Source organism: Mustela nivalis (assembly GCF_964662115.1).
Source record: "Mustela nivalis genome assembly, chromosome: Y".
In the NCBI taxonomy this organism is placed as follows: domain Eukaryota; kingdom Metazoa; phylum Chordata; class Mammalia; order Carnivora; family Mustelidae; genus Mustela; species Mustela nivalis.
This window is the reverse complement of record NC_139041.1, coordinates 29772474-30060831: the sequence shown is the minus strand read 5'-3', so window position 1 is coordinate 30060831 and position 288358 is coordinate 29772474. Positions and strand designations below refer to the sequence as shown.

At 37.6% G+C, this 288358-nt stretch overlaps 2 protein-coding genes, 1 long non-coding RNA gene and 3 pseudogenes across 11 annotated transcripts; 2 read left to right on the top strand and 4 right to left on the bottom strand.

Moving 5' to 3' along the window:
* Positions 1-50415: 50415 nt before the first annotated feature.
* On the bottom strand, positions 50416-248363 carry LOC309856875 (neuronal membrane glycoprotein M6-b-like). 6 transcript variants are annotated; one of them, XM_082718667.1, is made up of 7 exons: positions 247966-248363; positions 233475-233661; positions 220453-220609; positions 217648-217819; positions 209938-210011; positions 208698-208763; positions 50416-50516 (listed from the first exon to the last, which is right to left on the bottom strand). In XM_082718667.1, the coding sequence occupies exons 1-7, from the start codon at positions 248024-248026 to the stop codon at positions 50436-50438; spliced, it is 798 nt and encodes a 265-aa protein (XP_082574793.1). In that variant the 5' UTR covers positions 248027-248363; the 3' UTR covers positions 50416-50435. The 6 variants fall into 6 exon arrangements, with proteins under 6 accessions (XP_082574793.1, XP_082574789.1, XP_082574790.1 ...); XM_082718663.1 differs by lacking the exon at positions 50416-50516 and adding an exon at positions 198592-200446; XM_082718664.1 differs by lacking the exon at positions 50416-50516 and adding an exon at positions 198592-200401.
* LOC309856897 lies at positions 54860-75823 on the top strand. The gene is made up of 4 exons (XR_014307401.1): positions 54860-55201; positions 62916-62979; positions 67313-67385; positions 75689-75823. It is a non-coding gene; the product is annotated as an uncharacterized lncRNA (long non-coding RNA).
* Positions 82131-84346, bottom strand: LOC309856888 (thymosin beta-4). Its single transcript, XM_082718690.1, has 3 exons — positions 84201-84346; positions 82986-83099; positions 82131-82539 (listed from the first exon to the last, which is right to left on the bottom strand). Exons 2-3 carry the CDS (start codon positions 83083-83085, stop codon positions 82505-82507), a joined length of 135 nt encoding a protein of 44 aa, XP_082574816.1. The 5' UTR covers positions 83086-83099; positions 84201-84346; the 3' UTR covers positions 82131-82504.
* Positions 139064-139875, bottom strand: LOC309856915 (mediator of RNA polymerase II transcription subunit 7 pseudogene; annotated as a pseudogene). The gene has a single exon. The product of its transcript is annotated as a mediator of RNA polymerase II transcription subunit 7 pseudogene (transcript).
* LOC309856849 (hsc70-interacting protein pseudogene) lies at positions 185577-186599 on the bottom strand (annotated as a pseudogene). Its single transcript has one exon. The product of its transcript is annotated as a hsc70-interacting protein pseudogene (transcript).
* Positions 191614-192559, top strand: LOC309856946 (transcription initiation factor TFIID subunit 9 pseudogene; annotated as a pseudogene). Its single transcript has one exon. The product of its transcript is annotated as a transcription initiation factor TFIID subunit 9 pseudogene (transcript).
* Positions 248364-288358: the final 39995 nt, after the last annotated feature.

The following is a 288358-nucleotide window of genomic DNA, read 5'->3' as shown; positions in this document are numbered from 1 at the left end:
ATTTTCTCATGGTTTAGAGATATGAAGTCCAAGATGAAGCTGTTTTTAAGGTTGGATTCTCCAAAGACCTCTCTCTTTGGCTTGTAGATGGCTGTCTTCTCCCTACGTTTTCACATGATATTTTTTTCTGTATTCATCTTCATTCTTTTATAAGCCACCAGACCTATTGCATTATATAGAATTATAATGGATTATATAATCACCTTGCTTAACTTAATTACCTTTTCAAAGGCCTTGTCTTGAAATATATAGTTACATTGGGGGGTAGGGCTTTAACAAGAATTTTTTAATTGGGAGGAAAAGAATTAAGTCCATATCATTTAGTGATCTTCTGAGTGGTGATATTTAAAGGTGGTGATAAATTGTAATGTAGGAAACAATCTGAAACTCAGTGGTATTTCCTTACATCTTTGAGCAGGCTTTTTTTTACCATACACTAGCTCTGAATATGAACTCTATAATTTTTCTTTCTACTTCTATTTTTTATAATTATTATTCGGAATGCTTGGATGCCTGTCAGTTAAGCATCTGCCTTTAGCTCAGGTCATGATCCCAAGGTCTTCTTTCTTAGTGGGGAGACTGCTTGTTCCTCTGATTGCTGCATCCCTACTTATGTTCTCTCTCTCTCCACCAAATAAAATCTTTAAAAAAGTAAAATTATCATTTACTTTTAAAAATTAAAGTTGATAAATAGTTCTATTAGTTTTAGTATATAACATAGTGGTTTAACGCCTTGGTGTGTTATGCTGAGTTCCCCACAAGTGCAACTATCATCTGTCACCATACAACACTATGACAATACCAGTGACTCTAGTCCTATTCTGCCTTTCATCCCTGTGAGTTTTTCATTCCATTCCTCTTCCTTCACTTATTTAACCCAACCTCCCACCCTGCTCCTCTCTGGCAACCATCACTTTGTTCTCCAGTTGTAGGTCTGTTTCTGTCTTTGTTAGGTTCTTTTGTTTCTTAGATTCCACTTATGAGTGAAATTGTATGGTATTTGTCTTTCTCTGACAGACTTGTTTTGCTTAGCATTTTACTTTCTAGCACCATCTACTGTCACAAATGGCAAGATTTCATTCTTTATTATCACCGAGTAATAGTCCATATACTAAATATTTCATATATGTATAATAATTACATATTCCATATAATAAAGAATAAGAAATATTATGTTCCATATAATAAGGAATAAGATTTGCCAAGTGACATATATATAATAGAATATGGTATCCATATATATAATATATGGAATGAATAAATATAATATATCCATATATAATTGTATCCATATACAAAATATAATAATACATAATTATATATGGATACATATATATGTAATTATGGTATATTTATCTCACATCTGTCTTGATGGATGCTTGGGCTGCTTCCATATATTAGCTATTATAAAGAATGCTTCAATAAATATAGCAGTGCATATATCTTTTTTAATCAGTGTTTTCATTTTCTTTGGGTAAATACTTACTTGTGGATTATATGGTAATTCTATTTTATTTTTTCAAGGAACCTCCATACTGTTTTCTACAGTGGCTATGCTAATATCCATTTCTATCACAAGTGTATGAAGTTTCCCTTTTTCCACATCCTTGCCAACACTTGTAATTTTTATCTTTAAGATTCTAGCCCAGCTCACAGGTATAAAGTGGTACCTCATCATACTTCTGATTTGCAGTTCCATGATGAACATCTTTTCATGTGTTCTGTTGGCCACTTGTATGTCTTCTTTGGGTAAAAATGTGTATTCAGGTCCTTTGCCCATTTTTATTTTTTAATGAAATTTTTAAAAGATTTTATTTATTTATTTGAGAGAGATCACAAGCAGGCAGAGAGAGAGGAGGAAGCAGGTTCCCCGCCGAGCAGAGAGCCCGACGCGGGGCTCAATCCCAGTACTCCAAGTTCATGACCCTAGCCGAAGGCAGCGGCTCCCATTTTTATTTTTTAAAAAAGACTTTATTTATTTATCTGTGAGAGAGAGAGATCACAAGTGGAAGCGGTGGTGGTGGTGTTAGAGAGTGAAGCAGACTCTCCAGAACTGGATGCTATATGTGAGACTCTATCACAGGACTCTGGGATCGCAACCTAAGCCAAAGGCATAAGCTTAACTGACTGTCATCCAGGCACCCCATTTGCCCATTTTTAAATTGAATTATTTGGGTTCTTTTTTTGTTGAGTTTTCTCAAACCTTTTCTCAACAAAAAAGTCTTTTCCTTCTTTTCCTCTTCCCCCTTCTCTCTCCCTCCTTCTTCCTCCTTCTCCTCTCCTTCACCCTCTCCTCCTCTCCTTCACCCTGTCCTCTTTCCTCTCCTCCTTCTTTCTGTATCCTCCTTCTCCTCCCCCAGCCTTGCCCCTCCTCCTCCTCCTTCTCTCCTCCTCCTCTTCCTTCTCCTCTATCCTCTTCTTCTGCTCCTGCTCCTCCTGCTTCTCCCTACTCCTTTTTCCATTCTTCTTCTTTCCTCCTTCTCCCTCTCCTTTATAAAAGATTTACTTATTTTGGAGAGAGAATGAGAGAGTGCAAATGGGAAGAGGGGCAGAAGGAGAGGATCTGCAGACCAACCCCTTGCTGAGTATGGAGGCTGTCACAGGGCTCAGTCTCTTTTCCCATGAGATCATCACCCAAGCCTAAACCAAGAGTCAGGTGCTCAAGTGACTAAACAACCCAGGTTTCCCAACTTGTATAAGTTCTTTATATATTTTGGCTATTAACTTCTTATAGGTTGTAAGGTTTTCAAATATCTTTCAGTAAATTGCAGTTGGATTTTTTGATTGTTTCCTTCACTTTGCAAAAGATTTTAGTTTTACTGTAGTTACAGTAGATTATTTCACTTTTGTTACCTGCGTCTCAGGAGATATATTTAAAAAAATGTAGCTATGGCCACTGTCAGAAAAATTACTACCTCTACTTTCTTCTAGGGATTATTGTATTTAGTGCATTTTGAGTTACTTTTTCTGTATAGTATAAAAAAGTAGTTCAGATTTATTTTTTGTGATGCAGCTGTCCAGTTTCCCCAGCAACATTTATTGAAGAGACTGTCTTTTTCTTATCATATATTCCTGTCTCCTTTGTTGTGAATTAATTGACCTTTGTAGTATGGGTTTATTTCTGGGATTTCTATTCTTGTTTTGTTGATCTATGCATCTATTTTTGTGCCCACACCATACTCTTCTAATTACTACAACTTTGTAGTATATCTTGACATCTGGGATTATGATACCTTCAGCTTTGTTCTTTCACAAGATTGCTTTGGTTCAGAGTTTTTTTTTTTTTTTTTTTTTCTTTTCTTCTTGGTGTGTGTACAATTGTAACTAAAATTGTTTTGATTTTAAATTATCTTTTTGTTACCTCATTATTAATGTATAGAAATGCAACAAATTTCTGTATATTAATTTTGTAAATAGTTTTTTTTTTGGTAGAATGCTTAGGTATTTTTAATGTAGAGGATCATATCATCTGCAAATTATTTACTGCTTTTTTAAATACCAATTTGAATGCCTTCTATTTATTTTTCTTATATAATTCCTGTGCTAGGACTTCCAGTATTGTGTTGAATAAGAACAGTAAGAGTGCACATTCTAGTCTTATTCCTGATCTTAGTGGAAAAGTTTTTATCTTTTATTTTTATTTATTTGTTGAGTATGGTATTAGCCAAGGGTTTTTTAGATATGACCCTTATTATGTAGAGGTATATTCTCTCTAAAGCAACTTTGTTGAGTTTTTATCATGAGTGGACACTGAATTTTTAAATGCTTTTCTGCATTGAAATGATTTCATTCTTCATTTTCTTAATGTAATGTATCACATTGATTGATTTGTGAATATTGACATATATTTGCATCTTGGAATAAATCCCACTGGATCATGATGAATAATCTTTCTTAATGTATTTTGAATTTGGTTTCCTAATAGTTTTTGGAGAATTTTTGCATCTATGTTAACAGAGATATTGAACTCTAGTTTTCTGTTTTGTGGTATCTTTGTTTGGTATTAGTTTAATGCTAACCTCATAGAATGAATTTGAAAAACTTTCCTGGAAGATAATATCCCTCTCAACTGCCACTTAGAGTCTTTGGGTGAAGGATTCTTTTTGTTACTGTGTTTGTTTGTATCCCTGTATCTCCTCCTGTTCTCTCTTTCTTCTGTTATGGAGAAACTGTTTAGTCAGCCATCAGTTCCTTTTAAGGAGAAATTGCTTTGTAGATAGATGTAGATTTGTTGTATCTGTGGAGGAGGTAAGCTCAGGGTCTTCCTACATTGCCCTCTTTGTAAATTCTTCTTTGTTTGTTTACATTTACTAACAACATGGCTACAGCATACCAGTAATATGATCATAGCTATTAATATCTTTAAAATGCAATTCAACCATCTACAAAATCACTGAATATGTCCATTCTTATTGCAAGTATTGTAAGAAACAATGGAACTAATACACTAGAATGTGCCAAAATACAATATATCTGTGGCTCTGGGCATGCTGATGATCTGGGCACAGACAGATTAGGGCATGGAACTGAATAAATTAATGACACAGGAGATTGTTCACTTTCCTAAGAGGGCCTCCTGAACAGCTGTGCTGGCCAGGAGTTCCATTTCCCAGGGACAAGAGGGAGAGGGATAATAACTATATTCTTTCACTTCCACCACCCTCCTTCTTCCTGCCCACTAGCATAGCCAGACTCCAGAGAGAAACACAGTGCCTCCAGTGGAGGCTGAGATTCCCTACACTAAACTCCACCCACTGGCCTCTCAGGATCATCTTTACAAGGGACAAATCAGTTTGTGAATCAGCACATTGGACCTCTCTCTCAGAAGACCAGAAAATGCCCTTGCATATACGAAGTTTACTGATCAAAGAAAGCTCCAAACATCAGACTCTGGTGGAAATAGGACAAACCTTTCTTCATTCCCCCACTTTTCTTAATTTTTAAAAATTAAAAAATTTATTTTCTTATTTCTTATTTTTTATTCTTTATCCCCTATAATAAATAAATAAATCCCCCCCCCCCCCCCCGTTTATGAGTCAGGCTTATAATTTTTTTGTTCATTTGTTTCATTTTCTTTGTTTTTGGATCAGGTTTATATATTCATTTAATTTTTAATTTTTTTTAACTCTCTTCTTTCCCTACCCTTCTCTCCCTCTTTGCCTTTTATTTTTTAGAGTCAGACTTAGTTTTTTGTTTGTATCCATTTTGCTCCATCTCATTATCTCTTGTCTTGGATCAGGCTTTCTTTGTTTTTGCTTTTATTTTTTCTCCTTTTCCTTTCTATTTTCCTTTATAGGCTTAACCTCACAAAGAAATCAAAGCACACCTACTTAAAGGTCAAACAATTCTCTCTACATGCAAGGAGGAACTCTGTAGAGGAAAGATCAGTCAAAAGAGCAGCCAAAACACAATAGCAGGGGCACCTGGGTGGTTCAGTGGGTTGAGCCGCTGCCTTCGGCTCAGGTCATGATCTCAGGGTCCTGGAATCGAGTCCCGTATCAGGGTCTCTGCTCAGTAGGGAGCCTGCTTCCTCCTCTCTCTCTGCCTGCCTCTCTGCCTACTTGTGATCTCTCTCTGTCCAATAAATAAATAAATCTTAAAAAAACTATAAAAAAAAACACAATAGCAGAGTGTACATAGTGCATATCAGAAACACTTCCTGGAGTTTTTGTTGCTATTATGCACCCCCCACCACATTTCTTTTCTCCTTCTTTCCTCCTTTATTTCTCGGGACACAATGACTAGAAGGAGAAATTCACCACAAAAGAAAGAACAAGGCCCTGGATTTAATCAATATGGATATAAGAAAGATGTTGGAACAGGAACTAAAAAAAAAAAAAAAAAATTATAAAAATACTAGCAGGTTTATAAAAAGCCTAGAAGATATTAGAGAATCCCTTACTATAGAAATAAAATAACCCAAATCTAATTAGGCTTAAATAAAAAATGCTATTACTGAAATGCAGTAATAAATAGAGTCTCTAACTATTGGGATAAATGAGGCAGAAGAGAGAGTCAGGGATATAGAACAAAATGATGGAAAGTATAGAAGCTGAGAAAGAGAAAAGCAACTACAGGATAATAAGGAGAGATTTGAGAAATCAATGAAACCATAAAGTGCAGGGGACCCAGAAGATGGGGGATGGGGAAGAATGTTTCTTTGAACAAATTGTAGGTGAGAAGTCCCCAAATCTGGGGAAGGCAATAGGAATTTCCAGGAAGCAAAGAGAATCCTCCTCAAAATCAATAAAAATAGGTAGACACCAGGTCATGTAATAATGAAGCTTGCAAGTTTCACAGATAAAGTGAAAATCTTGACAGCAGCTTGGGACACGAGGTCCTTAAACTACAAAGGTAGAAACATAACAGTACCATCAGACCTGTCCACAGACACCAGGCAGGCAGAGAGGACTGGCATGATATATTCAATCTGCCAAATGGAAAAAATATGTAGCTAGAAAACTTTATCCAACAAACCATCATTCATAATGGAAGGAGAGATTAAAATGTTTTTAGAACAAACAAAAACTAAAGGAATTCATAGACAATAAGCCAGGCCTGCAAGAAATATTCAAGGAGATCCTTTGAGTGATGAGAGAATCCACAAGTAACATAGACCAGAAAGGAACAGAGACAATTCACAGAAACAGTGGCTTTATAGGCAATACATTGGCACTAAATTCTTATCTTTCAGTAATTATTCTGAATATAAATGTCCTAAATGGCCCAATAAAAAGTCACAGGGTATTTCATTGGAAAAGAAACAAGATCCATTGATATGCTGTCTAAATGTTTTATTAATTAATTAATTAATTAATTAATTTATGGTGATCTCCAAACTACTCGTTGTTGTTGTTTTTTTTAAATTAAATTGATTTATTTATTTTCAGAAAAACAATATTCATTATTTTTTTCACCACACCCAGTGCTCCATGCAATCCATGCCCTCTATAATATCCACCACCTTGTACCCCAACCTCCCCCCCGCCACTTCAAACCCCTCAGATTGTTTTTCAGAGTCCACCATCTCTCATGATTCACCTCCCCTTCCAATTTACCCCAACTCCCTTCTCCTCTCCATCTCCCCTTGTCCTCTATGCTCCACAAATAAGTGAAACCATATGATAATTGACTCTCTCTGCTTGACTTATTTCACTCAGTGTAATCTCTTCCAGTCCATCCATGTTGCTACAAAAGTTGGGTATTCATCCTTTCTGATGGAGGCAGAATACTCCATAGTGTATATGGACCACATCTTGGCTACCATGGTCATTGCTGCTATAAACGTTGGGATACAGATGGCCCTTCTTTTCACTACATCTGTACCTTTGGGGTAAATACCCAGTAGTGCAATTGCAGGGTCATATGGAAGTTCTATTTTTAATTTCTTGAAAAATCTCCACACTGTTCTCCAAAGAGGCTGCACCAACTTGCATTCCCACCAACAGTGTAAGAAGGTTCCCCTTTCTCCACATCCTCTCCAACACATGTTGTTTCCTGTCTTGTTAATTTTAGCCATTCTAACTGGTGTAAGGTGATATCTCAATGTGGTTTTAATTTGAATCTCCCTGGTGGCTAGTGATGATGAACATTTTTTCATGTGTCTGATAGCCAGTTGTATGTCTTCATTGGAGAAGTGTCTGTTCATATCTTCTGCCCATTTTTTGATATGTTTGCCTGTTTCATGTGTGTTGAGTTTGAGGAGTTCATTATACATCCTGGATATCAACCTTTTGTCCATACTGTCATTTGCAAATATCTTCTCCCATTCCGTGGGTTGCCTCTTGATGAAGTCCCAAAAGTTTATTTTTGCTTTTGTTTCCTTTGCCTTTGGAGACATATCTTGAAAGAAGTTGCTGTGGCTGATATCGAAGAGATTACTGCCTATATTCTCCTCTAGGAGTCTGATGGATTCCTGTCTCACGTTGGGCTGTTTTGTCCATTTTGAGTTTATCTTTGTGTATGGTGTAAGAGAATGATAGAGTTTCATTCTTCTACATATAGCTGTTCAGTTTTCCCAGCACCATTTATTGAAGAGACTGTCTTTTTTCCACTGTATATTTTTTCCTGTTTTATCAAAGATTAATTGACCATAGAGTTGAGAGTCCATATCTGGGCTCTTTACTCTGTTCCACTGGTCTATGTGTCTGTTTTTATGCCAGTACCATGCTGTCTTGGTGATCACAGCTTTGTAATAAAGCTTGAAATCAGGTAACGTGATGCCCCCAGTTTTATTTTTGTTTTTCAACATTTCCTTAGTGATTCGGGGTCTCTTCTGATTCCATACAAATTTTTGGATTATTTGCTCCAGCTCTTTGAAGAATATTGGTGGAATTTTTATCAGAATGGCATTAAAAGTATAGATTGCTCTAGGCAGTATAGACATTTTAATAATGTTTAATCTTCCAATCCAAGAGCATGGAATGGTCTTCCATCTTTTTGTGTCTTCTTCAATTTCTTTCATGAGTGTTCTGTAGTTCCTCAAGTACAGGTCCTTTACCTCTTTGGTTAGATTTATTCCCAGGTATTTTATGGTTCTTGATGCTATAGTAAATGGAATTGATTCTCTAATTTCCCTTTCTGTATTTTCATTGTTAGTGTATAAGAAAGCCACTGATTTGTGCCCATTGACTTTGTATCCTGCCACATTGCTGAATTGCTGTATGAGTTCTAGTAGTTTGGGGGTGGAGTCTTTTGGGTTTTCCATATAAAGAATCATGTCATCTGCGACTAGAGAGAGTTTGACTTCTTCATTACCAATTTGGAATCCTTTTATTTCTCTGTATTGTCTGATTGCTGTTGCTAGGACTTCTAATACTATGTGGAACAAGAGTGGTGAAAGTGGGCATCCTTGTCTTGTTCCTGATTTCAATGAGAAGGCTGCAAGCTTTTTCCCATTGAGGATGATATTTGCTGTGGGTCTTTCCTAGATAGATTTGATGAGGTTCAGGAATGTTCCCTCTATCCCTATACTTTGAAGTGTTTTAATCAGGAATGGATGCTGGATTTTGTCAGATGCTTTTTCTGCATCAATTGAGAGGACCATGTGATTCTTCTCTCTTCCATGATACTTGTTTTAGATCCAAAGACACCCCAGGACTGAAACCAAGGGAGTGGAGAACAATGTACCTTGATAATGGACCTCAAAAGGAAGCTGGAGTAGCAATTCCTTTATTAGACAAACTCGATTTTAAACCAAAGACTGTAATAAGAGATGAGGTATATTATATTTAAAGATATATCATACTTAAAGGATTGATCCAACAAGAAGATCTAATAATTGTAAATATTTATGCTCCTAATGTGGGAGCATAGGAGCATAATTATATAAACTAATTAATAACAAAATTAAAGAAACACATAGATAATCATGCAGTAATACTAGGGAACTTTAACAACCCACAAAATCGCAAAGAAATGAGGGCTTTGAATGACACACTGGACCAGATGGACTTCTTGGATATATTCAGAACATTTCACCATAAAGCAACAAAATACACATTCTTCTCAAATGCATACAGAACATTCTCCAGAAGAGATCACATGGTGGGTCACAACTAGTACGAAAGATTGAGATTATAGTATGTATATTTTCAAACCAGAGTGCTTTAAAACTTGAACTCAATCATAAGAGAAAATTTGGTTGGATCCTGAATACATGGAGGTTAAAGAGTATCCTACTAAAGAATGAATGGGCCCACCAGAAAATTAAAGAAGAATTTTAAAAATGCATGGAAGCAAATGAAAATGAAAACGTGACAGTTCAGAACCATTGGGGTGCAGCAAAGTCAGTCTAGGAGAGAAGTATATAGCAATACAAACCTTTCACAAGAAACAAGAGAAATCTCAAATACACAACCTACCTAAAGGAGTTGGAAAAAGAATAGCAAATAAAGCCCAAATTCAGAAGGAGAATAGAAATAAAGATTAAAGCGGAAATCAATGACACAGAAATCAAATGAAAAGTAGAACAGATCAATGAAACTAGGAATTTTTTTGAAAGAATTGATAAGATTAGGGGCACCTGGGTGGCTCAGTGGGTTAAAGCCTCTGCCTTTGGCTCTGGTCATGATCCCAGGCTGCTGGTATCGAGTCCCACATCAGGATCTCTGCTTAGCAGAGAGTCTGCCTCTCTGCCTACTTGTGATTTCTGTCTGTCAAATAAATAAATAAAATCTTAAAAAAAAAAACAAAACAAAACCCAAAACTGAAATAGGGAGAAATAGAAAATCAGAACAGACCCATAACCAGCAAAGGCATGAAGCAGTAATCACACATCTCCAACAAACAAGAGTCCAGGGCCAAATGGCCTCCCAGAGGAATTCCACCAAACTTTTTAATTAATTAGTTAGTTAATTAATTAACTAGATATAGTGAAGGAATGAGAGAAACCATGAGCCAGGGGGCAGAGGGAGAGGAGGAGCAGGGTCCCAGGACCCTGGGATCATGACCTGAACTGAAGGCAGATGCTTAACTTACCAAGCCACCCTGGTTCCCCAGACATTTAAAGAAGAATTAATACCTATTCTTCCAAATCTGTTTCAAAAAATAGAAAGGGAAGAAAAACTTCCAAACACATTCTATGAGGCCAACATTATCTTGATCCCCAAACCAAAGACCCCCACCAAAATGGAGAATTACAGAGCAATATTTTTTATGACTATGGATGCAAAAATTTTCACCCAGATACTAGCTAATAGGATCCAACAGTACATTAAAAGGATTATTCACCGTGACCGAGTGGGACTTATTCCTGGGCTGCAAGGGTGTATCCAAAGGATACAAACATAATGATTTGCACTCCAATGTTCATAGCAGTAATATCCACAATAGCCAAAATATGGAAAGGGGACAAATGTTCATCAACCGATGTATGAATAAAGAAAATAAAGATATATCTTTTTTTAATTTTCTTTATATATATATATAAATATATGTATATATATATATATTCATTCATTCATATATACACACACAAAAGAATATTCCATTTTACTCAGGCATCAAAAAGAATGAAAATTTGCCATTGCAACCGTATGGATGGAACTAGAGTAAAGTCTCATGCTAAGAGAAGTAAGTCATAAAAAAGGAAATATCATAAGATTTCATTCATATGTGGAATTTAAAAAATGAAGCAGATAAACATAGGGAAAGGAACAGAAAAATAAGATGAAAAGAGAGAGAGACAAACCATAAGAGAATCTTAACTGCAGGAGACAAACTGAGGGTTGCTGGAGGGGAGGTGGTTGGAGAAATGGGATAACTGGGTGATGGACATTAAGGAGGGCACTTGATGGAATGAACATGGGGTGATAAATGCAACAGACAAATCACTGAATTTGGCCCCTGAAGCTATTAATACACTGTATGTTAATTAAATTTAACTTAAATAAAAAGCTTTAGAGTATGCCAAACTTGGTGTTTGGAACAGAGTTTAATTTGAATGGCTAGCTGAATGAGTCTTATATTCCTCATTTAAAAATGTATATAAGGGGTGCCTAGGGGGCTCAGTGGGTTAAGCCTCTGCCTTCAGCTCAGGTCATGATCTCAGGGTCCTGGGATAGAGCCCTGCATTGGGCTCTCTGCTCAGCAGGGAGCCTGTCTCCTTCTCTCTCTGTCTCTGCCTGCCTCTGTGCCTACTTGTAATCTCTGTCTGTCAAATAAATAAATCTTTTAAAAAATGTAAATAAAACCTTCTTTACAGAGCTCTTCTGAGGTTAAAATCTTAAATACATGTTGTATCCCTCACCAAAGTTATGACAATTGGAAACTCATTCTTAGTCACTGGCATGAAGGGTGAATAAGATACATTCTGAGATCACATTGGTAAGTATGATCTCACTTTCTTTCAAGCGCATGTTCTAGGAGATTTCTTGAACATGAAGATATATTACCATTATAGAAAGAATATTATAGAATTTGAATTTGTAGAGGATAGCAAACAAGTAACTATTTCCTTCTCCAACTCTCTTTGGAAGTAGATTAATTTTTTTTTAAAGATTTTATTTATTAATTTGACAGAGAGAAATCACAAGTAGACAGAGAGGCAGCCAGAGAGAGAGAGAGGGAAGCAGGCTCTCTGCCGAGCAGAGAGCCCGATGCGGGACTCGATCCCAGGACTCTGAGATCATGACCTGAGCCGAAGGCAGCGGCTTAACCCACTGAGCCACCCAGGCGCCCCGGAAGTAGATTAATTTTTAATCGGATTTTTCATGGGAATAAAATAATTTTTGATCAGAAGCATGTAAGTTGCTTTTAAAATACTTTTGATTGAAAGTAGCCTATGGTAGTAACTGTAAGGGAGATAGATGAGAACATCAGTTGTATAGATGGGCTGCCAGGTCATACTATTTGGATTTGTGCCACTTTACGTTATCTATTAGACAAACTTTGGTAAGTTTCTTTACTTGTCTGATAAAAGCAGAAAAAAATCTGTACATTGATAGTGTGATTATGGAAATTAAAAAAAAAGATTTTATTTATTTATTTGGCAGTGAGAGAGAGAGAAAGAAAGACAGAGAAAGAGACAACGAGAGATGGAACACAGCAGGGAGAGTGGGAGAGGGAGAAGCAGACTCACTGCTGAGTAGGGAGCCTGACATGGGGCTTGATCTCAGGATCCTGGGATCATGATCTGAGCTGAAGGCAGAGGCTTAATGATTGATCCACCCAGGCACCCCAGAGACTTAATATATTTTACCCATTATTGTTTCATCTATATCTCCTGTCACTGCCTGGATCTAATTAGTATAAAAAACAACAACAACAAACCAACCACACAGTATTTTAAACAGGAAAGGTTTAATAGGAAGAACTATTTAATATAAAGAACTGTTAAGTGTTTATGCAGGAGATTTGTATAATAAGAGATTGACTTTAAGAAGATTGACCTAAGAGCTAATCTTTGACAAAACAGGAAAGAATGTCCAATGGAAAAAAGACAACCTCTTCAACAAATGGTGTTGGGAAAATTGAATAGCCACATGCAGAAAAATGAAATTGGACCATTTCCTTACACCACACACAAAAACAGATTCTAAGTGGATGAAGGACCTCAATGTGAGAAAAGAATCCATCAAAATCCTTGAGGAGAACATGGGCAGTAACCTCTTCGACCTCAGCTGCATCAACTTCTTCCTAGGAACATTGCCAAAGGCAAGGGAAGCAAGGGTAAAAATGAACTATTGGGATTTCATCAAGATCAAAAGCTTTTGCACAGCAAAGGAAACAGTCCACAAAACCAAAAGACAACTGACAGAATGGGAGAAGATATTTGCAAACAACACATCAGATAAAGGGCCAGTATCCAAAATCTATAAAGAATTTAGCAAATTCCACACCCAAAGAACAAATAATCCAATCAAGAAATGGGCAGAGGACATGAACAGACATTTCTGCAAAGAAGACATCCGGATGGCCAATGGACACATGAAAAAGTGCTCCACATCACTCGGCATCAGGGAAATACAAATCAAAACCACAATGAGATACCACCTCACACCAGTCAGAATGGCTAAAATTCACAAGTCAGGAAATGACGGATGCTGGCAAGGATGTGGAGAAAGGGGAACCCTCCTACACTGTTGGGAATGCAAGCTGGTGCAGCCAATCTGGAAAACAGCATGGAGTTTCCTCAATAAGTTGAAAATAGAGCTACCTTACGGCCCAGCAATTACACTACTGGGTATTTACCCTAAAGATACAAATGTAGTGATCTGAAGGGGCACGTGCAACTGAATGTTTATAGCAGCAAATAGCGAAACTGTGGAAAGAACCAAGATGTCCACCAACAGAAGAATGGATAAAGAATATGTGATATATATATATACATATATATATGTATATATATATACTATGCAGCCATCAAAAGAAATGAAATGCTTTGGTGAGTGCTTTGAAGTGTGTAAACCTGGTGATTCACAGACCTGTACCCCTGGGGATAAAAATATATGTTTATAAAAAATAAAAAATTAAAAAAAAAAAAAGAAATGAAATCTTGCCATTTGCGACAACATGGATGGAACTAGAGGGTATTAGGCTTAGCGACATAAGTCAATCAGAGAAAGACAACTACCATATGATCTCCCTGATATGAGGAAGTGGAGATGAAATGCTGGGGGTTTGGGGAGTAGGAAAACAATAAATGAAACAAGATGGGATTGGGAGGGAGACAAACCATAAGACTCTTAATGTCACAAAACAAACTGAGGGGGCCTGGGGGAGGGATGTAGGGAGAGGGTGGTTGGGTTATGGACATTGGGGAGGGTATGCACTATGGTGAGTGTTGTGAAGTGTGTAAACCTGGCGATTCACTGACCTGTACCCCTGGGGCTAATAAAACATTATATGTTTATATATATTTAAAAAAAGAAGATTGGCCTAAGAAGTAAAGAACAGGGCCCCTGAGTAACTCAGTTAAGTGTCCAACTCTTGATCTCAGCTCAGATCTTGAAATCAAGGTCATGAATTCAAGCCCTGTGGGTGAGGAGCCTACTTAAGAGGATAAAGAGAACTCTATAGAGTATAATATAGAAACTCTATAGAAGTAATATAAGAAGGAGCTATTTCTTGGGAGCAATACCCAAAGAAGAGCCCTTACCTGTCTGTTGCTGAAATCTAGACTTTTTGGGAAATTACAGGGTCACAGTTTATTGGATCACAGAGAAGATGCTATGATGCCTTGCTAGCTATCTCCCTGGCCCTGTTGAACATCTGGTATCTAGGGTATTAGAGAAAGCTCTATATGGGGAGTTGTCTCATAGAGGCAACCACATAAGGTGGGTGATTGGTCCAATAGGCTGTTGTTGCAATCTGTTATAGGAATCAGCACTTGAGAACCTTTGATCAGTTATAAGAGTCTAGTAGCAGAGTGCACCAGAAATTGGAAACAAAATCCTTTCCTCATGCAATGTCTGTCTAGTGGTCTATCTAACAAAGCTTAATATCATTCCTCTGGCAAAGTAAAAATATTTTAAAAATATTTAGAGATCATCTATTTTCATAATGCTGATGATAAAAGGAAAATGATGACCAAGTGAATGAATGAATGTATAACCATCTCCTATCTCTACTTCCAGATTGCTTTGCAGCATGTTCCAAATATCATATCACTTCATCATAAATTTTTTACTCTACAAAGTTCTAAAAGATAAGGACTCTACCATTAGAAAAACTAAAAAAAAAAAAGACAATTTCTTCAAAATTATATATTTAGTCAGTGTCTAAATTTTCCCAATTATCTCATTTTTTCACAATATTAGAATCCAAATAAGTGCTATGTTGTAAATATTTAATAGGCTATTAAGTCTTTTGATTATGTTTTTGCTCTATTTGTTTCCTTCTCATACACTGATAATACCACATAATTTTCATGTAGGATTTGTCAGGAAAATGGATATTGTTGATTGCATCCTTCTGGTTTTTTGACTCCTTATTTTCTGTAAATTTATTCTTTTAGATATAACTTCAGATTTGTTTATTGTTTTTGTCTTGCAAGAGTACTTAACAAATAATATTAAATTTTTTAAACTGGAGCCCCTTTTATTTTTTAAAGATTTATTTATTTAGTCTAGAGAGAGAGTGAGAGTGAGAGCAGGAGGAGGGGCAGAAGGAGAGGGAGAAAATCCTCAAGTAGAGAGATCATGATCTGAGCCATATGCAGATTCTTAATGACTGAGCCACCCAGATGGCCTTTATGTTTTTAAAAGATTTTATTTATTTGAGAGAGAGAGAGAGAGCAAGAGAGGGAGAGAGCACAAGCAAGGGGAACAGCAGAGGAAGAGGGAGAAGCAGACTCCCCACTGAGCAGGGAGACTGATATTGGGCTCAATCCCAGGACTCTGAGATCATGACCTGAGCCAAGGGCAGATGCTTTAACCAACTGAGCCACTCAGACACCCCCCCTCCTCCCAAGAATTCTGTAAATTGCCAACTTGTTGCTTTTTGTTTATGAAAATTTTAAATTAACCTTTTTATTAAATAACATCTTACAATTAAATTCGATGAATTCTACTTATTTTGGAGCTAGAGCTAATAAATTCCAATGAACTAGGAGTAGTTATGTGTAAGACTGACACAGAGAAATGTTCTAGGTCCAAGTGATACTGAGAAATGCATGACTGTGGAAACCCAAAGGACTTCAAGTTTTGAAGACATTCTTTGAAAGAATATATGTTTAAAATAATGTACAATTTTAATATAGCTAATAAAACAGGGTTAAGTTATGACAAAGAAAATTTTTCTTTGTTTATCCTGGTAGTTTACAGGGCCACCATTTACATGCAATTCTTTAATAACTTGGCCAAACTGTTAAAGGAGTTTCTATACCTATACTGGGGAATTGTGTGCATATTATTATTTTTTTTTAGAGTAGATTTTATTTTTATATTGTCTTTAATACCACCATCATGACAATCATTCAAAGTATATTTAACTATAACAGTCCAAAGCATTTATAATCAGTGCTTGTCAGTATACAGTATTTTTCTAAGCAGTAATAGCAAGATAATGAAGTTGTTATTTCACTTTCAGTGAGGCTGAGAGTTGTTTCTATTTGACTTTAAAATAGTGTAAATTGGGGCGCGTGGGTGGCTCAGTGGGTTAAAGCCTCTGCCTTCGGCTCAGGTCGTGATCTCAGGGTCCTGGGATCAAGCCCTGCATCGGGCTCTCTGCTCAGCAGGGAGCCTGCCCCTTTCTGCCTGCCTCTCTGCCTACTTGTGATCTCTGTCTGTCAAATAAATAAATAAAATCTTTAAAAAAAATAGTGTAAATTTGTGGATGATAATCTTGAGAAGAACCTAGAGAATAAAATACTAGATTTTATCTTAATTTTCCCCTAAATTTTGACAATTCACCCTTTGTATAAAATAAATAAAATCAATGCTTCTTCAAATTTGAATAATAGCATTCAAAGAAAACAAGATATTTCATAATACTTGTAACACTTTTTATTTATTTATTTTTCTTGTAATACTTTTTAAGATTATGATTTATAATATATTTTTTTACCATCTAATCTATTTTCTTTTTTTTCCTAGGTTTTTATTTATTTATTTGTTTGTTTGTTTGTTTTTAAATTTTATTTATTTATTTGAGAGAGAGACAGTGAGAGAGAGCATGAATGAGGAGAAGGTCAGAGAGAGAAGCAGACTTCCCATGGAGCTGGAAGCCGGAAGCAGGACTCCATCCCAGGAATCCAGGATCATGACCTGAGCCGAAGGCAGTCGTCCAACCAACTGAGCCACCCAGGCGTCCCTCCTAGATTTTTATTTAAATTCCAGTTAGTTAACATACAATATAATACTAGTTTCAGGTGTAGTTTTTTTTAAGATTTTATTTATTCATTTATTTAATAGAGATCACAAATAGGCAAGAGGCAGGCAGAGAGAGAGGAGGAAGCATGCCCCCAGTGAGCAGAGAGGCCGACATGGGGCTTGATCCCAGGACCCTGGGACCATGACCCCAAGCTGAAGGCAGAGTTCTCAACCCACTGAGCCACCCAGGCGCCCCCAGGTGTAGATTTTTGATTCAACACTTACATTCGATACCCAGTGATCAACCTGACAAGTGCTCTTCTTAATACCCATCACCCATCTAGCTCACTACCCACTCCCTCCATCAACTCTCAGTTAGTTCTCTATAGTTAAGAGCCTGTTCTATGCTTTGTTTTCTCTCCATCTTTTTATCCCTGTACTACGTTAATCTGTTTTGTTTCTTAAATTCCACACATCAGTGAAACTGTATGGTATTTGTCTTTTACTACCCAAGTTATTTCACTTCACATGATGCTGTCTAGCTCTATCCACAACCTTGCAAATGGCAACATTTTATTCTTTTAATTAACTATAATATTTAATTGTTTGGAATGTATACACACACATCCCTCTTCCTTATCCATTCATCAGTTCATGGGCATTTGGGCTCTTTCCATAACTTGGGTATTGTTGATAATGCTGTTATAAACATCAGGGTACATGTAACCCTTTGAATCAGTACTTTCATAGCCTTGGTAAACACATAGTAGTACAAAGTAGTACTGTCAATCATAAGGCAGTTCTATTTTTACCTTTTTAACTGTTTTTCAGAGTGCCTGCACTAGCTTGCATTCACACCAACAGTGTTAAGAGGGTTCCCTTTTCTCCACGTCTATTCTTTTTTGTTTTTTTATTTTTAGCCATTCTGACTCAGACGAGGTGATATTTTATTGTATTTTTGAGTTGTATTTCCCTGATGAAGAGTGATGTTGAGTATCTTTTCATGTATCTATTAGCCATCTGGATGTCTTCTTTGGAAAAATGTCTATTCATGTCTGACTACTGTTTAACTAGGTTGTTTTTGAGTGTTAAGTAAGAGTTCTTGATATATTGTGAATACTAACCTTTTATTGAGTGTGTCATTTGTAAATATCTTCTCCCATTCTGTAGGTTACTTTTTAGTTTTATTGTTTCCTTTGCTGTGCAGAAGTTATTTAACTTGATGAAGTCTCAATAGTTCAGTTTTGCTTTTGCATCCCTCACCTCAGGAGACTTATTATAAGAAGTAGCTCTGGCCAATGTCAAATAATTTACTGTGTTTTCCTTTGGAATTTTTATGGTTCTGTTTCTCACATTTAGGTCTTTCATCCATTTTGAATTTTTTTGGGGTGGGGGGTTATGGTGTAAGAAAGTGATCCAGTTTTATTTTCCTGCATGTTGGTCTCCACTTTATCCAATTCTATTTATTGAAGAGACTGTCTGTTTTCCATTGCCTTTTCTTCCCCGCTTTGCTGAAGATTGCTTAGTTGAACAAATATTGTAGGTTCATTTCTGGGTCTTCTACTTTGTTCCATTGATTTGTGTGTCGGGTTTTTTTGTTTGTTTGTTTTGCCAAACCATTCTGTTTTGATCACTGGAGACTTGTAATAAATTTGATGTCTGGAAATGTGAAGCTTCCAGATTTGCTTTTCTTTTGCTAAGTTGCTGTCACTATTGATGGTCTTTTGTGATTCCACACAAATTTTAGGAGTTTTTTAACTCTGTGAAAAATGTAGGTGGTATTTTGGTAGGGATGACATTAAATGTGTAGATTGCTCTGGGTAATATAGACATTTTAAAATATTTGTTTTTCCAATCCATGAGCATGGAATGTTTTTCCATTTCTTTGTGTCTTTTTCAATTTCTTTCATCAGTGTTCTACAGTTTCATGAGTGTTCTACAGATCTTTTATTCCTAGGTATCTTATGGGTTTTGGTGCAATTATAAATGAGATGTATTCTTTGATTTCTCTTTCTGCTGCTTCATTATCAGTATATAGAATTTTACTTATGTATTAGTTTTAACAATTTTTTAATGGAGTCTTTTCAGTTTTCTGTACAGAAGATCATGTCATCTGCAAAGAGTGAAAGTCTGACTTCTTCCTTGTCAATTTGGATGCCTTTTTTTCTTTTTGTTGTCTGATAGCTGTGGCTAGGACTTCTAGTACTATGTTGAACAGTAGCGGTAAGAGTGGACATCCCTGTCTAGTTCCTGACTGTAGAGGAAAAGTCCTTATCTCCAATAAGGATGATATTAACTGTGTGTTTTTAAATATGGCCTTTATCACAAATGGGTGTTGTGCTTTGTGAAATACTTTTTTTTTAATGTCTATTCAAAGTATCATATTGTGTCTATCTTTTAAAAAATTATTAATGTGGTGTATCACATTGATTGATTTGCAAATACTGAACCACCTTTGCAGCCCAGGAACAAATTCCACCTGATCATGTTGAATAATTCTTTCAATAACTGTTGGGTATGATTTACTAATATTGTGTTCAGAATTTTTCATCCATGTTCATTAGAAATATTGGCCTGTAATTCTCTGTTTAATTTTTTAAATTTATTTTAATATTTTATTCATTTTTAAAATATTTTAAAATATTTATTTTTTAATTTTATTTTTATATTATAATGTTATATTATATATAATTTTATATTATTTTTAAAATATTTAAAATATTTATAATATTTTAATTTTTTTAATTTATTAATTTAATTTTTTTTTTTAAATTTTCTCTGTGGAGTCTTTCTGGTTTGGGAACCATTGCTGCCCTCATAGAATGAATCTGGAACTTTCCCTTCCTTTTCTATTTTTTGAAATAGATTAAGAAGAATTGATATTAACTCTTTTTAAATGTTTGGTAGATTTTGCCTGTAAAATATCTGGCTCTCAACTTTTGTTTGTTGGGAGATTTTTGACTACTGATTCAATTCTTTGCTGTATGTGGGTCTGTTCAAGTATTCTATTTCTTCCTGTTTCAGTTTTGGTAGTTTATATAGTTTGGGAATTTATCCATTTTTCCAAGTTATCCAATTTTTTGGCCTATAATTTTTCATAATAATCTTTTATAATGATTGTATTCTGTGGTGTTGGTTATTTCTCCTCTCTAATTTCTGATTTTATTTATTTGAGTCCATTCTCTTTCTGATAAATGTGGCTAGGGTTTATAATTTTTATTAATTATTTTCATTGAACCAATTCTAGTTTCATTGATTTGTTCTATTGGCTTTTTAGTTTTATATAATTTACTTCTGCTGTAATCTTTATTGTTTCCCTTATTCTAAAGCCCATCAACTTCATTTATTGTAGCTTTTCTAGGTCCTTTAGGTGTAAGATTTTGAGATTTTTGATTTGAGATATTTCTTGCCTTTCAAGATAGGCCTGGATTGCTATAAAAATTTTTATGGTGTATCCTGAATGTTTGGGCCATTGTCTTTTCATTTGTATTTATTTTATTTCCATATATTTATTTTTTCTTTGATTTCCTGGATAACCCATTTATTCTTTAACAGCATGTTATTTAGCCTCGATGGATTTGCAGTCTTTCCCTATTTTTTTGTTGACTTCATGTTTCATAGTGTTGTGGTCAGAAAATATGCATGGTATGATTTTAGTTCTTTTGTACTTGTTAAGGACTGTTTTGTTACCTCATATGTGATCTAAGCTGGGGAATGTTCCATGTGCATTTGAAAAGAATGTGTATTTTGCTGCTTTAGGATGAAATATTTTGAACATATATGTTAAATTTTTCTGATCCAATGTGCCATTCAAAGCCAAAGCCATTATTTCACCGAACCTCCCCGCATCCCCCCCCTCCACTGTTTGGATGATTTGTCCATTGTTCTGTTGTTTTTTGTGTTATTACCACTGGCTTTTCTTCTTATTGTTTTACATATTTGGGTGCTTCCATGTTGGGGGCATAAGTATTTATAATTCATATATCTTGTTGGATTGTCCCTTTTATTATGATGTAGTGCCCTTCTTCATTTCTTATTATGGTCTTTGATTTAAAGTCTAATTTGTCTGATGTATGTATGTATGGTTACTCCAGCTTTCTTTTCATGTCCATTAGCATGATCAATGCTAATGGTTATGATGATATGATATGATAAATGATAAATGGTTCTCCATTCCCTCACTTCCAATCTACAGACTTCTTCAGGTCTAAAAGGAGTCTCTTGTAGGCAGTCTGTAGATTGGTCTCTTTAATTTTTTTTTAAAAAATCCATTCTGACACCCCATGTCTTTTCATTGGAGTATTTAGTTCATTTACATTCAGAGTAATTATTGATATAGATAGATACTAATGTGTGCCATTTTATTACCATTTTGTAATTGTTCCTAGAGGTTTTCTCTATTCCTTTCTTATCTTTGTCACTTTTGGTTTTTCCTTTCTATTCAAATTGTCCCCTTTAGTATTTCTTGTGATGCTGGGTCACACTAGCTCATGAACTCCTTTAGTTTTTGTTTGGGAAGCTCTTTAACTCTCCTTCTCTATTCTTCTTCTTCTTCTTTTTTTTTTTAACATGATAGGTTTACTTTATTATTTATTTACTATTTATTTATTTAGATTTTATTTATTTATTTGTCAGAGGAGAGAGAGAACAAGCCGGGGGAAAGCAGGCTGAGGGAGAAGCAAACCCCTGTTGAGCAGGGAGCCCCATGTGGGACTTGATCCCAGGACACTGAGATCATGACCTGACTGGAAGGCAGATGCTTAGTGAAACTTTGGAGATTTTCCTATCTGTAAATACCTGTTTATGTCTTTTGCCTATTATCCTACTGGGTTATTGTATATCTCAATATATTCTGTACTTCATTTGCTTTTTGACTATATATGTTGGAGATAGGTCCTTTCAGTTTGTGGCTTGTCCTTTTACTTGCTTCATATGGTCATTTTTGAAAATAATTTTTTTTACCTATTTTACCGAATATTTTCCATTGGTTTTTACTTGATAACTATCATGGGGTTAAAGAGATTTTAGCTTTAGTTTTTGAAAAAAAAAAAAAAAAAAGAATGAATATTGAGTTTAATCAATTATTTTGAAATGACCTAGTGGCTTCCCAGCCCCCCTTTTTTTCTTCTTTATCTCTCTTAGACAATTGCTGTGTCATAGGGTAGCTCTATTTTTAACTTGAGGAACCTCCATAATGTCTTCCAGTGACTGCACCAATTTACATTCCAACAGTGTAAGTGGGTTCCTCTTTCTTTGCGTCCTCACCAACATCTGTTGTTTCCTGACTTTAATTTTAGTCATTCTGACTGGTGTTAAATGATATCTCATTGTGGTTTCAATTTCTATTTCCCTGGTGATAGGTGATGTTGAGCATTTTTTTCTTGTGTCTTTTGGCTATTTGTATGTTTTCTTTAGAGAAATGTCTGTTCTTATCTTCTGCTCATTTCTTGACTGGATTATTTGATTTTTGGCTGTGGAGTCTGAAGTTCTTTACTTCTTTACATTTTGGATACTAGCCTGTTAACTGATGAAACATTTGGAAATATCATCTCCTATTCTGTGGGTTGTCTTTTAGTTTTCTCAACTTGAGCTGTTTGCTGTGCAGCATTGTGATGTCACTGGCTTTTCTCTTCCTTTTCAATGTTCTTTTGGCTAGTTGCAGTCTTTCTGGTTCGCATACAAATTTTAGGATTGTTTGTTTAAACTCTGAAAAATGTTAATGGATATTGATAGGAATTCCACTGAATATAGATTGCCTTTGGTAGTAGAGATATTTTAACAATATTTGTTCTGCCAATGCATGAGCGTGGAATGATTTTCCATTTCTTTGTGTCTTCCTCAATTTTTTTCACAAGTGTTCTACAGTTCAGAGTTCAGATCCTTTCTTCTTTGGTTAAGTTTATAACTAGGTATCCTATAGGTTTTGGTGCAATTGTAAGTGGGATCACTTCCTTAATTTCTCTTTCTTCTGTCTCATTATTAGTGTATAGGAATGCAACTGGTTTCTGTGCAATGATATCCTGTGACATGGCTGAATTCCTGTATGAGTTCAAGCAATTTTGGGGTGGAGTCTTTTGGGTTTTCCATGTAGTCATGTCATCTGCAAAGAGAGAAAGTTTGACTTCTTCTTTGTCACTTCTTCTTTGGATGCCTTTTATGTCTTTTTGTTGTCTGATTGCTGAGGCTAGGACTTCCAGTACTATGTTGAACCACAGTGGTGAGAGTGGATATCCATCATTTTCCTGACTGTAGGGGAAAATATCTGTTTTACCTCATTGAGAATGATATTCACTGTGGGCCTTTCATTATTGGCTTTATGATATTGAGGTATATTGGTTTCATGGAAGGATTTTTTAAGTTTTCCTGCCATTTCTATTTTTTTTGAAACATCTTCAGAAGAATAGGTATTGTTCTTTAAATATTTGGTATAATTTCACTGGGAGGGTGTCTAGTCCTAAACTCTTGTTTGTATGTGTAAGGGTCTTTTAAAATATAGGTGGGACACATAGATAATTAGGGTTTGACATACTATTTCTAGGAAAAGGGGGGCTCTGCGTAGCCCTAGGAGAGGAATGCTGTTTCTGGGTAAATCACACTGGAGTCATTAAAACAGTCTGGCAGCCATTGAAAAGGGACACAGAACTGGTTGCAAAATCAAAGATTTGACTAATCTCCAAAGAAAAGGGGGGAATGTAAGGACCTATTTAGCCAGAGTGGCACCACCTTGGTTGAACAGCCATTTTGTTATTTATGCAGTAAAACTACCTTCGGCTCAGGTCATGATCCTGGAGTCCCGGGATTGAGTACCGCATCAGGCTCCCAGCTCCACCGGGAGTCTGCTTCTCCCTCTGAACTTCTCCTCGCTCATGCTCTCTTTCACTGTCTCTCTCAAATAAATAAAAATAAAATCTTTAAAAAAAAATAAAATGAGTCTCTTGTAGACAGCATATTGATGGCTTTTTTTTTTTTTTAAATCCAATCTGGTATCCTGTGTCTTTTGTTGAAACATTTGGTCCATTTACATCCTGAGTAATTATGGAAAGATATGAATTTAGTGCCATTGTATTACCTGAAATTTTGCTGTGCCTGTTTTCTGTTCCTTTTTGGTCTATGCTACTTGTGGGATTTCTCTTTGCTCAAAGGGTCACCATTAGTATTTCTTGTATGGCTGGTTTACTGTCTATGAATTCCTTTAGTTTTTGTTTGTACTGGAAACCTTTAATCTCTCCTTTCATTATAAATGATGCTTTGCTGGATAAAGTATACTTGGCTGCATATTTTCCCCATTTATCAGACTTAATATATCGTGCCTGTCCTCTCTGCCTGCCAGGTCTCTGTGAACAGGTCTGACAGCAGACTTGTGTTTCTACCTTGTAGTTTAAGGACCTCTTGTTCTCAGCTGCTTTCAGGTTTTCATTTTATCTGTGAAACTTGCAAATCTCACTATTACATATTCTGGTATTGACCTATTTTTACTGATTTTGAGGAGGATTCTCCATGCCTTCTGGAAATGCCTGTTGTCTTCCCCAGATTTGGGGACTTCTCACCTATAATTTGTTCAAACAAACATCTTTCCCCTCACTCCCATCCTCTGGGGTCCCTGTTATTCAAATGTGATTTCACTTTATGAGCAGATTTCTCAAATTCTCTTCTCCTGATATGATACAGTAATTCTCTCTCTTTTTCTCAGTTTTCTTACTTTCCACCATTTTGTGTTCTATATCACTGGCTCTCTCTTCTGCCTCATTTATCCTTGGAGTTAGAGCCTCCATTTTTTTTTTAAAGATTTTATTTATTTATTTGACAGAGAGAGATCACAAGCAGGCAGAGAAGCAGGCAGAGAGAGAGAGAGAGGAGGAAGCAGGCTCCCTGCTGAGCAGAGAGCCCAATGTGGGACTCGATCCCAGGACCCTGAGATCATGACCTGAGCCGAAGGCAGCGGCTTAACCCACTGAGCCACCCAGGCGCCCCAGAGCCTCCATTTTTTGACTGCATCTCAGTAATAGCATTTCAAATTTCTGTCTGATCAGATTTTAGTTCTTTTATATCTACCAAAGGGGTTTTTCTAGTGTCTTTTATACTTTTTTCAAGCCAAGGTAATATCTTTAAAACGGTTGTTTTGAATTCTACTTCTGACATCTTATGTATGGGTATTTATCTCATAAATTCTACTTCTGACATCTTATGTATGGGTATTTATCTCATTTATCTCATAGTATTTATCTCGGGTATTTATCTCTATATTGATTAAATCCTCGTCATGAGTACTGCCTCTTATTCTTTTTGGGTGAGTTTCTCTATTCTCATAATTATGTCTAGAAAAGAATAGATGAAAAAGGGAAAAAAGACAAAAATAGCAACAACAAAATCAGAAAAATACAAATAAAACAAACCAGAAGAAAATGGAAAGAAAAAAAAATAAGAAAAAAAATCTAACAAGAAGTTAAACAGAACAAATAAACTAGATCTTGGGTGTATTTTGGTTTGTTTGTTAAAACAAACTAGATCACAAAAAAGGAAAGAAAGAAAAACTTCTATAGAAAAATAAAATACAATGAAAGGAAACAAAATTATATATACACATAAGGTATATATAAAAATTAAAATTAAAAAAATTTAAAAAGGAATTAATAAAAGAAGAAAATACCTGAAAAAATAAAATTGAAAGACAAGTATAATTAAAAAAAAAAAAAAAAAACCTCTTGAAGGCTATATACAGTTTTCCCCAAGAGCTGAAGTCTTGCAGTTCTGTATGTTGGTAAACTTGGTGTTAGCCAGTTGTTCCAGTTGGTTTTCTAGGGGAGGGGCCTGTTCTGCTGATTCTCCAGGGTACTTCTCCAGGTTTGTGCTCCCCCCACCCAAGGGCTTGGCTCCATGTAACCTGCTCTGGATTGCCCCATGTGATGCTGTTTTACTCCATGAAGTCTTTCAGTACCAATGGGTGCAATGAATATGGTGGCACCCCCACCCCTCTCTAGCTCCTGAGCTGAAGTTCATGCCCCCAACACTTCATTGGCCCTCACAGAAAAACAGTCAATCACTTTGTCTCCTTGGTTTCTGTCCTATCTCGATATTCACCCAGCCTGTGACCCAGGGTTTTTATCTCGGACATATGACCCAGTTTCCAGTCTCCAAACTATATAGCCTTCTGCAGCATAGACCCTTGCTTTTCCTCCTGGAGGTTCTCACCAGGTTTCTGTTCTTTTGCCAGGTCCCTGATTGGAGAGTCGTCAAGTAACTGTGCAGTAGTTCATGGTTTATGGCAACACTGAGCAGAAAGCTGGCACCTAGACTCACTGCACTCAGTCAGCTTCCCTGCTCTGATGCTTGGGAATTCTGCCACACTCAAACATACCTGTTCTTCTTGTGATCCTGGGGATCCAGAGACCATGCTCTCCCACCTGGGATTCCATACTTTTCACCACCTAAGGATCTTTAAGCCAGGGACACTCCAACATTGCAGACTTCTAAAAGTTCCATTTTGTGCTTTGTCGCTTATGATACTTTTCAGTAACCTGTTTAAACAAGCTCCTTCTCCTTCCTGGTTTATCTTCTGATATATCAACCTGGATTCACATATTTGCACCTCTTATCTTGCAAAAGTGATCACTTTTCTTTTTCAGAACTGTAGCAACTCTTTTCTTAGCTCTCTGATTTTGCAGGTGTTCAGAATGATTTAATAACTATCTTGCTGAATTCCAAGGACCAGATAAAATTAGGGTCCCCTATACCTCTGCAATCTTAACTCCTGCCTGGAAACCTATATTATAAATTCTGTAAGAACAAAATTAGGGAGAGGAGTGCCTGCATGGTTCAATCGGTAAAGCGGCCAACTCTGGATTTCTGCTTAGGCTGTAATCTCAAGGTGGTGAGATCAAGCCCAGCATCAGTCTCTGTGCTTAGCAGGGAATGAGTCTGGTTAAGACTTTCTCCTTCTCCTTCTAGCCCTCCCCTGCTTGTGTGCACACCCTATCTCTAGAACAAATAAATATATATTAAAAAATAAAAATGAGGAAGAAATTAAGACATATCCAGAAAATTGTTTTGCCTTTTTTTGTTGTTGTTTTTTCCAATTTTGGGATAGTTAACATGAAGTGTTAAATCAGATTCAGGTTTCAATATAGAGATTCGCCAATTCTATTCAGTACTCATGCTCATCAAGTGTACTCTTATCCCCCCCTTACCTATTTCACCCATTCTCCCAACCAAGTCTCCTTTGGTGACCATTTGTTTGTTCACTAAGTTTAAGAGTCTGGTTTTGGTTTGTGTATTTTTCTTCCTTTGTTCCTTTGTTTTATTTCTTAAATTCAACATACAAGTGAAAGAATATGGTACTTGTCTTTCTCTTATGTTTTGCTTGACATTATATTCTCTTGATCCAAATTGTTGCAAATGGCAAGATTTCATTCCTTTTTTATGGCTGAAATATTATCGTATACATAAGTATATACGTATATCTCATTGTAGTTTTGATTTGCATTTCCTGATGATGAATGATGAGCATGTTTTCATGTGTTGGCCATTTGTATGTCCTCTTTGAAGAACTCTCTGTTCATATCTTCTGACCATTTTTAATTGGATTATTGGGTTTTGTCTATTTGTTTGTGTAAGTTATTTATATATTTTTGTGTATATAACCATTTTGTATAGGATATATCATTTGCAAATATCTTCTCCCATTCAGTAGGCTGTCTTTCAGTTTTCTTGATGGTTTCCTTTGCTCCATGAAGCTTTTTATTTTGATGCAGTCCCAATAATTTATTTTTGCTTTTGTTCTCTTGTCTCAGAAGACATTACCTAGACAAATGTTGTTATGGCATTTGTTAGAGAAATTACTGTCTGCTTTCTCTTCTAGGATACTTTCTTTTTCTTTTTCAAGACTGTTTTGGCTGTTTGGCATCTTTTGTGGCTCCATACTGCTTTTAGGATTATTCACATTAGTTATGTAAAAATGCTGTTTGTTGATAGGTGTTGCATTAAATCTGTAGATTACATTGGGTTGTATAGTCATTTTAACAATATTTGTTCTTCCAATTCATGAGCATGGAATGTCTTTCCATTTTTAAATTTTCTTTCTTCATCTTCTATTTCTTTTATCACTGTTTTACAGTTTTTAGAATACAGGTCTTTCATCTCCTTGAATAAGTTTATTCCTAGATATTTTATTGTTTTCAGTGCAACTAAAATTGTGGTCATTTTCTTAATATTTTTCTGCTGTTTCATTATTGGTGTGTAGAAATGCAATAAATTTCTTTACATTAGTTTTTATACTACTACCCTACTGAATTCATTTATCAGTTCTACCAGTTTTTTAGTGAAATCTTTATGATTTTCTATATACAGTTTCATTTTAACAGCAAATAGTGGAAGTTTCACTTTTTCCTTACCAATTTGGATACTTTTTATTCCTTTATTCTGATTGCCATGGCTAGGACTTCCAATACTATGTTGAACAGAAGTGGTGAGAGTGGACATTCTTTCTTATTCCTAACTAAAGGGAAAGTGCTCAGTTTTTCACTATTGAGTATGACGTTAGATGGGTTTTCATATATTATCTTTATTGATGTGATGAATCACATTTATTGATTTGCAAATGTTGGTCACATTTGCATCCTGAGAATAAATCCCACTTCAACATGGTAATGATTTTTTAAATGTATTGTTGGACTTGGTTTGCTAACATTTTGTTGAGGACTTTTGCATCTCTGTTCATGAGAGATACAGGCCTGTAGTTCTCTTTTGTATATGTGTAATGTATTTATATGATTTTGGTATCAGGATAATGGTGGCGGAATGGAATAAATGTGAAAGTCTTCTTTCTCCTCTATTTTTTAGATTTTTTTGAGAGGGATAAGTATTTACCTTTCTTTCAATGTTTGTTAGAATTTATCTGTGAGCCCCCTGGCCTTCAGCTTTAATTTTTTGGGATATTTTGATTATTGATTGAATTTCATTGCTGGTAATTGGTCTGGCCAAATATTCTATTATTCCTGATTCAATTTTGGGAGGTTATTTGTATCTAGGTGTTTATTCATTTCTTCTAGGTTGTTCAATTTATTGCCATGTTATTTTTCATAATATTCTCTTAAAATTATATTTATTTCTATTTTTATTTATTAATTCTCCTCTTTCATTTGTGGTTCTGCATATTTGTATCTTTTCTTTTTTTTATTTGATAAATCTGGCTAGTAGTTAATAAATTTCATTGATATATTTTTAAAGAACAAGCTCCTGATTTCAATGATTTGTTTTTTGTTTTTGTTTCTGTATCACTTATTTCTGCTCTAATCTTTCTTTCCTTCTTTTTACTGGTTTGAGAAACCAGTTTCTTGTTCTTTTATTTGTTTGTTATTCATTTGTTGTTGTTTTGTTTGTTCTTTGTTCTTTTTCTAGCTCCTTTAGGGGCGAGGTTAGGTTGTTTATTTGAGATTTTTCTTGCTTCTTAGAAAGGCCTATATTGTTATACACATCCCTCTTAGAATAACTTTTACTTAATCCAAAAGATCCTGAATCACTGTCATTTCATTTTCATTTGTTCCCAAGTATGCTTTCATTTAATATTTGATTTCCTGGTTAATCTTTTCATTATAAATTTTTAAGTTTTGTTTAAATTCCATTTAGTTAGTATACAGTGTAATTAATAGTAGTTTAAGGTATACAATGAGTGGTTCAATACTTCCATACAAATACTGGTGCTCTTCACAACAAGTGAACTCCTAATCCCCATCACCTATTGAACCCATCCCCAACCCACCTCCATTCTGGTAACTATCACTTTGTTCTCTACAGTGAAGAGTATTTCCTGGTTTCTTTCTTTCTCTTTCTTTTCTTTTTCCTTTCACTTGTTTTGTTTCTGAAACACATATGAGTGAAATCATCTGGTGTTTGTCAATGGCTGACTTAATGAACTTAGTATAATTCTCTCTGACTGCATCAGCTTCCTTGCAAATGAGTGAAATCATATGGTCTTTGTCTATGACTGACTTATTGAACTTAGCATAATTCTCTCTGACTCCATCAACTTCCTTGCAAATGGCAAGATTTCATTCTTTTTTTATGGGTGAGTAATATTCCCTTGTAAATGTATACCATATCTTCTCTATCCATTCATCAGTCAATGAACACTTGAACAGTTCCCATATTTTGGCTATTGTAGAGAATGCTGCTATAAATATCAGGGTGCATGTATCTCTTTGAATTACTATTTTTGTATTAGGGGGATAAATACCTAATAGTGCTATTGTTGGATTGTAAGGTAGTTCTATTTTTAAAATTTTTGAGGAACTCCGTACTGTTTCCCAGATTTGCTGCACCAATTTGCTTTTCCACCAACAGTATAGAGTGTTCCCCTTTCTTCACATCCTCACCAATACCTGTTGCTTCTTTTGTTGTTGATTGTAGCCATTCTCAGAGGTATGAGATTTTTATTGATTCCTGTCTCACATTTAGGTCTTCCATCCATGTGGTGTAAGGAAGTGGTCCATTTTCAATTTTCTGCATGTGACTGCTTGATTTTCCCAACACCATTTGTTGAAGAAACTGCCTTTTCTCCACTGGATATTCTTTCCTGATCTGTCAAAGATTAGTTGACCATTGGGGAACTGGGGTGGCTCACTGGGAGGCTCAATGAAGCCTCTGCCTTCAGCTCAGGTCATGATCTCAGGGTCCTGAGATTTAGCTGTGCATTGGGCTCTCTGCTCAGCAGGAACCTGTTTCTCCCTCCCTCTCTGCCTGCCTCTCTATCTACTTGTGATATCTCTCTCTCTGTCAAATAAACAAAAAAACAACTTAAAAAAAATTAGTTGACCATAGAGTTGAGGGTGCATTCCTGGGCTCTCTATTCTGTTCCATTGATCTATGTGTCTGTTTTTGTGCTAGTACCATACTGTCTGGATGATCACAGCTTTTGTGCCCGTACCATATTGTCTTGATGATAACATCACTGTCTTAATGATCAAGCTTCACAGAGCTTGAAGTCCAGAATTTTAATATTACCAGTTTTGATTTTCTTTGTCAACATTCCTTTGGCTGTTCAGGTTCTTTTTTCATTGCATTTAAATTTTAGGATTTTTTATTTCAGGTCTGTGAAAAAAGTTGATGGTATTTTGATAGAGGTTGCATTAAAGGTATAGATTGCTCAAGGTAGCATAGACATTTTAATAATATTTGTTCTTGCAATCCATGAAACATGGAACATTTTTCCATTTCCATTTCTTTTTGTTTTCCTCATTTTCTTTCATGAGTGTTTCTTTTTTAAAAAAATGTTTTGAAAGATTTTATTCATTTGAACAGTGGAGAGAGGACACAAGCAGGGGTAGTGGGAGACAGAGAAGCAGGCTTCCCATGGAGCAGGGAGTCCAATGTGGGGCTTGATCCCAGGACCTTGGGATCATGACCTGAGTTGAAGGCAGTTGCTTAACCAGCTGAGCTGCCCAGGTGCCCCTTGTGAGTGTTCTATTGTTTTCCAATTTTAGTATATGTGCTGCCAAAGCGAGCACAGATCCTTTGCTTCTTTGGTTAGGTTTACCCATGGGTATCTTATCGTTTGGGGGACAATTGTAAAGGGACCAACTCTTTGTTTTCTTCTTCCTTGGTCTCATTTTTACTGTATAGAAATGCAACTGATTTCTGTGGATTGATTTTATAGCCTACCACTTTGCTGAATTCCTCTGCAGGTTCTAATAGTTTTGGGGTGGAGTCCTTTGGGCTTTCCACAAAGAGTATTATGTTATCTGCAAAGAGTGAGACTTGACTTCTTTGCTAATTCAGATGACTTACTTTTTATCTGCTGATACTAGGACTTCCAGTACTATGTTGAATAGTAGTGGTGATAGTGGAATCCCTGCTGTATTTTTGATCTTAGGGAAAAACAGAGTTTTTTCCCCAATGTGAATGATATTCACTGTGGGCTTTTTGTATATGGCTTTTATGATATTGACCTACTTCCCATCTATCCCTACACTGTGAAGACTTTTAAACAAGAAACATTGCTGTACTTTTTGAAATGCTTTTTTCTGGATCTATTGAGAGGACATATGATTCTTTTATTTATGTAGTGTATCACATTGATTGCCTAATAGATGTTAAACCATACTTATAGTACAGGAAACAATCTATAACGAACTTATCAAATTTAAAACCAAATAATAATCCTGTTTAAAAATGGGCAGAAGATGAACAGACATCCAGATAGCAGACGTGTGAGAAGATGCTGAACATCACTAATCATCAAGGATATACAAATGAAAAGAAAAAAAAAAGCCACTGCATTTTATTCATTATATGGTATGAAATATAAATGTAGTGTTTTCTCCCATAGTAAATTTTTTAAAAAGATTTTTATTTATTTATTTATTTGACAGACAGGGATCACGAGTAGGCAGAGAGACAGGCAGAGAGAGAGGGGGAAGCAGGCTCCCCGCTGAGCAGAGAGCCCTATGTGGGTCTTAATCCCTCGACCCTGGGATCATGACCTGAGCCGAAGGCAGAGGCTTTAACGCACTGAGCCACCCAGGAGCCTCCATAGCCAATTTTTAACCATTCTTTGCTGCTGCCTTATACTGCTTCTTTTACTGTACATTTTCACATATTATGTGTAAGAACCATTTTCTAAAACAATTTTATCAAGGAATGTATGTATTTTTAAAAAGATTTTATTTATTTATTTGAAAGAGAGGGTGAACAAGAGAGAGCATAAGCAGGGGGAGGAACAGAAGGAGGTGTAAAAGCAAACTCCCAGCTGAGCAGGGAGCACCATATGGGTCTCAATCCTGGGTTTCCAGGATTATGAACTGAGCTGAAGGCAGATACTTAACTGACTGAGCCACTGAGGCACCCCATAATATATGTATTTTTGAGTTGGTATCACACTCTTATATTCTTACATTTTCAATACAATTACATTTCTAATACTTTCCAATATACCGGTGTGTGTATCTATACACCAAAACTTAAAATAAATAAATGCATATTTAACTAAAAGAAGTATTAAAACAGGGTCCACTAGTATAACTTTAAATGTTTTATACTATAGTTTAATATTTACCAGAGAGTTTTAATATGTCTAATTCAGAAAAAAAAAAAAACCACACTTCTAAAATATTAAAACTCCTCATTATTTGGGCTATGTATTCATTATTTAAGATTTATTTAAACTCTTTCAGTAAAGAGAAAAATGTAATTTTCTTCAAATAGACTCATCTTTAATATTAAGTTTACATCTGGATAGTTTGAGATTGCCAGTTGTTCCCCCAGCACCTCAGGTATCTTGGGATTATTTACTTCAGGGAAAGTAGGAAAGCCTATTCCTTGGTGCATTTATCTTTTTTAAAAATTTTTTTTATTTAAAATTTTTAAAAAGATTTTATTTATTTATTTTTCAGAGAGGGAGGAGCGAGGGTGAGCACAGGTAGACAGAGTGGAAGGAAGAGGCAGAGGGAGAAGCAGCCTCCCTGTCAAGCAAGAAGCTCAATGTGGGACTCGATCCCAGGATGTGGGATCATGACCTGAGCTGAAGGCAGTTGCTTAACCAACTGAACCACCCAGGCGTCCCTGGTGCATTTATCTTTAACTAGTCATTTTACTGAACTCTTAAAGATAACCATTTCTAAATTATCTTGAGATTTTCCTAAAGGGAAGTATATCATATTCAAATAATATGTCATTTTTTGGTCATTTCTAATAACATTCCTATATGTATTCTAATATTGTACTCTAATACTGTATTAATATTGTATATTAATCTAATATTGTATTCTAATATTGTAATGTTTAATATAAAGGTAGTTGAGGTCTTTGTATTCTTTCTGGTTTAAATGGGATCCTGCTTTCCATTTTGATTCTTTGTTCTATAGTGCATGACAATCATTAAATGGCTTTAACCTACATCTGGATTCTCTAGGTAGCAGGTAAACTACTTTAGCTATTAGTGTATTTTCCCTTTAAGAGTAATGAGGTAATGAAGTTTTCTCATTGTGGGTGTCCTTTCAGATCTCGGTATTTGTATCTTTGGGGGTACATACCTAGTAATGCAATTGCTGTGTGGTAGAGTAGCTCTATTTTCAACTTTTTGAGGAACTGCCATACTGTTTTCCATATTGGCTGCACCAGCTTGCGTGCCAACCAATAGTGTAAGAGAGTTCCACTTTCTCCACATCTTCTCCAACATTTGTTTCCTGACTTGTTAATTTTAGCCATTCTGATGTGGGTGGTATCTCATTGTGGTTTTGATTTCTATTTCTTTTCTTTCCTTTTTTTTATTGTGTTATGTTAGTCACCATACAGTACCTCATTAGTTTTCCAAGATTCATTGTTTGCATATAACACTCAGTGCTCCATGCAATATGTGCCCTCTTTAATACCAACAAATAGGCTCACACATCCCCTCACCTCCTCCTCCTCTCTAAAACCCTCAGTTTGTTTCTTGGAGTCCATAGTCTCTCATAGTTCATCTCCTCCACTGATTCCCACCCCCTTCACTTTCCTTCCCTTCTTCTTACCTTATATCCTCCATATTATTCCTTATGCTTTACAACTAAATGAAACCATATGACAATTGACTATCTCTGCTGACCTATTTCACTCAACATAATCTCCTCCAGTCCCATCCATGTGGATGCAAAAGTTGGGTATTCATCCTTTCTGATGGCTGAGTAATATTCCATTGTATATATGGACCACATCTTCTTTATCCATTCATCTGGTGAAGGGCATCTTGGTTCTTTCCACAGTTTGGCTATTAGAGACATTGCACCTATGAACATTGGGGTGTATGTAGCTCTTTTTTTCTCTACGTCTGAATCTTTGGGGTAAATGCCCAGTAGTGCAATTGCAGGGTCATGACAGTAGCTCTATTTTTAATTTTTTGAGGAATCTCCACACTGTTTTCCAAAGTGGCTACACCAACTTGCATTCCTACCAACAGTGTAAGAGGGATGGTTACAACCTAGGATCATGACCTGAGCTGAAGCCAGCAATGACTGAGCCACCCAGGTGCCCCAGATGCTTTTGATCATGATAAAGTCCCAAAAGTTCATTTTTGCTTTTGTTCCCATCACTTTTGGGGTCGTGTCTTGAAAGAAGTTGTTGTGGTTGATGTTGAAGAGGTTCTCCTACAACTTTGAAGGATTCCTGTCTCACATTGAGGTCTTTTATCTATTTTGAGTTTATCTTTGTGTGTGGTGTAAATAGAATGGTTGAGTTTCATTCTTCGGTACATAGCTGTCCAATCTTACCAGCACCATTTATTGAAGAGACTGTCTTTTTTCCACTAATTTTTCCTGCTATGTCAAAGATTAGTTCACCATAGAGTTTCAAGTTGATATATGGACCCTCTTCTCTATTCCATTGGTCTATGTGTCTCTTTTTGTACCAGTACCATGCTGTCTTGGTGATCACAACTTTGTAATAAAACTTAAAATCAGGCAATGGGATTCCCCCAGCTTTGTTTTCTTTTTCAACATTTCGATGGCAATTTGGGGTCTTATCTGGTTCCATACAAATTTTAGGATTGTTCCACCACTCTGAAAAATGCTGATGGTATTTTGAACAGGATGGTTTTGAAAGTATAGATTGCTCTGGGCAGCATAGACATTTTAAAAGTGTTTATTCTTCCGCTCCATGAGCATGGAATGTTTTTCCATCTTTTTGTATCTTGTTCAATTTCTTTCATGAGTGTTCTGTAGTTCCTCAAGTATAGATCCTTTATCTCTTTGGTTAGTTTTTTTTTTTTTAAAGATTTTATTTATTTGATAGACAGATCACAAGCAGGCAGAGAGACAGGCAGAGAGAGAGCAGAAAGCAGGCTCCCCCTGAGCTGAGAGACTGATGTGGGGCTCCATCCGAGGACCCTGAGATTATGACCTGAGCTGAAGGCAGAGGCTTACCCCACTGAGCCACCCAGGTGCCCCATTTGGTTAGGTTTTTGATGCTATTGTAAATGGAATTGGTTCTCTAACTTCCATTTCTATAGTTTCATTGTTAGTGCATAAGAAAGGAACTGATTTCTGTGCATTGATTTTTTAAAAAAATTTTTATTTCTTTTTAGCGTAACAGTATTCATTGTTTTTGTACCACACCCAGTGTACCACGCAATCCATGCCCTCTCTAATACCCACCACCTGGTTCCCCCAACCTCCCACCACCCCCTTCAAAACCCTCAGATTGTTTTTCAGAGTCCATAGTCTCTCATGGTTCACCTCTTCTTCCAATTTCCCTCAACTCCCTTCTCCTCTCCATCTCCCCTTGTCTGCCATGCTATTTGTTATGCTCCACAAATAAGTGAAACCATATGATAATTCACTCTCTCTGCTTGACTTATTTCACTCAGCAGAATCTCTTCCAGTCCCTTCCATGTTGCTACAAAAATTGGGTATTCAGGGGCATCTGGGTGGCTCAGTGGGTTAAGCCTCTGCCTTCGGCTCAGGTCATGATCCCAGGGTCCTGGGATCGAGCCCCACATCGGGCTCTCTGCTCTGCAGGGAGCCTGCTTCCTCCTCTCTCTCTGCCTGCCTCTCTGCCTACTTGTGATCTCTGTCAGATAAATAAAGAAAAAAATCTTTTTAAAAAAATGGATATTCATCCTTTCTTTTTTTTTTTTAATTTTTAAAATTTATTTTCGGCATAACAGTATTCATTGTTTTTGCACCACACCCAGTGCTCCATGCAATCCATGCCCTCTCCAATACCCACCACCTGGTTCCCCCAACCACCCAACCCCCGCCCCTTCAAAACCCTCAGATTATTTTTCAGAGTCCATAGTCTCTCATGGTTCACCTCTCCTTCCAATTTCCCTCAACTCCCTTCTCCTCCATCTCCCCTTGTCCTCCATGCTATTTGTTATGCTCCACAAATAAGTGAAACCACATGATAATTGACTCTCTCTGCTTGACATATTTCACTCAGCGTAATCTCTTCCAGTCCCGTCCATGTTGCTACAAAAGTTGGGTATTCATCCTTTCTGATGGAGGCATACTCCATACTCCATAGTGTATATGGACCACATCTTCCTTATCCATTTGTCCGTTGAAGGGCATCTTTGTTCTTTCCACAGTTTGGCAACCATGGCCATTGCTGCTATAAACATTGAGGTTCCGATGGCCCTTCTTTTCACTACATCTGTATCTTTGGGGTAAATACCCAGTAGTCTGTGCATTGATTTTGCATCCTGCCACAGTAGGATGAGTTCTAGTAGTTTGTGGGTGGAGTTTTCCACATAAAGTATCATGTCATCTGCAAAGAGAGAGAATTTGACTTCTTTGCCAATTTGAATTCCTTTGATTTCTTTTTGTTGTCTGATTGCTGTTGCTAGGACTTCTTAGTACTATGTTGAACAATAGTGGTGAGAGTGGGGATTGTTGTTGTGCTCCTGATCTCAATGGGAAGGCTCTCAGCTTTTCCCCATTGAGAATAATATTCGATGTGTTTTTTTCAAAGAGATTTTATGAAGTTGAAGAATGTTCCCTCTATCCCTATACTCTAAAGAGTTTTAATCAGGAAATGATGTTGTATTTTATCAAATGCTTTTTCTGCATCAGTTGAAAGGACCTTGTCATTTTTGTCTCTTCTCTTATTAATTTGTTCCATCACATTGATTGATTTGCAAATGTTGAACAATCCTTGCATCCCAGGGATATATCCCACCTGGTCATGATATATAATTTTTTTCAAGATTTTATTTATTTATTTAACAGAGAGATAGAGAGAGCACAAGTAGGCAGAGCAGCAGGCAGAGAGAGAGGGAGAAGCAGGCTCCCTGCTGAGCAAAGACCCTGATGTGGGACTCAATGCCAGGACCTTGGGATCATGACCTGAGCTGAAGGCAGCCGCTTAACCGACTGAGCCACCCAGGTGCCCCTAGATAATGCTTTTAACATACTGTTGGATCCTATTAGCTAGGATCTTGTTGAGTATATTGGAAACCATATTCATCAGGGGTATTGGTCTGAAGTTCTTTTTGTTGGGGTCTTTGCCTGGTTGTGGCATCAAGGTGATACTGGCTTCATAAAAGAATCTGGAAGTTTTCCTTCTGTTTCTGTTTTTTGAAACAGCTTCATGATAATAGGTATTCTTTATTCTTTAAATGTTTGGTAGAGTTCCCCAAGAATCCATCAGGTCCTGGACTTTTGTTTTTTGGGGGAGGGGAGGTTTGATTACTGCTTCAATCTCATTACTGGTTATTGGTCTCTTCAGATTATCTATTTCTTCCTGTTTCAGTCTTGGTAGTTTATAAGTTTCTAGGAAGGCATCCATTTATTCCAGGTTGCTTAATTTATTGGCATAATAGTTCTTGATAATAATTTCTGATAATTGTTTCTGTTTCCTTGGTGTTAGTCATGTTCTCTCCCCTTTCATAATTTTATTAATTGAGTTGTTTCTCTTTTCTTTTAGATTAGTCTGGCCAGTGGGTTATTGACCTTATTAAATCTTTCAAATAACTAGTTTCTAGTTTCATTGATATTTTCTACACTATCTCTATTTCTAACTCATTGATCTCTGCCCTAATTTTAATTTTTCCTATTCTTGTGTATGGGGTAGGCTTATTTTGTTGCTGTTTCTCCAATAGTTTAAAGTGTAAAGAGAGTTTGTGTGTTCTGGATTTTTCTCTTTTGTATTGTTTGTTTTTTGTTTGTTTGTTTGTTTTGAGGCTTGGATGGCTGTGTATTTCCTCCTTAGGACTGCCTTTGCCATATCTGATAGGTTTTGGAGTGATGTTTCTTCATTCTCATTGGTTTCCATGAATTGTTTAAGTTCTTTTGATTTCCTGGTTGATCCAAACATTCTTTTCCACACTCTCTAATTGGTCTTTGCTGGGCACTGGACTCAGTAGGAAGTAGCTGCAAACCTTCCGGCCTGAGAAACCAACATTCTTATGTGCATTTTATCTGTTCCACCTTCAAAAACCATCTTAACAACCATCAGTTGTGTTCTATCTCAGCCTGTTGCTTCCTTGGAAGTCCCTCTGCCAAACTGCTTTTAGGCCTCAAAACATCCGAACTCCTTCCCAAAGTCTATATGGAATGGCTAAACTGGCTCTATGGTCTCCTCTCTATTGTTTTGTAGTATTTGTGTCTAGTGGAGAGTTTTATAGATCTAAAATATTCATAAATACCTTAAAATGGGAAGACTACACTCTTTTTTATCTCCTCTTGGAAATAGCACAATGACAACGAAACCGGGACTGCAGTGCAGTCCTTCTCCTGAACCACACATACAAAATAGGAAGTTTCTGGTTCTTGCAAGCATGGGCTAGAGAGTCATGGTTTCAGTGCAACAGGTAGATTTTGCAGCCGGAAATGTTCACACAAGACACCCTGTATGACTGCTGTCCGACTGTGGTGTGTGTTAGATGCGGTTCCTACACGGTCGACAAAAGCTGTCTGATTTCTCACACCGTATTTATTTGTTCTTATCGCTCCGCCTGAAGGTACCACGCGGAGGAGCGCAGACTGGATCCGGCGAGGAGGGCCCTGAGAGCAGGACCTCTGTTCACCTGCTCCTCAAGAATACCTAGCACTGAGCCATTTTCCCTTGAGCAACAAACCCAGAAACTTCTAAAGTGACCACTTGCCGAGAAGAGCCCCACTTCACTAATGCCGTGGCGGGAGCTGTTTTAGGAAATGAGGCTATGAGAGAGAGACGCTTTTAGCTGCTTTGTTATTAATCTGGCCTCAGTGCCATCTCTGTCATTTATCACAACTGCGCCAGCATTAACGGGGCATCCGAGAGGGCCCTAAAACCACACCCCATTTGCTCAGACTCTTCGGAACCACACGTTCAGATCCCCGGGACATAGGGCCAAGCTTTTCCCTTCCAAGAAAGATGAAGTCCACAATTTAGGACGCATGCTCCCAGACTTCATAAACAGGTTACTTTTCATTATGAAGAAAATAAATAAATAAACAAAACATCCCGCACCATTTATTTTAAATACAGCTATTGAAAGACTACAAGATAGGTTTCCCCATTGAGATTTACTTATTTTTCTTAAATCAGAGGGTGAGCAAAGAAAACAGAACAGGATCACAAAGTCTCAAATGCATGGTGACTTCACTCACTGTCTTCCATTTTTTTAAAATTCCTTTCCCTCAAATTGACACAACTTGATAGCCAAAGGGGCACTTTCATATGCAAATATCCACTTTTTAAAACAGTAGCCTATGTTTACTTGGCCTACCTACAGCGACTACAGTAGCTCATAATAGCTTTCTAAATCAATACTTTTATCATCATATTAATTTTTCTCCTTAATCTGTTTCTGAAATAAAAATAAAGAAATTTATGAATAAATAAAATGGGTTTAAGAATCATTACCTTTTGCTTTTACCTCCATTTATATTCAAACACGAAGGAGAAGAAAAGACAAGACAAATTCTTGAGTAAACTATTAAGTAAAGATTATAAAACCATTAAAATAATTTAAAAACAGCTGTAGAAGTAATAAACTAGATAGCCAAAATGCTCTGGGAGTATGTGAGCAGAGAATAAAACTGGCTAAGAAACAAACAAATTCTGCCTGTGTAAGATCTTCATGTCACAGTGTGGGATGCATTCTTGTAGAGAGGAAAAAAATGAGTAATGATTTTTGTCAAAAGTAATGATTTTTGTCCTCCTAAGTTAGCTCCATTACCTCTTGCCCTTGTGTTTCCTTCTATTCTCAGCTATTGAGCCTCCCATGTACAGTATATTAGAATTGTATGATTAACCGTAAAAATAAAATAGCTATTTTATTGAGTAAAGTAGATTTATTTAAGAACAACAAATGACTGCAATTCAAGAAAAGCTATCATATCATATGTATCATAAAAAAAAAACACATGCAAGTCCAACAAATAGGCAGAGTAATTCTATTTTAGGGACAAGAAGGAAGAAGTCAGGAGGGGTTGTTTGTTTTGAACTAAAGTGCACTGGACAAAAACAAGAATCCAGGAATCCAGCAATGAGATGATTTCTCATTTGGATGGTCATTTTCTTATAAGAGGGACAGGCAATGTCCATCTTTCCTTGTTGGGGCCTGTAGTGAAGGATTTTTTCCCTGATGAAGACTCTTCTGATAGGATATTTGACAGTTCTTCCTGTGATTGACATTCAGTGGTAGGGCTTCCTCAATGAGCGTCCTCTTCTAGCCCCCTGACTTCACTTAAGTGAGGCTTCCCTTTATTAATGTTCACAATATATAACAATTGACAACTTATTTTGCACACATATTTGCTGCTATAAAGAGCACTGGCATTAATGGTCAGATTGATATTGAGAAGAGTACTGTTTACTTCCACAAAGATGAAGGTATATCAATATTATTAGAAATATATTATAAAAGGGTCTAGAAGTTATATTCATCCCAATAATCATCTCCAGCTACATTAGTACTTAGAACCAAACATTGCAGAATAACTAATAGATTTAGGTGCCAGGAGAATAATCAAATTTTGATCATAGATGTTGTTTTTATTTATTTTGTTGAGAGTGACAGGATCTTTGTTTAAAATCCTTCTATAATAGGTGTGGATAGTTATTTTTTTTCCCTGTGGTGTTACTCAGAAAACCCTGATTATATAGGGTAAAACGTAATGAATTCTATCTTGGTAAAAAATGACTAAAGAGAGATATTTAGTGTCTCGTAGAAACTGTCACAATCAGCTTGTACTTAACATGTTTTGTGCTATTATTACTACTGCTGAAAGGACACTGGAAATCATAATCCCAAACTTTTGTTTTGGAGGTGAAGACACAGAAAAATGTCATAGAGATAACTGGTGAGCACTCATTTTTCTTAAACCCCAAATCTCACAATTTGTGAAATTAATGTTCTTTTCACAAAATTTTCCAAGCCATGGTGAGGTCTTTATGTTATTTTTAAATAACAATCATAAAGTGTAACTAGAAATAACAACTTGAGTTCCATTTCCTCTTCTTTTTTTTTTAAATTTTTATTTTTTATAAACATATATTTTTATCCCCAGGGGTACAGGTCTGTGAATCACCAGGTTTACACACTTCACAGCACTCACCAAAGCACATACCCTTCCCAATGTCCATAATCCACCACCTTCTCCCAACCCCCCTCCCCCCAGCAACCCTCACTTTGTTTTGTGAGATTAAGAGTCACTTATGGTTTGTCTCCCTCCCAATCCCATCTTGTTTCATTGATTCTTCTCCTACCCACTTAAGCCCCCATGTTGCATCACCACTTCCTCATATCAGGGAGATCATATGACAGTTGTCTTTCTCCGCTTGACTTATTTTGCTAAGCATGATACGCTCTAGTTCCATCCATGTTGTCGCAAATGGCAAGATTTCATTTCTTTTGATGGCTGCATGTATTCCATTGTGTATATATACCACATCTTCTTGATCCATTCATCTGTTGATGGACATCTAGGTTCTTTGCATAGTTTGGCTACTGTGGACATTGCTGCTATAAACATTCAGGTGCACGTGCCCCTTTGGATCACTACGTTTGTATCTTTAGGGTAAATACCCAGTAGTGCTATTGCTGGGTCATAGGGCAGTTCTATTTTCAACATTTTGAGGAACCTCCATGCTGTTTTCGAGTGGCTGCACCAGCTTGCATTCCCACCAACAGTGTAGGAGGGTTCCCCTTTCTCCACATCCTCGCTAGCATCTATCATTTCCTGACTTGTTGATTTTAGCCATTCTGACTGGTGTGAGGTCCATTTCCTCTTCTTAACCAGAAATTTAAAAATCGACAAACTCAGGGCTACTGTAATAGATTCTACTTTACTGAGCCTGATTATATAGCATTATATTATATATTATATATAAATTACTTACTTATTGCTCTGTCTCTAAAGAGGTACAAATTTGACTCCTTATCCTCAAACTGTACCATGATAATCAAGCTAGCTTTTTTAAAGTATTTTTTCTTGTGTTTCCTCTCACCTCTATTTTAATAAGTTGAGCCAAGTGGCATTAATGAAGCTATACATTTTATTTTAGTGTTTTCAATAATTTGGGAGCATATGCTGTATCTGTATAATAGAAGGAATTACAGAGAAATTATGTAAGTTGATCTCTAACCGAATCTTTTTTAAAAAAGTTATGTTGTCATTTATTCAAGATTTTTTGTGTGGTTAAAAGGAGGGTAGAGGATTCATTACTGGGTTCCTCAATTTTTTTTTTTTAAAGGTCAGAGGTGAGTTTAAATCTCGATTCAAAATATTAATAAACCAGCATTTGACAGAGTCAAGATAAGATCTTTGTTACTTGTACAAGTTCTCACATACATACTGTAGTTACTCCTAAAATAGTAATGATATCTTTACTAAACAACAATAACAAAAAAACCCCAAACTTTACCGACCACTGAGTTATAAATAATTTTTTCATTTATAGTTTCAACTACTTATAATTGAAATTTCACCTTCAAATTTTAACTATAAATTTTGGATTTGGCTATATTTTCTGGCTATGCTTAGTTATTTGAAAGCTGTGATATTTGTGACCAGCAGAATAAGATTCCCTTAGGAACAATGTCATTGATTTGTGTTCATGTAGCAGGGATCATTTTATGCATTTCCTACAGGATCATTCCAAGACATTTTCTGTAAAAGAATATTTCACAAAGATTAGGAACCAGCCATTCTTGATAGGGACAAATCTTCATCTTTAATTTGCTGAATTTTACCTGTGCTCCAAATTAGCACTGCTGTAATAATCAGTAATTCTAATCTTGCAGTAATTTTGTACACATCAAAAGGCTGGCTGTTAATGTCGATGTGGCATAATGAAAGCTGGTTACTTAAGGGCAGTTCAACTTTCTTCAGCATGTACCATATAATATAGGCAATAAGCTATTTTACCTCCTCAGAAACAGCAGTTAATTATTGTAAATGTCAAAAATGTAGTTGTCATGGTTATTTTCCTCCCAGACTGTTTGAGCATATCAACTTTCTGATGGGGTATTTTTTTTTAATTTTTTATTTTTTATAAACGTATATTTTTATCCCCAGGGGTACAGGTCTGTGAATCACCAGGTTTACACACTTCACAGCACTCACCAAAGCACATACCCTTTCCAATGTCCATAATCCCACCCCCTTCTCCCAATCCCCCTCCCCCCAGCAACCCTCACTTTGTTTTGTGAGATTAAGAGTCACTTATGGTTTGTCTCCCTCCCAATCCCATCTTGTTTCATTGATTCTTCTCCTACCCACTTACCCCATGTTACATCACCACTTCCTCATATCAGAGAGATCATATGACAGTTGTCTTTCTCCGCTTGACTTATTTTGCTAAGCATGATATGGTCTAGTTCCATCCGTGTTGTCGCAAATGGCAAGATGTCATTTCTTTAGATGGCTGCATAGTATTCCATTGTGTATATATACCACATATTCTTGATCCATTCATCTGTTGATGGACATCTAGGTTCTTTGCATAGTTTGGCTACTGTGGACATTGCTGCTATAAACATTCGGGTGCACGTGCCCCTTTGGATCACTACATTTTTATCTTTAGGGTAAATACCCAATAGTGCAATTGCTGGGTCATAGGGCAGTTCTATTTTCAATATTTTGAGGAACCTCCATGCTGTTTTCCAGAGTGGCTGCACCAGCTTGCATTCCCACCAACAGTGTAGGAGGGTTCCCCTTTCTCCGCATCCTCGCCAGCATCTGTCATTTCCTGACTTGTTGATTTTAGCCATTCTGACTGGTGTGAGGGGATATCTCATTGTGGTTTTGATTTGTATTTCCCTGATGCCGAGTGATATGGAGCACGTTTTCATGTGTCTGTTGGCCATCTGGATGTCTTCATTGCAGAAATGTCTGTTCATGTCCTCTGCCCATTTCCTGATTGGATTATTTGTTCTTTGGGTGTTGAGTTTGCTAAGTTCTTTATAGATTTTGGACACTAGTCCTTTATCTGATATGTCGTTTGCAAATATCTTCTCCCATTCTGTCAGTTGTCTTTTGATTTTGTTAACTGTTTCCTTTGCTGTGCAAAAGCTTTTGATCTTGATGAAATCCCAATAGTTCATTTTTTCCCTTGCTTCCCTTGCCTTTGGCGATGTTCCTAGAAAGATGTTGCTGCGGCTGAGGTCGAAGAGATTGCTGCCTGTGTTCTCTTCAAGGATTTTGATGGATTCCTTTTGCACATTGAGGTCCTTCATCCATTTTGAGTCTATTTTTGTGTGTGGTGTAAGGAAATGGTCCAATTTCATTTTTCTGCATGTGGCTGTCCAATTTTCCCAGCACCATTTATTGAAGAGGCTGTCTTTTTTCCATTGGACAGTCTTTCCTGCTTTGTCGAAGATTAGTTGACTGTAGAGTTGAGGGACTAATTCTGGGCTCTCTATTCTGTTCCATTGATCTATGTGTCTGTTTTTGTGCCAGTACCATGCTGTCTTGATGATGACAGCTTTGTAATAGAGCTTGAAGTCCGGAATTGTGATGCCACCAACATTGGCTTTCTTTTTCAATATCCCTTTGGCTATTCGAGGTCTTTTCTGGTTCCATATAAATTTTAGAATTATTTGTTCCATTTCTTTGAAAAAGATGGATGGTACTTTGATAGGAATTGTATTAAATGTGTAGATTGCTTTAGGTAGCATAGACATTTTCACAATATTTATTCTTCCAATCCAGGAGCATGGAACATTTTCCCATTTCTTTGTGTCTTCCTCAATTTCTTTCATGAGTCCTTTATAGTTTTCTGAGTATAGATTCTGTGCCTCTTTGGTTAGGTTTATTCCTAGGTATCTTATGGTTTGGAGTGCAATTGTAAATGGGATTGACTCCTTAATTTCCCTTTCTTCTGTCTTGTTGATGTAGAGAAATGCAACTGATTACTGTGCATTGATTTTATATCCTGACACTTTACTGAATTTCTGTACAAGTTCTAGCAGTTTTGGAGTGGAGTCTTTTGGGTTTTCCACTTATAGTACCATATCATCTGCGAAGAGTGATAATTTGACTTCTTTGACGATTTGGATCTTTTAATTTCCTTTTGTTGTCTGATTGCTGAGGCTAAGACTTCTAGTACTATGTTGAATAGCAGTGGTGATAATGGACATCCCTGCCGTGTTCCTGACCTTAGCGGAAAAGCTTTCAGTTTTTCTCCATTGAGAATGATATTTGCGGTGGGTTTTTCCATAAATGGCTTTGATGATATTGAGGTATGTGCCCTCTATCCCTAACTTTGAAGAGTTTTGATCAGGAAGGGATGCTGTACTTTGTCAAATGCTTTTTCAGCATCTATTGAGAGTATCATATGGTTCTTGCTCTTTCTTTTATTGATGTGTTGTATAACATTGACTGATTTGCGGATGTTGAACTAACCTTGCAGCCCTGGAATAAATCCCACTTGGTCGTGGTGAATAATCCTTTTAATGTACTGTTGAATCCTATTGGCTAGTATTTTCGTGAGAATTTTCGCATCTGTGTTCATCAAGGATATTGGTCTATAGCTCTCTTTTTTGATGGGATCCTTGTCTGGTTTTGGGATCAAGGTGATGCTGGCCTCATAAAATTAGTTTGGAAGTTTTCCTTCCATTTCTATTTTTTGGAACAGTTTCAGGAGAATAGGAATTAGTTCTTCTTTAAATGTTTGGTAGAATTCCCCCGGGAAGCCGTCTGGCCCTGGGCTTTTGTTTGTTTGGAGATTTTTAATGACTGTTTCAATCTCCTTACTGGTTATGGGTCTATTTCTATTTCTTCCTGGTTCAGTTGTGGTAGTTTATATGTTTCTAGGAATGCATCCATTTCTTCCAGATTGTCAAATTTGTTGGCGTAGAGTTGCTCATAGTATGTTCATATAATGGTTTGATTTCTTTGGTGTTAGTTGTTATCTCTCCTCTTTCATTCATGATTTTATTTATTTGGGTCCTTTCTCTTTTCTTTTTGATAAGTCGGGCCAGAGGTTTATCAATTTTATTAATCCCTTCAAAGAACCAGCTCCTAGTTTCGTTGATTTGCTCTATTGTTTTTTTGGTTTCTATTTCATTGATTTCTGCTCTGATCTTTAGGATTTCTCTTCTCCTGCTGGGCTTAGGGTTTCTTTCTTGTTCTTTCTCCAGCTCCTTTAGGTGTAGGGTTAGGTTGTGTACCTGAGACCTTTCTTGTTTCTTGAGAAAGGCTTGTACTGCTATATATTTTCCTCTCAGGACTGCCTTTGTTGTGTCCCACAGATTTTGAACCATTGTATTTTCATTATCATTTGTTTCCATGATTTTATTCAATTCTTCTTTAATTTCCCGGTTGACCCATTCATTCTTTAGAAAGATGCTGTTTAGTCTCCATGTATTTGGGTTCTTTCCAAACTTCCTTTGTGGTTGAGTTCTAGCTTTAGAGCATTGTGGTCTGAAAATATGCAGGGAATGATCCCAATCTTTTGATACTGGTTGAGTCCTGATTTAGGACCGAGGATGTGATCTATTCTGGAGAATGTTCCCTGTGCACTAGAGAAGAATGTGTATTCTGTTGCTTTGGGATGAAATATTCTGAATATATCTGTGATGTCCATCTGGACCAGTGTGTCGTTTAAGGCCTTTATTTCCTTGCTGATCTTTTGCTTGGATGATCTGTCCATTTCAGTGAGGGGGAGTGTTAAAGTCCCCTACTACTATTGTATTATTATTGATGTGTTTCTTTGATTTTGTTATTAATTGATTTATATAGTTGGCTGCTCCCACGTTGGGGGCATAGATATTTAAAATTGTTAGGGCTCCTTGTTGGACAGACCCTTTGAGTATGATATAGTGTCCTTCCTCATCTCTTATTATAGTCTTTGGCTTAAAATCTAATTGATCTGATATAAGGATTGCCACTCCTGCTTTCTTCTGATGTCCATTAGCATGATAAATTCTTTTCCACCCCCTCACTTTAAATCTGGAGGTGTCTTAGGGGTTAAAATTAGTTTCTTGGAGGCAACATATAGATGGGTTTTGTTTTTTTATCCATTCTGATACCCTGTGTCTTTTGACAGGGGCATTTAGCCCATTAACATTCAGGGTAACTATTGAGAGATATGAATTTAGGGCCATTGTATTGCCTGTAAGGTGACTGTTACTGTATATGGTCTCTGTTCCTTTCTGATCTACCACTTGTAGGCTCTCTCTTTGCTTAGAGGACCCCTTTCAATATTTCCTGTAGAGCTGGTTTGGTGTTTGCAAATCCTTTCAGTTTTTGTTTGTCCTGGAAGCTTTTAATCTCTCCTTCTATTTTCAATGATAGCCTAGCTGGATATAGTATTCTGGGCTGCATGTTTTTCTCATTTAGTGCTCTGAAAATATCATGCCAGCTCTTTCTGGCCTGCCAGGTCTCTGTGGATAAGTCAGCTGCCAATCTAATACTTTTACCATTGTATGTTACAGACTTCTTTTCCCGGGCTGCTTTCAGGATTTTCTCTTTGTCACTGAGACTTGTAAATTTTACTATTAGGTGACGAGGTGTGGGCCTATACTTATTGATTTTGAGGGGCCTTCTCTGAACCTCCTGAATTTTGATGCTTGTTCCCTTTGCCATATTGGGGAAATTCTCCCCAATAATTCTCTCCAGTATACCTTCTGCTCCCCTCTCTCTTTCTTCTTCTTCTGGAATCCCAATTATTCTAATGTTGTTTCATCTTATGGTGTCACTTATCTCTCGAATTCTCCCCTCGTGGTCCAGTAGCTGTTTGTCCCTCTTTTGCTCAGCTTCTTTATTCTCTGTCATTTGGTCTTCTATATCACTAATTCTTTCTTCTGCCTCATTTATCCTAGCAGTGAGAGCCTCCATTTTTGATTGCACCTCATTAATAGCTTTTTTGATTTCAACTTGGTTAGATTTTAGTTCTTTTATTTCTCCAGAAAGGGCTTTTATATCTCTCTAGAGTGTTCCTCTATTATCTTCCATGCCTTTTTCGAGCCCGGCTAGAACCTTGAGAATTGTCATTCTGAACTCTAGATCTGACATATTACCAATGTCTGTATTGATTAGGTCCCTAGCCTTCGGTACTGCCTCTTGTTCTTTTTTTTTGTGGTGAATTTTTCCTTCTTGTCATTTTGTCCAGATAAGAGTATATGAAGGAGCAAGTAAAATACTAAAAGGGTGGCAACTACTCCAGGAAAATATGCTTTAACCAAATCAGAAGAGATCCCAAACTGTAAGCGGGGAGAAAGGGAATAAAAAGAGTCTAAAGAAGAAATAAAGAAAAAAAGAAAAAGAATAGAAAAGAAAAGAATTTAAAAAAAGATAATGAATAAAGAAAAATATAAAAAAGAAAAAATATATATATTAGATAAACTAGTTAAAAAACGTTAAAAAAGAAAAGGGTAAAAGTTAAAAAAAAATTTAACAGAGGAAGAGAAAAGATTAAAAAGAAAAAAATTAAATTAACTGCAAGACTAAAAAAAATCACAGGGAGAAAGCCATGAGTTCCGTGCTTTGCTTTCTCCTTCTCTGGAATTCTGCTGCTCTCCTTGGTATTGAAACAGCACTCCTTAGTAGGTGAACTTGGTCTTGGCTGGATTTCTTGTTGATCTTTGGGGGAGGGGCCTGGTGTAGTGATTCTCAAGTGTCTTTGCCCCAGGCGGAATTGTACTGCCCTTACCAGGGGTTGAGTAATCCGCTTGGATTTGCTTTCAGGAGCTTTTTTTCCCTGAGCGCTTTCCATAGAGTTCTGGAGGGCAGGAATACAAATGGCGGCCTCCTGGTCTCCGGCCCGGAGGAGCCAAGAGCCCAGGGCCCCACTCCTCAGTGCGCCCTCAGAGAACAGCGCCCAGTTACTCCCGTCTGCCTGACCTCCGGCCGCGCTCCGTGCTCACCGAGCCTGCAACCAGTTCAAGGTAACCCCAAGCTAGGAGCTTACTGCCGCCTCTGTCTCTGTAGCCGGTTTTCCCATTACAATACCCACAAGCTCTGCAACACTCAGACTCCCCCAATCCTTCTGTTAACCTGCGGGACTTGAGGCCACGCTGACCCCAAATGGGCTTCGCCCCGGTTTAGCCTCTGGAGTGATGACCCTGAGTGGAACAGACTTTTAAAAGTCCTGATTTTGTGCGCCGTTGCTCCTCCGCTTGCCGGTAGCCGGCCCCTTGCCCTGGGGTCTATCTTCCCTTCGTTTTGGATTCACTTCTCCACCAGTCCTACCTTTCAGAAAGTGGTTGTTTTTCTGTTTCCAGAATTGTTGTTCTTCTTCTCTTCGATCTGCCGATGGATTTGCAGGTGTTTGCAATCTTTAGATAAGCTATCTAGCTGATCTCCTGCTAGCTGAAGTAGTCTCAGCCTGCTGCTTCTCCGCCATCTTGACTCCTCCCCCTACAGAATACTTTCTTGATTAAAATTCTTTACAGTGTGGGGGATAGAGGAAACATACCTCAATATCATAAAAGCAAAAATGAAAGCTTACATTGCATATCATTCTCAATGGGGAAAAACTGAGTTTTCTCCCTAAGGTTAGTAACACAACAGTGTGTGTGTCCACTATGGTCACTACCATTCAACATAGTACTAGAAGTCCTCACCCCAGCAATCAGACAACAAAAAGAAGTAAAAGGCATTCAAATCACCAAAAAAGTCAAACTCTCACTCTTCTTCACAGATGACATGATCTCCTTTCCGGAAACCCAAAAAAACCCATCTCAAAATTGCTATAACTCATAAAGGAATTCAGCAATGTGCCAGGATATGCAAGCAACACACAGAAGTCATTTGCACTTCTATACACTAAAAATGATATGGAAGAAAGGAGTTTAAGGAGTCAATTCCATTTACAATTTCACCCAAAACTGTAAGATATCCAGAAATAAACTTAACTAAAGAGATATAGGACCTGTACTCTGAAAACAATAGAACACTCATGAAAGGAATTGAGGAAGACATAAAGAAATAGGAAAACATTCCATGTTTATGGATTGGAAGAACAGATATTGTTAAAAATGTCTATGCTACTCAGAGCAATCTGCACATTCAATGCAACCCCTATCAGAATACCATCAACATTTTTCACAGAGCTGAAACAAATAATCCTGAATTTTGAATGGAATTGGGAAAGATCTCAAATAGCCAAAGAAACATTGGAAAATAAAACCAAAGTGGGTGGCAACACAATTCTGGACTTCAAGCTATATTACTAAGCTGTGATCATCAAGACAACATGGTACTGTCATGGTCAACTAATCTTTGACAAAGCAGGAAAGACTATCCAATGGAAAAAAGAGAGTCTCTTCAACAAATGGTGTGGGAAAATTCAACAGCCACGTGCAGAAGAATGAAACTAGACCACTTTCTTATACCATACACAGAAATATATTTAAAATAGATGAAAGATCTAAATGTGAGGAAAGAATCCATCAAAATCCACGGGGAGAACACAGGCAGCAACCTCTTGATCTCTGCTGCAGCAACTTCTTGCTAAAAACATCTCCAACACAAGGAGAAAAAGGCAAAAATGAACTATTGGGACTTCATCAATTTAAAATCCTTCTGCACAGCAAAGGAAATAGTCAACCAAACCAAAAGACTGCGGATAGAGTGGGATAAAATTTTTGCAAATGTCTTGTCAGATTAATCTCTACTATCCAAAATCTATAAAGAAATTCTCAAACTCAACATCCAAAAAACAAATAATGTAGTCAAGAAATGGGCAGAAGACTTGAAAAGATATTTCTCCAAGGAGACATACGAAGGCCAACTGACACATGAAGAAATGCTCAACATCACTAGGCATCAGGGAAATACAAATCAAAGCCACAATGGGATACCATGCCACACCACTCAATATGGCTAAAATTATCAAGTTATGAAATAACAAATATTGTAGTGGTTGTGGAAAAAGGGCAACATTCTTACACTGTAGGTGGGAAAGCAAGCTGGTGCAGCTACTCTGTAGAACAGTGTGCAGGTGCCTCAAAAAGTTAGAAATAGAGCTACCCAGAAATTGCACTCCTAGGTACTTACTCAGAAGATACAAACGCAGTGATCTGAAGGGACACATGCACCCCAATGTTTATAGCAGCAATGTCTGCAATAGCCAACTATGGAAAGAGCCCAGATATCAGTCAACAGATGAATAGATAAAGATGTTGAATAGATAAAGACAGATAGACAAACAGTGAAATATTACTCAGCCACCAAAAAATGAAATCTTGGGGCACCTGGGTGGCTCAGTGGGTTAAAGCCTTTGCCTTCAGCTCAGGTCATGATCTCGGAGGTCCGGGATTGAGCCCCGCACCGGGCTCTCTGTTCAGTGGGGAGCCTGCTTCCTCCTCTCTCTCTCTCTGCCTGCTCTCTGCCTACTCGTGATCTCTATCTGTCAAATAAATAAAAATCCTTAAAAAAAAAAAAAAGAAATCTTACCATCTGCCATGATGTGGATGGAACTAGAGGGTATTATGGGAAGTAAAATAAGTCTATCAGAGAAAGACACATATGATTTCATTGATATGTGGAATTTAAGAAACAAAACAGAGAATAACAGGGGAGTGAAGTGAAAAAAAAAAAAAGATGAAATCAGAGAGGTAGACAAACCATAAAAGACTCTTAATTATAGCAAACAAATGGGGTAATTGGAGGATAAGAGGTGGGTAACTAGGTGATGAACATTGAGGAGGGCATGGGATGGAATGAGCACTGGGTGTTATACACAACTGATGCATCACTAAACTCTACCTCTGAAACTAACAATACACTATATGTCCATTAACTGAATTTAACTAAATAAAATAATACTAAAAAAATCAAAAATATAAAAACCCATCAAGGAGTGAAGAAAGACGTGGACAAAAAAAGGAACATCAAGAAAGAGATAAAAATTACAAAATGGGGGACTCATGACTGGCTCAGTCAGTTTAATATCTGCCTTTGGTTCAGGGTCCTGGGATGGAGCCCAATGTCAGTCTCTTTGCTCAGCAAGAAGCCTGCTTCTCCCTCTCTCAGTAGCTTTCCCTGCCATGCTCTTTCTCTCTCTGGCAAATATATAAATAAAATCTTTTTAAAAATTACAATATAAAAGGAAAAGAAATGTGGAGCAGAATGCTTGAGACAGAACATGCAATAAAAGAGTTTGAAAGTGGATAAGATTAAACAGAAGTCAACTAATTTGAACATTGGACAACTGAAATGATTCAATCTTGGAAACAAAGAAAAAGGAATACAAATTTGGAAAAGATGAAAATCTAAAGGATGTGTGAGATACCATCAAACCAACATACATACTGTGAGAGTCCACCAAAGAGAGAGTGAGAGGGACAGAAAGACTATTTGAAGATAATAAAATGGTTCCTGGCAAATGAAGTCTCTGACTGACAGCCCTAGTTCAGTCCCCAGAAAATATCGTGGGGGTGTCCCAGTGAGAGAGACTAAATATAGACTTAAAAGCCATGCCTTTGTAAAGCAGGCCATCCATGATTCCAGAAGAAAATACATTGTTTACTCATATAGGCTCTCAGGACTATGTCCTGATCCTTGAAACTGTGTATATGTTACTTTACATGACAAAAGAATTAAGGTTGCAAGTAGATTTAAATTACCAGTGACCTTGAAATAGAGAGTTTATTTGGTATTTGGGTAGGTCTAATATAACTACAAGGTTCTTTAAAGTGGAAAGCATAGATGTAACCATGGAAGAGAGAACCAGGAGACAGCAGTGTGGGAAGGACTTGAATTGCTGTTGCTGGCTTAAAAAATAAAGTTTTTAAAAGAGAGTTTTAATGCAGATGGTCTCCAGATGCTGGAAAAGGGAAAAGACATGGATTCTAAATCCATGAATTCTATTCTATTCTGTTCTATTCTATACTATTCTGCCTACAATCATGATCGTAGCTGGTCAAGATTCATGTCTGACTTCTGATTTTCAGAATTCTAAGATTATAAATCTGTATTGATTAAAGTCACTTAGTTTCTGCTCATTTATTACAACAGCAATGAAAACTAAACTAGAATAGTGATAGAAAAGTAATATTAGAATAATGATTATCTTCTTAGACAAAGGGATGAGATGTTTATTGGTTGCAAACTTTTTCAAGAATCTTCTTCACTCCTCTTCATGTGTAATGATAGGCAAATTAGTATTTTTTACCCTATCCCTGTCATGAACTGTAATTGTCAATCTACTTATGCCTTTTCTTACACTTTCTATCATGTTTGTTTGCAGAGACTCATAAACAAAAGACTATTGCCTAATTTAGGCTACCAAGTTTGAATAGAGTGTATTGGAGTAAATTGAAACGGAAATTCTCACTGAAGGAAAAAGTGATGTTGACAGATTTCAACTCAAAATATTTTGGACAAGTAAGACATGTATGGTGAAATGGGCCTCTTTACTGTAGTTTCAACCTTTTCTGAAAACAATTGCCTTCCCTAATGCTTACTTTTAATATAAAATGAGAGGTAAATGATGGAAGCCCCATTTGTTTGAATTTATAAAAGAGTTAAAATCAGAAGAAAATTCACACTCCAAAGTAATCATCTGTAAAAGGGGGAAGTTCTGAGGCATGATAAAAGGGAAGGAAGGGCTTTATTTACTGCTTGTGGACTGTACTTCCTGTTGTGAAGCTCAGTGCTATTTCACAACTAGGGGGCCTGCATTAACTGGTATGACAACGAGGAAGTGGCATTTATATTAGTTCCTCCTTATTATGCAAGTTAATGACCTCCACTGGAGAGTGAAATGGACGTAGGAGGAAGAGTGGGACACTTGCACTTGCAGACAGACAGGATAGAGCTGTTTTTTTAATTGTGGAATTATTTTTTTATATATTATTATATATACAGTACAGTTTAAAAGGATAAGCACCAACATGGTCAGTCAGACTTTTAAAAATAACTTATAAATCATAGTCATTTAAGGTCAACGTCAGCAATATGAATTTGGTTTAATCTTAGAATTAATGAAATTAACTACATTAACAGAAGATAGATATATTCTGATTAGAAACAAAAAAGCACTTGATGTAAAGAAGAACTTGCACAATCTGATAAAGGGTGTCTAAAATAACATGCAGCTACTTGAAGGTAAATTATTAAGTGGTATCTTTCTCTTTTGATTTATTTTTTATTATGTTTTCTTTTTAAAGTTTTTAATTTAAATTTCAGCTAGATAAAAAATAAAAATAAATAATACATTCCAGTTAGTTAACAGATAGTGTAATTTTAGTTTAAGTAGTAGAATTTTGTGATTCATCACTTATATACACCACCCAGTGTTCATCACAAGTGCCCTCCTTAATATCCATTACCCATTTAACTAATCCCACTACCCCTCATTAACCCTCATTTTGTTCTATATAGTTAAAAGTCTGCTTTATGATTTACCTGTCTTTCCCCCCATTAATGTTCCTCTTTTTTGCATATGAGTGAAATGATATGGTATTTGTCTTTCTCTAACTTATTTGCTTACTTAATACCTTTTAGCTCCATTCATGTTGTTGCAAATGGCAATATTTAATTCTTTTTAATGGCTGAATAATATTCCATTGTATGTATATACTGCTTCTCTATACATTTCAGTCCATGGACAGTAGGGTCCTTTCCATAATTTGGTTATCATTGATTATGCTGCTATACTTATTCAAAGAGACACTGCTGACACAATGTGTCTCTTTGAATAAGTATTGTTGTGTCCTTTGAGTAAATACTTAATAGTGCAATTGCTGGATCATAGGGAAATTCTGTTTTAACTTTTTGACAAGGCTCCATATTGTTTTCCAGAGTGCCCCAGTTTACATTCTCACCAACAGTGTAAGAAGGTTCCCCTTTCTCTGAAGCCTTACCAACACATGTTGTCTCTTGTGTTTCAACTTTAGCTATTCTGACATGTGTGAGATGATATCTCAGTGTGGTTTTGATTTTCATTTCCCTGTTAATGGATGATGTTGAGCATCTTTTCATGTATCTGTTCGCCATCTGGATGTCTTCTTTCGGAAAGTGTCTAGTCATGTTGTCTGTCCATTTCTTAACTGGGTTGTTGTTGTTTTGGGGGTTGTAGATTTATCATGTATGTCATTTGCAAATATCATCTCCAAAAGGTTGGATTTTGGTTCTGTTACTTGTTTTCTTCTCTGGGCAGAAACTTTTTATCTAGATGAAGTGCCAGTAGTTCCTTTTTGCTTTTCTTTCTCTTGCCTTTAGAGATGTGTCAAGAAGTTGCTACCGCTGATGTCAAAGAGGTTGCTGCCTGTGTTCCCTTCAGGATTTTGATGGTTTCCTGCTCACATTTAGGGCTTTCATCCACTTTGAATTTGTTTTTGTGTACAATGTAAGAAAGTGGCCCAGTTTCATTCTTCTGCACTTGGCTGTCAAGTTTTCCCACACTATTTGTTGAAGATACTATCTTTTTTCCATTGGATATTTTTTCCTGCTTTGTCAGAGATTAGTTGACCATTGAGTTGAGGGTCTGTTTCTGGGTTTTCTGTACTGTTACAACATCTATGTGTCTGTTTTGTGCCAGTACTGTACTGTTACGATTTCTACACCTTTGTAATATACCTTGAAATCTGGAATTGTGATGCCTCCGGCTTTGCTTTTCTTTTTCAAGATTGCTTTGGCTATTTGGGGTCTTTGCAGTGCCAGAAAAAATATTAGGATTGTTTGTAGTAGCTCTGTGAAAAATGCTGTTGGTATTTTGATAGGGAATTATATCAAATGTGCAGATTGTTTTGGGCAGTAGTGATATTTGGACAATATTTGTACTTCCAATCCATGATCATGGAGTGTTTTTCCATTTCTTTGTATCATCTTCAATGTCTTTCAGTAAAAGTATTCTATAGTTTTCAGAGCTCAGATTTTTTTTTTTTTTTTTTTTTACCTCTTTACTTAGATTTTGATCTAGGTATCTTGTGGTTGTAAGTGATCTAGGTATCTTGATGTAGTTGTAAATGGGATTGATTCCTTAATCTTCCCCCCCCTTTTAAAAAAAGATTTTATTTATTTATTTATTTGACAGAGAGAGAGAGAGAGAGAGCGAGCGCACACACAGTGAGAGAGGGAACACAAGCATGGGGAGTGGAGGAGGGAGAAGCAGTCCTCCTGCCAAGCAAGGAACCAGATGTGGGGCTTGATTCCAGGACTCTGGGATCATGACCTGAGCTGAAGGCAGACGCTTAACTGCTGGTTTTCTCTTTCTGCTCCTTCATTATTGGTGTATAGAAATGCAAAAGATTCCTGTACATTGATTTTTTTATCCTGAAACTTTACTGAATTTGTTGCTTCCAGTTTCAAGCAACATTTTGGTGTGGTCTTCTGGTTTTTTTGCTTAGAGTCTCATGTCTTCTGTGAAAAGTGAAAGTTTGACTTCTTCCTTGCTGATTTGGATGCTTTTCATTTCTTTTTTGTTGTTTGATTGTGGAGGCTATGTCAAATAACAATATGGTGAGAATGGACATCCCTGTCTTGTTCATAACCGTAGAGGAAAGCTCTCAGTTTTTCCCCATTGAAGATGATATTAGCTGTGGATCTTGTGGCCCACATGTTGAAATGTTTCCTTTATCTTTACTTTGTTAAGGGTTTTCATCTAGATTGGATTTACACTTTGTCAAATGCTTTTTCTGCATCTATTGAGAGGATGATATGGCTGTTATCTTTTCCTTTATTAATGTGGTGTGTCACATTGGTTGATTTGTGAATATTGAACCATACTTGATGGCTGTGAATGATTCCCACTTGATTTTGGTGAATGATTCTTTCAATGTACTGTTGAATTTGATTTGCTAGTATGTTGTTGAGACTTTTTTGGACTAATGTTCAATGGGGATATTGACCTGTAGTTCTCTTTTTTAGTGCAGTCTTTGGCTTGAGAAACAAGGCAATGCTTGCTTCACTGAGTGAGTTTGGAAGTATTCCTTCCATTTCTGTTATTTTGGAACAGTTTGAGAAGAATAGGTGTTAGTTCTTCTTTAAATGTTTGGTAGAATTCCTCTGGGAATCTGTCTGGCCCTGGACTTTTATTTGCTGGGTGATTTTTGATTGCCAGTTCAATGTCTTTGCTGGTTATTGGTCTCCTCAAGTATTCTGTTTCTTCCTGTTTCAGTTTTGATAGTGAATAGAATTTTCTAAATTCTGTTTATAGAAATTTATCCATTTCTTCCAGATTTCCCAAGTTGTTAGCATAGAATTATTCACAATATTCTCTTATAATTGTTTGTATTTCTGTGGTGTAGGTTGTGATCTCTCCTCTCACATTTATTTTATTTGGGTTCTTTCTCTCTTCTTTTTCACGTGTCCAGTATAACAATTTTATTAGTTCTCTCAAAGACTCAGCTCCTGGTTTCTATTATCTATTCTATAGCACTTTGTTATTGTTGTTTTCTCTTTATCATTTCTTTCTGCTCTAATCCTTATTGTTTCCTTCCCTTGCTGGCTTCAGGCTTCATTTGTTGTTCTTCTTCTAACTTCTTTAGGTGCAAAGCTCATTTATTTATTTCAGATTTTTCTTGCTTCTCGAGATTCGACTGTATTGCTGTATATTCCCTTCTTAGGACCACTTTTGCTGCTACCCAAAGGTTTTGGATCAATGTATTTTCATTTTCTTTCCTTCCTTCTTTCCTTCTTCTCTTTCTTCCTTCCCTCCCTCCCTCCTTTCTTTCTTTCTTTCTTTCTTTCTTTCTTTCTTTCTTTCTTTCTTTCTTTTTCTTTCTTTCTCTCTCTCTCTCTTTCTTTTCCTTCCTTCCTTCCTTCCTTCCTTCCTTCCTTCCTTCCTTCCTTCCTTCTTTCTTTCTTTCTTTCTTTCTTTCTTTCTTTCTTTCTTTCTTTCTTTCTTTCTTTCTTTCTTTCTTTCTTTCTTTCTTTCTTTTTTCTTCTCCCCTAATTTCCTGGGTTGACCATTCATTGTACTTGTGGTCTTTCTAAATTATTTTTCTTGTGCTTGACTTCAAGTGTCATAGTGTTGTGGTTTGAGAATATGCATGGCAAGTTTCTGATCTTTTTGTACTTGTTGAGGCCTGATATGTGATGAAGTATGTGATCACTTCTGAAGAATGTCCCATGTGCCCTTGAAAAGAATGTGTATTCTGCTGCTTTAAGATGGAGTGTTCTGAACTTACCTGTTAAGTGCCCCCAGTCTTGTGTGCCATTCAGCACCATTGTTTTCTTGTTGATTTTCTGCTTAGATGATCTGTTCATTGCTGTAAGTGGGGTGTTAAAGTCCATTATTAGACTATTATTATATTATTATCAGTGAGTTCCTTTATGTTTGTTATTAGTTGTTTTATATATTTGGGTGCTCCCAAGTTGGGGGAATAAATATTAACAATTGTTAGATCTCCTTGTTGGATAGACTCCCTTTACTACAATAGAGTGGGCTTCTTCATCTTTTTTCCAGTCTTCTTTTAAAAATTTAGTTTTTTGGGGTGTCTGGGTGACTCAGAGGCTTAAGTCTCTGCCCTCAGCTCAGTTGATGGTCTCAGGGTCCTGGGATTGAGAACCCCATCGGGCTCTCTGTGCAGCGGGGAGACTCCTTGCCTCTCTCTCTGACTGCCTCTCTGCCTACTTGTGATCTCTTTCTCTGTCAAATAAATAAATAAAATTATTTTTAAAAAATCTAGTTTTTCTGATATAAGTATACCTACTCTAGCTTTCTTTTGACATTAATTAGCATATAAATGATTCTCCATCCCCTCACTTTCAATCTGCAGGTGTCTTTAGGTCTTAAATGAGTTTCTTCTAGGGAGGTGAAGGGATGGAGTAAATGGGTGATGGGTATTAAAAAGGGAATGTGTTGTGATGAGCACCAGATATTACACACAAGTAATGAACCATTAAACACTACATAAAAAACTAATGATGTATTATATGTTGGCTAACAGAACATAATAATAATTTTTAAAAAGGAGTTTCTTCTAGGCAGCATAAAAATGGGTTTTGTTCTTTTTTTTTGTTTTGTTTTGTTTTTATCCATTCTGACACCCTACGTCTTTTGATTAGAACATTTAGTTCATTTACATTCAGAGTGATTACTAGTAGATGTGAATTTAGTGCCTTGGTATTGCTTATTTTGTGAAGTCGTTGTTTCTGGAGATTTTCTCTGTTTTGTTCAAGTCTTTGTTGCTTTTCATTCTTCTCTCCCAAAGAGTCCCCTTTAATATTTCTTGCAGGGCTTGTTCAGTGGTCACAAATTCTTTTAGTTTTTCTTTGACTGGGAAACACTTTATCTCTTTTGCTATTCTGAATGACAGCCTTACTGGACAGAGTATTTTTAGCTGCATATTTTTTCCCACTCAGCACATTGAATATATTTATATCCCTCTGTTCTCGTCTGCCAGGTCTCTATGGACAGATATGTTGCTAACCTTATTTGTTTCCCCTTATAAGTTAGGGAATTCTTTTTCCTTGCAGCTTTTAGGATTTTTCTTTATCTCTACATTTTGCAAATTTAACTATAATTTGTCTCGGTGTGGGCTGCTTTTGTTGATTTTGATGGAAGTTCTCTGTGCCTCCTGGACTTGACTGCCTGTCCCAGATTAGGGAATTTTTTTGTTATAATTTCCTAAAATTAAACTGCCACCCATGTTTTCCTCTCTTGTTCTTCTGGGACTCCTGTGATACAAATATTATTATACTTTATGGAGTAGCTGAGTTCCCTAAGTCTAACATTTGTGACTCCATAGTTTTCTTTCCTTCTTTCAGCTTCATTATTTTTCATAATTTTTTCTTCTATATCACAGATTGCTTCCTCTGCTTCATCCATCACTTGTGGTCATTGCATCCAATCAGCTTCTCATTGTGGCTACAACATTTTCTGTTTTGGCCTGACTAGCCTATATGTCTTTTATTTCTGCAGTAAGGGACTCCCTGAGGTCTACTATGCTTTTCTCAAACCTAGCCTCTATCCTTATGATTGTTGTTTTAAATTCTGTTCCAAGCATATTACTTATATCTGTTTCAGATAGATCCCTTTTTGTTCTTTCTTTTGCAATGAATTCCTCTGTCTTGGCCTCTTGTCCAGGTCTCTTCTCTGTGTTAGGAAAGCTTGTTATGTTTCAGCTCCTAAAAGTAATGGCTTTTTGAAGAAGAGGTCATGAAGCCTGGTACTTCAGGACATGCCTCTGGAAAATACATGCCTCTGTGTGCACTCTGCTGTTGTATTTTGATTGGTCTATTTTTCAGGTCAATCCTTTGCAGGGTTTCTCCTTACCTATGGTGGGGAGTGTTTGGACCTAGGCCAGACTGTGTTGAATTTTAACCAGGCGTGTTCTGGTCTGCTTGTTAAAAGAGACCTGATGCTATATCCACTAGGGCTAAAACTCTGCAGAGCTCTGTGGTCAGTTGATATGGTATGTGCAAACGGGTTGTGCTTCTGGAGTAGGGACCTGAGAAAAGCAGCATCAGCAGAGCACAGAAAGCAGGGCTTGATGTAAACGATTTAAGCTGCCACTGTTGGCATTGTGCTGCTTACTGAAGTTAGCTTATGCTGAGGGATGGGAGAAATGGCACTCACCAGCTCCTTTGTCCCCAGAGAGACAAATCCATCTCAGATCCATTCCAAGGAAGGCAAACCATCTCTCCCATGTGTCCAGGGGATCCTCAAATCATGCTCTCTGCTCTCCTTCTCCACAGGGACACTGCAGTGCCCCATGGCTCCACACCAGCCATGCTGCAGACCTCTAATACTCCAGTCTTTCACACCGGCTGGTTGTAAAAAAACTCATAAAAATCAACTACTCTCATTTATCCAGTCCATACTTAGGGGAAAGTGTTTTCTTTGTGCAATCTCCTTTGTGGTCCTGTTTTTCTCCCTCTTTTTCTCTTTCTTCCCTTGTCTCTCCAAGACCAGGGTTGTCTCCCCTCCATAATACCCATGATCTGTTTCTCCCCCAAATCATGTCTTTGCACCTTCTACCTTCCACTATGTGGCCCTCTTCTCTTCCTCTAGCTGTGCAGTTGGTTCTGACAGTCCTTCAGGATGACTTAATATTTATCTAGCTGAGTTCAAGGGATAAGGCAAGCCTAGGTTCCTCCTACTTCTCTGCCATCTTAGCTCCTCCCCTAAGTATTCATAATTTTTTTAGTATGTACTATAATTTACGTTTTTTTCCTCTGAAAAGGGAGCATTTGACTTTTGTAATGTGATAACCATGGGAATCACAATTTCTCTCTTACCCAGGATTTTCAAGGATTTGAAAAATTATTACTTTTGAAGTCTTCTGAGTTAATCTTGAGAGTTTTCCAGGCCATTTTAGCAAAGAATATTGTCATGTGCAATCAGTGAAATCTATGTTACTTTAACTTGTGTTCAATTTTTGACAGGATTTCCTTGAGTAACAGCAGACCTCCCACTCTTCAGAGATTGATTGTTACTAAGGCACACTTCCCACACTTAGCTATACTTTCCCTGAACCCAAGGTTCAGCCTGAGATAAAAGCTTAATATCATCTCAGGTTTTTCTGAATACACATCTTGCAGAGCCTGAGTATGGTTTTCTAAATTCCTGTGTGTGTGTGTGTGTGTAATATAAATATACATAATATTTATATGGGTGCCTTGGAATGATTTAATTTCTCCAACTTCTCCCAGAGACATTAATTTGTCTCCTGTATGTCTCTACTTATAATCTTTTGACACTGTTATCTGTGGGTCTGTAGTCTGCCTTGAACATTTTATGAACAGAATTGTTTGAATTCTGCGTTAGCCAAATCATATACAAGTGCCTGCATCAAATTTTCAGGTATCTCCAGCAGGGTTAGGATACATATTCACCATAATTTGTAAATAGAGTCTGTTCTGTTTCCTGCAGTTCAAAGGAGTGAAATAGGAACATGATTGTCACTCTTCAAGACCAAGACCAGGCTGGACCAAGGGTGAGTAAAAATGCCACATAACTTTTCAGCCATTATGAATATGGACTTATTTTAATGCATATTTTCTTCATTGCTGTAAAGGTTTGACTATTTTCCAGAGCTCTGGCAAATTCAGTTTTGACAGTTAATTTTTTCCTTTTCTTAAAACAAAACAAAACAAAACAAAAAAACCTAACAAGAACTTGTCTACTTAATTTGCCATTTCACTCTTCATATTACCTTTTAATTGGAAGAATTTATACTTCAGCCAATGATTTATAAGACTAAATCCTCTTCCATATCCCATAAATCTTTCATAGACAAAAAGAATATTTTATTTCATTTTTTTCATTTCTTCAATAGTAGTTTTAGTGAATGTTTAATATTATATATCTTCTTTGCTCCTTTTCCACTCATGCAATTTGCCCATTTTCTTTTTATGATATGCTCATAATATAAGGCTAGCTGGCAATTATATTACAAGAGCTGATTGCTGACATGTCTTAATCATTGTCTTATGTAAGGTAATAAGAAAATATACTTTATATTCATTGAAAAATTGGAAACATTTGAAAAGCTTTGATTTTTTTAAAAAAATAAAACAAATCAGCTTTGTGTCTAAATTGTTAAATTCCCCCTACATCTTCTGGGCCTCAGTTTTGTTGTGTTTAAAGTGAGTTGTTAGGTCTAGTAAGATCTATCTCAGCTCTTTAAAATCTGTATGACTTCAAAATTCCCTTTACCAATTGTTTGTATTAAGCAAGGGATCTTACTATATCATAAGAATAAAATCTTATAGACTTTATTTGCTACTAATAAGTATTATTGTGCACATCTTTAACAGAGGAAATTGAGATATGGAAAGACCAAGTAATTTTCCTATAGAGTCATGAGAGGCATGACAATCAAAATGAAATCTCAGGTACCTTGCATGATAGAGCCATGTCTTTTTTGGATCATCATGTTTAACTTCATTGTTAAAAGAGAAAGAAACACATGTCAAAGTGAGCCCTGAAGAATTTTCAACATTGCCTGCTCTAGCTTAACACAGGGCTTATTTCCCTGTTGTGAGGGAAAATTACTCCAACTCAATGTATAAATCCAAACTTGGTTTAACTTTCCTGACCTTATCCTTTATGATTAAAGATCTTTTGATATATTTTATTTTTATGTTTTATACTTTTTATGGGATATTGTGCTTGGCAGCACTGAAATAAAGGTGGGGAAGAATAGGGAGATAAAAGCAGGAAATAATTAAAAGATTTTTTAAAATTGTGAAACATGCAAAAAAGAATAAAATAGTAAAAATTCTTCTAATGTCAAAATGAGTTACTTTCTCTAAAAGATCAGGATTAACATGCTACCACCAGGAAAGCACAGGCAGAAATCTTACATAGTTTCTTTATTTGCTTAATCAAGGATTATCAATGATGGAGACTAAAGGCTAATTTTGACTAAAGTGTCATTTGACTAAGACTAAGTGTGTAAAGTCCTTGCCCAGCTCATTTCATATAGAAGGCACTCAATAAATGCTGGCCATTACCTTTATATGAGCACCCACTCACCGACAGAAGTCGGATGACTTCTGGTCCAAAAAGTACAGACAACTCAGGACATTTATGTACTCTGTGCCAAAAGGGGCCAAGAATATTTTAAAATTTACATCATATTGAAATTGTTTTCTTCCAAGTTACTTGAAAGTTACACATTGCCAAATGGCAAAGAAACATAATGCTTAATCCCTCATCTTACTTATTTCTTGTTGATGTTAGCTGTTCATCTGTATTCTAGAGAAACATTTCGCTGGTCATCTTTGATTTCTCAGCCTTTCCCAGTTGACAGCATCTTATTATTTCTACATTTTTGGTGGGGAGAAGGGAGATCTAATTTTGGAAAACGTTGTTCTTGAAATATAGTCTCTGGAGTAGGTAGACCTCACTATACCACCTGGAACTAATTATTCACCCCAGCATCTCTGCTTCTTTAGATGCAAGAAAGAAATAATATCTACCTCTAAGGACATTAGAAGGCTATACAAAGCAAGGCATATAAGTGACTTACCAAATTAGGTGCCAAACCTGGTCCAAAAAAAACCTTAAAAATATATATATATTTATATATGTATACTTATATACACATATATACTTTTATACAAATATATATTTTATACATAAACACACACATATGTATCATATATGTGTCATAACTAAATACATGACAGACACATATATAAATAGTTGACATACAATTTACCCATTAATTTACCTATTATCTATGGGTGTTTTCATAGCACAATTGCACAGTTGAATTATTCCATCAAAAATACATAACTTGCTAACTCTAAAATAATCACTATCTCTTTACTGAAAATGTTTGCTAATATATGGTAAAGTCCTAGGTAAACACTGGCTGGGATGAACTATAACCACTTATAATTAATTCATTTGCTTATTAATATATTTCATACATATTTATTGAGCATTCATATAGGTTGATCATTCGGGGGGGATTCACATATGAATCGAACTGTCCAATTGGACTTCAAATTGCAAAATAGGTATGGGAGAGGTTGCAAAATTTTAGGTATTAAAGGTGATCTATAAATACCCAGCACTCCTAGCTAGTGCAGAGATGGGGTTGGATGCAGAGTATGTCAGAGGGGTATGAACATTGGGTTGCAAACATGTGTGTTTCAGGGAAAGTGGGACAGAGTGGAAGCCTCCAGGAACTGATTCTTTTTTTTTTTTTTTAAGACTTTATTTATTTATTTGACAGACAAAGATCACAAGTAGGCAGAGAGGCAGGCAGAGAGAGAGGGGGGAAGCAGGCTCCCCGCTGAGCAGAGACCCCAGCACCCTGAGATCATGACCCGAGCCGAAGGCAGAGGCTTAACCCACTGAGCCACCCAGGCGCCCCTCCAGGAACTGATTCTAAGAGAAATCCTGCTTAGGGAGGCATGGCAAACACATGTTTATTTAATAAATGCTGTTTTTAAAAAGTCATCCACAATCCCCACCATACACAGAATGTATTCTAAAGCATAAAGCATTAAACAAGGAATAAAGAGGATAATTTGTATTTCTTTGTTTTGTATCAGTGTGCCCTACTCAGATTGCAACCTCCTTGAGGACAGGATGTCTGAGCATTTTAATTGCTATGTGTACCTGGAACACTCTTAGGCATGCAGTGGGTTGTTATACAGAAATCAATCTTTCCCATCTCCAACATACTGTGAGAGAACTGGTGATTCTTAAATAATTTCCAACATTTTCTAAGCACAAGGGAAAAATCAGCATTACTTTCAATTCTCATTTACTTGGTGATTCCCAGATATATATCTCTTCATTTGCCTCTACTTACTTTCACATTATGTTAATTTCTTCATGCAGTCTGACTTCTGTTGAAGTCAAATACTCATGCTGCATTTTCTTTAACTACCTTCACACAACTGAAGATGATTTTAAATTTGCTGATTGTGTCATATTCCCTTTCCATATTTATCACAAATATGTTGCAATAGGTCTAGTATTTAATGATAAAAATGAATTTTCTTTCCCCATATAAAATCCACAGATAATTTTTAAAGGGCACTTATGGTAAAAAAGATGCCAATTTTTTCTTTTGTTTATATATATATATATATATGCATATATGTGTATATATACACATACATAAATATATTAAATATATAACATACATATCTATATTATATACATATATGTTTAGTATATTTGTATATTTGCATATTAAAATGCATATTTATGGTATACATTACAGATTTAAATTACATATATACATATACATATTTATACGTGTGTAGGTAGCTGGTCTTTATTTTTTTATTGAAGTCTGATTAACGTATGTAACATTAGTTTCAGGTGTACAACATATTAATTCAATAATTCTGGACATTACTCAGTGGTCACACTGTAAGAGCAGTCTTCATTTGTCAGTGAACTCTGTTATTACAATATTATTGACTAAAAACCTGTATAGATGTTTTTTCCAAAGAAGAAATTCAGATGGCCAACAGACACAGGAAGGATGCTTAACATCACTCACCATCAGGGAAGTACAAATCAAAACAACGAGATATCCCCTTACACCAATCAGAATGGTTTGAATCAAAAAGACAAGAAATATCAAGTGTTGGTGAGGATGTGGAGAAAAAGAAATCCTCATACACACTTAGTGGAAATATAGATTGGAGCCACTATGAAAAACACTACGAAGTTTCTCGAAAGAACTAAAAGTAGGATTACTGTATGACTCAATAATTTCACTACTGTATATTTACCTGAAGCAAATAAAACACCAATTCAAAAAGCTATGTGCATTCCTATGTTTATTGCAGCAATATTTACCATAGCCAAGATACAGAAGCAACCTAAGTGTCCATTGATGGATTAGTGGATAAGGATGATGTGGTAGGTAAATTATTGTGTTCTTTATTTCTTTTTGTAGATCTTAGTTTCTGTCCTATGTAACTTTCCTCTTCTGTGGATAAATTTAAATACACATATCATATAGATATAGATACATATAATATATATAACATACATATAGATAAATATACAGATCATATATATAGTTAAGAAATAAATATATAGATCATATGTATACATATTCTTGACTATCCTGACCAAATATACATAAATATATACACACATATATACATATCCTTCACCATGTATACACATATATATATACATACATAGATACACTTATGTATATTTGGTCAAGGATATATATGTGTGTGTATATGTCATATTAATTATAATGTATACATTCATTATATATCCATATAGACATGCATATATACATATAGAGCATATGTATATACCTTTGGCCAAATATACACATATAAAAGATCATGTTATATATCATGTTTTGTGTTTTAAATATGTACATACATATATGATATAAATATTCAAAATATATATCTAAATATATATTAAATATATTTATATTATAAATGTGTATATTAAATATAGAACACACATATCTATATTATATACATATATGTTTAGTATATTTGCATATTAAAATGCATATTTATGATATATATTTATGATTTAATATTTGCATATTAAAATGCATGTTTATGATATATATTACATATTTAAATTACACATATCCATATACATATTTATACATAATTTACAAGGAGATAAACTATGAAGAAAATTCCTGAGAAAGTCTTCATTTCTCTTAGACTTTTGAAGAGTATTTTTGTAAGATATGGAATTAAGGTTGGTATGTTTGTATGTGTGTTTCTCAATACTTTATACTAATCAATGCACTCCTCTCTTTTTTGCATGACTTCTGAGAAGTTTCATGTAATTCTTATCTTTACTTTTCTATAGGCCTGGTGTTTTGTCTTCTGGTTTTTGATAACTTTTTTTCTTTTTCCTTAAGTTCTAGAGTTTGAATATGCCTCTGTGTTTCTTTTCAAACATTTATTCTGTTTGGTATTCTCTGAGATTTCTGGATCTGTTTTTTGGTTTCTGATATTAATTTAAATAATTAATGTTATTTATTATTTTTTCAAATATTTCTTCTGTTTCTTCTCTCCTTCTTCGTCTGATATTCCTATTATCCAATTTACATTTTTTATATTTTTCCTAGACAAAAATAAGAATTAAGAGAGGGTAGCAAGTAGAAGTGAACATCTAGTTAGTGAAGCATTCTATATGGTCAAACCTGTGAGAGGAAAAAATGATGGGGAGATTCTCATCCCTTAATCTAAATAGGAGGAGGCAATTTTAAAACAATACAAAGAAACATGTAAGGCTAAATGAAATCAACCAGAGGGTCTGTCAAAAACTTTCTCCTTGACCAAATTTCAGTTAGACTCCTCTGAGTTTTCTTTAAACTAGGTATTATTTTTGATGTCTGTCCTTGTTGTCTTTGTATACTCCAATATGAACAAGAATCCTGCTAAGTCAATTCAGAAATAATCCCCATTTTTGATACATAGCAAGTTCCGTGGACTCTACCCTTGATATCTAAATTTGGGCCTGACCTCAGCAAGAATTCTGATAGACCAGTTAGCAAGAATACCCCTACTTGCTACTACTGATGACTACGCCTATTAATTTTTTTTATCTACTAACCCTTCACCCTGATCCTTAGCTATGAATCCTCACTTATCACTATTGGGTTTAGAAATGAGTTCAAATCTCTTTCCTCTGTGGTAATAGATTCAAACCCTGTTGGAACAGCCTCAAATTAAGCTTTACCACTTTGACAACTATTGCAATAATATTTTCTTTAACAGTTTTAATTATGGAAGCCTTAGATTCTTGGAGGGCTTATAGAACTGTAACATCAGCAATATTTTCCCAATCAAATAAATACAATTCCTTAGTTGCAAGAGTTGTGGAAGACCACAAATACCAGGATAAAAAGAAATATTTTTCTTGATTGTGTACCATTATTAAAAGCAATGCAAATTGAAATTCAGGAAAAGATATATAAAAAAATTTCAATAGAGGAGAAAGACTTGTAAAAGGCTTTGTCATTAAAAATAGATTAATTTTAATTAACTATCTAATTTCTTTGTCCTGCTATCATCACAAAGTTAAATGGCTCATTTGGTTTTATAATTGGAGTTTTAGTTAGTAGAACTTGGAAATAAAGTTAAGGTTTGCAGGAAGTAAGAATCACCCAAATCTATGTGAAGGGTTTTTGTTTCTAAGCCGAAGGAGAAAGAAATCTGAATTTTGTTTTTTACTAAACTGGATGAGTTATTTAAATACTGTATGGATATGTAGATATACCTATCTTAGGAAAGAGAAGTATCTAACCTTCTGGCCCTTAACTTTCTGGTTTTGAGATTAAGTAGAACTTAGTCATATTCACCTCAGAGACAAGGAGTACAGTCTAATTAAATCAATTATTGCATTATATGTTTTTTGAAATGCTTAGCTATTACAAGTCATAATAATGCAAGTATTAACTATAAGTTAGAGAGAACTAGCACTCCCAAGTCACCATGGTAGCTGAAGGCAGATTTTCTCAATAAATCTTCCAAATCGTAAAAGAAAAGAAAAAGTAAATGAAGAAAAGATGTACAATCTCTAAACTTCTCCTAATTTAAAACCAGACAAATAACATTAGCCACCCAGGACCTTACTCAAATTTAAAAGTGATATCATTTTAGGTAGAAGATGCATCAACTCAAGGAGGAATTTTGTTCATTAACCAAACACTTGCACTACCATTTCTGTCTGTCTGGGACATAAACTTGAATAAAATGTAGCTTCAGTTTCTCACAGAGCTAACACCTGGATTACATGTTGAAATCCTTCAGAGTTTTAAGGATTCTTATTTTCATGCTGCAGTTTCAAATGGCAAATTCAATACTACTTTTTTGTTTTTATTTCATAGCCAAATAACAGGCAGCAGAGCAGATACTGTTGCCTGCTATTTTCAATACTTTTTTAGCAAGTCGGTAGAAAAATGTGTGGACAGGTGTTTCTGCTCTGTCTGGAAAAACTGCAGTGCAGAAGAGCACAGAAGTTTTCATTTCTTGTTAACTTTAATTGAGCAACTAAAAAAGCAATTAGAAAATGCTATTTCTGGGGAACAGAGAGAGTCACTTCCTGGTATCTTTGTTAAGAGAGACCACACCACAACATACATCTTCAGATAGTATTGAAGCCCACTACTTAGGACACATTTCATGAAAATACACATTTAAGTAAGGTGGAATTTTGGCTCAGCATCCTTTCCCCAACAGTCCAGGGATTATCACAGCCATAAAGATGGCACAGTATATTGATGATGATTAAAATGTACCTGTCTGTCCAGGCATTCAAAGGAGCTCTAAGGAGTCTATCCATAGACCATCTACCTAAATGACTCCAAATTGGTTCTTACTTTCAGCAAAAATCTGACAAATGTTTAGAAGGAAAAAATATCCACTCATAAAATAGCAGTAATCAAATTTCTAAAAGTTGTAACACAAAATATTTGCTTTCAGGTTTCATGACAATTTGCAATACCCGTTGGTAATATGACCCCCTACTAATATCCACTATTCTTCTCCTTTTCACAAGTACAATGGCCTTCTTTCCAGTTTAAACAAACAAACAAACAAACCCAAAATCTAGACCTAAAGGTGAGATTCAGACAATAATAAAGGTTATCCTTTGCTACTGAAAACTAAAAACAGAGTGATGAATTGAATAGGGAGAAATACATGACTGAATGACAGGAAGTATGCCAGTTAAAACCCAGTACAGTTCAGAGGAGAAAACTGCATCTTACTGGTTGCTTGCAATTCTGTGTTCCTGACAGCAATAGTATTGGTTGTGTTTCCTCCAATAGAGATAGAAAAAATGAGCACGGGTCAGAAAGCTGACTTAACTCTTCTGAAAGCCTTTGGTTAGGCTGTTAGTAAATGGAAATTGAGTTAACCAAATTTTCTGAATTACCAATCAGTTCTATCCTATTGTTCTCTTTATAAAAATTTAGGCAACCCATTGAATGTTTTTGACCTGATTTTCCAGAAAATGAGTGAAGTGTATGTATGTCAGTAGAGCTTTGGAAAAATGCTTGTTTTGTAGACTTATAGTCCTTGGGATAGGGCCATAAATATCCTAAGCCCAGAATCCCTCTGTGTTTCATTTGCGTGTTTAATGGTGACTTATGTGAAGTAGATATGTTATTAGTCTCTTGAATAAATAAAGTCTCTGAGAGTCCCATCAGATCCACAGCCTTCAAATAAATATGTATAACAGAGTACTAAATAAAATGGGTAGACAATGAGCCCATGTAAAGTCCAGACAATTTGTGTCTATATGTATTTCCACAGTATCAAAAACTTGGAGGTTTGGAAGCTTCTGAATTATTATTGTATTTTCCTCCAATTATTTAATGACAAAAATAAGAAAATTATATAGAGAAATTCTGAAGCAAAAAATGATCTACCAATCCTAGAGTCCCTTTGTTCCAACTGCCCTTTAAAAAATTCCTATTTTATGAGAAATTTACCAACATTTGGTTGCAGCAGTAAGCATGGCATGTCATTACTTGACAATTAGGACATTACTGTGTGTTGTCATTCACTCTCCCTCCCTTCCTTGTTCCCTCTCTTTTGTCTTTTCCATAAAATTTTAGGATACTTAGCTCTCTGATTCACTCTGATAGGAACTCTGACTAGCTTTGTTAAGAATTCCAAAAATTTCATCCTCATTCCCAGGATTTTTCATCTCTTAATCTTTCCAGACACTGCCCACATGCTAAAGATGACTCCTCAGTGAGAAGGCCTTTTTCCCATCACTAGGCCAAGAGCCATTCTGGAAAATAAGATGGCGATACAGTGAGAAGACAAAATTTCTTTCTGCCCATTGTTTTGAGACACAAGAGGATTTAGGAGTGTGTATTCTCTACATATTAGGAAGTCTGCAATCAATCAGGGGAAACTTTGGTTTTATTTCCAAGGATGTGAGCAAATTAGTCCTGGTTTTGTTTTTGTTTTTGCAGGAGAGACATTGTGAGGGTCTTGGTTGGGTTTTTGGTTTTGTTTTTTCCCTTCTCCCCTTTGTAGAGGAAGAGATTACTATGGGCTTTTAACTTGAAGCAAGAAGGTGGATGAAGCAAGAAGGTGGATAAGAAGTTTTTTTCAACATGGAAACTATAGATCCTGGGCTTGATATTTGTTCCCTTGTCTCACATAATTTATCAGGATTTTGGGGAAATGTTCTTCTATTTTTACTTCTCTATAGGTTTAATATTAATAGAATATATCTTCAGCTGAGGAGAAGGAAAGGACCGCCTCAGTATAACAAATATTTACCAAGTTCAAATAGTCTGTATGTAACAATACTTGGGTTAAACAAGTGGTTTGAGTCTAAAAAGATGATAATCACATTAATTAGTAGACAATTATTAAGCAAATATTGTTGTCCAGGTATAAATTCAAATGGCATTTTTATGCCATATGTTCTTTCACAGTACATCACATTGTGTTAAAGTACAATTTATTGAACTAGCTTCTTAATCACTACCAGAGTAAGCATTTTCAATCATAACAAGTTATTTTTCTCCTCTTGCCTTTATGCTTTAAGATCCAATATTTAATATATATATATTCAACATTATCTTTGTATTACATGAAAAGGAAGACTTAATGCCACTTACTGAGCAGTTGTTACTTAACAAGTAGCCCATATAAATATTACCTTATATAGTTTCATACTAGTTTACACAAGTAGGTGTTGGATTAATCTTGTTTTTATTGTTAAAACAGAGATAGGTTAGTTACTTGTGCAGTCAAAGAGATTGCATGTGGAAAACTGAGATGTAGTGTGGCTCCTTTGGACTCTTGGAGCCATGCTTTTCTTGAGCACAATTATAGTAGATAAAATTCTATGATTACATTTATTATTCCATCCCTTTCTGTTGTACCATGACTTAGGTATATGACAAAAGTTGGTATATTACATCACTTTCTTGATTATACTACATTATGTCAAGGATGAAAGGATTTTGAAGATGTAGCTAAGGTTTAAAATTGGTTCCTTCAAGTTATCAAAGGGGGAAGCAATCATCAATGGGCCTGATAAATCAGTTGGGCATTCTGTGAAAGGATTAGGTCTTTCTTCTCTTTGAGTCATAGAGATGCTTTCTTGCCGTCCTTGAAATAACAAGCTATCAATAACAAGCAAAGCTTTTTCTTTGGAGGGGCAAAGTCTGTTGACACAGCTACCAGAGACCAAGAAGTAGAAGAGTGGCTAAAGAAGGAGCCTGAGAAGCTGCAGTGCCAGCAAAATAAACCAAAGCTAGAACGATGGTCCAGGGAGAGATACCCAAGCTGGCAAAATGAAGAGAATGAAAAATGGGAGTGGTCCAGCACAGAAACAGACTCTTCACAGAATGGGACCTCTGGCAGATGTGCATGAAGGAGAGAGTGCAAACTCTCTAGAAAAAGAAACACCTCATAAGGACAAAGACTGTCATTCTCTAATTTATAAGCCTTCCAAATCTGAACAGCCTCTGAAGGTAATGCTAGCCACCCCAACAAAAGAGAATGCTTGGGTGAAACAAAATTGTAACTCTCCTGCTTGATCTCAGAGCTCTGGCACAGACTGACAGCACCACTCTACAAGTGGTGGGGGGGAAGTAGTTCCAGCTCAACCACCTGAGAAAGGACGAGCAAGAAGAGCATATGAAAAGAAAGAAGATGGGATGAGTGTCCCAAAAAACCAAAGTGTGAACTCCAGCCATGGTCCAGCAGACAGAGGGAAAAAACCCACTTATCTTTCACATAAGAAAGATGGTAAAAAGGATCAAGACTCTGATCTGCACCTGAGTCAAAGAAACCTGAAGAAAACCCATCTTTAAGTTCAGTTTCTGCAAACAAGTATGCTCTCTCTGTTGATGGCGAAGGTAAGAATGATGAAGATTACACTGAACAGGCCTCTGCATCTTGTACTTTCTCCTACTCTCTCTACCCTGAAACATTTGAGAGTAAATGAAACCTCTATCCAGACAATACAATAAAATTCAAATCACATATTTGCCTTTCTCTGCCTTATTCCACTTAGTATTAGATTCTCTAGATACAAATGTGTTGTCACAAATGGTAGGTTCTCATTTTTATTTGTTTGTTTATGAATGAATATATAGTATTCTATAGGTTCAGGTGTACAATATAGTGATTCAGCACTTTCATACATCACCAAGTGCTTATCACAAGTGCAGTCCTTAATCTCCATCACTTATTTCACCCATCCTCCCACCAATCTTCCTTTTGGTAACCATCAGTTTGTTCTATATAGTTGTTCTATATAGTTAAGTCTGTTTGCCTCTCTCTCTTTCTCCCCCCCCCCCATATGTTCATTTATTTTGTTTCTTAAATTCCAAATGTGAGTGAAATCATATGGTATTTGTCTTTCTCTGACTGACTTGTTTCATTTAGCATTATACCTTTTAGGTATGTCAATGTTGTTGGTCTCATTCTTTTTTACAGCTGTGTAATATTCATTGTGTATGAATCTATATTCTTATCCATTCATCTATCAGTGACCCATGGTTTGCTACTGTGTCTTGGCTTTTGAAACTAATACTGCAAAAAGCATAGGGATGCATATATCCTCAAATTAATGGCTTTGTTTCCTTCAGGTAAATACCTAGTAGTAGAATTACTGGATTATATGTAGCTTTTTTTCAGGAACCTCCATACTGTCTTCCATGGTAGGTGTCTCAATTTACATTCCCACTTATTGGAAGGTGGAGAAAGGATAGTAAAATATCCTCCAGACTTGGAAGGCTCTTTGAGATTAAAAAACAAAGCAAGCCATTCTGTATCATTTACACACAGATGTATTTTTCTGACAGGCAAATTCAGACAGGTGATGATCCAGAGCTGTGCAGCTATTCCCTGCAAAGCCCAGAACTAAAAGCACAGGTTTTATAGAAGGAGGGACTATGTAAAGTTCAATAAAGGGTCTAACACTTTATAGGCCCCATGGAGCCACCTGTGTGCCAGAAGAGCAGAAAGTATAATATTTCAACTAGTTGTCTAGACAACTTTAGGGAACATCAGAATAAGTGTTCATGCATTCTGGACAGGGTATACAACACATTTATTTGATTGTATATTCTTTTTCTATTTTCTATATTTTATTCTAAGGGAATTTTATATACTTCTTGATAGAGCTTTGCTATCCTGAGGGTCTCTCTGCAAATCTTATTTTGTTTTTCTTCTTTTCACATGTAGGGCATGTAGGTAGAAAGAGTTTGAGAGAAAGAAGAAAGAGGCTGAATTGCACATTTGGATGTTCTGAGCAAAGCACTTGGATTTCCAATGCTGGTGATAATGAACTTAAATGATAAAGAACAAGGTGAAGAAAAAGTTGATTTGTCACGTGTTTTGAATAATATTGATGCATGGTCTAAGCTGGGAAGGCAAGTATATAAAATCCTTTATAGACAGGGTGACTTTAAGTAATAATCATGTGGAGACATCTAACTAGTTAAAACTCAAAACAAAGAATCAAATAGAGTCCAAAGCAGTCATAGGGAAAGGAAGAGTATAGATGAGAGAGTGTATATACGCACAGTGTTAGCTCCCTTAAACATGTTTAAGGGACAAATGGAAGGAGTAGAGCTAGAGAAAAGATGAAAAAGGAGAGAAGCCAGAAAATTCTAGACAATAGAAGAAATGACTATGGCAATGGCTGAAATGACACCACTCCCAACTAAAAAAATATTTGCTAGTGAGAGAGGAGGCTTTCCAGAATAAGAAAGGACAAGTTTTGTCGGCTTCACCCTTCCAACAAAAAAATAAAAATATGTACATACATGAGACTTAACTGATTTCCCCTTAAATTAGCAAAGTTTTTTTTATGATGCTGGTACTCTTTAAATATAAAAATATTATCATTTTCATTTAAATGCATGTTTAATCAGTTTATTTTTTAATTATTGTAGGAAATTATGTGTAATAGTTTATGTCAATAGAAATATAATCCAAGGAGAAACAGGTTAGAGTAGAAATATACTTCTCATTTTATTTTGATTTCTAAACTCTATAAACGTATTACATATCCAAAGTGTTCAAGAATATAAATATTATAAAAGGACAACTATTGCTACCCCCTCCTCAGAGAGGGAAATTTATTTTTATTATTACTATTACATACACTCTGCGTAACATACTAAAATCAAACTTTTCCCCCCTTTTCCATTGGAAACAAATGGCTAGTGTGTCTTTATAAAGTGAGTGTGAGTCATTGTTTAGGTATGCAGCTATGATAATACTGGCTTCAAGCAATAGCAAATATAAGACATAAAAAGTGGAGGTGCCTAGGTGGGGCAGGTCCTGAACCCAGGGTTCTGGCATCAAGCCCACACTGTGCTCCCTGTTCAGTGGTGTCTGCTTCTACCTCTACTTCTCTGCCATACTCATTCTCTTCCTCTCTCTTTCTCAAATAAATAAATAAAATCTTAAAAAAAAAAAAGAGGCTCATGCACACACACATACAGAAACAGCAGTACTTGGGTAAAGACATTTTTTTTTTTCCAGATAGCCAATGGAAAATGATGAGATATCTTGAAGCTCTCTACCTTTTTATTCCTCTCTCATCCCAGTGTAAGGAAAGTAAGTGTTTGGTAGAAGAATAGATGGTATTTGTTTAAGGATTGCTGAAGCTCAGGTACCTGACCCAGGTAATTTTGAAGTCATTTTTTTGTTCTCTAATAAAGAGTAGAAACTTTCTTCCTAGCATACAGTCACAGAAATAACTATAAGAAAGGAAACCACCTATTGGTCCACTTGTATTTAGTTTTCTTTTATAATGGAAAAACTCATTGACTAATGGCAAGTAGAAATGAAACTCCGTCATCCAAAACCTCAAGACTCTGCTGTAGCCACATAGAAGTAACCACAAACAATTTCTCTGCTAGATCACGAAAAATAATATTCAAGATTGATTAAAATTAATGTTAAAGATTAGGTTAGAACAAAATGTGAATGTGATTTACACATATGCATTTGTATTTTTAAAAAATAACAACCATAACACATGAGATTGTTAGTTGTAACCAGCCCTAAGCTCACTTGTACAGATAAAATGATAGTACAAGACTGCATCAGTCATAGGTTGAAAGAGCCTTTGAAAATATTCCATCTTGGGGCGCCTGGGTGGCTCAGTGGGTTAAGCCGCTGCCTTCGGCTCAGGTCATGATCTCAGGGTCCTGGGATCGAGTCCAGCATCGGGCTCTCTGCTCAGCAGGGAGCCTGATTCCTCCTCTCTCTCTCTCTGCCTGCCTCTCTGCCTACTTGTGATCTGTCAAATAAATAAATAAAATCTTAAAAAAAAAAAAAGAAAATATTCCATTTATCATGGATCCTCTACAATGTGAGTATCAGCTAGCAGAACCAGCTCACAGTTTTATTTTAATTTTCATGTTGTTACCACATAAAGTTTGAAATTCTGTTTTTTTAAAAGATTTTATTTATTTATTTGACAGACAGAGATCACAAGTAGGCAGAGAGGCAGGCAGAGAGAGGGAGAAGCAGGCTCCTCGCTGAGCAGAGAGCCTGATGTGGGCTTCGATCCCAGGATTCTGAGATCCTGACCTGTGCTAAAGCAGGGGCCCACCTCACCGAGCCACCCAGGTGCCCTGAAGTTCTATTTTTATTGGCTTCTACATGTAAAGTGGAAAATAATGTCACATTAGAAAGAATGATAGAAAATCACTTTTTTTTTTTTTTTTGCTGATGTCATAGAAATAATGAGTTCGTCAAAAATAATCAATAAATGCCAGAGCTATTGGGTGAAAGTTTGATAAGGAATAGTAATGTTGAATCTGAAAGTATCTCCCCATGGTTTAATTACAAAATAATAATTCTATAGAAGAAACCTGGGGCAAACCAAATAAACAAGGGATCCAAGTCATTGTTAAGGAATGAGTTAAACCGATCTCTTCTCTCCTCTTCTCTCTTCTCTTGTGAGGCAATGAGAAGGATACAACATTCCTTATTATCTAACTCCTATCATGTAAAAACATCATGCAAGCCCCAACCTAGAGAAATACCACATTCTTAATGTATATGAATGTCTTGAAAGACAAAGAACAGTGGAAAATTGTTTCATATTAAAGAGGCAGGGCTAAGGCACATAGGTGGTTTAGTTGTTAATCTTCTGCCTTCGGCTAGGGTTGTGATCCAGAAGTCCTAGGACAGAGCCCTATATTAGAGACCCTTCTTCTCTCTCTCTCACTCCCCTTGCTTGTGTTCCCTCTCTTGCTGTCTCTCTCTGTATATCAAATAAGGAACTAAAATCTTAAAAAAAAAAAAAGAGGCAAGACAACTACACAACACAGGATACTGGATTGGATTACATAATGAAGAAGAATAAAAGTGGTATAAACCACATTAATGGAAAAACTGGCACAAGTTATGTGTTAACATTATATTACATAAAGTAGCAATATATTTATGTTAAATTTCCTAGCTTTGATCATTACAATTTATTATGGAAAAAAATATTCTCATTCTTGGGAAATATAACCTGAGTTACTTTAGAAGGGCTCAGAGAATAGTTCAGAAAAAAAAAAAAAAGGAGAGAGTAATAACAAAATGTGACAAAATGTTAACAAAAAATATATTTACATGAAGGTCTAAGAAACTTATTTTTATCATTCTTGCAACATTTTTGTAAACTTGGAAGTTTTTAAAGTATAAGGTTAATTAATAAAAGGATTACATGAAAATTTTGTGAGAAATTTTCACACCAAACTGAGAAAGCAGTGCTGTGTTCTAAGCCTGTGTTGAGATTATGGACCCTGGAACAGAAAGCTGTATGTCATATCAGGTGTTACCATCTATCTGGGATTCCTGCATGGCAGGGAAGAGCTCAGAAATGAAAGAACAGACCTCTAGTCTTTAGAGTGAAGTCCAATATCATAGCTTGTGGTGAAAAATCAAAACAAGGGATTTCAAAGTGAATAAGGTTAATTAATAGGGAGGACAAAGTTCTCTCCTCAGTGTTCTAACAAGTATGGCCAAGACTCATTCTCACTATGTGGCCTGTATTCCTTATCACTGAAGTATAGGAATTCATTGCACCTCAAAATTTTTCTAAAGTCCTGTGGATTCCCTCTATATCCACCAAGTATCTTTCAAAGTCGATCTTCAGGATTTTTGAACAGATATTCATGAGAAAGTGAATAAAATGTGCTAGTCACATGGTATATTTTATCATTATTACTGCTATTATCATTATCTCCAGGCAACAGAAGAAAGTGAACTGATCAACTCCTTCAAACGTAATTAGCCAAAACAATAAATTCTACAGTGATAGATGGATGAAGAGCTAAATTAAGCTCAATAGTATACAAACTGTAGAAATTATTTCTTTGCTAGCTGATGAGTAACTTTGAGTACACATGCAGTGAATGTCACATCCCTGTGCACCCAAATGTTCATAGCAGCAATGTCCACAAAAGCCAAACTATGGAAAGAACCTAGATGTCCATCAACAGATGAATGGATCAAGAAGATGTGGTATATATATACAATGGAATACTATGCAGCCATCAAAAGAAATGAAACCTTACCATTTGCGACGATGTGGATGGAACTAGAGGGTATTATGCTGAGCAAAATAAGTCAATTGAAGACAACTATCATAGAAGTTGGGGAGTGCTGTGAGATGTGTAAGCCTGATGATTCACAGACCTGTACTCCTGGGGCAAATAATACTTTATATGGTAATAAACATAATTTAAAAAAAAGAAAAAGAAAGAGTACCCACTCCAAGCTTTTAAGTTTGGTTAAATTCCCATAGGGATTAAAAAATACCCTTAGCCTTTAGTGGGCAGGTTGGAGGGTGGGTATGCGCCTGGGTGGCTTAGTCATTTGGGATCGTGATCCCAGGGTCCTGGAATGGAGTCCCATGTCAGGCTCACTGCTCAGTCAGGAGTCTGTTTTCCCGTTTCCTCTCTTGCTTGTGCTCTGACGAATACATAAAATCTTACAAAAAAAAAAAAAAAATACCCTTAGGCCTTCTAGGAATATCCTCTCCCTCTCCAGGGACGAATGTTTTTTTCTCCCCTTCCAAAAATTTTAAATTTCTTCCACCCACCTCCCATCCATAGTATGCAAAGTGAATCTAATTTATCCATGCAGGGAAAAAAGTGCATTGGGCCTTTTTCAACACAAGTCTCTGGATTTTGCCCTTACCACTTATCTATTCTCTATCAAGCTAGCTTAGGAACTTCCTGTTTTAGTCACAGGCACAGAGCCCCTTGCGCTGCAGATAAGCTTTTGATGGTCTGGTTGATTGTCTAAACCATAGGCAAATCATTTCCTGTGTATTTCTCAAAATAAGTGTTGAGCAAAGGAAATGAAACTGGCTTAATAATCATGAGCAATTTGCACCTTCCCTCACTACCATCATTCCCCACCTGTTTATCAAGTATTTTTAAAAGTCACTATCTGGAGAAAAGGTTTAATTTCTTAGACATGTACATTGCATATGTGAGATAGTAAGTAAACTACCATCTTTAAATTCGGTTGCTTTTGTGTATACACTGTTCCTCAGTTCTTAGTTTAAGACTTAAGAATCTGAGACACCTGGTTGGCTCAGTTGGTTAAGGTCATGATCTCAGGGTCCTGGGACAGAGCCCAGCATCAAGCTCCCTCGTCCTAACACTCCTCATGCTAGAGCTGATAAATAAAAAATTTAAAAAAGAAAAAAAAAAAAAGACACAGGATTCTATTCAGGATTGTGTTGACAATTTAAACAATAAAATTAAGTAAGATGTAGGTAACATTCTTTTTCTCAAATGACCAAAAACAAAGGCTATACTTTTTTACCTACCATTGAAAGAATTTGAAATTAATGTTAATAAACCTGGAAATAAGTCAAATAGTTCATATCAAACTAAACTTAGTTCAAATGTCAGTGATTTGTACTAAGTAACTGTTCAAGATACAGGGATTTTTAATTACTCAAATTAGGAAACTCAATTATTCCAAAATTCTCACTAATGGAATGTGTATTTATCATTTTCCAGAAAGCAAATACTACATTCTAATTAAAAATGAGATAATTGTGAATCACAAGTGCATTAATCCCTTTTTAAGCAATTGTTAATTTTGCTCATTTTTCATCTGACAAGATTGCTTGAATTCTATGTATGCCAATGCCAGCAACTGATTAAATAACCCAAGTTCAGTTTGATACCAGAAATATACCATAAAAGCTGCCACCTTTTCTTGATTATATAATTCAGTTACCTTATCAAAAATTTTAAGATTGGAAGTATTTCCAGAGACTGAGAATCAGAAAAGCATGAAGGGGGGGGGGGTCAGAGAGAGAAGCAGACTCTCCCCTGAGCTAGGAGCCTGATATGGAACTGAGACTCCAAGATCATGAACTGAGCAGAAGGCAGTCACTTAACCAAGTAAGCCATCCAGGCATCCTGCAAGTATATTCTTGATAAAACTTTGATACTGCTCATGGGAATTAGGTCAGCTTAATAAAATGATCTCTCAATTAACTAATCTGTAGGATGTATTTTATGTATCTGAGTAAACCCATTTTCCCAAATCATCAGATGTTTGTCACTTATTTTTGCCCCATGAGACCAAGTAGTAGGTTCTCTTGCATGGACTTCAGGTGAGAATAAACCACTCTTCCCAAACAAACCACATTTTAAACTTTTTATTTGCGTATTAAAAAATTGTGCATTCCAATACTTAAAATCATTCAAAGAAAAAAATGGCACTCTGACTAAACTGCAGTTTACTGCCCGGCAAGACACCTAGGACCAGCTTAGTTTTTACTAGTTGTGTCCACCCAGCTTCTTCCTTCGCCGGCAAACAAGTTATTTTCCTTCCCCTGCAGATGTATAGGAGGTTTGGCTTCCCAGTCAGTAGTTCAAACTCTTTGATAAGAACGAGGGGACCACAGTCATTTAAACTTGATCCAACCTCTTTGCATCTTAAAAGTTAAACAGCTAAAAAGAAATAAGAAGGCAATGCTTGTGGAATGTATAGTGCATATCAGCGGTGCCCGCCTCATTACGATTCGCCCGCTTGCTTCTCCTGTTCAATCGCTGGGACAGATAAAAAAGAAAAAAAAGAAGAAAAAAAAAAAAAAAGATGGAGTGAGCTCATTAGGCAGACTCAGTACAGCCTAGAGTCTAAGTGTAAGATTATCGTACTTTTCGTTTACAGTTATCTTCCTATATCACAAAAATCCAAGTATTAAGTCATACCATCGTGGAAATAGGACCATTAAAAAACCATAAAATGGCATAGTGCATAATATAGTATGCCAAACATCCCATCATTATTAAAAAAATTAAAGCCCTGTCGTTTGTTGGCTGCAAAAAATTCTTAATTAACCTTCCCAGTTTTTTCACAAAAACTGTCAGCTCCTCCCCCGCACTCCCTGGTTCCCCATCCCTCCTCCCCTCCCTTCCCAGTCCTGCTCCCAGCCCCTCCCCTCCTCCCTCCCGTCCAACATTTTTCTCTGGGGTTGGGGTGGGGGGGGGCTTACTTTCTTTTGAAGGCAGTGGATTTTTCTCTTGTGTTTCTGTCTTCTTCAATTTCGACTTATCGAATTTCTCAATCTCAGCCATATCGGGTTTGTCAGACATGGTTGCAGAGGAAGCTGCATATACAAAGCCAAGAGAGGGGTTGAGATCGAGCGAGCGATCCACCCTTGTCTCCCCCGGCTCAGAAATGCGCTTTTGCCCTCGCATCCCCCGCCTGAAACCCCACCTCTCCCTCCTTCCGCTTTCATGAAGGCTACAGCTCGTCCTCTTGCTACACACAAAAAGAGAACCCCTCTTCATTATTTCCAAATGCGGGGGAACAAACTGGAAGATCGCCGCCTCATTAGGAGGCGAATCTTCCCCAATAGGGAGATTGACTCCCGTGGGTGTCCGTTACAATGTCCCAAAATTGAAATCTGGCTAGAAGAGTGAAACCATGTCAAGTGGGGTAGGGGTGGGGGGTGGGATCGAGTAGAAATTCTTAAAATGAAGCCGAGGCTGCACAATGCTTCTATTTTACATGGCTCTCCCCCAGAGATGCGGGCCCGTGCTGCTTTTCTCTTCTGCTCACAAAGGCGGCAGCAGCAGCCGGCACCCCGACCACCGCCCTACCGCCGCCTAAGCTCGCGCCCAACAATGCAGCCGGCCGCCCACAAAGCGGCCCCACACCCCGAAAACCAGCCCACATCTGCGTTTACGGGCAATTCGGCAACTCCGGCACCCATTCCCCTGCAAGAAGGGTTGGATGTCCGTCCTCCCCATTATGGCCCAGCCACCCTAAATCTGGACAGACGGGACTGCAAGAAGCCATCAGACTACAGGAAAAACGTTAATTGTCAAAGCTCCCGGCTCGGGTTGGGTGGGCGTTAGAACAAAGGATTTTTCTGTTCCAGCTTCATCACCCGCTAAGAGGCAGTGCAGAATGCCCGGGGTGGGGTGTGGGGGGGGCGGTGGGTAGGAGAAGAAAAATGCTCGCTCGGAGCTGCACGGCCAAACGCCCGGTTTGGGGGGGGTGGTCTTTAGACCCCTAAGTTCTCGACCCCGTACCCCAGCATCTGGAAGGGCCTGGCATTCCCTAGGCCCCAAGGCAGGCTTCCCGGGAGGACCCCTGGGCTGGGCTGTAGGGACGCCTCCGCAGGGAGACGGGCGCCGAGGGGCGAGCGCGGGCGCCGGGCGCGAAGGGACCGAGGGCAGCAGGCAGGGGCCCCGGGGCTCACCGGAGCGAGGTGCGCGAGCGAGAGAAGATGGGTCTGCTCAGGAGCCGCCGCCGAATGCCGGGCGGGGCGGCCGCGCGCTGCTTTATGCGCGCTCGTATGTAAATGAGGTGACGTCACCCGCTGGCCCGCTTAACTCCTTCGCGCCTGATCTCCGTCGGGTCCGGGGGCCGGCCTGGCGTTTGGGGGACCCCAGCCCGGCGTGCACCGGTGCACCCCAACCGCCACGATGGCGGAAAATTAAAAGGAGCCAAAGCCCCCTCCCCCCAGCGCTTCCTGCATCATGCGTTTCCCCCGCCTCCTGTCTATTTTATCATAATGGATTTTTGCAACAGCCGCGCAAACCTGCTCTTGGGGACGGGGCAGGGTAACTGAGGGTTTGGCCGGTACCTAGGGGGACAGGCATTCCCTCACTGCGAAGCCGGCTTTGTCTGGTGCGGACATCCCCGGGCGAGGGCGCGGTGGCCGCGCTGGAGGGCCTCGCCCACTGCAGGGGTGCGATTCCTGTGACTCAGCTTTCGAGCGGGCCGAGGGCCTTCGCCCCACCCCGGCCCTCTTTGTCTCCTCAACCGGCTTCTCCTGAAATTGGTTCTTATTTTTAAGTTTCCTCACGGTAACATGTATGGTTTTTTTCATCGCTATAATTTCTGTGAGCACCCGAATCAAAATGTCAAGTTGAAGTTGTACGGATTTTAGGCGAGCAAGGAGGAAGTTATTTTTCTTTTCTGTTCCTTATTTTTCTAAAAATGAAAGTGATTGCTAACAAGCCCCTGTTGAATCTCATGTCTTAAAGTTGACCATTTAATTAAAAAATCAAACTCTACATTTTAAATGGAGCATTTTCTGCAAAGGATGTTTTTGAATTCTGCTGCTCTAAGTTACATCTCTCAGATTTACATGAAAAGCAGTTTTCAAAATGGCACCGTATTGAATACTACTGACTCCTTTGCTCTTTGAACTGTTAGAAATGCCGTACTTTGCACCAATAAATGGCAAATGAAAGAAAAACGACCAAATATTCAAAAGCTCCTACTTGAGATTGTTTTGAAACACAACGTAGTATGAATAACACTCCTGAGGAAATGTTTCCAGAAACTCTTTTCCTAATCATGTATACGAGAAAATTCGTCTCGCTGGGAACCAAAGTCAGGTGTTAAGTAGACCCTTAAAAGCCACTGCAGAAGCAGCTCCAACTTTCTTATTTATTCATCCATTTCATTTCCTTCTGGGGGAGGGAGAGTTTGGTGACTGACTAATTCCCTAGTTCATGCTCTTATGGGAAGCTGCAATTCTACTATCTGAATGGGAGCACTGGACCTTTTTTCTGGACATTCAGTTTTTTTCAGACACAGGATGTCACCTCTCTGGTTACACATTTCCATAACCCTATGCTACCTAACTGGTTAGAAAGCCTATTTAAATAATGGACACTCAGAAAAGATCATGCAAGATGAATTTTTGGCCCATTTCATCTGGCAGCTACATTATATAATTTCTATAGGCTCTTTCTTCCACTTTGCCTCATTTGCCTGCAGTGAAAATGCACTTCTTTCCTCCCTGGTGTCTCTGGCTACACATGAATATCACCCATGGATTTTCTTTAGAAAGAGTTAGGTCTTGCACAGCACTTATCTACAAAAGAAACAGAAGAGCTGAAACTTGTAAACATCTACAAAACTGGTAAAAAGCAGCCTTCTGTGTTATATGAATATTGACAGAATGAGTGGAAGAGAAAGAGGAGACAACTCTCTGAAAGGAAGAAAGTCTACCATACTGGGGTATGATCAGTGGGGTATGATCAGATGTCTCCACCTGGCCTGACCCACCTTTGTGTCTGGGCTTTGTTACCTGAAGCTGGTTTCTGGGACTTGTCTCCAAGTATATCCCCGGGAGGAAGGGGAGCAGGGACAGTTTCTAAATAGGTCCTTACAATTTGCATTACAGTGATGATGATGACAAAGAGTTAAGAAAAAGAAATACTGTAGTTGTTTCATATTATTTATTTATTTATTTTTATTTGACACAGAGAGATCACAAGTAGAAAGAGCAGCAGAGAGAGAGAGAGAGTGGAGGAAAACAGGCTCTCTGCTCAGCAGAGCTCAATCCCAGGGCTCTGGTAATGAGGTAGCAGGAGGCTGGCTTAGGACAAAGCAAAAGCTGGCACCCTGCACCCCCTCTCCACCCGCTCCCCTTGGTAATGTGTGTGACATTTCTCAGGCACCCCTGACTGCCATAAGTGAGAAACAAATAGTTAAAACTTGCAGAAATCATAATCTTACAAGACAGGAATCTCCCTTTGATGAAGTTCTAGAACCTAGGTGAGGTTTGGTGGGCTGAGGTGCGGAGCCGATGACCAAGAAAAAATTTTTGAGACATCTTTGGTGCAAAATGGTGGTTTATTAAAGCACGGAGACAGGACCCTCTGGGCAGGAAGAGCTGCTGCCCCAGGTTGTGAGGGATGGCAGGTTATGTACCCTGCTGTTGGGGGAAGGTGAGGGGAAGAGAGGTTTCAATGGAGTTTTCATATGCTAAAGAGGGCCTACAAGGTGTCAGGATGTTCCAGGCCTGCCAGAGGCCTTGCCCTTGCTGCTGGATCAATGTTGTCTTTAGACCAGCCATTAACATTAAGATAGTTGGGAGATTTTTGGTGGGGTGTCACAATCCTGCTATCAATCGCCTTTGTTAGTGAGATTTAGGACATTTGTAAGCCAAGGGAGACTCCTGTCTAGCAGGATTGTGAGCTCTGCAAGTTAACTATTTGCTTATTGTTCATGGCAGTCAGGGCTGCCTGAGGGATGCTACACATATGGAGGGGAAAGGGTGAAGAGGGGGTGCAAGGCGCCAGCTTTTGCTTTGTCTTCAGCCAGCCTCCTGCTCCCTCATCACCTTGGTTTACAAATGTCCTAGAAATCTACAAACAAAGATGTTACCTTATCAATAGCACAATTTCCAGAAGCAAATAACTCAGTTCCTCAAGCCCTAAATAAAGTTAAATTTCTTCTAAACCCAAATCTCACTAACAAGGACACTTGATAGAAATGTGAAACTTTCTCTCTAGATCTCCAAGATAGTGTCAAGAATCATTCCCAAGCACATGGCCCACCGATATACATCTAAAAGGTTTCACAAGAAGATTTTTAGTACTAGTAATAACTAACCTTTCTCCCAACAATAGCTAGCCCCTCTAGCTTTGGAGACCTTGCTTCCAAAATTCCTTAGAGACTAGCACCACCCCCTTTGTTCTCACCTACCCAACTCCTGTGTATATAATATCAGCTACTCCTCAGGATAACAGGGCAACAGCGCTTTCTGCCTACAGGTCCTGTTCTTGTGCTTTAATAAACCACCATTTTGCACAAAAGATGTTTCAAGAATTTTTTCTTGGTCATTGGATCTGGACCTCAGCCCACCGAACCTCACCTAGGTTCTAGAACTTCATCACTGGGATCATGACCTGAGCAGAAGGCAGAGGCTTAACCCACCGAGCCACCCAGGCACCCCTAAAATTTTAAGATTTTTAAGAAATATTATTTCTCATAAACTTCTATGAAAATGACATAGATCTTTTGTATTTTTGTATATAAAAGTAACTCCCACTGGTTGATAACTTGTAATAGGCGGGGTTTTACATTTGTTTCCTGCTTTCCTGCCTGTTGTCCTTCTATGAGGAGAGGTTTAGAGATGGGGATACTGAGCTGAGAGATCCATAATTGTAATAATTCAGCTGGTAGCCACTGTATATTATTTGTGCTTATGATGAAGTTCTAGAACCTAGGTGAGGTTTGGTGGGCTGAGGTCCGGAGCCGATGACCAAAAAAAAATTCTTGAAACATCTTTGGTGCAAAATGGTGGTTTATTAAAGCACGGGGACAGGACCCGTGGGCAGGAAGAGCTGCTGCCCCGGGTTGTGAGGGATGGCAGGTTATGTACCCTGCTGTTGGGGGAAGGTGAGGGGAAGGGAGGTTTCAGTGGAGTTTTCATATGCTAAAGAGGGCCTACAAGGTGCCAGGATGTTCCAGGCCTGCCAGAGGCCTTGCCCTTGCTGCTGGATCAATGTTGTCTTTAGACCAGCCATTAACATTAAATCTTTGGGAGACTTTTTGGTGGGGTGTCACAATCCTGCTATCAATCGCCTTTGTTAGTGAGATTTAGAACATTTGTAAGGCAAGGGAGACTCCTGTCTAGCAGGATTGTGAGCTCTGCAAGTTAACTATTTGCTTATTGTTCATGGCAGTCAGGGCTGCCTGAGGGATGCTACACATATGGAGGGGAAAGGGTGAAGAGGGGGTGCAAGGCGCCAGCTTTTTGCTTTGTCCTCAGCCAGCCTCCTGCTCCCTCATCATTCCCCCCTGAACAATTTTGACCCTTAAATCTTTAAGGTGGTTGAAAGTGGAAGGTCTCATCTTCTGTAACTTCTTCCTGCTGAATAGGGGCGTAGAGCTGTCCCTACCTACTGGGGTCAATATTGATCAGTGGAGGAATGTATAGGGGAGTTACGAAAGGCGGAGGCAGCCAAATCCAGCGCTGACAGTGAAGGAGTGTCTTTGCGCGTGGTAAGGATCATCTGTCGTGGTGAAGTCATTGCAGCAATGGAGTCTCGGCACCAAGTAGAGAAACATGGAACAAAGCAACATATTAAAGTTAATAAGGCGATAAGAATGAGAAGCCCGAAAAGGAGATTTGGCCATAGTCCTCCTTCAAACCAGGAACTTAACCATTCACTGAGAGAGAAGGATCTTGTAGGGCCTTAATCTGGGTATTCATGTCTTTTATTAGTCCTGTGACATTTTTGTGATAGTCTGGAATGTACACACAACATTCTGTCTTGATAATTGCACATGTGCCACCCTGTGCTGCTGTCAGGACATCTAAGGCCATCCTTAGTATAGCAATAAGGAGGGTTTTGGAACTTGGGCCCATATTGGATTGGGGAGTTATGGATTGACAGCAATCCCCTTTCCTTCCAAATAGCTCCATGGGCATGTAGTACCAGGAAGGCATATTTGGAGTCAGTGTTAATGTTTTTAGGCTTTGGCAATTGAAAAGTGCTAGTGAGCACTTTGGCACACCTAGCTTTTCTTTATTTTTTCTATGAAAACTACTGTCATCAGAAAACCAACTGTCATTCATATTTTTAACAGGGGCATCTTAAATCTGGCCAAATAGAGTAAGCAAGATCAATAAGCTTTTTTGCTCTATAGAGAAAGGAGTACAGGTCAGGTTCAGGCATATAGGTAACTAGGTTTAAAGTTTGACAAATTTTAAGTATTATTTCTGGCATATAGTCCAATATTTAATTAGTTGGCCTACATCATCCATTGGTGGTCTTTGGCTTCTAAGACAAATCTGGACCTGGTGTGACATCATTACAGTCAAGGACTGTCCCATAGTGAGCTTTGAGGCTCTTTTATGAGGGAGGCTGTTCTAGGTTTTGCTAAAGCTAATATTTGCAATTGCACCTCAACAAAGGTGGCCTCTAGGATAAATATGACAAAGGGGTGAAACCAATGAGTGGTCCAGCCTTAACAATATCCTGATTACAGAGGATCACTGGCAAGTGAGAAAACTTGTCAAGAGATAAGGGGAGTCCCCCATGGATCATTCAACCCAATCATAAAGAATGTGGGGTCATCCATTATCTCCACAAGTCCATAGTTAATCCTATGGAGTGCAATAGGCTGGCTTTTAGGCAATTTCATTATCCCAGCCTCACACAAGGTGTTAGTCAAGTTATACAATTGTAGGGGAATCAATCCCATTTTTCCAGTTGTTTACTCATGTGCCGTGGGGTCTGCTAATATCCCCACAAAATAAAAAGCAAGAAGATCATCTAAATGAGCTATTGTGTAACTTCTCTGAAGTTTACCTCAAATTGTTTAGCATAGGTAAACAAACATTTAAAGACAATCAAATCTAGAATTTAACATCCATAAAGGTGTTACTAAAACAATTTTTCTCTCTAAAATAACCCTCATTTCCAGAGATAGCCAAATCAGGACTAATTCACTTGTGAAACAAGTCCAGTTTTAACAAACTTGGCCTAATTATTTACATAAGCTCAGCAAGAACAGTGACAGTGATCAATAGATCTTTTAGAATCTGCTTTGCTGGAACTTTGTATAAGGAATCTCTAGGTTGAACTTTTAGTAGCCTCTCTGGGCCAGAAGCCAAGCCACATACTTGCCATCAGGCATGCCTGCAATGCCTGTTAATTTGGGCGAATGCCTCTGAGTCTCCGCACCTACCAAAGAGTGACATTCTTTACTCACCTGGTGAGGCTGCTGGGAACTCTGTAAGCAAGGTATCAATCAGGCCAACAGTCCCAAGGGGCTTTATGGCTCCAGGTTTCATAAAGCCAACCTTAGTTCCTTTAAAGCTGTCTGGTCATATCTGAGTCTATGCATGTCTTTCTCAAATATGACATTCCAGCCAAAGCCTTGGTAAAATAACCCATGTTTCCAATGGTGTCCTGTTAAAGGAGAACAGATTCTTATTGAACTTATGCAAATGACTGATTGCCATGGAAGAAAGAATACTTAACTGAGACCTTTTGGTTTCAGAGGGTTCAGATAGAGAGAAAAGGTGAATGCTTTGAGCACTTTTACAAATGAGCACTTTTACATCTCTGTAAAGTTACAGATAACTTAAGAAAAAGTATCCCTAGTCTGGAAGAGCAAACATTAGAGAGAACCGGCAATGTTTAAAGTAAGACAAAACATTAAGAGATCTTTAAAAAAAAAAAAAAAAAAAAAAAAAAACATTAAGAGACACAACACTATAATCTTTTAGTTCATTTAGTCCCAGGTTACTAATTCTGGTGAATGCGGCTTTAGTCCGTTTTGGAAATTCTTACCCATTTCAGTTTTAGGATTTTCAAGCATATCAAATATCTATATTTGTCCTGAAAGTCCTTTACAGGAATCTCCTTGAAGATAATATTACAAGAGAATTAAAACAATTATAAATGACAAAAATTCAGAATGGATATGGTTAGAGTTGATGAGGAGAGTTTATACAATTTAGCTGCAAGGAAATCAGGTTACAATTTCTGTGACACATAACATTCCCATAATTACAGTATCAAGCGGTGATCTCTCAAAACGTTAAAACTTTAGGAAGTGCGTAGAATCTCTAGAATAGTTATAGTATTTTCCCAAATGTAACCCAATGTTTGTCACTGGTTCAGTAGTACTTCATGAGCAACTTCACATACCAAGGAAAAGCCTGAGTTAAAGAGATTTACAATTTAAATCTTGTCAACATTTGCTAAAATCTTAGAAAGTGTTGAAGCACATGCCTAAATATAATTAGGGATGTTAAACACCTGATAAAAGAAAGCATAGAAACTGGTTTTTCTGGGCAGGCAAAGAGAAAACCATTTACATTTTCTTAACAGCAGATCAATTGATCTAAGAAAACAGAGACAATTGAACAGAGACAATTTGAACAGAGACAATTTCAGTCTTGTACCAATGTACCTTTAAAACCCATTCATTTCAATCTTAATCCATTCTTGACTATAGCTAAAATTCCTTTTCTGAAGATTTCCCTTCACAAACCTTCTACAACTTTCCTTTGCATTCAGGTTTTGTCCCAAGCCATTTCCTTCCAAACAACCATCTCATTTAGGACAAAATTACCTTCCTTTACCTTCAACAAAATGTATTCCCATTCCTTTAATCTTTCTTACATATCTCCTACTTTCCTACATACAGTTTCCCTTTATTTCCATCAGTCTTAGTTACACTAAGCAGAACTTTGTATTCTTAGAAACACCTTTGTGAACTGCTACAACAGAATTCTTCAGGTGGCAAATTTATGAGTCAGTTAAGTGGAAAACAAGTTTACCAGCAGACTTAAATACTCTTAGTTTCTTTGCAGTAAGAAGTCAAAAGCACAAACCTACATCCAATAATTAATGACTTAGCATTTTATCCTGTTTGGTTAAGATACAGATGTCCACAATTTAATTCCATTTGTCATCCAAGCAAACTTTCAGGTTACCAAAGACTTTGAAAGTTACTTCAGCAATCACCCATTAGAACTTTGAGATAGACAATTAACCATCAGTTTCGTCATTTCTTTGCTAACAAATTTTAATAAATAACACAAGCTTATTTGACCTTCAGTAAACTTCGATAGAATAAAGCTTCACATTTACTGCTGTTAACTTTAAAGATGCATCTATCTTAATTAAACCAACAAACTTAACTTAGTTCCACCTGGGCCCACTCCACTTTGAATGTTTACCTGAGACATGCGTGGGAAGATCTGGAGTGGGGGTGTTCTTTTTGCTCCTTGACAGTGAAGAGAGAAGGAGCCATGGTACATGATCTAGAGGCTAGTCATGCAGGCTACACGCACCTTGGTGCAGAAACAGAAGGGGAAAACAGAGGAAACAAAGTGCTGCCACGAGGCAGAGAAGGGATTCCCAGTTTCAGAGCTCATAAGCCCCAACAGAGGAGCAGACGCCATGCTTTCCCACCAGCAAGGGGGGAGGGGTTAGGCAGTCCAAGTCAGGCCAGAGAACACAGGGAAAATTCCTCGAAACAAAGAGAGTTTCGGCAGCTGCTTGGGAATATTCCTTATGGTCTCTGTCTCGAGTTAGACCAACCCCAGTTGGCTCCAGTTATAGCCATTAACACGGGAAGTGAGTGAGGGAGAAGCCCCCACATCTATTAGGAGTAACAGAGAGAAATAAAGCCAGAATCCCCTTTGCTAGGGATGGCCCAGCAACCTGGGTTTACTAGAAGAAGGTTTATTTACGTAATTATCATCCAATATGTCAGGAGAAAGTTTACTAGCTGACTCATTCGGGCAAACACATTCTGCAAAAGCCCCTTAGTCTGGGGTCCTGGTGTAGAGCAATGAAGGCCTAGGTATGAGCTATGCAGGCACCCTAGGTCCATTTGCCCTGTTTCCTGCAGAGGAGATCTAACTGATAGATCCCACTGAGGCCATGCAGTGTTACAGGAGCTCAGTCCTTTCCTAAGTTTTGCAATCCAAATTATTTCCAGTGGGTTAAAAGGCACCCCAAGGTAGAGTCCTTGGGAACTGAAGAAGCCTACTGAGGCCATGCTTCCAGAAAAGTAATGAAGGTCCATTACCAAATCCCCCCTGACTCCTGGGTAGCGTCCCACGCAGGATATGTCAGAGGTTCCTGTGTGTCAAAAGCGACCAGAGGCGTCCCTCAAGATATCGCTATTGATCACCATCCTGCCTTCCCTGGGAAGACATTCCTGCCATAAAAGGCCCTGGAGGGGTGCCGGCATCCCTCCACTTCCCCATCGCATCCTAGGCTGCTGATGGGTGCCCGGTGAATGGACCAAAACGCTTGTGCCATGCTATCCTATGTCCTGAAGACTGCATACTGTTTTGCCATATTAACCCACAAAAACGCTAGAGAAGTTTTGGCAAGGGAAATTACTCAATTTCATAGCTTTAGGCGGGTTGCAGAAGACACTGACGAGAAACAGAAAAGACTGAAATCCATCATGGTCTATGCGACATTCCAACACATGTGGTCCTTACAGCCAACTTCCCTAGGAAATGGTCCCCGGTTGCATTTTAATTCAATCGGGTACTGGTTTCGACCGGCTCCCAGTGGAGGTCCCGCGGCCAGAAGTGGCTAGACCGGGCATGTGGAGGGGATCACATTAGATCAGTCAGGAGGAAACCTCACACGGGAGTCTTAAGATTGGCAGCTGTCCTGGTGACTTAGGTGGCTGTCCCATGCCCAAGAGAGACAACTTTCTATAAGAACAGGAATAGAGTGAGGCCATCAAGTTTCTTGGTCTTATTGCCATTCCGGCCAGGGTACTAGCTTACAGCCAAAAGGCAGACGCTCTCCTCCCCGTGGAGTAGCCATGGGCTAGAGGATTACAGCCTGAGCAATTGACATGCAAGTGTTCCAATAAGACCATACTCCTTGAAAAAGCCCTGGAATGAGCGTAAAGGAAAAGGAGAGAAAGTACTCACCAATTTTGCCCCGAAGCTCAGAGTCCAAATGTAAAGACTCACAGCCCCACGTTGGGCGCCATATGATGAAGTTCTAGAACCTAGGTGAGGTTTGGTGGGCTGAGGTCCGGAGCCGATGACCAAGAAAGAATTCTTGAGATATCTTTGGTGCAAAATGGTGGTTTATTAAAGCATGGGGACAGGACCCATGGGCAGGAAGAGCTGCTGCCCCGGGTTGTGAGGGATGGCAGGTTATGTACCCTGCTGTTGGGAGAAGGTGAGGGGAAGGGAGGTTTCAGTGGAGTTTTCATATGCTAAAGAGGGCCTACAAGGTGCCAGGATGTTCCAGGCCTGCCAGAGGCCTTGCCCTTGCTGCTGGATCAATGTTGTCTTTAGACCAGCCATTAACATTAAGATCTTTGGGAGACTTTTTGGTGGGGTGTCACAATCCTGCTATCAATTGTCTTTGTTAGTGAGATTTAGAACATTTGTAAGCCAAGGGAGACTCCTGTCTAGCAGGATTGTGAGCTCTGCAAGTTAACTATTTGCTTATTGTTCATGGCAGTCAGGGCTGCCTGAGGGATGCTACACTTATGGAGGGGAAAGGGTGAAGAGGGGGTGCAAGGCGCCAGCTTTTTGCTTTGTCCTCAGCCAGCCTGCTGCTCCCTCATCACTAATGAGTGCATAAGTTTTCACCACAGTCCCCAAGTCTGTTCCTAAGAATCATCAGGAAGCATGTGCGGTGGGAGCAGCCTGCTTTGTCTCCCATAGCACCTGGGACACAGTAGTTGCTCAAAAAACAGGGCCTTGCATTGAACTGACTTGCTTTAGTGAGGAAGATCCTTGAACCCAGCTGTGCAAAACTTTTAACCTGTGGCTCTAGGCAACTTGCTTTCTTCCCCAGACAATTCAAACTCTTCAATATTAATGTTTCAGATGTCAGAAATAATTCCTTCTCACTAAAGCTACGATTATAAGTGGGTTAGTATGCTCTGGGCACAGCCATTATGGAGGTGAGGTTTTCAGTCCCAATTGAAAAGGCAGAGGCTGAGACCAGCAACAGAACCACAGGGTGCACTTCCATCTTGTATATTTTGAGGGCAAAGATGGATGAAGCAACCACCAGAGGCTGTCCCAGCCTTCCTCAGTTTCATGGACTCTGGCACCCTTGTGCCAAGAGAGCCTGACTTGGACAGTGGCCCACCTCCAAAGCCCATGCCCAGTGGAACCAGGAAGGGTCTGGATGATGAGGGAGCAGGAGGCTGGCTGAAGACAAAGCAAAAGCTGGCGCCTTGCATCCCCCTCTCTACCTGCTCCTCTCCATAATATGTGTAGCATTCCTCAGACACCCCTGACTGGCATGAACGGATAAACAAATAGTTTTAACTTGCAGAGATCACAATCCTGCAAGACAGGAATCTCCTGGGATGCCTGGGTGGCTCAGTTGGTTAAACAGCTGCCTTCGGCTCAGGTCATGATCCCAGCGTGCTGGGATCGAGTCCCACATCGGGCTCCTTGCTCCACAGGGAGCCTGCTTCTCCCTCTGACTCTGCCTTGCACTCTGTCTGCCTGTGCTTGCTCTCTCTCTCTCTGATAAATAAATAAATAAAATCTTAAAAAAAAAAAAAAGACAGGAATCTCCCTTGCTCTACAAATGTCCTAGAGATCTACAAAAAAAAAAGAAGTTACCTTATCAATAGCACAAATTTCCAGAGGCAAATAACTCTCAGTTCCTCAAGCCCTAATGTCTCCCTCCCCATCATAAATGAAACTGGAGGAGGCTGAGGTAGATGGGAAGGTAGATGATAGCAGGATCATAACACTCCACCAAGAATCTCCCAACTATCTTGCTGTTAATGGCTGACCTAAAGAACATTGATCAAGCCACAAGGGCAAGGCCTCCTCCAGGCACCTTGTAGGCCCTCTTTAACATATGAAAACTCCGCTGAAACCTCCCTTCTCCTCACCTTCCCCCAACCACCAGGTATATAACCTCCATCCCTCACAACCCCGGGCAGCAGCTCTTCCTGCCCATGGGTCCTGTCCCTGTGCTTTAATAAACCACCATTTTGCACCAAAGATGTCTCAAGAATCCTTTCTTGGTCATCGGCTCCGGACCTCAGCCCACCAAACCTCACCTGTTTTCTAGAACTTCATCAAGGATAAATTGCATTTTATTTTTCTTTCTGGGGTAGACCTGGGAAAGATTTGTACCTATTTTCAAAGCTGGAGAAATAGCCCTGGAACTCCGGGTTCTTAAAATTCATCCTATTTTTTACCTATTAAATTCTATATAGAGTACTGGCCAGAAGTAGAGAAGAAACAGAAGAAAGTGACCTCAGCAAGGCTCCCAACCCTTTGTTTTCTCAAATAAACCTCAAGTGTTTGTCTCAGTTTCAGGGCCTTCTCCCATCTGCCCTACCTGCCTGTGCCCCACTATCCCCGGTGACCCTGCAATCCCTATCCATTCATGTAAATCCCCTTAGAGAAACAGCTCGTGGCACCCTGCCCCCACATAGGAAGGGATGTCTGTATATAACACTTACTTCACTTACCCTCTGCAGTGGGCACGACTGCCTGCCTTTCACTCCTGAAAACCCCACCCGCCTGTCTCAGGAGCCTCTGCCCGCCCCTGGGGCCATGTGTCCCCAACCCCAGAGTGTCTCCAGGACTCCCACCTGCTGCACCTTTACTGGCACTCAGTGTGATGGTAACAGAAGGCTCCCTGGGCTAGTGTGCTACAAATGAGTGCAGGAGACCACAGGGGAAGGCGAGAGGAGCCAAAGGCAGCTCTCCAGCATGTCAAACTTGCAGTGCCACTCACTTTCCTATTCACTTTGTCCATCTGATGGAATCTGAATGCCAAGAGGAAATTTAAGGGGGATCCTACTCAATCCAGTTCCCTCCCAGTGGCTTGAATTCACCTCTACAACATCCTTTCCAGGTGGTTGCTCAGTCTATGCACAGCAAGGGCAACAAGAAGACAGAAATTTTCAAGTATATGCAAGGGCTGGAGAGTTTGGTGAGAGCTTGCCTAGGCTGAGAGAAGGTGACAGGAAATTACGTTGAGAGACAGACAGGTGTGACATTGTGTAATAATAAGAGTAACAACAATAACAGCAATCATGACCATAATAATGGCAGTAGTTATAACATTTTTTGAAAGTATATTATATTCCAAGGAGTTTCACATGTAATATCTCCTTAAATCCTCCCAGAATACTACAAGACTGGCACTGTTATTCTCCTTGCAGATGTGGAAATCCTAGAGATATTAAATGTATTGTTCAAGATCACACATTTCATCCCACACAGTTAAAGCCAGAGGCAGTTTGAACTCTGACTAGGTGGCTCAGAAGCCATGTCATTTAAGCACAACAAATTTCTCTAATCCCAAACCAAGAGCTTTAAATTTTTTTTATGGACCAATATAAGAGTAAAGTTATAATCTGTCTCATTAAAACATCCATGCTTTCCATCATTACAACTGTAATATATAGGCATTATAATAATATTCATGTAAATTAAAATTTTGCTTGTCCCAATTTTCAAATTATTATAGAAACTAAGTGTTCTTTTTTCCCCCCTGATTCTACAAATACCAATGCAGTTACAATAGCAGGAATTTTTATCATGAAAATTGGTAGTTTTACAGAGCTTTGCATTTCTTTAACATTTTCCTAGCAGCCATTCATATTACAACTGTTAAAAAAAATAGGAGGTCCAATAACATATTGAAAGAGAAAGCATTACTTATACTCAACAGCCTACTATGTTAAAAATTATAAACTTGTTCCAATGTGAAGCAAATTATCATTTCCAATCATACATGTTTACATATTTTAATGTGCTTTTTTGTGGACATCAAAGCTGTTTCATAGAACATAGCTCCCTCATTACCAGGAGGTAATAACTGACTTTACAAAAAAAAGTATCTATTATATCAGCACAGGTTATAGACAACTGACCGAAATTAAATCCAAAGGAAGCCAAGAACAAGCAGGGCTCTTGGTGTGGCTTAATACTCTGGTGACACTCTCTTAAAATTCTTAATAATTTTGAGCAAAGAGCCCTGCCCTTTCATTTCAGAGTGTGTCCCCATGTTATGAAGTCAGTCCTTCCTCTCTCACTCTCATTCTTTGTATATCTCCAAAGCCCCCTGGTTTTCCCTAGAATGTAGGAATGGCACCTTCTCCTGCCTACAGTGCATCTCTGATCATTGCCATCTATGCTGACCAAATATAGAAATACCTGTTCTTGGTTCAGTTGAGAAGGAGGTAGCAATTTGTAAAGGGACTTTTTATCAAGTAACAGGAAAATTAATTAAAATAGGGGCGCCCGAGTGGCTCAGTTGGTTGAGCAGCTGCCTTCGGCTCGGGTCATGATTCCAGGGTCCTGGGATCGAGTCCCACATCGGGCTCCCTGCTCAGCGGATAGCCTGCTTCTCTCTCTCCCCCTCTCCCTGCCGCTCTGCTTACTTGTGCTCTCTCTCTAGCTCTCTGTCAAATAAACAAATAAAATATTTAAAAAAATTAATTAAAATAAACACAGATAAAAAACAAAAACATCCAAGCAAACAAATGCTGTCTTAATTGCTGTAGAGTATAAACATAGATTGAGTTGACTAGCACAGTTCAGAGGTTACAGGATCCTGGTTCATTTAATCATTGTTAGGGCCCATGGGAGGAGGTGCTGATGTCAGATGAATGCTCTGAGAAGGCTGCGTCCAGTACAGCATTAGTGGGATTCTTCATTCCTTCATTGATTTTTACCAGGACTGAACTATGCTTGTGCCCAGAAGTCACCTCTAGGCAATCCTGGTCTTTTACCTTTGTGAGAAAGGAACTTCCTTCTATGACCTGAATGGTTTCTTTTCTCAGTTCTTAGGCTGCTTATTTTGACTGTGCAATGAAGGTTTTTGACTGTCTTAGAAGTTTTCCAGATTCCCCAATTTTGATCTATTTCTTGTGCTCGTAGATTGATTTGAGTGTACATGGGATGGTTTGGCCTCTTCCCTGTCTGGTTAGCTTCAGTCTGAGTCTGGTTACCCTGGGAACCATGACCTGTGACAGTCAGTGTATTTTTCTAGGCCCTGTTCCAGGAGCACTCCTCCTTTTCTTCCTGGCTGTGCATGGGATTTCTTCATCTCTCAGCTTACTTATGAATGAAACTTGACTGGCTTGTACCACAGCTAATGAAGAAGATCCTGACCATAATCTCCCTTCACTTCCCCAGTTGTCTTGGATGTGTACAATCACAGGAGCCCTCTCTGAGGAAAAATTCCATAGACATAATTTTCACCAAAGCGAGAAGAGGAGGATGTGAGCCTTTCACACATAAAACAAAAAGGAGGTCAATGAAAGCACCAGGAATAGGATAATTCAGTTTCAAGTTTATACTGTATAACTAGAGAAAGACACAAATACAGTTTCTGAGAGATAATTGAAGAGCTGGTATAGCTATGAATAAACAGGATAAACCACTGAATAATTTTAATTTTGCAGTTTTTCCTACCATTTATTTCTGCATATTCTATTTGTGGCCTTAATTCTGTAGTCTATAACAGCAAGTTATCTAGAAGTTCATAAGAACAAACAAATTGGATGACAGTTGGAGGTAACTAGCTTATAGGTGTTACTTACACTTTAGGATTTAATAATTCCTTATATGATTCATATTTATCTGGTGTTTATAATTTATTTGCTGTATTTTCTCATCTTTTGTGGCATTTTATTCTTAATGCTTTAAGGATATATAGATAAAGAACATTGGTATGACTATTTCATATAAGATGAAGCAGCACAGAGAGGTTAAATAGCTGAGTGAAGACCACAAAGGAAAACTCCTTGTTTTCAGCTGTGGGCCCATACTTTGTTCAGCCATGATTTTAGGTGCTAGAGTTCACATAGGAAATGTAGCTTAAGAGGAAAACTATATATGTAGGAAAATAAGGAGCTAAATCCAATTTTTTTTTAAGATTTTATTTATTTATTTGACAGAGAGAGAGATCACAAGTAGGCAGAGAGGCAGGCAGAGAGAGAGAGGAGGAAGCAGGCTTCGTGCTGAGCAGAGAGCCCGATATGGGACTTGATCCCAGGATCCCGAGATCATGACCTGAGCCGAACGAAGGCAGCGGCTTAACCCACTGAGCCACCCAGGCGCCCCCAAATCCAATTTTTAATGAAATTCACTCATCGAAGAGCCATATTTTCTTAGCTTTAAGACTTTGTGTTGATACTTGTATTGTTACCAATGCTAAAAAATAATAGCAAACCTGGTTTTGATGTAATAGTGGTGGTGATGATGGTATATTTTGTTAGTTATTGTCTCCTATACATCTGTTTCTCAGGTTTAGAACTGCTTGGCTTCCAGATTTGCTCTTTTTTTTTCTTAGATTTTGTTTGTTCAACAGAGTGAGAGAGAACACACAAACAGAGGAAGCAATAGGCAGAGGGAGAAGAAGCAGACATCCTCCTGAGCAGAGAGCCCCAACAGAAGCAGGGCTCTATCCCAGGATCCTAGGATCATGACCTGTGCCAAAGGCAGAAACTTAACTGACTGAACCACTCATATGCCCCCCAAATTTAGTCATTTTTAAAACAGATTCCCAAGATATTTCTATTTCTTTAACACTCATAGTCCTGGACACAGAGAGTGAGCATACATTTGGCCTTAAACATGTATGTCTACTTTTCTACATATATATATTTCTTATATATATGTATTTCTACATATATATTTTTTCCATATATATATATATATGTATATGTATCCCATATACATATGTGGGAAAATAGGTTAATAATTCGGTTTGGGTGAAGAGATGTATTTTAATGTCTAAATTTTGTATTTGGACTTTAAATTTGCATAAAGGTCTTAACTTTATTAGTATATTACATTTAGTTTATAGAATTATATTTATTTATTTTTTAAGGTTTTATTTATTTATTTGACAGAGAGAGATCACAAGTAGGCAGAGAGACAGAAAGAGGAGGAGGAAGCAGTCTCCCCGCTAAGCAGAGAGCCTGATGTGGGACTCGATCCCAGGACCCTGAGATCATGACCTGAGGTGAAGGCAAAGGCTTTAACTCACTGAGCCACCCAGGCACTCCCAGAATTTTTTAAAACTAGAAAGATACATAGACAGAAGCCAGTATTTTATCATATTAAACCAATATCAGATATATTATTTCATTTAATCCTTCATCAAAACACTTAAAGGTGGGCGCTTGGGTGGCTCAGTGGGTTAAGCCACTGCCTTCGGCTCAGGTCATGATCTCAGGGTCCTGGGATTGAGTCCCACATCGGGCTCTCTGCTCAGCAGGGAGCCTGCTTCCTCCTCTCTCTCTCTCTCTGCCTGTCTCTCTGCCTACTTGTGATCTCTCTGTCAAATAAATAAATAAAATCTTTAAAAACAAACAAACAAACAAACAAACAAAACAAAACAAAACACCTAAAGGTAAATACTATTATCCTCAGTTTCACATGGAGGAAAACCATGGCTCAAGATACAAAGTTAAATTGGTATTTTAATAAAGATTCCCAAACGCACAGAAACACTTTTGTTGAAAGATATACATAGTCAAAACTTTTTGTTAAATTTCAGTACTTCCAACCTGAGTTATGTTTTATAGCATGCCCCCTCAAAAACAACAACAACAACACAGTTGATATGATTCCCTACACTTAATTTAAAAAATAACTTTCCCCATTCAACAAATATTTATTGACAGTAATTTATAACATACAGTGTTCTAGTAGCCAAGGATAAATCAGTAAACAAAATGTACACACTTGAGAAATTGGCTTCATAGTGGGAGAAAATGCATATAAAATTAATAAATATGGGATGACTAATATTTACTTTATTAGAAGTTGTACAAGAAAAAGTGAAGGAATGAGTTGAAAGTCTGCACAGAAGCTTCATTAACTATCATCCAAAGCAATACTTCAAGAGAACAAAGTGAGTCATACAAATGTCTGAAGGAGGGTGTTCAAGGGGAAAGTTATAGCCAATTCCAAGACCTGAGAAGGACTTGTGCCTACACATGAAGGTCAACATTGCAAAAACAGATGGAGATCCAAAGATGTATAAGGTCTGAGATCAGACAGGGAAGTTTATATTAGGGGAGCATGGGATGACTTGTGAAAATCATGAAGGATTTTCCAGGTTATTTTAAGAATTTCAGTCTTCTCTTTTTGCATAAATTACAAAGTAATGTATGAGACATAAATACTGTGATTTCATTTAGGTCAGAAAAGGATAGTACTGATAGCAGATTTGAGAGTAGAGCTGATCACCTCAGAGGTCTCTGAAAAGATTCAACTGTAGATGATAAGTACTCACATACTAGATGCAGTTTGAAATCAGAGCATGTATAATTTGATAATTGATAGGATCTAGGTTTAGAGAAGATGAGAACTCAAGTAACTGTGGATTTTGTTCTTGACAATTAGAAAGTTGCAATTCACCTACCCTTGGGAAAGCTGTGAAGGCATTTTATTTTATTTTATTTTATTTTTTTTTAAAGATTTTATTTATTTATTTGACAGAGAGAAATCACAAGTAGATGGAGAGGCAGGCAGAGAGAGAGAGAGAGAGAGAGGGAAGCAGGCTCCCTGCTGAGCAGAGAGCCCGATGTGGGACTCGATCCCAGGACCCTGAGATCAGGTCCTGAGCCGAAGGCAGCGGCTTAACCCACTGAGCCACCCAGGCACCCTGTGAAGGCATTTTAATGAAGATTTTTCTTCTGTCTTCGTTTATTCTGCATGTTGCCTTGCAGAGAGGATATCATGGCTATCACTTCCAGTAGGAATGTGAATCACTGGAATTGGCACTGAGATGACTCTGAGTAATTACTTGGCAGCTACTGGGTAGTAGTACATGTCAGTTAGGCAAGAGAGACTTAAAATTTCTACTAATTTTTGTGTTAAGGGGAATTTGGGAAAAAAGAAAATAATTACTGGAAAATAAATTACTATTTCTATTACTATTCTAGAAAATAAATTACTATTATATTATGTATAAGAATATTAAATTTCTAGTAGAGGGAGATGGGCATGAAACTGGATAAGAAGGAATGGAAGAAAGGAAGCTCTCTGCACTAGAGTCTAAATACAAACTGCAGGCAGAGTTCCTCTCTCCTCAAAGGACCTCATTCTTTTATTTTTTCTTTCTTAAAATTTTCCCCAACTGATTGAATGAGAATTGTGTCCCTAGTAAAAAAGGTAATCTGCTTCATTCAAACTCTACTGATTAAATGTTAATTATGTCTGAAAAATACCTTTATAGTAACATGTAGACTAATATTTGGCCAAATCAAGGGAAACAATACATATACAATACACACATTAAATTACCTACCACACCATAGGAGAGGAACCATAACTTTGTCTCTACTTTTTTGTTCTCCCTGAGACCCCTGGGAAAACAAATGGATTAATAAGATAAAGCACACAGAAATTTATTAACAACTATAACTCCTGTGTACGTGGGGAATACCCAGGAAAACTGAGTAAACCAAAGAAGTGATTTAAAATATAGGAATACATAACAATTTAACAGGGAAAGAGTAAATTACATTTAGGAAAGATGATTGGTACTTCAGAAAAATACAAGACAGGTAAATTAGTTTGTGACAACATTGTCTGGGTGTGCTGTGTTGTAGTGTCCTCTATTATGACAAGAGTCAATCTTCCCTACTTTATAAAACTCCCAGGAAGGGGATTTAATGACAGTTGAGTTCCTTCTAGAAGATCTGCATTTAGTCAGATAGGGGAATTTTGAGAAAGCCTCTCTTTGTACATGCTATTTTTTCAAACACCTTCAACTTAAAATACTCTATGTAACAAAGTGTTACATTTTGGGATGACATGATCTGCTACTTTTGAAACACTGTTTTTCCAAACCCACCAAAAATAAGTTATAAATATACTTTAATTAGAACATTTTAATGTACATATATCAAGAAAAGCATAGTCTCTAACACAGCTATAGATCAATTGTGAAAACTAGGAAAATTTATATTACTACAATACTGTTATGTAATCCACAGACCTTATAGAAATTCTGACTATTAGCCTAATATCAACCTTATAACATTTTCTTTTACTTATGCAATTTCCAACATAGGATCATACATCACATCTAATTGTCCTACTCCATCATATGAATCAGTTTGTCCTATTATTGGGATGTTAAGTTTAATCACTTGAATAGGTGTTATTTGCCTAGTGTAAAAATTTTTTTAGGCTATTCTCTTTAAAGTGCCTGTATTGTCTACATGTTGTGAGTTTTTTAGGTATCTTTAGGGAGAGCTTCTGGCTCTGTAATGATACAATTAATTGCTGCCTCAATGGAGTTGAATTAGTTTCCTCAGCATGTAAAAATCCAAGTGAGATTATGTGTAGGATTAAATGTCCCATTTGGACGTAATTTAGCTCTCTTTTGAGCAACACTACAGACTTCAGTGCATATACTGGTTCCAAAGAAAAAATTTTAAACTTTTTTTTTTTTTTTTTTTTTTAGTTTTTTTTATTTATTTGACATACAGAGATCACAAGTAGGCAGAGAGAGACAGAGATAGAGGAGGAAGCAGGCTCCCAGCTGAGCAGAGAGCCCAATGCGGGACTCGATCCCAGGGTCCTGGGATCATGACCTGAGCCGAAGGCAGAGGCCTTAACCCCACTGGGCCACCCAGGCGCCCCAAAGAAAAAATTTTAAAGGGTAAAATAGGTCAAAAATCATTCACAGAATGGTGTATTTAAAAATATATACATATATATAATCATGACGAAACACTCCAAATAAATTTACTCTTGTTATATCCCTCTGAGTAGACAAAGTGAGTCTTGAGTCTAAGAACAAGAAATCTTTCCAGACAGTATTTTCTTATGTTCCACCGGTAACGTCTTGCAGTGGTTATATATCTAGAAGGTTATAATAAACATTTTTTAGTTGAAGAGCCTCTACTCTTCACCAGTTGTGCTGGAGGATATTGATGAATAGTTTGGGGGAATCCATGGCTAAAAATAACATCATCTACATAGTGCTTGTCCTAGGCACTATCCCAAGTGTTTTAGATTTACCCCAGCATCTCTCTTGTGAAGGTAAAAATCTTATTTTTTGGAGGAAAAAACTAAGACATATAGAAGCAACACATGCCAAGTCTCTCAACATTTAATATGTAGTTTTAAGTTTTATTTTTAGGCATTCCATTTGTATTTCCCCCCACCTCAAACAGGGGCTGCAAATAAAGAAAAGATCTCAGATACTACAGAACAAAGTCATCTGTCATAATTAAGATTGTTTTGCAGGGGTCCCAAGATGGCAGCATAGGAAAATTCTGAACTAACCTCTTCCGAGAGACATGTCAAATCTTCACCTACATATAGAGCAACTCCTTCTAAAGAAAAACTGAGGGCTGACTAAACATCTGCACAACAAAGGAAGAAGGAACCATATAAAGAATGTCAGGAGAGACATAGGTTCACAATGGCAATGTCCTTCCATGATAATGTGAACTGCAGTTGGAGGAATAGAACTATGGAACTGCATACTTTCCCAAATTGGAACTGAGAGAAAACAAAAACAAAAAGAACAAAAACACATCATATTTTGAAGGTCAGCAAAATTCTCAGTAAACCCATTTATTGACCCTAGAGAATTGGAACCATAGAGGGGAAACTACTAGAATTCACGCCAGATTTGGAGGTGCTACAGAGTGCCTTTGTTTATATACCTCTTCTATCTAATAGTACAGATGGAAGCAGGACCCAAATTTTATAGCTGGCCCATCACCTCACTGAACTCTGGACTTATAGGTCACACCAGTGCTAAGAGTCTCCTGTTGTAGCTCCAGCATGGTACAGAGGATAGCAAGATACCTCTGGGCCAATCCTGCTTTAACTCCTATCATTTTCATTTTTTGTACTATCTTTATGTGGGTTTGATATCAAGGTAATGCTTATAAAATAAATTGGGAAGAATTATTTCCTGTTTATTTTTTGGAAGTCTGAGAACAGTATTCAGTCTTCTTTAAATATTTGATAGACTTCATCTGTATCAGGACACTTATCTGTACCAGAATCTTAGCATTCCCCAGGATTCCCTGTAGGGAGGCATGGCCATGAAACACCCCAGGCCCAACCTCAACCTGTGTCTCATGTACCTCTAGCCAGCCAATCAAATCCACCAGACACATGCATTCTACAGAAGGGAGACTGCTACACAAGCAATTCTTTGAAGTTTAGAGAACTAGCTGTTCTGCCTAATTTATAAACAGAAAATAAAGTACTTTTTAAATAAAGAAACAGAGGAACATGTTCCAAACAAAACAATAAGTCAAACTTCCAAAAAAGAGCTAATGAAACTGATGGTTGGCAAATGGAGGGGATGGACCAAGATGAATAAATAAACTGACATGACTGAAATACAAAGAATTATAAGAAAAATATGAAAAATTTTACACCAACAAGTTCAACAACCTAAAAGAAACATAAATTCCTAAAAACACACAATCTTCTGAGACTGAATGAGGGAGAAATAGAAAACCTGAACAAACTAAATAATAGTCACATAATTGCATTGATACAGAAAAGGGAAAAAAACAAAAACAAACCTTGCAACAAAAATAGTCAAAGACCTGATGACATTAGATTTATATATATTCCCTACCCAGGATACTTGGGTAACAGTCAGTTAAGCATCTGCCTTCACCTCAGGTCATGATCCCACCTAGGATTGAGTCCTACATCAGGTTCCCTGCTCAGAGGGGACTCTACTTGTTCCTCTGCCCCTGGTCTCTGGTCATTCTCACACTCTCTTTTTCAAAGAAATAAATAAAATCTTAAATATATATGTCTATGACATATAGACAGATCTCAAATATCTCCTAACCAAAAAAACTTTACTGAAGACAACTGAAGCCAACTGAAGACAAGTTTGTAGCAGGTATACATTTGTACAGATGATACTTTTCAAGGCTGGTGTTAGTTTGCATCTGCTAGCTCATGGTTGCCTCCTGGAAGTTCTAAAAGGATGCAGGGGCATGTGGCATTCCATTTAAAGTGAAGAAATGTGGCACAGGGTAAGTTACTTGCCTACAATCTCTGGGCATATAGTGAGGCCTGAAGTGGGTCCTAGTATAACAGATTGGCAGGGGAGGAGCTGCGGTTTCCTAGATTTCATCATCTATTCCTCCTGTAATATTTAATAACACTTTTCACTGATAGCTGGAAATCTTATGGAGCTCCATCCAGACCTATTCTGGCTGAGTTCTCAGCTCAAAAAAGGTAGGGGTACCATTCTGAAGAGACTAGGGTTGCCAGAGATAGCTTAGAGCTCAGCCCACTGGAGAATGTGGAATATAAACCCATGTAGGAGGAAGATCCACCCTAGTTTCTAGGTTCCCAAAGCAGTCACAAGTCTTGTCTCAATCTCACCATGATATTGTCAGTAGATGACAACTTCATTCCCCTGGGGATAAAAAAGTAATATTTATGATAATACAATAACTCTTCATAGATATTTCTGATCTTAAATGTCATTCAGGATCATTATAGAAAATCTGGACAGTATGATGATAACTGGTGTTTATGCCTTCCTTATTGCAAGTTAGTCTAGACATTTAATCTTCAGAAAAAGGTAACATCGTTAAGAACAAATAATATTATTCCACTTTAGACAAGGGAACCAGATCCTAACTTGTCCAAAGTCTCATTGGTAATAACTTAAAGCTGGATTTGAAACCTAGTCAGTCAGACCACATATTCTACTTCTTGTATACCTGACAAATTTCAGGGAAGAATCTAGGAAAGATTGGGATAGTTTTTAGTTTTATTTTCAATGCGATTATTTTTAAGTGTAGTAAAAAGCATATATCAACTTTTTAGCATCTTAACCATCCTGAAATATATAACGCAGTAAGTATCAAGTATAGTCACATTGTTTTGAAATCAACATCACCACTACATGAAAACTTTGAATTAGTTTTTTTCATATTCTTTGGGTAAATACCCAAGAACAATTGCAGGGTCATAGTGTAGCTGTATTTTTAACTTTCCGAGGTTCCCTCCATGCTGTTTTACAGAGTGGCTGTACCAGCTTGTAAATTCCCACCAACAGTGTAGGAGGGTTCCCCTTTCTCTGCATCTTCCAAACATCTCATTTCTTGACTTGCTCTGTTTACCAGCATAATGGTTGATTTTAATGTGACTGCCTCCCAAAGCTTCCTTCTCTGCTATTTTGCATGACCTTATTATTATGTCTTTTAAAACTAATATTATGTAATTATCATAGACCCATTTTAAGATTAAACTGTGCCAAAGTGCCATAACTCATTAAACTTTTTTTAGTTGTAGTTAGAAACTAGTTAGCCTAGTTTCTTGGAAATAGAAATAAAACCAAAAATAAAAATTTGCAAATATGAAGTGCTAACTTAAATGCAAGTAAAAGGCTAAAGAAAATTAAACAAGTTAAAAACCTCTAGATTTGGGCGCCTGGGTGGCTCAGTGGGTTAAGCAATTGGCTTATTGAAGCACTATTTATAATAGTCAAGGTATGGACATGATCCTGGAGGTCTGGAATTCAGTCCCCCATCAGGCTCCCTGCTTCTCCTTCTGATCCTCCCCATCTGCTCTCACTCTCCCTCATTCTTTCTCTCAAACAAATAAAAAATCTTAAAAAAATATTAAATGGAATCTCAATATTAAAATAAAAAACAAAAATACTCTAGATTTTTCTGGGTTTCTTTTTTTTTATTTTTTTTTATTTTTTATTTTTTTATTTTTTTAAAAGATTTTAATTTATTTATTTGTCAGAGAGAGAGCGAGCGAGAGCGAGCACAGGCAGACAGAGTGGAAGGCAGAGTCAGAGGGAGAAGCAGGCTCCCCGCTGAGCAAGGAGCCCGATGTGGGACTCGATCCCAGGACGCTGGGATCATGACCTGAGCCGAAGGCAGCTGCTTAACCAACTGAGCCACCCAGGCGTCCCTCTGGGTTTCTTTATAGGCAATTTTTATTAAAGCAATTACACAGAGTAACAATTTGATTGTATCTTAGTAAGCAAAGAGTCCTGACAAATGAAAACAATAACAACATACAAGTACAGTGGGAAACTTCTTGAGAATTCTGCCTGTGCACATGGAGAGAATTCATCCTCTGGGCACATATGCTTCCTCATCCATTCGAATACCATATGATTTTAGCCTACTTAATGCAACTAAAAGGTGAAATTAAACTTTTCCCTCTTAGTCACCTCACCATTTGTCCTTATAAGTAAATGGTGGCTTTTTCTTTAAAGTGCACATTAAATACTTCTGTTACCCTCACCTAAGGGTATTTCCTAGTATATGCAGCCAGTTGATATAAAAAGAGAAATAAATAATTTCAAAATACCATTTCAAAAAAAGAAGTCATATCTCAAATAATAAAATTAGTAATCCCCTTTCCTTTTTTTTTCAGGATTCAAGAACACTGAATTTTCGTGTTCATTTGTTTGTTTATAAATTATAGTTAACACACTGTGTTACATTAGTTTCAGGTGTACAACATAGTGATACAAAAGTTATGTTTGTTGGAGAGTACTACCATCTTTCAACAATACAACACTCTGAAATCCCATTGTTCATATTCCCTATGCTGTACCTTTCATCCCTGTGCTTACTCATTCTGTAACAGAAAGCCTCCCACTCCCCTCTACCCATTTTGCTCATTATCACATTCCCTCTCCCCTCTGGCAATCATCAGTGCATTTTCTATATTTATATGTCTGTTTCTGCTGTTTCTTTTTAGATCCCACATAAAACTGAAATCATATAGTATCTGTCTTTCCCTTTCTCACTTATTTCACTTTGCCTTATACCCTCTAGGTCCATGCATGTTACTGCAAGTGGCAAGATCTCATTCGGTTTTTAGGACTGAGTGATATTCTATTGTACATATATATCATTCCTTTATCCATTCATCTGTCTATGAACACTTGGGCTGTTTCCATACCTTGACTATTATAAATAGTGCTTCAATAAGCAAAGGAGTCTATTTGTCTTTTTAAGTTACTCCCCTCCCCCCCCATTCTTTGGGTAAATACCCAGTAGTGGAATTGATGGCTCATACAGTGTTCTGTTTTTAATTTTTTGAGGAATCTCCATACTGTCTTCCAGAGAGTGGCTGCACCAGTTTGCATTCCCACCAACAGTACCTGAATGTTCCTTCCTCTCCATATCTTTGCTGTTGTTTCTTGTTGTTTTCTTGAGTTTTTGATGCTAGCCATTCAGACTGGTATGAAGGGATATCTTGTTGTGTTTTGATTTTCATTTCTGTGATGATGAGCATCTTTTCATTTCTGTGATGATGAGTAATGTTGAGCATCTTTTCATGTGTATTTTGGTCATCTGTAGGTCTTCTTTGGAAAAAGTCCCCATTTTTTAAACATTTTTTGGTGGGGTACTTCAGGGTTGAGTTTTATAAGTTCCTTATATACTTTGCATATTCAGTTCTTCTCAGACCTTCAGTGCAAATACTTTCTCCCACTCTGTCGGTTTCCTTTTTGTTTTGTTGATGGTTTCCTTCACTCTGCAGAAGCTTTTTAGTTTGGCAAAGTCCCAATTGTTTATTTTTGGTTTTGCCTGGAAAACATTTCTAGAAAAATGTTGCAAAGGCTGTTATCAAAGAAATCATTGCCTGTGTTTTCTTTTAGGGGTTTTATGGTGTCAGTTCTCACAATTAGGTCTTTAATCCATGTTAAATTCATTTGTGTATGTAGAAAGTATCAAGTTTCTTTCTCTCTCTCTCTTTCTTTTTTTTTTTTTTTTGTTAAAGATTTTATTTATTTGACAGAGAGAGATCACTCCTATTCATGTAGTCTCTGAAATGTTATCACAATGTAACTTAATGTTATCACATTATAACTTAGTGTTCTTGACAATGCAACTTTTATTATCCTTTCCACCAGCTGTTAAATTTTGGCAATCCTGGAGTTGACTGACAGGCTTAAAAATAAAAACAGTTACCATGTTGTTACCAAGATGCACAGGCAAAGTAAAATGATTAAGAAAGGATGAAAGTGGGAGGGAAAGGATGAAAAAAACCCCACATAAACTAAATATGGCTGAAAATGGAAAAGCATCATCTGAATGTTTCCCAATTGGGAAACAAATAAATAAATAGCTTGTTATGCAAATATGGTTTTAGACTAGGTTAAAAAAACTAGAGTTTTAAGAAATTTACAGAACTTTTCTTATTGGCACAGTGACTGAGAAAATGGTGATTAGGAGACAGAGGCCAGGAGCTCCTCAATCCCCTTGCAATGCATGATAGTAAGCTATACAAATGGGAGAGAAAAAATAATTTCTCTATAGAGCAAAGACTTCTTTATGAAGAAAAATAAGAAAGAAACAAAAGTTAATACAACCCTGCAAAAAAAGTTACATATAAATTATGTGTGTGTGGTATGTACTGTGGTATGTACCACATACTGTGGTATGGTTAGTATGTATGAACAATGTAATACCACATTGTACAAAGGGAATTTAAGGTGAAAAGTCACCAACAGTGGGAAACCACTATGTAATGATTAAAAGAAGAAGAAGAAGAAGAAATAATAGTTAAAGATTTTTTTTTTTTTTTTTGACAGAGAGAGATCACAAGTAGGCAGAGAGGCAGGCAGAGAGAGACAGAGAGGAGGAAGCAGGCTCCCTACTGAGCAGAGAGCCCGATGTGGGACCCGATCCCAGGAACCTGAGATCATGACCTGAGCCGAAGGCAGTGGCTTAACCCACTGAGCCACCCAGGCGCCCGAAATAATAGTTAAATAGCTATTTGTGTCAAATATCCTGAGCCAAATAAAAAAGACAAAACCTATTAGAAGTGAATGAAGGACTTAATAATTTAAACAATTAAATGTGTGAATTTAACTTTTTGCCTCAGGGAACATTAATAGTAACTGGGTACTGGCTCTTTTACAACATGGATAATGGTGAAGATGCTAATTATATGATGGAAACATATAATTTGGAAAGATAGCTTAGACAACAAGAAATAAGTTGAAATTATTATTTTCAGAGTTAAAAATGCAAACCACTACTATTACATAAAAATTAAGCGGAATGGGCTAAGAATAATGGAAAGCATCATCTGAATGTTTCTTTTAGGGGTTTTATGGTGCTAAGAACAAGTGCTGAGATGTGGTTTTGTAGCAGTATATATACCAACTAAATTTTCAGTAGAAGATTAACATTAACACACACAAAAAACAAGACTAATGTCCAAGGATTATTGCCTGCAGGCCAAATGTGGAAAACCACCATTTTTTTTGTTTGTTTCTTTGTTATTGCTAGTGTACTATTAATGGTTTCTCATGACTGAAAAAGAAGCAATTTTACTTTATGTGAAAAACAAAAGAAGCCATGCTATGAAATTTATGCAATTCAAATTTCAATATCCAAAACTGAGGTTTATATTGGAATACACCATACACATTCACTTATATTTTCAAAGACTATCTTCAAGTTACAGTAGACATAAGTTGTTGCAACAGAAATCCTATGAGCTAGAAAGTCAAAAAACTTACTGCATTAGAGAAAAAGTCGATGACCTCCCCCCAAATATATACATACACATATACATGTGCTAAATTGTATCTTAAGGGATGAATTCACTTGTGGACATGATTTTTTTTTTTTTTTAAGATTTGTATTTATTTATCTGACAGACAAGAGATCACAAGTAGACAGAGAGAGAGGAGGAAGCAGGTTCCCTGCCAAGCAGAGAGCCCGATGCAGGGCTCGATCCCAGGACCCTGAGATCATGACCTGAGCCGAAGGCAGCGGCTTAACCCACTGAGCCACCCAGGCACCCTGGACATGAATTTTTAATGAGAAATTAAGTGAGTATCTTATATTCAGCATAAGGTGTGGAAACGCTGCTTGGCAAAGTAGGGCTTAAAAATTTAAGGAAATCTTTAATAAATTTTGTTTGTATATGAAAGGATCTTGTGTGATATTTCAGAAATTTATATTGCGTCAGAAAATGAATTCAGGAGATAAACGGAGGCATGCTAGGGAAAACCTTTTCCCAATCAATTTCCATATCACATAGTAGTAGAGCATATAGTAAACTGGAAAGAATCATGAAGAACCTTCCCAAACATTTATTTACAACTGTATAATAGAGATAATAACCTCAGAGTTCATTCCTTTTAAAGTTCTCCTCAAACTCCAATTTGTCTGATTTATTTCAAAGTCTTTGCTTAATTTTTCTAGATATTATTAGAACCTCCTCTATAATGTTATTTTTAATTAAAAGAATAATTCAATAGTTATTCATGTTTTTGAAAGGTTAAAAAAGAGATGTCATCTTAAAAATGGACTTTAAAAATTTGCAGATTCTGATAAGAGTTTTGAGAATGTATACAGAGATCTCTCATGTAGTCTTTACCCAGTTTACCCCCATTATTACCCATTATGGTAATCAGGGTATTAACACTGGTACTTGGTAATTGGCCTTATTGCAATTTTTCCAGCTCTGCTGTACTCTAGTAGAGAATATGTATCCTTTTAGTTCTATGCAATTTTACCACATGCATGTTCATGTAGGTACAACCCACTACAATATAAACAAGTTTTATCATTCCAGGTATGAGAGTTGCATTTTAATACCTGCAGAAATATGCAGCTTAGGGGTGCCTGGATGGTGCAGTCTGTTAAACCTCTGCCTTGGCTCAAGTTATGATCCCAGGGTTTTGGGATGGAGTCCTGCATTGAGCTCCCTGCTCAGTGGGGAGCCTGCTTTTCCCTCTCCCTCTGCCACTCTCCCTGCTTGTTCTATCTCTGTCAAATAAAATCTTAAAAAAGAAAAAGAAAAAAAGAAAGAAAGACGCAGTGTTTCTTTTTCTTTTTTTAAATTAACTTTTTAATTTAAATTCCAGTTGGTAACCATAGAGTGTAATGTTAGTTTCAGGTGTGATTGAATACTTCCATACGTCACCTAGTGAATTCAAAACTGCACTTCTTAATCCCTATCACCCATTTTCCCCGTCCAGCTGACCTATCAAAGACCAACAGGGTGTTCTCTACAGTGAAGAGTCTGTTTCTTGGCTTGTGTCTCCTCTTTTTTTCCTTTTCTTCTTGTTTCTTTCTTAAACCACACATATGAGTGAAATTATATGCTATTTTTTTTCTTTGACTTCTGGTAGAATTATACTTTCTAGTGGCATCGGTATTGTCATAAATGGCAAGATTCAATTCTTTTTCATGGCTGAGTAATTGTTCCTTGTATCATTTTTACCCATTCATCAGTTGATGGCACTTGGACTGCTTCCAATTTGGCTATTGTAGATACTGCTGCTATAAATATACGAGTGCATGTATTTCTTTGAATTAGTGTTTTTGTATTCTTTTGGATAAGTACTTAGTAATAGACTAATTAAAGTTTTTTTAAAAGTTGTTATTTACATTGCAGTTAGTTAACATACAGTGTAATATTTGTTACTGGAATTCCTAGCCTCAGTGATCAAACAACAAAAATGAAACAAAGGTATCAGAATAGCAAAGGAAGAAGTACAATTGTCTCTAGTTGAACGGGACATGATTGCATACAAGAAAATTGTAAACATTCACTTTTAGGAAGCTGTTAAGTCTAATCAGCCAATTCAGTAAATTTGCAGGATACATGGTGTTTCTAAACCCTAATAACTATCTGAAAAGGCAAACAAATTATCCATTTACAAGAGCATAAAACCCAACACCATACTGACTTATTAATTTGGTTAATTTAACACCAAACATTCCCAAACTTTTCCAAAACACTGCAGATGATGAGGACTGCATCACCCTGATACCAAAGACAGCCAAAGATACAAGGAAAGAAAAATACTCACCAGTTTCCCTGATAATACATAAAAAAACAAGGAGATGAGAGTCACAACACTGAAAACTACAAGACCCATGATAAAAATTAAAAAAAAAAAAAAAAAAAGAAAGGGAAAGATATTTAGTGTCTGTGGTTGGGAGAATTAATATTGCTGAAACATCTCTTTTGCCCAAGGACATGTACAAATTTTCGCAATCCCTAGCAAGGTTTCAGTAAGTTGTTTTTTTTTTTTACAGAAATAAGAAAAACAATGTAAAGTTTATATGAAACCAATGATCCCGAGTATCTAAAACAAGTCTGAAAAAGAGGAAAATGAGAGGCATCACACTTCTTGATTTCAAGATATATTATAAAGCTATCGTAATTAAAACAGTATGGCTCTGGCACATAAAGTCACATATATACCTATGGAAGAGAACTGAGAGCCCAGAAATAAACTTGGTCAATTTACCATTTGACAACAGAACTAAGAAGAGTCACTGGAGAAAACATGCTTTTCTACAAAGGATGTTGGGATAATTGGATATTTCCTTCTAAAAGAATAAAAATAGATTTGTGTAAGAACACCCACAAAAAGTAACTTGAAATGAAAGACTTAAACGCAAGACCTGAAATCACAATACTCTAGGAGAAAACACATTTAAAAAATTTTAATTATGTTGGTCCTGGTAATTGTTTTTTGGATACTGTACCGATAGCACAAGGAATATAGGCAAAAATAAAGAATGAAGAGTATATCAAAGTAAAAAGCATCTACATAGCATAAGTAACTTTTAAGAAAGTGACAAGACAATGTATATAATGGGGCAAAAATTACAAACCAGTTATGTGATATATGGTTACTATCCAACATTTTTGAGATGATCCAACTTAATAGCAAACAAAGAAACAACCAAACAAAAACCAATCAAAGAAACAAAACCCAAAAAGCCAACTTAAAAATGGGTAAAGCGCCTAAATAAAAATATTTTTACAGAGATATATGAATGTCCAACAGGTACTTAACGAGTTGCTCAACACACTAGTGATCAGGGAAATGCAAATCAAAATTACAGTGAGCATCTCTTCACAGTTGTTAGAATAGTGATATGAAAAAGAGAAGAGATAATAAATGTTGGAGAGCACTGGCTATTTAAGGAAATGAACCTTCCTTGGTCATTGGTCCTCAACTAGGGAGTCGAGTTCAAAGCAGAGTTCAAAGAAGTTAGAGAGGGCGGGGTGTGAGCGGCGCGGTTTGCGGGGGAAACACTTCATTAACAGCGTAACCAATTGGACACGGTCACAATTAAGGCAATGCTCCAGGTCCCAATTAGAGACTGTCACTGTACATCCAATGAGAATGTACTATAATTTGAATTCCTAGTATTGAAAGACCCCCTCCCCCCCCCCCCCCGTCGTTAACTAATTGACTGCTCTTTTGTTGTGTAAAAGTACCCTTCCTCCCCTTGCAATGAAAAGACCCTTCCCCCAGGGTTGAATTCAATGTAACTGCTCTTTTGCCTTTCTGTAACCCGCTTGGCTTTTAGGGCATGACACTTGACTCCTGTTTGAACAAGATACCCTCTCCTAATAGCCGGGGCATGGTCACATAGACAAGGGCAAGGGGGCTGCTTGGTCACATAGACAGGATGTCTTTCTGCTGAGTAATAAGGTCAAACTTCCCCTCTTTGTTTCCCCTTCCCGCCTTTCTCTTTGCGCGAGGGGGGTCTTCCAGGGCCAATCCACTAACACCAAGTATGCCTTTTTCAAAAGTTCTGTCAACCAATCAGTTGTGCCCCACCCAAAACTTGTTTGTACCTGTCTATAAAAACCCGGCACCACCCTAGCCAGAGGTGCTCAGCTAGCAGGAGCTGCTGACCACCCGCAGGTGCGCGCTGACCACCCGCAGGCGCCTGCGTAACAATAAAGAACCTCTTGCTGATTGCATCCAGTGGCAGTGTTGGATTCTTGGGTAAGGGGATCCGCGGGTCTTTCAGTATAGTCAATGGACTTTTGTCAACAACAGCCTTCCTAAAGCTCTCTCGGTTTAGAACAGGGTTCCTGTGTTGTGTTCATGATTTACTTGTGGTTCTGCGAAGTTTGTGTGTGTCTGATTATAAATCTCTACTATAATCGAATAAACTGATTTTTCCTAGAAGACAAGTTTTGGTTTTTAGGTAAACATTACAGGTAATAGAGGCAGCATTTCAGTACGATTAAGGAAATTTTTTAAAAATTTAATTTTCAAAATTCGTGTTATTGCCCAAATCAGTACTGTTTTTATTTTCATATGCGCATATGTACTTTGCTTGCAAATTCGTTTTTTCATTAGAATCAGAGCAGCTCGTAATTGTTCTGAGGCCATTTGTTTCTTATACATTTAAACATAGGTAGTATTTCCTGCTTGGTCTGACAAAGCACAGCCTAGGATAGGAGAAACAGTCGAACTAAAGAAAAACTGTGACTTAGTTGGGAAAGGGACACGCCGGAGAGGGAGTGAGTACTGATCACTTTGGGGACTCAACATCCCTCCTCCCTGGGCTAACCTACTCCTGTCATATCCTGCCCTGCCCTATCGTCCTGCTAACCAGCTCCCGGCCACCGACCACTGACTATTTGGCCCCGCCATCCGGCAACCACTCCCCGCAGCCTTGTTTTTCCCTTCCTATTGGAAGTGGGCACAAGCAGTAGACAATAGCAGACCCACCCTTCTTTTCTCCCATACAAATCAGTCTTTTCCCTACAGGGTTTTTCCAACTGACAGGGAGATGAGCTGTGACTCCATTCCTTGTGGGTCATATTTGTATGCCCAGGTTTTTTAGCCACTATTAAAAATACCTCTTTTCTTTTTTAACATGGATATGTTAAACCAAAGCATTTCCTTAAGTTATATTATATTGTTTATCATACTTACCATGTGTACTGTTACCATTTTCCCATACATTTTTAAATTCATGTTTTCCTTCCTGAAAAATTCATATCTTATGACCTTTCCCCATTTCTTAGCATTTTACTACTCTCTTCCAAAATTCAAACTTATACTGTCTCCACTATTCCAATTTTTCTTCAGTAAGTGTTTTAAATATGTTGTGTAGTGTAACTAACATTTTATAAGTAAATTTATGATTGGTCCTTAAAAATGAAAAGAAAATACAAAAGTTTGCCTTCCTCTTTAGGATAGCAGTTCCAGGGCGCCTGGGTGGCTCAGTGGTTAAGCCGCTGCCTTCGGCTTGGGTCATGATCTCAGGGTCCTGGGATTGAGTCCCGCATCGGGCTCTCTGCTCAGAAGGGAGCCTGCTTCCTCCTCTCTCTCTCTGCCTGCCTCTCTGCTTACTTGTGATTTCTCTCTGTCAAATAAATAAATAAAATCTTTTTTTAAAAAAAGGATAGCAGTTCCATATGAATAAAGCTGTTCATTGTATCAGTTCAAGGTCAGATTCAATTAGTAAAATCTGTAGGTGGAGAAGATAAAGGGAAGATAGAGTAAGTAATAATTAGAAGTCTTGAGGGTGTTATAAATTGTACATACACATAGACTACATAAAATAAATGCAGGTACAGGTATACATTGATCATTTCTTCAGAACCACTCTTGAGAAATCTAAAGAAACCAAATTTACTCTTTTCTAGGTACATATACAAAAAGCCAGCCTATGCAGCTCACACACACATCTTTATTTCACATATAATTCTAAAAAATTTATTTTCCTCCTAGAGATCAGGTTTTTCAATAAAGCATCTTCTTTTTTAAAAATTTTTTTATTTTTTATAAACATATATTTTTATCCCTAGGGGTACAGGTCTGTGAATCACCAGGTAATAAAACATCTTTATCTGTGCTGTTTACTATAGCTTTGTAGCGTGAGGCTTGTGGCAATTTTAAAATTAAAATTATTTAAATTAAATATTTAGTTTCTCAGTTGTACTAACCGTTATGCCCCAATAATGTCCGTGATTAAAGGAGCGAGGATGATTAAAGGAGCGAGACTGATACAAAGCGAAGGTCAAACAAAGCTTTACTTTGTGCCAAGCATCAAGAATCTAACTGAACATTCGGTGACACACCTCTTACAACAGAGGGCGACCCTTCTCTGTGTCACAGACTAGCTTTTAAGGGCAAAGGCCATGTGACCGGTCGGGCTGGGCCACAACACAGGTGGTCAAAGAGATTGTAACACACACAGGAAACTTCACAGTGATGCTAGGTGACCAATTGAGTTAAAATTTACCTTAGTAGACATTTGAACCAGCCTGTTACACCTTGATTCGGATAGGCGCCCAGAGGATGGGACCCATACTACTTGGTAACCAGGGAGACAGTATGCATCCCCCCCACTGTTCGGATGTCTCCACCTGGCCTGACCCACCTTTGTATCTGGGCTTTGTTACCTGGAGCTGGTTTCTGGGACTTGTCTCCAAGTAAATCCCCTGGGGGAAGGGGAGCAGGGACAGTTTCTAAATGGGTCCTTACACTAACCACAGTTCAAATGCTAAAAATGCTAAAAATGCAGTATTAGATGGCACAGATACAGAACATTCCTGTCATATCATAAAATTCTATTGAGTCTTTGTGCTCTGTGCTTTTGAGATGGCTTAAGATTGCTTTTTATTTTTTGCCTTCCTACTTGCTCCCTTGCCACTCCGCCCATCACTATTAATGAGTAGGTAGTGATGAGGGAGCAGGAGGCTGGATGAGGACAAAGCAAGAGCTGGCGCCTTGCACCCCTCTTCACCCGCTCCCCTCCATATGTGTAGCATTCCTCAGGCACCCCTGATTGCCATAAAACGATAAATAGTTAACTTGCAGGAATCGCAATCCTGCAGAACAGGAATCTCCCTTGCTCTACAAGATGTCCTAGAGACCTAAATAGGGAGGTTACCTTATCAATAGCACAAATTTCCAGAGGCAAATAACTCTTGGTTCCTGAAGCCCTAATGTCCCCCTCCCACCATAAACTGGAGGAGACTGGGGTAGAAAGGAATGTAAATGATAGCCAGATCATAATGCCCCACCAAGAATCCCCCATTATCTTGATGTTAGTGCTTGACCTAAAGACGACATTGATCAAGCCATAAGGGCAAAGACCCCCCTGGCACCTTGTAGGCCCTCCCTAACATGTGAGAACTCTGTTGAAACCTCCCATCCCTTCACCACCTCCCCCCAACCGTGGGGCATATAACATGCCCACCTTCACAACCCGGAGCAGCAACTCTTCCTGCCCACGGGTCCTGTCCCTGTGCTTTAATAAACCACCATTTTGCACCAATGACGTCTTAAGAATTCTTTCTTTAGTCGTCGGCTCCGAACCTCCTCACCCCACCGAACCTGACTTAGGTACTGGGACTTCATCATTTTTGGCGAGCTAGCCAGGAGATTTGTGAGTCTTTACATTTGGACTCTGAGCTTCGGTGCAAAATTGGTGAGTACTTTCTCTCCTTTTCCTGTACTCTGATTCCAGGGCTTTTTCAAGGAGTATGGTCTTATTGGAACACTTGCATGTCAATTGCTCAGGCTGTAATCCTCTAGCCCGTGGCTACTTCACGGGGAGGAGAGCGTCTGCCTTTTGGCTGTAAGCTAGTACCCTGGCCGGAATGGCAATAAGACCCAGAAACTTGATGGCCTCTCTTTGTTCCTGTTCTTATAGAAAGTTGTCTCTCTTGGGCACGGGACAGCCACCTAAGTCACCAGGACGGCTGCCAATCTTAAGACTCCCGTGTGAGGTTTCCTCCTGATTGATCTAATGTGATCCCCTCCACATCCTGGTCTAGCCACTTCTGGCCGCGGGACCTCCACTGGGAGCCGGCCGAAACCAGTACCCGATTGAATTAAAACGAAACTGGGGACCATTTCCTAGGGAAGTTGGCTGCAAGGACCACATGTGTTGGAATGTCGCATAGACCATGAAGGATTTCAGACTTTACTGTTTCTTGTCAGTGTCTTCTGCAAACCGCCTAAAGGTATGAAATTGGGTAATTTCCCCTTGCCAAACTTCTCTAGCGTTTTTGTGGGTTAATATGGCAAAACAGTCTTCAGGACATGGCATGGCACAAGCATTTTAGTCCATTCACCAGGCACCCATCTGTAGCCTAGGATGCGATGGGGAAGTGGAGGGACGCTGGCACCCCTCCAGCGCCTCTTACGGCAGGAATGCCTTCTGGGGAAGGCAGGATGGTGATCAATAGCGTATCTTGAGGGACGCCTCAGGTCACTTTTGACACCTAAAACCTCTGACATACCCTGTGTGGGTCGCCACCCAGGAGTCGGGGGATTTGGTAATGGACCTTCTTTACTTTTCTGGAAGCATGGCCTCAGTAGGCTGCTTCAGTTCCCAAGGACTCTACCTTGGGGTGCCTTTTAGCCCACTGGAAATGATTTGGATTGCAAAACTTAGGAAAGGACTGAGCTCCTGTAACACTGCATGGCCTCATTGGAATCTATCAGTTAGATCTCTGCAGGAAACAGGGCAAATGGACCTAGGATACCTTCACTGCTCATACCTATGCCTTTATTGCTCTGCACCAGGACCCTGGACCTAGGGGCTTTTGCAGAATGTGTTTGCCCAAATGAGTCAGCTAGTACGTAAATAAGCCTTCTTCTAGTAAACCCAGGTTGCTGGGCCATCCCTAGCAAAGGGGACTCTGGCTTTATTTCTCTCTGTTTCTCCTAATAGATGTGGGGGCTTCTCCCTCACTCATGTCTCGTGTTAATGGCTATAACTGGAGCCAACTTGGGTTGGTTTAACTCGAGACAGAGACCATAAGGAATATTCCCAAGCAGCTGCCGAAACTCTCTTTGTTTCGGGGAAGTTTCCCAGTGTTCTCTGGCCTGACTTGGACTGCCTAACCCCTTCCCCCTTGATGGTGGGAAAGCATGGTGTCTGCTCCTCTGTTGGGGCTTATGAGCTCTGAAACCGGGAATCTTTTCTCTGCCTCCTGGCAGCGCTTTGTTTCTTCTGTTTCCCCCTTACGTGTTTCTGTACCAACGTGTGTGCAGCCTGCATGACTAGCCTCTAGATCATACACCATGGCTTCTCTCTTCACTGTCAAGGAGCAAGAAGAGCCCCCCCTGGACCTAACACCTCCACTCCAGATCTTCCCACGCATGTCTCAGGTAAACATTCAAAGTGGAGTGGGCCCAGGTGGAACATAAATCACTATTGGAACTAAGTTAAGTTTGTTGGTTTAATTAAGACCTGTCTTTGAAGTTAACAGCAGTAAATGTGAAGCTTTTATTCTATCAAAGTTTACTGAAGGTCAAATAAGTTTGTGTTACTTGTTAAAATTTGTTAGCAAAGAAATGACTAAACTGATGGTTAATTGTCTATCTCAAAGTTCTAATGGGTAATTGCTGAAATAACTTTCAAAGTCTTTGGTAACCTGAAAGTTTTAAAGTTTTGCTTGGATGACAAATGGAATTAAATTGTGGACATCTAGGTCTTAACCAAACAGGATAAAATGCTAAGTCGTTAATTTCTGGATGTAGGTTTGTGCTTTTGACTTCTTACTGCAAAGAAATTAAGAGTATTTAAATCTGTTGGTAAACTTGTTTGCCACTTAACTGATTCATAAATTGCCACCTGAAGAATTCTGTTGTAGCAGTTCACAATTGGTTAATAACTAAAGGTGTTTCTAAGAATACAAAGTTCTGCTTAGTGTAACTAAGACTGATGGAAATAAAGGGAAACTCTGTATGTAGGAAAGTAGGAGATATGTAAGAAAGATTTAAGGAATGGGAATACATTTTGTGGAAGGTAAAGGAAGGTAGTTTTGTCCTAAATGAGATGGTTGTTTAGAAGGAAATGGCTTGGGACAAAACCTGAATGTAAAGGAAAGTTGTAGAAGGTTTGTGAAGGGAAATCTTCAGAAAAGGAATTTTAGCTATAGTCAAGAATGGATTAAGATTGAAATGAATGGGTTTTAAAGGTACGTTGGTACAAGACTGAAATTGTCTCTGTTCAAAAGGACAATGTTTTCTTAGATCAATTGATCTGCTGTTAAGAAAATGTAAATGGTTTTCTCTTTGCCTGCCCAGAAAAACGAGTTTCTATGTTCAGTTTTATCAGGTGTTTAACATCCCTAATTATATTTAGGCATGTGCTTTAAAACTTTCTAAAATTTTAGCAAATGTTGACAGGATTTAAATTGTAAATCTCTTTAACTCAGGCTTTTCCTTGGTATGTGAAGTTGCTCATGAAGTACTACTGAACCAATGATAAACCTTGGGTTACATTTGGGAAAATGCTGTAACTATTCAAGAGATTCTACGCACTTCCTAAAGTTTTAACATTTTGAGAGATCACCGCTTGATACTGTAATTATGGAAATGTTATGTATCACAGAAATAACCTGATTTCCTTGCAGCTAAATTGTAAACTCCCGTGTCTCTTTAGCTCTAACCATATCCATTCTGAGTTGTTGTCATTTATAATTGTTTTAATTCTCTGGTAAAATGAGTATTATCTTCAAGGAGATTCCTATAAAGGACTTTCAGGACAAATACAGATATTTGATATGCTTGAAAATCCTAAAACTGAAATGGGTAAGAATTTCCAGAACTGACTAAAGCCGCATTCGCTAGAATTAGTAACATGGGACTAAATGAACTCTTAATGTTTTGTCTTACTTTAAACATTGCTGGTTCTCTCTACTGTTTGCTCTTACAGACTAGGGATACTCCCTCCTAGTTATCTGTAACTTATAGAGATGTAAAAGTGCTCATTTGTAAAAGTGCTCAAAGCATTCAAATTTTCTCTCTATCTGAACCCTCTGAAACCAAAAGGTCTCAGTAAGTATTCTTTCTTCCATGGAAATCAGTCATTTGCATAAGTTCAATAAGAATCTGTTCTCCTTGTTAACAGGAAAGAATTGGAAACACGGGTTATTTTACCAAGGCTTTGACTGGGATGTCATATTTGAAAAGACTCAGATATGACCAGACAGCTTTAAGGAACTAAGGTTGACTTTATGAAACCTGGAGCCATAAAGCCCCTTGGGACTGTTGTCCTGATACCTTGCTTACAGAGTTCCCAGCAGCCTCACCAGGTGAGTAAAGAATGTCACTCCTTGGTAGGTGTGGAGACTCAGAAGAGGAACTCGCCCAAATCGACAGGTATTGCAGGCATGCCTCATGGCAAGTACAGGGCTTGGCTTCTGGCCCGGAGAGGCTACTAAAAGTTCAACCTAGAGATTCCTTATACAAAGTTCCAGCAAAGCAGATTCTAAAAGATCTATTGATCACTGTCACTGTTCTTGCTGAGCTTATGTAAATAATTAGGCCAAGTTTGTTAAAACTGGACTTGTTTCACAAGTGAATTAGTCCTGATTTGGCTATCTCTGGAAATGAGGGTTATTTTAGAGAGAAAAATTGTTTTAGTAACCCACCTTTATGGATGTTAAATTCTAGATTTGATTGTCTTTAAATGTTTGTTTAAGCTAAACAATTTGAGGTAAACTTCAGAGAAGTTACACAATAGCTCATTTAGATGATCTTCTTGCTTTTTTATTTTGTGGGGATATTAGCAGACCCCACAGCACATGATTAAACAACTGGAATAATAAAATTGCCTAAAAGCCAACCTATCGCACTCCATAGGATTAACTATGGACTTGTGGAGATAATGGATGACCCCACTTTCTTTATGATTGGATTGAATGATCCATGGGGGACTCCCCTTATCTCTTGACAAGTTTTCTCACTTGCCAGTGATCCTCTGTAATCAAGATATTGTTAAGGCTGTACCACTCAAAGGTCTTCTCATTGATTTCATCCCTTAGTCATATTTATCCTAGAGGCCACCTCTGTTGAGGTGCAATTGCAAACAGATGCTTTAGCTAAGCATAGAACAGCCCTCATAAAAGGAGCCTCAAAGCTCACTATGGAACAGTCCCTGACTGTAATAACATCAGGTCCAGATTTGTCTTAGAAGCCAAAGGCCACCAATGGATAATGGAGGCCAACTAATTAAATACTGGGCTACACTAACAGATATGCCAGAAATAATACTTAAAACTTGTCAAACTTTAAGCCTAGTTACCTGTATGCCTGAACCTGACCACTGTACTTCTTTCTCTATAGAGCAAAAAAGGTTATTGATCTTGCTTACTCTATCTGGCCAGATTTAAGATGCCCCTGTTAAAAATATGAATGACAGTTGGTTTTCTGATGACAGTAGTTTTCATAGAAAAAAATAAGAAAAGCTAGGTGTGCCATAGTGCTCACTAGCACTTTGCAATTGCCAAAGTCTAAGAATTAACATTTATACTGACTCCAAATATGCTTTCCTGGTACTACATGCCCATGGAGCTATTTGGAAGGAAAGGGGATTGCTATCAAGCCATAACTCCCCAATCAAATATGTGCCTAAGTTACAAAACCCTCCTTATCGCTATACTGAAGATGGAATATATCAGATCCGGGATACATATTTGTGGTTCACACCCATGATTGGACAGCTCAGTTAAAAGGCAGTTTTATGCTGGGAACAAAAGAATCATACGAGTAATACTTGGGCAAATAACACACAGTATCGAGGATGGCTATCATTAGAAATGTGTTCCCAAATAATAGTACTCCAGGCTACTGACTGGTTTGCTACTGACTGGGCAAGGTGACCTGGCATTAGATGGCCAGGCCCAAACGGAACCCACTGGATATGTGGAACCAACCTGTGGCCCTGGCTTCCTCCAGGGTGGATAGGTCGCTGTACTTTAGGATTTGCCTGGATCCATGGCACATTACTAAAACCATTACAACTCCAGCTAATCTCCCCAACTTGAAACAAAGATGGACACAATCTGTTTTTAAATGGTATGATCACTTAGCATCCATTTTTGTTCCATCTGCGGGACTAGAGGATGTCATGTGGCATGTAGAAGCCCTTAATAAATATACTACAAAGGCACTCAATGATCCACTAAATGGCATCTCCCTCCTTAATACCAAAGTCTCACAAATACGCAAGGCAGTCCTACAAAATAGGATGGCCTTAGAAGTCCTGACAGCAGCCCAGGGTGGCACACATGCAATATCAAGACAGAATGTTGCGTGTACATCCCCGACTATCGCAAAAATGTCACAGGAATAATAAAGGATATGAACACCCAGATTAAGATCCTACAAGATCCCTCTCTCTCTCTCAGTAAATGGTTAAGTTTCTAATTGGAAGGAGGACTATGGCCAAATCTCCTTTTCGGGCTTCTTATTCTTATCGCCTTATTAATCTTAATATGTTGCTTTGTTCCATGTTTCTCTACTTGGTGCCGAGACTCCATTGCTACAATGACTACACCACAGCAGACGATCCTCTTCACTGTCAGCGCTGGATTCAGCAGCCTCCACCTTTCCTAACTCCCCTATACGTTCCTACCCTGATCAATATTGACCCGAGCAGGTACGGACAGCTCTACGCCCCTATTCAGCACGAAGAAGTTACAGAAGATGAGACCTTCCACCTTCAACCACCTTAAAGATTTAAGGGTCAAAATTGTTCAGGGGGGAATGATGAGGGAGCAGGAGGCTGGATGAGGACAAAGCAAGAGCTGGCGCCTTGCACCCCTCTTCACCCGCTCCCCTCCATATGTGTAGCATTTCTCAGGCACCCCTGATCGCCATAAAATGATAAATAGTTAACTTGCAGGGATTGCAATCCTGCAGAACAGGAATCTCCCTTGCTCTACAAGATGTCCTAGAGACCTGAACAGGGAGGTTACCTTATCAATGGCACAAATTTCCAGAGGCGAATAACTCTTGGTTCCTGAAGCCCTAATGTCCCCCTCCCACCATAAACTGGAGGAGACTGGGGTAGAAAGGAATGTAAATGATAGCCAGATCATAATGCCCCACCAAGAATCCCCCATTATCTTGATGTTAGTGCTTGACCTAAAGACTACATTGATCAAGCCATAAGGGCAAAGACCCCCCTGGCACCTTGTAGGCCCTCCCTAACATGTGAGAACTGTTGAAACCTCCCATCCCTTCACCACCTCCCCCCAACCATGGGGCATATAACATGCCCACCTTCACAACCCGGAGCAGCAGCTCTTCCTGCCCACGGGTCCTGTCCCTGTGCTTTAATAAACCACCATTTTGCACCAATGACGTCTTAAGAATTCTTTCTTTAGTCGTCGGCTCTGAACCTCCTCACCCCACCGAACCTGACTTAGGTTCTGGGACTTCATCAGTAGCACTACCTAAACAGACGTTTAGCACTACCTAAACAACTTTGCTTTGAAGCAAAGTTGGTTATTTGTATGTCCTTAATTAGATTATAATGAAAATGAAAATACAACTTGTGAAAGAAGATATTTAAGTAATGTGAGCTCCTCTAACATAACAATAATGTGGTCTGCTTTTTGCAGTTCCTTCCTTCGAACCATCTCTGTTGAGGTAATGTGCATTAGATCTCCAGATAGCTTATTTTACATGACAAGTCTTTTCTTCAGTTTTCTTTCTAAAACTTTTCTCCAATTTTCTCTTGCTTAATTCCCTTTGTTGTTCTTGATCTTTTTCTGTAGAGATAGCACCTATTAGACTTAATGACTTCTTTGACTGGTTTCCACATTATTCACTCCACCAGCACAATCAGAAAGACTTTGTAAACAGTCAAATTTATTATGGTTTGAAAAAAACACCTAAACAGACATATTAGCTTATACATATGTTTCATTCCAAATGAAAAAGAGAATTGTATGGTTATCCATGGCTTTGTTTCCTTGGTTAATTTCTTTGAGCTTCATTTTTTTTTTTAAGATTTTATTTATTCATTTGACACAGAGAGAGATCACAAGTAGGCAGAGAGGCAGGCAGAGAGAGGGAAGCAGGCTCCCTGCTGAGCAGAGAGCCTGATGTGGGTCTCAATCCCAGAACCCTGAGATCATGACCTGAGGCTTTAACCCACTGAGCCACCCAGGAGGCCCCGAGCTTCACTTTTTTTAAGGTAGGAAATCTTTTTCTGCATAGGTCATTCAAGATAAGATGATAAAAGGAATATATAAATTTAAAAAAAAAGTTCCTAGATTTAAAACTGGAGTGGTAGTTTCAGTTTAAGATTGTGGGAGTGAAAACTACAAAAGGAGTGTGAAATAATGAAAAATACATGTATTGGTCTTTACCGGTGGTTTTTGGCATAGACCTCCTAAAACCTTGCAATTTCTTAAGTGATACCACTAAGACCATTTTTCCCCCTAATATTTGGTCTTAGTTCCTGGTTCCTGACACCCACTTTCCAAATTCTTTGGGATTTCCAGAGTAAAAACTATATCTTTTGTTCTAGTGAGGTGGGGGGCAGATTCTGGGGGCACCAAAAAGACCAAGCCATGATTAACCTCGCACACATATTTATGCTCTCTCCAGAAAAGGACTTAATGGGGTTCATGGGGTTAATGACATACCTCCATGAGGAAGCCTCCATAAAATCAAATAATTTGGGTTTGGGAGCACTTCCAGTTTGAAGAACACATGAAAGTGTGGGGAGAGTGGTGTAATGTAGAGGGCATGGAAGCTCTATGCACCTTCCCACATACCTTGCCTACACATCTCTTCTATGTGGATGTTCCCGTATGTCTTTTTATAATAAACTGTGTTAGAAGATTATCTAAGACATAGTATCAATTATAAGAGTTTATGAGAGTACAATTTATTTGAATTGGGCAGTGTAAAACTGGAAGTAGTAGTCAGGAGCTCAAGGAAAGACTTTTATTTATTTTAAAAATATTTATTTATTTGACAGAGAACAAAAGTAGGCAGAGGCAGGCAGAGAGAGAGGAGAGTGCAGGCTCCCCGATGTGGGCTCAATCCCAGGACCCTGGGATCATGTCCTGAGCAGAAGGCAGAGGCTTTAACCCACTGAGCCAACCAGGCACCACAAGGAAAGACTTTTATAGAGAAAAACACTTTTATAAAGAAAAAAGACTTTGATAGTGGTTAGAAGCAAAGCAAGACTACAGTTTTAAAATAATTACTACATTTATAATTGCCCATTTTGTAACTATAATTACTAATTATTTTATAATTACAGTTATTATTACAAATTACTGATTGATAGTGTAAGGGGTTGGTTTATTTGGAAAAGTCTACTACTATATGATTGACTTCCTTTAGTCTTTTTTTTTTAAGATATTTATTTATTTATTTATAAATAAATAGAGACACAGTGAGAGAGGGAACACAAGCACTGGAGTGGGAGATGGAGAAGGGGCTTCCCACTGAGCAGGGAGCCGATGCAGGGGGCTCTATCCCAGGACTCTGGGATCATGACCTGAGCCGCAGCAGGCAGATGCTTAATGAGTGAGCCACCAGGCACCCCTCTTTTAGTCTTTAATTTCATAACCTGGAGGCATTAAGAGGGTTAGGGGTTTTGGTTTTCTTATGTAGGTGGCTAAGGCATTAGAGACAAGTTAGTATAATAGCCTCCTTGTTTAATGGAATTAACATCCCATAATCTAGTATGCAATCTTGTTTATTGGTTTCCTGAGTTCTGGGAGCATCTCTAAGAAATTAATTGAACCCAGGGAAGAAGGTTTATAGTTGGTTGGTAAGAAACACTTGAGACAACCTGAGTGTGTAATTGGAATCTAAAATAAGAGGAAAGTCATGTGGGACTGACAACTTAATGTTTGGCATCTGATGCTGTCTTCAGGTGTATCGTGTCAGAGCTGAGTTAAATTGTAGAACACCCAGCTATTGTTGCAGAATTCCCAGGTATGAGAAAAACCCCATATATCTGGTGTAACAAGTATTGACTATGTGAGTAAAGAAGAAACACAGAAATGTTTTTCTTTACAAGGAGTTATGGAAGATTTGAGAGAGGGAGTTTATAAATCCAGTCCACTTATAATTTGGCAGTTTATTATAGGAATGTAGCAGTTTTTTAATGCTTGTGAATTTCCTTTTGTGGTCAGTAGTACTTATTCTGAAAGTATTTTTCTTACTAGATTTACCAGTGAGAAATCAAATTTTTGTTCCTTGTCACACATTTTGGTAAACCTCAAAAAATAGAGTCAAAACTGATGTAATAGATAAAGAGAACTGTAAGTAGAAAAGGTGCAATATACTATAATTCTTTTTTTTTTTAAGATTTTATTTATTTGACAGAGAGAAAGATATCACAAGTAGGCAGAGAAAGGGGGAAGCAGGCTCCCTGCTGAGTAGAGAGCCTGATGTGGGGCTTGATCCCAGAACCCTGGGAACATGACCTGCACCAAAGGCAAAGGCTTTAACACACTGAGCCAGCCAGGCACCCCAATATAATACAATTCTTAATCAGAGAAAAGGAGAAAGTTATTCTTTGGTCTCAGTATGGCACTTAATAGTTGTCTCATTATGTGCAAAGCACTGTAAAAGATGTTTCAGAACAAAAAGGGACAGATTTTTTTTTTGGAAAATGATAGAATGGGAGAATTATGAACTTACCTTGTTCCATGCACACATGAAGGCAACAGCTGCATCTGTGTGACTAACTCTTAAACACAACCTAAAGAAAGGCAGAACAGATCATTTACAGCTAATTAGAGAAAGGAGACTGCATTTAAAAGAGTAGGGGGGGCAGAGACCTGGTTGAGAACCATACCCCAGGTGAACTAACCACAAATGGGAAGAAGGGAGAGGAGAGGCTCAGACTCCAAACCAGGGACCCCCAACACTGAGAGCTTGACTGGGAAGCCATATAACTGGCTTAAAAATTAATAGGGCTTAACGTAGAGAGCTTGATAAATCAGTGAGCTTAACTCCAGGAGAGCCAGAAAGTGATAAGAAATAAATTTCTTGCTTTTATAGAGACAGCAATTTAAGTAACTTAAGGGTTTCAGGAGCTTTCGTTTGGAAGAAAACCCCTGGTGGGTAACATTTCTCTTTTATTCTATCAGCCAAGAAGGCTGTACCTAAAGGGGCTAGAAAAATAATAGCAAACAAATTCCAATGTCAGTAGAAGGAAAGAAATAATAAATGTCAGAGTGGAAATAAAGGAAATAGAGATTAAAAAAAAAAAATAGAAGGGGGCACCTGGTTGGTCAAGCAGTTGGTCAAGCAGCCAACTCTTGTGGTAGGCTCAGGTCATGAACTCAGGGTGGTGAGATGAAGCCCTGAGTAAGGCTCCACACAATGGAAGTCTGCTTGAGATTCTCTCTTCCTTTCCTTCTGACTATCTTCCTGCTTGTGTGCCTCTCTAAATAAATAAATAAATCTTTAAAAAAATAGAAAAGATCAGTGAAACTGAGAACTGGTTCTCTGAAAAACAAACAAAATTAATAAACCTTTTAGTCAGGCTCATCAAGCAAAAAGGAGAAAGGATTCAAGTAATTAGAAATGGAGGAGGAAAAAAAAGAAAAAACAAACCTGATACCACAGAAATACAAAGAATTTTTAAATTTTTATTTATTTATTTATTTTTTAGAGAGATTGTATGTGAGTGGTGTTGGGAAGATGGGTGGAGGGAGAGAGACCTATTTATAAAAAGAATGAAATCATCAGTGACAACATGGATGGTATTATGCTACATGGAATAAGCCAGATCTAGAAATGGAAATTCCATAGGATTTCCCTTATATGTGGAATGTCAAGCATAAATGAACAAAAAGCAAACAGACTCTTAACCACAGAGTATTGGGAGTTTTGAAAGGGAGATACATGAGAGGACAAGCAAAATAAATGAAAAAAGATTAAGAAGTATAAACTTTTAGTTATGACACAAATAAGTCCTGGTGATGAAAAGTACAGCATAGTGACTATAGTCAATAATGCCATAAATAACACTGTGTGGTGACAGATGGTGAGTACCATGGCAAACCTTGAGTAATGCATAGAATTATGGAACCAATATGCTGTACAACTAAATTTCTGAATAGCAATTGTATATCAATTACATGTCTGTAATTTTAAAAATTATGGAAAAAGGAGGACCCAACCTTCTATTAAGTGACAACACTTGAGAAACAAGTTGAAAAAATGAGTAAAAAACAAAACAGAAAAAAGGATAGATGAATGAACAGTATTAGATATTTTCTGTACCTTTCACAGAGTTAACATAATTAGAAACAGATGCACCACTAACTGTGGTTATAACTTAACTAAATAAGATGTGTAACCGAGGTGGAGATTATGAGTGGAAAAGAGTTTAGGGTGTGAGAGGCCCTATCTTCTTGAATGAGGTGATCTGAAGTAGGCCTTGATGATAGACTTTTTTATAGCTGCTGAGGTAGGGAAGGATCTGACACTCAAGAGTCTCTGAGGCCTGGGCAAAGAAAGGCCTGGGACATAAATGTGACAGGTTTTGGAGTGGTGACTGTAGGGATGTAATTGGCAGGTTTATTTAAGGATAGATAGCTCTTTGTCATGCTTATTCTGTTACTTGACCTATAACCAGGCCTGTAGATCCACTTACAGATCACCTCAATATAGGAAATATTTCATTAAAATGATTTGGGTGAATTTTATGGTTTCTCAATTCAGTGTAACCATTAACAGTCTTGGGCTTGCAATAGAAATCTTATGTGGCTGTTGGGGACAATCTGGGAGTACACCCATAAACTTTAGATTTTTTTAATACCATCTTTGAGTAGGTAGTGTCAGATTCATTTGAATTCTTGGACACTATTAGTATCAGAGAATTGTCTGGTATTTTGTGTGGGAGAACCCCTGCTCCATTTTGGAATTGGGCCCTATGTTGAAATTTTCTAAGATGGTCCTGACTTGCAGTATCTTTCAATTTTGAAGAGAAAGGATAAAGGTGGGATAGGATAAGAAACCATTGATCCCTGAGTGGCTACCTAGTCAGCTATCATATGAAATAGCAGTTGTTCTGTAGTTAACTAAAGCTTAAAGTTACCAATGGACTTTAGAATTGGTGGTAGACCTGAATCTTGAGGGGTTGGTTAATTGTAATTATATGGAAATGCAAAATAAGAACCTAGGTACATACAGAATAACCTGGGTACTATTACCTGAAAAGCCAAAGTAAAGATAAAATAGTAAGTTGGGCCTTGACTTTGGGCATTAGTCTCAGGGCCACCTAGAAAGGAAAAAAATGTACAGGGGTACAGAAAATACATTTTGGACCTCTGGTTACCAAGAAAGTAGTTAATGTAGAGAGAGGGCAAAACAAATATTGTGTGAAGGAACTGGCACATTTTGTGGATCAGTATTAATTAGCTTCTTGAATAACTTTAGTAAAATGGACTGTGAGAGTAACCAGCTTGGGAGTAAACCAGTAAGTAAACCAGAGAGTAAACCAGTCTTTGGTTTTCAGTGATGCAGAGTAGAACAGTGTGTTTGAATTAATGCAAGACTGGCAGCTTCCTGTTGAACAACCATAGGTAGCTGTGTGTGATACAGAACCCCAGGTTATTCCCAAGGAAGCAGCCAGTGTGGTGGATTAAATAAATGCCACTGTCATGTGATTTTATCCTGAGAATGGAGACTCCTCAACTGCCCTTGTCAATTCCAGATGGGACACCCCAGATGAAGCAGTTGATGTGATTTATATGCAAGCCATGTGGGATTGGCTTTAAAAACTAGGATATTCAGGAGCTGAATATGTACATTACCCAGGTTACCCTCAGTGCTGTGAGTAAAGGGTCTCCTTATTGTATGGGCACTGCATGTAACCTTAACTGCTGTAAGATCAAATGACAGTTTGAGAGACCTTACCAGATTTCCTATCTCCCAGTTTTCTCATACAGGTTTTATTGATAGCAAGAATATTAAAATAACTAAGAAAATGGGGAGGGACAAAGGATAGAGAGTTCAGGGCCTTGGCCTAACAGAGTGGAAGTCTTAAGATGGTTATTAAGAAATAGGATGAGTGAAGTGGGCACATTAATGGAGTTGATACAAAGGCAAAGTACCAGAGATTTTTGTGAACCGATAGGATCACTGTTAGTCAAAAAATATTAAAGGGCAAAAACAAGTCTGCTGTATTTACTCCAGTTTAGAGAAGGAATTTAAAAAGCCATAAGGCAAGCATTACAATGAAACACCTGACCATGATCTTCTAGGGTGATGCCTAGGAAGATTAATCAAGGTAAAGATGGGTGTAGAGGGCAGGGTCTGCTGATGCTACCCCATGGTGGGGGCTCAAGATCATTTGCCTGTGTGTGGGTAAGATGGGCAGAAGGAGAAGAATAAACTTTTCTGGACTCCTTACTAATACAGCAATCCAGTGCACTACGATTCCAAAACCAGTTGGTGTAGCTTTGATTGTGGGTTTAGGTTTGATTAGGAGGTATGGAAATGCAGTGGTGAATGGGATTCATGTGAGAGGTTTGGGATATTTGGATAGATTTTGTGTGTTGGTTGCCTTTCTATTTTTTGAGATGGATATTATTTCTGTTTGTGGATTGCTTTGTCTACCTCATATCATGAAGTAGAAGGCATGTAGGCATACCTTTAGATCATTTTTATTTGAGCATGTTCACTGAGAACTAACAGAACCTTCTGAGTCTACATAGTGAGTAACTTAAAGCAGTATAGAATACTTGGTGTAAAAAACAGATGACTACTTTAATTCTGGACATGCCTGTTGATGGAATGCTGGTGCCAGTGAATTTGCTTTACAGTAGCCTTGTGTGTCCTGTTTAAAAGGTCGGGCATTTAAAGTTGTACTGCCTATAGCTTCAGCAGTTCCAGACATGGTTTCAGACATACAAAAGTCACAGCAGGATAAAGAAGGCTGGTGGTATTCAGCGATTGCCCTTGCTCTACCTCAGTCTTGGAAAAGACCCAGCTACACTTTAACTTCACATTGAAAGGATCTCAATTTATAATAACTGTGTTGCTACAAAGTTATCTAAACTCATTATTTATTCTGGTCAGTTAGGTAGGAAAGATTTGGTCTTTATGCAGGTTTCAAGTGTAATGATTATAACAGTACTACTAATTTTAATGTGTTGGTAATACATATGACTATCTGGGGCCACTTAATAAGTCCAGCAAAGGCCCAAGTATGTTGCAAGACACTGAAATTCTTAGGAATGGGCACAGTCCACTCAGGGTATTTCACAACTTACTGAAAATAAAGTGGTGTAATGGGGCACCCCTAAAACCAAAGAAGAGGCCCTGCAATTGGTTGGTTTATTTGGATTTTGGAGACTGCATATTCCACTTCTGGGAATATTGGTAGGTTCTGTCTGTAAGATTACCCTAATGAAAACTAAAAGAGCTATATACTCTATCTTCTTGCCACAGTATATATATATATATACCACTTCTCCACATTCTCTGTAAAATATTTCTTGTTGTCTGTTTTTCAGCATCCTAGTGGGGATGAAATGGTATTTCACTGACTTTGATTTACTTTTTTGTGAGAAGTATGTTCACATCTTCCACACACCTATTGGCCACTTATATATCTTGTTGGAAAAAAAAAAATAGTCTTTGCTCATTAAATAATTCTTTTGTTGAGATACAAGTCCCTTATCAGGTATAGGACTTTCAAATATTTTCTGCCATTTTGTGGTTGTCTCTTCGTTTTCTTGGTAGCATGCATTGAAGCAAAAATTTTAATTTTGACAAAGTCCAATTTATTTTTCTTTTGTTGTTTATACTCTTTGTTGTCAGATCAAGTTACATTTTCAATTTGATATGAATTACAGAAAAATTTAGGAAGGAATTTTTTTGAGATTTAGTGGATACTACTATGTGAAAAAATAAAATAAAGTCATTTCTACTCTCTTTTAATTACAGAATTTATTTTATTTGGGCTTTAAGTGATACTGATGCTTAAAAATACATTTGATATATTAAAAAAATCAACATTGAAGCTGATACTGATTATTCTAGGTTCTTCCCTAAATTGTAAGATGTATAATTTTATATTCTACATGATTTCAATTATTTTATTTTTTAAAAATAAGTTTGTTTTAGTAGTTCTCTATTTTTGTGTCTCTTCAAGTAGTGTCAGAGCATTCCTCAGTTAGCACTTAGATTGTTCCGTTTGAACCACTACAAGTATGCTTGCAAAATCTCATTATCTTTGCTTTTTGGAAGTTGGTAGCTTTTAGGATATATATGATATGTTATGTATATAGTGTGTGTGTGTCTGTATATGTATATATTATGATATATATATCTATACACTTAAGTGTGATGTATAGAGTCTGGGTGTGTGTATCAGCCTGGGCAAAGGCCTGGGAGACAAATGTGATAGGTTTTAGTGAATGGTGAGTTGTAATAATAGATGTAATTGGCAGGTTTAGTTAAGGATGGATAGCTCTTTGTCATGCTTACTTTGTCACTTGACGTATAAAAGGCCTGTACATCCACTTCCATATAGTCAAAAACTGTGCCTATCATTATCACATACTACAGTATAATACTGAAATTATTGTGCCTACTTACATGAAAATTGAAACTCTATACATCACACTTAAGTGTGAAAAGGATTTATATCCTTCATAAAAGAGGACCAATGAAGACATTGTCAGAGAATAAACATTGAGAAAAATCTGTTGCTACTAGATCTACTTTGCAAAAAATGTTAAAAGAAGTTCTTTAGAAAGAACGAATGTGATATAATTCAGAAGCTTGGATGTGAAGAAAGGAGTGTTAGAGAAGGAATAAATGAAGGTAAAACAAGATCTTTGATCTTTCTTAAACTTAGTGGTTCTAACAGAATTCAGAAGGAATTAGGTGGAATTCTCTGTTGTAAGGTAAGTAGCTTACCTGTGAAGCAGTAAATTACGATGTTATATAAAAATAGAGTTACAGGGGCACCTGGGTGGCTCAGTGGGTTAAAGCCTCTGCCTTCGGCTCAGGTTATGATCTCAGGGACCTGGGATCGAGCCCTGCATCAGGCTCTGCTCAGCATGGAGCCTGCTTTTCCATCTGTCTCTGCCTGCCTCTCTGCCTACCTGAGATCTCTCTCTCCATCTGTCAAATAAATGAATAAAAATAAAATCTTAAAAAAAAAATAAAGTCAATGTGTGGATCAGTCAGTGAAGCTTCTGCCTTCGGCTTCAGGTCATGATCTCAGGGTCCTGGAATTGAGCCCTGCATCCAGCTCTCTGCTCAGCAGGGAGCCTGCTTCTCCCCTGACCCCCGCCTGCCTCTGTGCCTACTTATGATCTCTCTCTGTCAAATAAATAAAATCTTAAAAAAAAAAAAAGGATAAGGGGGTCATTGCTCTAAGACATAGTAGTCCTTAATAAACATGTGTTCATCTTACAAAGCCTGGAGATGCATGAGGCAAAAAAGTATGCATAAGAAATAGATTAATCCATTGTTTTAGATGGTGACTTTAGTCCTTTCTGGCAGTAATTGACAGATCTAGTTGCACAAGTTTGAACTATTTGTCAACTTGATGTAACTGACAATATCTTATCCAAGAGCAGCAGCAGAATACATATTCTCAAGTTCACATGGAATGTTTACAAAAATAGATCAAATTATGGGCCCTAATATAGACTTCCCTAAAAATTTTTTAAGGAATAGAAATTATACAAAGCATATCCCAACAACACAGCAGATTTAAACTAGAAATCAGTAACAGAATTGGAAAATTCCAGTAAAGTTGGAGCTCAGATACACAAGTCTAGATAACTGATGGGTCAGAGAAGTCTCATGTGAAGGAAAGAAAAACATTTAGAACTAAATGAAAATGAAAAGACAGCTTACCAGATTTTGTGGATATAGTGAAAACAGTGCTTATGGGAGAATTTATCACACTGAATATATATATTAGAAAAAGATGTGAAATCAGCAAACCAACCCTCATTTGGAAAAGAAGAGAAAATTAAATCAGAAGAAAGAATTAATAAAAACTGAAGTGGAAAATAACAGCACTGAAAATAAACAGCACTATAAAATAACAGCACTGAAATTCTCAATAGAGAATATCAGTTATACCAAAAATGGGTGTCTTGGGGCACGTGGGTGGCTCAGTGGGTTAAGCCGCTGCCTTCGGTTCAGGTCATGATCTCAGGGTCCTGGGATCAAGCCCCGCATTGGGCTGTCTACTCAGCATGGAGCCTGCTTCCTCCTCTCTCTCTGCCTGTCTCTCTGCCTGCTTGTCATCTCTCTCTCTGTCAAATAAATAAATAAAATCTTTAAAAACAAACAAACAAACAAACAAACAAACAAACAAAAAAACCAAAAATGGGTGTCTTAAAAATACCCATGAAATTGAAAACTCTAGCCCAGTGAATCAAGGAAAAAAGAGGAAAAACACAATTACTAATGTCAGTAATAAAAAAGGGCCATACTACTGTTCCTCTAGATAGTAAAAGGATAATAAAGGAATATTATGAAAAACTCTATAGAGATTTAATAATGTAGGTGAAATGGACCAATTCCTTGAAAGACAGTATATTAGATCTCATAGGAGGAATAGATAATCTGAATAGTTCTGTATCCAATAAACTGATCAATAATTAATTACCTTCCAAAATACAAAGCATCAGACCCAGTTGAGTTCCCTGGTAGTTCCCTACCAAATATATATATATTTTTTTTAACAAAAAGTAATCAAAAGATTTATTATCTGAGTGACTGGAAAAAAGTTAATAGACCTACTCAGGGTAGGAACAAGAAGCTGAGATAATCTATTTACAGAAGCAGTCAAGAGGAAAAATAAAATTGCTGTTTTATAACTCTATGGGGTTCCTCTCTTTTAACATGTTATACTATATTTTTAGAGATCAAGTAAGTTTTTAAGAAAAGTAAATCTGAAGATTTTATAATTTCACATTTATACAGCTCGATATCCTTTATTTATCTATCATTCTTAAAGCAACTGACAAATCTAGTTTTCAAAGATGAAAGCTTGCTATTACTGAGATCTTCAATGTTTTCTGCAACTCCAAATCCAGGAACGTTTCACACAATCCCAGAACTTTCCTTTTTAAGGTGATTACTCTTAATGTATACATATATAATCATTTGCCTATGCTTGCCACTTACAGACAGTAACGCCTCCTAAATGATGAAGCAGGAGTCAAGCCATTCACATGACTTCTAGTTATATCTCTTTTAAGACTCTCCAAAAGCAAAATAACGAATATATGACATTTACTGAAAAGAAAAGGAGAAAAGCAAAAAAAAATATATATATATATATATATATATATATATATATATATATATATATATATATATATATATATCCTTCATGGTCTTTCATTCATTTCATCAATTAGGACACACAGGGCAGCATCTTTTTCTATAATCTGGTCTCTCCTATGACCTGAATTTTCTCTTTGCTGTTCATTCTGTCCAGTACAATTGTTGCTATCATCAGCATCCATTGGTTCAGTTTTTACTCTCATCCCCGCTTCTGAATGAGGCAGATCATCAGGCAAAGATGCCAGGCAATTCTGAATCATCTCAATGACTCGCTCCAGATGCTTCTGAAACCGCTCAGCTGTTTCAAGGCGTTGACGTTTCTGCACCTCCATCATGACTCTCAATGTCTCTCTTGCTTGGTGGGGTCGGTATTCATTTATGAGATGATGCACATGTACAAAAAGCAGCTTAAGATCTTCCAGTTTCTCTTCTCGTTTTATACTCCCAGGGCTCCTTATCAAGATATCTAAGAGATCTAAGAAATTAATAAGAATAGACATATTGAGTTTTCTCAGTTCCTTCTTATGATCAAATTGCATAGGATGAAGCCGTTCAATGCCCTGGCTTTGTAAAGGGCGGATGATAAGATCATCACATTGGAACTGATTGCCAAACATCATATAACTGTCTTTTATTGGAGGTGGAGGCTTGGGAGCTAGGCCTTCCTGAATATTTTCATCTGTATATTCCTTGATGTACTGCATTGGAGGTGGTGGAAGAGCACTCACTTGTTGCGGCTCACCCATAGCGGAAGAACAAGAACCTCAGCTCAGGGTTTACACTGGAGCCGCCTTCACCTCCGCAACCGAAATCCGACTTCCGGCCGCCTCCTACAGGAAGAACCCTACCAAATATTTAATGTAGAAATTATACCCATGCTCTACAATCTCTTCTAGAAAATAGAATTAATATTTCTTAACTCTTTCTTTAAGGCCAACACTACTCTAATATCACATGAAGTCACAAGAAAACTGCAGATCAGTATATATATATTACGCAGATGTGAAAGAGCCCGAGAGCTTTCCTTTCGTGATTTTAGGCAACAAGATCGACGTAAGCGAACGTCAAGTGTCTACAGAAGAAGCCCAGGCCTGGTGCAGGGACAACGGTGACTATCCTTACTTTGAAACAATCGCAAAAGATGCCACAAATGTCCCAGCGGCCTTTGAGGAAGCGGTTCGAAGAGTGCTTGCTACTGAGGATAGGTCAGACCACCTGATCCAGACAAACATGGTCAGTCTGCACCGAAAGCCCAAGCCTAGCTCGTCTTGCTGTTGACCTTTTAGAGAGGTTGCCTGTGTGATCTAACCAACTCACACACATACACAGAAAAACGCAGGGTGGAGAAGAGAATTAGCATTTGCAGCAATGGATCATCTACTCATAAAATTAAACTAACCATATTGCTGTTTGTTAGTGGGTGGGAGAAGGGACACATCCACTCATGGAAGAATCAATTTACTTAGTAATGGCACCGTACATTTATAAATTGTAATGGTGGTATGTTAATGTTTAATTTAAATATGTACGTTTACAGAGCTAATAATGAGATGGCCAATACTTTAATTATAATTAAAATAAAACCATATTATTCTTGAAATTATAGCTGCACTACTTTTCTCTTTATAAATTGGAAAACTATATATTTTGGTTTCCCCACTATCCAAAAGTAGAGTGTTCCTCTAAAATCTTTCATAAGCCAAGATGGTATAGTGCAAAGAAGCAATTATCAATTTATCTGGAAAACATTTTTTTAAAAGATTTATTTATTTATTTTACAGACAGAGATCACAAGTAGACAGAGAGGCATGCAGAGAGAGAGGAAGTGAAGCGGGCTCCCTGCCAAGCAGAGAGCCCAGTGGGGGACTTTATCCCAAGACCCTGACCAAGACCTAAGCCAAAGGCAGAGGCTTAACCCACTGAGCCACTGAGGTGCCCCAAACTTTTTTTTCTTTTTTTTTTTTTTTTAAGGATTTTATGTGTTTATTTGTCAGAGAGAGAGAGAGAGAGACTGAACAAGTAGGAAGTGAGGCAGACAGAATAGCAGGCTCCCCGCAGAGCAAGGAGTCAGATGCAGTACTTGATCACAGAATTCTGGGATCATGACCTGAGTTGAAGGCAGACACTCAACTGACAGCCACCCAGGTGCCCCTATGTCGCTCTCGCCAGCAAGAACGACTCGGAGACTCACGTAACAAAGAACCTTTTTCTTTAATCGCTTTTTCTTCCTCCCCCTTTACCCTGGGCGCATGCGTTTTTATACAGGCAGTGTTACCCAATCACAATGCAGTGCTCATGCACCTCCTGCGTGAGTGGACCTAAATGAACAGCCAATCATATTCAGTCCCTTACAGCTCTTAAAGTAGGCCTCCTGTACTGGCTCCCGACATCTCCCCCTTTTTTATTTATTTATAATGGCTGAGATCGTGCCTGTCTTAGGTTGCCAATCCTCAGCACACATGCTTACCCGTCATCGGGTACTCTCCCTGGTGGAAGAGCCCCTGTCTTAGGTTGCTATGGTGTGGGATCAGTCTTACCCGTCTTTGACTACTGATCTAGCATACTTAGCCATATCTGGGGGGAGGTACCAGCCTCAAGAGCCATCATGGCTTGAACCATGAGGTGTTATTGTCGTTGATTGCGACGGACACGGCCACACACCCAACGTAACATTAGTATGTTAGCTGTGATTAAGAGTACAGCCATGGCACCAAGTCCGGCCCACTATTTGAGGAACGAAACAAATTGCTGTAACATTTTTTTTTCCATTCACTAACAGGTGCAATAGTTACTTTGGTAGAATTTATGGATATAATTTGAGCTCGTAATTGCCTAGTTAAATTTTGAAATTGACGGTTCCAGGTACCATTAAGCATATTTCCTAACTGTCTAGAGAGGTTAGCTGCTAAGGATAAGTTGTTATGAGCTATAGGGGTGATAAAAAGTCCGGCCATATCATGTATGCATCCTATCAACACAATTGACTCTAGGATATCAAGTTGTTCCTGTACAAGATCAACCCTTTGATTTACAATAAGGATCCCAGCATGCAAATGTCCGTTAATTTGTTCTTGCGTAGCCAATGCTTCAGCGACCATTCCTGTGATGTTGTTGAGCGCAGCTGCTGTCTGTACCGAGGTTGTCAACGCTACCGCGGCAGCAGTAGCAGCGGCAGCAGATGTTGCAATAGCCGCAACGATGGCTGCTGTTATCCCAAAATCTCTTTTATGCGTAGCAACACAGGCAAGTTATCGGAGTTCACTTGCACCGGCATAGGGATGTATGTCGGTATCTTGGCTATTACTGCTGAGTCTCCCACCGTGGCGTTCCAACATTCTGATAGCAGACAATTCTGGGACTCACAAGAGAGACTAGATGACGTCATCCACAGGATCCATGGGCTCCATGGCCACCAATCTCGTGAGCCTCTCTGGCACCCAGATGGGTGATGGCGCGTCCTGTGGGAAAACACAAAGAGATCCTCGGTGCCATCGAAGCACCGGGTCTGGGCCTTTCCATAGGCCTGTAAGTATATCTTTCCATTTTACCATTGCTTGCGTATGCTTTTGTTGCCCCCAGTGTCGCTCTGCTGCAGAGGGACCATCTTGATCTAGCGTTAATAAATTTAAAATAAAATTTACAAGGTTTGTGAGGTCATTAGGTGTTGAGTAGCTCTCCCCTATTCCCCCCTTTTTTATTTTTTGTAGGGTAGTTTTCCATGTTAGGTGTGCTCATTCTACAATTCCTTGACCTAGAGGATTATATGGTATGCCAGTGCTGTGTTGGATATTATAGCATGCTAGAAAATTTTTAAAGGTATTTGAGGTATAGGCCGGGGCATTATCTGTTTTCAGACTTTTAGGTATTCCCCAGCACGCAAAGCTGCGTAGGCAGTGGCTCATTACATTTTTTACATTTTCACCCCTTAAAGGGGTAGCCATGATGATTCCGGAGCAAGTATCGATGGTAAGGTGTAAGTATTGCTGTTGACCAAACGAGGACACATGAGTTACATCCATTTGCCAAAGATGGTTGGGCATAAACCCTAAAGGGTTTACAGCCAAGGAAGGCATCGGAAGATGAACACAACAGTTGCCACAGCTTTTTACAATGTCACGGGCCTCTGCTCTTGATATATTGAATCTTGTTTTTAGCGTTAATGAATTCACATGCCATTTCCTGTGATAATCTTTTGCTTCTTCTATTGCTCCACAGAATTCAAACCTTGCATTATTATCAGCTATTCTATTTCCAGATGCTACTGGTCCAGGTAGCTCAGAATGAGCCCTTACATGCCCAATATAAAAGGGGGCTGGCCTTGCCAGCACCGTTTCTTGGAGGTTTTTTAGTAGGGAGGCGATAGGTGATTGGCTTGCTGAAAAAATTGCTGTCTCTATCTGCCTAATGGCTAGTACTGCATACTTATTATCTGAATATATATTGATGTGTTGATTGTGAAACCTTTTAGAACCAGCATAATGATTAATAGTTCTGTTCGCTGTGCCGATTCACCTGGTACTACCGCTGTTATGACTTTTCCCTCAACCACATAAGCGCCTGTTCCTTTCTTACTGGCATCAGTGAATATAGTGATGGCATTGTCCAAGGGCTCTGATTTGCAAATTTTTGGCCAGATAAGATGTGTATCTTTACAGAACTCAATCAATGGATGTGATGGATAATGATTGTCAAACGGTATGGGATAGGATGTCACCAGGATGGATCACTCATCTATAGTGTTCACAAGGGTGGATAGCTGGCTCTTGTCATAAGGGACTATGAATGAGTCAGGTAGCTTCCCGAGAACTCATATGCCAGTCTTGATAACTGCCTGCCGTTATTGCCACAGCAACGGGATAAGGGGTGATGATTCGGGCAAGACTATTATGTAAATACACCCACTGAAGAGGCCCACCTTGCCATAGTACTCCTGTGGGCGAACCTGGGGATGGTACAACAACTGCATAAATTGGTTTGTCTAGATCGCACCTATCTGCTGTAGTCGAAGCCAATCTTTCCTCAACTAATTGTAGTGCCTTTATAGCCTCGGGCGTGAACGCCCGTGGAGAGTCTAATTTGGAGTCTCCTGGCAAAATATCAAATAATGGTTTTAATTCTGCATTTGTCAGTTTTAGATAGGGACGAATCCAATTGATATCCCCTAGGAGTTTTTGGAAATCATTTAAGGTCTTTAAATGATCTCTGCGAATTTGAACCTTTTGAGGCTTTACTGTGGAGTCAGTGAGTTGTAGGCCCAGATAGTCCTTTAAATTTGCTGTTTGTATTTTCTCAGGAGCAACAATTAGCCCCCACATCGCTAACTGTTGCTGCAGAAAGGTGAATGCTGAGGTGAGAACCGATGTATTGCTATGACAGATTAGAATATCATCCATATAATGGTAGCAGCAAACATCTGAGAACTTATTCCGTACTGGCAAAAGAGCCTTGCCCACATAGAGCTGACACATAGTGGGACTATTAGCCATACCCTGAGGGAGCACTGTCCATTCATACCGTTGGTCAGGCTCGGAATGATTAACAGCTGGCAAGGTAAAAGCAAACCTCTTCATGTCATCTGGATGGATCGGGATAGAGAAAAAGCAATCTTTAATATCTATAACAATAGAAGGCCAATCTCTGGGCAGGGCAGTAACAACGGGGAGGCCTAGCTGAACAGACCCCATTATTTGCATCTGATCATTTATCTGTCTCAGATCATGTAATAATCTCCATTTGCCTGACTTTTTCTTTACCACAAATATAGGGGTGTTCCATGGGGATCTTGATTCACGTAAATGCCCTGCCTCTCTAACTAATTGTCTAGCAGCCCTCAGTTTTTCTGTAGTTAACGGCCACGGAGGCACCCACCGTGGAGTACTTTCCTTCCAATCTATTTTTATTGCCTCAGTGGCTGCTGGGAAAAACCCTGACCTCCCATGGGTGTTGGGTTAGGGGTCCCTTGTCCCTTGGGCCTGAGACCTCGGCCTAGAACATATCCCATGGCTTTCATCATGTTTCTTGCATTTTCACTATAATGATTCTCAGTAGTTAATACTATATTCATTTGCTCTAACACATCTCATCCCCAAAGGATTATAGGGAGAGAACAAACATATGGCTGAAAGACTCCTTTATGACCCTCATCATCTTCCCAATCTAAAGATGCTGCGCTGACATCTGGGCTGTGAGCAATTCCTAGTCCTCTTAATGTTTGATTGGCCTTGACAAGGGGCCATTGCTTTGGCCAATCAGCTAAATTTATAATACTTTTGTCTGCCCCTGTATCTAACAGCCTCCAGAAGGATTTTCCTCTTATTTTTAAGACTGTCATGGGCCTGTTGCTCATATCCATAGTCAGACACATCAAATCATTTCCTGTTGATCCAAGCCCTCCATCTCGCAACCTTCCTGTAGACTTATATCTGTCATGATGGCTGGACAGGATTAAGAGTTGAGCAATCCTATCCCCAGGGTTGATAATGGTGATGCCTCTTGGAGAGGAAACTAAAATTTTTACTTCCCCTGAAAAATCTGGGTCAATAACCCCTGGGTGAATAACGAGACCTCTAAGTGGTGGAACTTCTACCCAGAAGTAATCCCACAGTGCCCTCTGGTGGGCCCCCATGGAAATCCGAGGGCACCGCCTGCACACACATTTCAGGGGTTAAGACCATTCAGGTGGTGGCACGCAGGTCAAGTCCTGCTGAGCCTGTGGTGGCTCTTCTGGGTCCGTAGGGGGAAACATCTGTCTCGCCTTCTGCGGCAGCGCCATGACCACCCCGTACATTTGGTTCGGGCCCCGGGGGGAAAGGCCCTGCTTCCCGTTTTTTGAACTCCCCCAATTATTTGGTGGCAGCTGATTTCCGTCCATAGCAGTGACTGAGCGACAATCGCTAGCCCAGTGATTCCCCTTTCTACATCTGGGGCATAGCTGTGGTTTCGGTCCTCCATAATCTTTATTTGGATGCGCCTCTTCCGCCTTCACAAATTGGACTGGTTGACTCTGTCTTCCTCCTCATGCCTGGCTGTTGCGCTGTGGGCAGTCCTTTTTCATATGACCTTCTTGCCCACATAAGAAACACCCTTTGGTCCTAGCCCCATTTGCACCTTGCAATGCTTGTGCAAAAGCAGCAGCCATGACCTGGCCCTGAACTAGAGGTCCTGTAGACCTTGATATACACTGACAAGTCTTTCGCTTTCTAGGGTCTAATGGCTTCTTGGCACCATTTATTGGCATTTTCAAAAGCCAATTGTTTAACTAGGGGCATAGCCTGGTCTACGTCCCCAAACATCCTACCAGCTGTTTGCATCAACCTGTCCACAAAATCTGCATAGGGCTCATTCGGCTCTTGTAGCACTTTGGATAACTGTCCTTGCAAATCTCCAGCACCCCTTAACGTCTTCCATGCCCTCAAAGCTGCGATTGCTATCTGGTGATATACCCCTGGCGGATAATTACTTTGTGCCTGTGACCCAAAATATTGTCCCGCACCTGTTAACATGTCTAAGTTCCACTGTGGGTTACCTGCTGCTGCATTTCTTCGCACCGTGTCCTGGAAATTGTCCTGATTCTGAATCTTCCATTCTAAATATTGCCCACCAGATAAAACTGCTCTAGCCAAGTTACTCCAGTCTTCAGGAGTGAGGTAAAGGCTACCTAGCGTTTCAACCAAAGAAACCGTAAAAGCAGCCTGAGGCCCATAGGACATAACTGCTTCCTTCAGCTGCTTTATGAGTTTAAAGTCTAGGAACTGATGATATCTTTGCTGATGTTGATCTTCCATGACGGGGGAAAAACCCTTTTTCTGGCCCTAATACTTCTCTCCAATTCTGTGCGGTGCAGCTTGCACAATAGCTGGCCTTGGTGCAGCAAGGTTTATACGGAGGAGGCCCCTCGTAAGGTGGCGCTGTTGGGGCTGGGCGCGTGGGCATAGGATCTAAGTTATCTACCACTTCCGTCTTTGTTTGTAACTGCGCCATAGCTCCTTCTTTCACTTTTAATTTCAGCTGCGCCATAACTTCCCCCTGCATTTTGAGCTGCGCCATGGCCTTTTTTAGTTCTTCCTCCTTTTTTGCAAGCTCTCTTTTCATTTCTTCCACTCTCTGATCATCGGAGGGACCCCCTCCCGTCACTTTTCTCTTATCACCCGGACGGGCATTTTCCTCGTCCGAGCTTTCTTCTGAGCTTTCACTTTCAGAACTGGAATCTCTCCAGGATCCTTTGCAAGACTCCTCTTTTACCTGTTCAAAGATCTCTCCTCCCTGTAGAACCGCTTTGCGTATGGGTTCGCAGGATGATTGTAAGCAGACCTTCACTAAGGACCAAACAGCGAGAGTTCCCGGTGTAGCCCGCAGGTCGTGCCTGAGGTCCCCCCCCAGATATTCCCATTGGGGAATATTAAACAATCCCTCCTCTAAGAACCACGGAGCGGTTTGACCCACTTCTTTTAGAAATAAGCGAGCCTTCTTATTTTTCAAAGGGGTCCCATTTGCTTTAAGAATGTCAGTTAGCGGCCCCAACATTTTATATGCAGCCATCTCGTTTCCCATCCCGGAAAGCTTTACTCTCGTCCTTATCCTAGGAACTTTCCCTGTCACTCACTAGACAGAAATAGGTGCACTCCTTACCTGATCGTCGCCGACTCCGTGCGTCTCTCACGATGAGATTTCCGGGTTTCGGCACCACTTGTCGCTCTCGCCAGCAAGAATGACTCGGAGACTCACATAGCGGCGAACCTTTTTCTTTAATCGCTTTTTCTTCCTCCCCCTTTACCCTGGGCGCATGCGTTTTTATGCAGGCAGTGTTAACCAATCAGAATGCAGTGCTCATGCACCTCCTGCGTGAGTGGACCTAAATGAACAGCCAATCATATTCAGTCCCTTACAGCTCTTATAGTAGGCCTCCTGTACTGGCTCCCGACACCCCTATATGGAAAACTTTTTGAGTATACTCAGACCAAAACAAATAACCTCTGTTAAGGTTAACTTTGGATATGTTTTGCTAACAAATGTCCAAAATACATCAAGTTGAAGCACAGATGCTGACAGACACAGTTCCGAACTCACCTGGAGGCTGAGATGCTAAGTATAGCTTTTGGAAATGATCTTGACAGTGGCACCCTCACTGCTTGAAATGTGTGTTTTCTTCTATAAGGGCTCACCACAAAATGTCCTGAGTGCTATTTTTGCTTTTTTACCTGTTTTTTTAAAAGCAAAAATCTGCTTTGGATTTGTTTTAGTTAGTAAACAAATATTAATGTAGGTCTTTTGTTAAAGCAAAATGGCAAAATGAAAACATTTGTCAAGTGGGGATACTTGTATTTATGTATTTATGCAGCTCATTCTTGTTTCAGGAAAAACACTTGATAGAACAATGTTAAATACAGTTGACCCTTGAACAACATAGGCTAGTGGGCCCCTGACCCACCACAGAGTAAAAAAATGGACATAACTTTCAACTTCCTTCATATTTCACTATTAATTCTCTGTTGACCAAAAAACTGACAAATAACAGTTAATATATTTTGTATGTTATATGTATTATATACTGTATTTTTATAATAAAATAAGCTAGACAAAAGTGTGATTTAAAAAGTCATAAAGAAGAGAAAATGTGGTACTATATTGTATTGATAAAAAGAAAAAATCTCTTTATAAGTGGACCCACACAGTTCAACCCCTGTTGTTTAAGGATCACTGCAATATAAGTTAAAATCAAATGAAATGTAGTTCACTGTTTTTTGATTGAATTAATACTTCTATTTAAAATGATTGAATGGCTCATATTTCAGTATTAAATATTAATAGAGTTAGTTTCATTGGTAATTGTTGTTTGTGTCCAGCATGGCCACCCCCATTTGGTAACTTCACTGCTCTTAAGAGGAAGTATACAGAAGAATCATTCTTTGAGGTAAAATAAAGGCTTCCTTATTTAGTTAGGTGTTTAGTGTCTTCTCTGTCACTGAACATTTTTTAGTAATGTATATTCAAAAGAATCTGTCATTTTTAGAGAACTTGCTGCAAAGATCAAAATGATGAAGTCCCAGAACCTAAGTCAGGTTCGGTGGGGTGAGGAGGTTCGGAGCCGACGACTAAAGAAAGAATTCTTAAGATGTCGTTGGTGCAAAAGGTGATTTATTAGAGCATGGGGACAGGGCCCGTGGGCAGGCAGAGATGCGGCTGCCCCGGGTTGTGAGGAGTGATTGGTTATATACACAGGAGTTGGGTAGGTGAGGACAAAGGGGTGTTCAGAAGGGCTATTGGGGCAAAGAATACTATCAGGATATTGAAGACTTAGTTGCTATCAAGTAAAGACAATTGGGAGTGTGGTGGAATGTTACATTCCTGCTATCAAGCATCCTTGTTAATGAGATTTAGGTTTAGAAGAAATTTAACTTTATTTACTTTTCCTTCTACTTCCACCTCCTTTGGTTTTTATGGAAGGGAGGGTGACATTAGGCTTGAGGAACTGAGTTCTGTGTCTTTGGAAATTGGGCTATTGATAAGGTAACTTCTTTGTTGTAATCTCAAGGACATTTGCAAACCAAGGGGGACTCCTACCTTGCAGGACTGTGATCTCAGCAAGTTAACTATTTATCATTTTATTGCAGTCAGGGGTGCCTGAGGAATGCTACACATATGGAGAGGAGCGGATGAAGGGGGGGAGGTGCAAAGCGCCAGCTTTTGCTTTGTCCTCAGCCAGCCTCCTGCTCCCTCATCAAAATGACACAAATTTTTTGCGTGCAACGTTTGTATAATGTATCTGTGATGATGTACGTACAGATCGAGGGATGTATTAGTATAGACACGGATTTTAACTGTGGACTATTATCATTATCAAAGGACATTGTACAGATAGGAGAGCCTGGTTTGTCATGAAAGAATGGTTGATTTTGACAAACTAGATTCATATATTTGTCTACCTAATTTAATCATTTGGAACCTCTGGAAGATTACCATTAGAGTAACCTAAGCATTTGAAAATCCAATTTCCTAATATATTGAACAAATTTGCCATAAGAAAATACCATAAATCTGTGAAAATTAAATTTACTCATATTCTTACATTATAAAAGCTTTAGTTTTTACTGTTTTTGACATCATAATTTGCCCTCCAAAACTGTAATCTTTGTCCCAAAACAAAATAAATAGGAACCTATTATTAAGAGATTGGTACATTCTATATCCCTCCTTTTTTTTTAATTGGAGGACTATCTTTAAGCCCTTTTTAAAATTTATCTTGAGTGTACTCATTGTTTTGTGACTTGCCCTTTTCTCAGTACTTGTGTATTTTCAATATAAAAGACAAACTTCATCTTATTAGCTGTGTGATGTCAAATAATTTATTTAAACTATTCTTTATCATAGACATTTGGATTTAAAATATTAATTGATCTTACAAAATTTCAAAAGATAAATATTAGGTGACATTTCTAAACTGCCACTTTCCACTACTTGGTGAACAATAGATATTGGAAATTTTTTTTTAAAAATTTGTTACTAGATAATATACTGTTAATATAAAAAGTTCATGGAATTATACCTGTACTACACTACCTTGTTCTTGTTCCTGGAGGCAACCATGTATTAGATTTTTGGACTCACTTAACACTTAATACATTCTTTACTAGATAAGAGAAATATTTGTGCATGGATGTTATGTATAGTTTTGGTGCCTGGGTAAATCTAATGTAACTGATTATTACTTTCTAAAACCTTTCTAAAAATGTGTTTAGCATTTAAAGATTGAGGAATCATTATTTGAGTTTTAAAAGGCTTAGAGCTGAGCAACAAAAATTGATCAAGGAAAAAATCTTTATGTTATATTATGAATGGCTCAACAAAGGGAAAGTAATGTAGTTTTATGGCAAATCATAAATGCATGTGGTGACCGTTGGCAAATTACCAAACATTGTGTGGATTATAAGAATAAGAGAAGAGGAACAAAACATTATTGAGTGGCATCAGCCTTCAAAGAAATAACAAGTAGCTTGGTAAAGCTCTTCAGCAACAAAAGATAATTGAAAAATAATCAATTCTTTTGTTGGACAAAACAACAACAACAACAACAAAAAAGGTGCTTTGATCAGTGGGTGTTATGTAGACAAAGATGAGAAATATTGAAAAAGCAGGAGTTGGGGAAGAAAGCAGTTGGTGCCAGAGGTAGCCGGGGTAGCTGCAGAGATCCCAGGAAGGGGACTACTGCAGGTTTTGATCCCAGGACTCTGAGATAGGATCTGAATCAAGAGTCAGATTCTTAACCAACTGAGCCACCCAGGTGCCTCTACTAATGCCTCCTTAAAGAAATTTTTATCTTACTGTTTTGATAAGTTTGAGAAGTACGTGCTAAAAAAAAAACAATGGTAGCATATAACTGTTGTCTGTGTAAATTAAATATCAGGATTCACTGTGTGTGAGTCCACATAGTATTTACTCTAAATGTATAATTAATCTGTAAAGCCATGTAGGTACATTAAAAAAGAGAAAAAAAATCTATCATAATTTAGAACAAAGATAAAGTTACCCCATACTATTAAAAGTTACATAGGTTCTGTAGTTGTTTTAAAAATTTCTTTGAAGATATTTAAAATTAATATTTTTAACATTCCCCTTTAACCCACCCCTAAGTAAATGGCCAATTTCTCGGCTAAAGTTTTAAGTGTGTAATATGTGGGAGAATATTCCTAATAATATATGAAGTTACAAATGAAAAGAATTTTAGTTATTTTAATACCTTAATTATTTGGTATTTTTAATCTTTGAAAAAGCAGGCTATTCATATATGATACTTCCAAAAATATTGTTCAATATTAAATTTCACTATAATGCTAAGTAGAAAGTAGATATTTTGTCCAAATAGAAAACATTTAAATTATTAAAAACATAGAACTGTCATTCTGTAATGTTTTCCCAGTTATTACAGAATTGCAAATGTAATAATAATCCTTGAGTGACTACTTGACAACATAATAATGCATTTTTCCTAGCTTTATTGATGTATTTGTAAAATGAAGTGCATAATTACTCAACATGCATATACTTTTTGAAATGATCACAATGAAGTTAATTAATGTTCACCACTTTACATAGTTCCCTTCACTTTGAACCTATGTATATCCTTAAAGCTGAAGTGAATTTCTTATATGTAGCACAGAATTGGGTCTTGTGTGTGGGTATATGTGTTTACTTCATACAGACTCTGCCTTTTGGTTGTAGAATTTAGTGTATTTAATTTAAAGTTGTTACTGATAGGTAAGGATTTATCATCCTTTGTTTACTTGTTTTCTGAATATTTTATAGTTCCTCTCTTTATTCCATCATTCCATCATTTATTACTTGAAGTGCTCCTATGTGAATTGGGGATTTTTATGGCATGGTAAGCTTTGAATCCCCCCCCCCCCTTTTTTTAATCTTTTGTGTATCTGTTGTACATTTTTGCTTTGTGGCCACCATGAGGTTTACATAAAGTATTTGTTATAATTGTATATTTTGAACTGACAACTTACTTTAATCATCCGCAAACCCTCTACATACAGTTTGCTCGCCTTGCTACATTTTTTTTCATTTAAATTAAATTTGCCAATATATAATGCATCATTAGTTTCAGAGGTAGTCTTCAATAATTCATCAGTTGCATATTACATCTAGTGATATTACATCATGTGCCCTTAATGCCCATCACCTAATTATCACCTCACCTTCCACAACCCTCAGTTTGTTTCCCAGAGTCCAGATTCTCTCATGTTTTGTTTCTTTCTTTGATGACTTCCCATTCACATTTCCCTCCTTTACCCTATGATCCTCTGTGCTGTTTCTTATAGTTCACATATGAATGAAACCACATAATAATTATTTTTCTCTGATTGACTTATTTCCCTCAGCATAATACCCTCCAGTTCGATCCATGTGGATTTAAAAGGTAAGATTTCATCCTTTCTGAAGGCTGAGCAATATTTCATTATATATACGAACCACATCTTATCCATTCATCTGTTGAAGGATGTCTTGATTCCTTTCACAGTTTGGCTATTGTGGACATTGGTGCTGTGAACATTGGGATGCTTCTGTCGTTTCTTTTTCCTACATCTGTATTTTTGGGGGTAAATACCTAGTAGTGCCATTGCTGGGTCATATGGTAGCTCTGTTTTTAACTTTTTGTGGGACCTCCATACTCTTTTATAGATTTGTACCAACTTTCATTCCCACCAACATTGGAAGAGAGTTCTCCTTTCCCCCCATCCTTGCCAACATCTGTCATTTCCTGACTGGTTAATTTTAGCCATTCTGACTGGTGTGAGGTGATATCTCATTGTGGTTTTGATCTGTATTTCCCTTATGCCGAGTGATATGGAGCACTTTTTCATGTGTCTGTTGGCTATCTGGATGTCTTCTTTGCAGAAATGTCTGTTTATGTCTTTTTCCATTTGTTGCTTGGATTGTTTTTTGGGTGTTGAATTTGATAAGCTCTTGATATATATTAGATACTAGCCCTTTATCTGATATGCCATTTGCAAATATCTTCTCCCATTCTGTAGGTTGCCTTTTACTTTTGTTAATGGTTTCCTTTGCTCTGTGGAAGCTTTTTTTTTTTTTTTTTTTTTTTTGGCAGAAACTTTTTAAGCTTTGCTTTTTTTCTGCAGTGCAGAAGTCCCAGAAGTTTATTTTTGTTTTTGTTTCCTTTGTTTTTAGCCATGAGCTAGCAAGAAGTTACTGCAGCTGAGATTGAAGAAGTTGCTGTCTGTGTTATCTTCTAGGATTTTGATTTATATATTTTTGACATAAAAAAACTTCACATTTAGGTTATTCATCCATTTTGAGTTTATCTTTGTGTATGGTGTAAGAAAATAGTACTGGTTCATTCTTTTTTTTTTTTTTTTTTAAAGATTTTATTTATTTATTTGACAGAGAGAGATCACAAGTAGGCAGAGAGGCAGGCAGAGTGAGAGGGGGAAGCAGGCTCCCTGCCGAGCAGAGAGCCCGACGCGGGACTCGATCCCAGGACCCTGAGATCATGACCCGAGCCGAAGGCAGAGGCCTAACCCACTGAGCCACCCAGGCGCCCAGTACTGGTTCATTCTTCTGCTTGTGGCTGCCCAATTTACCAACACCATTTACTGAAAAGCCTTTTTTTCCACTGGAGATTCATCTCTGCTTTGTTGAAGATTAATTGACCATAAAGTTGTGCATCCCTTTCTGGCTTCTCTATTCCTTTATGTATCTGTTTTTGTGTCAGTACAATACTATCTTGATGATTACAGTTTTGTAATATAACTTCAAGTCTAGCATTTGATGCCACCATCTTTGGTTTTCTTTTTCAAAATTCCTCTGGCCCTTTCTGGTTTCATACAAATTTTAGGATTATTTTTTTCTAGCTCTGTGAAAAATGCTGTTGGTATTTTGATAGAAATTAGAATCTGTATTTTCTTGTTCTCTGTAGCATAAATACTTTGCTTGTTCTATGTAGCATAAATATTTTAATAATTATTATTCTTTCAATCCATGGCATTGAATGTTTTTCCATTTCTTTGTGTCTTCCTCAATTTCTTTCAGTGTTCTGTAGTTTTTAAGAGCACGAATCTTTTACCTCTTTGGATAGGTTTATTCTTAGGTATCTTATGATTGTTGGTACTATTCTAAATGGGATTGATTCCTTAATTTCTTTTTCAGCTAATTTCTTCTGTCTCTTTTTAATATAGAAATGCAACTGATTTCTGTGCATTGATATTTTATCCTGACACTTTACTGAATTCCTGTATGAGTTCTAGCAATTTTGGGGTGGAGTCTTTTCGGTTTTCCACATGTCATCTGGAAAGAGTGAGAGTTTGACTTCTTCTTTGCCAATTCAAATGCCTTTAATTTCTTTTTGTTGTCTGGTTGCTGAAGCTAGGACTTCTAGTACTGTGTTGAACATCAGTAGTGATAATGGATATCCCTGCCATGTTCCTGACTTTAGGGGAAAAGTGCTCATTTCCCCCCCATTGAGAATGATATTTGCTGTGGGTTTTTCACAGATGCCTTTAATGATATTGAGGTATGTGCCCTCCATCCCTACACTGTGGCAAGTTTTAATCAAGGAAGGATGCTGTATTTTGTCAAATGCATTTCCCGCATACACTAGAAGATCATATGGTTATTGTTCTTTCTTTTATTAATGTGTTGTATCACATTGATTGATTTGCAAATGTTGAACCTCCCTTGCAGCCCAGGAATAAATTCCACTTGGTTACAGTGAATAATCCTTTTAATGTACTGTTGGATCCTATTGGCTAGTATCTTGGTGAGAATATTTGCATCTATGTTCATAAGGGATTTTGGTCTGTAATTCTCCTTTTTGATGGGATCCTTGTCTGGTTTGGGGATCAAGGTAATGCTGGCCTCATAGAAAGAGTTCAGAAGTTTTCCTTCCATTTCTATTTTTGAAAAAGCTTCAGGACAATAGGTATTAGTTCTTCTTTAAAAGTTTGGTAGAATTCCCCTGGGAGGCCATCTGGTCCTGGACTCTTGTTTTTTAGGAGGTCTTTGATGACTGCTTCAATTTCCTTACTGGTTGTGGAACTGTTCAGGTTTTCTGTTTCTTCCTGGTTCAGTTGTGGTAGTTTATGTGTCTCTAGGAATGCATCCATTTCTTCCAGATTGTCAAATTTGCTGGTTTATAGTTGCTCATAATATGTTCTTATACTTGTTTATATTTCCTTGGTTTTGGTTGTGATCTCTCCTCTTTCATTCATGATTTATTAATTTGAATCCTTTGTCTTTTCTTCTTGATAAGTCTGGCTAAGGGCTTACTGATCCTATTAATTCTTTCAAAGAACCAGCTCCTAGTTTTGCTCATCTGTTCTACTATTCTTTTGGTTTCTATTTCATTGAATTCTGTTCTAATCTTTATTAAGATGATTTCTTTCTCCTGCTTGGTTTAGGCATCCTTTTAATTTTTTTAAAAAATATTTTATTTATTTGTCAGAGAGAAATAGCACAAGCAGGGGACAAGCTAGCAGAGGGAGAAGCAGACTCCCCACTGAGCACAGAGCCTGATATGGGGCTTTATCCCAAGGCTCTGTAATCATAACCTAAGCTGAACTCAGATGCCTACCCAACTGAGCCACCCAGGCATCCCTGGTTTAGGCTTTCTTTGCTGTTCTTTCCCCACCTCCTTTAAATGTAAGGTTAGCTTTTGTAGTTGAGACCTTTCTAATTTTTTGAGAAAGGCTTTGTACTGCTAGTACTAGCCCCCTTAGTTTTATGCCTTTGATTTATCCCAAAGGTTTTGAATAGTCATGTTTTCATTTTCCTTTGTTTCCATGAATTTTAAGATACTTCTTTAATTTCATGGTAGACCCATTAATTCTTCAGAAGGATATTCTTTAACCTCCAAGTGTTTGAGTTTCTTCCAAATTTCGTCCTGTGGGATCGAGTTCCAGTTTCATAGCATTGTGGTCTAAAAATATACAGGGGAAAATCCCAATCTTTTGATACTGGTTGAGATCTGATTTTTGATGCAGTATGTAATCTATTCCAGGGAATGTTCCACGTGCACTCGAGAAGAATGAATATTCTGTTGCTTTAGGATGGAATGCTCTGTATGTATCTATGAAGTACATCTGGTCCAGTGTGTCATTTAATGCTCTTGTTTATTTGCTGACCATCTGCTCAGATGATCTGTTTATTGCTGAGAGTGGGGTGTTGAAGTACCCGCTCTTTTTGTATTATTATCAATGTGTTTCTTTAATTTGGTTGTTATTTGGTTTATATAATTGGCTTCTCCCAGGTTAGGAGCATAAATACTTATAATTGATTAATCTTTTTTAATAAACAGTTTAAGTATGATGTAATATCCCTCTTCCTTTATATAGAACTATACCTTTATATATTTTGTGTGTGTATGTATAACACACACCTATATATCCTATATATAGAAATATTCCTTTCTATAGACTTTGTCTGATATGAGGACAGCTAGTCCAGCTTTCTTCTGATGTCCATTATTACCATGATAAATAGTTCTCCATCCCCTCACTTTCTATCTGGAGGTGTCTTCAGGTCTAAATGAGTCTCTTTAAACAGCATACAGCATATCCAGTCTGATACCTTTTTTCTTTTGTTCAGAGCATTTAACCTATTTACATTCAGAGTAACTATTGAAATATATGAACTCAGTGCCTTTTTATTAACTGTTAAGTCCCTATTTCTGTAGATTGTCTCTGTTTCTGGTCTATGTTACTTTTGGACTCTCTCTTCACTTAGAGGTTCCCTTTTAATATTTCTTGTAAGACTGGTTTGGTGATCACAAATTCTTTTAGTTTCTGTTTGTCCTGGAAGCTCTTTATCTCTCCTTCCATTCTGAATGACAGCATTGCTGGATAAAGTGTTTTTGGCTGCATGTTTTCCTCATTTAGCACCTTGAATATATCATGCGAGTCCTTTCTGGCCTTCCAGGTCTCTGTGAATATGTCTGTTGAAACTCTAATGTTCCGACCCCTGTAGGCTAAGATCCTCTTGTCGCTAGCTGCTTTTACGATTTTCTCTTTATCTCTGAAATTTGCGAGCTTCATTCTTACATGTCAGGATGTTGATTTATTTTTATTGGTTTTGGGGAGGGTTCTCTCTACTTCTTGGACTTGAATGCCTGTTTCCTTCCTCAGATTAGGGAAGTTCTCAGCTATGATTTGCTCAAATATACCTTCTGTTCCTCTCTTCATATTTCTCTCTTGGACGAATTCTACTATTGTTTCACTTAATGGTATCACTGATTTCTCAAGGCCTTCCCTCTTGATCCATTGTTATTTTTCTCTCTTTTCCTCATCTTCCTCCCTTCCATGGAGGGAGCTTGTCTTCTATGTCACTGACTCTCTCTTCTGCCTTGTTTACCCTAGCTGTTAGAGCTTCCATTTTGGACTGCATCTCAGTTCAAGTATTTGAATTTCAGCCAGATTAGATTTTATTTCTGCATGGAGAGATTCTTTAATGTTTTTTAGGCTTTTATCAATCTGAACTATTATCTTTATAATTGTTATCCTGAATTCCAGCTCTGACATTTTACTTATGCCCATATTGATTAGATCTGTAGCAGCGACTTTTACTTCTGGTTCTTTTGTTTGTTGTCAATTCCTTCCTCCTTCTAGTCATTTTCCCCAGAGAAAAATGGATGAATGAGAGAACAAAATAAAAAAAATCAATCACAAACCAAGCAAAATACACACTAGAGATATCTCACTAGGTCAGAAACCAAAAATGAAAAGGTTGGGAAAAAAAAAAAAGAAACAGAAGATAATCTTCCTGGTGCACAAAACAGGTGAATCTTGGTCCTGGGTATATTTTGGTCTATTTGTTAGAAGACTCTATATCCCAAAATTGTAAAGAAAACTTATAGATGTGTGTGTGTGTGTGTGTGTGTGTGTGTGTGTATGTGTTTATGGAGCAAAAAATGAAGAATATGTCTATAAAATGTAAATGTAAAAAGAAAAGTTTAAAAATAAACACCTTAAAAATGAGGGTTGCTAAATAAGAAATTAGTTGAAAGGAAAGGAAAAATTTAAACTGAAAGGTAAAAAAAAATCATGAGAAAAAACCCTCAAATGCTATATACTATTTTCCACTAGAACTGGCATTTTGCAGTTCTGTGTACTTGCTAAGCTTGATATTCATCTGATTGTCTGTCTGTCTTCTGGGGGATGGGTCTTTTGCACTGATTTTCAAGTGTCTGTGTCTGGATGGAGTTGCATTCCTCCTTTCCAAGGAGGCTGAGTGTTGAGTGTAAGCTGCTTTCAGTTGTTCTGTGTGGCTTTTGTTCACTGAATGTTTCACTGAAGCTTTAGAGATGAAAATAAAAATTGCCTGGCCTGGGATCTGCAGCTCTGGAGGTGAACGATGTGACTCCCCTCTCTTCAGCAAACCCCAAAGGAAAAACAGCCTTCACTTTTGTGTGTGCCAAACTCTGCAGACTCCTGTAGTGCCCAACCCTGCTGATCCTCCTGGGGAAGGGAGAAAGGTGTTTCTGCCCTTTGCAGGGCCCCAAAACAGAAAGGGGCCTGATTCTGCTGTGGTTTGTGGTTTGTGACAAATGTTGCTGAGAACCCCGTCCTGGACCTGTTGACTACAGTCAATTTCCCCAATCCAATGCTGGGAATCTCTGCTGGCTCAGGTACTCCCATTATTTTTGTGACCTGGGATTCTGCCCTGAGCTCTTTTCACCCAGAGACATGTCTCACTGGAATAGATTTCTAAGAGTTCTGATTTTGTGGTCTGGGGCTATATTACTTTCAGTAGCTGGCTGAAGGAGTTTTCCTCCCCTTGCCATTTATCTTCTGATATCTCTCCCCAGATTCTCTTCTCTACACCTTCTACCTTGAAAAAGTGTTCCTATTTCTAGAATTCTAGGAATTCTTTTCTTACATCACAAGATGAATTCATATGTGTTCAAATGACTTGATAGTTATTTATCTAAACTCAAAGGACCAGATGAAATGAAGTCCCCTGCTCTTCTTCCATACTGTCTCCCTCACCCTACATTTTTTGTTCTTATTGTTTTGATCTCATATTTACATCTTGCTATTTTGTGTATCCATCAACAAATTATAGGTATAGTTTTTGATTTTTTTTGGTCACTTAAACTTTATACTAAAGGTAAGTGATTAGCATACTGCCATGTTACAGTATTGGAGTGTTCTGAATTTGACAATATATTTCACCAGTGTGAATTTTATTTTCATTTTGCTACTTAGCATCCTTTTATTTTGGCATGAAGGAATTTTCTCAGCATTTATTATGATGCAGTGTAGTAGTTTTGATCTCCCCGTTTCTTTTCTCTGGGAAAATCTGCATCTCTCTTTCATTGCAGAAACACCTTTCTACTGTAAAGTATTCTTATTTGGCAAAGTTTCTCTTTTAGTGCTTTACATATATCATCCTATGCAGCCCTGGGCTATATGATTTCTCCTGAGAAATCTACTTAGTCTTAGGAGGATTCCTTTGTATGTGATTTTTTTTCCTCATTGCTTTTGATATCCTTTTATTGTCTGTGATTTTAGACAGTTTTATACTGTGTCTTGAAGCAGATCCTTTTGGATTGAATCTTTCTAAGAATCTGAAGTGGCGAATGAAAAGATTACTCCAGACACTTAAATAGGAGAAAGGAGAAGGCATGAGGAGCAGATGCTCTAGTGGCAGAAGTCTCAAGCCAAACTCTGCCTCCAGTTTTATTGTGAATGTTATCAAAATATCAAGGGAATAAGAAACACAAAAAAGAGTGAGAAGCCTTAATACTCGGAGTAGTGACATAGGGAGTATCATGTGATTAGAGCAAGCTCTGCTTGGATGCAGGAGTACATGGAGTACCAGACTATGAAAGATAAATGTTTCTTCTAAGCATTTACTCCTCAGATGAATGCATTGAGTTGCAACAATGGTCCAGGTGTTTTCAGTCCAGGAACTGCAAAGGAGGCCCAGTTTTCTGGACACTGCTTCTTTGCTTTTCAATTAGTCTCACTCAGGAAGGCATGTGTTTATTAAATCTTATCTAGCTAGGCATTATGAATTCCCACATTTTCCCCTTTTTTATTCTTTGTAGACAGGAGGTCTCATCGTGCTCATACCAGTTATAGGTTCTAGGATTCTCCTGCTTGGCAAGGTGCTGTAACTCTGATTTTGCAGACTATAAAGAGAAGTGACAAATAAATAAGTAAAACAATAGACAGTCCAGTGAGTTTCCATTTAGTAAAGGAAAACCAATTTTTTGATTAAACAATTGTAGATTGTCAGAGACAATACCCCCCTTTATTTTATTGTACTCATTTTATTAATGGTGGTGAGAGAAGCTAAGAATTGTTCCTTTAAGTGGTAAATGTCTAAGGTTTGATGGTCATGAAGGGAGCCTTGAAGATGTTTCTTAGTATTTTCCAAGTTAGAGTATCATTCCAGGGAAGAGGGGTTACACAGATAGCTTTTTGGGTCCACTTACAGTGGAGACTGGCAATATGTCAAAGCTTCCTATTTTTCTTCCAGGTGTTTAACTGTTGCTTCCAACAGTTGGGTTCTCCCCAACAATTTTTGATTGATTGTCTGTTGTGGTTGAAGTTCCTGAGTTACAGTATATGCAATTTGATCAGCATATTGGACAGTTTGGATATAGGTATAGGTGAGGGCAGAGATAGAATGCTAGTGGCTGTCAAAATGGAGACAGTTGCTACAATACCTGTTATATGGAGGCCTAGAAACCTGTATGGTCTTTTTGTATTGTATTTCTGTAAGTTATCCATATCTTAACAGAAAGTTTTCTTAATCTGGAAAACCAAACATTAGGAACCAGCAAGGTTTTAAACAAGAGTTACAAAAAACTTTAACCATTTTTAAAAATTCATATAGGCCCATATGACTAATTTTTGTTTAATTTGAATGCAGCTTTTAGTTAGTTTTGGAAAATTTCACCCACTTTAGTTTCGATCTTAAAGATATTGAATACTTGTATTTATCTGAAACTCCTTTTTAGAAAATATTTAAATTTTTTAAATAAACATATAATGTTTATAAAATATTGTAGCCCCAGGAGTACAGGTCTGTGAATTGCCAGGTTTACACACTTCATAGCACTCACTATAGCACATACCCTTCCCAATGTCCATAACCCCACCACCGTCTCCCTCTCCCCCCAGCAACCCTCAGTTTGTTTTGTGAGATTAAGAGACTCTTATGGTTTGTCTCCCTCCTAATCCCATCTTGTTTCATTTATTCTTTTCCTACCCCCCAAAACCCTCACATTGCATCTCTACTTCCTCATATCAGGGAGCTCATATCATAATTGTCTTTCTTTGACTGAACTATTTTGCTAAGCATAATAACCTCTAGTTCCATCCACATCATCACAAATGGCAAGATTTCACTTCTTTTGATGGCTGCATAGTATTCCATTGTATATATATACCACATCTTCTTATCCATTCATTTGCTGTTGGACATCTAGGTTATTTCTGTAGTTTGGCTATTGTGGACATTGCTGCTATAAACATTTGGGTGCATGTGCTTTTTCAGACCACTACATTTGTATCTTTACGGTAAATACCAGTTTAAACTCCTTTTTGTGAGTTTCTCTTAAGATGGAACATTAACTATGAATGACAAAAGACTAAAAAAAAAAAAAAGACTTAAACATCTCCAGATGTTTAAACATCTGATAAGAGGTTACATTATAGCTGGCAAGAAAATCTGGTAATTTTTGTGATATGTAACATTTTAATAATTACAATTTTAAAGAGTGGTCTTATACCAGAGCATATTAAAACCTTAAGAATTGCATATCCTCTTTAGGATAGTTATAGCACTTGTCCAGATAATATAACCTAAGGCTTACCATTATTTTTTTCATGGTATTTTTAAAGTAACTTAACATACCAACTAAACAAGCCTAACTGATCAGAAAGACTTCATTTACAATCTAAATCTTGTATAAGTTTATTAAAAACCTCAGTAATAAAGCATATGCCTAATAAAACCCCAAACTTATGTATTTGTCCAAACTGACATCTTCCAAAGACAAATATGTAGGGTTATGTAATTGTTAGCAAAACTTAGTTCCTTTAATACTAAGAAGTTTTAACTAAGTAATCAAAGACCTGAAAAGACAAAATATAGAAACTGATTTTTCTGGGCAGACAAAGAGAGAACATTTATTTATATATTTTTATCATGAGCAGACCAACAGTTTAAGAATAATTTGTTTTTTGAACAGAAAGAAAAGCAGAATTTTAATCTTATACCCACATATTTTAACCCCCCTTTTAAAATTTTATTTAGTCTTGACCACTTGTTTAAATCTTTTCCCAAAAATTTCTCTTCATAAACCTTTTACAAACTTTCTTTTTTCCTTGCATTTAGATTTTGTTCCAAGTTATTTTTTTCCCCTAAACAACCAGTTTATTTTATTTAGTATAAAATTATCTTTTTTTTAACCTTTAGTAAAAATTCATTACCATTTCTTAAGTTTTTATATGTATTTTCTTTTTTTAATGTTATGTTAGTCACCATAAAATACATCATTAGTATTTGATGTAGTGTTCCAAGATTCACTGTTTATGCACCACACCCAGTGCTCCAAGCAATAAGTGCCCTCAGTTTGTTTCTCAGAGCCCACAGTCTCTCATTGTTTCCTACTTTTTAACATACAGAGTTAAAAAAAAAAAATCAGTGCTAATTATATTTAGCAGAATTTTGTACTGTTTAGAAGCCTTAGTCTCCAGTGAAAATAAGCAGTAATCATGAACTGTTACACCAAAACTTTTTAGATGGCAATTTATGAATCAGTTAAGCACCAAGTCTGTTTACCAACAGACTTACATATTTTTAGGTTTTTTTGTAATAAGAAGTCAAAAGCATAAACCTTTGTTTTAATACTTTATGCTATTTGTAAAAGAAATAAGTGCTCAATGAATTTAATTCCAATTTATTATCCAGGCAAAACTTGAACATTTTAGGTTACCAAAGACTTTGAAAGATTTTTGTAACAATTTTTTTTTATGAAAACTTTGAGACAGACAAGATTAACCATTATTTCAAGTAATCTTTTTGCCAACAAATTATAACAAAGATAACATGAGTTTATTTGAGCTCCAGTAAATCTTGGCAGAATAAAAGTTTTACTTTCAATGCTGATAAGCTTAAAGATATGTTTATTTTAGTTAAACCAATAAACTTAAATTAGTTGAAGTATCAAATGATATTTCACCTGGATTTTCTTTCAGAAATCAATCAGTTTATTTTCCATTGTTAATTTTTAAGGTTTAGCCTTAGCATAAATACAGCCATCTTAACTCTGGCAGCTATCTCAGACCCCTGTGCCAAAGGGCTGAACTTTCCCATACTTTGCTTTGGTTTCAGAGACCCCCCATCCTGCATTAAACAGGAATCCCAACCCTGCTTTAGTTCCAGAGACCCCCACCCTGCTTTAATAACAGGAAGCCCCACCCTTCTTTGGTTCCAGAAACCCCCATCCTGCTTTAGTAACAGGAATCCCCACCCTGCTTTAGTAATAGAAACCTATAAATACCCCTGCCTTAACTAAGCTTGGGGTCCAAGTACCTACTCCGCTGTGTGTCGGGTATACCTGGGCCCAAGCTTAAGCTTGTTAAATAAACCCTTGTGTGTTTGCATTGGTGTTGGCTCCTTGGTCTCTCAGACATGAAAACTTGGGTACAACAATAAGGAGACCAGACTTTTTTTTTTTTTTCCCCACCAATGTGGAAGTATATAGGCCATGTCAGGCCCGAGAAGACAGAGAACTTTCCTGAAACAAAGGGAGTTTCTACAGTTGCTTGGGAGTATTACCTAAAGTCTTTGTCCTGGGTAGACCAACCAGAGATAGTGGTTTCTAATTGTAGCCATTAACCTGCGAAATGAGGAACAAGCCCCCATATCTGTTAGGGGTTGCTTTAAGACCTTAATGTATTGTTCTTGTTTATTTGAGAGATGCTGACCCATTATAGAAAAACCTAAACCTGAAATTTCCTTTGAAGTCAGCAAGTCTCAGTGGGCTTAATGACTTCCTGCACAGTCCTTCCATTTTTTGTTTTTGAGAGCTCCACTGCCTATCAGTTCCATCTCCTCACACAGGACACCACTTCTGATGCGTGAGAAGCAAACCCTGTGGTGGCAAATGAAAGGATTACTCCAGACACTTAAAGAGGAGAAAGCAGAGGGCTTGGGGACAGATGCTCCTGAGGGCAAACTCTGCCTCCACTTTTGTTGTGAATGTTATCAATACATCAAAGGAACAAGAAACACAAAAAGGAGTGAGAAGCCTTAATAATCAGAACAGTGACATGGGGAGTATCATGTGATAAGAGCAAGCTGTGCTCTTGCCGCACAGGGAGGCAAGGAGTATGGGGAGTAGAGGATCGGAGTATGTGGAGTAGAGGATCACCACAGATAAATGTTTATCCTAAGCATTTATTCCCCAGATGAATGTATTGAGCTGCAACGAGGGTCCAGGTGTTTTCAGTCCAGAAATTGCAAAGGAGATCCAGTTTTCTGGACACTGTTTCTTTGCTTTCCAATTAATCTCACTGAGGGAGGCATGTGGCTCATTAAATCTTATCTGTGCAGGCATTGCAAATTCCCACAGGAATTTATAAGCTTCATGAATTTAGAAGTCCAAATCTCTCTCCAGATTTGGGAAGTTGTTAGCTTTTAATTTTTAAAATACATTTTCTGCAATTTCTCTCTTCTGGGACTATGCAATAATGTGTAGGTTATTTCTTTTAATTGTGTCTCATAAATCCCATAGATTTTCTAGTTTTCTTCACTTTTCATTATTTTTGTTCTGCTTTTACTGGATAATATTAAATGAGTTACCTTCAATTTCATATGTTTTTTTTCTTATGGTGTGTACTTCTTGTCTTAGTCCTATTTTTTTTTTTACTTCATTCTTCATTCTTTAGTACTGAAATTTTTGTTTGAATCCTTTTTTATGAACTTTCTCTCTGTGAAACTGGTCATTTTATCATTTTAATTATTATTTTAATGTAATTCATTAGATTGTTTTCTGTGTTTTCTTCTAGCTCATTGAATTTTATACAAAAAACTATTATGATTTTTTTTTTAGGAGATTTGTAGATCTCCATTTTTTCTAGAGTTTATTAGTGAAACTTTATTTTGTTCCTTATGTGTGGTGTTATGTTTCCTTGATTATTCATTTTCCTCATATTCTTGCATTTCTCTTTACACCGAGGAAGGAGTAACTTCTAGTGTCTTTGGAAGAGAAACAGCTTCTATTGGCTCTGCTAGAGAATCTGAAGCATTTTCAGACCTTGGATTTACCTGCTCCACACTTCTTGTTCTTTACTGAATCATAGGGTAATTCTACCTTTTTAAACTCTTTATTCAAATTCCAGATAGTTATCGTATGATATTATATTAGTTTTAGGTGTACTAGGTGATTAGGCATTTCCATATATCAGCTGGTGCTGATCACCAGAGGAGACTCCCTTCATCCCCATTACCAGTTTCCCCCATCCACACCAAGCTCCCCTCTAGTAACTATCACTTTGTTCTGTAGAGTCAAGAGTGTCTTGATTTGCCTCTTTTTCCCCCCTATGATCATTCATTTTGTTTCTTAAATTCCACATATGAATGAAATTGTATGTATTCTACATTTTCTTTATCCAACTTATTCTTTGACTTAGATTGTTTCCATATCTTGGTGTTGTCAACCATGCTGAAATGAACATGAGAATGTGGATATCTCTGTGAGATAGTGATTTTGTCTGATTGCTTTTGTTTTGTTTTTGAATTGCTTCATCTAGAAGTGGAATTGCTATACTGTTTTCCATATAGGCGATATCAATTTCCACCAACAGTGTACAAAGATTCTATTTCCTCACAACTTTACCCACATTTGTTACATGTTATCTTTTTAGTAGAGGTTACCCAGACAGATGTGAAATGATAATCCAATTTTGACTTACATTTCCTTAATGATTACTGGAATTGTTGCAATCATGTAACTGTTAGACATGTCCACTTTGAAAAAACCCTGTTTCTTTGAGCAATTTTTATTTTAGTTATTTTTTAAATTGTTGAGCTGTAAAAGTTTCTTACATATTTTCAATTTTAGAATATTTTAATTTCCTGTCAGCTATGGGGTTTTCAAATATATCCTCCCATTCTGTATATTGCCTTTCCATTTTATTCTTTTTTTTTCTCTTCCTTTCCTTGCTTTTCTTCCTTCCTTCCTTCCTTTCTTTCCTTCTTTTTTCTTTTTTCTTTACTTCCTTCCCTTCCCTTCTTTTTCATCTTTCTTTCTTTCCTTTTATATTTTCCTCCTCCCCCTTCTCATCTCCTTCCTCTCTTCCTCTCCCCCTCCTCCCCTTCCCCTCCCCTTTTTCACATTCTCTTCCCCTTCCTTCTCTTCTTTCTCTACAGAAGATTTTTAGTTTGCATTGTTGGTGCTTAGTTGTTTGTTTTTTGTTTTTTAAGACTTTATTTATTTGACAGACAGAGATCACAAGTAGGCAGAGAGGCAGGTGGAGGTGGGGGGAAGCACACTTCCTGCTGAACAGACAGCCCCACTTGGGGCTCAATCTCAGGACTTTGAGATCATGACCCCAGTGAAGGTAGAGGCCCAACCCACTGAGTCACCCAGCGTCTCACTTGGTTTTGTTTGCTATTTTGAGCATTCTGATTTTTTTTTAAGATTTTATTTATTTATTGGACAGAGAGATCACAAGTAGGCAGAGAGGCAGGCAGAGAGAGAGAGGAGGAAGCAGGCTCCCTGCTGAGCAGAGAGCCTGAAGTGGGACTCGATCCTAGGACCCTGAAATCATGACCTGAACTGAAGGCAGCGGCTTAACGCACTGAGCCACCCAGGCACCCCGAGCATTCTGATTTTTAACTAAGACTTTATTTTGTAGAGCAATTTTGTTTCTCAAAAATTGAATGTAGGTACAGAGGATTCTTATATACTCCTTGCACTTATACATGTAATCTCTCCCCCATTTTCAACAACCTCCACAAGAGTGGTATGTTTTTTACAACTGATGAACCTACAGCAATACATCATAAGCAGCCAAATCTCACTATTTACATTAGGCTGCACTCCTAGTACTGTAAATTCTATGGATTTGGACAAATACATAATAATGGCATAGATCTATTATACAGAATATATTCTGTATAATATATTCTGTACAGAATTTTCACAGCCCTGCAAATCTCCTGTGCACTACCTATTTACTCCCTTTCTCCTGGCAACTACTGATCTTTTACTGTCTCCATTCTTTTACCTTTTCCAGAATGTCTTACACATAGAATCATACAGTTTTTAGGTTTTTCAGATTTTTTCACTTAGTAATACCTACTTAAGGTTTTGTGTCTTTCAATAGCTTGATAGCTCATTTATTTGTACTGCTGAATAGTATTTTATTGTCTGGATGGACCATAGATTATCCATTCATCTTCTGAATGATTTATTTATTAATTCCAAGTTTTGACAATTAGGAATAAAGATGTAATTAGTGTGCAGTTTTTCGTGTGGACATATATTTGCAATTCATCTGGATAAATACTAAGGAGCAAAATTGATAAGTAAATGGTAATAGTATGTTGCAGTCTACTAGAACTTGTTAAACTATTGTTTAATGTGCTTGCACCATTTTACAGTCCCACCACCAGTTTATATGGCTTCACTACCTCATCAGCATTTGGTATTGTGAGAATTTTGGATTTTGACTCTTCTAGTGGATATTTTTTACCAAGTTGAGTAATTTCTTCTCTATTCCAAGTTGTTTAATGGTTTTTATCATTAATACATTAATAAATTAATAATTAATTTTCTTATCATTTATAGATACTGCATTCTACCTGCATCTATTCATATGACCATGCAATTTTTCTTTCTTAGCCTTGGTATATAAGTCTTTTTCTACATTGTTGGATTCTATTGATGAAAATTTGAATATTTTTCAAATCTTTGTTTATAAATGATATTGGTTTATACTTTTCTTATAACGCCTTTGTCAGTTTTCAGTGATAGGGTAAGGTGGCCTCATAAGACATTGAGAAGCAGTCCTTCTGCTTCTATGATCTGAAGAAGTTTGTACACAATTGCTGAATTCTACTTTATTCTACTTTATTTATTTTATTGTAGTTTTGTTAGTCACCATATAGTATGCTATTAGTTTCTGATGTAGTGTTCCATGATTCATTCTTTACATATAATACCCAGTGTTCCATGCAATACACACCCTCCTTAATACTCACCACCAGGCTCACTTATCCCCTACTCCTCCTCCCCTCCAAAACCCTCAGTTTGTTTCTCAGAGTCCACAGTCTCTCATGGTTCTTCTCTGCCTCTGATTCCCCCCCTTCATTTTTCCTTTCTTTCTTCTAATGTCCTTAAAATTTCTACTTTAAATGGCAAATTCACTGGTGAACCAGCCTGGTGCTTTTTGTATTGAAAGGATTTTTGGAGATTATTGATAAATTTCTTGAAGAGATAAACCCATTTTAATCACCTATTTCTTCTTGTGAGGTTTTGGTAGATTGTATCTTTTAAGGAATTAGTCCATTCCACTTAGGTTATTAAGGTTATAGAGTTCATAGTATCTCTCTTTTATCCTTTAATGTCCTTGGGATCTGTAGTGATGTTATATCTTTCATTTATTGTATTACTGATTTGTGTACTCTCACTCTTTATCCTTCATTGATTCCCTCCCTCTTTAATTAGTCTGGATAGAGACATCATGATTATATTAATCTTTTAAAAGTTTTTCTGATTTGGGGGTGTCTGGGTGGCTCAGTGGGTTAAAGCCTCTGCCTTCAGCTCAGGTCATGAGTTCAGGATCCTGAGATCAAGAACCACCCTGTCGCCCTCCCCCGCCTGCCTCTCTGCCTACTTGTGATCTCTGTCAAATAAATTTTTAAAAATCTTAAAAAAATAAAGTTTAGGGACACCTGGGTGGCTCAGTAGGTTAAGCCGCTGCCTTTGGCTCAGGTCATGATCTCAGGGTCCTGGGATCGAGTCCCGCATTGGGCTCTCTGCTCAACAGGGAGCCTGATTCCTCCTCTCTCTCTCTCTCTGCCTCCCTCTCTGCCTACTTGTGATCTCTCTCTGTCAAATAAATAAAGAAAATCTTCAAAAAAAAAGTTTAGCTGATTTTATGAAATTTTTTGCTTCTTACATGTCAATTGTTTCATTTATTTACTATTGGTTATTGTTTTCAACTTTGTGGATTTCTACTCTAATTCTCATTACATCTTTTTTCTACTTTGATTTTAATTTTCTCTCCTTTTTCTAGCTTCTTCGGGTGGAGGTTTAAGTTATTGATTTTAAATTATTATTCATTTCTAACATATACATTTTATGCTATAAAGTTTCCTTTATGTAGTGTTTTCCCCATCCCCATCCCACAAATTTTTATAGGTTGTGTTTTCATTTTCATTTAGTACAAACTATTTTTTTAATTTTTATTTTTTAATAAACATATAATGTATTTTTATCCCCAGGGGTACAGGTCTGTGAATCACCAGGTTTACACACATCATAGCACTCACCATAGCACATATCTTCCCCAATGACCATAACCCCACCCCCCTCTCCTGACTTCCCTCCCCCCAGCAACCCTCTGTTTTGTGAGCTTAAGAGTCACTTATGTTTTGTCTCCCTCCAATCCCATCTTATTTCATTTATTCTTCTCATACTCCCCTAACCCCCCATGTTGCATCTCCACTTCCTCATATCAGGGAGATCTTGTCTTTCTCTGATTGACTTATTTCACTAAGCACAATACCCTCTAGTTCCATCCATGTTGTCGCAAATGGCAAGATTTCATTTCTTTTGATGGCTGTATAGTATTCCATTGTATATATATCCCACATCTTCTTTATCCATTCAATTGTTGATGGACATCTAGGCTCTTTCAATAGTTTGGCTATTGTGGACGTTGCTGCTGTAAACACTCGGGTGCACAGGCCTCTTCAGATCACTACATTTGTATCTTTGGTAGTAGTATCAATTTGTAAATACCCATAGTGCAATTGCTGGGTCATAGGGTAGCTCTTTTGAACTTTTTGATGAACCTCCATGCTGTTTCCCAGGGTGGCTGCACCATAAACTGTTGATTCCCATGAACAGTGTAGGAAGGTTCCCCTTTCTTTGCGTCCTCACCCGCATCTGTCATTTCTTGACTTCTTAATTTTAGCCATTCTGACTGGTGTGAGGTAGTATCTCATTGTGGTTTTGATTTGTATTTCCCTGATGCCGAGTGATGTGGAGCACTTTTTCATGTTGGTTCATGTCTTCTGCCCATTTCTTAACTGGATTATTTGTTCTTTGGGTGTTGAATTTGATAAGTTCTTTATAGATTTGGGGCACTAGCCCTTTATCTCATATGTCATTTGCAAATATCCTCTCCTATTCTGTCAGTTGTTTTTTGGTTTTGTTAACTGTTTCCTTTACTGTGTTTCCCAGGGTGGCTGCACCATAAACTGTTGATTCCCATGAACAGTGTAGGAAGGTTCCCCTTTCTTTGCGTCCTCACCCGCATCTGTCATTTCTTGACTTCTTAATTTTAGCCATTCTGACTGGTGTGAGGTAGTATCTCATTGTGGTTTTGATTTGTATTTCCCTGATGCCGAGTGATGTGGAGCACTTTTTCATGTTGGTTCATGTCTTCTGCCCATTTCTTAACTGGATTATTTGTTCTTTGGGTGTTGAATTTGATAAGTTCTTTATAGATTTGGGGCACTAGCCCTTTATCTCATATGTCATTTGCAAATATCCTCTCCTATTCTGTCAGTTGTTTTTTGGTTTTGTTAACTGTTTCCTTTACTGTGCTAAAGCTTTGATCTTGATGAAATCCCAATAGTTCATTTTTGCCCTTGCTTCCCTCGCCTTTGGTGATGTTCCTAAGAAGATGTTGCTGCAGCTGAGGTCAAAGAGGTTGCTGCCTGTGTTCTCCTCAAGGATTTTGATGGATTCCTTTCGCACATTAAGGTCCTTTATCCATTTTGAGTCTATTTTCATGTGTGGTGTAAGGAAATGGTCCAATTTCATTTTTCTGCATGTGGCTGTCCAATTTTCCCAACACCATTTATTGAAGAGGCTGTCTTTTTTCCATTGGACATTTTTTCCTGCTTTGTCGAAGATCAGTTGACCATAGAGTTGAGGGTCTATTTCTGAGCTCTCTATTCTGTTCCATTGATCTATTTGTCTGTTTTTGTGCCAGTACCAGCTTTGTAATAGAGCTTGAAGTCGAGAATTGTGATGCCACAAACTTTTTGCTTTCTTTTTCAATATTCCTTTGGCTGTTCGAGGTCTTCTCTGGTTCCATATAAATTTTAGGGTTATTTGTTCCATTTCTTTGAAAAAATGGATGGTATTTTGATAGGAATTGCATTAAATATGTAGATTGCTTTAGTTAGCATAGTTTTCACAATATTTGTTCTTCCAATCCATGAGCATGGAACATTTTAACATTTCGTTTTGTCTTCCTCAATTTCTATCATGAGTACTTTATAGTTTTCTGAGTATAGATTCTTTGCCTTTTTGGTTAGGTTTATTCCTAGGTATCTTACAGTTTTGGCTGCAGTTGTAAATAGGATTGACTTCTTAATTTCTCCTTCTTCTGTCTTGTTGTTGCTGTATAGAAATGCAACTGATTTCTGCGCATTGATTTTATATCCTGACACGTTACTGAATTCCTGTACAAGTTCTGGCAGATTTGGAGTGGAGTCTTTTGGGTTTTCCATATATAGTATCATATCATCTGCAAAGAGTGAGGGTTTGACTTCTTCTTTGCCGATGTGGATGCCTTTAATTGCTTTTTGTTCTCTGTTGAGGGTAGGACTTCCAGTACTATGTTGAATAGCAGTGGTGATAATGGACATCCCTGCCATATTCCTGACCTTAGCGGAAAAGCTTTCAGTTTTCCTCCATTGAGAAAAATATTTGCTGTGGGTTTTTCATAGATGGCTTTGATAATATTGAGGTATGTGCCCTCTATCCCTACACTTTGAAGAGTTTTGATCAGGAAGGGATGCTGTACTTTGCCAAATGCTTTTCAGCATCTATTGAGAGTATCATATGGTTCCTGTTCTTTCTTTTATTAATGTATTGTATCACATTGATTGATTTGCAGATGTTGAGCCAACCTTGCAGCTCTGGGATAAATCCCACTGGGTCGTGGTGAATAATCCTTTTAATGTACTGTTGAATCCTATGGGCTAGTTTTCTGGTGAGAATTTTTGCATCTGAGTTCATCAAGGATATTGGTCTGTAATTCTCTTATTTGATGGGATCCCTGTCTGGTTTTGGGATCAAGGTGATGCTGGCCTCATAAAATGAGTTTGGAAGTTTTCCTTCCATTTCTATTTTTTGGAACAGTTTCAGGAGAATAGGGATTAGTTCTTCTTTAAACGTTTGGTAGAATCCCCCTGGGAAGCCGTCTGGCCCTGGGCTGTTGTTTGTTCAGAGATTCTTGATGACTGCTTCAATCTCCTTATTGGTTATGGGTTTGTTCATGTTTTCTATTTGTTCCTGGTTCAGTTGTGGTAGTTTGTATGTCTCTAGAAATGCATCCATTTCTTCCAGATTGTCAAATTTGTTTGTGTAGAGTTGCTCATAGTATGTTCTTATAATTTCTCTGGTGTTAGTTGTGATCTCTCCTCTTTCATTCATGATTTTATTTATTTGGGTCCTTTCTCTTTTCTTTTTGATAAGCCTGGCCAGGGGTTTATCAATCTTATTAATTCTTTTAAAGAAACAGCTCCTAGTTTCGTTGATTTGTTCTATTGGTTTTTTGGTTTCTATTTCATTGATTTTTGCTCTGGTCTTTATTATTTCTCTTCTCCTGCTGGGTTTAGGCTTTCTTTTTTGTTCTTTCTCCGGCTCCTTTAGGTGTAGGGTTAGGTTGCGTACTTGAGACCTTTTTTGTTTCTTGAGAAAGGCTTGTACCACTATATATTTTCCTCTCAGGATTGCCTTTGCTGTGTCCCACAGATTTTGAGCCATTGTCTTTTCATTATCATTTGTCTCCATGAATTTTTTCAATTGTTCTTTAATTTCCTGGTTGACCCATTCGTTCTTTAGAAGGATGCTATTTAATCTCCATGTATTTGGGTTCTTTCCAAATTTCATCTTGTGATTGAGTTCTAGCTCCAGAGCATTGTGGTCTGAAAATATGCAGGGAATGATCCCAATCTTTTGATACCTGTTGAGTCCTATTTAGGACCCAGGATGTGATCTATTCTGGAGAATGTTCCACAGGCACTAGAGAAGAATGTGTATTCTGTTGCTTTCAGATGAAATGTTCTGAATATATCTGTGATGTCCATCTGGTTCAGTGTGTCATTTAAGGCCTTTATTTCCTTGTTGATCTTTTGCTTGGTTTATCTGTCCATTTCAGTAAGGGGAGTGTTAAAGTCCCCTACTATTATTGTATTATTGTTGATGTGTTTCTTTGATTTTGTTATTAATTGGTTTATATAGTTGGCTACTCCCACGTTAGGGGCATAGATATTTAAAATTGTTAGATCTTCTTGTTGGACAGATCCTTTGAGTATGATATAGTGTCCTTCCTCATCTCTTATTATAGTCTTTGGTTTAAAATCTAATTGATCTGCTATAAGGATTGCCACCCCAGCTTTCTTCTGATGTCCATTGGCATGGTAAATTGTTTTCCACCCCCTTACTCTAAATCTGGAGGTGTCTTCAGGTCTGAAATGAGTTTCTTGTAGGCAACATATAGATGGGTTTTTGTTTGTTTGTTTGTTTGTTTGTTTGTATCCATTCTGATACCCTGTGTCTTTTGATTGGGGCATTTAGCCCATAAACATTCAGGGTAACTATTGAGAGATACTAATTTAGTGCCATTGTATTGCCTGTAAGGTGACTGTTACTATATATTGTCTCTGCTCCTTTCCGATCTACTACTTTTAGGCTCTCTCTTTGCTTAGAGGAACCCTGTCAGTATTTCCTGTACAACTGCTTTGGTGTTTGCTAAGTCTTTCAGTTTCTGTTTGTCCTGGAAGCTTTTTATTTCTCCTTCTATTTTCAATGATAGCCTAGCTGTATATAATATTCTTGGCTGCATGTTTTTCTCATTTAGTGCTCTGAATATATCACGCCAGTTCTTTCTGGCCTGCCAGGTCTCTGTGTATAAGTCTGCTGCCAATATAATATTTTTACCATTGTATGTTACAGACTTCTTTTCCCGGGCTGCTTTCAGGATTTTCTCTTTGTCAGTAAAACTTGTAAATTTTACTATTAGGTGATGGGGTGTGGACCTATTCTTGTTGATTTTGAGGGGGGTTCTCTGCATCTCCTGGATTTTGATGCTCGTTCCCTTTGTCATATTAGGGAAATTCTCCCCAATAATTCTCTCCAATATACCTTTTGCTCTCCTCTCTCTTTCTTCTTCTTCTGGAATCCCAATTATTCTAATGTTGTTTTCTCTTATGGTGTCACTTATCTCTCGAATTCTCCCCTCATGGTCCAGTAGCTGTTTGTCTCTCTTTGCTCAGCTTCTTTATTCTCTGTCATTTGGTCTTCTATATCATTAATTCTTTCTTCTGTCTCATTTATCCTAGCAGTGAAAGGCTCCATTTTTTATTGCACCTCATTAATAGCTTTTTAAAAATTTTAGTTCTTTTATTTCTCCAGAAAATGCTTTTATCTCTCCTGAGAGGGTTTCTCTAATATTCCATGCCTTCTTTGAGCCTGGCTAGAACCTTGAGAATCGTCATTTTGAACTTTAGATCTGACATATTACCTATGTCTGTATTGATTAGGTCCCTAGCCTTCAGTAGTGCCTTTTGTTCTTTTTTTTTTTTTTTTTTTGTCGTGAATCTTTCCGCCTTGTCATTTTGTCCAGATAAGAGCAAGTAAAATACTGAAAGGGTGTCAAAGGAAAACACACTTTAACCAAATCAGAAGAGCCCCCAAATCAGGGAGGAAGAAAGGGGACAAAAAGAAGTTTAGGGGAAAAAAAATTAAAAAAAGAAAACAAGTAAAGATTAAATATATATATTAGATTGACTAGTTTAAAAACATGAAAAAAGAAAAGGTAAAAGTTAAAAACAATTTAGCGGAAGAAAAAAAAATTTTTAAATTAAATTAAACCGCAAGACTAATGAATCATGGGGAAAAAGCCATGAGTTTTATGCTTTGCTTTCTTCTCTACTGGATTCTGTTGCTCTCCTTTGTGGGTGAATTTTGTCTTGGCTGGATTTCTTGTTAATCTTCTGGGGGAGGGGCCTGTTGTAGTGATTCTTAAGTGTCTTTGCTGAGGCAGAATTGCACCACCCTTACCAGAGGCTGGGCTAAGTAATCTTCTCAGGTTCGTTTTCGGGAGCTTTTGGCTTTGGAACTGTTTCCATAGAGTTCCGGAGGACGGGAATGAAAATGGAGGCCTCCAAGTGTCCCGCCAGAGGAGCCGAGAACTCAGGGCCCCACTCCTCAGTGCATCCTCAGAGAATAGCGCCCAATAACTCCCATCTCCATGGCCTCTGGTCACACTCCGAGCTCACCCAGGCTGTGATTGTTTCAAGGTAACTCTGAGATGAGAGCTCACTCCTCGGCTCTGTCTCTGTAGCCAGCTTCCCTGTTTAATACCTGTGAGCTCTGCCATGCTCAGACACCCCAATCCTTCTGTGACTCTGCGGGACCTAGGGCCATGTTGTCCCCGTGCGGGCTTCACCCCAGTTTAGCATCTGGAGCTATGTACCTCGGTGGAGCAGACTTTTAAAAGTCCTGATTTTGTGCTCCATTGCTCTGCTGTTTGCCAGGAATCAGCCCCTCCCCCTGCAGTCTATATTCCCATCACTTTGGATTCACTTCTCCGCTGGTCCTACCTTTCAGAAAGTCGTTGATTTTCTGTTTCTAGAATTGCCGTTCTTCTCTTTGATCTCCTGTTGAATGTAGGTGTTTGCAATGGTTTGATAAGCTATCTAGGTGACCTGCTACCTGATGTAGTCTCAGCCTGCTACTTCTCCGCCATCTTGACTCCTCTAGTTTGAACTATTTTTAAATTTGTCTTGAGATTTATCCTTTATCTATATGATATTTAGAAGTGTTCTTTAATCTTCCTGTCTCTGGGGAATTTCTGGTTATATTTCTTTATTGATTACAAGTTTAATTCCATTGAGGTCTGCAAGCAGACGTTGATTTTCATTCTTTAAAATATCTTAAGATCTGTTTTATGGCTCAGTATTTTTTTACTCTGACTTTATTTACAATTTTGTGTGATTTGACAATGACATGCCCAGGTATATTATCTTTTATTTTTAATTTTTTTTTAAAGATTTTATTTATTTGACAGACGGAGATCACAAGTAGGCAGAGAGGCAGGCAGAGAGAGAGAGAGAGGAAACAGCCTCCTTGCAGAGCAGACAGCTCAATGAGGGGCTCAATCCCAGGACCCTGGGATCATAACCTGAGCCGAAGGCAGAGGCTTTAACCCACTAAGTCACCCAGGCGCCCCCTGTTTTTTGTTTTTGTTTTGTTTTTATTTTATCCTATCTGGTGATTTCTGAGCTTCCTGAATTTGTGGTTTGGTGTCTGACATTAACTTGGGGAAGTTCTCAGGCACTCTTACTTCAAATATTTCTTGTTTTCTCTTTTTTTTTTCTCCCCCCCCCCCTTTTTTTTTTAAACTTTTATTACTTTCATGAACTCCTGGACCACTGGCTTAAAGTTAATCTATTTATGGTAAAGTTCTCTGGGAATATCTTGTGTCATGGATACCCAAAAGATGAATTACAATAAAAGACATGTCTTAATATTCTTTGGACATAAAAGCCTTACCAGGAGATTTCTTACTCTTGGAAGTTTGAGACATTTTGATAGTGACTAAGATGACCATTTCATTTCTCAGATGGACTTTTGAAGAAGTCATAGTGGAAATTCCTCTTCCCCAATTTACTCTAGACAGGTTGTTTAGTTAAGGGACTCACAAAGCTCATATCTAAGTTACAAAGGGACAATTTGGTCCCACTCCCTGCCATATACATACACCCACACACACATTGCTGAGATTTATTATTATCATAGGCTTCAGTTAATATAAATTAATATAAACTCATACCCTGAAGATGTACCTCAGTATCATACTGTTTAGAGCTTTTATTGGCCATTAAGGAAGGCAGCTCTAACATTTTATGTTTTAATAAGCACCTTGTCTTTGTCTTTTTCTTTTGATCAGGTTCACAGTTTGCCCTCTAGGGACACACCTTTCAAGGCTTAAAGACCTTAAGGTATCAGGTGTGGAAGAGGGCTAAATTAAATTAAATTAAAGCTTAGTATTAAATGCTCTCCTTATGGCTAGGGGAAACTTATTTCCAGTTCCTCTCCCTATGCATTGGGATTCTATATCTCATCAATCAATGCTCTTTATCAAAGGGATCTACCCATTTCTGGGAACCATGTAACACTTCCGTCTCCTTGATACTACAGAGACTAATTTCCACAATGCCTAATATATTTTTTTTAATTTATAACTTTAGTTATCATGTGAAATGTAGTGTCCTCATATCCTGAGCTGTATGTAATAAATCACTGATCTCATCTGTCTTGCCCTGGGTATTGTGTATTCTGTATCCCCATAACCATAGGGCAGGAAACCACCCTACCAATTCATGGAGACTGATGATGAAAGCAGAGGTCCTTAAAATAGGGTGGAATTATAATCTAATACAGAAGCAAAAAAAAAGACCGGCAGGGGTTGGGGGGATGCCTTGGAAAGGATGAAGGAAAAAGATGATGGGTGAAGAGGGCAAGAAAATATGATGTGCAATAAATGACAGAATTACTTATAAAGGTAACTTGTACCCAACTCAGCAAAGTAAAGGGTGCAGTTCAGTGCTAGGAATAAATTTAAAGCCTTGAAATTTATGAAAGTGGAAGAGGAGCCTGAAAAAGGTCAACAGAGTAGTTATCTAAGATTAAGCAGTCTCCACAAACCTTGGCAAGATCCCCTATAAACCACTCCTCTGTTCGTTTCAAAATTCTTTAGAAATTCATTTTCTGGCAATTGGGTACTCATCAGAACAAGTTGGAAAACAGAAGGGAGAGAAAAAAAATGGGAACAGCCCATGATAGAATAAAATCAGAGAGGAAAAGAAGGCACAGTGAACTGCTAGAAGCTTTAAAAGCGCATAATAATAATTACCAAAACCAAACCAAACCAAAACAACAACCCTCTAGAAAACTGGATCAAGAAAGAGTAATAATTGTGAAAGTTCTATGTCCTGATTTCTTCCACACATCATCAGTACCTTGACCTAAGGTTGAAATGAGTCATTTACCATGTCCCAAGGTTGGGTAGGTAACTTTTGAAGCTCCTATAGTCATCCCGTTCCTTACCTTTCTTTCAAAGCAGTGAGAAAAGCTAAATATAGCTTCTTAAAAGTTTCATAGTATAGGGTCTCCTGGGTGGCTCAGTTGGTTATGTGTCTGCCTTTGGGTCAGGTCATGATCTTGGTGCTCTGGAATTGAGCCCTGTGTTGGGCTCCTTGTTCAGCAGGAGGTCTCCTTCTCCCTCTTCCTCTATCTTTTTCCTCCTCTTGTGTACTCTCTCTCTCTCATATAAATAAAATCTTTAAAAAATTTTTCATAGTATACTTTTGCATGCATTCTTATCCTGATCCTTCCACTTGTAAAGGATGTTTACTGCTTTTGCTGTACGTATATATCTTATAAATGGAGTTTAAAGAATACAGTGTCAAAGTCAGCTAGCTGGAAGCAGAGGTGGGACTAAAAGAACCTAGGGGAGGTGGCTGGTAGTTCATACTTGCCTTCACAGTCTCCCATTGCTTTCTTTAGTCTATCTTTGACTTCTATGTCCTGATTTTGGTCCTACAAAGATAGATTACTTTGCCACTTAATATGCTTGCTAAATTTTGTTTAAGTTAACCATCCAGAAGACTATTCTTTGCAGTAAGTCGATTTGAGTCTAAAACATACTATACTTATTAGTCCATTCCTTGACTGAATTGAAATGATTGAGAAACTACTCTTTGTAGAAATCATTTGAATTAACAATAACAATAACAGCCTAAAATTCTCTGGCTTGCAGACTGTATTTAAATAAAAATCAACATTATATCACTATGTAATTTTTAAAAACATTTATGATGCATTTAAAAACATATTCATGTATTTCCTATTTTTATAACTATCTGTTTTGTAAAGGGTGATTGAAAAATCAGTGACGATTGAAATGGGAAAAAAATAGAAGTTTTCAATAAACAGAAGAAAAATGTGCTGATGTTAAAAATAATTAAAAAAAAAATATATATATATATTTCAGAATGAGTTAAGGTGGTGGAGGGGTAGGGATCCTAAGCTTGTTTCCTCCCTTAAACAGAGCTAGATAAATATTTAATCATTCTGAAGATCCAAGAAATTGAGGACTGAGATTTCTTGGATCTTCAGAATGATTAAATATTGCACATCTACAGGTAGAAAAGTGGCTGTGTCATGGAAGGTAGGAGGTACGAAGAGTTGATTTGGGGGAGAGAAGAACAGTGGGTGCTACAGAGGGAAGGGAGCCCTGATGATGGGGGGTGGGAGGGGAGAGAGAGAGAGCGAGCACAGGGGACTGCACAAGAAATTTCTTCACCAAAGTTGTTGAGTGGGTAAAGGAGAGGCACTGACTACTACAAGTTTATACAAGCAGCAGAGCTGCTTTATACAAGCAGCAGAGCTCAAGGTCTGAAGTTTTAGAAGTCTGCACCATCACTGGAGTTGTCCGTGTGGACTTAGTGGTGCTCCCGTGGGGAAAGAGGGCAGAGGCCTGGGTGCAGAAAGTATGGTCTGAGGATCCCCTGGGCCACCTGGTGAGAAATTATTCCCCTTCTTGGAGTACACTTGGTAGAGGTGGCATAGCTTTAGGTACAAAAGACATGGCTGAGCCAATATGCTGCCCTGTTTATTAGCATAGGAAGGAGATATCAGCTTATGGCAGCACACTTTGGTACCAGGTTTGGCTATATTTTACCATAAACTCTGAAATGCTGTGCTGTCCTGTGACTGCTTCTCTGGGACAAGCTGACACTGACCAGACTGTGGTGAGGCCTTTTCCTACATTATCCATGCAGGTTAGTGCAGCACAGTTCCCTAAAACTTGGAATGTGTGAAACCCAGGTGCACCTAAGATAAAACACAGGACTACTGTGCTATTTGCAGGGCAGGCAGCTTGGACATGGACAGGTGAGGGCAGGGATCTGATGGAAGCTGGGGACCCAGGAGGGTTGATTGCTCTTCTGTGAGGTTTTCGTGAAGATTGGCAGCACAAAATCCCCATTCTAAGGATAAGAGGGTGGGGTTTTACCATCCCTGCCCATTAGCACTAACATACTTCAGGGTGCAAGCCACAGTCATCCAATGGAGTCTGGAGGCACTCACAGCAAACCCCCCTATGCCTACAGGTGCACCTCCACTAGAATAAGTCTGCCTGAGAATCAACACAGCAGGTCCCACCCCCAGAAGACCAGTACAAACCCCTTGCACACATCAGATCTACTGAGCATAGGGTGCTATAAAGCTTCAGCTCTAGGGGAAAATATGATCAAGCTATCCCTCCTCCTCCTTCTCCTTCTTTTTCTTCTCTCTTTCCCCCTTCTTCTTCTCCCTCTCCTTCTCCTCCTCTTCCTCCTTCTTCCCCCTACATTTCCCTCCTCCTCCTCCCACTCCACAGGCATTTTCCTCCTCTCCTCCTGCTCCTCCTCCTTCTTTTCTTTTTCTTCTCCTTCCCCTTCCTCCTCTTCTCCCCCTTCTCCTTCTTCTACTTCCTAGGTTATTTTAACAAGCAGACCAAAACACACTTAGTTAAAATTTACCACACGTGGACAAGGTCCAAACACCCCCTACTGCAGCCAAGGAGAAACTTTGGAGAGGACTGACCTGAGCAAAAGGGAAGGCAATACACAACAGCAGAATGCACACTCTGAAATACCTCCTGAGCTACTAGGTCAAAAACAGTATAGGATCTCTTAATACAGCCAATACTCTGAGGAGCAGGAATATAACATGCTTGCATAACAATCATACAAAAAGAACCAGTGACTACATGAAATGATAATAAGTTCACCCCAAGAGAAAGAAGAAGTAGAATTGGCCAGGGACTTAATCAAAATTGATATAAATAAGATGCCTGAACCAGAATTTAAGACAATTATAAGGATACCAGCTGGCCTTGAGAAAAGCACAGAAAACACTAGACAACCCCTTACTTCCTCAAAGTAACACTTAAAACTAGTCAAGCAGAAATAAAAAATGCTATAAGTGAGTTGTAAATGTAAATGCTATAAGTGAGTTATAAAATTGGGTGGATGCCATGAAAATGAGAAACCAAACCAGAGGAAAGAATCAGTAATAATAGGAGATAAAACTGTGGAAAGTAATAAAACCAAAAAGAAGAGGGAAAGAAAGACATTGGATCATGAATATAGACGTGGAAACTCAGTGACTTCTTAAAGTGTAAAACATTTATATCAAAGGAGGCTCAAAAGAAGGAGAGAGAGAAAAGGATGCAGAAGATTTATTTGGGAAAATTATAGTTGAAAACTTCCTTCATCTGGGAAAGGAAACAGACATCCAAATCCAAGAAGCTCTAAAACTCAAATTAAATTCTATAAAAACAGGCCACCAACACCAAAGTATAGCATTTTAAAATTCATTAAATACAGAGACAAGGAAAGAATCCTGAAAGCAGCAAGGGAAATAAGTCCTTAACCTACAAGGGAAAATATATCAGGTCTTTGGTACCTGTGCACAAAAACATGGCAGACTGGAAGGACTGACATGATATATCCAATGTGCAGAATTGGAAAAATACATGGCCAGAATTCTTTATCTAGTAAGGCTCTAATTCAGAATAGAAGGTGAGAGAGAACATTTTCTAGACAAACCTAAAGGAGTACATGTCTACTAAAACAGCCCTGCCCTAACCCAAAACTATTCTTTTGAAACTGTTCCAAAAATTAGGAGGGAAAGAAAAACTTCCAAATTCATTCTGTGAGGCCAGCATTATCTTGATTCCAAAATCAAGACCCCACTAAACAGGAACATTACAGACCAATATCCTCAAAGAACACGGATGCAAAAAGTTCTCAATGAGATATTAGCAAATCAAATCTAACAGTACATTAAAAGAATTATTCACCATGGGTGCAAAGAATTCTCAACAAGATACTAACAAATCAAATCTAACAGTACATTAAAAGAATTATTCACCATGATCAAGTGGGATATACCCCTGAGCTGTGAGAATGGTTCATAAATCAATCAACAGGATACATCACATTAATAAGAGAAAGGAAAAGGACCATTTGATCCTCTCAAAAGATGCAGAAAAAGCATTTGACAACTTACCACATCTATTCTTGAAAAAATTCTCAACAAGTAGAGAATAGAAGGAACATAACTCAACATCATAAAGACCATATAAAAAAGACCCACAGCTAATATCATCCTCAGTGGGGAGATACAGAGTTTTCCCTTTATGACCAGGGATGTCCATTCTGACTCTTATTATTTAACAAAGTATTGGAAGTCCTAGTCTCAGCATCAGACAATGAAGAAAGAAAAAGCATTCAGATCAGCAAGGAAAAAGTCAAACTTTTAGTATTTACAAATGACATGATACACTGTAGAAAACCTGAAAGATTCCACCAAAAAATTACTAGAAGTGATATAGGAATTCAGCAAACTTGTGGGGTATAATACAAATGTAGAGAAATGTGTTGCATTTCTATACACCAGTAATGAAGCAGCAGAAAAAGAAACCAAGGAATGGAGCCCATTTTCAAATGCACCAACAACCATAAGATATGTAGGAATAAACCTAACCAAAGAGGTGAAAGCTCTGTGCTTCAAAAACTATAGAATAGTTATGAAACAAATTGAGGAAGTTCAAACAGATGGAAAAACATTCTATGATCATGGATTGGAAAAGCACTGTTAAAATGTCTATGCTATCCAAAATAAAACTTAATACAATCCCTATAAACACCAGCAACAGGCAAAGGGCACAAAAGGAAGAATAACCTATCAGGACTTCAACAACATAAAAAGCTTCTACACAGTGAAGGAAACAATCAACAAAATTAAAGGCCACCACAAAATGGGTAAGATATTTGGAAATGGTATATCTAATAAAGACGTAGAATCCAAAATCTATAAGGAACTTAAGCAAACAACCACAAATCCAAGTAAACCAGTTAAGAAATGGACAAAAGACATGAACAGACATTTTTTTTTTCCGCTGACAAGCTCAAACGCAAGTTTATATGCTGAGTATTTTTAAAGGATTTAAAAAGCATGCTCAGTTAGCATACAGCCTTTTCTCACTTATATAACAGATGCATTTCTATTTGCTTGTGTACAGTAAAGGGTTAGAACTTGAATCAACTTTCTTATGACTTCAGAAATGTGCTATTTCAGAAATTATTTCTTCACTGCTCCTACCACTGATTCTTCAAATAAGCAAAGTATAGAGGGTCTCATCCCTTGAAAACTGTTTTTTGAACACCAGCACATTAAATTGGAAAGGTAGAAACCTAGTGATTTCTAGTACAGTGCCTAGACTTAGTCTTAATTAATGTTAAGATTTGAATGTACAACAGAATATCCATCATTTCTTCATCCTTAGAGGAGAGGGAAGGAAAAAAGGAGAGGTGTGGGATATGGTGCAGTATTCAAGAGCTGAATAAGGACACTCATAATGCCATCGACTTCACAATAAAGAACCATGGATCTCATCAATTTTATAATTCATATTGGATCAAGAAATTTGGTTCCCCTCTATGTATATTAATGAATTCAAACCTCATACTCTCCAAACTACGAAGATGGATAATGTCAGATAAACTCCAACTGCAACAGGTATTTCCTCAGAAGACTGAACATCAAAGGGAATCCCTCCTTCCAACATCTTCTGAGATGGTTAAGATCTCACCGAAGCAGAAACCTAACATTTAAATATGCAATCGCTTGGCCAAGTAAGAAACTACAACTGTTATGGGTATTACCTTACATAATCACTATATGTATTACATAGTAAACCCAGCATTACATATATTTGCACAATTATGCTGTGAATGATGATAATAGTGATGACACCAGTGAAAAAGGACTATCTTTAGTTCAAAGAGTACTGGGAGGGGAGAAGGGGGGACATGAAAATAAGCAGAAAGCACACAAAGAGATGGGTATTTTCTGACCAGGAAAGGTCACTCTAAACACAGAAATAAAAAAAAAAAAAAAAAAAAAAAAGGTATTCCCTTATTTCCCCTATGTGGAAAGAACGCAAAACATTTATTTTCTATCTCAGACAAGAACATAGCTAAGTAATCCAAGTCTACTGAAGCATTATAAAAATCATCCCTTCACCGCAGTGTAAGATTTAAATGCTTCTGCACAAGGTTGAACACTATATAAAAGGAGTAATGTTGTTGCTGCCCTGTCAAACACTTGCGGTCCCTACCCAGGTCTGACTGCAATACTGGTGGTCCCAATGGTTCTATCAAAATAAATTGTGTTTAAAAAATAAAGCATTTAAAAAGACAAGTCAAAATGCCTCAGAAACCGTATCTCCAACTCAAACTTCATCTATTTTAATGTATTATTTGCCTCCCACTAATCAATCTTTATTTCACTCGTTATAACTGAGCAATGAATCTTCCACACTGAAATATCTTCCTTGCCCAATTAATCCAAAGGAAAAATAACTGAAATGATTAGTAAAGAAAAATGTAGGGACTAACACACCCTTTTAACATGTTTTTAAATATTTTTAAGGTTTAAAAAGTGTTTAAAGTTTGTAGTTCCTAGTAGGAAAACATTATCTGAATGAATACCCTATTGGCAAACCATTGTAGAATGTTTCAGTTGCATGGGGAGCAGAGGGGTAGGGATTCTCTTCACAGCACCCCAGCGTTCTTCATGAGAAGGTCGGAGGTACACTGGTTTGTATTATTGTGACATCCATTAGGTGACTGAAGTTGCTTTTCCTTCAGCAGAGGCATTATTTGTCAGAAGGGCATTATGCTTAACCTCCAAATATGGCTGACAATTTACTGAGGAGATTCATAACCTTTGGGTTGCTCTGATATTTTGACATATTCGCTGGGTTCTGGGCCACATCCTGGAAGGCCACCATAACTTCTGGATCCTGCATGGCTGCAAGAACTTCCGGATCACTACGAATTTCATTGAGCCCAGACATTCCTGCCATTCCAGGCATTCCTCCAGGAAACACACCTGGGAAAGAGCCATAATGAGTTCCTGATTGTCCTCTGGGCTCTTCCTCCCTCTGGGCTCTTTCTTTCTATTCTTTCTTTGATCTCTCGCCCTTCATGTTTCCACTCATACTTTCTCCCATGTTCAGCAATTTTCTGGGCCCTCAGTTGAACTTTCAGCATTGCACTAACATCTTCATTATAATCCAGTTTATAAGCAGGGGCAAGATTATGTGCTGCTTTTTCCCAATGGCCCAGAAGTCTATGTGCTTTCCCACGCCACTTATAAGGCTGCGCTGAATCAGAATTTATTTCAATAGCTCTGTCACAGTCTCAAATGGCAGCATTTGGCTTCTGTGGTTTGATGAAGACACTGGCTCTCTTGGCATACAGAATGGCCAAGCGAGGATTTAGTTTGATGGCATCTGTGACCAAGTCAATGGCATTCTGTAGTTCACCATCATTTAGGGCATCAATGACAGCCACTTTTTTATCATTTGCCTGATACATCATTTCCTCAGCTATCTCTACATTTTCTTCTCCCATTTCTTGAGGGGCATCAGTATCTGGTTCAATCACACCTTCATTAGTCAATTTCTAGATCACTCTTCTCACTTGATGGTTCATCTGTCTTTATGTTTTTCTCCGCCTTCTTACTATCTGGTTTTTCTTCCTTGATACTGTCTTCTGATTTAGTTTTATGAGTGGTATTTTACCCCCATGCTCTCCATCCACTCCCGCAGGAAACGCATTTCCTCGGTGTGCAGAACGCTCCGATCCTTCTTATACATTTTCATGAAAGCCTGAAGCTCGCTCACTTTGCGGGAGTCCATGGTTCAGAGGCAGTGGCAGGGAGCAGGTGCGGCTACTAGCTCAGTGTGATTGTGTAGAAGGGCTGAACAGACATTTTTCCGAAGAAGACCGAGATAGCTAACAGATATGTGAAAAGATGCTCTTCATTCACAGCATAACTGTGCAAGTGATCACTTGGCATCAGGAAAATACAGATCAAAACAAGGAGATACCACCTCACACCTGTCAAAATGGCTAAAACTAACAATGCAGAAAACAACAGGTATTGTGCTCTCCCAGGATGGGAACCCTCTTATACTGTTGGTAGGAATGTGTACAGTTGCATCCAGTCTGGAAAACATGATGGAACTTCCTCCAAGAGTTAAACATAGAGCTACCTACTTATCAAGCCAGTAATTGTGCTAGTATGTATATACTCAGAGGATAAAAGAATACTGTTTTGAAGGGGTGCAAGCATATTGCTCTTTATAGTTGTATTATCAAAAATAGTATTATCAACAATAGCCAAATTATGAAAAAAAAAAGGCTAAATGTCCATTGGCTATGAATTGATAAAACAGATGTGTTATGTATATACTATGGAATATTACTTAAGTCTTCCAAAAAAAAAAAAAAAAGAAATCTTGTCATTGGCAATGATGTGGTTGTAGCTAGAGTATATTATGCTAATTGAAATCAGTCAGGGAAAGATATATGGTGATTTCACTAATATGTGGAATTTAAGAAACAAAACAGATGAACATATGGGAAGAGAGAAAAAACAGAGGGAACCAAACCATAAAAGACTCTCTTTTTTTGTTTTTTAAAGATTTTATTTATTCGAGAGGCAGAGATCACAAGTAGGCAGAGAGGCAGGCAGAGAGAGAGGTGGAAGCAGGTCCTCTGCCAAGGAGAGAGCCCGATGGGGCTCCATCCCAGGATCTGGGATCATGACCTGAGCCGAAGGCAGAGGATTTAGCCCACGAGCCACCAAGGAACCCCACCATAAGAGACTCTTAATGGCGGAGAATAAAGTGAATGCTGATGGAGGTCAGTGGGAGATGGGCTAGATGGGTGATGGGGATTAAAAAGGGTACTTGTGATGAGCACTGGGTGTTATATGTAAGTGGTGAATCACTGAATTCCACTCCTGAAACCAGCATTTGTACTGTATGTTGACTAACTAGAATTTAAATAAAAATTGGAAAAAAAAATATTTAGCATGGGAGAAACTAGAAATTGGCAGCCAAGGTGCTAATGCTTCAAAGATCTTGATCTGTAGGTGGGAATGGTAAACAAACAAGCTTTTTAATGGTTTACACAAAAACCTTTGGCTAGGAATTTGTCATCTCCATTAACGGGACAACAAGGTAAATCCATGAAAATCCAAAGTTTGAATGGAGTCTTCAATTTTTAACATATATAATACTTTTTCAACAAAATTTCATAGTTTTTAGATGGGTATAATCTTCAGATTTTCATTTTTTCAAATTTGTAAAGGCTGGATTGTCTATTATTGTTTTAAGAGTAAAGACTGTTTAAAAAACAAAGCTCTATCAATCACTAATGAATTCATTAGTACTGAGACATCAAGTATGAAATATTTAATGAGACAAAAGTCTAAAGTACTACAAATATTTGTAATACAAAAATGCAATTTGGAAATTTCCTAAACTTAGCATGAAAAAGTGACCAATTTTGTAGACTCAAGTTATATTTCATATACATTAAAAAAAAAAAAATTTTTAAGGATTTTTATCTATGAGAGAGAAAGAAGACAGAAAAAGAAAACACGAGCAGGGGGAGCAGCAGAGAGAGAGAAGCAGGCCCTCCACAGTGCAGAAGCCCAATATAGGGCTCCATTTCAAGACTCTAGGATCATGAAATTAGCCAAAGGCAGATAGATGTTTAACGACTGAGCCACCCACGCTGTCCCACACATAAAAAAGTTTTTTGCAGAAATTAAGAGTTCTATTAAACTAGTATGTACATAATTAAAAATTCCTCCTTTCTCTTTGTATCAGAATTGAAAAAAAAAAAAAAAAAACCAAACAAACAGAAACAAAAACAACCAAAAAAAATGTGAGAAGGCTCAAGAGTGGGCACACTGCCATCTAGTGACAAATAGGAAAGGTATGGTATTCCCAAAATTGCATTCTTATCCAAAACCATTATTAGTAGTTTCTCAATGAGGGGAAGTTGTGAGATAGAAGAGGTTGCCTATCAGAAATTATTGAGTCATTCAAAACAAATGGCTCAAGAAAACTGTTTTTTTATTTGTGCAAGGGAACCTTATACTAATTACAAGCAAGGAAGACAGACACTTTTCACTTGAATTAATGAGAACATTATGAAGATTTCAGAATAAACCTGACATGAATATTTTAAATTTTCATTCCTTTCTTTCCCCAGCTTAGTTTCACAGACTTTTTGCGTGAAAAGCCAGTTTACTTTTAGGGATAGTGTTTGCTGCTTATCTTTTTTACATGTAAAAGTGAGAATATATATAATGTTTAAGGCTTTTTTTTTTTTTTTTGGTAAAAAGAGAAAATTCTTAATAAAGATTTTACATGTACTCCATTATGATTTTTCTATCATTTTCTTTGATACTATAGTTTGCAAACCAAGAGTAATTTAGTCATGTGATACCCCTTCTCCAGCCATAAAATTTATCATTGTTAGGCCTTTCAGTATAAGGATAAGCTGTCTCCTCCCCCACCCCCCAACTTGTGTAACTTTTTGAATAAGACTAACCTATCCTATTAGTCAAACTCCAGGCCTTCATTTGGAAGTTTCACTGTGTTCCTTCTTCTCCACAGTTGGGAGACCACTTGTCAAAACACTCTCCTTATGGTTTTTTTTTTTTTTTGCTCCTGATTTATTCCATAGTAGATTCTAGAAATGGTATATACAATGTTGTATCTGGTCTTATGACATCTTCTTCTTGAAAATGAATGCAACCCCTTCTTAGATGGTGATAAAAAGATAAGGTAAAATTTACTGAGCACTTTCTGTATACCAGGTACTATTTATTTATTTATTATTAATTAATTAATTGTTAAAGGATTTTATTTTTTTATTTGCCAGAGAGAAAGAAAGAGAGAGCAGAAACCTGCTGAACAGGGAGCCCAATGTGGGCTTGATCCCAGGACCCTAGGAACATGATCTGTGCCAAAGACAGATGCTTAACTGACTGAGCCACCCAGGTGCCCCCAACCAGGTACAATTTTAAAACTTTTTATGTATTAACTCACTTAATTTTTATATTACCCATATGAAGCATATGTGCTATGACCATCTGCATTTTACAGATGAGGTAATGAGAGGCATAGATAGGTTGGTGATTTGATTAAGGTCTCATAGCCATCAAGTAGCAGAGCCAGGATATACCCCAATGGGAGACCAGTGCTGCCTCTATGCTGGGCTGTTCTGGAGCTTCTCCTGTGGAAGACATCCCATAACTTGCAGTAGGTCACTGGACATCTTTTTCCAGAGTGACCTTTAGAAACCACACAGAGAGGGGGAGGAGTCAAGATGGCAGAGATGTAGCAGGCTGAGGCTACATCAGGTAGCAGGAGATCAGCTAGATAGCTTATCTAAAGATTGCAAACACCTACAAATCCATCAGCAGATCGAAGAGAAGAAGAACAGCAATTCTAGAAACAGAAAATCAAACACTTTCTGAAAGGTAGGACTGGTGGAGAAGTGAATCCAAAGCGATGGAAAGATAGACTGGGGGGGGGGGGTTAGTTCCCGGCAAGTGGCGGAGCAGACTTTTAAAAGTCTGTTCCACTGAGGGGCATTGCTCCAGAGGCTAAACCAGGGTGAAGCCCATGTGGGGTCAGTGTGGCCCCAGGTCCCGCAGGGTCAGAGAAGGATTGGGGGTGTCTGAGTGTCGCAGAGCTTGCAGGTATTAGAATGGGAAAGCTGGCTACAGAGACACAGCCGAAGAGTGAGGTCTCACCTTGGGGTTACCTTGAACCGGTCACAGCATGGGTGAGCTTGGAGCACGGCCGGAGGCCAGGGAGATGGGAGTTATTGGGCGCTATTCTCTGAGGGTTCACTGAGGATTGGGGCCCTGAGTTCTCCACTCCTCTAGGCCAGAGACTGGGAGGCCGCCTTTTTCATTCCCATCCTCTGGAACTCTACAGAAAGCATTCAGGAAACAAAAGCTCCTGAAAGTAAACCTGAATGGATTACTTAGCCCAGCACCTGGTAGGGCAGTGCAATTCCACCTGGGGCAAAGACACTTGAGAATCACTACAATAGACCCCACCCAAGAAGATCAACAAGAAATCCAGCCAGGACCAAGTTCACCTACCAAGGAGTGCAGGTTCAATACCAAGTCCAGCAGTGGAATTCCAGAGGAGGAGAAAGCAAAGCACGGAACTCATGGCTTTCTCCCCATGATTCATTAGTCTTGCAGTTAATTTAATTTAAAAATAATTTTATTTTCTTCCTCTAAATTGTTTTAAACTTTTACCCTTTTCTTTTTTAACGTTTTAAACTAGTCTATCTAATATATATATATTTTTTATTTTTTATATTTTTTATTTGTTTTCTTTTTTTAAATTTTTTTTCCCTGAACTTTTTTTTATCCCCTTTCTCCCCTCCCTGATTTGGGGGCTCTTCTGATTTGGTTAAAGTGTGTTTTCCTTTGACACCCTTTCAGTATTTTACTTGCTCCTTCATACACTCTTATCTGGACAAAATGACAAGGCGGAAAGATACACCACAAAAAAAAGGGGAAAAAAAAGGAACAAAAGGCAGTACTGAAGGCTAGGGACCTAATCAATACAGACATGGTAATATGTCAGATCTAAAGTTCAGAATGATGATTCTCAAGGTTCTAGCCAGGCTCAAAGAAGGCATGGAAGATATTAGAGAAACCCTCTCGGGAGAGATAAAAGCACTTTCTGGAGAAATAAAAGAACTAAAATTTTTAAAAAGCTATTGAGGTGCAATAAAAAATGAAGCCTCTCACTGCTAGGATAAATGAGGCAGAAGAAAGAATTAATGATATAGAAGACCAAATGACAGAGAATAAAGAAGCTGAGCAAAAGAGAGACAAACAGGCTTCCGAACATCCTGCTCACCGGTACACCAGGGGTTGGAAAAACCACGCTAGGCAAAGAACTTGCATCAAGATCAGGACTGAAATACATTAATGTGGGTGATTTAGCTTGAGAAGTCTGATCAATGGATATCATGGAGTCTGGCAAGTTCTCCCAAGAGCATGCTGAAAGATGCACAGATGATGGCACAAATCCTGAAGGATATGGGGATTACAGAATATGATCCAAGAGTTATAAATCAGATGTTGGAGTTTGCCTTCTGATATGTAACCACAATTCTAGATGATGCAAAAATTTATTCCAGCCATGCTAAGAAAGCTACTGTTGATGCAGATGATGTGTGATTGGCCATCCAGTGTCATGCTGATCAGTCTTTTACCTCTCCTCCCCCAAGAGATTTTTTATTAGATATTGCAAGGCAAAGAAATCAAACTCCTTTGCCATTAATCAAGCCATATTCAGGCCCCAGGTTGCAACCTGATAGATACTGCTTGACTGCTCCAAACTATAGACTTAAGTCTTTACAAAAAAAGGCATCTACCTCTGTGGGAAGAATAACAGTTCCATGGCTAAGTGTTGGTTCAGTTACTAGCAGACCAGGTACTCCCACTCTTGGCACACCAACCCCACAGACCATGTCTGTGTCAACTAAAGTAGGGACTCCAATGTCCCTCACAGGGCAAAGGTTTAAGGTACAGATGCCCACTTCACAGTCCCTAACTGTAAAAGCATCAGTTCCTGCAACATCTGCAGTTCAGAATGTTCTGACTAATCCATCATTAATTGGGTCCAAAAACATTCTTATTACCATTAACATGGTGTCATCACAAAATACTGCCAATGAATCACCAAATGCAATGAAAAGAAAATGAGAAGATGATGATGATGACGATGATGATGACAATGATGACTACGATAATTTGTAATTCAGCCTTGATGCTTGTAACATGTATACTTGGTATGAATCCATTGTACTAGATTAAACGTGCATGCTGGGTATTTTCAAGTTGTGTTGTAAAAAACTTAAATGCTATTTAATGAGTAAATATAGTTATCCTTTCTGATGAGATGTTGGGTTTTCTTTAATAGAATTAGTAATGGTTATTCATCAGCCTTTAAGTGTAAAAAATAAAACTTTTCATCAGTTTGAAAAAAAAAAAAAAAAGAGACAAACAGCTACTGGACCATGAGGGGAGAATTCGAGAGATAAGTGACACCATAAGAGAAAACAACATTAGAATAATTGGGATTCCAGAAGAAGAAGAAAGAGAGAGGAGAGCAAAAGGTATATTGGAGAGAATTATTGGGGAGAATTTCCCTAATATGGCAAAGGGAACGAGCATCAAAATCCAGGAGATGCAGAGAACCCCCCTCAAAATCAACAAGAATAGGTCCACACCCCATCACCTAATAGTAAAATTTACAAGTTTTACTGACAAAGAGAAAATCCTGAAAGCAGCCCGGGAAAAGAAGTCTGTAACATACAATGGTAAAAATATTATATTGGCAGCAGACTTATACACAGAGACCTGGCAGGCCAGAAAGAACTGGCGTGATATATTCAGAGCACTAAATGAGAAAAACATGCAGCCAAGAATATTATATACAGCTAGGCTATCATTGAAAATAGAAGGAGAAATAAAAAGCTTCCAGGACAAACAGAAACTGAAAGACTTAGCAAACACCAAAGCAGTTGTACAGGAAATACTGACAGGGTTCCTCTAAGCAAAGAGAGAGCCTAAAAGTAGTAGATCGGAAAGGAGCAGAGACAATATATAGTAACAGTCACCTTACAGGCAATACAATGGCACTAAATTAGTATCTCTCAATAGTTACCCTGAATGTTTATGGGCTAAATGCCCCAATCAAAAGACACAGGGTATCAGAATGGATAAAAACAAACAAACAAACAAACAAACAAACAAACAAAAACCCATCTATATGTTGCCTACAAGAAACTCATTTCAGACCTGAAGACACCTCCAGATTTAGAGTAAGGGGGTGGAAAACAATTTACCATGCCAATGGACATCAGAAGAAAGCTGGGGTGGCAATCCTTATAGCAGATCAATTAGATTTTAAACCAAAGACTATAATAAGAGATGAGGAAGGACACTATATCATACTCAAAGGATCTGTCCAACAAGAAGATCTAACAATTTTAAATATCTATGCCCCTAACGTGGGAGTAGCCAACTATATAAACCAATTAATAACAAAATCAAAGAAACACATCAACAATAATACAATAATAGTAGGGGACTTTAACACTCCCCTTACTGAAATGGACAGATAAACCAAGCAAAAGATCAACAAGGAAATAAAGGCCTTAAATGACACACTGAACCAGATGGACATCACAGATATATTCAGAACATTTCATCTGAAAGCAACAGAATACACATTCTTCTCTAGTGCCTGTGGAACATTCTCCAGAATAGATCACATCCTGGGTCCTAAATAGGACTCAACAGGTATCAAAAGATTGGGATCATTCCCTGCATATTTTCAGACCACAATGCTCTGGAGCTAGAACTCAATCACAAGATGAAATTTGGAAAGAACCCAAATACATGGAGATTAAATAGCATCCTTCTAAAGAACGAATGGGTCAACCAGGAAATTAAAGAACAATTGAAAAAATTCATGGAGACAAATGATAATGAAAAGACAATGGCTCAAAATCTGTGGGACACAGCAAAGGCAATCCTGAGAGGAAAATATATAGTGGTACAAGCCTTTCTCAAGAAACAAAAAAGGTCTCAAGTACGCAACCTAACCCTACACCTAAAGGAGCCGGAGAAAGAACAAAAAAGAAAGCCTAAACCCAGCAGGAGAAGAGAAATAATAAAGACCAGAGCAAAAATCAATGAAATAGAAACCAAAAAACCAATAGAACAAATCAACGAAACTAGGAGCTGTTTCTTTAAAAGAATTAATAAGATTGATAAACCCCTGGCCAGGCTTATCAAAAAGAAAAGAGAAAGGACCCAAATAAATAAAATCATGAATGAAAGAGGAGAGATCACAACTAACACCAGAGAAATTATAAGAACATACTATGAGCAACTCTACACAAACAAATTTGACAATCTGGAAGAAATGGATGCATTTCTAGAGACATACAAACTACCACAACTGAACCAGGAACAAATAGAAAACATGAACAAACCCATAACCAATAAGGAGATTGAAGCAGTCATCAAGAATCTCTGAACAAACAACAGCCCAGGGCCAGACGGCTTCCCAGGGGGATTCTACCAAACGTTTAAAGAAGAACTAATCCCTATTCTCCTGAAACTGTTCCAAAAAATAGAAATGGAAGGAAAACTTCCAAACTCATTTTATGAGGCCAGCATCACCTTGATCCCAAAACCAGACAGGGATCCCATCAAATAAGAGAATTACAGACCAATATCCTTGATGAACTCAGATGCAAAAATTCTCACCAGAAAACTAGCCCATAGGATTCAACAGTACATTAAAAGGATTATTCACCACGACCCAGTGGGATTTATCCCAGAGCTGCAAGGTTGGCTCAACATCTGCAAATCAATCAATGTGATACAATACATTAATAAAAGAAAGAACAGGAACCATATGATACTCTCAATAGATGCTGAAAAGCATTTGGCAAAGTACAGCATCCCTTCCTGATCAAAACTCTTCAAAGTGTAGGGATAGAGGGCACATACCTCAATATTATCAAAGCCATCTATGAAAAACCCACAGCAAATATTTTTCTCAATGGAGGAAAACTGAAAGCTTTTCCGCTAAGGTCAGGAATATGGCAGGGATGTCCATTATCACCACTGCTATTCAACATAGTACTGGAAGTCCTACCCTCAATAGAGAACAAAAAGCAATTAAAGGCATCCACATCGGCAAAGAAGAAGTCAAACCCTCACTCTTTGCAGATGATATGATACTATATATGGAAAACCCAAAAGACTCCACTCCAAATCTGCCAGAACTTGTACAGGAATTCAGTAACGTGTCAGGATATAAAATCAATGCGCAGAAATCAGTTGCATTTCTATACAGCAACAACAAGACAGAAGAAGGAGAAATTAAGAAGTCAATCCTATTTACAACTGCAGCCAAAACTGTAAGATACCTAGGAATAAACCTAACCAAAAAGGCAAAGAATCTATACTCAGAAAACTATAAAGTACTCATGATAGAAATTGAGGAAGACAAAACGAAATGTTAAAATGTTCCATGCTCATGGATTGGAAGAACAAATATTGTGAAAACTATGCTAACTAAAGCAATCTACATATTTAATGCAATTCCTATCAAAATACCATCCATTTTTTCAAAGAAATGGAACAAATAACCCTAAAATTTATATGGAACCAGAGAAGACCTCGAACAGCCAAAGGAATATTGAAAAAGAAAGCAAAAAGTTTGTGGCATCACAATTCTCGACTTCAAGCTCTATTACAAAGCTGGTACTGGCATAAAAACAGACAAATAGATCAATGGAACAGAATAGAGAGCTCAGAAATAGACCCTCAACTCTATGGTCAACTGATCTTCGACAAAGCAGGAAAAAATGTCCAATGGAAAAAAGACAGCCTCTTCAATAAATGGTGTTGGGAAAATTGGACAGCCACATGCAGAAAAATGAAATTGGACCATTTCCTTACACCACACATGAAAATAGACTCAAAATGGATAAAGGACCTTAATGTGCGAAAGGAATCCATCAAAATCCTTGAGGAGAACACAGGCAGCAACCTCTTTGACCTCAGCTGCAGAAACATCTTCCTAGGAACATCGCCAAAGTCAAGGGAAGCAAGGGCAAAAAGCAAGGTCAAAAATGTGTGCAAAAATTTTTGCACACAAAATGTCCCTGAGGCTGACCATCCCCCTAGTTTGCCTGCACTGGATTGGTTTCCCAGGCCATTGGGATTTCATCAGATCAAAAGCTTTTGCATAGCAAAGGAAACAGCTAACAAAATCAAAAGACAACTGACAGAATGGGAGAAGATATTTGCAAACGACATATCAGATAAAGGACTAGTGTCCAAAATCTATAAAGAACTTAGCAAACTCAACACCCAAAGAACAAATAATCCAATCAAGATATGGGCAGAAGACATGAACCAACATTTCTGCAAAGAAGACATCCAGATGGCCAACAGACACATGAAAAAGTGCTCTACATCACTCAGCATCAGGGAAATACAAATCAAAACCACAATGAGATATCACCTCATACCAGTCAGAATGGGTAAAATTAACAAGTCAAGAAATGACAGATGCTGGTGAGGATGTGGAGAAAGGGGAACCCTCCTACATTGTTGGTGGGAATGCAAGCTATTGCAACCCTGTAAAACAGCTTGGAGGTTTTTCAAAATGTTGAAAATAGAACTACCCTATGACCCAGCAATTGCACTACTGGGTATTTACCCTAAAGATACAAATGTAGTGATCTGAAGGGGCACCCGAATTTTTACAGCAGCAATGTCTACAATAGCCAAACTGTGGAAAGAACCTAAATGTTCATCAACAGATGAATGGATCAAGAAGATGTGGTATATATACACAATGGAATACTATGCAGCCATCAAAAGAAATGAAATCTTGCCATTTGTGACGACGTGGATGGAACTAGTGGGTATCATGCTTGCACAAAATAAGTCAATCTGAGAAAGACAACTATCATATGATCTCCCTGATATGAGGAAGTGGAGATGCAACATGGGGGGTTATGGGGTAGGAGAAGAATGAATGAAACAAGATGGGAATGGGAGGGAGACAAACCATATGTGACTCTTAATTTCAGGAAACAAACTGAGGGTTGCTGGAGGGAGGGGGTTTGGGAGAGAGTGTTGGGGTTATGGACATTGGGGAGGGTATGTGCTATGGTGAGTGCTGTGAAGTGTGTAAACCTGGTGATTCACAGACCTATACCCCTGGGGATAAAAATACATTATATGTTTATAAAACAAAACAAAACAAAACACACAGAATAAATAGTGTAAATGAACTTCTATGCAGCACCCACAGAGCTTCTAGAAAGGGAGGAGGAAGTGCATTTGCTGTTCCCATTTCTTCATCTTTGCACACCTGTACCTTACAGTCCATCATTTTGTTTGTGGAGCATCCTGAAAAAGTTCTTCAATGACACTGCCAGTATAGTCACCAAAAAGTGCACACAAAATGTCCTTGAGGCTGACCATAAATTTGCCTGGACTGAATTGGTTTCCCAGGCCATGAGACTAACCCATGGTCCTCCACCTCCTAACCTGGGATGGATTTGTCTGTCTGTATTTTCAGTGAGGTCCCAGAGATCATTTCCCTGTACAAATACAGACTGGGGTAAATGGGTTTGTCCATCGTACTTATTAGGTCACTAATATCCATAGCAAGGTGGCAGGTGATTTCTTTGTTTTGTTATTGCTTAGGCTTCTAAGGAATTTTTCATTGCAGTATCCCTTTAAAAGTGAAGAAATGAGGTGTCCAGGCATCACATTTAGCATATCAAACATTGAGTCCTACTGCCACCAAGAACTTGACATCTTCACTTTCAACACCACCTCATAACATCTTAGCACTCTAAATTCACTTCCTCCTCATGTTGTATTTATATGGACTTATTTAAAAGACTTCTATTTTTAGTTTCCTCAATTAGTGGCAGATATTAAGTTTCTCTTCATTTCTATGGGCAAATAACTTTTGTGGGAAAAGTTAGTCAGATTTTTTTTTTAACTTTTATATAAATATATAAAGTACTACTAGTATTTATGTAAAATACAGCCTGATGAATTATATTTTGTCAGATCTTGATTATGCATATTATTTAAAAGTGACAGCATTCTAAGACAAAGAAAGGTAGTATTTATGTATTGTAAAAGCCAAGTAAATGAAGTATTCCATAATTGTTACTACATTTGCAACCTATTTCATCTAAGTAGATGTTTGAAATAAGCATACACCAGTATTGACTGTTATCTATAATTTTTATTGTAACACTTAAATAGAAATCCTTAAACAGGAATCACTAGGCACTGACAGAAGATACTGATTCAGTGTTAGGTTACAAAAATTTACACATAGCAAAATTTAGTGCTTTTTAAAAAAAAATTAGACTACTTCAGAAAACTTTAAAATATTCTTAGTAATAGTTACCAGAATTAGAAAAGTAAAATTAGACTTGAGAGAGCATGTCTTCTAGAACACTGGACTCTAACAGCACCTCCACTGCTGGAAAAAAAAAGTTAAGTCTGTCATGCAACCTGAAAACAAAACAAGGCATTCTGGAACAATTGTTCTACATTGAAGAGAGCTTCTCCCAGTTAAAAAGAAAACAAAAAGATCCAAGTACACATTTTTAGTCATTTACCAACCAAACGAAATGATGAAATGTCGTAACTGAGGATTTTTCAATTTTAATAGGATGTTGATAAAAATATGCTTTTAAAAATTAAGACATCTCTATACACATATGTTTTAAAATCAGGGGAACAGCCAAATCACAACTCACTGATATATATATATATAGTTAACCCTATATTATGCAGTCCCTTTTAAAAAGCACTAATGCATCCAACAGGTTTATATATAATTTCATAAAGAACAACACAAAGTTTACTGTCAGTAATACCCAGTACTTAGTCACTTACTGGTCTGGAACACAATGAATTAAAAACTACATTTTTTTTTAATGGCCTAAACTTAAAGAGTTTTCTTGCTGGAAATAAAACATGATTATTCTAGAAAATGAAGGTTTGATAAGAAAAAGTGAAATGAATACTCTAAATTAAATTACTAAAGCATGATGAGCAGAAAGTCTGTAGTCTATTGGTAATTAGATTTTAGTTGGTTGATATGAAACTGTAAACTCACTATCCAGACTATGTATGAATGGATTAGAATAGTGATTATTTTAAGGTAATATTTCTTAATGAAGAAAAGCATTTATAATACAAACTTGTAAAGGCTTAGGGTTTACTATTGCAAATTAAATGCTCAGAAATTTAAAGCAAATACTTATTAAGGCAGAAATGATGTGGTTTTTTTTTTCCAAAAGGACTAATGACATTGGGTTATTTCCACCTTATTAAAATGAAATTTATATAAAATTGATTCCTGACGGCTTGTTAATGTGTAAAATTCCAGCTTATTTCGTTGTGTAGGTTTCAATAGGAGGAATAGGTTTCTAGTTGGCTGAAGAAATTTATGGTTCTGGATTTGAGAGAGAGAAACTCAGCTAAAATTTTTTTTGATTTAACATAAGCCACATTAAAAGTCAAGGCTTAATTCATGCCGCTGTCAGAGTTCCAGTTTATTCTCCATATAAATATAGAAAATTTAGCAGAGCACAGATAGCATACATGAGCTTATAGTTTATATCCCTGATAGTGATATATCAGGGCACCTCACAAAAGCTATGATACATTTGTATTGCTTGTCTTGGTAAGATTGTGAATATGCCCTGTATTTCAAAAAGGCTAACATGAAACCTCCAACATCTGCTCTAAAGAAAAAGATTGACCTGCTGGAAGATGTTCCCAGAAATACATCCCAGCAGCTGAAGCCAGACAGTGAAGTGAATAGGTTGTTTGGTGGGGTACACATCTGTACTGCAGAGCAGCTGTCTCTGCTGTGGGCAGGGCTGTCAACGCGTCAGCCCGTAACACTCTGGCAAACTCTTATGTGTACGAATTGAGTTGTTCTTTTGACCGAGACTGGATATCTTGCAGTTCCTGTTCTTCCTTTGCTTTGACATCCTGGTAAGCCTGCATTTTGCTTGCATTCTTTAAGAAAGCCCAGTTAGAAGACAGTATCATGAGGAAGTGGATCTGGAAAAGAAGGATGAGCATGATGGCTAGTGAGCATGTCAGAAGGCAAAGCAAGCTGCTAGGCAGTTAGACGGTCTGTGTTGTCAAAGGGGAGAGGGTTATTCAGATTAATACTCATTCCGCTGTCAGAGCCATCAGACCTGGAAGCATGCTCTACTAGCATGCTTAAGAGTGAGAGGCTGAAGAAAAGTTAGTATACAAACACAATGAACTGAAGAAAAATGGCTGAAGTTGTTGTTAAGAAAAAGCAAAAATGTAATAAATATGAGAGTGCTATTTAAAATTTTAAGAATACTTTTTAAAAAAATTTTTTATTTTTTATAAACATATATTTTTATCCCCAGGGGTACAGGTCTGTCAATCACCAGGTTTACACACTTCACAGCACTCACCAAAGCACATACCCTTTCCAATGTCCATAATCCCACCCCCTTCTTCCTACCCCCCTCCCCCCAGCAACCCTCAGTTTGTTTTGTGAGATTAAGAGTCACTTATGGTTTGTCTCCCTCCCAATCCCATCTTGTTTCATTTATTCTTCTCCTACCCTCTTAAGCCCCCATGTTGCATCACCACTTCCTCATATCAGGGAGATCATATGAAAGTTGTCTTTATCCGCTTGACTTATTTCGTTAAGCATGATAGACTCTAGTTCCATCCATGTTGTCGCAAATGGCAAGATTCCATTTCTTTTGATGGCTGCATAGTATTCCATTGTGTATATATACCACATCTTCTTGACCCATTCATCTGTTGATGGACGTCTAGGTTCTTTCCATAGTTTGGCTATTGTGGACATTGCTGCTATAAACATTCGGGTGCACGTGCCCCTTTGGATCACTACGTTTGTATCTTTAGGGTAAATACCCAATAGTGCAATTGCTGGGTCATAGGGCAGTTCTATTTTCAACATTTTGAGGAACCTCCATGCTGTTTTCCAGAGTGGCTGCACCAGCTTGCATTCCCACCAACAGTGTAGGAGGGTTCCCCTTTCTCCGCATCCTCGCCAGCATCTGTCATTTCCTGACTTGTTGATGTTAGCCATTCTGACTGGTGTGAGGTGATATCTCATTGTGGTTTTGATTTGTATTTCCCTGATGCCAAGTGATATGGAGCACTTTTTCATGTGTCTGTTGGCCTGCTGGATGTCTTCTTTGCAGAGATGTCTGTTCATGTCCTCTGCCCATTTCCTGATTGGATTATTTGTTCTTTGGGTGTTGAGTTTGCTAAGTTCTTTATAGATTTTGGACACTAGTCCTTTATCTGATATGTCGTTTGCAAATATCTTCTCCCATTCTGTCAGTTGTCTTTTGATTTTGTTAACTGTTTCCTTTGCTGTGCAAAAGCTTTTGATCTTGATGAAATCCCAATAGTTCATTTTTTCCCTTGCTTCCCTTGCCTTTGGTGATGTTCCTAGGAAGATGTTGCTGTGGCTGAGGTCAAAGAGGTTGCTGCCTGTGTTCTCTTCAAGGATTTTGATGGATTCCTTTTGCACATTGAGGGCCTTCATCCATTTTGAATCTATTTTTGTGTGTGGTGTAAGGAAATGGTCCAATTTCATTTTTCTGCATGTGGTGTCCAATTTTCCCAGCACCATTTATTGAAGAGGCTGTCTTTTTTCCATTGGACAGTGTTTCCTGCTTTGTCGAAGATTAGTTGACCATAGAGTTGAGGGTCTATTTCTGGGCTCTCTATTCTGTTCCATTGATCTATGTGTCTGTTTTTGTGCCAGTACCATGCTGTCTTGATGATGACAGCTTTGTAATAGAGCTTGAAGTCCGGAATTGTGATGCCACCAACGTTGGCTTTCTTTGTCAATATCCCTTTGGCTATTCGAGGTCTTTTCTGGTTCCATATAAATTTTAGAATTATTTGTTCCATTTCTTTGAAAAAGATGGATGGCACTTTGATAGGAATTGCATTAAATGTGTAGATTGCTTTAGGTAGCATAGACATTTTCACAATATTTATTCTTCCAATCCAGGAGCATGGAACATTTTCCCATTTCTTTGTGTCTTCCTCAATTTCTTTCATGAGTCCTTTATAGTTTTCTGAGTATAGATTCTGTGCCTCTTTGGTTAGGTTTATTCCTAGGTATCTTATGGTTTGGGGTGCAATTGTAAATGGGATTGACTCCTTAATTTCTCTTTCTTCTGTCTTGTTGTTGGTGTAGAGAAATGCAACTGATTTCTGTGCATTGATTTTATATCCTGACACTTTACTGAATTCCTGTATAAGTTCTAGCAGTTTTGGAGTGGAGTCTTTTGGGTTTTCCACATATAGTATCATATCATCTGCGAAGAGTGATAATTTGACTTCTTCTTTGCTGATTTGGATGCCTTTAATTTCCTTTTGTTGTCTGATTGCTGAGGCTAGGACCTCTAGTATTATGTTGAATAGCAGTGGTGATAATGGACATCCCTGCCATATTCCTGACCTTAGCAGAAAAGCTTTCAGCTTTTCTCCATTGAGAATGATATTTGCAGTGGGTTTTTCATAAATGGCTTTGATGATATTGAGGTATGTGCCCTCTATCCCTACACTTTGAAGAGTTTTGATCAGGAAGGGATGCTGTACTTTGTCAAATGCTTTTTCAGCATCATTTGAGAGTATCATTTGGTTCTTGTTCTTTCTTTTATTGATGTGTTGTATCACATTGACGGATTTGCGGATGTTGAACCAGCCTTGCAGCCCTGGAATAAATCCCACTTGGTCGTGGTGAATAATCCTCTTAAGGTACTGTTGAATCCTATTGGCTAGAATTTGTTGAGTATTTTCGCATCTGTGTTCATCAAGAATATTGGTCTATAGCTCTCTTTTTTGATGGGATCCTTGTCTGGTTTTGGGATCAAGGTGATGCTGGCCTCATAAAATGAGTTTGGAACATTTCTATTTTTTGGAACAGTTTCAGGAGAATAGGAATTAGTTCTTCTTTAAATGTTTGGTAGAATTCTCCTGGGAAGCCGTATGGCCCTGGGCTTTTGTTTGGAGATTTTTAATGACTGTTTCAATCTCCTTACTGGTTATGGGTCTGTTCAGCTTTCTATTTCTTCCTGGTTCAGTTGTGGTAGTTTATATGTTTCTAGGAATGCATCCATTTCTTCCAGATTGTCAAATTTATTGGCGTAGAGTTGCTCATAGTATGTTCTTATAACAGTTTGTATTTCTTTGGTGTTAGTTGTGATCTCTCCTCTTTCATTCATGATTTTATTTATTTGGGTCCTTTCTTTTTTCTTTTAGATAAGCCTGGACAGGGGTTTATCAATCTTATTAATTCTTTCAAAGAACCAGCACCTAGTTTCGTTGATTTGTTCTATTGTTTTCTTGGTTTCTATTTCATTGATTTCTGCTCTGATCTTTATGATTTCTCTTCTCCTGCTGGGCTTAGGGTTTCTTTCTTGTTCTTTCTCCAGCTCCTTTAGGTGTAGGGTTAGGTTGTGTACCTGAGACCTTTTTTGTTTCTTGAGAAAGGCTTGTACTGCTATATATTTTCCTCTCAGGACTGCCTTTGTTGTGTCCCACAGATTTTGAACCGTTGTATTTTCATTATCATTTGTTTCCATGATTTTTTTCAATTCTTCTTTAATTTCCTGGTTGACCCATTCATTCTTTAGAAAGATGCTGTTTAGTCTCCATGTATTTGGGTTCTTTCCAAACTTCCTTTTGTGGTTGAGTTCTAGCTTTAGAGCATTGTGGTCTGAAAATATGCAGGGAATGATCCCAATCTTTTGATACCGGTTGAGTCCTGATTTAGGACCCAGAATGTGATCTATTCTGGAGAATGTTCCCTGTGCACTAGAGAAGAATGTGTATTCTGTTGCTTTGGGGTGAAATGTTCTGAATTTATCTGTGATGTCCATCTGGTCCAGTGTGTCGTTTAAGGCCTTTATTTCCTTGCTGATCTTTTGCTTGAATGACCTGTCCATTTCAGTGAAGGGAGTGTTAAAGTCCCCTACTATTATTGTATTATTGTTTATGTGTTTCTTTGATTTTTTTATTAATTGGTTTATATAGTTGGCTGCTCCCACGTTGGGGGCATAGATATTTAAAATTGTTAGATCTTCTTGTTGGTCAGACCCTTTGAGTATGATATAGTGTCCTTCCTCATCTCTTATTATAGTCTTTGGCTTAAAATCTAATTGATCTGATATAAGGATTGCCACTCCTGCTTTCTTCTGATGTCCATTAGCATGGTAAATTCTTTTCCACCCCCTCACTTTAAATCTGGAGGTGTCTTTGGGCTTAAAATGAGTTTCTTAGAGGCAACATATAGATGGGTTTTGTTTTTTTATCCATTCTGATACCCTATGTCTTTTGACATGGGCATTTAGCCCATTAACATTCATGGTAACTATTGAGAGATATGAATTTAGTGCCATTGTATTGCCTCTAAGGTGACTGTTACTGTATATGGTCTTTGTTCATTTCTGATCTACCACTTGTAGGCTCTCTTTGCTTAGAGGACCCCTTTCAATATTTCCTGTAGAGCTGGTTTGGTGTTTGAAAATTCATTCAGTTTCTGTTTGTCCTGGAAGCTTTTAATCTCTCCTTCTATTTTCAATGATAGCCTGGCTGGATATAGTATTCTTGGCTGCATGTTTTTCTCGTTTAGTGCTCTGAAAATATCATGCCAGCTCTTTCTGGCCTGCCAGGTCTCTGTGTATAATATAATATAATATTTTTACCATTGTATGTTACAGACTTCTTTCCCAGGCTGCTTTCAGGATTTTCTCTTTGTCACTGAGACTTGTAAATTTTACTATTAGGTGACGAGGTGTGGGCCTATTCTTATTGTATTTGAGGGGCCTTCTCTGAACCTCCTGAATTTTGATGCTCGTTCCCTTTGCCTTATTAGGGAAATTCTCCCCAATAATTCTCTCCAGTATACCTTGTGCTCCCCTCTCTCTTTCTTCTTGTGGAATCCCAATTATTCTAATGTTGTTGCGTCTTATGGTGTCACTTATCTCTCGAATTCTCCCCTCGTGGTCCAGTAGCTGTTTGTCCCTCTTTTGCTCAGCTTCTTTATTCTCTGTCATTTGGACTTCTATATCACTAATTCTTTCTTCTGCCTCATTTATCCTAGCAGTGAAAGCCTCCATTTTTGATTGCACCTCATTAATAGCTTTTTTGATTTCAACTTGGTTAGATTTTAATTCTTTTATTTCTCCAGAAAGGGCTTTTATATCTCTCTAGAGGGTTTCTCTAATATCTTCCATGCCTTTTTCGAGCCCGGCTAGAACCTTGAGAATTGTCATTCTGAACTCTAGGTCTGACATATTACCAATGTCTGTATTGATTAGGTCCCTAGCCTTCAGTACTGCCTCTTGATCTTTTTTTTTGTGTTGAATTTTTCCGTCTTGTCATTTTGTCCAGATAAGAGTATATGAAGGAGCAAGTAAAATACTAAAAGGGTGGCAACTACTCCAGGATAATATGCTTTAACCAAATTAGAAGAGATCCCAGATCATGAGGGGGGAGAAAGGGGATAAAAAGAGGTTCAAAAAGGAAGAAAGAAAAAAAATGAAAAAGGAAAAAAAAAAAAGGAAAGAATTAAAGAAAAAAAGAAAACATATAAAAAATATAAAAAAGAAAAATATATATATTAGTTAAACTGGTTAAAAAACGTTAAAAAAGAAAAAGGTAAAGTTAAAAAAAATTTACCAGAAGGCGAGAAAAAAAAAAACAAAAAATGAAAAAGAAAAAAATTAAATTAACTGCAAGACTAAAAAAAAATCACAGGGAGAAAGCCATGAGTTCCATGCTTTGCTTTCTCCTCCTTTGGAATTCTGCTGCTCTCCTTGGTATTGAAACCGCACTCCTTGGTAAGGGAACTTGGTCTCGGCTGGATTTCTTGTTGATCTTCTGGGGGAGGGGCCTGTTGTAGTGATTCTCAAGTGTCTTTGCCCCAGGCGGAATTGCACTGCCCTTAGCAGGGGCCGGGGTGAGTAATCCGCTGGGGTTTGCTTTCAGGAGCTTTTGTTCCCTGAGTGCTTTCTGTAGAGTTCTGGAGGACGGGAATACAAATGGCAGCCTCCTGGTCTCTGGCCTGGAGGAGCTGAGAGCCCAGGGCCCCACTCCTCAGTGCGCCCTCAGAGAACAGCGCCCAGTTACTCCCGTCTGCCTGACCTCCGGCCGCACTCCGAGCTCACCGAGCCTGCGACCAGTTCAAGGTAACACCGAGCTGTGAGCTTACTGTCGGCTCTGTCTCTGTAGCCAGCTTTCCTGTTCCAATACCCGCAAGCTCTGCGACACTCAGACACCCCCGATCCTTCTGTGACCCTGCGGGACCTGAGGCCACGCTGACCCCGCGTGGGCTTTGCCCCGGTTTAGCCTCTGGAGCGATGTCCCTCAGCGGAACAGACTTTTAAAAGTCCTGATTTTGTGCACTGTTGCTCCTCTGCTTGCCGGTAGCCGGCCCCTTGCCCTGGGGTCTATCTTCCCGTCGCTTTGGATTTACTTCTCCGCTGGTCCTACCTTTCAGAAAGTGGTTGTTTTTCTGTTTCCAGAATTGCTGTTCTTCTTCTCTTTGATCTGACGATGGATTTGCAGGTGTTTGCAATCTTTAGATAAGCTATCTAGCTGATCTCCGGCTAGCTGAAGTAGTCTCAGCCTGTTACTTCTCTGCCATCTTGACTCCTCCCCCTTAAGAATACTTTTAAAGAACAATGTAGACGTTAAGAAACACACTATGTTTTAGTTTTAAATAACTGTATTGCAAAGACATTTTCTCCTTAAAGACAAAGATTGATTTCTCCTAAAGATTTAAAAGTATGAACAATGTTTATTTTGAGTAAATAATGAAAAAACCACATGTTGAATATGGAAAAATTAGATGAATGTAAAAACAAGAAAATAATTTATAAGTGCAACATGCAGTCTCTATGTTAACAGATAGAGTGCAACTATGTATTACAATCTATAAAAATCCTTATGATTGTTTACAGTCGGTGTGGCAAACATTTTTTCATGTTTATTTTATTAAAAAATAAATAGGTACCTCATATATGTTATATATCATGTTTACTTTTTGACATATTTTTGACATCTGAGAGTTTCAGATCCAGGCACAATTTCTCTTTCTATTAAAATGTTGTGTACAGTTTGGGAATGGGCTACTGAGGAGGAATGTTTCATTAAACACAGCTGTTTAAAGTTCTTAGTTTCGGGACTGTAAGAGGAATCACAGAATTATGCCCCCTAAAATCACACATTAATTAATTCTATTTTTGAAGAAAACATACTCATGCTTTTTTCCTTCAAATTCTCATATGATTCTTTAGCAGTATTTGTTATGGTAATGAGGCATATGATCACAAAGTATTTGAAATCAAAATATATCTGCCAAACGTTTTGCAGAAAAAGAGTCTGATAAAAGAAAATGCAGAGTTAAACAATTCCCTTTCTCTTTCATCTTTAACACTTTATATTTTTGTTACTGAAACTGGTTACTAAGTGAGCAAAAATAATGGAAAATGCAGGTATTATAAAATTTTAATACTTCATTTAGAAATACTGCTTGAAAGTTAAGTTTCAGGAAATTACTCTTTAACATATGCTTACCAAGGTAGGTTCATAACTGAATCCTTTTCACAACATGGAAAGGGGATTATAGCCAGATCTCATTATTTTGTAATTCACTCAGGGTAAGTCATCTTATTAATCTACAATGCAAAATGAGTGGAATAAAGCTATTTACATATTCCTGTCACCAGACTACAGCAACCTGGCCTCAGCTTTAGGGAGATTTCAGGCTCCTAAGGAGCGCTCCCTATGGGGCTCCTCGTTGGTTAAGCAATTTAGAATTTAGTGCAGCAATCTTCCCGACTCTTAAACTTCAAGACGGCATGGTTATAGGTAGTAGCCATCAGGTAGATCAGCTGGTGGAAGAGAACAGAACGGATAGTAAGATAACGGTAGTCAGGGTGGCTGCCCGCTTGGGACCCATGCATGACTTCTTTCCCCTTTATAATCACAGTAGAAGCTAGGTTAACTGCTATTCCTGGTGAACACCTATTCCAGGTATTGATATCTCTCTTTTTCCAAAAGAAATTGAATTCTTTCCAAAAGAATTCAAATTCCACTCTACATCCTCAGGACAGAAGGTCTGCCTGCACCCCAAGGAGGGGGAGGTTTACATGGGTGAGATGGAACCAGGGCTCTGTCCTGGTGTTGGACTGGGGGAAGATAAGTCTGGCAGGAGAGCCTGGAGGGAGGAGAGCAGCACTAGGCCAGATGTGGGACTGTGGTTACTCACCAGGGCAATGACAGTGGCACCAGCTCCGGCACAGGCCACAATGAACAAGATATAGGACATGTAGAACTAGGAAAGAACAGCGCACTGGGTGAGCATTGATGGGCCTACACCTGTTATTTCTTCTCCAGAGCTGCTTTCTGTGAGGTTGTGTGCCAGTGTGCACTCCTTTCAAGTCTCTGTCTGAAGCCTGGCTTGCTGCAGAAAAGCATAACCTAGGAGTTTTCTAAAACTTTCTGATGCCTGGGTTATATCTTACACCAATTAAATCTGCCAATTTAGGGACTGGACCTCAGTCATAAGTATAATTCTCTTCTGTGACTATAGTGTGCAGCCAACTTGGAAGCCCCTGCTTTAGTATGGATATACAAACTACATAATGAAGGAGGCAGTGACTGATTATTTCAGTGATAAATGAATCACATGCTTTGCAAAAGCATGCTAGTATTCTCTTAAATTTGCAAACTCTTACTAGTGTATTTAGGACTTTTCCTTCACAAACACTTAAAAACTGATGTTTAAAAATATTCTAGAACTGTGATATTTTAAACAAGGATTTTAAATCTAATTAAAAACAAAGAGACATACCAGTGAATCACTATGGAAAAAATAATGAACAGTAATGGACTTAAAAATTAGTTTATGCACGGGTGCTGAGTGGTTCAGTGAGTTAAGTCTGCCTTTGGCTCAGGTCATGATCCCCGAGTCCTGGGATCAAGCCTTGCATTGCATGGGGCTCTTTGCTCAGTGGGGAGTCTGCTTCTCCCTCTCCCATTCCCCCTACTTATGTTCCCTCTCTTACTGTCTCTGTCTTTGTCAAATAAGTACATAAAGTCTTTAAAAAATGAGTTTATACACAAATTCAGGGAAATCTTTTTAAGAAAATTAGTTTATATTTAATATTCTGTGACAAATGTCTTACTTTCAAAAAAATATGTGGCAGTCCAAGAGAAGAAGCTACATGTGTTTTCAGATGTGCAGAATTGATATCAGTACATATTATTGCCAAAAGAATAAGATTTCTGATTGCTAAATATCCTTACTCAATAGCTGGACCAAATGGTCAAATGGCCATTTGCTAGATAAAAAATGGCTGAATATTGATGATTACATACAATTTGGCACAAAGACCTGCTTTTCCTAGCATTTGTACCACCTTCTGCTCTTTCTACCTCAAAGAGCCCTTTCCACAGCTGGCTCTGCCAAGCACCCATGTCCAGACACTGACAGGAGAAGGGTTTACCTCATTGGTGTTGCAGATGTTCCCGAGGGCTGAGCCACAGATTTTCCCTGGTAAAGCGTTCCAAGGGATGATACCTGTGAGATGAAGCCCAGCAGAACGTTAGTTATTAGTACACACTGCAGTGCTCCATGCTCTCACTGGTCCTCACCACTTCAGGATCCAGTTACACTGTAATTGTACACTGTCATCAACAGTTGACAGGTCGGCCCTCTGCAGACCAGGCCTTTTGAAATAAAAAGTAAGCCCCATCAAGACAACAGGGTAAGAGCAAAATTGAATAAGAAATTCAAACAATATGACCCAATATGACTTTTTTCCTTTTACAAATAAAGCTTTATTTACTAAATATTTACCAATTTAGAAAACTAAAATTTCCCTAAACTGAATTTATGAACTATTAATTACAAATAAATAGCTATAGTATGTATGACTTTCTTACAAAGCTATTTTTTACATCATATGTTATTATATTATACTCAGATTAAATACCTTTCTATACAAATATCTTGGTTTGTCGCCTTGCAAGTGAAAAAGAGGTGTTCACAACAAGATCTTTTTAGTCTACCATGAGATAAGTACCGAAATTGAGAGCATACACTCACAAAGTTTCATAAAAATTTGGGAGAGTAATTACAAATTACAAATACAAATCTGAATTTGTATTTTGCATGTATTTTATAATACATTTTATTATGTTTAAGTATTGGAAATAATTTTGGATTAAAAGACTAAGTGTAAATGTATTAGAAATAATTTTGAATTGAAAGTCTAATTGTAAATATTTAAAAAGAAAAACACCATTTTCATCCCAGAGAATGGGACAAGCACAGTCTATAATGTGTCTCTCATGGTAACCCTGAGTTCTCTCTATACTTAACAATTGTTCATAGGCTGTTTTTCTTTTCCACTTAATTTAAAGGTAAGTGCATGATTTCTGCATACATGTGTACTTAAAAATTAAAAATAGCTCAAATTACAGTTTTCTCAATATATAAAGAAGAAAGATCAAAAAACAAAATCTGCATATCCTTCCATCCTCCATATTCTTCCAGTCTGTTTGGCTCAAGTCATGATCTCAGGATGGTGAGACTGAGCCCCAGGTAGGAATCCCACTGGACATGCAGTCTGCTTGAGATTCTCTCTCTTTCCCTCTTTCTCTGCCCCTCTTCCTACTCACTCTAGCTCTAATTTTTTTTTTCTTAATATAATTTTTTATTTTTTATAAACATATATTTTTATCCCCAGGGGTACAGGTCTGTCAATCACCAGGTTTACACACTTCACAGCACTCACCAAAGCACATACCCTTTCCAATGTCCATAATCCCACCCCCTTCTCCCAAACCCCCTCCCCCCAGCAACCCTCAGTTTGTTTTGTGAGATTAAGAGTCACTTATGGTTTGTCTCCCTCCCAATCCCATCTTCTTTCATTTATTCTTCTCGTACCCACTTAAGCCCCCATGTTGCATCACCACTTCCTCATATCAGGGAGATCATATGATAGTTGTCTTTCTCTGCTTGACTTATTTCGCTAAGCATGATACGCTCTAGTTCCATCCATGTTGTCGCAAATGGCAAGATTTCATTTCTTTTGATGGCTGCATAGTATTCCATTGTGTATATATACCACATCTTCTTGACCCATTCATCTGTTGATGGACATCTAGGTTCTTTCCATAGTTTGGCTATTGTGGACATAGCTGCTATAAACATTCGAGTACACGTGCCCCTTTGGATCACTACGTTTGTATCTTTAGGGTAAATACCCAATAGTGCAATTGCTGGGTCATAGGGCAGTTCTATTTTCAACATTTTGAGGAACCTCCATGCTGTTTTCCAGAGAGGTTGCAACAGCTTGCATTCCCACCAACAGTGTAGGAGGGTTCCCCTTTCTCCGCATCCTCGCCAGCATCTGTCATTTCCTGACTTGTTGATTTTAGCCATTCTGACTGGTGTGAGGTGATATCTCATTGTGGTTTTGATTTGTATTTCCCTGATGCCAAGTGATATGAAGCACTTTTTCATGTGTCTGTTGGCCATCTGGATGTCTTCTTTGCAGAAATGTCTGTTCATTTCCTCTGCCCATTTCTTGATTGGATTATTTGTTCTTTGGGTGTTGAGTTTGCTAAGTTCTTTATAGATTCTGGACACTAGTCCTTTATCTGATATGTCGTTTGCAAATATCTTCTCCCATTCTGTCAGTTGTCTTTTGATTTTGTTAACTGTTTCCTTTGCTGTGCAAAAGCTTTTGATCTTGATGAAATCCCAATAGTTCATTTTTTCCCTTGCTTCCCTTGCCTTTTGCGTTGTTCCTAGGAAGATGTTGCTGCGGCTGAGGTCAAAGAGGTTGCTGCCTGTGTTCTCTTCAAGGATTTTGATGGATTCCTTTTGCACATTGAGGTCCTTCATCCATTTTGAGTCTATTTTTGTGTGTGGTGTAAGGAAATGGTCCAATTTCATTTTTCTGCATGTGGCTGTCCAATTTTCCCAGCACCATTTATTGAAGAGGCTGTCTTTTTTCCATTGGACATTCTTTCCTGCTTTGTCGAAGATTAGTTGACCATAGAGTTGAGGGTCTATTTCTGGGCTCTCTATTCTGTTCCATTGATCTATGGGTCTGTTTTTGTGCCAGTACCATGCTGTCTTGATGATGACAGCTTTGTAATAGAGCTTGAAGTCCGGAATTGTGATGCCACCAACGTTGGCTTTCTTTGTCAATATCCCTTTAGCTATTCGAGGTCTTTTCTGGTTCTATATAAATTTTAGAATTATTTGTTTCATTTCTTTGAAAAAGATGGATGGTACTTTGATAGGAATTGCATTAAATGTGTAGATTGCTTTAGGTAACATAGACATTTTCACAATATTTATTCTTCCAATCCAGCAGCATGGAACATTTTTCCATTTCTTTGTGTCTTCCTCAATTTCTTTCATGAGTACTTTATAGTTTTCTGAGTATAGATTCTGTGTCTCTTTGGTTAGGTTTATTCCTAGGTATCTTAAGGTTTTGGGTGCAATTGTAAATGGGATTGACTCCTTAATTTCCCTTTCTTCTGTCTTGCTGTTGGTGTAGAGAAATGCAACTGATTTCTGTGCATTGATTTTATATCCTGACACTTTACTGAATTCCTGTATAAGTTCTAGCAGTTTTGGAGTGGAGTCTTTTGGGTTTTCCACATATAGTATCATATCATCTGCGAAGAGTGATAATTTGACTTCTTCTTTGCCGATTTGGATGCCTTTAATTTCCTTTTGTTGTCTGATTGCTGAGGCTAGGACCTCTAGTACTATGTTGAATAGCAGTGGTGATAATGGACATCCCTGCCATATTCCTGACCTTAGCGGAAAAGCTTTCAGTTTTTCTCCATTGAGAATGATATTTGCGGTGGGTTTTTCATAGATGGCTTTGATGATATTGAGGTATGTGCCCTCTATCCCTACACTTTGAAGAGTTTTGATCAGGAAGGGATGCTGTACTTTGTCAAATGCTTTTTCAGCATCTATTGAGAGTATCATATGGTTCTTGTTCTTTCTTTTATTGATGTGTTGTATCACATTGACTGATTTGCGGATGTTGAACCAGCCTTGCAGCCCTGGAATAAATCCCACTTGGTCGTGGTGAATAATCTTTTTAATGTACTGTTGAATCCTATTGGCTAGTATTTTGTTGAGTATTTTCGCATCTGTGTTCATCAAGGATATCGGTCTATAGCTCTCTTTTTTGGTGGGATCCTTGCCTGGTTTTGGGATCAAGGTGATGGTGGCCTCATAAAATTAGTTTGGAAGTTTTCCTTCCATTTCTATTTTTTGGAACAGTTTCAGGAGAATAGGAATTAGTTCTTCTTTAAATGTTTGGTAGAATTCCCCCGGGAAGCCGTCTGGCCCTGGGCTTTTGTTTGTTTGGAGATTTTTAATGACTGTTTCAATCTCCTTACTGGTTATGGGTCTGTTCAGGCTTTCTATTTCTTCCTGGTTCAGTTGTGGTAGTTTATATGTTTCTAGGAATGCATCCATTTCTTACAGATTGTCAAATTTATTGCCGTAGAGTTGCTCATAGTATGTTCTGATAATTGTTTGTATTTCTTTGGTGTTAGTTGTGATCTCTTCTCTTTCATTCATTATTTTATTTATTTGGGTCCTTTCTCTTTTCTTTTTGATAAGTCGTGCCAGGGGTTTATCAATCTTATTAATTCTTTCAAAGAACCAGCTCCTAGTTTCGTTGATTTGTTCTATTGTTTTCTTGGTTTCTATTTCATTGATTTCTGCTCTGATCTTTATGATTTCTCTTCTCCTGCTGGGCTTAGGGTTTCTTTCTTGTTCTTTCTCCAGCTCCTTTAGGTGTAGGGTTAGGTTGTGTACCTGAGACCTTTTTTGTTTCTTGAGAAAGGCTTGTACTGCTATATATTTTCCTCTCAGGACTGCCTTTGTTGTGTCCCACAGATTTTGAACCGTTGTATTTTCATTATCATTTGTTTCCATGATTTTTTTCAATTCTTCTTTAATTTCCCGGTTGACCCATTCATTCTTTAGAAGGATGCTGTTTAGTCTCCATGTATTTGGGTTCTTTCCAAACTTCCTTTTGTGGTTGAGTTCTAGCTTTAGAGCATTGTGGTCTGAAAATATGCAGGGAATGATCCCAATCTTTTGATACCGGTTGAGTCCTGATTTAGGACCCAGAATGTGATCTATTCTGGAGAATGTTCCCTGTGCACTAGAGAAGAATGTGTATTCTGTTGCTTTGGGGTGAAATGTTCTGAATTTATCTGTGATGTCCATCTGGTCCAGTGTGTCGTTTAAGGCCTTTATTTCCTTGCTGATCTTTTGCTTGAATGACCTGTCCATTTCAGTGAAGGGAGTGTTAAAGTCCCCTACTATTATTGTATTATTGTTTATGTGTTTCTTTGATTTTTTTATTAATTGGTTTATATAGTTGGCTGCTCCCACGTTGGGGGCATAGATATTTAAAATTGTTAGATCTTCTTGTTGGTCAGACCCTTTGAGTATGATATAGTGTCCTTCCTCATCTCTTATTATAGTTTTTGGCTTAAAATCTAATTGATCTGATATAAGGATTGCCACTCCTGCTTTCTTCTGATGTCCATTAGCATGGTAAATTCTTTTCCACCCCCTCACTTTAAATCTGGAGGTGTCTTCGGGCTTAAAATGTGTTTCTTGGAGGCAACATATAGATGGGTTTTATTTTTTTATCCATTCTGATACCCTGTGTCTTTTGACAGGGGCATTTAGCCCATTAACATTCAGGGTAACTATTGAGAGATATGAATTTAGGGCCATTGTATTGCCTGTAAGGTGGCTGTTACTGTATATGGTCTCAGTTCCTTTCTGATCTACCACTTGTAGGATCTCTCTTTGTTTAGAGGACCCCTTTCAATATTTCCTGTAGAGCTGGTTTGGTGTTTGCAAATTCTTTCAGTTGTTGTTTGTCCTGGAAGCTTTTAATCTCTCCTTCTATTTTCAATGATAGCCTAGCTGGATATAGTATTCTGGGCTGCATGTTTTTCTCATTTAGTGCTCTGAAAATATCATGCCAGCTCTTTCTGGCCTGCCAGGTCTCTGTGGATAAGTCAGCTGCCAATCTAATATTTTTACCATTGTATGTTGCAGACTTCTTTTCCCGGGCTGCTTTCAGGATTTTCTCTTTGTCACTGAGACTTGTAAATTTTACTATTAGGTGACGGGGTGTGGGCCTATTCTTATTGATTTTGAGGGGCATTCTCTGAACCTCCTGAATTTTGATGCTTGTTCCCTTTGCCATATTGGGGAAATTCTCCCCAATAATTCTCTCTAGTATACCTTCTGCTCCCCTCTCTCTTTCTTCTTCTTCTGGAATCCCAATTATTCTAATGTTGTTTCGTCTTATGGTGTCACTTATCTCTCTAATTCTCCCCTCGTGGTCCAGTAGCTGTTTGTCCCTCTTTTGCTCAGCTTCTTTATTCTCTGTCATTTGGTCTTCTATATCACTAATTCTTTCTTCTGCCTCATTTATCCTAGCAGTGAGAGCCTCCATTTTTGATTGCACCTCATTAATAGTTTTTTTGATTTCAATTTGGTTAGATTTTCGTTCTTTTATTTCTCCAGAAAGGGCTTTTATATCTCTCGAGAGGGTTTCTCTAATATCTTCCATGCCCTTTTCGAGCCCGGCTAGAACCTTGAGAATTGTCATTCTGAACTCTAGGTCTGACATATTACCAATGTCTGTATTGATTAGGTCCCTAGCCTTCGGTACTGCCTCTTGTTATTTTTTTTGTGTTGAATTTTTCCGTCTTGTCATTTTGTCCAGATAAGAGTATATGAAGGGGCAAGTAAAATACTAAAAGGGTGGCAACAACCCCAGGAAAATATGCTTTAACCAAATTAGAAGAGATCCAAAATCGTGAGGGGGGAGAAAGGGGATAAAAAGTGGTTCAAAAAGGAAACAATAAAAAAAAAAGAAAAAAGAGAAAAAAAAAAAAGAAAAAAGAGAAAAAAAAAAAGAATTTTTTTAAAAAAAGAAAACACCTAAGAAAAATATAAAAAAGAAAAAAAATATATGTATTAGATAAACTAGTAAAAAATTGTTAAAAAAGAAAAAGGTAACAGTTAAAAAAAAAATTTTACCCGAAGGCAAAAAAAAAAAAAAAAAAAAAATTAAATTAAATTAACCGCAAGACTAAAAAAAATCACAGGGAAAAAGCCATGAGTTCCGTGCTTTGCTTTCTCCTCCTCTAGAATTCTGCTGCTCTCCTTGGTATTGAAACCGCACTCTTTGGTAGGTGAACTTGGTCTCGGCTGGATTTCTTGTTGATCTTCTGGGGGAGGGGCCTGTTGTAGTGATTCTCAAGTGTCTTTGCCCCAGGCGGAATTGCACCGCTTTTACCCGGGGCCGGGGTGAGTAATCCGCTTGTGTTTGCTTTCAGGAGCTTTTGTTCCCTGAGCGCTTTCCGTAGAGTTCCGGAGGACGAGAATACAAATGGCGGCCTCCTGGTCTCCGGCCCGGAGGAGCCGAGAGCCCAGGGCCCCACTCCTCAGTGCGCCCTCAGAGAACAGCGCCCAGTTACTCCTGTCTGCCTGACCTCCGGCCGCGCTCCGAGCTCACCGAGCCTGCGACCGGTTCAAGGTCACCCCAAGCTGCGAGCTTACTGTCGGCTCTGTCTCTGTAGCTGGCTTTCCCGTTCCAATACCCGCAAGCTCTGCGACACTCAGACACCCCCGATCCTTCTGTGACCCTGCGGGACCTGAGGCCACGCTGACCCCGTGTGGGCTTTGCTCCGGGTAGCCTCTGGAGCGATGTCCCTCAGCGGAACAGACTTTTAAAAGTCCTGATTTTGTGCGCGGTTGCTCCGCCGCTTGCCGGGAGCCGTCCCCTCCCCCCAGGGTCTATCTTCCCGTCGCTTTGGATTCACTTCTCCGCCGGTCCTACCTTTCAGAAAGTGGTTGTTTTTCTGTTTCCAGAATTGCTGTTCTTCTTCTCTTCGATCTGATGGATTTGCAGGTGTTTGCAATCTTTAGATAAGCTATCTAGCTGATCTCCGGCTAGCTGAAGTAGTCCCAGCCTGCCACTTCTCCGCCATCTATACTCCTCCTCTAATTTTTTTTTTTCAAAGCATATATGAAACTGATCACAATGATTAAAAAACCACCCTATTATAACTAAGGTGTGGACCTATACACAAGAGGATAAAAGTTCACTGGGTATAATACAAGGAGGTACCATATTGTCGGATGTCCACGCAGATCTGCTCCACATTGGCTGTGCCATTGGTCTGCGGTGACTTGATGACCTCACAGGTTGACCAGATGTTGTAGAACATAAATACAGGCACCGCGGAGAAACCAAACACACCCAGCCAGGCCATTCCCAGCATGTAGGTGAGGAACACGAACTGAGCAGAAAAGGAGAAGGAGAAAGAATCATTACTGAGGGGGTGGGCAGGGTTACAGCACCTGGGGACAAAATGGTCACACAGCTCTGGCTGGATGGTGAACCTGGGGGCTGTATTCCCAGCACCGCGGACCACGGGAGTGACAGGCTTAGCCACAAGGGAAAGGGGAAGCTGGGCTGGTCCAGGGCAGGCATGCTCTCTAGACCTATATGATGGACAATGTGATTGCCCAAAGCCACTTAAGGGACTTTGTGCAGGTCCCTCTTTCAACTAACAAAGCCAGGAGACCCCACGTGGTAATTTCCCTTGTCCACAGTTGCAGACTAAAGGGAGGCAGCAATTACTAAATACTTACCATGGTGATTATAATGTATTGGGATTCTTTCACAGCACTGAATGATAACTTCATATCAGTTTCTCAAAAACTGCCTTTATTTTACACAACATATGGATAGTACAATAACAAATACTTCAGAAAGCTCTTTCTCAAAAGGAACTTGGCTAGTTTCATTGCCTTGTGAAATTAGTAAAAGCATTGGATGCTTGAGTCTTTATTAGAAGTTGAAAATTAGGGACGCCTTGGCGGCTTAGTTGGTTGGGCAGCTGCCTTCGGCTCAGGTCATGATGCCAGCGTCCTGGGATCGAGTCCCACATCGGGCTCCTTGCTCGGCAAGGAGCCTGCTTCTCCCTCTGCTTCTGCCTGCCACTCTGTCTGCCTATGTTCGCTCTCTCCCCCTCTGTCTCTGATAAATAAATAAAATCTTTAAAAAGAAAAAAAAAAGAAGCTGAAAATTACTTTGAATAGAGCTTAATGAATACAGAAGAGAGAAATATCTCATTTCCTTTTAGTTTTCTTTCACACTCAGCATTCATAGCAGTTTTACAAACACAGCAATGGCTTAGGAAAAAATCCTCATTGTGTTCTTCTACACATTGCTATGAGCAATTTCTGGAAAATCATAATGATACCACTTCACTTTATTCATAACTTTCTGCCCGAATACTAATTTAAGAGAACTCTTAAAGACTATCTATAAACTGTTGTGGTATTTATATTCCCAGAATATATATCCTCAGAATGTGTGGCAAGTGTTTGGATTTCTTTTGGCTTGACTTTTATTTCTTCAACTGATCCTGAAGACCAAATATTTGAACCATAGGAGTTCCATTTGGTGTCAGACAGATCACTTCCTGTTGGTCACCCCAGAAAACTCTAGAAACAGATCACTTGTACTTGCAGGACATCGACACTTTCAAAAGTATTTCCATTGAAAATATCCAAAGAAGTAGATTTCATTACTTTCACATACCCTTTGTCGCCAGTGCTTATGGATACACTACTGCAAACTGGGGCTTCTTTTTCTAACTCTTTAAATAACACTTACTTTTCAATAACACCATAGAAAATTGAAGAAGAACTGGGTAGCTCCTTTATTGGTCAGCCCTGCCTTTCAATGATGGTCAGAATTCCAAAGTATAGGCCAGGGTCCAGTGGAAAGTGCTCCCCTTGCAGACTGTTCCTGTCATGGTGGCCTTAAGCATACAGAGTTACTTCGTAGTGTCTTCCCAGGTAGAAGAATCCCATAAAGGACCAGAGAGTACCAGGGATTCTGGTGACAAAATTGAGTTTTGCTGTCCATGGTGGGCAAAGCTCATTTATATTTTAAACTTTATACAACTTCCTGTATTAGCATGTTCCTCTAACTGTCAACGCCCTCCCTGTCACTTCTATCTTCCTAACATCCTCCAGAGCAGGTTTATTCAATGATCTTCTTGAATGTATCAACAAAAATAGTGTTAAGGATAAGTTACCAATGAGAAAATGAATAAAGCTAGTCCTGCACAGCAGTCTTTTGAACTTTTTAAAACAGAACTTTTTATATAAATAAATTAATGTAACAGATTCAACAGATGAAAATGACAGTGCTGGTTAAGAGGAAGTATTCCAGAAGCCCACTGGGCACACACATGACTTCTGAGGGGAACCACTCAAAATATAGGCCTACATGTGAAAACTATACAAACTCTTGAAACTGTGCTGTATGACAACAAAACTCAAATATGACTTTGTATAATTTTCACATGTCTTAAAATGATCATCACATTTCCCCTCAAACATTTAAAAATGTGAGAACCGTTCTTAGCTATACAAAAACAAGATTTGGCCTGCAGGTTGCAGTTTGAAAGCCCTATCTTAGCTTATAAACGTTTTGAGCAGATGTATTTTAATCTTTGCACACTAGCAATCAGCAAAATTCCAGCTGTATGCTTGATACAGTACATGCTTGGTATATACTTCCAGAACAGTTATGATAAGTAATCATAATACATGTATGGCTTTAGGTCCAATATGAATATTCAAAGACAGGACAGCACTGACAATAAGAAAAATTTTCAGTATTCTTACTTCCCATACATTGATAGGAGAAAGGTTCCGTACTACTAGCAATAGATTTTAATTTATTATCAATACTATGTTGAAAGTCTTTATTATGTCCCTGACTATAAAGTGGTAAGAACAATATTTGTGTCATGGACTGCATCCACCTTTGATTATCTCATAGCTTTCACCAAATACAAAAATACCCAGATATGTGGCTCTGGTTGTATGTCAGACAGAGATTTGTACTAACCATTGCACTAATGCATCGGCCACAGGCACTTGTTTTAAATTCACCATACAGCTCCTTCACTGTACTTGTGGTATAGAAGCCTTCTGCCAACAGAATGATTCCATACAAGAAAAAGAAGGATGCAATCCCGTAGATGACATACTGCAACAGTTGTATTCTATGGAAAGGAACACAAGGTCCAGAAAACTGACATTGTCCACATGGTAAAGAGAAGATGTTTTCAGCCCCAGGAAGGAAGACATGAGCGATAGTGATATCCTGTAATACCTGCAACCCTGCTAATGGCTTCAGTGGCTAATGGGGCATTACAGGAAGTCATCCCTGCCCCTGTACAGCAACGTGGTCAGGGGCAGAGAGGCTCATTTGTCATCTTTCAATACTCACCTGCATCCTTTGCCATGATGGCTAGAATCCTTATTTTGCATGCAAGTAAACACAAACATTGAGAAGTTAAGTTACTTAAAGGTGCAGAGTCACTGGCAGAACTACCATTTGAATTCTGGTCTAAGGACAACATGTTTTTTCTGCCATAGCAAAATGCTTTCCAACTAGGCTTACTAATTGTTATCCTTTTAGAACCCTCTACATAAGCACTTAGGACTTCTTTAAGGAGTTAACTTGGGAAGATGTTTTTGCATTGAGATTTTCACTACACAAATGATAATATGTCAAAATACAGAAAGTTAATTCACACCTAACTTTGTCCTAATGAATATCTACAAAGACCTAGGTGACCATTCCATACCCTTTGGTCACCCATGAGAATCAGTGGAAGCTTTAGAAATTACAGATAGAAATTTCTATCTTCAGAGATTATGATTTAATTAGTCTTGGTGAAGCATGGCATGGGGATTATAGAGCTTCCTAGAACCTTCCCAGATTTAACCTTGGTAAATATTTCTTGGTCTTCTTTGTACATTGTCCTCTTTACCACTCAGTAAATGTCTTCTGTCCATGATATTTCTCCCTTCTCACATCACTTATTTCCTTGGGTGACATTAATGGACAAATAAAAAGGAATGACATTTTTTCCCTAAGGACTCATCCAATGTTTTTCCAGTATAGTTCCAAAAATATTCATTCATATCTCTTTCTATCTAGTAAAATTACTTACAATTACAAAACAAAACAAAACAACCCAAAAAACAAAAACAAGCATTGTTAAACTCTGGGATTCAAAAAGAGAAAAAGAAAACTCTGAAGGAAATGGAGAAAAGGGAGAACCTATTAAGACTGGGTTTATATAGTTAGAGAATCAATGCATGGTAGTTGTTAAGACTCCACCAAGAATATTTTTAGAATGAGAAGGCAAAGATTTGGGACTAAACCCCTGAAACATCCTTCAGGTAAGGATGCCCAAGGAATTATTCTTCTGCCAGAGAGTGCTTAATATATTCTTGTAGACTTTGACTTGGGCTAAGTCTTCAATGGATTTCCAAACATCCCAGGAATGATTTCCTATGAGAAAACTAGAAGGTGTTATATAGATATGAAGATTGGCAACATCAATTTAACCTTCCTACATTCTTCCATGTCCACAGTTACTGTATCAGAATGACTTATCTGTACACTTGGCTATTAACAGATGAAATTCCACTGCCAGTCCAATACACCACAGATTCCAAATAACAATCAGTGCCTTACTTTAATTTTTTCCCTCTTTCATAAACTTTTTTTGTTATCTGCACACAGTGAACTTTACTTAAAACATCAATTTTTATGATACTGTTATGCTGAAAATAAATAAATTTTTAAAAAATTTAAAAAAACCAAACATCAATTTTTTTGTTGGCAGAAAAAGTTTTTTCCTACTATTTTTATTATACTAATTATTATTTTTATTATACTAATATATTCATATTATAACTTGCTATCTAAATTATTGATAAGTAGATAGTTAGAGGTATTAATTACATTCATATTGTGCAGCCATCACCCTATCATTCTCCACATTTTTCAGTAAGGAACTGAAACATTCTACTCTTAAAACAATAATTCCCATTTCCTCTCCCTCTAACTTCTGACAACCACCATTCTATTTCTGTATCTATAATTCTGTTTATAGGAACAAATTTCAGCTTGTCACCACTGAATATGGTGTGAGCTTTGGGTAATAGACGACTTTCTTATGTTGACAGATATTCCTGTTAAACCAATTTATTGAGAGTTTTTATGTTTGTGTATGTAATTTTGTACATTTATGTTTGTTGGATTATGTCAAATGCTTCTTCTACATCTATTGAGGTAATCATATACATTTTGTCCTTTGTTTGTTAATCTGCTGTCATATTGATTTGTGACTATTTAATTATACTTTCATACCTGAAATAAATACCACTTAATTATGGTGACTAATCCTTTTAATGTATTATTAATTTCCGTTTACTAATATTTTGTTGAGAATTTTTGTGTGTTTGTTCACAAGAGATAGGTTTGTGATTTTCTTTGTTTGTAGTGTCTTTGTCTGATTTTGGTATAATAATATAATATAATATAATATATTAAATATATATAATATATATAATATAATATAATTATATAATATATATAATATATATAATATATATAAAATATAATATAATATAATATAATATAATATAATATAATAATATAATATAATATAATAATTTGCAAGAATTTTATTTCTGGAATACTTTAATAAGGGTAGGTGTTGACTCGTCTTTAAATGTTTGGTAGAATCACCTATGAAGTCATCTGGTCCCTCATTTTGTTTATTGGATTTTTTGAGTACTGATTCAGTTTTGTAACTAGCAGTCAGTCTATTCAAATTTTCTATTTATTCCTGATTCAGTTTTAGAAAATTATTTCTAGGAATTTGTTCATTTCTTCTAGGTTATCCAGTTTGTTGGCTTATAATTTTTCATCATTGTCTATGTATTTATAATCCTTTGTATTTCTGTAGTACCAGTTATTAATTCTCCTTCATTCCTGATTTTATTTTTTGGAGTCCTCTCTCTTTTTTTCTTGATAACTATGGCTAAAGATGATCAATTTTTGTTATCTTTTCAAAGTACCAGCTCTTTATTTATTTATTTATTTGCAAGCCTCTTTTTATATCTTTATTATTTCCTTCTAATAACTTTAAGCTTTGTTTGTTCTTCTGTTCCTTGTTTCTTGGGTGTGAAGTTAAAATGCTTGAAATTCCTCTTGTTTCTTAAAGTAGGTCTGTATCACTAAACTTCCTCTTACAACTGCTTTCACTGATTCCTAAGGATTTTAAATCAGGTTGTGTCTATTTCAAGGATGTATTTTTTTCAATGTATTTTTTTCCCTCTTTGATTTCTTCATTGACCCACTGGTTTTTAGTAGTATGTTCTTTAGTCCCCATGTTTTTGTGTATTTTCCAGTTTTTTTTTTTTTCCTGGTAATTGATTTCTAGTATTGTCAATTATGTTGGAAGAGATGCTTGATGTGACGTCAACATTCTTAATTTATTGAGATTAATTTTGTGTCCCAACATGTGATTTATTCTTTAGATTCTTTCAGTTGACCTTGAAAAGAATGTGTTTACTACTGATTTTGGACAGAGAGTTTTGTATATATCTGTTAAGTCTATCTGGTCTAATGTGTCATTCCAAGTCACTGTTTTTCCTTATTGGTTTTCTGTCTGGACAATCTAACTACTGATGTAAGTAAGGTGTTAAAGTCCTCTTTTATTACTGTATCACTGTTAATTTCTCCTTTTATGTCTGTTATAATTTGCTTTATATATGTAGATGCTCCTATGTTAGGTACATTATATATATAAAATTATTACAACTTTTTGTTGAATTGATCCCTTTATCACTATATGTCCTTTTTCTTTTGTTACAGTCTTTATTTTAAAGTCTGATATAAAGGATTTGCCTGATATAAAGGACTGCTTTCCTGGCTTCTTCTTCTTTTCAATTATATTCACATCTGAAATATCTTTTTCTGTCCCTTTACTTTTAGTCTGTGCCTTTAGGTCTAAGTAAGTCTCTAATAGGCAGTATACAGATGGTCTTCTTTTCTTCTCCATTCAGTCAACTTGTATCTTTTCATTAGAGCTCACAGTTCATGTATACTTTAAGATATTATTGATATATATACTTATTGCAATTTTTTTCTGGTTATAATTGTACTTCTCTGTTTTTGCCTTCTCTTGCTCTCATCTGTTATAATTTGATGACTTTCTTTAGTGTTATGTTTTGATTCCTTTCTCTATTTTATCTATTATAGGATTTTTGATTTGTGTTTTCCATTGGGTTCATATATAATATTCTATGCATATAACAATCTACATTAAGTTGATGATCATTTAAATTTGAATATATTCTAAGAACACTAAATTTTTGCCCTCCCCTCCAAGTATTCTTTAATTTTGTGGATCCTTAAATAATTTTCATAGATATAACTGATTTAGCAACTTTTGTATTTTAACCTTCATACTAGATTTTTAGATAAATGTTATGTTGGTTTTACAAATGACATTTTTTCCTTTCATAATTTTCTTATTCCTAGTATGTTCTTTCATTTTCAACTTAAAGAATCCTCTTTAACATTTCTTATAAATCTCTGTTGTGGTAATAAGCTCTTTTATCTATTGTTTGTCTCACAAACTCTACTTTTACTTCAATTCTGAATGATCGTCTTGCTGCCTATAGTGTTCTTAGTTGCAGTTTTTCCTGTCAGCATTCTGAGCATATCACGCCAGTCTCTTCTGGCCTGCAACATTTCTTCCTTTCTTCCTTCCTTTCTTTCTTTCCTTCCTTCCTTTCCTTTTCCTTCCTTCCTTCCTTCCTTCCTTCCTTCCTTCCTTCCTTCCTTCCTTCCTTCCTTCCTTCCTTCCCCTTTTCCTTTCCTTTCCTTTCCTTTCCTTTCCTTTCCTTTCCTTTCCTTTCCTTTCCTTTCCTTTCCTTTCCTTTCCTTTCCTTTCCTTTCCTTTCCTTTCCTTTCCTTTCCTTTCCTTCTCTTTCTTTCTTTTTTTTAACTATTTTTAGCCCTAAGGGTACAGGTCTGTTAATCATCAGGCCTAGACATTTCATAGCACTCACCACAGCACATACCCTCTCCAATGTCCATCACCCAGTTACCCAGCAATCCTGTTTGTTTCCTGAGATTAAAAGTCTCTATGGTTTGTCTCCCTCTTGATCCCATCTTTTTTCATTTTTTTTCCTTCCCTGACCCAGACAACCCTCTGTCCTGCCTCTCAGTTCGTCATATCAGAGAGACCGTATGATAATTGTCTTTCTCTAATTTATTTTGCTCAGCATAATACCCTCTAGTTCCATCCATGCCTTTGCAAACGGCAAGATTTCATTTCTTATGATAGCTGCATAGTATTCCATTATATGTATACACCACATCTTCTTTATCCATTCATCTGTTGATGAACATTTAAGTTTTTTTAATACTTTGGCTAGCATGCTAAACTTCTACTGAAAAATTAGCTGATAGTCTTGTGGACTTTCCTTTGTACATAAATATTTGCTTCTCTCTTCCTTCTTTAAAATTTCTTTTTGTTTCTTTAGAAGTTTTTGTTATTTTAATTACTGTGTGTCTTGGTATGGAGTTCCTTTGATTGATTTTGCTGGAGGCTACCTCTGTGTCTAATAGATCTAGATACCTGTTTTTTCCCCGAATTAGGGAATTTTTCAGCTATTATGTTTTCAAGGAGGTTTTCTGCTATTTTCTCTCTCTCTTTGCCTTTTTTATGGAGATTTTCATAATGCAAATGTTACCATGCTTGACATTGTCCAAGACTTCCCTTAACTGATTCTCATTTATCATTTCTTTTCTTTTTGCTATTTTGATTGGGTGATTTCCATTACACTGTCTTTCAGGTCACTTATTTGTTTTTCTCCATCTTCTAATCTGCAGTCAATTCCCTTTAGTATATGTGTGTGTATTTTGTGTATGTGGGTGTGTGTATATTTTTAATTTTGTTACTGAGTTTTTCATCTCTGACTGATTTTTGTAATACTTTATTGAATTTCTCACTGAGCTCATCCACTCTTCTCTCAAGTGTTATTAGTATTTTTTATGACCATAACTTTGAATTCTTCAATATGTTGATTATTTTTCACCATTTTACTTAGCTCTTTTTCTATGCTTTTGTCTTGTTCTTTCATTTGGAGCATATTTCTCTGTTTCCTCATTTTGTCTGACCCTTTATATTTGTTCCTCTGTTTTATGAAAGTTAAGCTACATTCCCTACACTTGAAAGTAGTGGTGTTGTTTAGGAGACATCTTTTAGGGCTTAGGACTCAATCTCCCCTGGTCGCCAGAACAAAGCACTCCAGAGCTGCCTCCTATATGTGCATGAGTAACGCTATTGTTTTTAAGAGGCAGTGACTCCTTTGGTATGTACTCTGGCTCCAAGCCTGGGTGGTTGCAATGACCAGCTGTTACTGCTGTAGTGCACAGGTAAGGTCTGGCCTCTGGTATGGTTGACTGAGAGTCCTGGCTATAGTTGGTGTAGGTTGGATCCAGGCAGAGCTGGTTGACAGGACAGGCTGTATCTATGGTGGGCATACAGGTGCATGGAGTTGACCACTCCACTTCTTGGAGCCATAGTTGCTTTGGAGGGCTACTATCTTCACTGGAGCTCCCCACTAAGTGTGGTTGTGTATAGATTACTTTAGAGAAACACCTCATGTAGGGGCATGTTAGGTGGGACAGATTTGTTTGGGAATGCCATAGCAGGACAAGAATTGTTCTCATAAGTGCTTTGCTAAAGGAGTAAAAAAAAAAAAAAATGGCATTCACCAGCACTTCTATTTCTGGATAAAACTTCTATAGATCCCCACCCAACAGATGCATGCCCTAAAATAAGTCAGTAATTCCCCTTCACATATAATCCTGGCACTTTTCAAATTACTGCCTTTGTGCTAAGTCTTGGACTGAGTGATATAGTGCTCTGGCCCTTTAAGAGTGGAGTCTCAATGTTCCACAACCATTTGGCTCTTCTGAAGTTAAACCTGCTGATTTTTTTAAAGCTCCCAAAGTTAAGTCCTGTTGTTTTTCAAAGACAGATGCTATAAAGGTTTTCATATTATGTCTAAATCTCTAGAGTTGCAAATGCCCAGTCTGGGGCATAATTCCATTGCTCCTCAGGGAGGGGTTCCCTTCCTTTAATATTCATCTCTTTTGTGGGTCCTCATGCTGGAGGTTTGGTCCCCAACTAGGTCTCTGCCCCTCCTCTTCTTCATAAAAAAAAATAATAATTGCGGGGCGCCTGGGTGGCTCAGTGGTTTGGGCTGCTGCCTTTGGCTCAGGTCATGATCTCAGAGTCCTGGGATCAAGCCCCGCATCGGGCTCTCTGCTCCACGGGAAGCCTGCTTCTCTCTCTCTCTCTCTCTCTCTCTCTGTCTGCCTCTCTGCCTACTTGTGATCTCTGTCTGTCAAATAAATAAATAAAATCTTTAAAAAAAAATTGCTGTAGAAGATGTGTTCTGCTAGTCCTCAGATCATTTTCATAATTAGCTCTATTATATGTAATTGTAGTTTCAGTGTTCGTAAGGAGGAGGTGAGATCAGGATTTTCCTAATCTATTATTTTCCCAGAATTTCACTGTAGTTTAGATTTGCATTTCCCTACTAATGTTGAATAATGAATTACATTTTTATTGGCTACTAGCATATCTTCTTTAAATAAATGTCTGTTCAAGCCCTTTGCCCACTTTAAGAAAGAATTACTAAGTAAGTAATTAAGTAAGTAAGTAACTTGAGAGAGAGAGCAAGTGAGCAGGGGTAGGGGCAAACAGAGAGGAAGAAGCAAATTCCCCACTGAGTATGGAACCCAACTCAGGGCTCAATGTAGGTCTTGATCTTAAGACCTTGAGATCTGCTCTGAGCTGAAACCAAGAGTTGGATGCTCAACCAACTGAGCCATCCAGGTGTCCCAAGTCCTTTGCCCATTTTTGAATCAGGTTGTTTTTCAGTTGAACTTTAACAGTTCTCTGTATACTCTGGACATTAATCCCTTTACAGATATTATTTAAAAATACATTCTCCTATTTTGTGTTTTGTTTTTTCACTCTGTTGATAATACCTTTTTATATTTTCATGAAGTCCAGTTTGTCTCTTGGTTGCCTGCCTTTGGTTTCATATATGAAACATCATTGCCAAATCCAATGTAAAACTTCTGCCCTATGTATTTTTCTAAAAGTTTTATAGTTTTAGGTCTTATGGTGAAGGAATGGATCCATTTTGTGTTAAATTTTGCATATGATGTTAGGTGAGAGTCCAGTTTCACTCCTTTGTATGTGGATATCCAATTTTCTCAGCAAAATTCATTGAAAAGACTGTCTTTTCCCAATTGAATAAATGATCTTGGCACATTTGGAAATCTTTTGATCATTATGCAAGAGTTTATATCTGAGTTCTCTATTCTGTTGTAGTTCATCAGTTTATATGTCTATCTTTATGCCAGTACTATTTTGATTACTGTATCTTTGTAATCAGAAAGTGTGAGTCCTCCAGTTTTTTCTTTTTTCTTTTTTTTAAAGGATTATTATGGTTACTTGGCACCTTGGAAATTCCAATAAATTTTAGGGTCAATGTTTCTATTTCTGCAAAAATATCATCTTAGGGCACCTGAGTGGCTCAGTGGGTTAAGCCACTGCCTTTGGCTTAGGTCATGATCCTGGAGTCATGGGATCAAGTCCTGCATCTGGCTCCCGGCTCTATAGGGAGTCTGGTTCTCCCTCTGACCTTCTCCCCTTATGCCCTCTCTCATTCTCTCTCTCTCAAAAAAAAAAAAAAAAAATCATCTTTCAGATTTTGGTATGGATGACTTAAATCTGTAGATCATTTTGGGTATTACTGACAATAATGAATTTTCCACACCCTGAACATGAATGGCTTTCCATTTATGTACTTTTAAATTTCTTTCAGAACTGTTTCATAGTTTTCCTTGTACAAAGCTTTTACTTCCTTGGTTAAATTAATTCTCAAGTATTTTATTTGTTTGTTTTGATAGCACTGTAATTGGAACTATTTTCTTAATTTCATTTTCAAATTAATAACTAATATTCTATAGAAATCAATTAATTTTTAAGTGATAATTTTGAATCCTGCTACTTCACTGAATTTAAGTTCTAACTTTTGTGTATTGTGTTCCTTAGGGTTTTATATATTTATAGTATTTATATATATATAAAGATAATACCACCTGTGAGCAGAAATAAATTTACTTGTTACTTTCCAATTTTGATGCATTTTGTTTCTTTACTCACTTAATTGCTAGACAGGCCTTGTAGTAGCATGTTGAATAAAAGTGATATGAGTAGACATTCTTGCCTTTTCTTCATCTTGGAGGGAAAACTGCCAGTACTTCAGCATTGAGTATGTTTGGTGTTGGGTTTTTATTAAGTTTCATTTAAATTTTTTGTAATGTAATGTCGTTCTATTCCTAGTTTGTTGACTGTTTTTATTAAAGAGTATTGAATTTTATCAAATGTTTTTACATCACTTGAAATAATTATGCTTCCTCCTTTCCCCACCCTTATTATGTCAATATGGTGAATTTCGTTAATAGATTTTCTTATGCTGAATAATGGTTGAATAAATCCTTGGTCATGGCATATGCAACTTATACAGCTGAATTCAGTTTGCTAGAATTTTGTTGTGGATTTTTGCTTCAATGTTTATAGAGATTAATTTGTATTTTTCTTGTAGTGTTTTTATCTGTCTTTGGTATCAGGGTATGCAGATCTCACAGAATGAGTTAGGAAGTGTTCCTTTCTGGTCAATTTTTTTAGAAAGTTTGATAAGGATTGATGTTAGTATTTAAAATGCTTTGAAGTGAGGTGCCTGCGTGGCTCAGTTGTTAAGTATCTGCCTTCAGCTCAGGTCATGGTCCCAGGGTCCTGGGATCGAGCTCTGCATCAGGCTCCCTGCTCAGTGGGGAGACTGCTTCTCCCTCTTACACCACCCCAGCTTGTGTTCCCTCTCTCAGTCTCTCCATCAAATAAATAAATAAAATCTTTAAAAAAAACTTTGAAGAATTCACCAGTGAAACCATCAGGTCCAGTGCTTTTCTTTGTTGGAACATTTTTGATTACTGATTCAGTCTCCCTGATAATTTAAGTCTACTCAGACTTTCTATTTTATTTTTTGTGGGTGTGTGCTTTAGTCTTGGTAATTTTTGTGTTTCTAGGAATTTGTCCATTTCATCTAAGGTATTGAACTTGTTATCAGATGTTCGTAGTAGCTCTTTTATAGTTTATTTCTATAGAATTGGTAATATCTTCACTTACATCTTTGATTTTTTAAATCATTTTGTTCTTTTTCTTAGTTTCTCTAGTGAAAGGTTTGTCAATTATGTATCGCTGATTTCTCTATTATTTTTCTATTCCCTATTTCATTTATATAATCAAAAAATCTTTATTACTCCCTTCTTTATGCTAGTTTTGGGTTTAATTTGTTCTTGTTTTTCTAATTCTTTTTTTAAAAGATCATTTCTTTATTTGTTTGTTTGTTTGTTTTTGAGAGAGAGAGAGCAAATGAGCGTGGGCACGTGCGAGCATGTATGAGTTGGAGGAGGGGCAGAGGAAGAAGGAGACTCCCCGCTAAGCAGGGAGTCCAATGTGGGATTGATCTCATGATCCTGAAATCATGACCGTGAGATCATGACCTGAGCAGAAGGTAGATGCTTAACCAACTGAGCCAGCGAGGTGCCCCTCTAATTCTTTAATTTGTAAAGTTAGGTAATTGATTTCAGTCATTTCTTGTTTGTATAAGCATTTGTAGCTATAAATTTCTTCCTCAGCACTATTCAGACTGCATTCCCTAGGTTTTAGTATGCTGTGTTTTTACTGTCATTTGTCCAATTTCTCATATAATTTCTTCTTTGATCCATTGGTTGCTTGAGTATATTAATTTTCACAATTTCTGAATTTTTCAGGTTCCTTTTGTTATTAATCTCTAACTTTATCCATCGTGCTTGGAAAAGATATTATGATACCTGAATTTTCAAATCATTGAGACTTAATTTGTGATCTAACATATAGTCTATCATAGGAAATGTCCCCTGTCATTAGGTCTATCATAAGAAATGCAGGAGACCCTACTTGAGTAGGGTGTACATTCAATTGTTGAATAGAATATCTAGAATACATTGGGCAGGTCTAGTTGGATTTTTGTATGGATTAAATCCTCTATTTCTATACTTATGTATATGGGATTACTCTATCTATTATTGAGAGTGTGGTATTCAGTCTCGAACTATTATTGTAAGACTTTTTCTACCTTCAATTCTATTTTTGATTTATATTAATGATAGATGGTTATAATTGTTTTCTCATGTCGCTGCACTGAAACTTTTATTAATATATTATGTCTTTCCTTCTGTCTTTTAACCTTAGAATTCACCCTAGTTAGAATTTGTTGAGTTTCCTGAATGTCTTTCATCAAATTTGGGAACTTTTTGGACATTATTTTTTAAAATTATTTGAATATTTGAATATTCATTACTTGAATATTCTCTTTGCCCCCTTTTTCTCTTTTCCTTCCCGGACTCCCTGGTGTCTCATGAGCCCCTTAAAGTGTTCATCTTTGTTCATTTCTTTATTTTTGTTAAAAAAAAAAAACTCAATTTCTTTTGTCCTTAGTTCATGTTTCCTGTTTCTTCTATCAATTCAAATCTGCCTTTGATCCCTTTAGCAAATATTTTCACTTATTGTTGTACTTTTCAGTTACAGAATTTTTTTTTTTTTTTAGATTTTCTATCTCTTTATTGGTACTTTCATGTGTTCCAGACATTGTTTTCTTAACTTCCTCCAGATCTTCCTTTAAGACTTTGAACATTTTTAGGACCACTGATTTAAAGTCTGTGTAGCAGACCTGTCACTAGAACTTTTTAAGGAACAGTTTGTATTTTTCTTTCCTTTCCATGGAAACAATGCTTTCTTTATTTTGTATACCTTATATTTTTTGTTGAAAACTGTATATGTTAATCAAATGATGTGGTAACTTTAGAAATCAGATTTTTGTTCCATATGCTTCACTATGTTTTTGTTCATTGCTTTTGATTTTTGCAGAATATCTATGCTGAGGATCACCCTAAGATGGAAATTTAAGATCTTCTGATGTCTTTTCTAATCCTGTGTCTTCACCTGGGCATATGGAGTTACTTTCTACTTTCTCTCACATACATGGTTGTAGTCCTCAATATCTTGCTCCCAACAAAGAAAAGAGGAAAATAAAGGAGGGGGAAGATAAGCATTAGCCCTGGAAGTCATTTAGCCAGAGTGGGAAGGACTTAGAAAACTGACAAGAGCAACAGTGGCTGCCTGACCCTGTAATCAAAAGCAACACTCTGTAATTACAGAGTAGGCAGAGTTTTTGCCCACTCTGGTTCTGCCAGCAATGTGCAAGCTACTCAAGGTCTGTGAGGGTGAAAGGTATGGTATCAATAGATGCTACAATTATGAGGGCTATAACTGCATAAAATTAACCATCCAAGACTCTTCCTGTTAGTTGTAAGTCTTAAATAGAATCTAGAAGTCTAAAATAGTTGTATCAGACAGATCCTGCCAGTACAATTATTGTATGCATTGGAAGACAGTTGCCTCCATTTCATATTTAACCACGTTTCAATGACCCTTACTACACTATAGTTTTTAAGAAATGCTATGAGATTATTGTATTTTATTTTTTTAATTTTTAAAAGATTTGATTTATATATTTGACAGAGAGAGAGATCACAAGTAGGCAGAAGGGCAGATGTAGAGAGAGGAGGAAACAGGCTCCCTGTCAAGCAGAGAGCCCAATGCAGGATTCAATCCTAGGACCTTGGGATTATGACCTGAACTGAAGGCAGAGGCTTTAACCCACTGAGCCACCCAGGTGCCCCAGATTGTTGCATTTTAAATACATTTTTAAAAAAAATTTTTCAACTTTTATTTTTATTTAAGTTAATGTCTATACCAAACATGGGGATTGAACTCACAACCATAAGATCAAGAGTTACCTGTTCTACTAAGTGAGCAAGTCAGGCACCCCTTAAAAACACTTTAAAAGGTAATTAATACTTACACTTCACTGAACAAGGTGTGGTCACTGGTGTTGGTGCAGAAGTGTTGCTCAAGGATTGCCACAGTGCCCACCAGGGCCACGTGCCCGCAGCCACAGAACAGGGCGACCCCAGAGAAGCAGAGGATAGTGGCCACCACAGAGGCATAGGGGACCCCTCCCAGATACTTGATGCAGCATTCAAAGCACCCTGGACCCAAAGAAGACAAAATGCAGTGGTTATGGGCAAGACCTCTCTGTCTTCATCAACACAACAGCTTTGCAGAGAGGGCTCGCCCTTGCCAGCTCCCGTTTCATGTTCTGTGGATAACAGCTCAATATGCCAGTTTTGTGCAGCCCTTATCACTCTGTGGGTAGGACCCTGGCACTCCAAGAGGGAACATAAGTTAATTTACTTAGGATTAGTAGCACACAAAAAATTAATGGAGTAAGTCACAATTCTACAGCTTCCTCATTGACCTGGGGCTGGAATGGGAGGCTGTTCCAGCAACAGTGAGGAGCAATTGTTCACTAACAAAGTCAAAAGAGAGGATAGCAGTGAAGCTGCAGTTCCAGGAATAGTGACACTTCAACTTAATCTTGAGGGATTTCAAATAACTCTATTTCTTAGCAGCCAATAACTTTCTCCCACTCTTGACCTCCTGGGCAATCAAAAGAAGCAGACATAGTAATCATACTGTTGTTGGGTTCAGAAAATATCAACATAGTTATTTTGGAAAAATGAAGGGTATTTTGGTCCGTACAAGTATAAGGTCACCAAAATCCTCTCAAGTTTCATTCATGTTAACATCAAATTCCCTCAACTTTTTAATAAAAATGTCTCTCCAGTCTTGCCAACACCACAGTTTATTCCTGTCTCCTCATCCTCCCCAATTTCTACCTGTATTCTCTGATATGAGTGTTCAGATTAAGAACCCATAACTAATAGGTAAAGTTAAAGGAATAGAAGAAAAAGAAAAGACAAAAGACAAAATGAACATCAATAAAGTAAAATGAAAAAGTTGAAATTCAAGCCAAATCTTGAGAAATACAGATGATCATTTTCAAAACAAATGTTTTTTTTTTTTTTTTTTTTTTTTTTTTTTTTTATTTAACAGAGAGAAATCACAAGTAGACTGAGAGGCAGGCAGAGAGAGAGAGAGAGAGAGGGAAGCAGGCTCCCTGCCGAGCAGAGAGCCCGATGCGGGACTCGATCCCAGGACCCTGAGATCATGACCTGAGCCGAAGGCAGCGGCTTAACCCACTGAGCCACCCAGGCGCCCAAAACAAATGTTTTACTTAAGATTTTATAAAGCTCTCTACCCTCTCAAAAGGATAGGGTCAGGTTATATTTTCAGTTAAGAGACATTTATGTTTCAGTTGAAGTGGCATTGGCTTTGGGGCAATGTCAGTACCTCTCCTGACTTCCATCCCTTGTTTAGGATTATCCAAACTTTTAATTGTTGTCAGACAACCCAGCTGAATTCATTATGCTATTTAACTGTAATGAAGAATTGTTCAATACTTCAAGACAAGCACATTATGTAGCTAAATTTACTTTTCCTAAATGGTCTTTACAGTAGACAGGGAATGACTACCCAGCATAAAGCAGAGGTGACATAAACCAGATTTCTCTTCAATTCACTGGAAAACAAAATATCTTAGGCCTTCATATGAAAGTGTGCTTTGTTTTATTTCAAAAGATGGTTGACTGTTGTCATGAAGACCAACCTACCTAAAACGGATATATGAAACTACATATAATGCGAACCAGTGTACAATACAATTCAATTTTACCATCAGGTCAATACCTTCAAGATCTTTGGAACTTGAGAACTAACAGCATGGAAGATGGACTTCCATCTTATCCTGTCATACAAATTTCTTGGAAACAAGGTGAGGGGAGAAGGCAATCGAAAGTCCAAATTCTCCCCATACTCCCAAAGCAAGAAAAACTGTAACTCTTAGCCTTATGTTCCGCTACATAAAAAACCTGTTGATTTGGTGTTGTTCACCCTCTCACCCATTGTAGAATGGTGTGAAGAACTAGATATTGCCTGCTTTCCTAGCTAATGAAGTTACAGCTGGTCTTCATTGGACAGAGATGTGTGGCCTCAGGACTGTGCTATTCAGTATTATAGGCACTAGCATATGTAGTTATTTAAATTATATAAAATTAAATTTAAAAAATCAATTTAGTGGTGCTGGTCATATTTCATAGGTGCAATATCAGAGAGCATTCCATGACTGCCAAACAGTACTTTGTAAAGTCACATTTTTGACTTGTAAAATAATTCAATTTTCATTGATGTGAGTTAAATAATAACTGTGTTCTCCTTTGAACAATACAATTCACACTTTTTAACAGAATTGGTGGATGCCCAGCACTGTGCTTGGCACTGAGGATACACTATGAAATAAGACATCTTTGTGTTAAAGGAGATCAGTGTAACACTAGAGGCAGGCAAACAACAATTATTACAGTAGTGTGATAAGGGCCAAAATACAGACTGCTGGAGAGCCAGTGATGGTGAGCAGAGAGGGAAGAAGATGAGGGATGATGATTTATACTGGAGGAGGTCAGAAAGAATTTTATGCAGAAAGATCTAGTATGCAGAATATATATACAGCTGACATACCAGGACTGCCATATAATCTGATAGAATGTTCATTACTTCCTGCATATACTGCACACACACTATAGTAAGCCCACTTCCTTCCTCATTGTTCTGAGTTAGGGTGAGGTGAGGTGGCATGCCATGCTTGCCCATTAACAACAGAACTCAGCCTTCCAAATGCACAGCTGCCACTTCAAAACAGTCTTTCATCCAAAGCTTTAGAGAATAAGATTGGAGCTGCTCCCCGGCTCAGAAAGACAAATGGGGTTATAAAAATGATGACATTCAGTCCCAGATTTAGCACTAGAAAAAGGTTCATATTTTCCTTTGATTTATCTCTCTCAGGATTTTAGATACCCCATTCCATGGATCTGGTTTTGGCAAAGAAAACCAGGGGCTGAAGAATTTGGGATATCTCTTCTAAGACTCATACCTTCTTAGCTGATGCAAAGCACTTCCAAAACTCTTGCATTTTTAGTAGATGATTTTATTTATAACTATAGGAATTCTGGCTCCCAGAAGTCAATATATTGATCATCTTATTGCACAAATACAGAAAAAACTCTCATGGATCCTAACTGCAAATAAGACAAGAAACTTCTGTTATAATAAAGGGAAATATATGAAATAATATAGCAAAATGGAGAGCTTCTTTTTATTTTGTTGATCATTTCTCTGCAGGTTTAAAATTGCTTCTGTAGTTCATATCTGAGCAGCCACATACCCCCGCTTTTAAGTTGTACGTGAGTCTAGAAAGCATCTCTATCTGTAGTGTGTTAAGATATGTTTGAACCCAGGAGAATCTGGCTATATGCTATACCTCATTCCAAAAAAATCAAAATTGATGCACAGAGTTAACAAAAAAACGTTAAAGATATTGTCTAAATCTGATATTGATACTAGGAATGCTTCTAAATTTATAGAATTTTTGAACAGAAATTTATGTATTCATGTGTATCATATGTATGTTATAGACATGGTGCTAGAGTCCATGATGGTGTTCTTTTTTTAGGCTGGCCTCATGTGCATGTACATGTGCTTGTGGCCTGTTTATTCACATAGGACATATTTTCGTTTAACAACTGAGCCATTGAACGAGTCTTTGTTTTCTCAGTTTAATTATGTAAAATATTAAATAAGTTTTTAAAACAGGTACCTGAATTTTAATTTTTTAGAAGCCCTGAACATTATGTAGCCATTCCTGGGTGTATCCTGGGATGGAGATGTAGGGTTTCTTATAACATATGTACATAGTGGTGTTCTATTTCATAGTGTTAGAAATACAAGCCTAGAAATGCAAACATAATCTTCCCTACCATGTCATTCTGAGTACAGTGACCATCAAACTCTGTGAAAGTATTCCCCATGTGCTACAATTAATGATTTCTCCTTTGCTCTGAAAGTTGGCAACAAGTGCTATTGTTATTCCTGACAGAATCAAATGTTAAGTTTCTCCTAAAACAGTGGTAGTCAAACTGTAGCCTATATTTTTGTAAATAAAGTTTTATTGGAACACAGGTATGCCTACTTACTTATAAATTGTGACTCTTTTTTCACATGGCAGAGTTGAATAGTCAAAAGAGAGTTCATGTCTTATAAAGCCTAAGACTCTATCTCTATAGTAAAAATTTGCAGACCCATATCTGGAAGCAGTGGTACTCAGAGTATGAACCACATACCAGAAGCATTAGTAACACACTAAAAGTGGGAAATCTTGGGCCCCACTCAAAAACAACTAAATCAGAAACTGGGAGTTAATCCAGTAGTCTGTTTTTTAATAAACCTTCTGTGTACTTTTGGTGGTGCTTAATTTTGAGAACCTCTGTTTCTGGTTTCTGACCAAAGTGGAATAACAGGGACCACATTTCCTCTCCTTCTTGAATCAGGTAAAAAACTGCACAGAATATATGAAAAGCATGGAAAGGGCACAAGCAGTCTACTGGAGCTTGATCACTCAGGGCTTTCTAAGTGGCATTAAGGATTCTGGTTTTAGCCTCAGAACCAGGTGAAGCCTTGGAACATTTTTATGCACAGTGAATACTTTGTGTTGTACAAGAGCAGTCTGGCTGCTATGAAAGGGACAGAGTAGATGTGTAGAGGACCAGGAGCACACTGTAATAATTCAGGTGAAAGATGGCAGGAGCCTGGACTGGGGTAGCGGCAAGGGAAGCTGAAGAAATGGAGAGTCTGAGAGATGTCAGAAGTCAAATGGGCACAACTTGGTATGGATTTGCTGGTGAGGCTGAGGATGGACTGGTGAGTACCAAGGAGGACTCCTAAATGTCTCGTGTGGGTAACTGGATGGGTGCTGTTCTCTTCCTTAAGCTAGGGTTGATAAGAAGAGGGCTAGGTTTGGAGAACCAAAATGATGAGTTCAGTTTTAGACACGTTGAGATTGAGGACACTGCACGTCATCTTAAGGGAAGGTTTCCAGTGGGTAACTGGATTCCTGTGTTTATAGTCCCAAAGAGTTAAAGTTGGATGCTGTTAGCTGCTGTTGGATGGCAACGAGAACTTTCAGAGACCAAGACAAGACATGAGTGGACCACTTATCACTTGAAAGTGACTCAGACCCTTTGCTTTGCAAAGCATAGTTTTTGGATGAGGAACATCAACTTCATCAGGGAACTTGAGAATAATGCAGTCTTGGGCCCTACACTGGGTCAGCTGAATCAAAGTCAGCATTCTAATAAGGCATCAGGGGATTTGTGTCTGTAGGAGAGTTTGAGAAGCCAATTTTGGTCAAAATTCCTATCTCCCCAGTTCTTGGGGGGGGGGGGGGGTATGTCCTGAGTCTATTTGAAAGGCTTTTGTGCTGAAGCCTGTTTTCAGTTTTCTCCTTAAGAGGCAGCCCACTGGACTTGCCACAATTTTCTAGCCATTTGCCAATCAAATGGCAAGTTCCAAGATCTGCAAAGAAGACAACCAAATTGTTTAGCTATGTGAAAAGAATGTAACTGGTGCCATCTCTGAGACACACATATATTGCTCCTCTCAGAAGAGCAAAGATGCTTTAGTGCTGTACCAGAGTAGGTCCTGAGAAAGCCAGCCTCACTGTCCCCTCCTCCATGGTGCTAAGGGTGCCTCTAGAAAGTAAATGGACTTGTGACTCAGGCTTTTCCCACTATGAAGAGTCATGGGTAGGGCTAATGTTTTCAAATGTGAAGGTGTTACTAAATATCAGCAGAGCAGCCTACTGTTGAAAGTTAATCCTAGCTAGGGACATCAATGCTTTCTTGGGTACACTTAGAAATCCACAGATGGAGTTTTCCCAAGCATCAAAGCAGCAATGGCAATATTAGTTAACATGAAATAGAAAAAGTAAGGAAAGCAGTTTTGATGATTATCTCTTCTTCATTTAAAGCAAAACAAATAGCAGTCTACTATATTTTAATATAAATTCTCAGTACTTCTCACCAAATATTAAAAATCTACATTGGGCTAATAATATCATAAGCCTTCATTTACCTAGTTTCTGGTTTAAGCCTTCATTTACCTAGTTTCTGGTTAAAGAGGATTTTAGGTTTGAATTCACACAAAAACTTCAGTGTGCATTAGCCTAACACAGTTCAAATATAAACTACATAGTAGGGAGAAAAAACATGGATCAGTGCCTCTAACTCTCAATGGCTACTTTGTCTCCAGCATTCCTGGGACTTTTTGTGCAGAACAACAAAATAAAACACATTTTGTCCTCAGGCTTGCAGATAGTTGTTGCCATGGCTATAAATTCACAAAGGCCTAATGATCTGGCAGCAGATTTAATGCTAGCTCAAAAGGAGCGCCAGGAGTTAACAACGGCTATATTCTTCCTTAGGGAACGAATGTCATACACACACACACACACACACACACACACACACACACACGCACACACACACATCCCGATATACAGCATTCCTACCTACTTTACTGATTTATAATGAGCCACAAAATTAAAAAGAAAACACGCCAAGTTTACATCTTTTAGACAACCAGCAACAGGAAAACAGAGGTGGAAAGAATCTGACTTACAGAAGCAAAAGTGAATGTACAGAGGCCTCCCTGATTCAAAATGGTCTACATGGCAGTTCTCAGTAGGGGTGAGTATGGCTCAGAGGACATTAAATAATATCTGAAGATATTTTTGTTTGTTACTTTGTGGCAGGGAGTGGTGTTACTGGATGCCAGTGGATAAAGGTCAGGCATGCTACTAACACTGTACAATGCACAGTATTGCCCCTACAAAAGAGAAGGTATCTCTAGAAAGGAACTGCATTCGTGACTCAGGCTGTCCCTGTGAAGAGTCACAGGCAGAGCTAATGTCAGTAGTGCCCAAGGGTGAGAAACTTTGCTCTGTTCATTCTGTACAATCCTTGTCTGAAATATTTGGCAACACTGCCAAATGCTAATTTTTAAATTAAAAAAAAAACAATGCTTATAACAAAATTAATTACCAATAAAATGTATTAAAAATCAGTTTATTAGAATCATCTGGAGAATATTTTAAAAATCCTAAAGCTCAGGCTTCACCTTATCAATTACATCAGAAGTTCTATGGACAGAATGTATGAGTTTGTTTTTTAAAGCTCTTCATATGGTTTCAATGACCAGTCATAATTAAGAAGTATTATAGAGCAGGAAGTGGCAAACTGTGATGCAGGGATCAAAACAACCCTGTCAAGAATGGTATTTGCATTTGTAAAATGTTGGAAGAAAAGGAAGGAAGAAAGAGAGAGAGGGAGAATGAAAGAAAAGACAAAGAAAACATAAAAAAAAAAGAAAAAATTAAACTCGAGTAAAGGAGAAAAATTCAAAAGAAGATCTTGTGAAACATGAAGAGTTTTATTGGCAGATAGTCACACTCATTTTTTTTTTTTTTAAATTGTCAATTGGTGCAGTTAAAAGGCAGAGAACTACCATAGATATTTACTATCTGGCCCTTTGTAAGAAAATTCTACAGGCCCCTCTGAAAGAACAGTGGTTCTCAAATTTCAATGTGAATATAAATCCCTTTGGAATCTCATTAAAATGCTGATTCTATAAAAAAGGCAGGTCTGGGATGCCTGGGTGGCTCAGTTGGTTGGACAACTGCTTTGGCTCAGGTCATGATCCCAGAGTCTCCGGATCGAGTCCCGCATCGGGCTCCCAGCTCCACGGGGAATCTGCTTCTCTCTCTGACCTTCTTCTCGCTCATGTTCTCTCTCATTGTCTCTCTCTCTCAAATAAATAAAATTTAAAAAAAAAAAAAAGCAGATCTGCATTTCTTACCTTTTCCAGGTGCTTAGATCCTGCCAGTTCCAACAACTCCACTTGGAGTCATGGGGTGGATTATACATTTTATCAAGACTGGGTCTCTGCAGCCCTATGAAATAGGTCTGTAACATCAAAACTCTTCATCAAAGTACTGGCATGCCCTCAGGGCGCCTGTGTGGCTAAGTGGGTTAAGCCTCTTGCCTTCAGCTCAGGTCATGATTTCATGGTCCTTGGATCGAGACCCACATTGTGCTCTCTGCTTGGCAGGGAGCCTGCTTCCCCCTCTCTCTCTGCCTGCCTCTCTGCCTACTTGTGATCTCTCTCTGTCAAATAAATAAATAAAACCTTAAAAAAATATTGTCATGTTCTCAATTTTTTCACTGTATTGCCTTTATATAATAAAATTAGTTATGCTAATCTGAAGGGGCACATGCACTGCAATATTCATAGCAGAAATGTCCACAATAGGCAAACTATGGAAAGAACATAGATGCCCATCAACAGGTGAATGGATAAAGAAGATGTGGGATATATATACAATGGAATACTATGCAGCTATTAAAAGAAATGAAGTCTTGCCATTTGCAAAGACATGGATGGAACTGGAGGGTATTATGCTGAGCAAAATAAGTCAATCGGAGAAAGACAACTATCATATGGTCTCCCTGATATGAGGAATTTGAGAGGCAGGATTAGGGGTTGTGGGAAGTAGGGAAGGGAAAACTGAAACAATGGGATCAGGAGGGAGATAAACCAGACCCGAGTAGACAAGAAAGAGGCTATTTATTGGCTTTGATTCTTTTCTTCTCAAAAGTATCTACTGATGTTAAAACAGAGAAATATAAATCAGAAGGGCCAGAAAGACATTTGGGAGTACCCACTGTATTCTCAGAGGTAAAGTTACTGCTGGCACAGTTCTCAGCCCCGAGACATACATGTGTTAATACCCTTCTCCATTATTTCTTTGGACATTGGAAATACTCTGGTCAACTCAAAGACAAATCTCACTGTACACTGTTCCTTTAAGGTGACAAAAAAGGGAAAAGGGAGAAGATAGGTAAAAGATGAGGTGAAATGGAGAAGGAGAGAGAAAAAAAGTTCACTAAAATCCTTTAAGGGCCACTTCTGTCCAAACCCATGTGAAATAGTTAATACATCAAGAAAAACATAAAATAATACTAAGTTGAATGTGCCATCCCAAATAACATTATAGCTATATAATATCTATTTTATATATAGATATATACAATGTTTGAAGCTAGCATTGTATCCCAGATAGGCATAGATTGTACTGGTTGTTCTTTGAACCCAAGTACATCCAGTGATTCCTGCACATTTCCATTTCAGCCCTGCTGTTCACTGCTAATTTCAGGTGGTAAAGAGTCAGTGTCTTTATATCCAGGAAATGTTGTATATTAGCAGTTTTATTTATTGTTTTGCCATAGAGTTAAACTAATACTGGCATAGATACATACGTTTGCTATCAAAATGCAGTCCTTTATATGAAGCTTCTTAACTCAGCATGGTAAATGGAAAATTTATTGAATCTCAACCTCTGATTTTGAATTTAAATTTATATAAACCATCAAAATGTTTTTATTTCATTTTTCCCACCATGCTTTCTCTCCTCTACTCCTAAAATTGTCATTTTAGGCAGACACTAATTCTATACTAAAAATTTTGTTTCTCACAATATTTTTCTTTATGCCTACTTCATTTTCAAACCAAAAGTACAATATAATTATTGCTAACTGATAAGAAAAAAATGAATAAAGGTGCACACTTCATAATGGTACTCAGCCCAAGTCCTGAAAAATGTGACAAATAATCCTGAAGTTTTCTGATTCTATGGTGAAATTGCTGCCTTCTTATCGATGTCTGCAATATTCTGTCACACCATCTGTCATACCCAGCACTTTGGAGAAATAAATATTCTGTCACACCCAGCACTTTGGAGAAATAAATGTACCTTACAGTCCTAGAATGTTATAGATTACATCCTGCTCCAGTTGCCTTTCAGTGTTATAGAAAAAAGGCTGCTGGTTTAGGGTTACACCATTACTTACTGAGATACACAGTGGCTTTGTGGAGTCAGGTCCCTATGTGATAATATGATTGTATTTCTCAATATTCACTGAAGATCAGGGAAGAAAATATTCTCTAAATTTGTTTAGGACAAAGTAGGTATATAGTAACTTGTTGATTCAAATCTTGAAATCCCTAAAAAACCATAAAGTTGATATGGCCAATTTGTGTCTGAGAATCCCATAAATTCTAGTAAGGGGTTATGTTCCTCTGCAGTGCTACAAATAGTAAAGATAAAAAAGATAATTCTGACATTGAAATGGGTAATTATTTCACCTATGGGTGAGCATATAACCCTCTACTGTGCACATAAGATCACTAAGGATAAGGACCTAACAATCAAGTGTCCTGACTCGGTATACTTAAAATCTCACAAAGTCTTTATCATCATGTTAAATGCACTGTACCTGTTTTTTTAGCTGTCATAACCACAGAAAGATATAGGTATGTCTATCATTCTATTTTTTACAAATGAAGAAACCAAGGGCAATGAGATGGTAAATCACTTGACCACAAGCATTCAGCAAAAGGGTAGAGAATCCTCGGTATGGACCTGGGAAATTTTGACTCCATAGTGCACACTTCTGAAAATACCATATCATATTACTGTGATTTGGACATTTGGTGCCTTTTTTGGGGTCAATAGTGGTTAGCTCAGCAAGAGTTTCTTTTGAGTTCCCTCAGATATGATCTATGCTTCTGTGCCTCCTAAAGAAATAATCTAGATTCTAGTTCAGTAATGTCAATTCAGAATTCTAAAAACTTCGTAAGCCTCAACCTTCCCTAGATTTTAAAAAATTTCTTGCTCAAGACATCTCTCAGATATAAGTTATGTAACATTTTCTAAAAATTAAGAAGTGGGCTAGTGCAAAGAACCAGAAGATTAAATTACCTTATGGTTTGATCTGACTTTCACTTCTTATAGTGGCTGTGAACCTCTCACACTGACCCTAACCAAAAGGATTCCAAGTAACTGAATAGTTATTTTATCTGTAAAACTTTACCCTCATCTTAACAAGGTATTCTTACATACCCAGAACAAATAGATCTCTAATAAATATTAAGTAAATATTAGGTTAAAAGCAAAAAAGCAATAGTCTTATGATTGAATGTTACTGTCCTCCCTGAATTTATATGTGAAGCCCCAGCACCATAGTGATGGTATTTGGAGATAGGGTCTTTGTGTTTGGGGTTAGATGAAGTCATCAGGATGAGGCCCAGCGATGGGATTTATAGTCTTATAGTAAAAGACCAGACTGATTGTGTTATCTTTGCTTGACTGATCTGGGACTTCTCTACTGAAAATGGAACCATAAAACTCACTCTTTTTGGTGAGTTTGCTGACTATGGACTTGTTTCTACAATGTGCTACTGTTCCTGTTTCTCTAAAGAAGACCAAGACAATAGTGATTCTGAGAAGTGAAAGTGCTACTGTAACAAATACCTAAAAGTGTGGAAGTGGCTTGGAAATGGGGAGATTCTGGTGAAGTTTTTGAGGTACATGTTTAAAAAAAAAAAAGCACAGATTGCCATGAATGAATGAAATATGAACACTTGAAGACAATTCTGAAGAAAGCTCAGAAGGAAAAAAAGAACTATAAAAGAAAGCTTCCATATTCTTAACCAATACCAGAGTATTGGTAGAAATATGTCAATAAGAGACTATTCTAGTAAGATCTCAGATGGAAATGAGGAACATGCTATTGAACAATGAAGAAAAGACAATTCTTTTTTATGATGTGCAAAGAACTTGACTGAATAATACTTATGTCCAGTGTTTGAGGAAGGTATATTTGATTCCTCCTGACTGCTTATAATAAAATGTGAGAGAAAAGAAATTGAAGGAGTTGTTAAATAAACAGGAACCAGAACTTTAAAATGTAGAAAATGTCCATTTTCTGTCCATTGTAAAAAAAAGAGAGAGAGAGAGAAAGGACAAGTTTTCAAAAAAGAAGAGCAAGATTATGAAAAACATCTTGATAAGGAGGTTAGTATGTATATAAAGCACAGATCTAATAAACCATAAACCATGTCAATGAACTCAGGAATACAGATAGGACCAAAGCCCCAGAAACACTACTGGTGAGAACTGAGGCTACAAAGTTGTTACCCTTCAAAAAAGGGAAAAAAGACCCCACAGCAATTGATAGATCATCAGAGCTGTTATTTCACATTTAAATTTTCTAAACAGTAAAAGAAGATGGTATTACAACTCCTACTTATAACTGGTAACATCTGTCCAGCCACATTTTTCTCTATGAGTCCATTGTTTAGATATTTTCTCTTTAGATGTCTTCCTTGGCATATGCTTACACAGTGAATATTATCAATCATTACTCAACCATTACATTTTGATTTAATTTAAAGTTATCAATTTTAAAACTGCCAGTTTCTTAGGGCGATCCCTAAGAAACCTTGTATCCTTTCCTTTCTTTTAAAATCCCTGAGTATCAACTAAGTAGTTACAAATTTTGGTCACCTACTTGTGTTCTGTGATGGATATAAAATTGTTTCAAACACAGTCTTTCTTCAGGACTTGGTACAGTTTTGGATTACAACAGGAAGTCATTCTGATGTATTTTAAAGAAACAGTTGTCTTAAATAGGTATCAGTGAACCACAGCAGTTAAGATATGTTGTTCAGACTAAATTCTTCAGAAAGGATACTAACTTGAAAAGCTGAGGCCAATTTATATCCAAAAGTTTAAATTATATCCTTATATATATTGTATTCTAATAACTATCAAATGCTATTTATTTATAGGCTACAGAGTATTGCAATAACACCCCAAATTAAGAGAGTGGCATTGAATCTAATGCCAACAACTGAAAGAAAATGAGAAAAGAGGAGGGGGGGAGTACATATAAAATTATGTGAGGTGATAAAATGTATAGGATTAAATTTAGTAGTAAAATTCCTGGCTGAAAGAAAAAAAAAAAAAAGAATATGAGTTGGGATTTATTTTAATGATCTGCAACAACACAGGTTGTAATCACAATGTGACCTACCAAAAATGCTGCTCTAGAGGTTGGCTTATCTACTAATTGTCACAAAAACAAGTGTGTGAGTATGCTTGTCATTCCACCATCACTTCAGATTTAAAGTTTAAAATAAATGTTTATTCCATTGAAATTACCATACAAAGACTGTAACTGACATACTTTCTTGATTTATTTTAAATTTAAGATTAAAAATTAAATAGTGAAGTGATAAGTCTAATGTCTACTATATGTACTGCTAATGAAAATGGGCTAGGAAACTGGGAAACTACAAAGATGATGGTGGTAATGATTTTCTGCAATTACCATATTTGCTTGTTTGTATTTTTCAGTTTTGGTAGCTTTTAAAATTCTTTTTCCAGGAATTGCCTTTAACTTCTTCTTTTGGTGTTTTGCAGTAGATAGGTTTGATGCAAGAACTGGAATAAACTAACAATTTATAAATAAAATTGCTGTTTATGAGACATAAAGTCTTATGTACAGAAGAAATCCCATACAAAACAGTCTCTATAATGACATGCCAATTTGAGATCTATGTGAAATTGCTGTTTTTATAGGTGTAAAACTGTTGACTAACAGCAATTTCAGACAGTACAATGTACAGATTCATAAGTAAAACACGCTTGTGCCTCCACCTTGAAGAATTACTATGTTTAGAGATGTTCAGTGTTTGCTGTAGCCTTGAGAAATAACCTTAATAATAAAGTTTCTGTGGGTATAGAGTACGTTCTTGTGCCTTTTGATAATCTGTAACTTTGGATGAGGAAAATAAATTCCAATGCAGAAAGATGCCCTTCACATTGCAGTGGCTGAGAAAATTTTATGTGCTATTGAGCTTGAAATCAATTATTACCTAAGAAAAGACATTAATTTTTGCTGCTGTTTTCTACCATTTTCTTACTGCAAACACTTCTCAAAAAAATCCACTTTGCATGTCAGAACCATGATATGTTCCAAAATTCTAAGGAACAGAACCTTTATCTATTTGCATTAATCAAATCTCTAAATTGTACATAGTAGAAGACATTCTCTTTTAAACTCTTTTAAACAGCAGTAGGTGACTAAGTTTATACTGTGTCTCTCAAGCTTCTAATGTAGTTACTATATGTCCTAGTTAGAACTTGGATACACAAAAATAGCAATCATATTAGATAAGAAAATTAGAGAAATTAGAGAATCACTATAGCATTAGCAGAACCAAAGCATATTTAATAGTTCTTCCTTGTCATTAGGAGGAAACAAGGTATTGCACCTACTTGGAATATAACTCAGAATATCGAAATTAAGTTATGACTCATTCCATTAATGAAAAAAAAAAAGTTTCCCCATCTCAAGGTGACTAAGTGCATACATCTTTTTGGGAAATCCACAGTAGGTAAAATCTGGAACAGGACTGGGCTGAAGGAAGGCTGCTCTATTAATTTAACATCAGCCTACAGGCAAAAACCACCCTGAAAGCAAGACCATGCCAGAGGGATTGTTTCAGAGCTATTTTCCAAGAGACACAAAACCGGGCTACCTCTTTGAAAGCACCCTAGTGAAAAGCTGGAAACAGGCTATTGTCAGAGCGCTGGGTACCTTTTCTCTCTTGGCTTTGTTCAGTATTTTCCTCGGCTGCAGTTTCCATGGCTGGCTTCATACCATCCACCAAAAATGCTTTTCCCCGCTCCCCCAACACACACTTTTCCCCTCCTCTTCCTTTACTTTTGGGCTCCCCTCCGTCTCTTATTTACACCGCGTGATTGAGAGGTTCTGTTCTTCCCTACAGTAGATTACAGTCCCTTCCAAGATGCAAAAGGCTCGGCAGCGTCCGTTTCCCCTCTGCCTACTGGTCCACAAAGACGGCTGCCAAGGAGCCGGCAGCCGCACGTCAGCGAGGATCCCAGTTAGAACTGGGCCATCCTGCGCCCAGTGCCACTGCGGCTCCCCGGGGGACGGCCGCGCCCCCGCCCGCCTGCCCGCGCAGCTCGCTCCCGGCCAACTGCACCCACTGAATGCTAATCAGCACTCCCAGGAGGAACAGATTTGTGACATCAGAGGACGGGATGTGGAGGAGAAGGGGAGAGGCGGGGAGAGAGCGCGTGCGAGCCCCCTCCCACCACGTGACTCAGCTGGTCGGCTGTCTCTTCTCGCTGCAGAATGCCCGGCTTCCATCCCTGCAAACTCCTTCCTCATTGGGGGACCCCCTCGTGGGGCATCACAGGCCGGCTCAAGTTCGTTGACCCCACCCCGAGGTGAGATGACCAGCCCAGGATCTCTGCTGCATTCGCTTTCGTTAGTATTTCTCTTTCATGCAATGGATAGATTAACTAATTCATTCTAGAATATATACTAGATATAAAAACGTTTCCCTTTCCTTAAAAGGGAAACAAAATTCTAGGGGGAAGAAAACGCAAACGTGGATATGGCAATAGCAGCATACTAATTATTAGAATGAATAACTTGGTCGATAGCTAAATATGTGATTTTAAAAAAAGCTCAAGCCTAATTTCATAAAGAGGCACTGTCTCTTTTAAAAATAACCATAATATGCAACAATATGCTATCCCTAGCTAATATTTTGGAAGATTCTGGAATGACTATCAAAATATAGTGGATTTTCTCACTGAGCACTTTATTAACAGGAGCTCCTTGTTGAAAGTCACCACTATGTTTTAACATTCTTAATGTTCAGCATAAAGATTGTTGTACTTATTCTATTATTTTGATGCTTGTTTTACAAGCTTTCTTTCCATCCAGGCATACCCAGATATTAACAAAAGTTAATTCCAAATTACCTGTTATTTGTTTGTTTTCCTCTTATTTTTCAATTGACATAATTGGCATAATTTTTATTGATATGTACTTGACATGTCACATTATATGGTTCTCTCTCATCCTGCAACTGGAAGATTTGCACCCACTGCTGGTTAAGAAACTCTCACAGAAGAGGGATCTCCCCTCTTGTGTTACAGGCTTCTGTCAAGTCCCTGATTTCCTCCTGTCTATATCCAACTTGCCTACCTCTCAGGCAGCGCAGTGCTCCTGATTTTATTTCAGGGACAAGGCTGGGTTTCAAACCTCCAGGTTTTAGTGACCTGGCACAGTGTGGACCTGTGCTGATCCTGTGGGGGTGGGTCTTACCATGCTGTGTCCCGTGACTCTTTGTCCCATAAAAGCACTCACAAAATCACACTGGCACTTGGAGTTTATTGTAGAGCCCAGCAAAGAGCCAACACCAACGTTTTTTGCTCTCAGCTGGTGTCTCTGCTCCTATGTTAATGAATGGAACACCCACTGGTGCTGCCAGCTCTTGAGTCCCAAAGAGGTTGTCCATATCTCCTAAATATATTCCAACAAGGAAACTATTTCTCTCCACATCCCAGGGGATCCTCAGATCATGTTGTGCACTCCCAGGGTTCCACCTTCTGCTCCTTGGAGCACTGCTAGGCCCACTGGATGCAATCCCAGTGATGGCGGCAACTTCTAAAAATTCAGACGTTGAGTTCTGCTTCTTATAAAAACTTGTGGCAATCACCTGCTCTAGTTCTCCCAGTCAGTGGTTCTGGTGAAATGTTTCTCTTGCGCACTCTTTTTCTTGTTGCACTGCTTTCTCTTTCTTTCTCTCTCTCTCTCTCTCCCTGCTCTCTGAAATCTAGGCTTCTTCCCTTTTGCCACATCAGCAATTCTTTGCTCTTTGGAATCACATCTCTGAACCTCCTACCTTCCAATGATATTTTGCACTTCATTCTCTCAGCATTCAGATAGATTTCTAGGATTTTTGGAATGATTGATATCTAGCTGTGTTCAAGGGTTTTCACAAGCTTCAAGTCCCCATGTTGATACCTGCTTTTGGTATCAAATCTAAGAAATCCTCGCAAAAAGTGATATTAAGGATCTTACTGAGTATATTTTCTCTAGGAGTTTTACAAGTCTTATTTTCTAGTTAAATCCGTTTTGAATTTATTTTTGTGTATGATGTAAGATAGTGGTTCAATTTCATTCCTTTTCATGTAGCTGTCCAGTTTTTCTAGCATCATTTGTTGAAAGGACTCCTCCATTCCCTTTTGCATATTCTTGGGTCCTTTTTAATAAACTGACCATATTTGCATGGACTTATTTTTAAACTCTACTCTGTTCCACTGATCTACATATCTGTTTTCATAGCAATACCATACTGTTCTGATTCCTATGGTTTTATAATACAATTTTAAATCAGAAAGAAAGATGCCCCCAGCCTTATCCCTTTGTTAATGTTGCTTTAGCTATTTTGCATCTTTTCTGGTACTATGCAAATTTTAGGATTGTTTGTCCTATTTTTGCGAAAGATGCCACTGGCATTTTATTACAGATTTCACTGAATCTGTAGATTACCTTGAGTAGTATGGACATTGTAACAATATTAATTCTTTCAATTCATGAAGATGGAATATCTTTATATTTATCAATGTCTGCTTTAATTCACCTCCCAGTTCCTCAACAACTGTATTTAGTATGAGTTAATAGCAAAAAAAGAGAGAGAGAAGAGAGAAAGATGAAGAGTACAAAGTAACTGTGATTAAAATTTTGGGAACATTAAATTTTAAATGAAAAGGGGAAAGGAAAACCTTTAGGGGATAGCAAAAGGATGCTGTCGGTTAAGCATCTGCCTTCAGCTCAGGTCATGATCCTAGAGTCCTGGGATTGAGTCCTGGCTCATGCTTCCTGCTCAGCGGGGCCCTGCTTTTCCTTCTGCTTGCTTCTCCCTCTGCTTGTGTTCTTTCTCTGTCTCTCTCTCTCTGACCAATTAATAAATAAAATCTTTAAAAAAAAAAAAAGGTATGGTAAAAGAGACCAAGAAGGAAAAATAGGACATATAGGGAAATTAGGGAAACATGAGATAATGGAATTAGGAAATTAGTCAAACTTTTGTATAGGGTAAAATAAAGGGTCAGAAAAGAACAGAAAAGAAAAGGATTAGCAAACAGAAAGTAGCTTTTAATGCCAAGTAACCACTGGAACTTCATTAAGAATAGTTTTGGTTGAATAGCAGAGACAAATGTGACAACCCAGTATTTTTACAGTTATTACTAATAAAATAGGACACTTCTCTTATCCAACTTAACTTTAAACATATACATAGGGCTTTATGTCCCTGTCTAAACATCCTGGTTCATTTTTGTAACCTCTCCTGATAATTTTAAATTTGTCTTTCATTACCTATTATATTAATTATACTCCCCGGTTAGTTTTATCTCCAACTACAATAAACATGTTTTATGTATGTTATATGGTTGCAATCTAAATTATTTCTGGAAATAATGAGCACAAGACCCAAATGAGGGAATCCTGTTGTGTACAACCACAATGGGTATGCTACCATTCTGGTTCCCTCCTACGTGAGTTTCTCCCTTTATTTGTTACCTTTTTAATAACTATTATATCCATATATTTTTAAAAGATTTTATTTCTTTATTTGACAGAGAGGCAGAGAGGCAGGGAGGGGTGGGGGGGGCAGTCTCCCTGCTGAGCAGAGAGCCTGATGTGGAGCTTGATCCCAGGACCCTGAGATCATGACCTGAGCTGAAGGCAGAGGCTTAACCCACGGAGCCACCCAGGCAACCTTATATTCCATATTTTTCATTAAGAATGGCACACTGCAAATACATTCTCCTAGCAAGGGCTCCCAATTAACCAATCTCCCATGCATGTGCCAGTCAAGTAAAAAATATCAGGCCTTCCAGTCTCCTCATTATTAGCTGTCACATTGCAGCTATTGGAATTCTAGTTGTATCTACAAAGCAGCTAATAGTTTGCTAGAGGAGAGAGAGACTATGGAGGACTAGAAAAGGATCCTGAGTACACCATTTTCCATTGGCACATTACAAAAAATACACATATCATAACTGACTCTGAAAATATCATGAAGAATGGCAGAACTGATCCTCCACAGTTAAAGTCCTAAAGAAAAGGCCATATCAAAAAGGGCAGGAAGGGTAGAATCAAGATCAGGAACCAAAGCACAACGAGGAGGGACATTATAAGCAACGAGGAGAAAGAGATCAAGCCTCACACCAGACACTGGCAGTCCTGTGATCCTGCAGTGCAAACAAGTTCCCATAATTTCTTGCTTTCAAAATCAGTGAGCTGAGGCTTAACTTTGGGAAAGCTGGAGTGTAATGGAAAACTGCATCTTCACTCTTCACTTGATCTTAGCCAAAAGGCCGAGAAGTGAAGAATCTCCATTCTTATAAGACCCAGCACAGAAGCAACACTTGAAGAACATCTGATTTACACATGATTTATTAACTTTTAGGACATTGCCAGAGAGGAAGGAACTGCAGGATATTTCTCCAGGAATAAAAGTGTTGGGGCATCATTCTCCTTGCCTTCCTTCAGCCCAGCTGGCTGAATGCTTGTAGAAGCCAATTTTGACACACGTTATCTACCTTGCTAGCACTGCTTCCCCCATCCAAGTGTGGGGTATAACTGAAAGTAAGAAAATTATGAAAAGAAAAAAAGAAAACTAGCAAAAGCAATCAGTTATAAAGTCAGTGTAATGGATAAAACATAAAAATAGTAAAATTAATTATATCAATAAAAATTAAGGACAGGATACACAAAACAGAAATATGAAAAATATGATACCACATATGTAAAATCTGGAGGGGGGAGTAAAAATTTACTGCTTTTGGAATGTGTCCAAATCAAAGAACCATTAATTTAATATAGATTGCCACATAATATGGATATATTATATAATAGCCCCATGGTAACCACAAGCCAAAAATTATAACAGGCACACAAAAAATAAAGAGAAAAAAAATCTAAATATATCCCTAAAGAAAGTCATCAAACCACAAGACAAGAGAACTAGAGAAGAAGAAAGAAACAGAGAAGAACCACAAAACAACTATAAAATAAGTAACAAGATGGTTCTAAGTACATACTTATTAAAAATTCCTTAAAATGTAAGTGGATTAAATGCTCCAAACAAAAGACAACGGGTGTCAGAATGCATAAAAAAGCAAGACCTATCTATATGTTGTCTAGGAGAGATTCATTTCAGACCTGAAGACAAATACAGATTGAAGGGCAGGGATAAAAAAATATTTACCCTGCAAATGAAGGGAAAAAAACCTAGGATATTAACCTATGTCTTACAAAATAGACTTAAAGACTACAGCAAGAGACAAAGGACTCTACATACTGATAAAGGGAACAATTCAATATGAAACTATAACAATTGAAAATATCTTTGCAGAAACATAGGCATATCTAAATACATTTAGTAAATATTAATAGACATAAAAGGATAAATTACAGCAATACAATAATGATATGGGACATTTACATTTTACTTACATCAATGGATAGATCATTCAGACAGAAAATCATACAGAAAGAGTGACTTTGAATGACACATTTGGTGAGATGGACTTAAGAAATATATACAGATCATTCCATTAAAATATATGTACATACCTTTCAGGTGCCCACGGAATTTTTTTTTTAAAGATTTTATTTATTTATTTGGTGGAGAAAGAAAGAGAGAGACCATGAGCACAGACAGAGTGGTAGGCAGAGGCAGAGGGAGAAACAGGCTCCCTGCCGAGCAAGGAGCCCGATGTGGGACTCGATTCCAAGACACTGGGATCATGACCTGAGCTGAAGGCAGCTGCTTAACCAGCTGAGCCACCCAGGTGTCCTGCCCACAGAATATTTTACATAATAGATCACATGTTAGTTCTCAAAAAAAGTCTCCTTAATTTAAAAAGACTGAATTTATATCAAGCATCTTTCTAGCCACAAAGACATGAAACTAGAACTTAGTTATAAGTAATGAACTGAAAGCAACATAAATATGTGTAGACTAAATAACATACTACCATATGATCACTGGGTCAATGACGAAATCAAAGAAGAAAATGATAAATAGTGAGAAAAATGAAAATGAAAACAATATGTTTCAGAATCTTTGGGGCCTAGTAAAGAGTATTCTAAGTGCAATACTATTTTCTCTTGTATGTAATACACTTTAGAGGTAAATTTATGGTGACACAGGTTTACCTCAACAAACAAGAAAAATTTGAAATAAGAAGTTAAACCTTCTACCTAACAAAACTAGGAAAAAAGAACAAACAAAACCCAATGTCAGTAAAAACAAGTTAAATACTTAAAATTTACATTTGAAATAGAGAATAAACAATAAAATATCAATAAAATTAACATATGGTTTTTTGAAAAGATAAAATTTGTAGACTATTAGCCAGGCCCATTATGAAATATAAAAGAGGCAATTTCAATAAATTAGATTAGAAATCAGAATAAAAGATTACAATGAAAAAATAAATGCCAACATGTTGGACAACCTAGAAGAGATTGATAATCTCCTAGAAATATAATCTTCTAAGACTAAGTAAAAAAGAAACATAATCTGAACAGAGTGATTACTAGTGATAAAACTGAATTGATAATTTAAACACACCCTCCCCCCTGAATGACAAAAGTCCAGGGCCAGATGACTTTGTAGGTGAATTCTACTAAACATTTAAATTAGAAATAATATGATTCTCAAATTATTCCAAAAATAAAAGAGGACAGAGTATTTCCAAATTCAATGTACAGAGTCAACGTTACCTTGACACCAAAACCAGACAAAGACACAACAAATAGAATTATGGAGCATTATCCCTAACAAAAAACCACAGTTAACATTATATAAAATTCAACATTCAAAGAACACTGAGCTAAAATATACTTAGCATGAATTAAATGAAGCACTGTACCTCCTTGCATAAAAATCAGTCAGTAAGAGCAACAGCAAAACACAGTTCTGCTTATGAGCATATGATTTTTTATGCAATACTATTTTCTCTTGTATGTAAATCCTGGGTAATTTTGTTTCATACAGAAGTTTAAGACATAAAAAATTAGCATTTGTTAAAAAGCAAATTGGACCCAGGATGGAATCACTCAATATAAGCTCTACTCAGCAAACCAATACTTCAAGTAATTTTCTATGCTTCGCTCTCTTGCAAAAAGAAGGCTTTATCAACCAATCTCAACTTCAATTAGCACCTATTAACTGACCAGACTTCAAGACTTCCCTTTGCTCCATTTAAAGAAAGTATTTCCTTGATCCTTCTCTCTCAGGTCTATAAAAATCTGTTGCCTTGTGCAGTTCTTCAGAGCTCCTTTCTATTTGCCAGGTTGGATGCTGCCCAAATCATACATTACTGAATAAAGCCAATAAGATCTTTAATATTTACTCACTTGAATCTTGTTTTTAAAAACTACAAATGTAGTTATTTAGAATAAGAGCTCCACCTGAATAAGCTGAAGACTTGACAAAACAACACGCAAAATGTATTAAACAATGATAAGGCTGGCTTTGAAAACACAAGTATCTAGATAACCTTTCAATCACAGTGATGTGAAGAACAAAAAACAAAAGTCTAGCAAAAAAAAAATAAATCTTAAAACTTGCAACCCACTGACAAATACTCAAGACAGAGTAACCTTCCTCCAGGAATACACAACTGCCTTAATGATAATATTCTGCTTAGATGCAAAAGGCAACCCTAGCTTTGTATTAGCCTGACCTCCTAGATCCTGTCAAGTGTTCTTTAACATATAAAAATCCTTCTGGAAACTTCCTTCATCTCTACCCTACCTGTGATGTATTAGCAATCACCTTCCAAACATTATGGCCCACTGACATATACGTGAAGGGTCTCATGACTAACATTTTACTAGACATAGTAAATAACCTTATTTTAACAGCAGTCGGCTCCTCAAAGTCTTGGAAGACTGGCTTTCAAATTCCTTAGAGATTGTGCTATCCCTAAACCTTTCTCAAGTTAAAAGTATATAATCAGCCACCCACCAGAATCCAAGGGTCTTTGTGCCCATGTGTCTTGTACCTATGCTTTTTGCACCATCTCAAGAATTCTTTCTTGGCAGTTTGTTCCCAGACCCCTACATATCAAAGTTCTTAGTTTACTAAAGTTTTTGCTATTTTAAATCACTTTTTTTTTTTTTTTTTGCTGTGCCTTGTCTAGGAGGTGGAAGTCCCCAGTTGTCTTCCATAAGGCAATACCATTGACTATATTCTTTTTTTTTTTTTTTAAGATTTTATTTATTTATTTGACAGAGAGAGAGATCACAAGTAGGCAGAGAGGCAGGCAGAGAGAGGAGGAAGCAGGCTCCCTGCTGAGCAGAGAGCCCGATGCGGGACTCGATCCCAGGACCCTGAGATCATGACCTGAGCCGAAGGCAGCGGCTTAACCCACTGAGCCACCCAGGCGCCCCATTGACTATATTCTTTATGCTATAGCTTTTATTCCTGTGACTTATTCATTCCACTCTTCTTCACCTATTTTGCCCAACTATCTACCTCCTTCCCTCCCTTCTGGCAACAATAAGCTTATTCTCTGTATTTACAGGTCCAATTCTGCCTTTTTTTTTTTGCTTATTCTTTTAAAAAGAATATTATTATTATATTATATATTATATTAATATTATTAATAACATATTAATAATATTATTATTAAAATATTAAGAATATTTTAATTCCACTAATAAGTGGAATCATGTGGTATGTGCCTTTCTTACTCTGACTTACTTAGTTTAGCTTTATACTCTTGACTCTCTATACCTGCCTGTTGCTTCCAAATCTTGGCTACTGTAAATAATATTGCAATATACATTGGAGTGCATATACTTCTTCAAATTAGTGTTTTCATGTTCTTTGGATTAATTCCCAATAGTGGAATTATCTGATAATATGGCATTTATAATTTTAATTTTTTGAGGAATGTCCATATTGTTTTCTACAGTAGCTGTACCAGTTTACATTCCCACTAATGATGAATGAGGGTTTCTTTTTCTCCAGATCCTCACCAAGAATTGTTCTTTCTTGTCATTTTGATGTTACCCATTCTAAGTGGTATAATGTGATATTTCATTTGATTTCAACTATCAACAAAACAAAAAGGCATCCTATGGAATGGGAGAACATAAGGCTTGTTACTGGTTTCTGACAGTTAATAACAGTTTCTTTCCATTCCTCAAGTATTCCTTTTCTATCTTTACAGTAGCAGCTGACATAGTTAACAGGTTTTTTGTTGTTTGTTTATTTTTTAATAGCACAGTATTTCCATTAAGGCATAACCACCATCTAGTTGTTTGCATTTTAAAAGATTTTGTGTGTATTTGCTTTTTAAATCTTAAGTAACAGCAAAGCATATTTAAATTTTGGTTTCTTGTGGGCTTTGTGTTATTTATATTTTTACTTTGTTATTTGATTTTTATAAGATTTTGTTGAATTTAGAAACCTCTTGGTCCTCAAAGAATTCTGAATTTGTGGACTTTCCAATGTGCATTTACCTCAGTATAAATATTTGCTTTCTTACTTTGGCAAACCGGCAAAATTTTTTCTTATGGGCATTAATTTCTGAGAAATAACCTCTACTCTAGGAGTTAAAATGGCAGAGGAATAGGGGACCCTAAGTTTTTCTGGTCTCTCAAATACAGCTAGATATGAAAGCATTCTGAACAGATGCAAAATCAATTGAGATCTGAGAAAAGAAATGCTGCAATTCTGCACGTAGAATAATGACACTTTTTGGAAGGCAGGTGGTGTGGAAACTTGAATCTGGGATGATTTATCTGAGGAGAGAATGGAAGGGGGGAAGCCTGATTAAGTAGGCTACTGCAAAGTATTATAAACAGTAGAGCACAAATCGAAGCTTTTAGAAGTCTGCTATAGTGGGGAATGTGTTTGGCTTAAAAGTGGTCAGGTGGCAGAGTGGGGCAGAATCCCAGGTGGAACTGCATGGCCTCAGAATTTCTAGGGTTGCAAAAAGAATGGGTGCCTGAGTACAGCGGAGTTTCAAGGTGTATGAATAGGGAAGCTGGCTGAGAACAGAAAGTCTAGGTGCCAGCCACCTGCTCTGTGTTGCCATAAACTGTAAATCACTGCTTGTTTATGCAACCATTTACTGGCAGGGGTCCAGCAATAGGAATAAATGTGGATAGAAACCCTTCTGTCCCATGGGAGGAAGAGTGAGGGTCTGTTCTGCAGGAATCCATAAAATTTGGAGTTTTAACACTTAGTTGCATGCCTCAGATAACATTTCTTTACAGAAATGAAGTGAAGGTGAAGATATGAACATAGACTTCTGTCAGAAACTGGGAGCAAAAGCACTTGACTGCTTTTCTGTGAGGGCTCACTGAAGAGTGGGGGTGTGAACTTTCAGTTCTTGGGCTAGAGAGAGGGGAACCACCATATTCATCCCACCCATCAGTGCTGAAAGCCTTCAGGGAACAAAATTGCACTACCTAGTGGATCCTGAAGTCACCTACACTGAATCCTGCCTCCCTACCCACTGGAGGCACATTTCCTCTAGGGCAAGTCCACCTGTGAATCTGCACAAAGGGCCCCTCCCCCAGAAGACCTGCAGGAACAACTGGCTCACACCAAGATTACTGATCATAGGGCTACAAAGATTCATCTCTTAGGGATGTACATAGCATTCATTGCTTTAAAAAATTCTTTACCTGAGGCACCCGGGTGGCTCAGTGGTTTACAGCCTCTGCCTTCAGCTCAGGTCATGATCCCAGGGTCCTGGAATCAAGCCCCGCATCGGGCTCTGTGCTCAGCGGTGAACCTGCTTCCTCCTCTGTCTCTGCCTGTCTCTCTGCCCACTTGCGATCTCTATTAAATAAGTAAATAAAATCTAAAAATAAAATAAAATAAAATTCTTTACTTTATTTTTAATTTTCTTTTTATCTTTCAACTCTTTAAAAATTCTTTTTAGGGATGGCTGGGTGGCTCAGTGGGTTAAAGCCTCTGCCTTGGGCTCAGGTCATGATCTCAGGGTCCTGGGATCGAGCCCCACATGGTGCTCTCTGCTCAGCAGGGAGCCTGCTTCCCTTCCTCTCTGCCTGCCTCTCTGCCTACTTGTGATCTCTCTCTCTCTCTGTGTCAAATAAATAAATAAAATCTTTAAAAAATAAATAATATAAAATTCTTTTTAAAATTTTTATTTATGTATATATGTTATGTATATATGTGATTTATTTTTTTGTTTCCTGTCATTGTATTTTATTTTTATAATTATATTTTTGTGTGTGTGTATATATATATATATATATTTTTTTATTTTTTTTTTTTTTTTTCTTTCTCTCTTGTTCTTTAAGACAGGTAGAACAAAACACACCCAGGAGCTAGTGTTTTACTTTGCTTTGTTTCTTTTTTCTTGTTTTGTTATTTGTTTTTTCAGTTTGTTTTGTTTCTGTTGTTATTACTGTTGTTTTTTTTCTCTTTCTTTCTTATCTTCATTTCTGGAAAATATGGTGAGACAGAGAAATTACCCCCGCCCAAAAAAAAACCCCTAAGAAGTATTACTCACTGCCAGGGATTTAATTAATAGGGATATAAGATATCTGAACGAGAATTTAAAATGATTAAAAGGATACCTGCTGGGCGCCTGGGTGGCTCAGTGGGTTAAGCCGCTGCCTTCGGCTCAGGTCATGATTTCAGGGTCCTGGGATCGAGTCCCGCACTGGGCTCTCTGCTCAGCGGGGAGTCTGCTTCCTCCTCTCTCTCTGCCTTCCTCTCTGCCTACTTGTGATCTCTCTCTGTCGAATAAATAAATAAAATCTTTTTTTTTTTTTTTTTAAAAAAGGATACCTGCTGCACTTGGAAAAAAAAGCATAGAAGAAACTAGAGAATCATTTATGGCAGAGATAAAAGAACTAAAATCAAGTCAGGCTGAAATTACAAATGCTGTAACTGAGATGCAGTTCCAAACAGAGGCCATAAAATGAGGATGAATGAGGGAGAAGTATGAGTAATGTACAGAAGACAAAATGACACAAAATAAGAAAGCTGGAAAGAAGGGAGAAAGGAAACTATTAGATTATGAGGGAAGACTTAGAGAACTCAGCAATTCCATAAAGGAAAATAATATCTGAATAATAGGTGTCCTAGAAGATGAGAAGTGGAAGAAAGCAGTAGCAGGTTTATTTGAACAAATTATAGGTGAGAATTTCCATGAGCTGGGAAAGGAAATAGGCATTAAAGTCCAAGAGGTACAGAGAACTGCCCTCCTCAGAATCAATAAGGTCAATACCTTGACATATAATAATGAAGTTTGCAAATTTCAAAGACAAAGAAAAAAACCCTGAAAGCATGGACAAGAGGTCCTTAACCTTTAAGGGTAGGTAGACATATAAGGCTGGCATCAGACCTGTCCACAAAGACCTGACAGTCCAGAAAGGACTGGCATGTATTATTCATTGTGCTAAATGGGAAACATATCCTTGATCCAGCAAGGCTGTAATTCAGAATAGAAGGAAAGCTAAAGAGCTTCCAGGATAAACAGAAACTAAAAGAATCTGTGGTCACTAAACAAGCCCTGTAAGAAATATTAAAGAGGATCCTTTGATTGAATAGAGAGCCCAAAAATAACACAGACCAGAAAAGAACAGAGAAAATACACAAAAACAGTCAGTTTACAGATAATAAAATGGCACTAAATTTATATTTTTCAATAGTTATTCTGAATATAAATGAGTTAAATGTTCCAATCAAAAGACACAGGTATCAGATTGGATAAAAACAAACAAATGAACAACAACAACAAAAGCCCATAAGACCCAGTGATACACTTCTTACCGGAGATACATTTTAAACCCAAAGCCACCACCAGATTGAAAGTGGGGGGATGGAGAACCATTTGTTATGCCAATGCACATCAAAGGAAAGCTGGACTAGCAATCCTTATATCAGATAAGTTAGATTTTTAACCAAAAACTAATAAGAGATGAAGAAGGATACTATAGCATACTAAAGTTGTCTCTCCAACAAGAATATCTAACAATTGAAAATACTTATTCCCCCCAACTTGGGAACACACAAGTATATAAATTGTAATAATTGATTACAAAATTAACAGGACTCATTGATTATAATATCATAATAGTAGGGAAATTTAATACCCCATTCACAGCAATGAATAGATCATATAAGCAGAAGATCAACAAAGAAACAAGGGTTTTGAATGACACTCTGGAATAGATGGACTTCACAGATAAATTCTGAGCATTTCATCCTCCAGCAGCACAACACATTCAAGTGCACATGGAACATTCTCCAGAACAGATCACATACTGGGTCACAAATCAGGTGTAACCAGTACAACAAGACTGAAATTATAACATGCATATTTTCAGGCTACAACATTGTGAAACATGAAGTCAACCACAAAAAAAATTTGGAAGGATGACAAATTCATGGAGGTTAAAGAACATCCTACTGAAGAATGAATGGGTCAACCAGGAAATTATAGAGGAATTAAAAAAACTATATGGAACCAAATGATAGTACAAGACCTTTGGGATGTAGTGTAGGCAGTCCTAAAGGGGAAATATATGGCAATACAGGTGTTCCTAAAAAAAAACAAAAACAAACAAACAAAAAAAACACCAAGAAAAATCTCAAATATCCAACCTAAACTCACACCTGAAGGAGCTGGAAAAAAAACACCAAATGAAGCCTAAATTCAGCAGGAGAAGAGAAATGATGAAGATCAGGGCAGATATCAATGATATGGAAACAAATCAAAACAGTAGAACAAATCAATGAAATTAGGAGCTGGTTCTTTGAAAAAATTAATAAGATTGATAAACCCTTGGCCAGACTTATCAAAAAGAAAAGAGAAAGGATCCAAATAAATAAAAACATGAATGAAAGAGGAGAGATTACAACCAACACCACAGAAATAGAAACCCAATTATAAGATAATATCATGAGCAATTATATGCCAATATCCCCAATGAACATGGATGAAAAAATTCTCAACAAGATAATAGCTAATAGCATCCAACAGTACATTGAAAGGATTATTCACCATGATGAAGTAGGATTTATTCCCAGGCTGTAAGAGTGGTTCAACATCTGCAAATCAATGTGATACACCACTTTCATAAAAGAATAAAAACCATATGATCCTCTCAATAGATGCAGAAAAAGCATTTGATGAAAACAGCATCCTTTCTTGATAAAAACTCTCTGCCAGGTAGGGGTAGAAGGAGCATACCTCAATGCCATAATAGCGATATATGATAGACACCCAGTGAATATCATCCTCAGTAGGGAAAAACAGAAAGCTTTTCCCCTAAGGTCAGTAACATGACCGGGATGCCCACTCTCACTACTGTTGTTCAAAATAGTACTAGAAGTCCTAACCTCAGCAATCAGACAAAAAAAGAAATAAAAGGCATCTGAATTGGCAAAGGAGAACTCAAACTCTCACTGTTCACAGATGGCATGATAGTCTATATAAAAAATCCAAAACTCTCCACTAAAAAATTGCTAGAATTGATACAGGAATTCAGAAAAGTGGCATGATGTAAAATCAATTCACAGAAATCTGTTGGATTTCTATACACTAGAATGAGGCAGAAACAAGAGAAATAAGGACTTGATCCCACTTACAAATGCACCCAAAACTTTAAGATACCTAGGAATAAATCTAACCAAAAGGTAAAGGATCTGTACTCTGAAAACTAAAGAACACTTATGAAAGAAACTGAAGATGACCCAAAAGATGGAAGAACATTCCATACTGATGGGTTGGAAGAACAAATATTGTTAAAATGTCAATGCTACCCAAAGCCATCTACACATTCAATGCAATCCTTATCAAAATACTTTTTTTTTTCACAGAGCTGAAGCAAACAATCCTAACATTTGTATGGAATGGGAAAAGACTCCAAATAGCAAAAGGAATGTTGAAAAAAAAATCCAGACCTGGTGGCATCACAATTCTGGACTTCAAGCTCTATTACAAAGCTGTAATAATCTAGACAGTATGGTATTGGTACAAAAACAGACACAGAGATCAATGCAGCAAAATAGAGAACCCAGAAGTGAATCCTCAAATCTGTGGTCAACTAATCTTTGCAAAGCAGGAAAGAATATGCAATGGAAAAAAGAGACTCTTTAACAAATTGTATTGGGAAAACTGGACAGCAACATGCAGAAGAATGAAACTGGACCACTTTATTACAGCATACACAAAAATAAACTAAAAATGGATGAAAAACCTAGATGTGAGGCAGGAATTCATCAAAATTGTAGTGAATACAGGCAGCAACCTTTGTGACTTCAGCCACAGCAACTTCTAGCTAGACATATCTAGACGTATCTAGCAAGAGGAACAAAACCAAGAATTTCATCAAGATAAAAATCTTGCACAACAAGGGAAACAGTCAACAAAACTAAAAGGCATCTTTTGGTTGGGAGAAGATAGTTACAAATGACTAATTAGATAAAGGGCCAAAATCTATAAAGACCTTATCAAACTCAAAACCCCAAACCAAAAAAATCCAGTCAAGAAACTGACAGAAGTCATGAATAGACATTTCTTCAAAGACATAAAAATGGCTAAAAGACACATGAAAAAAAAATGCTCAACATCACTCGGCATCAGGGAAATAGAAATCAAAACCACAGTGAGATCACTTCACACCAGTCAGAATGGCTAAAATTAACAACTCAGGAAACAATAGATGTTGGCAAGGATGCAGAGAAAGGGAAATCCTTTTACATTGTTTGTGGGAATGCAAACTGGTGCATTATTGGAAAACAGTATGGAGGAACATCAAAAAGTTAAAAATAGAACTATCCTATGACCCAACAATTGCACTGCTCGGTATTTATTCAAAGGATACAAAGTGGTTCAATGGGACTCGTGCACCCCAATGTTTATAGAAGCAAGGTCTACCAGAGTTAAATTTTTGAGAAAGCCCATATATCCACTGGCAGCTGAATGGATAAGAAGACATGATATATTTGTCTTGATATATATATATATAACATACCAAAAACATGGATGGGACTAGATGGTATCATGCTAAGTGAAGTCAGTCAGTCAGTTATAACATATAATTTCAGTTGTATGTGGAACTTAAGAAACAAAACAGATTAACATAGGGAAGGGAAGGAAAAATAAAGTAAGATGAAAATAGGGTATCAAAACTTAAGAGATGCTTAATTCTAGGAAGCAAAGCGAGGGTTGCTAGAGGGGAGAACAGTAGGTGTAAAGAGTAATTGGGTATTAAGGAGGGCACTTACTGGAATGAATAGGTATTATATAGATATTGCACGCAACTGATGAATCACTCAATTCTACTCCTGAAACTAAAAATCACTAGATGTGATTATTAACAAATAAAGAATTAAAGAAAAAGAAGAAGAAGAAACCTCTATTCTTCTGGGCATAAAATAACTCAGTGATAGTGTATAAAACATTCAATTTTTTATTTACTCCTTAGGTACATTATAAATGTAAAAATTATAGTAAAGAACTCCTTAGGTACATTATAAATGTAAAAATTATAGTAAAGATGTTAATCTACCTTTATGTGAACACATTTGGTGATGGGTAGACATAAATAAATATGCATACAGGTATACATTAAAACTTTTAATGTTATTTTAAAAATATATGTAAATTGCTTTAACCCTTTATTAACAGAATATGTACCAAAATAAATTATCTGAATTGTAATCTTTTAAAATATATGGAAAATACATGATTATTTTGAGCATATATGTATATATACACACATATTTTGAGCGTACACATATGTATACACACACTTACATATATATGTATATATCTGTATGTTTATATACCCACATATAATACTTCTGCAATTGCTGTAAACAGTACAATTGTTTATCTAAATTATTATCTTTAGTTAACTAATCTTTTCTTTGTATGTATGAAGAATTAACAAGTTAAAAGTTAAAAATTCTCAGCTATATATATTTCTATGTATATTTATCTCCACTGGTATCTAAAGTGTAAGAAGTCAAAACACACATATATGTATTATCAAAAAGGACATTTGTATTTTTGTTATGGTGATGTTACTGGCGTTTTAAGAAGTAAGGACACTATAAACATTTTTTGATAAAATAAATATTTTGAAAACTATCTTCAAATCTGACTGATGCTCATTAAATAGCAACAACTTTTAGTGTTTTAATCATATAATATTAGTTTGCCTCAATCAAACACATATTCTATTTTATCAACCCATTTAACAATTTCATCAATTTAATATATTTAGAATTTCTATCGGCTGGACACAAATAGAGTTCAAGTAACCGAATAATCTCATTCTCCATATTAATTTTAGAATAAAGAAATATTTTAAAATTTAGATAGAACACAGTATTTCCATTGTCTATAGATGCAACTATTTATGCCTTTGTGTTCTTGAACCATTGTTGACTAGAAATTATATACTGAAAATAAATAAGAATATAAACAGAAAATATACCTCTGGTTACTTCTAATGTGGTTTATTCTCTGTCATAATGATTGTTTATTAACAGTGTGCTGTTAATTTCTTTTCTGCCACAGGTTTGAGTAGTTGCTGTGAAGACCACTCAGAACACAAAGTGATAACCATGAAAAACATGTTCTGGTGACTGGAATTGATCACTATTCCTGCAAAGTGACAGCTGCCATAGGCAAAAAGAAAAAAACCAAGAGCTCAGAGATCAAGTCTTTTGTGAAAGTTTATAACAGCAATCATGTCATGACCATGAAGATTCTGTGTGGCTATCCTCTTGGAGAAAACTATAATAACAAGGATGACTTCAGAGATCCTGCTCTTAAATGCAAGTTCAAGAAGAGATACAAGACTGCTAAGAACAAATGGTTCTTCCTGAAGGCGCAGTTCAGGAAGAACCATTTGTTCTTAGCAGTCTTGTATCTCTTCTTGAACTTGCATTCATTATTATTATAGTTTTCAGCTCTTTTTAAAAAAAATTATTTATTTTCAGCATAACAGTATCATTTTTTCACCACACCCAGTGCTCCATGCAATCCGTGCCCTCTATAATACCCACTACCCAGCCTCTATAATACCCAGCCCCCCGCACCACTTCAAACCCCTCAGATTGTTTTTCAGAGTCCATAATCTCTCATGATTCACCTCCCCTTCCAATTTACCCCAACCCCCTTCTTTCTAACTCCCCATGTCCTCTATGCTTTTTGTTATGCTCCACAAATAAGTGAAACCATATGATAATTGACTCTCTCTGCTTGACTTATTTCACTCAGCATAATCTCTTCCAGTCCCATCCATGTTGGTACAAAAGTTGGGTATTCGTCCTTTCTGATGGAGGCATAATACTCCATAGTATATATGGACCACATCTTCCTTATCCATTCATCTGTAGAAGGGCATCTTGGTTCTTTCCAGTTTGGCAACTGTGGGCATTGCTGCTATAAACATTGGGGTACAGATGGCCCTTCTTTTCATGACATCTGTATCTTTGGGGTAAATACTCAGGAGTGCAATAGCAGGGTCATAGAGAAGTTATATTTTTAATTTCTTGAGGAATCTCTACACTGTTCTCCAAAGAGGCTGCACCAACTTGCATTCCCACCAACAGTGTAAGAGGGTTCCCCTTTCTCCACATCCCCTCCAACACATGCTTTTTCCTGTCTTGCTAATTTTGGCCATTCTAACTGGTGTAAGGTGGTATCTCAATGTGGTTTTCATTTGAATCTCCCTGATGGCTAGTGATGATGAACATTTTTTCATGTGTCTGATAGCCATTTGTATGTCTTCATTGGAGAAGTGTCTGTTCATATCTTCTGCTCATTTTTTGATATGATTGTCTGTTTTGTGTGTGTTGAGTTTAAGGAGTTCATTATAGATCCTGGATATCAACGTTTTGTCTGTACCATCATTTGCAAATATCTTCTCCCATTCTGTAGGTTGCCTCATTTTTTTCTTGACTGCTTCCCTTGCTGTGCAGAAGTTTTTGATTTTGATGAAGTCCCAAAAGTTCATCTTCACTTTTGTTTCCTTTGCCTTTGGAGACATATCTTGAAAGAAGTTGCTGTGGCTGATATCGAAGAGGTTACTGCCTGTGTTCTCTAGAATTCTGATGGAATCCTGCCTCACGTTGAGGTCTTTTATCCATTTCAAGTTCATTTTTGTTGACTGTTTCTTTTGCTATGCAGAAGCTTTTTGCTTTGGCAAAGTCCCAAAAGTTCATTTTCGATTTTGTTTCCTTTGCCTTTGGAGACATATCTTGAAAGAAGTTGCTGTGGCTGATATCAAAGAGATTACTGCCTATGTTCTCCTCTAGGATTCTGATGGATTCCTGTCTCACATTGAGGTCAATTTCTGTATCATTATTGGTATTTTACTTTGTTCAGACATTGTTTTCCTGATTTCCTTTAGTTCCTTGTGTATAATTTCCTTTAGTTCTTTGAAAATATTTAAGATAGTTATTTTAAAGTCTAAAAAAATCTAATGTCTGTATTATTCAGAGAAGTTAGTTTTGACTTACTCTGTTTTCTTCGATTGGGCCATATCTTGTTGTTTTACTGTTATGTTGTGTGATTTTCTTGTTGTTGAAAATTGAATTTGAATACCACAAATGTGTTAAATTTGAAGTTCAAATTTCCTCCCAAACCCCAATTTTGCTGTTCTTGAGTATTTGGGCTTAGATTATGTTCAGCCATTGTTCTGCTATTTCCTAAAATGTTAATAACTTAAAAGAAAAACAAAACAAATACACCAAAAACACTTATGTCCTTTTCATTATCATTATCTCTGACTTGTCTGAGTTAATGGCCACTTTTGAAAGCCCTATTTTCCTAAAAACAGCAAATAAACAGAGACAAGCAAGCAAACAAAAAACCCAACTTTTATCTCCCTTTAGGTTTTAGGTGGTCCATTGCATGAATCAATTGTAGTCTTTTGTCCCAGGAGACTGAAGTATATCCAATTGCTTTACAATGTGTTTAAGCAATACCCTCCACTTTCCCCCCCTAAGTAGAAAGTTTGGCTTTAGCTGAAACAAAGATGAGCTCCTTTTATCAGTCCTTTGACTACCCCAGATAAGTTAGAGTAGACACTGACAAAAATTTATGAAAAGGTCTGCTCTGCTCCCTTAGATCCAGAGACTACAAACAGAGCTGCGGCCACTTTAAGATTACTGCCATGCTTGAGAGGAACTACCTAAGCTTTCTTACCATTTTAAAGTTGTCTTTTTCATCGATTCAAAGTTTTCTTGTTTGCTTTACATGTTTCACTATTTTCTAAAATTCTGAGAAAGTTGGTTCTAATCATTCTGGTTGTATTTTTACATTTATATGGAAGGATAGGGGTTTGGAGGTCCTAAAAAAAGAGTTTGGAGTCTCTATGTCATCATTTTGCTAATATCTGAGTTTCAATGATATACTTCATAACTGAACATAACTACAGTATTTTTATTTCTTTCTCCAGATTTTTATTAACTTCCAGTTACATTTCTGTGTAATAATAGCTTCAGGTGTAGAATTTAGTGATTCAACAGTTACATACAGCATCCAATGCTCATCACAAGCGCCCTCCTTAATATAAAATTACCTATTATACACATCATCCAGTTTGTTCTCTGTAGTTAAGAGTCTATTTCCTGACTTGCTCCTTTACTCCCTAATATTCAGCTGTTTGTTTTCTTAAATTCCACATATGAGTGAAATCAGATGGTATGTGCCTTTCTCTGACTGATTTATTTTGCTAAGCATAATATTCTCTATTTCCAAATACATTGCTGTAAGTGGTAAGATTTCATTATTTTTTATGACTAATATTCCATTACAACACACACACACACACACACACACGCACACACACACACAAACACACATATCTTCTTTAACCATTCCTTTGTCAATGGACATTTGGGCTGTTTCCATAATTTGGCTAATGTTGATAAGAGAGAGGAGGAAGCAGGCTCCCTGCTGAGCAGAGAGCCTGATGCGGGGCTTGATCCCAGCACCCTGGGATCATGACCTGGACCAAAGGCAGAGGCTTTAACCCACTGAGCCACCCAGGCGCCCCTAGAATCAGTATCTTTGTACCTTTGGGTAAACACCTAGTAGTGCAATTGCTGGGTCATAGGTTTCTTTGTCTTTTAAGACATCCAGGATGGCTGGATGGCTCAGTAGGTTAAGCATGTGCCTTTGGCTCAGTTCATGATCTTGGGGTCCTAAGACCAAGGAGCCTGCTTCTCCCTCTTCTTTGTCACTGTGCTCTCTTGCTCATTTTCTCTGTCAAGTAAATAAATAAAATCTTTTTAAAAAAAGGTGGGGGGCAAGCAGGCAGACGAAGAGAGAGAGAGAATGTTAAGCAGGCTCTACACCCAGCACAGATCCTGAAATGGGGTTCGATCTCAACTCTGATCATGACCTGAGTTGAAACCAAAAGTCAGACACTCAGCCTACTGAGCTTCACTCACATCCCTTTAGGGTAGCTCTACTGTTATCTTTTTGAGGAATCTCCATACTATTTTCCAGAGTGGCTATACCAGTTTACATTTCCACCAACAGTGTTAAGAGGGTTCCCCTCTCTCCACATCCTTGCCAAAACCTGTGTTTCTTGTATTGTTAATTTCAGTTATTCTGAAGGTGGTATTTCATTATAGTTTTGATTTGTATTTCTGTGATGCCAAGTGATGCTGAGTATCTTTTCATGTGTCTGTTAGCCATCAGGATGTCTTTGGAAAAATGTCTTATTCATGTCTTCTGCCAATTTCTTAAGAGATTATTTAGTTTTGGGGTATTATTTATGAGTCCTTCATAGTTTTGGATATTAACCTTTCATCAGGTATGTCATTTGCAAATATTCTCTCCCATTTCATAAGTTGCTTTTAGTTTTCTTATTTCCTTGATTGTGCAGAAACATTCAGTTTGTTTCCTGGGGTCCTTGGTCTCTCATGGTTCATCTCCCATTGATTTTTCCCTCTTCAAATTTCTCTCCCTCCCCCTATAGTCCTCTGTGCCCTTGCTTTGACACCCTTTTGAGTTGAGCATTTAGTCCATTATATTTACATTACATTTTACTGATAGATATGAATTTAGTGCCATGTATTGCTTGCTTTGTCATTGTGCCTGGAGATTTTCTCTGTTCCTTTCTTGTCTTTCTCACTTTTGGTGTTTCTTACCATGCAGAATCCCCATTATTATTTCTTTTAGGACTGGTTTAGTAGTCACAGACTACTTTAGTTCTTGTCATGGAAACTCTTTATCTGTCTTTCTATTCCAATGACAGCTTTGCTGGATATTCTTGCTGCATATTTTCCCCATTCAACACAATGAATATATCATGCCACACTTTTCTGGCTTGCCAAGCTTCTGTTGAAAAATTTCCAGCTAGCCTTATGGGTCTTTTTTTGTCTCATTGCATTTAGGATTTTTTTTTTAAAATCACTATATTTTACAGACTTAACTACAATGTGTCTTGGTGTTGGTCTGCTTTTGTTGATTTTGATAGAAGTTCCCTGTGTCTCCTGGATCTAATGACTGTTTCCTTCCCCAGATTAAGAAAGTTTCCACCTATTATTGCATCAAATAAAACTTCTTCCCCCTTTTCTCTCTTTTTTTCTTTTGGGACTCCTAAGATACAAATGTTATTATATTTGATGGAGTCATTGAGTTAATTAAGTCTATTTTCATGTTCCATAACCATTTTTTCCCCTTTTGTCCAGCTTCATCAGTTTCTATTATCTATTTTGTCTAACATATATTAGTTCCTCTGTTTCTTCCATGCTTGTGCTCATTATATCAAACACACACACACACACACACACACACACACACACACACTCACTCACCCATACATATGTTTTGAGTCTCACTAACTTTTGAGTCTCAATTATTGTATATTCATTTCTTTGTTATTTTTCAGCTTTTTCTCTGTGGTATGGGTCTCCCTGATGTCTTTTATGCTTTCTTAAGCCAAGCAGTATCTTCATGATTGCTGCTTTAAATTCTCAAGAAGTCATGTTACTTTTATCTGTTCTGCTTAGATATTTGGCCATAATTTTATCTTGCTCTTTCATCTGTGATGAATTCCTCAATCTTGGCATTTTTGTCTTCTTCTTTGTGTTAGAAAAGTCTATTATGGCACTTGCTGTGAGAGTAATGGCTTTATGAAGAGGTCATGCAGCACCCAGGTCCTAGTGCTTCAGGGAGTGTCTCCAGTGAGTGTGTTTACTGTGCTATTATATTGTGGCTACTCTATGCTTCAGGCCAGGTCTCCAACGATGACCATTTGTAGTTCTTTCTTTTTGGAATGAATTCCTCCATCTTCACATTTTGTCTGTCTCTGTCTTGTCTGTTAGAAAAGCCTGTTATATTATCTGCTCCAGAGAACAATGGCTTTATGTAGAAGAGGTTTTACAGTGTCCAGGGACTAGTGCTTCAAGGAGTGTTTCTGGTGTGTGCTGCATATACTCTGCTGCTGTGTCTTGGCTGCTCTATCCTTCAGACCAGTTGTCTGCAGAGGTGCTACATGCCTGCAGTGGAGAATATTTGGATCTTGACCAGAGTATGCAAGTTTTAAGTAGATGTTCTTTGGTCTGCTTGTTAAATGACATCTGGTGCTACTTCCACCAGAACTGAACCTTTGTATAACCCTGTGGTTAGTTAGTAGATGTGACGCATACAAGGGTTTTGGGCTGGTGTTTTAGGGAAGGAGCCTGGGGCTTTAGGACTTAGGCACTTTCCAGAGAAATGAAGTACCAGCAGAGCACAGGGGATCATAACTTGGTAAGCAGGTCAGGCAGCCAGTGTTGGTGCTGTACTGTTTACTAAAGTTGGCTTTTGCTGAGAGACGGGGAGGAGAATTGTACCAGCCAACTCCTTTGTCTCTGGATAGAGCTCTCTGTGTTTGCTGCTTTCAGGGAAGCACTTCTAGAAAAGTGAATAATTTTCCCTCACGTTTTCCAGGTATTTTTTGGGTTGCTGTTTCCACAATGTCTTTGGGGGCTTGCCTGCCTGGGCAGTGCAGTGCAATTGCATCCATGCCAAGCCTGCTGACTTTTTAAACCCTAAACTTTAGGGATATGGTGTGGTAGGGCCTGCACTGATCTTCTGGGAGAGGGTATCATTCCACTAAAATAGATGCAGATTTCATAAAAAAGAGCAGTTGTGCCAGAGCACAGGAGCATGGGATTTGGAACAAAGCAGGCTAAAGAGCCAGTGTTTTGATTAGGTGCCCTCTGCAAGTAGTTCTGTTCCTATGCAGGAGGGATGAGGGAAGGAAATGGTGCCCATAGGTTATTTTGTTCCCAGAGAGTCATCACTGTGAATGCCATGTCTCGTAGATGCATTCCATAAAGAGCAAAAATTCTCTCCCCATGTGCCTTAGGTGATCCTCAGATAATGCCATCTGCCTTGAGTTCCTTGCATGCCTTCTCTCCAAGAGCAGGCTAGAACCTCAGGGATCTATCCTAGTCAAGACTATGGACCTCTAAAACTTCAGTCTTTGAGTCCTGCTATTTACAAGAACTCATAAAAATCTGCTTCTCTCGTTTGCCCACCCAATGGCTTTCAGAATGTGTTCTCCTTGTGAGTATCCCTGTGTGCTCCACTCTCTCTCATCTTTCTCCACAACCGTGGTTCCCTCCTCTCTGTGGCACCCATGACCCATTTCTACCCTAAACCTCATCTCTCCCTTCCTACCTTCCTTAATGTGGCTTCTTCTCTCCCTCTTCGTCTGTCTGTAATTTGTCTGTCTGTTCTCAGGTTGATTTCTTGTGTGTTCAGAATGATTTTATAGTTACCTACTTATAGTTAGGGGACAATAAAAGCCTATGGTTCTCCTACTATGCTGCCATCTTAGCTCCCTTTTTCTGAGCAAAACCACAGGATTCTTAAATGAGTGCTTTTTTTCCTTACATTTCCTTATGTCTTATAACTTCTGCTAGTAAAGTATGCTTAAATATATAAATCAGTTCCAGTGAAAGTGAAGTACTTAAGTAATCTGCTCTTAAGTGAAACTGTTTGTTTTAATTAACAGGCTGTATAAGTGACACATTTTAGATTGCTTATTATTACATAAGAATTTTATTTAATTTTTGGGTCATATAAGGAAAACTCAAGCATGAAATATGTTTGTCTCCACACAAAAAAATTTCCATTTTTTCAAAATTTGACAATGGCAATCTTGGATGTATTATATATTTTTCCTTATCACATTTATTCATTAAGGAGATTCACTGCTAAAATAGTAGCTACTGATTTGGACACAGAATAATCCACATTTGAATTTTTCTAACAATCATTCTGGGACAATTCTTGACTCAATTTTAAGGTGGTTTAATAATTGTCATATAAATAAATAACAGTTTGAGGTACTTGGAGAGCACAACACTTCACCCCAAGATTTTACATACTGAAGCAAGATATGCATAGAACACAGGAGGCTGAGAGACTATTCTACCCTAATATTTTATAATAAGCTATCAGGAAAATCACCTCAAAACATGACTTACATACATATCAATTGATTAACAGAGAAACTAAATGTTAAGTAATTAAATATTATTGGCAATAAAAACAAATGAAGTATTCATTTGCAACATGACCTGAACCATACAAACATTATGCTGAACAATGATGTTTGCCAAAGAAGACCACAGACTGTATAACTCCATTTATATGGAACGTCTACAATAAGGAAATATTCACAAAAGGAAGGTATACTAGTGGTTGCTTAAGGATGGGGTAGGGAGAACAAAGGGGAGACATCAAGTAACAGTTATGGGTAAGAGGTTTTTTAAGGGTAAATGAAAATACATTCAATTAGATTTGGACATAATTGTACATATCTGGGAACTTAATAAAAATCATTATCTTGGACATCTTAACTAGGCGAATTCTATGATATTTGGATTAAATCTCAATAAGAATGTGAAGTAAAATAAGGAGTTTTGATGTAAATATGAGACCATCAATTTGTAATTTCTTCTCATTCTGTTTAATTTCTATGTTAAATTATGTCCTTTTAGACTTACCTTCCCTTCAGAACACCCTATTCAGTTACATTTACTTGTTTTCTATTTAGTTATTTTTAAAATCTTTCTTATTTTAGAAAAGCTCCAAAAATATTAGAGCTTCCATGTATACTTCACCCAGCCTTTTCTTATGTTTTTAACTTCTATAACCAGAAAATAGTTATCAAATTAAAAAATTAACCTCAATATAACTGTTATAAATATTTAATAAAGTGAAGAGCTTGTTTAGATTTTGCTTATTTTTCTAACATTTTTATTTGATTCCAGGATCCAACCCAGGATCTTACACTACATTTAGTTGCCAAATCTCCTTAGTCTCATGCTACTTGCAACAGTTCCTCATTCTTTTCTTATTTTTTCATTATTGGCTCTTTTGAGGAAGATTGGTCACATATTTTGTAGAATGTCCCTCCATTTGGGACTGATGATTTCTTAAGATTCAACTGAGCTTATTCATTCGTGGGGGAAAAAAAATAAAAAGAAGTAATGCTTTGTCCAATTCAATGTCTCTGCAGGGGAATTCTGTTCATTTTTATAATCACCTAGCTAAGGTGTGTCTGCCAAGATTCTCCATTGGCATTAAAAACTTATATTCATGCATTCAACAAATATTTATTTAGTGTTTGCCACATGCTAAAGTTAAAGATAGGCTTTAGAGCAGTGATGCTCATTCCAGTCTGCAAATCAAGATGGTCTGTGAACTCTCTTAAACATACAGACTTCTGGGCTCAGCATATCAAGATTCCAAATCAGTAGGTCTGAAAAAATTCTTTGGAGAGTCTTTCTAATGGTGGTCCAAATGGAGAAGCAGAGAGAAACAGGACAGTGGCTCTACTGTGGAGGAGATTTTAGTCTAGAAAAGTGAAGTACACACAGGCAGATAAATTTTAAAATTATCAAAGAGAGCTCCACCTCTGAGCTTACATGACCTGAATGGATGTCTCTTTACATTTTGTACTATAGGTGCTTCACCCTAGACCATATCCTGTTGAAAGAATTGGAATGAAATTAAATGAAAGAATTGGTCTTCTGAAATTAGTGGGAGTGCTCTTGTAGAGAAATGAGGAGGTGCTGTTTATACAGCAATTCCCCAAAAAGTGGGGAATTCCCATCTAGGGTACTGTTTGCTCTGTGAAACTAGGGTTTAGAAGTTCAACAGACGAAGAAAATTTTGGACTGATTCCCCAGGGGAACAATGGAGGAATATTGAGTAGCCAAGTTCTCAGCAATCAGCAAGAATTTTGTGTACTTTTCATTTGAAAATTATGAAGATACAAAGAGGCTAAGTGCTTCTCCTTCTAGTGCACTGAAGCAAGCTTGTGTTCAAGCTCAACTATGAATCTTCCAACAGTTGTACAGAGTGGCTTTGAATCCCAAACCTATGGTTCAAAAATAGGCTCTAATACTTATTGGCTCAGTAACTTTACAAAAGGGGCTTATTGTATCCATGTCTGCTTCCTGATTCCTAAAATAAGGGTGGTGTTATAGGGTGGTTTTAGGATTGAATGGTTTAATCCATGTTAAGTAATTAGAACAAAATCTGACACACAATTATCCTTCTATGTCTACGGTTTACAATTTTGATCACGATTAGCATTATAATCCAGGATTTTTGCCCTCCAATGACTGGGGGGGGCAAATAATAAAATAATTTAATAATAATATATTATTATATGTTATATATGTTTTATATATATCATTTAATAGGAATAATAAAAATAAGTTTATATTTAAAAATGTATTCTGTTTTTGCTTGGCTCTGAAGTATCATGTCCTCTTAATATTTCATCATCAAAATACCAACTTCCCATTCATTACATTGTATTCAGTCTTTTTTTTTTTTTTAAAGAATGTGAATTCTGCCTTTTGGGGGCAGAATTTTTTTTTTTTTTAAGATTTTATCCATTCATTCGACATTGATCACAAGTAGGCAGAGAGGCAGACAGAGATAGAGGAAGGGAAGCAGGCTACCTGCTGAGCAGAGAGCCCCATGTGGATCATGACCCGAGCTGAAGACAGAGGCTTTAACCCACTGAGCCACCCAGGTCCTGTATTTGGTCTTTTAAAATGAAACACAGCTTTAAAATAAAAAGATCCAGACTGCTTTAAGTGACAAAAATTCCATTTAACTGCAGTAGAAACCCAATATGACTTCTAATGGTGTATTACCCAGCCTGAATAGAAGTAGAGGCTAAGTTAAAATGCTTAGTTAAAAAAAAAAAAAGGTGGGGAAGCAACAATACCAAAAGACTTTTAGAAAGATTACTAATATTAATTTACTCCAGGAGTTCAACAATTTAGAGAAGTTTTTGCAAGAATCCTTACCATGATTATAAGACATGAAAAGAGCTGGCAGAACAATTCAAATGAGGTGTGGGTAGAACTAATACAAGTTAAAGTTTTGACTAATATACTTGCCTTAAATTTAAAGATCATTAATATTTACTAAGGCAGGAAAAATGGACTTGAACAAGAACAAGAAATATGGGGGAGAGAAGAGCAAGATGGTGGGGGAATGGGAGATCTAATTACCATCAGGTCCCAAGAGTTCATCTAGATAGTTATCAAACCATTCTGAACACCTACAAACTCAACAAGAGATCAAAGAGAAGAAGAGCAGCAATTCTCGGAATGGAAAAGTGACTACTTTCTGGAAGGCAGGATGTGTGGAGAAGTGAATCCAAAGACAGACTGCATGGGCAGGGGCTGGCTCCCAGCAAGTGGTAGAGCAGCAGAGCACAAAATTGGAACTTTTAGCAGTCGCTTCACCGAGGGATGTGGCTCCAGAGTCTAAGCAGGGGGTGGGGCCCTTGTGGGGACAGTTTGGTCTCAGGACCCTCAGGTGCTCTCAGGATTTTCTCTTTGTCACTGAGTCTTGTAAATTTTACTATTAGATGATGGGGTATTGATATATTTATATTGAGGGGGGCGTGCTCTGTACCTCCTGGATTTTGATGCTTGTTCCTTTTTTCACATTAGGGAAATTCTCTACTACAATTCTCTTCAATATACATTCTGCCCCTCTGTCTCTTTCTTCTTCTTCTAGGATCCCAATTATTCTAATACTGTTTTGTCTTATGGTATCCCTTATCTCTCAAATTCTCCCCGTGTGTTCCACTAGTCATTTCTTCTCTCTTTTTCCCAGCTTCTTTATTCTCCACCATTTAGTTTTCTATATCACTAATTCTCTCTTCTGTCTCATTTATTCTAGCAGAAAGACCCTCCAGTTTTTATTGCACCTCATTAATAGTTTTTTTGATGTCAACTTTGTTAGATTTTAGTTCTTTTTTCTCCAGAAAGGAATTTACTCCAGAAAGGGATTCTGTAGTATTTTCCATGCTTTTTCAAGCCCAGATAGCACCTTGATAATCATCCTTCTGAACTCTAGATCTGACATCTTATTAATGTCCATATTGATTAGGTCCCTTTTCATTCTTGTTCTGTTTTTTGAGGTGAGTTTTCCTGCCTTGACATTTTATCCAGATAAGAATAGATGAATGAGAGGACAAAATACTAAAAGGTTAGCAATAACCCCAGAAAAATATACACTAGTCAAATTAGAAGAGGCCTGAAACTGGGGTGAGGGGGGGAGAAGAAAGGAGAAAAGAAAAAGAAAAAAGAAAAAAGAAAAAAAAAGTATATCTATATATTTATAATATTATATATTATTATTATTATATTATATTATAGATATATCTATCTATATATTTTTCAAATATGAAAATATTTTTTCAAATATATAGATATATCAATATATTTTTTCTTTTCTTATATATATTTTAAAAATATAAAATGTATATTTTATATATATTTTTAAAAATATATATTAAAATATTTACATATTTTAAATATAAAAATATATTTTATATATAAAAGAAAAGAAAATATATAATAGATATAGAAATATATAAAATATATTTGATATTTAATATATAAAAACATATATATTTCTATATATTAAATATCAAATATATAAATAAATATAAAATTATATATTTTAAGATATAAAATATATAACATATAAAATATATAAAATATATATAATATATAAAATATATCATTTTAAATTTAAATTTTAAATATTTTAATATTTTATATATTTTATATTAAATATACATATTAACATACATTTTTATAGATATAAAAAATATATTTTTCACAAGTGAAAAATATATATTTTTATATATAAAATAAAAAATATTTTATATATATAAAATAAAAAAAAATAAAAAATAAAATATATAAAATAAAATATATAAAACTCTCTATATATCTATAAAAAGAATTTTATATATATATAAAAGAAAAGAAAAAATATATAGATATCTCTAGATCTAGAGGTAGATCTAGGTAGGTCCTAGATCTAGATCTCTAGATCTCTAGATCTAGATCTCTAGATCTCTAGATCTAGATCTAGGTAGGTCCCTAGTTATCCTAGTCATCTAGATATCTAGATATCTACAGATCTGTATCTAGATTTATATTTGCAGCCACAATCTATCTATCTATATATATATCTATATATATCTAGATCTATAGATGTATAACTATATATATATCTATAAAATATATAGATATATATATCTATAAAATATATAGATATATATAGATATATATCTAGATCTATAGATATATATCTAGATCTATAGATGTATATCTATATATAGATATATAAAATCATGAAATATTATTGTCAATGGAGAAAAACTGAGAGGGGTCAGGAACATGGCAGGGATGTCCATTATCACCACTGCTATTCAACACAGTACTAGAAGTCCTAGCCTCAGCAATCAGAGAACAAAAAGAAATTAAAGGCATCCAAATTATCAAAGAAGAAGTCACACTACCACTCTTTGCAGATGATATGATATGATGCTATATGTGGAAAACCCAAAGACTCCACTCTAAATCTGCTAGAACTCAGTAAAGTGTCAGGATATAAAATCAATGCACAGAAATCAGTTGCATTTTCTTACACCAACAACAAGACAGAAGAAGAGAAATTAAGGAGTCAATCCCATTTACAATTGCACCCAAACCCATAAGATACCTCGGAATAAACCTAACCAAAGAGGCCAAGAATCTGTACTCAGAAAACTATAAAGTACTCATGAAAGAAATTGAGAATGACACAAAGAAATGGAAAAGTCCTCCATGATCATGGATTGGAAGAACAAATATTGTGAACATGTCTATGCTACCGAAAGCGCATTTAATGCAATCTCTACACATTTAATGCAATCCCTATCAAAATCCCATCCGGGGGGAGGAGTCAAGATGGCAGAGAAGTAGCAAGCTGAGACTGCTTCAGCTAGCCGGATATCAGCTAGATAGCTTATCTAAAGATTGCAAACACCTGCAAATCCATCATCAGATCAAAGAGAAGAACAGCAATTCTGGAAACAGAAAAACAACCACTTTCTGAAAGGTAGGACCGGCGGAGAAGTGAATCCAAAGCGACGGGAAGATAGACCCCAGGGCAAGGGGCCGGCTCCCGGCAAGCAGAGGAGCAACAGTGCACAAAATCAGGACTTTTAAAAGTCTGTTCCGCCGAGGGACATCGCTCCAGAGGCTAAACCGGGGCGAAGCCCATGCGGGGTCAGCGTGGTCTCAGGTCCCGCAGGGTCACAGAAGGATCGGGGGTGTCTGAGTGTCGCAGAGCTTGCGGGTATTGGAACGGGAAAGCCGGCTACAGAGACAGAGCCAACAATAAGCTCACAGCTTGGTGTTACCTTGAACCGGTCGCAGGCTCGGTGAGCTCGGAGCGCGGCCGGAGGTCAGGCAGACGGGAGTAACTGGGCGCTGTTCTCTGAGGGCGCACTGAGGAGTGGGGCCCTGGGCTCTCGGCTCCTCTGGGCCGGAGACCAGGAGGCCGCCATTTGTATTCCTGTCCTCCGGAACTCTACGGAAAGCACTCAGGGAACAAAAGCTCCTGAAAGCAAACTTGAGCGGATTACTCACCCCGGCCCGGGTAAGGGCGGTGTAATTCCGCCTGGGGCAAAGACACTTGAGAATCACTACAACAGGCCCCTCCCCCAGAAGATCAACAAGAAATCCAGCCGAGACCAAGTTCCCCTACCAAGGAGTGCGGTTTCAATACCAAGGAGAGCAGCAGAATTCCAGAGGAGGAGAAAGCCTAGCACGGAACTCATGGCTTTTTTCTTGTAATTTTTTTAAGTCCTGCAGTTAATTTAATTTTTTCATTTTCATTATTATTTTTTTCTTCTCGCCTTCGGGTAAAATTTTTTTTTTTAACTGTTACCTTTTTCTTTTTTAACGATTTTTTACTAGTTTATCTAATATATATATTTTTTCTTTTTTACATTTTTCTTAGGTGTTTTCTTTTTTAAAAAATTCTTTTCTTTTTTTTTTCTTTTCTTTTTTCTTTTTTTTTTCTTTCTTCCTTTTTGAACCTCTTTTTATCCCCTTTCTCCACACTCACAATTTAGGATCTCTTCTAATTTGGTTAAAGCATATTTTCCTGGGGTTGTTACCACCCTTTTAGTATTTTACTTGCCCCTTCATTTACTCTTATCTGGACAAAATGACAAGGCGTAAAAATTCAACACAAAAAAAAGAACAAGAGGCAGTACCGAAGGCTAGGGACCTAATCAATGCAGACATCAGTAATATGTCAGATCTAGAGTTCAGAATGACAATTCTCAAGGTTCTAGCCAGGCTCGAAAAAGGCATGGAAGATATTAGAGAAACCCTCTCGGGAGATATAAAAGCTCTTTCTGGAGAAATAAAAGAACTAAAATCTAACCAAGTTGAAATCAAAAAAGCTATTAATGAGGTGCAATAAAAAATGGAGGCTCTAACTGCTAGGATAAATGAGGCAGAAGAAAGAATTAGTGATATAGAAGACCAAATGACAGAAAATAAAGAAGCTGAGCAAAAGAGGGACAAACAGCTACTGGACCACGAGGGGAGAATTCGAGAGATAAGTGACACCATAAGACGAAACAACATTAGAATAATTGGGATTCCAGAAGAAGAAGAAAGAGAGAGGGGAGCAGAAGGTATACTGGAGAGAATTATTGGGGAGAATTTCCCAAATATGGCAAGGGGAATGAGCATCAAAATTCAGGAAGTTCAGAGAAGGCCCCTCAAAATCAATAAGAATAGGCCCACACCCCGTCACCTAATAGTAAAATTTACAAGTCTCAGTGACAAAGAGAAAATCCTGAAAGCAGCCTGGGAAAAGAAGTCTGTAACATACAATGGTAAAAATATTAGATTGGCAGCTGACTTATCCACAGAGACCTGGCAGGCCAGAAAGAGCTGGCATGATATTTTCAGAGCACTAAACGAGAAAAACATGCAGCCAAGAATACTATATCCAGCTAGGCTATCATTGAAAATAGAAGGAGAGATTAAAAGCTTCCAGGACAAACAAAAACTGAAAGAATTTGCAAATACCAAACCAGCTCTACAGGAAATATTGAAAGGGGTCCTCTAAGCAAAGAGAGAGCCTACAAGTGATAGATCAGAAAGGAACAGACCAAATACAGTAACAGTCACCTTACAGGCAATACAATGGCACTAAATTCATATCTCTCAATAGTTACCCTGAATGTTAATGGGCTAAATGCCCCTGTCAAAAGACATAGGGTATCAGAATTGATAAAAAAACAAAACCCATCTATATGTTGCCTCCAAGAAACTCATTTTAAGCCCAAAGACACCTCCAGATTTAAAGTGAGGGGGTGGAAAAGAATTTACCATGCTAATGGACATCAGAAGAAAGCAGGAGTGGCAATCCTTATATCAGATCAATTAGATTTTAAGCCAAAGACTATAATAAGAGATGAGGAAGGACACTATATCATACTCAAAGGGTCTGACCAACAAGAAGATTTAACAATTTTAAATATCTATGCCCCCAACGTGGGTGCAGCCAACTATATAAACCAATTAATAAAAAAATCAAAGAAACACATCAACAATGATACAATCATAGTAGGGGACTTTAACACTCCCCTCACTGAAATGGACAGGTCATCCAGCAAAAGATCAGCAAGGAAATAAAGGCCTTAAACGACACACTGGACCAGATGGACATCACAGATATATTCAGAATATTTCATCCCAAAGCAACAGAATACACATTCTTCTCTAGTGCACATGGAACATTCTCCAGAATAGATCACATCCTCGGTCCTAAATCAGGACTCAACCGGTATCAAAATATTGGGATCATTCCCTGCATATTTTCAGACCACAATGCTCTAAAGCTAGAACTCAACCACAAAAGGAAGTTTGGAAAGAACCCAAATACATGGAGACTAAACAGTATCCTTCTAAAGAATGAATGGGTCAACCGGGAAATTAAAGAAGAATTGAAAAAAAATCATGGAAACAAAAGATAATGAAAATACAACGGTTCAAAATCTGTGGGACACAACAAAGGCAGTCCTGAGAGGAAAATATATAGCGGTACAAGCCTTTCTCAAGAAACAAGAAAGGTCTCAGGTACACAACCTAACCCTACACCTAAAGGAGCTGGAGAAAGAACAAGAAAGAAACCCTAAGCCCAGCAGGAGAAGAGAAATCCTAAAGATCAGAGCAGAAATCAATGAAATAGAAACCAAAAAAACAATAGAACAAATCAACAAAACTAGGAGCTGGTTCTTTGAAAGAATTAATAAAATTGATAAACCCCTGGCCCGACTTATCAAAAAGAAAAGAGAAAGGACCCAAATAAATAAAATCATGAATGAAAGAGGAGAGATCACAACTAACACCAAAGAAATACAAACTGTTATAAGAAAATACTATGAGCAACTCTACGCCAATAAATTTGACAATCTGGAAGAAATGGATGCATTCCTAGAAACATATAAACTACCACAACTGAACCAGGAAGAAATAGAAAGCCTGAACAGACCCATAACCAGTAAGGAGATTGAAACAGTCATTAAAAATCTCCAAACAAACAAAAGCCCAGGGCCATACGGCTTCCCGGGGAATTCTACCAAACATTTAAAGAAGAACTAATTCCTATTCTCCTGAAACTGTTCCAAAAAATAGAAATGGAAGGAAAACTTCCAAACTCATTTTATGAGGCCAGCATCACCTTGATCCCAAAACCAGACAAGGATCCCACCAAAAAAGAGAGCTATAGACCAATATCCTTGATGAACACAGATGCAAAAATACTCAACAAAATATTAGCCAATAGGATTCAACAGTACCTTAAAAGGATTATTCACCACGACCAAGTGGGATTTATTCCAGGGCTGCAAGGTTGGTTCAACATCCGCAAATCCGTCAATGTGAAACAACACATCAATAAAAGAAAGAACAAGAACCATATGATACTCTCAATAGATGCTGAAAAAGCATTTGACAAAGTACAGCATCCCTTCCTGATCAAAACTCTTCAAAGTGTAGGGATAGAGGGCACATACCTCAATATCATCAAAGCCATCTATGAAAAACCCACCGCAAATATCATTCTCAATGGAGAAAAACTGAAAGCTTTTCTGCTAAGGTCAGGAATATGGCAGGGATGTCCATTATCACCACTGCTATTCAACATAGTACTAGAGGTCCTAGCCTCAGCAATCAGACAACAAAAGGAAATTAAAGGCATCCAAATCGGCAAAGAAGTCAAATTATCACTCTTCGCAGATGATATGATACTATATGTGGAAAACCCAAAAGACTCCACTCCAAAACTGCTAGAACTTATACAGGAATTCAGTAAAGTGTCAGGATATAAAATCAATGCACAGAAATCAGTTGCATTTCTCTACACCAACAGCAAGACAGAAGAAAGAGATATTAAGGAGTCAATCCCATTTACAATTGCATCCAAAACCATAAGATACCTAGGAATAAACCTAACCAAAGAGACACAGAATCTATACTCAGAAAACTATAAAGTACTCATGAAAGAAATTGAGGAAGACACAAAGAAATGGGAAAATGTTCCATGCTCCTGGATTGGAAGAATAAATATTGTGAAAATGTCTATGCTACCTAAAGCAATCTACACATTTAATGCAATTCCTATCAAAGTGCCATCCATCTTTTTCAAAGAAATGGAACAAATAATTCTAAAATTTATATGGAACCAGAAAAGACCTTGAATAGCCAAAGGGATATTGACAAAGAAAGCCAACGTTGGTGGCATCACAATTCCGGACTTCAAGCTCTATTACAAAGCTGTCATCATCAAGACAGCATGGTACTGGCACAAAAAGAGACACATAGATCAATGGAACAGAATAGAGAAGCCAGAAATAGACCCTCAAATGTATGGTCAACTAATCTTCGACAAAGCAGGAAAGAATGTCCAATGGAAAAAAGACAGCCTCTTCAATAAATGGTGCTGGGAAAATTGGACACCACATGCAGAAAAATGAAATTGGACCATTTCCTTACACCACACACAAAAATAGACTCAAAATGGATGAAGGACCTCAATGTGCGAAAGGAATCCATCAAAATCCTTGAGGAGAACACGGGCAGCAACCTCTTCGACCTCTGCCGCAGCAACATCTTCCTAGGAACAACGCCAAAGGCAAGGGAAGCAAGGGAAAAAATGAACTATTGGGATTTCATCAAGATCAAAAGCTTTTGCACAGCAAAGGAAACAGTTAACAAATTCAAAAGACAACTGACAGAATGGGAGAAGACATTTGCAAACGACCTTCAGATAAAGGACTAGTGTCCAAAATCTATAAAGAACTTAGCAAACTCAACACCCAAAGAACAAATAATCCAATCAAGAAATGGGCAGAGGACATGAACAGACATTTCTGCAAAGAAGACATACAGATGGCCAACAGACACATGAAAAAGTGCTCCATATCACTCGGCATCAGGGAAATACAAATCAAAACCACAATGAGATATCACCTCACACCAGTCAGAATGGCTAAAATCAACAAGTCAGGAAATGACAGATGCTGGCGAGGATGCAGAGAAAGGGGAACCCTCCTACACTGTTGGTGGGAATGCAAGCTGGTGTAGCCACTCTGGAAAACAGCATGGAGGTTCCTCAAAATGTTGAAAATAGAACTGCCCTATGACCCAGCAATTGCACTATTGAGTATTTACCCTAAAGATACAAATGTAGTGATCCAAAGGGGCACATGCACCCGAATGTTTATAGCAGCAATGTCCACAATAGCCAAACTATGGAAAGAACCTAGATGTCCATCAACAGATGAATGGATCAAGAAGATGTGGTATATATACACAATGGAATACTATGCAGCCATCAAAAGAAATGAAATCTTGCCATTTGCGACAACATGGATGGAACTAGAGCATATCATGCTTAGCGAAATAAGTCAAGCAGAGAAAGACAACTATCATATGATCTCCCTGATATGAGGAAGTGGTGATGCAACATGGAGGCTTAAGAGGGTAGGAGAAGAATAAATGAAACAAGATGGGATTGGGAGGGAGACAAACCATAAGTGACTCTTAATCTCACAAAACAAACCGAGGGTTGCTGGGGGGAGGGGGTTTGGGAGAAGGGGGTGGGATTATGGACATTGGGGAGGGTATGTGCTTTGGTGAGTGCTGTGAAGTGTGTAAACCTGGTGATTCACAGACCTGTACCCCTGGGGATAAAAATATATGTTTATAAAAAATAAAAAATTATAAAAAAAAAAATCCCATCCATTTTTTTTCAAAGAAATGGAACAAATAATCCTAAAATTTATATGGAACCAGAAAAGACCTAGTATAGCCAGAGGAATATTGAAAAAGAAAGCCAGAGCCAAAGTTGGTGGTATCATGATTCCAGTCTTCAAGCTCTATTACAAATCTGTCATCATCAAGATAGTATGGTATTGGCATAATACCAGACATATAGATCAATGGAACAGAACAGAGAGCCCAGAAATAAACCTTCAACTGTATGGTCAACTAATCTTTGACAAAGCAGGAAAGAATGTCCAATAGAAAATAGATAGTCTATTCAACAAATGGTGTTGGGAATATTGGACAGCCACATGCAAAAAAATGAAACTGGACTATTTCCTTATACCACACACAAAAATATACTCCAAATGGATGAAAAACCTCAATGTGAGAAATGAATCCATCAAATTCCTTGAAGAAAACACAGGCAGCAACCTCTTCAACCTGTCACCGTCAGTTCTTCCTTGAAACATCACCAAAGGCAAGGGAAACAAGGGTAAAAATGAACTATTGGGATTTCATCAGGTTCAAAAGCTTTTGCAAAGGAAACAGTTAACAAAATCAAAAGACAACTGACAGAATGGGAGAAGATATTTGCAAACGACGTATCAGATAAAGGACTATTGTCCAAAATCTATAACGAACTTATCTAACTCAACACCCAAAGAACAAATAATCCAATCAAGAAATGGGCAGAAGACGTGAACAAACATTTCTACAAAGAAGACATCCAAATGCCCAATTGACACATAAAAATAAAAAAAGGGAAATACAAATCAAAACCACAGTGAGATGTCTCCTCACACCAGTCAGAATGGCTAATATTAACCAGTCAGGAAACAAGAGATGCTAGCAAGGATACAGAGGAAGGGGAACCCTCCTCCACTGTTGGTGGGAATGGAAGCTGGTGCAGTCACTCTGGAAAATAGTTCCATAGAGGTTTCTCAAGAAGTTGAAAATAGAGCTACCCTATGACCCAGCAATGGCACTACTGGGTAGTAATTTAACAAATATTTATGTTTAACAAATATAAAATTTGTATTAACAAATATTATTTGTTCTTTTTGTATCTAAAGATACTAATGTATTGCTCCAAAGGGGCATGTGCACCCAAATGTTTATAGCATCAATGTACACAATAGCTAAACTATGGAAAGAACTTAGATGTTCATTAATAAATGAATGAATGAAGAAGATGTGGAATACATATACAATGGAATATTATGCAGCCATCAAACCCCCCAAATCTTGTCATTTGCAAGGATGTGGATGGAACCAGACAGTACTATGCTAAGGGAAATAATCCAATCAGAGAAAGACAATTATCATATGATCTGTCTGATATAAGGATTCTGAAAGGCAGTGCTGGAGATTGTGGGGGGAAGGGAGGGTAAAAAAATAAAACAAGGTAGTATCAGGGAGGGAGACAAACCATAAGAGACTCTTAATCTCAGGAAACAAACAGCGTTGCTGGAGGGTGGGCTATGGAGAAGCTGGCTGGGTTATAGACAGTGGAGAGGGTATGTGCTATGGTGAGTGCTGTAAAGTGTGTAAGGATGATGATTCACAGACCTGTACCCCTAAGGCTAATAATGCATTATATGTTATTAAAAAGGGGGGGGGGCACCTGTGTGGCTCAGTGGGTTAAAGTCACTGCCTTCGGCTCAAGTCACGATCCTAATGGAGTATATACTGTGCGTAAGAAGCTATGGAGTTCAATGTTGAAAAGGATCTGGAACAAGGAAGGAGTATGAAGATGCTGTCACAGTTGTTTTGGGGCAGACAAAGGGCTTTTAAAATAACACAATTGTGCATATTCCCTTTGAAGGCATAGCTGGATAGTACAGGACTGTCTATCAGAGCTGCTGTGCAGAATGGTTATTCCTCCAATAAGGAACACCTGGGAGCCTTGCTTCAGGAAAAGCTTTGACCTGATAGAGTGAAAGCCTTGAGTAGTTTGGACCATTTAATCTGAGGAACTAGAGTCCAGCCCCAAATGATTGCATTCTGTTCAGGGTAAAAAGGATCCCCTCCCAATATTACTGTGATATGGCACCTATAATTTGGAGACACTCAGTCGCTTTTAAACATGTCGCCTAATTAAGTTATTCCCATGACAAGCTCCTCCCATGAGAAATCTCCCAAGTGTCTCTTATTGGAGGAATCATCAGCCATCAGCCTTGCTCTGCATTGTTAGACAGTCTGGGATACTCTGTGACTTTAGGAGGAATATGTATATTTGGACATCTGTGCAAGTAAGGCTTACAGAATACCCAATTTCTCCCAGAACCCATCTCTAGTTTTCCAGCCTTGGTAGACCTTTGTCCTTCCTCAGATCCTTTGCAACCCTGAACACCAGTTACATCTGCTGTTGTGAAGATGGCCTTCGACTGACTCTGACTGCATAAGGAAACTTCTGCAAGACTGTGCAAGCTCAGGCACAGCATACCTAAC

Bases quoted from the DNA above. Each gene is read 5' to 3' on its own strand.
- LOC309856888 (XM_082718690.1), bottom strand. From the start codon at position 83,085: ATGTCTGACAAACCCGATATGGCTGAGATTGAGAAATTCGATAAGTCG. The intron at 82,540-82,985 runs GTAAGCCCCCCC...TATCTGTCCCAG, and splicing joins TCCACTGCCTTCAAAAGAAA to CGATTGAACAGGAGAAGCAA.
- LOC309856875 (XM_082718663.1), bottom strand. From the start codon at position 248,026: ATGAAGCCAGCCATGGAAACTGCAGCCGAGGAAAATACTGAACAAAGC. The intron at 220,610-233,474 runs GTAAGTATTAAT...TCCTTTCCATAG, and splicing joins CACACCTTGTTCAGTGAAGT to AATACAACTGTTGCAGTATG. The intron at 210,012-217,647 runs GTACCTCCTTGT...TTCATCTCACAG, and splicing joins CGTGGACATCCGACAATATG to GTATCATCCCTTGGAACGCT.